Source organism: Buteo buteo, chromosome 4 (assembly GCF_964188355.1).
Source record: "Buteo buteo chromosome 4, bButBut1.hap1.1, whole genome shotgun sequence".
Classification (NCBI taxonomy): Eukaryota; Metazoa; Chordata; class Aves; order Accipitriformes; family Accipitridae; genus Buteo; species Buteo buteo.
The window spans coordinates 20,365,622-20,653,979 of NC_134174.1; the positions used below are offsets into that span (position 1 = coordinate 20,365,622).

The 288,358-nt window shown below is 39.8% G+C and overlaps 4 protein-coding genes and 1 long non-coding RNA gene across 17 annotated transcripts; 2 read left to right on the forward strand and 3 right to left on the reverse strand.

Annotated features, from left to right (window-relative positions):
- Positions 1–73,498: 73,498 nt before the first annotated feature.
- On the reverse strand, positions 73,499–77,716 carry LOC142030547 (uncharacterized). Its single transcript, XR_012650217.1, has 4 exons — positions 77,619–77,716; positions 75,842–75,906; positions 73,677–73,746; positions 73,499–73,574 (listed from the first exon to the last, which is right to left on the reverse strand). It is a non-coding gene; the product is annotated as an uncharacterized LOC142030547 (long non-coding RNA).
- A 1,354-nt stretch (positions 77,717–79,070) lies between these two features.
- BRD1 (bromodomain containing 1) lies at positions 79,071–157,113 on the reverse strand. Of its 11 annotated transcripts, none has more exons than XM_075024924.1 (16): positions 154,112–157,113; positions 149,386–149,479; positions 148,185–148,322; positions 146,467–146,570; positions 138,672–140,052; positions 124,313–124,469; positions 117,809–117,940; positions 114,267–114,395; positions 113,142–113,454; positions 112,087–112,347; positions 108,360–108,848; positions 93,278–93,413; positions 91,836–91,963; positions 86,252–86,361; positions 83,715–83,869; positions 79,071–80,969 (listed from the first exon to the last, which is right to left on the reverse strand). In XM_075024924.1, the coding sequence occupies exons 3-16, from the start codon at positions 148,187–148,189 to the stop codon at positions 80,786–80,788; spliced, it is 3,684 nt and encodes a 1,227-aa protein (XP_074881025.1). In that variant the 5' UTR covers positions 148,190–148,322; positions 149,386–149,479; positions 154,112–157,113; the 3' UTR covers positions 79,071–80,785. The 11 variants fall into 11 exon arrangements, with proteins under 11 accessions (XP_074881025.1, XP_074881024.1, XP_074881026.1 ...); XM_075024923.1 differs by having other exon boundaries at positions 149,347–149,479; XM_075024925.1 differs by having other exon boundaries at positions 153,426–157,113.
- Positions 157,114–157,193: 80 nt separating this feature from the next.
- On the forward strand, positions 157,194–184,063 carry ZBED4 (zinc finger BED-type containing 4). Of its 3 annotated transcripts, XM_075024936.1 has the most exons (4): positions 157,194–157,367; positions 158,405–158,549; positions 164,113–164,190; positions 178,779–184,063. In XM_075024936.1, the coding sequence occupies exon 4, from the start codon at positions 179,187–179,189 to the stop codon at positions 182,703–182,705; it is 3,519 nt and encodes a 1,172-aa protein (XP_074881037.1). In that variant the 5' UTR covers positions 157,194–157,367; positions 158,405–158,549; positions 164,113–164,190; positions 178,779–179,186; the 3' UTR covers positions 182,706–184,063. The 3 variants fall into 3 exon arrangements, with proteins under 3 accessions (XP_074881037.1, XP_074881036.1, XP_074881038.1); XM_075024935.1 differs by lacking the exon at positions 158,405–158,549; XM_075024937.1 differs by lacking the exons at positions 158,405–158,549; positions 164,113–164,190.
- Positions 184,064–190,243: 6,180 nt separating this feature from the next.
- ALG12 (ALG12 alpha-1,6-mannosyltransferase) lies at positions 190,244–205,927 on the reverse strand. The gene is made up of 10 exons (XM_075024939.1): positions 205,782–205,927; positions 201,488–201,677; positions 201,201–201,333; positions 200,494–200,667; positions 198,923–199,117; positions 197,549–197,652; positions 196,845–197,068; positions 195,952–196,121; positions 195,678–195,753; positions 190,244–191,604 (listed from the first exon to the last, which is right to left on the reverse strand). Exons 2-10 carry the CDS (start codon positions 201,650–201,652, stop codon positions 191,373–191,375), a joined length of 1,473 nt encoding a protein of 490 aa, XP_074881040.1. The 5' UTR covers positions 201,653–201,677; positions 205,782–205,927; the 3' UTR covers positions 190,244–191,372.
- A 293-nt stretch (positions 205,928–206,220) lies between these two features.
- Positions 206,221–220,070, forward strand: CRELD2 (CRELD disulfide isomerase 2). The gene is made up of 10 exons (XM_075024940.1): positions 206,221–206,516; positions 207,633–207,715; positions 208,655–208,765; positions 211,772–211,863; positions 212,883–213,059; positions 214,265–214,363; positions 216,013–216,090; positions 216,889–216,984; positions 217,797–217,937; positions 219,491–220,070. Exons 1-10 carry the CDS (start codon positions 206,364–206,366, stop codon positions 219,547–219,549), a joined length of 1,089 nt encoding a protein of 362 aa, XP_074881041.1. The 5' UTR covers positions 206,221–206,363; the 3' UTR covers positions 219,550–220,070.
- The last annotated feature ends 68,288 nt before the right edge of the window (positions 220,071–288,358 follow it).

Consider the following 288,358-nt stretch of genomic DNA (forward strand, 5'->3'; position numbering starts at 1 on the left):
TGCAACTCTGTAAGAACTAACCTGTCCAGGGCATGTGAAATCCAGCTGCAGAGGCAATCATTACAGGGGATTCTGCTTGCAGCTGTAGCTGAAGCTATATTAAATCCCATCAACACATTAAAAAAAAAAAAAAAAAAAAAAAGGACTAGTATTTTCATTGTAAATTAACAGTAATCTTCTATTCTTGATGCATCTAAAATTGCCATAACAGTCAAGGAAGCTATCAAGGAAGCCTAGCTATAATGATGGGTGAGTGATTAAGGCACTTTGAACACTTCTCTGCCAGAAGAAAGAGACCTGGCTTCAGTCGCTCTACCTATAAATGTGATTTGAACCTGGGTCTTCCAAATGTGAGAAGACGGTGCTCTATGCTACTGACTGAACTTAAAAGCCAGGTACATTTTCTGTGGAAAGGCAGATCAGATTGGGTACCTCTAGGTAAGAGCTTGTAATTTAAAAGCAGAGATAAACTCCTAAATCCCTGAGGATGGAGTTTAAGCCACACAGCCATACCCCAGGATTTCTACATTAGCTACAATGGTTAGCTACATTGTACTGTGTATTTTTAGGTATTGAACTTTGATTGCCCTGTATTGCATGGTGAACCCAAAGCAAAAACCTGCTTTACAGTAAACAGCAGGGTTACTACAATTCTTTGCATTATACTGATAAGTCTTCATGAGTGTCTTACTCTGACACTGTCTAAAGATGAGCTCACTAGAAGAACATTTTTCTCTTGCAATGTTTAAAAAAAATTACTTTTAACTCATTTGAAACAAAGAAAATTCATCATGTGCTCAATTACGGAGAAAAAGATAGGGATTTTTTGCTGGAACCTATTTTCAAAATCAGAATTCCCACTTGTACTGGTTTTGGTGAGGATAGAATTAATTTTCTTTGTAGTAGCTCATATGGTGCTATGTTTTGGATTTATGGCCAGAACACTGTTGATAACACACCAATGTTTTTGTTATTGCTGAGCAGAGTTTACAGAGTGTCAAGATCTTTTCTGTTTCTCATGCTGCCCTGCCACCTAGTAGACTGGGGGTGCATAAGAAGTTGGGAGGGGACACAGATGGGACAGCTGACCCCAACTGACCAAAGGGATATTCCAGACCATATGACATCACACTCAGCAATAAAAACTGGGGGAAGAAGAAGGCGGAGGGCGGGACGGATGGACGGTGTTCGGAGTGATGGTGTTTGTCTTCCCAAGTCACTGTTAGGTATGATGGAGCCCTGCTTTCCTGGAGATGGCTGAACACCTGCCTTCCCATGGGAATTGGGGAATGAATTCCTTATTTTGGTTTGTTTGCGCGCACAGCTTTTGCTTTTCCTGTTAAACTTTTAGCCTTCTGAATCTCTCCCCCATCCCTCTGGGGAAGAGTGAGAGAGCAGCTGTGTGGGGCTGAGCTGCCCGCCAGGGTTAAACCACAACAGCTACAGAAACATTAGAAGACAAACTTGAAAACATTCCTTCCTGCGGTGGGTTGACATTGACCAGATGCCCACCCAGCCGCTCTCTCACCCTTCCTCACCAACACAACAGGGGAGAAAATAAGATGAAAAAGCTCATGGGTTGAGATAAAGACTGGAAGGAAATTAGTTTGTTGCCAACTAAAATAGATTTGGGTAGCAAGAAACAAAAATAAAAAATAAAACAATACTTTCCTCCCAGCACCCTTCTTACCACACTCAACTTCATGCCTGCATTCGTGACTCTTCAACCTCTTCCCCTCCTGAGCAGTGCAGGAGAATGGGGAATGGGGAGTTGTGTTTACTCCATAATAGCTCTTCTTTGCTGCTTCTTCCCTCTCACACTCTTCCCCTACTCTAGCATGGGTCCTTCCACGAGCTGCAGTTCTTAAGGATAAACCTGCTCCTCCACCGTGGTCTCTGCAGGGGACTCTCTGCTCTAGATGCTGAAGCACCTCCTCCCCTTCCTACTCTGAACTTGATATCTCCATGGCTGTTTCCCATTTTCTCACCCCTCTCTCAGAGCTGCTGCACAGCTGGTTTTACCCTTTCTTAAACAGGTTATCACAGAGGTGCAGCCAGCTTGGCCACGGGGCTGAGCCGTGCCCTGTGGTAGGTCTGTTGTGGAGCGGTGTTGTGCTGAGCGGTGCCCCGGGGTGGAACTGGCTGTGTCCGGCAGTGGGGCAGCCCCGGCCTCTCCTCACACAGGCCGCCCGCCCCGCAGCCCCCCGTCACCAAAGCCTGGGCACCCGCACCCAGTGCACTTCCCTAGGTAAGTTTACCAGCTAGGGGTCCTTGGTTTCACCACATTACTTACACAATAAAAGCCAGGAATGCTATCAAATACCACTGTGATTCAAGATTGCTTGCTAGTTAAGTGATAATTGTTCACCTTTCTTAAAATGAGTGTAATATCGAATTTCATGAATTCAAACTGAAATTGAAAAGCACGGCTAAAATTCAGTGCATGTATGAATTCATATTTACAACAATATTTTAATGAATAGTATTAATCCAAAAAGTTTTACCTTTTTGATGAAACCCTTTGATGAACACAATTTTAAAAGTGATTTTATAGAATAAAAGAGATTCTTAAGGAAATATTTAATCCCACGTCATACCCTATGATTCTTTTGAGTAATATCTGAGGTTCCATTCTGGATGTGGCAGCTAGTGCCCAAACATTCACAATGGCTCTCAGAAGAAGACCCACAAATGACTGACACGTGCTATCAGAGATGCACATATTCACAAAATACTTTCTTCCCCAAAGAGAGCAGAATGCAGCCCTCCGGCTCTGAAAAACTGAACCTTTATCTGGATGGCTTTCAGGAGGCTCAATTAGAATAGAAAGAGCTATCACAGACCGCTCTATTCACATGTACTATCAATCAGATTAAAGAAAAAGGAATAAGAAAACAGAATATAAAATCAGCCCCATGGGGTTGGGCTAGACAGGTTCCTAAAAATGACACTAAAAAACCCCCTAGTAGTATTCAAGGTCAAAAAACATTTGTAGTTTGTACTCATGCAAGCAAGTTTATCTTTTTTTCTACATTTTTCTGCTTTGAGCATATTAAGGTAAAATATTTTCACACTTGTTGAACACTGAACAGATGCTGATACCCTTATTCACTCGTGAGATACAGACCTATGTTCTAAAATAGTTCCCAGCAGCACTGGGATTTGTGGACAAAACCATGACATGAGATAAGTGTGGGTATCAAAATCCAGCCTGCAAATGTCCTTAAACTCTTTTTTTTGTTGTCTTCTAATTTTGTCATTTAAGAGAAAAATCCATAAGCACACCCTTCATTCAACTAATGCTAAAAGTAGCATGCTATCTCCAAAAGGGGGAGATGGGAGAGTTAAAATGGATCCATATAGAGGAGCTTATTCAAAACAGAATTGTAAATGCCTCCTTTTCTCAGAATAGTAAATTTAAGTAATCTTTATTTGTGTTATTCTGTATGCAAAAGGGTATGTATCAAATTACCTTGTGGTATGATCTTCTTATGTGAAAATGATAGGGATGTGCATAATAAAATAAAAGAAATACTGGCAGATGAGGAGAGTCTTTTTAAATACTTTTTTTTCTGTGATGCTGATACATAGTGGACTTTAGCAAGCAGCAGGTGTTTTCTTATCTTTCCAGGATAATCAGTAAATTGCTTGCATTGTGTATCTGTCAGCTTTGCCATGACCCTTTCAGTGTCTATTGCAATTTCATACACTCTGGGGGTCTTTAGTGCAGTTCAGTCTCCTGACAGCTATTACAACCTCTTCTCATCACCCCTACTTCTGCAGTTTTCAAAAACACGGAAGTCAGACCTTTTATTCAAACACAATTCCCTTTAGGAGATTTAATATTTTTTCTTCGGAAGATTAGAAATTTTACTGGCAAAGTCTAGTGCATCATTTTGGTTTGGGGTTTGTTTGCGTATTTTTTTTATGTTGCAAAACTATTATGACATTCTAACTAAAGGTGTTCCTTTCTTCTAGCAAAAGAAACAACACAAGGCTAGGAGCACAGCAGTGCTAAGTGCTCATATGTTTTGGGATGCTGAAGAGTAAAGGAAGAATTACACTCCCTTGCAGGGGAGAAGAGCCTTCCATGTAAATTCATATCTTTGCCTCACAACAGGTCCAGGCTAGAAGTGCCCAGATTCAATGCTTCCTGACCAAGGAAGCCCCGAGCAACTTGACCTAACACCAACCCTAACATAGGGTGGGACTATAGGTCACTTAGAATCTAGGCCAGTCTATGATTCCGGTTTTTGCTCTCCAGAGATACCATCCCTTCCACTCCTGAAATCTTACCCCTGACCTGCTTTGACCTGCAGGCCCTTCACACTTCCCAGCCTAGAGCCACCTTTCTTCATCCCTTCAGCCCAAAAGGTCTCCCACACTAGCGTTAGCTCTTTCACTTTCACCAGACCAATCTATTCACCCTATCTTAAAACCTTCACATTTCTCTTACTTCCATGCCAATTCTTTCATTCAGTTTTTAGTTAATTCTTTAAAACTTTATTTTAATGTTGTAGTCCTCTAATTCTAAAAGGAGATGTAGCATAGAAATAAGTGTGTGTATGTTTTTGTGTGTGTGTGTGCAAGAGGGAATCATGGTCACTTTTTCTGGATGCAGAAAAGAGAAGGCGTCGATCAGCCTTCCTATAAGAAATGACCGACTTTCAGGTTTTACAGGGTCATAGTGATTATTTGCTACTCAATAACATCACTATTTACACCGAAATAAAACCTGACTTGGCAAAGCTTTGGGAGGGAGGTGACTGAATGTTTTACTATGAAGCCAGGATCAGCTGACTCTCAAATAGATGATGGGAGCCTGGATTACTGCAAAGCCACTTTCTCCTATAGAGTATTCCCTTGGCTTCAATAGGGTTATAAAAGAAAAAAAAAAAAAAGAAAAAGAAAAAATAAAACAAAACAAACAAACAAAAAAAAAAACCACAAAAAACCCAAACAAACAAACAAACAAAACCACCTGGCTTAAGCAGAAATTAAGAAAATATGTGTAAACAGTTCAGTCATGTATGAGTTTCTCTTTTATTGGAACATACATGATTATACCACATCTGTGTTTTTTTGGAAAAGTCATAAAAAGCTTACAAAGGTAAAAGTAATAGAGTTTGAAGTTTTAGTGGTCAGCAAATATATCTTCAATTTTGAATTCTGAGATGAGACATTATGCTATACATTTTCTCTGTGTACTTCAAATTGAAACATAACTACTTATTGAAAAGACAGATTGTGAGGTTAATTACAATGAGATGACTTGGCTTTTCATTGAAAAAAATTCTTATAACATATTTTTTTTCTCTTTTTCTTTCTTTTTCACAGAAAAATCTAAACCACCCACTTTAAAGGATTATTTATGTTTTGATATGGTATCTTTTCTCTAAGAATTATTATTAAAAGCTATTTTTAATGACCAAGTGGTTTTATTAGACCTAGATTGAGGGGAAAATTATTAACTATTCATAATCATATTTTCTTAATAAAATGACTGAGTATATTATAGAGAACCAATACAGGAAAGGAGAAATATTTTCACAAAGGCTATCTTTTTTAAAAAGTATTAATGTGCAACTTCCCAGCAACTCTTTCAATTGCTTCAAACAATCATATCACAAGCAGAGATCTTCTAATCAATATCTAAATAATTTTGCTATAATAAACTGCAGCACATGGATGGCAAGATTAGACTAAACATCCAGCTAAACATTCTTAATGCTAATCATTTGTCCCTATAACAGTTTATGTCTAATAATAAAATCTACATTGTTCACATATGTGATTTACAGGATCTGAAGGAGCAAATGGTTGAGTGCATATTACTTGGGTAACTGAAGGGTTATAGCTGTTACTGTGAATAAGTTTCTGTCTGTTTGGGCTATAATGTATGCCATTAAATTAAATAATGGCAAAACCTAAAACTGGAAATAGTTTTGAGGTATGTGGGATTATAAATACATAATATCTGATTATTGTTTTAAATTTTATTGGCTACAGAAGATTAATGGCCATATCCAACAAAGCCAAATGCTATAGCTATTAATGCAGGAGACTTACATTCACTATCAGAAGATCTGCATCTGCCTGTATTTTTCACCCAACAGACAACACAGAGTTGGGTGTAAAGTGATAACAAATTCTCTTGAAAAGTGAGTGCCCACTCTGATAAATGGGTAACCGCTGAATTGGAAGAAAAGCAGTATTTTTTCTTCCTTCTCCAGTCCATTTCTAGTCATCTTCTTAGCTTTCACTATGAGCCACCCCATTCCTTCCTTTCAGCCTATTAGCCCTAGTTCAGTTTTTACTTTTTAGTTTTGAACACCATTCTGACTCCATCTCCACTGCCCACAAGGTCTGAGATGAAAGCCAGCAGAACAGGTACTCTATCATTTTTGCTGCAGAAACCAGAGCAAGGATGGTTCAGTTACCAGGGCATTAGCCTGCTCTACTATGAACTCTCTAAAGCCATGTCAAGATGACAGCACAAATACACTTTTCTGACTACCCCGTCATCCTGGTAGGGTGGATGCTCAGACTGAAGGAACTGTTGTAGCATACCACTCTCCTCTTCCAGCCCTTGTGTTGGCTTTTCTTTCCTATATGGGAGAGCGGGATGTAATTGCAGTGAGAGTGTGGGGCTGTGAACCTGTACCCTGAGAGGTGCTCATGAGGGGGAGTCACCTGGGAAAGCCAGTTCTTTCTAGATTTCTGCAGATCCTCAGGCATAGACTGGGCTTTGTTCCTGACTGACTTTGAAATGTGTGTCTTATTTCTAGAAGTAGTTACATCCCCTGGATCTTCAGTGTGAAAGGACACTTTAAAACATCCAGATGGAAAGAAAGAATCTAGGGTTATGTAGCAAGTGTGATGCTATGTGTGATTCAATTTAGATTGAATAATAAATATTCTTTTTTCAAACTTCAACCTTGGCAAACACATATGACTTCTACAGTGTTCTTCATGCACATTTTTCTAATAAATTAGGATGAATTAGTAAATTAAGATAGATTAAGCAAGGCAATTTTAAAAGTATGTTCATACATTTTTGTGTGCATTCCTAAGAGAAAAATGCACTGAAGTGTTAATGCTTTAGTGTATGTTCGTTGATAATTTTTCAGAGCACATTTTGCCACAGGTAAAGTATTTTTATTACTTCTTAAATAAGTAATTTGTAGAGATACTTTTTAGATGAACTTTTCATTCAAATGTCTTACAGTCTTTAAAAAGGCAAGAAATTGTTTCTTGCATTTCATATTTTTCAAGGGGAAGATCCTCTCCAAAGCAGGTGTGCATTGGAGTATCCAAGTTTTTGGACATTTGACATCCTAAGATCATGAATCTTGTAAGTAGCTGTTTCCACAGGCAACTTTCAGTATTTTCCTTCAGTAAATAAAAGGACTAATTAAATTATGCAGAGGGCTCAAATCATGGAAATATATTTCTTTGTACTTAATTCTGATTTGTAGTTCTAACAGTTCCACTATGTTTCTCACTGAGGTGCTTTACAGCTTTGTGTGTCCTCAACACAGCAAAGATTTTCCTGGCACCATCAAACTTTGACAGCTTTTCAAACCTCACTCTTCATTTTTGACAAAAATTTCTTCTTTCAATAAATTCAGGATGCAGTTATTATATTGGTATTAAGTTTCTCATTTTGTTTCACTTATGTAAACAAAACATTTGCATGACTATTTGAATAAAGTTCTAAACAGAAGATCTTACACTGAAATGTTTTCCCAATCTCTTGTAATTCATCTGAATATTTGACATAAGGTACTGGAAAGCTCACCTTTCCTTTTTAAAAATATAGGACAAAGACATCTCAGGCTCTCATTTGCTTTCAGGGAAATGATCAAATATTTTTGAGATGACAAGCAGAGATATCAATGGAAAGTAATTACAATTCATATCTTTAAAATATTATTTAAAATATTATTTGAAATACCAGATAATTATTTTTCTTTCTGAGGTACCCTTTCTTTTTCTCTTTTGCTGAAACAAAAGCTAGCTGAAACTACAATGGTGCTGTAATTTATAACCACGGCTGGATCATTAGGCAAAAAGATTGCCTTGATGAATTCTTACAGGCAGTGAAGTAGTCCCCAATTACTCCTAGAACCTGTTTTATTCCACCTAAATGAGCAGATTTTTTAAAAAAGTCTACTACTACTTTTTTTTCCTGAACATTAAGCATCTGGTTATGGAAGCAGTTGAGACATCAATGCCTTGCAAATGGTGCAACTGGACATCTAGAACACATTCAGGTGAGACGTATCTGTTACATATGCTTGTGGAGATTAAAATCTTTGTCTACTAGAGTCCAGATTTGGCATTTTAATTACACAATTGAAGCACAGACACAAACAGCAGCATTTCTTAAACACACTTTTTTTTAAAAGGCTATAAAATGTTCAAAGACAAAACTCGCAGGCAATGTTATTGCATTTTTTTTTGAGAAAGATAATTATTTTAGAACAAATCTGGTCTACTAAGTTATATCAAGGTATTATACCACATGCAGTGGTTGTTCCCCTAATAATCCATTTCTATTCTATTGGACACTAATTTTTACATAAAAAGTATCTCCTGAAACAAAATAGTTTTTTATTTCATCAAAGTTTCAAACCCTCCATTATGTCATATCATGTGGTACCATTAGAAGATTCTCTTGGAACAGAATTGTTGAATTAGGTGCAATCCCTTTGTACTCTTGGGATAACCTGCTAACTTTGTACAATCATGAAATTATAAAGCTTCATAAGACATGAATAATAGGTATGTTCTATTTCTGCACAAATACTTTTAGCTGAAGAAAAATTTACTTCTCTATGTGACTTGACTCAATGCAAATAAATTGTACTCTGCTAAGATGTATGTGCAGTCCTCATGATTTACTCCTGTACTTGACTAGCATCTTTTTTTAATCTCTAATATCTATTAAAATAACTGAGATTTAGTTCATTCCCCTAAGAACTCTGTGTAAAGGGATGTACAGACCTGAAATGGAAAAGCCTTGGCAAGAGAAGCTGGTATATATCTTAATCCTCCAGCTCCCACACAGGGAACTGTAAATACCTGAGAATGTGCATGCGATCAAAAACCAACTGCGCAGGCTAGGAGGTAGCCTTGAGGTAAAGCAAGACTTTTAGCATCTCATTACCTATCTCATAGGGAAATAATAGTGCATTCTTCCCATTTAAACCTTAATATCTTTTTAAAATCATTTGAGACTCGAGACCTTGGATCCAGCTGCCGTTACCAAGCAAGAATAGTTCGGCTGACACTTTGCTGACAGAGGCCAAAAGATGCTCAGTAGACAGAGAAAATGTGAAGGCAAAAGACCATCACAGGGATTCCCTGGCCTCCTGACAGCTTTCAGAGTTCAGAGTTCTTGGAGGCAGTCCCTGTAATTGTTCTCCAGCAGAACAAACCTTTTACTTTTTGGAGGAATGAAAGGGAGAAAAGCTTCCCAAGAGGAAATTTGTAGGGATAGTTCCCACTTTGCGTTGTTCTCTCAATTCCCCCTCACAATAGGGAAGATCTGTCCCCACATTTCCCAAATACCTCAAACTTGAAAGCAGATAATCACTAAAGTTTTCGTCACATTGTTTTTCCATTGTCATAAGGGAAAATTTTAGTGATGCATGATACATTTCAAGCTATGCAATTATACCTTCCTAAAACCATTACCGCCTCCAAAGTGCTGCTTCGCTCTTTTAAGGTGGATAAATGCATTTAGTGATTTTAGGTATGTTCATTAGGATTTGAAATCACAGAAATTGCACAACTGTCATCAATTTTAAAACAGGAAAAATTGGACCAATTATTAAATAAGGCTATATGTTTAGCTGCTTAGAAAAGTCTACTGTGGAATCTAATTCACTGAAATGCTGAGAAGAGTGGGAATAAATGACACAGCACAGACAGAATTAATATCCCAAAACAGATGTTCAACAAGTCTTTGTCTAGCTTTGGTTTTTGCCACATCAAGAATTCAAAATTGGTATGCAGATTTTTCTATAACAGAATCTCACTTGTGCATAAAATAACTCTTTAATATACTTTTTATTCAACAACATTGTTATATATTGAAGGATTGATGAATCATCTCATTGCTGCTCAGTGTTTGGCATCATTTTTTTGGTTATACTCCAAGTTGCATGTCAGATAATATATCAAGAAAATTCTTGTTCTAATATTCCTGTAAAACCTGCATTAGGTTTTAGTCCAAGCAAAATCCAATGGATTTACCTGGACTAGTTCCAACAGCATTTTTGGATTTGTCTGATCTTAAGTTAGTGCAAGAGCTAGATAAGTTAGCCTTTAATTTGCTTCAGATAATCATAGCCAGTTCATCTCTAAGTACTGGCAATCCCACAGGAGGTAGTTGTCATTCTTAAGACCTCAAAGAAAGGCATAAATGGAATACAGAAGGAGTGTGTAATGCAACATGGTATGCTCTGGCTTATAACAAAAGAAGAAGGAATCAAACTTCTCATTCTCAAAAAATCTGCTCTAACCAGAAACCCTGTAATGTGAAGTAAGGAACACCCGCACACCTTAGTATAACCATAGTAGGTCTTAATGGGATATAGAGACCCTCTGGAGCAAATAAAAGGGAGAGAATTACAGCCCAACCAGACCAGTACATTGACTCCCACTACGGAGCAAACACAGGCTAAAATAAGCGTGTTTCTATGAAGCTCTCTAAAGCAATGGTTCTTTAATAAGCAGTAATAACCTTCTGAATACTACTAACATAGGAGTCAGTCTCAAGATGTTTTATCAACAATCCAACAGTGCCATCTATCAGACTTCATTAGAATTATAGTTTTCCCTATGACAACATGAATGTGTCATTTTCTAATGCTAAACAATTGCAAGTTTTGAAGTAGAGAAAGTGTACAAAAGACTAAACACTGATCATTCATACATTAAATTAATGCCTGCAGAGTTCTAGCTAATCGTAAAGCTAACAGGATGGAGGGGGAAAAAAGAAGAAAAAAAAAAAGGCAAGTTACCTTATCTTTTAAAAAAATGTTACGCCTATTTCTTAGGGAGCATCAGTTAAATTCTTTTCCAGCAAATCGTTTATCTTTTCTTCTCATGTGATTGTCAAGCGATTTTCTGGAGTTAAAAGTTTGAAATCCTCTCTGAAACTTACCATCTAGCAGTCTTACAAAAATAGTCTGTATCATCTAAATGTTCCATGAACACAATTATTTTTTAAACTTAGTATCTGAAAAATTATCATTAGCAAAAAACGTGTCTTCTCCTGAAAAGTCAACAGATGGGATAAATAAAAGGTATCCTACCATAAAAGTCTCAAAACTCATGTAGAATGCACTTAGAACTTCAGAAGTACAAGACAGCTATGTCATATTTGACTTTCAATTTAACATGTCAGTTTTAGTTTCCTCTTCCTTCAATGAATAAAACTGCATTGTGTAAACTTAAAAGTAATTTAAATAAAGGAAATGTGCAGGTGAGTCAGAGGACAGGCAATACTCCCAACACATAAAGCTCAGGTAGGGAGAGGCAGATGTCACCTGTAAAATTAAATAAAGTTGTTCCTTCTTAAAATACATCAGGGAATGGTGCAATGGTACTTTTCAGAAGTCTAGTGGAACTGCTTTCTCTTAACCAGACTTGGAACAGACCCATTGTCACTGTGTAGCAGTGAACACAAAAGATGGTAAAAATCACCTCTTTAATAAGTACCTAAGTTCTATGGTGCTCAAGGGAAAAGTGGGTAGATTTCACTTCTCTTGACTATATCTATACAACTTGCAACTAGTTGCAACTGTATGGTACCGTACAAGGATGGTCCTATCCCCAGACCAGTAAGCAGTACAGATTCATCACAAAAAGATATGCAGATGTAAGTCCTTCTATGATGAAGTGGGACTGAAAATTAGATGTTTCTGGTCTTGAATTTATAGGATGAGTTTTATTCCAGCCCATAGCTATCAGTGAGCAAATCAGATTAAATACTACTCGGTAAGTTCTATGAAATTCATTACATAAATTATTCAGTAATATTTTTCTTACTTTTGCCAAATTTATAGGGATAGAAGAACAATTAGTAAATTATTCAGAGATAGATGAATCTCTCTTCCAGCCCATTTGCACTAAAACATTCTAGATTATATGTGGAATATTATATTAATTAGCAAAATATCCAAAGTTATTTGTAAATTAAACTAACATCTGAAATTTTTGATAAATCATGTATGTTTAAATTGACAGTATTATAAAGGAAATTCCTGCAGTTCTAAATGTCAAGATTAGCAGAATAGAAATCCTTCTTTTACAATGAGTGGGAAAATTAATTCTGTCATTAAATCTTAAATAATTAATTGCATCTTCTGTTCTTTGCTGGACAATCTCAGTAGGAAGATCTGTCTTGAAATGTCTACTGGCTGGCCTTGACTTGGACACCTAATTTTTAGACATCTAATATCAGGTGAGACAAATTTCATCAGATACTTTGGAATTACTGAGCTGCACAAACTTATAGGTAAATCAATAGACTTCATTATGAATAATTTAATAATATCTTAAAAATCCATATAAAGTGGGATTTTCAAAAGCCCACAGTATTGGCCTAACTTTGCCCCCATTACAGTCAATGGGAGTTTTAATCACTGACTTATGGGAGCACTAAAGAAGCAGAAAAGGGGTAATTTGAAAGCATCCGGTGTGGCAAACTTGGCAACATCAGCTCAGAACCAACTACTTTTAAAAGTCTTACCCTAAACTTAAATATGTTCATAGCTATTTCCATGCATTTACAAAGTATGAAAGTGAGTAGCATAGCTAAAACTACTTTGGATCCATTTGTTTACTTTCAACTGTTTGAGAGAGATATAAGCTAAATAAGAAAGCAGTGGTTTCTTTTTCCCCAATAACAACGCCTATTCAAGAAACTGTTTACTAGAACTCTTAAAATCTCCCTCCACATTGTATTTCACTATTTTAGCTGATACTAGAGCTTAAATCTTGTAGGCTAAATCCAGACAACGCACGTGTGCTTTAATGCTAGTTTAACATCACTGTGAGCCTATATTCAGAGCAGAAAGGACTATACAAATTGCCTCTTCTGCAGATTATTCCTACCAGGGCAAGACTAATGTATCTGAGATGAAGGACAATGGGGTCACAGAAGGTATTGTTACATCCAACAAATACATTTTGATCAGATACATTTTCTGCTACAGCTGGAAACGTTCATGAATTCTACCATATATTTTTGTCATTTCTACCATATTCTATCATATGACATGTTCCATCATAATGAGCATGAATTCTGTCATCTTTGGGGAGACCACAACATGCGCATTCAAACTCTACCCTTAAAATTCCTCTTTTCAAATTTAGCACAATAGGCATGTATCTAGCTACAATATATAACCAGAAATGGACCTTCTGTGTTAGCCTGTCTTCAGAAAAAAAAAAAAAAAGAAAATCTGCAGCAGCGATTGATAAAAGGGGAGCACTCTTTTAAATGATCTAAATGAAAAATTCCTCTGCAAATGCAAATATGCAACAACTACAGTTCTAGCACAGTGTAACAGTCCCCTGTTTATAACCAAACACATTGACTTTCAATAAATAGTGCTGCATAAAATTTCATCTCCCTGTGGGGAAAATTTAAACTTATTTTATTATTCCTTTGGAATATTTTAAATGAGAAAAAAATGAAGATAAACTGCAGTTGACCCTAGGCATTATAAATGCCATTAAAGCTCTCGCTCTGTTAGGCCCATCTGTTGCTTTTCAGGCCAGCTATTCATTAACCTTATTAGCACCAGCCCCTATAGCCTTGAGTTGACATTTCCCTGGTTAATATGGAAAGCCCATTTCCTAGCACACATGAAGAAGCTGATTAAAGAATTTGTATGAATTGTCTAATAGATGCGGTAGGATAGAGAAACAACTGATCTGTTTCTCCAGATCCAACGTGAAATTCCTTTCTGTGGGCAAGTCCCCCTTTCTGGGGGACTGCAGTGTTCTTATATATTAATATGTAGCTTTGCACAGCTACTCTCCTAATCAAATCAGCAGAAAATCAGTCTTCTTGGCATCAGTAATAATCTCTATCTGTTGCAGCAATATAAATCCAACTGGTATACTATCAGATTTTGTACTAGATTTACTGATGAGCTGAAAAAACAACAGCAAATGTATTCATTCAGCTGATATACCCAGCAGCTTAAAATGATGTGAATACATAAACAGTTTATCATGTTTAACCCATTGATATGAAGTCACAGTAAAGTGAATTGTTTGTTATTTAATCACAGTGCTTCTTCATGCTGGGCATTCATGCAATTTTTTACTCCCACAGAGAATATTGTGAGCAATTAAATTTGCAGAATGAGTTTAGAGGAAGTGTTTTTCTCTCTCCATTTTAGATTAGGTATTGCAAGCATAAACAAAATTCTGTATATTTCTAAACTGCACACACTAAAACAAAAGTTTCAGAAAACACGCAATATGAATTCCTTCCACATAGTTGATTTGGTGGCAACAGCTGACATTATTTCACACACTAAAAAGAAATTATGAACTCTTTTTTTGTCAAGAGGTTATTTTAATTTTTTTTTGAAAAACCTAACACTGAAAGCAAACGAACTACTGGTTTAAACTAGACAAGGACAGTTCAGCTGCCTCTCAGCATCCCTTTGGCACTTCTGATTCTTCTTGTATCTGTGGCAATACAAGGTAATTTCCAGATAATTTTTTCCCATAAGTGGAATGTCAGGATAATTTATAGAGGTGCCCTATTCTTCCTGACCGGTTTATTTAGTTAGGAGTAAGCCTTTTAGGATTTTAAGGCTAAAATTAAGACTGTCCTTCCTAAAAACACCGAATTCAGCAGTTCAGCAATGTAATTAATTAAAAATAAGATCTGACCTACAGAAACGACTGCAATTACCGTAGGTAGAATGTACTGGAAAACATACAGATGCCCAAATCTCTTTTACTTCAAGGATGTATTCATCAAGTATTCTACCTCTGTTAATCATTGGGTGTCTTTTCTTGTGAAGTCATCTGTCTACCATGTCGGTCCTGAGCCTGTGTAAGACACAGCCTCTCTTTTCACATTTGAATCTTTTTCAACCATCAATAGCCCATTGATACCAACAGCTTTAATTGATACGGGGTCATAAATGCGGGGTCAATTTATAGTCATAAATGGTATAGATCTTATCCAGAACCCAGTGAAATCAATGGAAAGACTTGCAGAAACTTTGTGTGGTTTTGGAGTATATGGTGTCTACTGAGTGTCTCAGATAATGGCATGTGTCACTGATAATGTTACCTGTGTACACCTCCTCCTGCTATCATCACTAGGATAATCTCTCTCAGCTCAGTGTCTTGACTTATACACACCTGAGGACTGAGCCTGCACCTTTATTCCCTCAAAGAAATGCTGCTATTAAACAAGTGTTAAGTAACCAAAATGTCACATCACAGGAGCTATTTTAAAATGGTGCTTTAACACAAATAAGGAAAAGCAGCTTCTATTGGAATTTCTACTAATAATGGATAAATCTTAAAGATGCAGTTCAAGTTTGATAAGCACCTCAAAGTTTGGATGCCTATCTGAAAGTTATTGACTAAAAAATCTGAATGATTTGCATCTGTTCAGTTTAGCTGGGAAGTTTAGGAAAAGAACCTGTTTCTCAAGGCATGGCTAATAGATACAACTGAGGACACTCAAAGATAATCGTTAAGTATAAGGTCCGAAAAAAGAAAAAGAACTAAATTTCTTCAGACCTCAGAAACATATTTACTTCAGATTTGATTCAGGAAATAGATTAAGAAATGGACTTACTCTTATTTTATTTATGTCATCACTTATAGTTGTTAATATTATTTTAGTTGTTAATATTAAAAAAAAACCCCTACAGCATGTTAAAAAACTTCCTTAGCATTTCAGTGAGACAGAGGGAGATGAAAAGAACAGTTTCTGTCTGCTCTTCTGCCTTCACTCCTCTGCAATGTACTGAGCTGCAAGCTGAAGCTCTGCAATAGAAAAACTTTCCCAGTTCTGGAGCAACAGATGTTTTCGCAAGTGCTTCGACTCCGAGAGAAGCAAGGCTGGAGATAACTATATAAACTCCCTCATCCTAACAGAACAGCACATTACCCAGCAATCATGAAACAGCCTTTATGTGAGATTTCATGTAAAAATATAAGGTACCAAAAAAAGAAGTTTCACACCTAGGAAGTTACTGTCTTTTTCTTGATGTAATTATTTCTTTTTTTCCTGCATATTTCTTTTTTCCATGCAGCTCTTCCATCTTATGCATCTGTGACAGTACATTTATCAATTTGCTGGCATGAAGTTTGTGCTTTCCCTTAACTTGCATAATGCTACCTCACAATTCAGTTACTGATTCAAAACAAGATTTCTGTTACAAAGCCCTGCACATACAGAAGAAAAGGCTCTGTGCCTCATCCTTTATAACTGAACAAAGGTAAAATGTAGAAAGTGTGAGAAAAATAGACATTCTTATTCGTGCTTTTAGATGAAATTTTCCTGTTCTTCTGCAGTCCTTTGTTCTCCATCAGATTGAGACCAAGCACAAAATACCACCCAAGCAATTCCTGTTAGTACTGTTAAGAATTACCTAGGTAACTATTAAAGAAGAATATTGCATGGAACTTTTTTTCCTAGAAAATTAGAAGAATAAGTAATCTGCTAATTTCTACCAATAAATGAAAGAAAAACATGGATGTCAAGGTTCCATTTCAAAACAACTGTTCACAGAGTTTTGACTCTACTGGAATGTAGATATTTTCTTTGGGGCATTGGAAGTTCATCTCGTATCCAGCAGAATTTAATACATATTTCATAAATAATCTATTTGAATGCATATTACTCAAATACCAAAAAAGCTCATTCCATCTAGAAAAAGAGAAGGGCATGTCTCTCAATCTTACAGGAATTGAAGAGATAGACTGTCAAGGTTTTAAATGTGCAGAGAGCAGGTGAGTTTGTACTGCTGATAGCAAAAAAGCAACCCAATAACAACCGTAAAGCCCTTCTCATGAGCTAAGTTATGTAAATTGAAGAATGCCCTCACTGTCAGCAGGTATATTATTTCGAAGAAGACAGACAACTGTGTTAATCTCCCTTCTGCTTAATCCCTGTCTCTCCACAAATCATCATGTCGACAGTTTAAACAGATTTAGATGTGACTGAAATCAAGAAAAGGAGATAGTCTCAGGATGCTGGGGCTGATGCAGGCCTCCAAGAGGTAATTTTGTTTGTGGTAGAGAGCAAGAGCAGGAGAGAGAGTAAATCTAACAAATCTAACAAAGCAGCCCTCTGGCCCAGCCCTGAGGATCAAATCCAATTCTACCAAGATACACATTAAGCCCTGTCTATCACAGCTTTGCCCTTGAAAAGACAAATAACAGTGAGATTCACCTCGTTGTGCTTGTCTCTGGAGAGACAAGACAGAAGACATTTAAGGAACCTGCACTATTGTTTATTTTGAATAAATTTTATTATTTAATTCTTATTATCTTAGAGCAGGGTAAAAAAAAAAAGTTTCCTCTCTTTGTTTAACCACTTGCTGCCCCTTAAGTAAGGAGCAATAATCACTAGAGTAATAGAAGCAGTCAATAATCAAGAAAGTGATGGTCAGCAGAACCGTGGCTCATGCATTATGCAGCCTGACCAAATTATCTGTTGCAAACTTCAGCTTTTGTACTTCTCTTAGGTGAAAAGGACCAATTTCTACTTACTGCTCTACTGAAAATCATCATGGAAAATGTTCTCAAAGGACTGCTGCAAACTGAAAAAAAAAAGTACAACTCTGAATATTTAATTTAATCATTTTCTGATAGTATAAAAGTTAGATTCACTCTCATTCCTTCTGTGCCTGGACTCTGTCAAAACAGTCCTTTAGCACTATTTTTCAGTACTTAATAGTCAAGTTTTAGATGAAAGAAATCCTTTTTCAATAAGGATTACTAGCATGCCACTCAAAGTTTTTAAAGCAGAAATTCTATCATTTAATCACTTTAGCTTTAACTCTTATCTGATCAAATTAGCATTTGCAAGACTACACCTAAAACAACAAAAATAGTCTTTGGAACAATCTTCAATGCAAAGAAAATTATAATTACCTAGGTGGTCTGCATAATCACAGCTTGCAATTCTGTGTCTTAGAAGAAAACCAGAAAATTAATTAGTTAATGTCAGTGATACTCTTTGAAGATGAATAGCTATATGAAAGTGCTGAGAATTATTACAGTTATTAGATAGCACAATTAACTGCTACTCACAATTAAAAAAATTGAAGTAATTTAATTGAACTAAAAGGATGCCACTGTTTGCAGTTCCTTGGGCCAGCTCCTCAGGGTCTAGCTGATGGGTTGAGGGGAGAGAAAAAGAAAATCTGGGCAGATTATCAGCATACAAGACTGCAGGGCCCTTTGGGAATGACCAAAGGGGTGCAGACTTCTATATCCAGCAGTGGCCAGGAGCCATTCTTCAGCTGGGGATTGCAAGAGCAAAATCTTCTCTCTGTCCCCTTCTGCCAGAAAGTACCATTTCCCTTACTGTCCCTCACTGTGGGGTCTCTACTTCTTGAAGGGAGGCACATAGAGGGAAGAGGTGGGAACACATCACTATAGGGGAAATGGGGCTTGTGTTTGCATTCTCTTTGGAACATTTGTAGTCTCCTCTGAAACATTCCTACTCAACTTCAGATGAAATTATTTCTGAGAAAGACTTCTGGTTTTGACAAATTAGGTTTTTAATGTCAAAAGAAGACTTTGTCAAAATGGTTCTAACCTATTCTAGATGCAGTAGTTCACTCCCTGGACCTTGAAGGTGCTTCTTTTGGCAGGCACTGCCTCTTCACAGACAATTACTATGCTGTATTTTAACATTTTTATCTGTTTGTAGCTATCCATTCATTGTGTCTGTCATGGTTTAACTCCAGTCAGCAACTAAGCACCACACGGCCGCTCACTCACTTCCCCCCACCACCCAGCAGGATGGGGGAGAAAATCAGGAAAAAGAAGTAAAACTTGTGGGTTGAGATAAGAACAGTTTAAAAGAACAAAAAAGAAGGAACTAATAATGCTAATGATAACACTAATAAAATGACAATAGTAATAATAAAAGGATTGGAATATACAAGTGATGCACAATGCAATTGCTCACCACCTGCCAACCAATGCCCAGTTAGTGACCAAGTGGAGATCCCCCCCGCCCCCGCCCCCACTCCCCCAGTTTATATACTGGGCATGATGTCACATGATATGGAATACCCCTTTGGCCAGTTTGGGTCAGCTGCCCTGGCTGGGTCCCGTCCCAACTTAGAATCATAGAATCATTTAGGTTGGAAAAGACCTTCAAGATCATCAAGTCCAACCATCATCCATGCCCACTAAACCATGTTCGGGAGTACCCTGCCTACTCACTTTTTGAATACCTCCAGGGATGGTGACACCACCACTTCCCTGGGCAGCCTGTTCCAATGCCTGACAACTCTCTCAGTAAAGAAATTTTTCCTGATATCTAACCTAAATCTCCCTTGCTGCAACTTGAGGCCATTTTCTCTCATCCTATCTCCAGCCACCTGACAGAAGAGACCAGCACCCACCCCACTACAACCCCCCTTCAGGTAGTTGTAGAGAGCGATAAGGTCTCCCCTCAGCCTCCTCTTCTCCAGACTAAACAGCCCCAGCTCCCTCAGCTGCTCCTCATAAGACTTGTGCTCCAGGCCCCTCACCAACTTGGTTGCCCTTCTCTGAACACGGTCCAGCAACTCAATGTCTTTCTTGTAGTGAGGGGCCCAAAACTGAACACAGGACTCGAGGTGCCGCCTCACCAGTGCCGAGTACAGGGGGACAATCACCTCCCTGCTCCTGCTGGCCACACTATTTCTGATACAGGCCAGAATGCTATTGGCCTTCTTGGCCACCTGGGCACACTGCTGGCTCATATTCAGCCAGCTGTCAGCCATCACCACCAGGTCTTTCTCTGCCAGGCAGCTTTCCAGCAACTCTTCCCCAAGCCTGTAGCGCTGCATGGGGTTGCTGTGACCAAAGTGCAGGACCCAGCACTTGGCCTTGTTGAACTTCACACGATTGGCCTCAGCCCATCGACCCAGCCTGTCCAGATCTCTCTGTAGAGCCTTCCTACCCTCAAGCAGATCGACCCTGCCTCCCAACTTGGTGTCATCTGCAAACTTGCTGAGGGTGCACTCAATCCCCTCATCCAAATCATTGATAAAGATATTAAACAGAACGGGGCCCAATACTGAGCCCTGAGGAACACCACTTGTGACCTGCTGCCAACTGGATTTCACCCCATTCACCACAACCCTCTGAGCTCATCCAGCCAGCCAGTTTTTCACCCAGTGAAGAGTACACTTGTCCAAGCCATGAGACGCCAGCTTCTCAAGGAGTATGCCATGAGAGACAGTGTCAAAGGCCTTGCTGAAGTCAAGGAAGATAACATCCACAGCCTTTCCCTCATCCACTAGGCGGGTCACCTGGTCATAGAAGGAGATCAGGTTGGTCAAGCAGGACCTGCCTTTCATAAACTCATGCTGACTGGGCCAGATCCCCTGCTTGTCCTGGACTTGCCACATGAGTGCTCTCAAGACAAACCGTTCCATAATCTTCCCCGGTACCAAGGTCAGGCTGACAGGCCCATAGTTCCCTGGATCCTCCCTCCGACCCTTCTTGTAAATGGGAGTAACATCGGCAAGCCCCCAGTCGTCTGGGACCTCCCCCGTTGACCAGGATCGCTGATAGATGATGGAGAGTGGCTTGGCAAGGACCTCCACCAGTTCCCTCAGTACTCTTGGATGGATCCCATTGGTCCCATTATTTGTGAGTGTCCAGATGGCGTAGTAGGTCACTAACTATTTCCTCCTGGATTAAGGGGGATATATTCTGTTCTTCATCCTTACCTTCCAGCTCAAGGGATGGAGTACCCTGAGGATAACTGGTCTCCCTATTAAAGACTGAAGCAAAGAAGGCATTAAGTACCTCAGCCTTTTCCTCATCTCTGGTGGCTACATTCCCTTCTGTATCCATTAAAGGATAGATATTCTCCCTGGGATTCTTTTTACTGTTAACATATTTGTAAAAACATTTTTTGTTGTCCCTTACAATAGTGGCCAGATTTAGTTCTAGCTGAGCTTTTGCCTTTCTAATTTTCTCTCTGTATGATCTGACAAGATCCCTGTACTCCTCCCAAGTTTCCCACCCTTTCTTCCAGAGATGATAAACTCTCCTTTTTTTCTTTACTCCTAGCAAAAGCTCCCCGTTCAGCCAGGCCAGTCATTTTCCTCAGCAGTTCGACTTGTGGCACATGGGAATAGCCTGGTCCTGAGCCATTAAGATTTTCTTCTTAAAGAATGTCCATCCCTCCTGGACCCCTTTGCCCTTCAGGACCGTCTCCCAAGGGACTCTCTCAACCAGTGCCTTGAAGAAGCCAAAGTTTGCCCTCTGGAAGTCCATAGTGGTGGTTTTGCTGACCACCTTCCTTGCCTCACCAAAAATTGAAAATTCTATCATTTCATGGTTGCTAAGCCCAAGATGGCCTCCAACCATCACACCTCCCACCAGTCCTTCCCTGTTCGTAAACAATAGATCTAGCAAGGCTCCTCCCCTGGTTGGCTCACCTACCAGCTGTGTCAGGAAGTTATCTTCCACACACTCCAGGAACCTTCTAGATTGTTTACTCACTGCTGTGTTGTATTTCCAGCAGACATCCGGAAAGTTAAAGTCCCCCACAAGGACAAGGGCACGTGATTCTGAGACTACTGCCAGCTGCTTGTAGAACGATTCATCTGTCTCTTCAACCTGGTCAGGTGGTCTATAACAGAATCCCAGCACAATATCTGCCTTATCAGCTTTCCCTCTCATCCTCACCCATAAACACTGCACCTTGTCATCAGAATCGTGTAGCTCTGTATAGTCAAAACATTCCCTAACATAGAGAACCACCCCACCACCTCTTCTACCTTGCCTATCCCTTCTGAAGAGCTTATAGCTATCCATTGCAGCACTCCAGTCACGGGAGTCATCCCATCATGTTTCTGTGATGGCAACTAAGTCATATCTATCCTGCTGCACAATGGCTACCAGCTCCTCCTGTTTATTGCCCACGCTGTGTGCATTGGCATAGATGCATTTGAGCTGGCCTATCAAATCCACCCCTAACATCGGCACGCTGCCCCCAGGCTCAGCTCTGGTGCACCTAGTTTTATCCCTTACACCCTTCAAACCTAGTTTAAAGCCCTCTCTATGAGCCCCGCCATCTCACAAGCGAGGATTCTTTTACCCCTCTGAGATAGCTGGAAACCATCTGTTGCTAGCAAGCCCAGTGCCATGTAAACATCCCCGTGATCAAAAAACCCAAAATTCCACCGATGGCACCAGCCTCTGAGCCACATATTAACCAGGTGTGTTTTCCTGTTCCTTTCAATGTATTTCCCTGCCACTGAAGGGATTGAGGAAAACACTACCTCCCAATCCTTCCACTAATCGTCCCAGTGCCCTGAAGTCCCTTTTGATTGCCTTTGGATTTCTCTCTGCAATCTCATCACTGCCAACCTGCACAACCAGCAATGGGTAATAATCAGAGGTCCGAACCAGACCAGGGAGTTTCCTGGTAATGTTTTTTACCCGGGCCCCAGGGAGGCAGCAGACTTCCCTGTGGGATGGGTCAGGTCTGCATATTGGGCCCTCTGTCCCCCTCAGAAGGGAGTCACCTACGACAATTACCCTCCTTTTTCTTTTTTCAGAGGCTGTGAGAATGCGTGGGGCTGCCCGACTGGGCCTAGGCACCTGCCTAGATAGGACTTCATCTACACCCTGATCTTCACTGGCTTGGTCCTCAAGTTCCAGAGCCCCATACCTGTTGTGTAGGGGGAACTGGGAAGGTGAGGGAGACTGGGAGGGGATTTGCCTGCCTCCCCGAGCAGGGACCTGTATCCATTCCCCTCCATCTCTTAGGTCCCCTCCTGCCTGGTGGCAGGAGGGCAGGGGAACCTCCGCTTCTCGCGGAGCCTCTGTCTGCTGCCTCTGCCTCAGGGATGGTAGGGTGTGGGCCCACCAATCGATCTCCCTCTCACACTCCCTGATACTCCTCAAACTTTCCACCTCCTCCTTCAGCTCTGCCACCAGGCTGAGCAGATCATTCACCTGGTCACACCTCACCCAAGACATGTTCCCGCTGCCCTCCGTCATCAGTGACAGACTCAGGCACTCCCCGCAGCCAGAGACCTGGACACCCGTGTAATAAAACCTGGAGTTTGTTCATTGTATAAACTTCATCCTGGAAGCGGCCAGAAGGGTGGTAATAGGATATTGATAAGTAAATTAGTGGTATAGAAAAAGGGAGGGGGATTGTAATGGTTAAGGTACTAATATGTTGACTAAGCAATAATTCTTTAAACTAATTAAATAATGTGCTGTTAGAGTTGGTTGTGTAAGGTCCATTGTAACATAACAGGGATTGCTTTGTTAGAGTTGATGGTGTGAAACTTAGAAACATGCCTTGTGAGATAATTGTAGCTTTGAAATGCACACATGCAGACACAAGAGATAAGATAACCGGAGAAGAAACAAATGGGCTATTACAGCCTCAAGGATGAGAAAAACCAGCAGTTTATAACATAAGACAGACCACAGACTCCCCTGCTTCCCTAGACAGGGGAATCTTGGAATTTATAACCCCTAATAGATAAAGGTTAAGAATTTATAACTCATAAGTCATTGTTAACAAAAACCAACTAACTATCCGAAATAGCTATGTAAAAAAGATGTAATGAATATGTATGATGTACTGAAATAAATACCGGACGCATTAACTGTTTGGTGCGACAGGCCTTTGGAGCGAGACTCCTCCTGTTCGCCCAGCGCTGTTTGCTTAGCCATAGCCTGCTAATAAATTACGGACTGGTTATCCTGATTGGCTTTTGGATTTCCCTTATTCGCGTTTATAACAATTTGGTGCCGTGACTCGGATACGGGTGAGTTTGGTGCAGGTCCCCACGAGAAGGGAGGCGCGCCCTATCTACGGATAGCCCTGTGTTGGTTACCCGTACCAACCCCCGTACCGACGAACTCTAAATTTCTGTGGCTAAGCAAAAAACCTGCAGCACCCCTTAAAGTTTCGTGCACGAAGACCAAGCGGGGACCCTGGACAGGGTAAGTATTTGCGTGGTTGTGGGTTCGAGTCCCACCGGGTACGCGGTGAGCCGCTTGGTTGGGGTGGGTGATCCTGAGGTGCGAGTGCTTGAGAGGTCTCGTAGAGGCCAAGCGAGTGTGGACCCTTAAGTAGTGCAGTTCTCGTAGCCCGTGAGGGAGCGAGTCACGAACAAGGGGAAGCGGAAGGAAAAAACCAGGTTGTGGGTTCGAGTCCCACCCGGTAACTGTGAATAAAGGCACCTCGGAAGATGGGCCAAAGGAAAAGTAGGCCTTTTGGACCCATGGGCGGGAAGGACCCGTCACCGGATATACCCCCAGATAGTCCGCTGGGGATGATGCTAACATTTTGGGATGATTCTCCTCGGAGGCAGGAGAAGTCCAAAACCAAAAATGATACATTATTGTATGGAGGTGTGGGGAGGTCAACCCCTTACTAATCCATATATAGTGTGGCCGATTTTCGGTTCTTCCGAAGATTGGGTGTGTCAACAGTTAAATGCTTGGGTTAATGGAAAGAAACCCCCTGTGAGTTCGGAGGAAAGTGAATACGCGGCGTTGTGGATTCCCCAACTAGGGGAGGGTGCTTATTTGTATCCTTTGAAAGAGAAGAAGAAAAAGTCAGGGACGGAGGATCCCTCATGGCCCCCACCCTATGTACCTCAGCCTCCCGAAGCCCCGTTAGAAGCCCAATCTGTGCTTCGGGATGAACCCTGTGAAGGTCCTAAAACTCGGTCACGATCTCGCAGGGAGTTAAAGTCTGCATATAATCAGAAGGGGGGGACATTTCGGGAATGTGGTAGAGCCTTTGAAGGAGAAGGGGCCCCTATGTTAGTGGGGGGTCCCGGGTCAGACTCTGAAACGGAGGAGGAAAGATCCCAGGAGGCTGAGAATGATGTGGTTTCTCGGGGACTTAGTCGGCAGAAGTCTGCGAGGGGAGGTGGTTTGTTTCCTCTGAGAGAGATGTTGATCCCAGGAGCAGGTGGACAGGGAGCACCTGGGACTGGTTATGTCGCGGTCCCGTTAAATACGGGAGATGTGCGCGAGTTTAAAAAGGAGATGGGAAATTTGTTGGACGATCCTATAGGGGTTGCAGAGAGATTGGATCAATTTTTAGGACCCAATCTCTATACTTGGGAGGAGTTGCAATCAATTTTAGGTATTCTTTTTACGGCGGAGGAGAGAAATATGATTAGGGGTGCTGGAATGCGAGTCTGGGATCAGCAGCACCAAGCCGGTCCCGCGGCTGATCAAAAGTGGCCGTTGGCTAGACCTAACTGGAACAATCAGGACCCGGTTCATAGAGACAATATGTCAGATCTTAGGATGATAATAATTCAGGGGATTCGGGAGTCGGTACCTCGGGGGCAGAACATTAATAAGACATTTAATGAGCAGCAGAAAAAGGATGAGACACCAACAGAATGGCTTGAGAGGTTGCAGAAAAGTTTTCAGTTGTATTCGGGAGTGGATCCTGCCACTCCGGTCGGTCAGGCACTTCTAAAAACTCAGTTTGTGGCGAAGTCATGGGTAGATATTCGGAAAAAGCTCGAGAAAATAGAAGATTGGCAGAATAGAGGTCTGGATGAACTTTTGAGGGAAGCTCAGAAAGCGTTTGTAAGAAGGGAAGAGGAAGTTGAAAGAAGGAAAGCGAGAATTTTGGTAGCTGCTGTTCGGGAAGGGCAGAGAGGAGTTGTGCAGAAGGCCGGACAGCAGAGGGGAGAGCGGGGTGATAAAAAAACCCCGAATAAGGGAAGAAAGAATATTGGAGAAATTGAGTGTTTCTATTGCGGAAAGAAAGGACATATGAAGCGGGACTGTAAAAAGCGAGAGCAGGATAAAAAGGCGTTCAGTGAGGATTAGAGGGGTCAGGGGCTCTATTTGCTGGGGACCCCAGGTAAATTAGAGCCCTTGATAACACTGAAAGTGGGTCCCCAGCAACAAAACGTGACTTTTCTGGTGGATACTAGAGCAGAGAGGTCGACCGTCCAATCTTTACCAGAAGGATGTAAAATATCTAAAGAAAGTGTTAGCGTGGTCGGAGCAAAGGGGGAACCGTTTAAGGTTCCGGTGATCAAAAACGTATTGGTGGAATCAGATTGTAAGTGCGGTATAGGGAATTTGCTGTTGGTGCCTGAGGCAGAATATAACTTGTTGGGAAGAAATTTGATCATAGAACTTGGGATAACCCTGGGAGTGGAGGAAAAAGAGTTGAGAGTGAAGGTGTGTCCGCTTACGGAGGTAGATGAAGGGTTAATAAATCCTGAGGTGTGGTATTCCCCCGATACAGTGGGGAAGTTAGACATTGAGCCTTTTGAAGTAGTAATCCGAAATCCGGAGGTGCCAGTAAAAATCAAACAATACCCAGTGTCTCGGGAAGGGAGAGAAGGTTTAAAACCTGAAATAGAAAGATTATTAAAGCAGGGGTTATTGGAGCCCTGCATGTCACCGTTTAACACGCCGATACTTCCAGTTAAAAAGCCAGATGGAACTTATCGGCTGGTGCACGATTTACGGGAAATTAATAAGAGAACTGTAAGTCGGTTCCCGGTGGTAGCAAATCCACATACTTTGCTGAGTCAAATTCCTCCCGATACTCAGTGGTACAGCGTCATAGATTTTAAAGACGCATTCTGGACGTGTCCTCTAAAGGAGGAATGTAGGGATTATTTTGCGTTTGAATGGGAAGATCCAGATACTCACAGAAAACAACAACTTAGGTGGACGGTGCTTCCCCAAGGTTTTACTGAATCTCCTAATTTGTTTGGTCAGGCTTTGGAGCGAATACTCCAAGGTTATCAGTTGCAGGAAGGGGTGACCCTTGTACAATACGTAGATGATCTTTTGCTCGCTGGAAGAGATAGGGAAGCAGTTCAGCGGGAAAGTATTCGTCTATTGAATTTCCTCGGTCTTCAGGGGTTTAAGGCGTCTAAGGCTAAGCTGCAATTTGTGGAGGATGAAGTTAAATACCTCAGACACTGGTTAAATAACGGAACCAAGAAACTTGACCCTGATAGGGTTAATGGGATTTGTCGCTAAAACCCCCTAGAAGTAAGAGGCAAGTGAGGCAGCTTCTCGGTTTGTTCGGATATTGTCGGCAGTGGATTGAAAATTACAGTGCAAAAGTAAAATTCTTGTATCATAAGTTAACACAAGACGGACTTCTTAAATGGAGCCCGGAGGATGATGCAAGATTAGAAGAACTCAAAACTGATCTAGTAAATGCTCCGGTTTTGAATTTGCCAGATGTACGGAGACCTTTTTATTTGTTTGTGGCTGTTGATGAGGGAACAGCGTACGGAGTTCTTACCCAGGAATGGGCAGGAAGGAGAAAGCCCGTAGGATATATATCGAAGCTGTTAGACCCGGTGGCGCGGGGGTGGCCAACGTGTTTGCAAGCAATAGTGGCGGTGGCATTATTAGTGGAAGAAACTAATAAAATAACATTTGGAGGGGAGCTTAAAGTCTTCACCCCTCACGATATCAGGGGAGTTTTACAACAAAAAGCAGAAAAATGGATTACAGATGCCAGACTCCTGAAGTACGAAGGAATATTAATTCATTCCCCTAAATTAGAAATTGAGTCCACAACAATACAAAACCCGGCTCAGTTTTTGTATGGGGTACCGGGGGAAAGATTAGAACATGACTGTTTAAAGAATATAGAAGAACAGACTAAGATTCGGCCGGATTTGGAGGAGGTGGAGTTGGAGACTGGAGAAAGGTTGTATGTAGATGGATCTTCTCGGGTAGTAGAAGGCAAAAGAAAATCTGGGTATGCGATAGTGGAAGGAGAGCATTATACAGTTAAGGCTAAATATGCTTTCGGAGTAGTGCATACTTTTGGGAAAATATGGGAAGAGCGAGGATTGTTGAATTCAAAGGGAAAGAATTTGATTCACAGAGAATTAATAATTCAAACATTGGAAGCATTACGGGGTCCTGAGCAGATAGCAGTAGTACATCTCAGGGGCCATCAGAAGGGTTTAACACCGCAGGTCCGGGGAAATAACATCGCGGACAGGGAAGCGAGAACAGCAGCTTTGCTAACTCTGAGGGAATCAGGGAATGAAACCAGGAAGGACAGAGAGGGTGAGAAAGAACGTGAGAGGTTAACACTCTCATTTACCGAAGCAGAAAAGAAAAAGCTTCAGCAGATGGGAGCTGAGGAAAAGGAAAATGACTGGGTGTTGCCCGATGGTCGGCGAGTAGTCCCTAAAGCATTAGCTTTTGAAATTATGAAAAGCATACACTCAAAGACTCACTGGGGAACTCAAGCTCTTATAGATCAGTTTGCAGTCAAATATGTGAGTATTGGGATCTACGATGTTGCGAAAGGAATTGTTCAGGGTTGTATAACCTGTCAGAAAATTAACAAGCGGCAAGCTCGTAAGAGGGTAATGGGCGGACGGGAATTAGCACAACGACCGTTTGCTAGAATACAAATAGACTTTACAGACCTTCCAAAGGTGGGAAGATATAAACATTTACTGGTAATGGTAGACCATTTAACCCATTATGTAGAGGCTTTTCCAACAACACGGGCAACAGCTAACAGTGTGGTAAAAGTGCTTCTAGAACACATTATACCCAGATATGGGAGAACTGAAGTTATTGATTCTGACAAGGGCCCCCACTTTGTATCTAAGATAGTGAGGGATGCCCTAGCTCCTTTTGGGACAAAGTGGGAGTACCATACCCCCTGGCACCCACAGAGTTCAGGGAGAGTAGAAAGGATGAATGGAGAAATTAAAAGGCAGCTAACTAAATTAATGATTGAAACTAAAATGTCCTGGCTTAAGTGTTTACCCTTAGCACTTTTAAATATACGGACCCAGCCAAGGACAGATATCGGGTTATCTCCTTTTGAAATGTTATACGGGATGCCATACGATATGGAATGCCCTGCAGATAATCCAATAATAAGCGAAGGGAATATTGAACCCTATATCACCCAATTAATGAAAAGAAGGAAAGGGCTGTGGAAAAAGGGAATGGTAGTACAGAGACCTCCACTGAATATGTCTATCCATTCTATTACATCTGGTGATAAAGTATTAATAAAATCATGGAAAGAGCAGTCCCTTACCCCTCGGTGGGAAGGACCTTTTCTTGTTTTACTCACTACAGATACAGCGATTCGAACAGCCGAGAGAGGATGGACCCATGCCTCGAGAGTTAAAGGACCTTTGTCAGAGGACGAGTGGGAATTGATAAGAGAGCCTGGATCGCTAAAGATGACAATAAAAAGAAAGAACAGGAAGACTCAATGAACTCTACCGAAGGACCTGTAAAAGTCCAGTTTGTATAATTGGTTTCAGGTACCCGCTGGAAAAATCCTACGAAAGACTAACTGTGCTCCGTGGCATAGTGGTAATTTACCTACACAAACTAGGGGTGTGGGAATATATATAAAATAACAGGGACACATACATGTCTTCCTCATTGCTGCGAAATCACTACTAAGGAACCAGGTGCTTCAAGAAGGCAATCTCGAGCAATACCATGTATTAAACACCCTGATTCGGGACATGTGGGGTGGGTGGTATGTAAATGTGTAAGTTGTGATAAGAAGTGGTATTGTGTATCATTAGCCAGACATTTCCATTGCATGAATTGTGGGGGAGGATCCTCAACTAACCAAGAATGGGAAACTGAGGTAGAAATGTGTAAGTTGCTCTGTGGATGGGAATTGTTGGTGCCTATAATTTGAAAGATATATGAGTGGGATTGGGAATGGTCTGTAAAGCTGTGTGCAAAGCGATTCACTTGGAAGTGGGAAGACCGATCCATCCCCAAATAGAATAGAGAATCAAAGCATAAGGGACGGCTAAATCCACTCACTTTAACAAAAGAGAAAGGTGACCGTCGGGGTTAACAAACTCTCTCCATTTTCCTCAAGAAAAATCCCTCCCAGGTTGCCATGCCAGTATTCCCAGAGAACCCTAACGCGCCTGCTGCCGAGAAGATCCATTACCTCGCTGCTCTCTGCAAAAGAGTAGGCGAAGGAGGCAGAGGCATGCGTACAGAAGGTAAGGGGAATAAGGGAGACGTGAAAGAAAGGAGGAAGGAGAGAAGGGGAATTGGAACCTATTGCAGATTTGCACCTTCCCAGAGGCTGCTGACAACTATCTGTTTGGGAATGGTATTGGTAATAGTGACATACTCCCATCCAGTACACTCCCACGGGCACCGACCATTTAAATGGACATTAATACAGCTGGAATCATCTAAGACAATACACAAAACCGCCCTATTATGAAGCTATAGGGATTGGCAATAGTTTTAAGTTGACGAATGGGTCAAATCCACCACAATGTAACTGGGAGAATGGCACACAAGGCATATCCATGCAGCAGATTATGGGAAAAGGGAAATGTGTTGGGAGAATACCCATAGAGAAACAACATCTCTGTCTAAACCCTAATGGCCAAATACGAATTCAAAGGCCAGCCCAGTGGCTAATACCCACAAATAATGCTAAATGGGTATGCTCTAAAACCGGAATTACGTCTTGTATCTCCCTCGAATATTTACAGAGTACCAAGGAATTTTGTGTACGGATAATGATTGTTCCAAGGATAATATACCACTCAGAGAGCTATTCCTCTAAGTTAAAAGAGGCAATGAACAGCGTTTCTCTTGAACATTATCTAGTAAAGAGAGAACCTATCACGGCCTTAACCCTAGCCACCCTTATGGTATTAGGAAGTGCAGGTGCAGGCACAGGAATAGCCTCTTTAGTAAAACAAAACCAAGACTTCACATCTTTAAGGGTAGCTGTGGACGAGGACCTTATGAGGATAGAGCAGTCTATAACGGCTCTGGAAACATCAATACGTTCACTCTCTGAAGTAGTCCTGCAGAATCGAAGGGGTTTGGATTTGCTGTTTCTCAAAGAAGGGGGATTATGTGCTGCTCTGAGAGAGGAGTACTGTGTCTATGCGGATCATACTGGGGTGGTTAGAGATACAATGACAAAATTGAGAGAAGGACTGGAGAAATGACAACGGGAGAGAGAGAGCCGACAGAACTGGTATGAAGCAATGTTCAATTATTCTCCCTGGCTAACTACTTTGATTTCTACAATCGCAGGACCTTTACTATTGTTAGTATTGGGACTAACCTTTGGACCTTGTATTTTCAACAAACTGATTTCTATTGTGAAAGGACGCTTAGAGGCAGCCCACCTACTGTTCCTGAAAAGCAAGTGCGAACACCCTGAGGAAGGAGAAGAAATATCAACTTTTGCTAAAGCATCGGAAGTGTTAAAGAGATTCAATGAACAAAATATGGAATAAATAAGAGGGGGGAATTGTAATAAAACCTGGAGTTTGTTCATTGTATAAACTTCATCCTGGAAGCGGCCAGAAGGGTGGTAATAGGATATTGATAAGTAAATTAGTGGTATAGAAAAAGGGAGGGGGATTGTAATGGTTAAGGTACTAATATGTTGACTAAGCAATAATTCTTTAAACTAATTAAATAATGTGCTGTTAGAGTTGGTTGTGTAAGGTCCATTGTAACATAACAGGGATTGCTTTGTTAGAGTTGATGGTGTGAAACTTAGAAACATGCCTTGTGAGATAATTGTAGCTTTGAAATGCACACATGCAGACACAAGAGATAAGATAACCGGAGAAGAAACAAATGGGCTATTACAGCCTCAAGGATGAGAAAAACCAGCAGTTTATAACATAAGACAGACCACAGACTCCCCTGCTTCCCTAGACAGGGGAATCTTGGAATTTATAACCCCTAATAGATAAAGGTTAAGAATTTATAACTCATAAGTCATTGTTAACAAAAACCAACTAACTATCCGAAATAGCTATGTAAAAAAGATGTAATGAATATGTATGATGTACTGAAATAAATACCGGACGCATTAACTGTTTGGTGCGACAGGCCTTTGGAGCGAGACTCCTCCTGTTCGCCCAGCGCTGTTTGCTTAGCCATAGCCTGCTAATAAATTACGGACTGGTTATCCTGATTGGCTTTTGGATTTCCCTTATTCGCGTTTATAACAACCCGCATGTTTACATGGCACCTCTGTCTGCGTTACCACATTTTTCCTAACAATGGCTTTCACCCGAGTGGCAACCCTACCTGGGTCTCCCTTCGGGCCGACGCCCACCGCTTGAGTAGCCTGCTCGAGCTGGGAAGAGGGGGCCTGCGCCCTGCCCGCGCAAACAACTGCCCGCGCAAAATGCCCCGCCACGCCGCTGACTGCTGCTGACCGTTACGCCGCGTTCAAATCTCCCGCGGTTGCCCCCGGCAACGCCCGCGCGGCGCCAGCCTCTCTCGCGAGAGCCGCCGGCTCTGGCCGGTCCCTCCGCTCTGCCCGGCGCTCGCGGGCCTCGGGAACCTCCCGGTCCGCGGGAGCCTCCCGGTCCGCCTCCATCGGGCGCTCGGGCGCCCGCTTACCGTCGTCTCTGCTGGCCTCGCTGCTGACTGAATGAACTTCTTGTCCCCTCCTTGTCCTCCTTCTCGCTGGCTGGGCATGAGAAGCTGAAAAATCCTTGGCTTTAGACTAAACACCACTTAGCAACAACTGAAAACATCAGTATGTTATCAACATTCTTCTCATACTGAACCCAAAACATAGCACTGTACCAGCTACTAGGAAGACAATGAAGTCTATCCCAGCTGAAACCAGGACAGTGTCCTTTGGAATATGTTTTCATGTTATTCAAACACGGTACTATGTGGCAATTGCCACCTAGAGATTTATTTTATGTGGTTTAAAGTAAGTTTACAACATCTGCTGCAGATTTCATTCTCAGCCAAATTTCTTTATTCATGAAATACATTTTTTTAATTTCTTAAATGCTTTTAGATCATAGGAATTAAAGAGCTAAGGAAGTACGAGATGTAATATTCAAATTACATACAATAATATTAGCATATAATTCAGTGAGAATGAATTGACAAATTTAGATTCCCCTTCTACACTGTGAGCCACCTTTCCTGGAACTATTTGTAATTCAGACATACTAGAAGAGTCCTTAACTGTGGTATTTTATGGACTGTTGAATATTCATAATTTAAACGATACATTTTCTTAAGATTGCTCAAAGGAGCTACATAGTGAAATTTCTATTCACTGATTGCTTCATTGTTCATGAAGAATTGCTTGTGTTTGCAAAATCAGAAATAAGCTTCTACTAGTACTTTCTCATCACTTTTAAAATCTGCTTCATGAAAACACATTGTTCAGTGAACTACTTTGCCTGGATACCTGCAACATTATTGTGCAGATGAAAAGCAATTCCTGATGGCAAGTTTAAACTAATTCTTTGTCATGGCCACCTTGAAATTTTACTGATTTTTTTGTGTGAATAATTAATAGAAGTTTATAGTTTTTGAATTGGATTTCTTTCAAAAAGTGTGAAAGTTATGAATGATTGTGCATATGTGTTTAGTGGGGCCAGGTTTCAGTCATTGCACACACAAAAGGCATGCGGAAAGTCAGCAATGAGCAAAGATGCAGACTCCTTAAAATTAAAAAAATCACCCTGGCAGGGGGACTGGGGTTTGCAAAGATCTAGAAAATTTAATGATCATTACACACGGTAAGAGGAATAGCCTCAATGTTAATTACATAATTCAAAACACAGAAGAAAGCTGTGAAAGCCCTATTGCTCTGAGCTCTTTCTCTGAAGGAATCGTCTCTGCAGAGATACCCAGTGGTCTGTACTGCACTGGGGAACGATTAAGGGCAGTGGCCACCTTATATTTCCTGTGGTAAATGAGACTTATTTAGAGACTAAAGAACAGAGAGGGGGGTGCCTGCAGTGGCTGAGCCATTGCAAGCGTTATAGCACCAAACAGCTACACTTTATAATGGTAACACTAGATAAGAATGCCCTTTTGGGGTCGTTAGCCATCTTATTTGCTCAAATGCTACATTAACAACTGGGTGCCAGGTGTGAAAAGATTAATAATGCATCTTTCCAAAAGCAAATAATAAAGGAGCTGTCTCTAGCTCATGGCTGAGGTGCAAAAGCACAGCACTATCATGAAATCTGATCAGTCACTATTCATGCTGCCTGTTCAGCCCCAAAACCTGGTCTTCATGGGAGGGAGCACAAGAGCTGTGAAAAGGGGAAGGCGTGTACTCAGTATTATGTCGTGGGACAGTCAGACCCATTCCATGTAGCAATAAGAGATTTTGAACTCTTCTGCTAACCTTTATGCCAGGCTAACAAAGCACTGCATTCACTGAAGAAGGAGGATCAGAAAGAAACAGTCCAAAAGGTAAAAAATATTTTAAAGAACACCTTGCTTAAATACAGATAATACTCACATGTCACCAAGGTGTGATCACAACCAAACAATACATATGTCACCACTGTCATTTCACGCCTTTGCATTATTAGGTACTCCAGTGCAATTCTAGCCTAACAGGTAAGAACAAATAAAGGCAGTAGGCTGGATATTGCAGTATCAAGCCTTGCAGTTAACTTCCTAACTACTGCCCTTGCCTGACACTGACTTCTTTCGGCAGTTGTATTTTATGTACTAAGTGGAACGATGTGCTAGCTGAAATACAACTTCTAATGCCTTGAGCCTGGATTGCTTTATATCTTATGAAAATGTTAATTGCTTAGCAGCTATCTTCTTTCATTTTTTAATTAAACATTTTCCTAGGAAAATTTTTATTTTTGCAGTGTGCCATGTATTGAATCATTTTAAATAACCTCCTTGAACTATAAGAAATACAGGCTTTCTGGCTTTTTCTTTTTTCTCATATTTCCAGATTTTATGTCTCTGTTCTGCTATCTAGATAGTAATGATGAACAGAAAGAATCATCTTAAAGCTTCTCTGTTCAGTCTGATTTTTGGCTGAACTTTATTATGATGTTTCTATTGTTCATCCTTGTTCTGGTTATGCAAATATCTTTATACAGGCAAATTTTAATGAAAGCAAGCCTGTTTCCAGTATGTCCATGAAATCATCATGCTTTTAGTCATTACACCATAGTGTCTGAGAGAAAAAGAAGAGAATGCTATAGAGAAAGCCAAGTATAGAGTGCAATGAGCATGCCACAATTTACTGTGGAGGCTTTTCTGGTTTTGACAAGTGACACAACTAATTGTAGAGTGCAGAACCCTCTTCACTCCCATCAAAGTCCAGGTGCTCCACTTCAACAGTTTAGACTTCAGAGAAGTCAAAATCAAACTTCAGAGAAGTCACTGCTGCTTTCAAGCTGCATGCACAAATATAACCAAACAATACACACATGCTCCAGGAAGATATTTGGTGTAGCATGTTCCTTTGGCATTTGCGAGTCTAATCCTCCCAAGGTTATGCACACAAACCATCATCCTGAGAAGTCAATTTGTGCTATCGATGGGAAAAATCATGCCAGCGTGTTCCTATGCAATAATGTTCCCCAGAAGAAACAGGACCTTAGTGGAAGACGAGGAATATGACTTGCATTGAAAACAATGCTCAAGATAGCAATTGTCAAGTTTCCTTTGCCTGATCCTTCCAGCAGCTCTCATGCACTGCATTGAAAAATTTGTTCAGTAGCATGTCACAAATGGGAAAGGAGGCTGACATACCAAGATTATCCCATTAATCCAGGTTTTCTGCACTAACCACAGTATATAGCAACAACAGCCCAGTTCAGGTTCATAGAGTTAAGGAGATTAAGGAGAAAGGGTTCTTTCCTCTTGTGTATGATAGCAACGACCTAACTTAATATCTTCATGATCACATTGTAAGTCGTAATAAAGTGATAGAAGCAATTGCAGCTGATTAGTGTTCTTGATGTAATGTTCTCAGACTACCACAAGGCCTTTGACTTAACACATTTTGCTTATGAAATTAGAGCAACACAAAGCCAATATGAAACCTATCAAAGGATTAAAACTGGCTGATAGTTTCATAAATGGGTATAAGCAGCTCCCACCTTCAAGAATCTACCTCACCTGCTACTTGTTTGGTTCCCTTGGTTCTTTCTATAAGCAGCAGATGGAAAGAAAGAGAAACTTCTTCAGAGGACAAAAATGTAACTTACTTGCTCAGAAATAACCTTGGAAAGAACCCACTACCACAAGTCTGTAAGGAACTTGGGGAAACTGGTAACCGAGATGATAACTAAAGTTGCAGCCATTCTTACAGAACAGAAGAATCTGTCTCCTACCATTTATCTGAGGACAGAGGCATTAAAAGACCTAATCAGCTAAACACAACCTCCAAATGAAACAGCATGGTCAAAACCAGTCACATAAACCCTGTTTGAATAAACAGCATGTTTATTGGGAATAGGTAAGATATCTGTATTTCTGTACTTGGCAGTGGTGCAAACACATACTGGGATATTGTATCATCCAGCTCCAAGGCCTGTGATATTAGAAGGGTGTTAATAATGTAGAAAATGTTTATAGAAGATCTATTGATCAGAAAATACTTCTCACAATACATGTCCTCCAGTAACTAGTTCATTCAGCCTGCTTTAATAGGTTAGGGGATGGTATGCCCATAGTCTCTGTACCTACATGACAAACAGGCACTTCATAATAGAAGATTCATCAGTCCAGCAGGTAATTCTTTAATGAGATCAAATGATCTAGATGAAGCAAGCCAAATTGAGATCGACTATAAAGCACTAAAGTTAAAGACTAATAAAACATTAAAATAATTTGCTACTGATTATGGCAGAATTATCTCTGGAAACACTTTCAACAAAATTGGTTATTTTTCTAAATGGAACACTCCAGTTCATATGGGAATTAATTAAAAAATCTCTGATGGACTGTGTTATGCAGGAGGTCACAGTAAACGATCACAATGGTTCCTTCTGGCTTTTATAATCTATGCGGCTCTGAACCTGGTTCAATAAAATGAGTACAGCTGCCTAGCTGCAGGCACACCACATAATGGACTAAGCTTTCTCCTCTTCCCACCACTGGTACGTAAGCTCACATTCACAACTCCCAGCAAAGTGTCCACTGTCAGTCATTGGCAGTACATATTCAAAACATTCAGTCCTTAACAATCATATCCTAAATTAGCTGTGCCTACACAGTGCCACTGAACTGACGCAGTACAGTTAGCTGGCTGACTGACACCTATGAGCTTTGACAGCCTTAGCCATCCGGACTGGGATGACCAGAGCTCTTTAACAGTCATCAAATATCTATTGGAATTTTAATACACATAAACCCAAGTAGACCCCAATACTGAGGATGAGGGGACATCCACCAGCAGCACTATATTTCTCCCAGGGAAAGAACTCAGGATGCCAGTGACGCACCATAATGGCCCAGCACCACTTGGCTGGGGGAAGGATGGCTCCATTGGCCTTATGAGCTGGAGGGACACTGGGACGGTGAGCACAGCACCAGCAGAAAGGAGTAGATATTAGAAAAGGTGGGTTTGTATAACAATTTTAAGGATATTATTAAGACATTTCTGTATTAATTTGGACTGTTAGTGCTAATATTATTGTAACTGGCTTAATGACAACTTTTGCTGTATTTTGATTAGATTGTTAAGATTTTAATTAAGCTGAAAGTTAATTCTTAGCTCTACCTGTGGACTGCATCTCATTTTTGCTCCTAAGAAGAGTTTGAGTTTAACGCATCTGTCAAAGTGCAAATTTCTTCAGGTACAGATTCATGCAGAAAGATATGATTCCTCAATGAAATATTGTAATAGTGAAGATTAACAAAAAAACTGAAAAATCACCCTGTTTACTAGTTACCATAAGAGAACTGTCCTGCAAAACAGCCATTGATAAACAGAAGATATCAGTTTTGTTCAGTGCCTGACTAAGCACCAGGTTATAGCATCTAGGCAGCTCCAGTCAATTTATTCTTCTCTCATGCATGTTTTTTGATTTGTAGGTAATTTCATTTACAATGTAAATCTAAATTCATCTGAAGCACTGGTCTAAGGCCTATTAAGATAATTAGAAAACCTTCTACCAACTTCAGTTACCTTTGATTTACTCCTTAGGTCTTAACTCTATGTACAAAAGACACCAAGAGGTTATTTAAACAGATGTTCCAGCTTTCTGCAGTTACTACATGGTATTGCTTTATGTTGAACTAGATAAGGAAAAGCTTTCCAAATAGATGGCTTACATGTACCAGCACAGGTGCTATCATCAATCCATTCCTGCTCATTTAAAGATCTGGCTGTAGAGATGAAATTCATTCTAGATAGCGTCTGCTTGTCAGCAATCACAACAGCTCTTCTGCTGAACGGAAAGATGTCCCATTTCTGCAATACATGTGAGAGTCAAGGAAGATAAACCTTGGAGAGCAATGAAAGTTGTGGTGTACTGAACACTTTAAATTCAAAACCATAAAAGTCAGGTCTATCCAGTAGGTTCTGGTGTGTCCCTGCAGCAATAAAATGAGAAATCAAGAATGATGAATGGGTCTTCGAAGGTTGTGGAATGATGACAGTGTATGAGTACAGATGTGCGCTGCAACTTTTGTGCTGAGTTAGAAGGTTGTTTTTAACTGGCATGATGAAGGAAAGGAGCAGCCAGGTGAACTACAGGAAAGCGAGGAATCCACTCAGCATTTACCATATCAACATCACAATGACAACTGATGCTGATGAAGATGGAGTCCAGATAAATAGGAAAGCATCTGGTCATCACAAGAAAGAAAGCATAAGGTATGATAAGGTATGTGGTAAAGACACGTCCCCCTCAAAATTGTATACCTTAACTGATAATCTTGAGGTTCAGTTTTGAGTACAAATGACCTGAGAAATCATAGAAACACTTTAACAACCAGTTGAAGAAACATATCTGGGTACTAATTCAAAATGTAAATGACATACTGGTTGACCAAATCCTTTCAGTTCTGGTCACTTTTCACAGACTCAGTCAAAAAAGGAGCAGAATCAACCTTTCACTGTCACTTTTCTAATGATCTTGGATCACTGACAAGAAAAAGTAAAAGCTGAAAACTGTGCAAAATTTATTGCTTTTCCCATATTATAAGAAACTGCTCTTAAACTGGAGAATTGAATGGGTGGGTGGATGGGTGAATGAATGGATGGGTAGAAAGAGAAAGAAAGGTAATGTGTGTGTGCATAAGTATATGCACACACACAGCTTTCATGTATAGAATTGTGTGTGTGTGTGTATATATATCAAAAAGTGTACTTGCTACAGACAAAGCTTAGTTCAGGCAGACCCCTGGGGAGTGCATTCAAAAAGGAAAAGGAAGAAAAAGTGCTCCAGTGAGAAAGCTTTTGAGCACCCTGAAGTTAGCTGACAAACATCCATTTCAAAGAGATTCAAACACTGCGGCATGCAGGAATGGTAGACAGTTGTGGAAAACAGAACAGTTTACAGTAGTAAGAAAATCTGATGCTGTGCAGTAGCCAAGGTAACATTTCTGAATTTAAGAATCAAAACAAAAAACTTTAAAAAGCAGAAATGAAATAGATACAGTACAGCATACACGGCTTATTAAGTCAGTCACAACATTTCTGTTTTATGCTGCTATTTTAACCACAAACTTCTGATTTTTAAACAAAGCTCCTGATCTCATGCAGGGTTAGCCTAGATTTTAAATTCTGATAGAAGCAGTTTCATATGTTAGAGAAAACTCAATAGATGGAAAATAGATTGTTTTTCTTCAGTGATTATTTTATTCCACAGATCACGGAGTTGCTAAAGGCAGTGGGACGCTCCCCTGTGGTGCTTTTTGCTTGGTATTTGTCAAGTGAGTTGCAGAATTGTTCATCCGGTACTAATAAACAATCTCATTAATGCTGTCTGAGCCCTGCTGCCTGCTCCAGCAAATCTGTCCAAACCTTCATAGACTAGTCACCTTTACTGCAACACACTCTCTCCCTTGTGTGCAGGGAGAACTCCTCCTCACTGCTGCATTCCTTATCTCCCCGACTATCTCTTTGTGGTCCCAGTCATTAAATTAACACAAAAAGAATGATGTAGAGAAACTAGCATACCAATTTAACAGGTGTATATTGCTTTCACAAATTACAATACACTATGCAAACCATATGATCCAGGGGACTGATAATTTTTCATCCCCCTATTATTCATGGAACTTTTTTACTCATTGCAAACAAGGCCATTAAAACTAGAGAGAAAGCTGATTTACAAGCAAGGTTTCAAATCCCATTTCAGGGTACCTCGGATCTCAGTCCTCTAGGAAAATCACATTAGTTTGCTCTGCTAGAGCTTAGAGTCCATCCAAAAGCAAATGAAGTCTCAGGACTCATTCTTATTGTCTGATTAGACACTCCTCAACCTGGCCAAACCTTGCCCATATGGACAATATTTGTGTGGCGGATCTCCAGGAATTTCCACTCCAGGTGGAAGGAAGGTGAAATAATTAATACTTCTCTGGAAAGAAGCATCGAAGGATTTTTGTATCTCTAAATAGAGAGGTAGGTAGATAGCCAGTTCTGTTTTTCTAAGAGAAAACTTTTTGCTTTGAGAGTTTAAAAACTTTAGCTTGGCTTTTTCTTATTCAGTTATTGTTTTCATTCTATGTAGAGTCTTTATAGAGTATTTGTGCAGTAGGCGTACAGTTCAAAAAGATATTTATCTGAGTTATGAGAAGAGGAACCATTAAGGACAAAAATGACAAGCCAGACTACCCTTGTAAGGGAAGGTCTGCAGATGTAAAGGTATCGAAAAAAGTGTTCAGAGCATCTATACAATGCAAATATAAGATCTGAAGGCTCTGAAGCCTCCAGAGTGAACAAACTTAATAAAAGCAACAAGAATATAACAAGAGGTCATTACAGAGAATGTTTCTATATAGTCAGAAATCTCAGCTCCTGTTTTGAGAGCTGACCTACACACAAAACATCCAGGTGACAGATTTCTGTGGGATCAGGGGAAGGTATTCATGTGTGTACATGTCACATCATCCCTCTGCTTAGCTCATTCGGGTACTGAAATTTCAGGATCCTTCTCTTACAAAATTGTGATGACAGAGAGTCTCTCCTTTCTGACTGAGCTAGAGTGAATTCACAAAAGGTGATAGTTCTTTCTAAAGGAATAGGAAAATAACTGCTTAATGAGGAGCTGGGTAGCATAGTTTTCCCTTCAAACCTTGCTCACAGCATCCAGGGCATCTGGATTTTTGCAGTTTTGCCCAGAATTATTCATGCACATCAAGAAATCTCATTTATTTTATTCTTTGTAAAATATGCTTGGCAATTTACTAATGCCAAAAGGGGGAAAGGAAGATGATTCTTCACCATTAGATTCAGATGCTGCTTCAGAACTGAAAAGCAGAGATTTAAAAGTGGGCTGAGTTCCATTAATGCCATTTCATAAACTTTCCTCTTGCATTCTCATCTGAAACTCTGCATCCTGCCTGGCACAGCAAACCAAACAGCTGTCATACGAGAGTGACACTTAGTCACTGCTATGCCTAGATCCACCACTGAAGGCAGGTGAAATAGGAAAGGCTTCATATTTTGCTGTCCCTGCTTTCTAACATCAATTTTTTTACCAAAAATATATAAAACATAAACAGATTTTCAATATAGTTATGTTTTAAAGGAGTAACCACAAGTGTAAATGTTTTCAGTAATTAGTTCTTACTGAATATATGTCTCCTTGACATAGGAGAGCAAAATTTTAGTGCAATCTGAAATAGTTCTTCAATGCCTAAAATTCATCAAGAGTTGAATTCACGTGCATAAGAAGTCCATGAAGCACATGATGAACCCCTGGAAAGCAACCCAATATATCCAGCATTCTTAACTGAATTAGATACTTCTGCTATAATTTGGTGATTAGCTGACCACCTTTTTTGCTACACATATACATCACCAAATCATCAAACACAATGAAGATGGTACCCTCAGCTACAAGGGGTACCATCTACAAGGCAAACAATAAATATATCTTTAAAAAGTTTGCTCTTGAGTTGTTTGTTTCAATTGTTTCTATATGCAAAAGACAACATCGCAGAAGAGATTAATAAAACACAGGTTTGCTTTTCATTTTATGGAATTATTTGCCATCAAGATTAAATAATCCCAATGCATGATTATGCTGAATAACCAGATAGACACCTAGGCCATTTCAATAAAGCTTAATCCATAACATGCTACCAAAAGGAGACAAAAATTAAGAAACAGACTTATCATCAAATAAAACCAATTTATACCTCACACGATTTTCCTGTTATTGTCATTGGCCACTTTCTCTCTCACCGTTCCTGCTCATTTTGCCAAATCCAATTGTGATTTATTTGATCTCTTCTCCTATTTCCATGTTTTGTCCTTTCTAGTTATTTTCACTCTTTTTATAGTATCATCTCTAGTCTCTTTTTTTTCCCTTTGCAATTCCAGCCTAAAGGACTTCCTCTATTCTTCATCTCTTTTCTATACAGTGATTCATTTGGTTTCTGCATTCTCCTGTCTAAATGTCCTACCCAGTCTTGTATTTTGAACACTTATTATTTTTCACTTTTTTTTACTGAATTACATTCACCCATGCTCATGCTACATTGTTCTGCTTCCTAATTTTTAATTCCTATAGACATTAGCAAAGTACCACGGATTTGTTGTTAGGATGCCAACCATTTCCTAACTAAAAAAAAAAAAAATTCTTACATAAGGAAGTCAAATGTTTGGTATGATTAATATTAATGTTTTCAGCATCATTGAGCAACTGAGGGGGGGATTTCAAACCTATCCTATTAAATATCAGCAATTTAGAAAAAGATCTTGTTCTTTACTTACACATACGTGCAACTGCTTGCATTTCATTCAGTTCTGGATTTGCACATACATGACCTTGATGACATTGAAAGATACAGGTCTACACTGCATATCAGAGCCCAACATGTAGCCTCCTGGTTTTACAGTGACTGCCACATTTCAGTGAGGTGACATGCAGGCAAAACAGCTCAGGGCTGGAAGCAGTAAAACAACTTCTGGGCAGTGCTGCATCTGACTAAATGAGCCCCATCTCCCTTGCATGATTGAGCTCCAGAATAACATAGCTACGCTTCACTCCTTCTGGGTCCCAGGATCCCCTCCCATCTCTCTCACACTGCTGGAAGGCTTACCTAAGCCAAGTGTCTCTGTACTCACCATGCAGTTGGGCTCTTCAAATGACAAAGGACAACCATTCGTGTACTCTTCTTTGGCAGCGTGGCTGATGGGCTTTTGTAACCTGAAAAGAAGCAAATTTGAAGCCATAGGAATAGCATTGCTGTAATTTTGCAGTATTTTATTAATATTTAGTTAGGTGTTAATTGTGTGTGTACATATATAATGGTTTGTTTGTTTTTTACTATTGCTCTGTAACATGAATTTCCAGGGACCCTGAGAAACATGTGAACCCTAAAATAAGGAAGTCTGTGTGATGAGGAATGTATCAGAACTGTACTGAATTCCATTTGGAAAAATATCACTGAGATGCCAAGGCTTAAAAAATGTCTAAAAAAAGAATCTGTATCTGAAGAAAATTCACTAAGTCATCCTGATAAATACCTAAAAAGCTTTCACTGCCTATGAAAGGTTATCCACAGACAAGCAGCATATCACATTAATGCAAGCAGGAATCTTTGGTAGCAAAAACAACTAACCGTTTTGACAGCATAGGTGAAATCACCTCTGAGTTGCATACGCAGGACTGCAGCAAACACTGCAGAAATGTGCAGGGACCCCTTTTCTTCAAAATCGAGTATGCAGAATTGATTACTGTTATGTGCAGTACTGTACTGCTGCTTATCTTAAATATTGCCTTATCATAAAAGGGAAATGTAAGTCTCATATTTTGGTCTCCACTTTACATTTATGTTCAGTCAGTCTGATTATCTGTCCTTGAGATTTAGTTGTAAAATTTTGATGCAGAAGACTGATCCCTTTCTGGATAATATTTAAACTTCTGTGCCTCGGCGTCAAGACTCATCAACCCCATCCAAGGGAGGCAGTATAATTTGCAACATCATTCTATGTCAGGAAGCTAATCTAGCACATCAAACAGGACTACCTCCCAGACTTGAGCTCCACCACAGTGCTGACTATCATGTAGTGCCTATCCAAGCATAGTGTATATGCTATGTCAACACAGCACCGCCCCACAGGACAGGAGAATATCCCTAATTCAGTACTGCCTCACATAACAGCTGTCTCCTTATTCGCATAAAAGAAGCACAACTGCAGAAGCATTCCTGTGTGTGGCAGCCAACATGCAGCCCTGATGATACGAGTGTATCTATGTGAATCCACCATTCCTGTTAACTACAGCACTTTGCCTCTACTGGGTTTTTGTGGTGAGTTAACTTTGGCTGGCTGCCAGATGTCCACCCAGCTGCTCTCTCACTTCCCCTCATTAACAGGAAAGGGGGAGAAAATAAGATGGAAAAGCTCATGGATCAAGATAAAGACAGGGAGATCACTTACCAATTACCGTCACAGGCAAAACAGACTTACCTTGGAGGAAACTAATTTAATTTATTGCCAATTAAAATAGATTTGGAAAATGAGAAACAAAGAGAAATTAAAACAACACCTTCCCTCCACCCCCAAGCACTTTTTCCCAGGCTCATCTTCACTCCTTCATTCCCAACTCCTCCACCTACCCCCAGCACTTGAGCAGCACAGGTGGATGGGGAATGGGTGGTCAGTCCAGAACAGCTCCCCTCTGCTGCTCCTTCTTCCTCACACCTTTCCCTTGCTTCACTGTGGGTCCTTCCGTGGGCTGCAGTCCTTCAGGATAAACCTGCTCCACCGTGGTCTCTCCACAGGCTGCGGGGGAATCTCTGCTCTGGCACCTGGAGCACCTCTTCCTTCTCTCACCTTGGTGTCACAGGGCTGTTTCTCACACTTTTTTCCTCACTGTTGCCTTTCTTAACTAAATTTTCCCTGAGGTGCCCCATCCGTGGCCGCGGGTCTGAGCGGTGCCCCGGGGTGGGCGGGTTGGAGTCGGCTGGAACCGGCTGTGTCCGGCACGGGGCAGCCCCGGCCTCTCCTCACACAGGCCGCCCGCCCCGCAGCCCCCCCTCACCAGCGCCTGGGCACCCGCACCCAGCACAATTTTTTTCATCACACGAGCCCTGTGGTGGAGGAATGTGCTATTTCCTAATGTCTAGATTTGAAAACAAAGAAACAGATGGGTTAAATGAATTGCCCCAGATCTTAAATTTAGAGTGTGACAAAGCAACCTCAGCAGGTGATTATAGCTTGTAGTCAGCCAGAAATTTCTGTAGGGTCTCGCAGATGATGTGATTTACGCCGGCTATGGCTGCGGTCTGCGAGCAGCAGCCACATTAGTTCAGGGTTATGTACGAACACAGCTGAGCAAAATTTTCTTGACATTTATTTAAGCATCTTTAGATGTTTTTGTCATTTTTTTTCCATGACCAGAGAGATATACTTATTACTTGAAATGTTGCATTTTTTAGATTTTCATTCCTTTGATTTGTTTAGCTTGCTACAAGGTCAGTAGGATGTTTTAGCTCAGTGTTGTTACTTAGATCAAAAATACACCATGGCATATTCTGAAAAATGTACAATCAAAATTCTTGCAGCTTTCCTTACTGTAATATCCAAATGCCTGGCAGTAGTGATAGCATTTACACCATTTTCTATTTTAGTACAGGCCATAGATCTTTATATGCTTTTAACAGTGTTTTAGGGACTGTGTTATGTAGACCCCAAAGGAATCTGATCTGTATGGGTTAAGAGGTATCTGTAGTGAGTCCATGCATATCAATGCATTCTTCAACAGCTCTGGGTTCAGTAAATGTCTCGCTTCAGGTGCTCCTATGAAGAATTAACATAGTAAGTCAAAGAGAAAAAAGAAAAAATAAAAATAGAAATACATTTAGATGGAGAGAAGGAGAAGGAGAAGGAGAAGGAGAAGGAGAAGGAGAGGGAGAGGGAGAGGGAGAGGGAGAGGGAGAGGGAGAGGGAGAGGGAGAGGGAGAGGGAGAGGAGGGGAGAGGAGAAAGACAAAATACAGAAGACCTGCTGTCTGTGTTGGGAATTCATACAGAAGGGAGAGAGCAACTGAAATGCCCGCTTACCCAACCAGAAGAAAATCCTCAATTATAACAAAAACCAATTTTTTATATTAAAACCAAAAAAAGTCTCATTATTTATATTTGCATTGTATATCAGGTGGAAAGGTGAGTTAGGTGTGCAGCAGATCATCAAAGTTGCCCCTGGTCTTCACTGTAAAAGGTGGGACAAGGATGGCTTTAGACCTCTGCAAAGTTCCTTGACCAATGTCTGCCACAGGGACACCGAGAAGTTAATACAATATAGAGTAACTCTACCCCTAATTTGCACCACTTTGTACCAGCCCATCCTCTGGATTGTAGAACCAGCCAGGGACTGGAAAGTACTGTACCCTCTCCATACAGTTTCTTTGTATTCCACCAGATCACCTCTGCCACAGCAAACTTTTAGGTACTTAAATAACAGAGAATTTTGTCCCTTCGAACTGCTCTGAGAAAAGATCAAAAGCTAATCTAGACTATTCAAAAATGTATAGTTGCTTGCCCTCTGAAACTAGCATGAGACACATTAAGTCATTTAGCATAGAGAGGTATTTGCACAGTACTAGAATGGTTCAGAACTGTGTTGTGGTTGAAGTAAGTCATAAACTCCTTGTGATTTAATACTTTCAAGATCTATGTACTATAGATTCTTCAGTGGACTGCACTGATGATAACAATGACCTTGAATGTAGGAACTATAACTTTCTGCAGCTATGCAGCTGCCTTTTCAAATATTTTGGTTTGTTTTCCTCATCTAAGATTTACGAAAAGCATCCAAAAAAACCACACAGAATCCTTGAGTAGGTTTTCCACTGCTGAAGTTCTTTGACTAAATCTGAATATTGGATAAGATGCCATTCACTGCCAGAGGACTGCAAAAGGTCTTCTCTAAATATAGCAACCTTCAAATGTCTGTATAATACTTAAACTGCCCTTAGTTTAGTAGCTGGACTGAACTAATTATCACAAACATCAAAAGGTTTCCAGAAATACAGTCATTAAATATTTTCCCTTTTCCTGGTATTAAAAAGCAACTCCTGGTTTTATTAGCATAAGTTTTCTCTTTAATTGGGTGCTAATGATGGTGCTTTTTCAAGGATTTTTCACAGCTAGTACCTTGGGGTAAGTAAACATATAAATAGGTCTGGTAAGCTTTGGGGCTGAAATCTCAGGTTAACAGCATCATTATAAAGAGGATATACAATTACAACACTAAGTATTTCCTTAAATTAGCTTTGGTGCTTTACATTTCAAAATGACTCATAACATGACCAAAGTCCTTAATATATGCCCAGCCATTAAAAAAAAAAAAAAAAAAAGTTATTTTCTTACAGCTTGAGTCAACCTCTAAACAACCATTTACTGAATTTCAGTGATGCATTGTTTAACAGTATCCTTGTTCTTTTTTTTTTTTTTGCTTTAAAATGAACTCAAAACAGCGAAGATTTCTCTAGCAGTAGGAACACACCTCTCAAACAGGAAACAGGATCTCAGAGCAACATTCTTACACGTTTGTATACACATTTTGTTTTTCCAGATATTTAATTAAAGACTATTTGCTTACTGTAGTCACAACTGATGTACCTTGAGTCCTTCTATAATTTACATTATATGCTACTTGATGCCCGAAGATTTCAGGGAGGTGATCAAGCTTCTGTCCTTCTTCATCACTTAAATGGGTTCAGGCTAAGGCTCTTTCTTGTATCTTTTCTTTCTGGTAAGGCAGGAGGGTATGGAGGAGTGAGGGCTGTCACTGATGACATTTGAGGCGTGAGGTTTGTCAGTGATGGAGCATCATAAGCCCTGGCCCTACCCGCTCTCAGTCTAATGGTAACACAAGTCATTATTCTTTAGGAAACGCCTAACAGCCTGCTGTCACTGACCTCCAGTGTGCAAAAACACTGTCTTTCACCAGAGACTTTCTCAAAACTTCTGTTCTCAAAACTTAATGATTTCTGCTTTGAGATTCCGGAAAAAGGACAAATCAAAATGTTATTAATGTGTTTTATGCACTGACCTTAACAGCAGTAACTTTAGCTGGGAAAATATTACTTTTTAGTAAATATTCTTTCCTACAAAAATGCTTCATTCTGTGTAGCAGACTTAAACCTTCCCCTAATCAGACAAGGAAGAAGAGAAGCTGGCAGCTAGTGAGCTACAATTCAGCTATTCTCCAGACTTCCTAGGTGAAATTTCCCTTTACCTGAGATTTTTAAATGCAAAATAGCTGCCACTCACGTGAACTGGAAACTCTCCACTCTGCAGGAATTCTGTCATTTTGATCAAGATGATAAACCGATTAGCCTATGAATTAGGAACAGGGGAAAAAATAAAATAGAAAAGTTAATATTGAATAAGTTCATCTTCAAATTTTGTATCTGTTTCTAGTATTTTATAGTCTGCTTAAAATATTTAACATTTTCTTCATTAAATGAAAAAATGAGGATGATTCTTCTTTTATTTCTCATCAAAAACTTCACTGAAAGAAATAAGTTCATCTGAAGCATCTAAGAGAGATGACTGTTGTCTCTCAACACATCATTGGTTGTTCAGAGGCAGTGGAGTACTCAGTGTGTACACAGACTGAAATAAAGGCAGTCTTCATCAGAAAAAACAGAATGAGATTTTCTCTGCACTGTGGTGGTCTTGACATTTCCAAGGCCACTGCAGAATATTTCCTATGCTATTGAATCCCAGAAACGGTGTGCAAACTTAATCCCTGTCCCATGCAACCTTTTTCCTTTTTTACCCTGCAAGCCACATAAATTCAGATTCTGAACATAGTCCTTGTAGGTCATTTTCCTAAAATTCCTGTGGAACTACTAACAGTATTACCTCCCAATGCTGGAAATCTTCCCATTCTAAAGATTTTGTACACACAAAAAAAATCACAAATTGTAATGATTTTACTTAAGAAATTGCTATGCTTTTCTTTTTTTTTGTGTGTTGAAACAAGGCAACATTTCATTGTGACTGAAAAAAATCTACCTCAAACCAACTTCTGCCTATCTTTGAATAAGGTGCAACTATAACAATTTGATATGCCAGATTGAGACCTGGACCTTATTCTTTACAACCAAAAAGTTTGCTCACTAGTGTCTTTGTGCTTTTAGCTATACGAATGCATCACCTTCTTTAACAATGCCCTCTGATCAGCTGCTGGCTTTCTGCACTAGGCATTCAGCTCCAGACAGATGTGGGGAATATTAATCATGCCAGTGTTTTACCTCCTACTGCCCTGACCTTCACTGGGGAAAGCGAAGATCTCAGAAATAGAATATCTGAAAGAGCAGATTAATTTGGGATGAGTCCTCTTCATTTTGGGCCAGATCCCAAGCCAGAATCAATCTAAAGACTCTGCTGAAGCCAACAGAATTATGTTATTGAAACCAGTTGAATATCTTTTGCCACAGTAGACTCTGCACCCCTGAGGAAAAATTTTTTTCAGCTGATTCTAGGCTGCCTGAAATATTAAAAACACTAAAGTAAGTATATCCATATTATATGTAAATGGTACAACTCAGATTCTTTGGGACCCAAACTAAAATGATCATGATTGGCACCTTGCTAATTTATCTGTAAAAAATAATTAATTTCATTCTTGCAGCCTATTTCTCAGATAGCTTTGCAGGCTATCTTCTTAAAATTGCTGGATTCTTTTCAGCACCTTACCAGTACAGTGTTGTGAATATATGAAAATATCCAGTCTTGATTTCTTATTTTCAAGGAAGGTTCTAGCCTTTAGAGCTGCAGCAAAAAGCACAAAAATATGTCTCTAATACTTTAATGGCATAAAACCTCTACACAGTAAATTAAAAAAACAAAAAACAAACCACAACACAAAACCTGTGAATATTGAAAACAAAGTGGTAATATTCCAGTACACTGTTCATCACATTTCAGCTTTTGAGACTGGCAATGCAGCTATCAGTCCCATTTCACAACTGAAGAAACTGAAATAGGGTTTTGGATGAACTGGGGTGAGCTGCTTTTGAAAAGGAACCAAGTGTTAGGGTTCAGAGGCAGCAAGGAGCACTAAGGTTCCCTAAAGCCCCAGGTAAAAGCTCAGACTGTATTCATCTACTTATTAGACTGCATCATCATGTAATGAGTTGATGCCTCAGAGAAAACTAATCAGTCCTTGTCCTTTCAGGGTGATCGTAGTGACAGGCTCCGTTTTGGAAAGCCAGAGAGCCTAGCTCCAAACCGGCATGCAGGTCTCCAGGCTATGTAACGCGGTGCAATATCATAGCAACAGTTGATTAGCCAAATTTATATGAAAGTAATATAATTTATTCCAGTGTAAATATTGTAATAAATCCTCACAGATTGTTTAACTAAGCATGATACTGACAGTTGGCAAGAAGAATTTCTGACAGGGGAAAAAAACAACCCTTTAATTTGGAAAGTGCATCAATGGCCTCTATTTTTAACAAGGAATAAGTGTTCATGAGACCTACCACGTCAATAATTCCTAACTTCCTCCAAAAGCAGCCACAGCTGGGGCAGGAGCTGAACAAGCTGCCCCACTAATGAGCCTGAGCCCCGTTTTGCAGGAAGAGCAGCGCCGGCGACAGGAGCTCGATACAACCCTGATGTACAGGGCAGAGGGGGGCTGCATGGCTGACGGACCACAGCCGCTTCTCAGGACGGAGGAGCACCTACGCTCTGGGGCAAACCCCCGCGTTGGCACGAGCGAACGCCTGCCATCGGAGGGTCTCCATGGCCCAGGAGCAGTCCCCACGCTGCTGGGGAGCAAAAGAGTCCTGGCTTCTCCCTGCCCTGTGGGACGAGATGCTGTCTGCGGATCCTGACTCAGCTGCGGTCCTGAAAGGGAGCTGCTCCACCGCCGCCGCTTCCAACCGGTGAACACCTCGGGTGATAGCAGCGCTTACACTCTCTGGGGTCTGCAGACGGTCAGAAGGAAGAATGCCAAACTCGAGTGAGGTAACTAACGCCTGCCGCAGGGGTAGCACAGCTCTGCGGGACGAGGCGACCTGCAGGAAAGGTTTGGAAACCAGAAGTCCCACGGCCCCTCAGGGTCCGCGCGCTGCCCTGGCTGCCGCCACGGGCAGCTGAGGGCTCCCGACCCAAAGCCGCTCTGGGGACGGCCCAAGCGCAGGTTCCAGGTTCCCCGTGGGCTCAGCCCCGGCCCCGGCCCCGGCGGTTTGTCGCAGTGGGGGCACACACAGGCGGGCAGCGTGCCCCCTCCTCACCAGGCACGCCATCTCAGCCGCCGCGCAACACCCACCCAGCAAACTCAAACGAGCCACGCACCGGAGAGGCTTTTGGACACGACCTGTGGGAATGATTGTCACTTATCACCGTTTTCACTTGATTTTACTTCGTGAAGACAAAGGCAATAAGCTTTGAGAGAAAAGAAAATAGATGGCTAAGTGTTCTTTGTCTTCCACCCCCTTCCTCCTTGCCCAGTGAACCCCCACCGCTTACCAGTGGGAACCAAGGCCCCGAAGGGAAGAACTGCCAAGAGATGCGTTGGAGCAGCAGCGCGGTCTGAACATCCAACTGCACCCAGCTCTGCTCCCCTCAAAGTAAAACAGAGTGGCATTACAGTTTGGGTTTAGAAGAACAAACGGTTTGCTCTCAGTTTGTAATACTATGAGGTTTTTACACAGTAATTAATTTTAGAAAAGCTTTTTGCTTTTTTTTTTTTTTTTAATTATACTACTTTCTATAATAGTTCTTTTGTGATAACCTACAAATCCAAACAGCCAGTTAGGAATTTCATGGCCTCTGAAGTGATTTCTCTTTTAATGCATTTTTATTTTAAGGATAATTTATCTTATGCTTTTTAGTGTATGCAATAAATAAAAAGATAATATTGATCATGCATGTGTTTACTGCAGAGAAATATTCTCCCTTTAATTATTCTGCAAATAATACAGCTTTATATGTAGAAACACAGACTAGCAGTGTACACAATGGTAAAAGAAGAGAAGAAATCAGTTCATGTATACACACTATAATGTTTCTTCAGGCAGTTTGGACTAAAAAAAGAGCTCCTGCTGGGACATTTTAAGAATAAAAGCAATTAACACAAATAACTGTTGACTCTTTACATTCTCAAGACCTGATCTCTCTCTCATTAAAAGCAATTGAAAAACTCCCCATTACGTAAGAAGACTTAGATGAGACATTTAATTTTTGTCACCTTCCTACACTGTTAGGTGTGTTGTTTTTTTGCCAGCAGTAGAGATAAAATGAGAAATTACACGGGTAGGTTTTCTTAGTGTTTAGATTACCTTTTTTATGAGTTTTATACACAGTTGTGAGGATCAGGTCTAACCTTCCTACTAGTATTTCTGAATGAGACCTTTCTTTAATAAACATGAGATACTAAGGCAGAATTATTGTAGACTATTCTGAATTAATTTCACAATCAACTGTCAGTGAAACACACTATAATTCAGTAATATTGCATTCTGGTAAGCGCTTTTTTTTCCCCCAGCAGTACTAGCTGAAATGTGCAAAATACAATTTTTCTTATACATGCATAATCAAAAAAATATTGCAGGTGATGAATAGAGGTGAGCTAGGTTTATTAAAACACTTTGTATAATGTTTCATAAAACCTTAATATCTCCAAAATTAATTTCAATTGGAATAGTAATAAAGACAATCATATGATGTGGAAACTATCTGAATAGCCATAAATACATATCAATGATAAATATCAAAGTTTTGATTTGTGGGCAAAAGTATTGAAGATCCAGTTTTGTTTAAAATTTCCCTGTCAGATCTGGAAAGTAGGAGTAAAACCTGATGCTAATAGAAGGAAATTTGAGAAATAAAACAAAGGTATCTGAAGAAATTAGAAATATGATATCAAAAAGTGGTACAGCTTAAGGAAACACAGTCTCATACTTCTGAGTAAGACTAATGTAGACCAAAACTTGAAAGCAGGAGAAACCAGGAAAGCAATTACATCAGAGGGTGTCAGGCTGATGGCAATTTCCTATAGCTACGTGATAGCATCGGCTCCTGCCAGGCTGCCTGCACCACTATTTTCTGGACAAAGCCGAGACTACATCTGCCCAGATGAGCTCTTGTCCATTTGCACGGAGGATGAGGATAGGGTGGGAGGAAGGCCTCGGCTAATGCAGTTCTCTATGGCTATCTTAGATTTTGTCCCCTTTCCTGAAGGACATGGAAGAGCAAGCTGAATTTCTTCATTTTGGTCCCCACCAACCTTTATTTTTTTAATTAAGCTTGGTGAGAAAGAAGTCACGATGGTCTCTGTATACTTTATACTTTAAAGAATGGTAGCAGCACCTCATTTTGATCCTCAGAAGCCTTCAGAAACTCAGAAAATATAAATAAAATCCAACGCAAGAAAAGAGAAAATTGTTCTTATTTTTGTTGGCTTTCTCCCAGATAATTTCCTTTTCATACTTAATTCTGGGATTTTGTCATTTCCATATCCCAAATTCAAGCCTTGACAAGTTGAGATGCCCTGAACAGTAATGAGTAGGTACAGCTTGTTCATTGAATGAATGCAAGTAAATTACAAAATGATCTTTTTTCTTTCTTTCACTAAGGCTAGCAAATGAGGGTTTGTCATTCTCCAGGTTTTGAAGTCGTACTTTCAGCTGCAGGAAACAACTAGACAACCAGAAGTCCAGGGCTGATACAAGGCTGTGACGCTCATGCTCTGCATGGCCCCCTCCAAACACCTTCTCAGGGCCTCCTGCTGCCCGTCTGTGAAACCGTTTGCAGGAAGGCTGAACTATCGCCTAGGACTACACTGCCAACTACACCGTGTTAAATAGCCTAATCTTAAAATTGGCATAATGCCTTTAAATCTTTGAGCGCCCCATGAGATAGATGAGTAACTCGTTCCAGGGTGTACACCACAGTGATAACGCTGAATTCAGTGGAGCCACCCACACGAGTTCACAACGTGGAGAAGCTACAGCTGTGGTGGTGACGTGCTAATCCTGATGATCTCACATTAAGTTAGCACAGCTCTACTGCAGACTCTTATGACTCTGGTTAGTCCAGAAGTTCATCCTAAGTGAAGTTTTGGTGGGATTTAGACACTTTAACCCATGTGTTGTCCTTCTTTAAAGTGTTAGGTACCTATCAGCTCTGAGCAACCATGCTTCTGTTTCCACCCAGTGCAGAGCCGTTTGAGTGATGCAGTGGTCCACAGTCCAAAAATCACTGAATTTCTTCTTTGTGAAGACTAGTCTGTAGCTGAAGTGGTGCTTCTGCCTCCTCTTCAGCCATACCCGCAAGACCAGAGGAAGGGCTGCCTGACGCCAGGGCAGTGACTGCTCAGGTGCTTCTTCCTTTACAGCCCTGGAGAAGCACGGCCGGACGAGTGGACCTGTACACGATGAAAGTCCACAAGAAGCCTCTGTCCATATGGGTCTCTCCTAAGCTTTCCTGAGAGAGAAAGACCACTTGTAAAAAGAAGCAACAGTACTTCATAACTTGTCGAGAGGATGTATGTTCTTTAAAAGATTGTCAGAGGATTTAATGCTGTGGTAGGGACAGGGGAACATTTACACCCAGCAATTAATGAACAGTATACGGTTTTGTTTGAGGCTTTTGTTTGCGTTAAATCTACGGACGCCATGAAGAGGTAGTCATACTACTAAACAGCCTCTATACTTTCCTACAGTTTATTTCTAAACTGGCTGCTTGAATTAGAGTGAGTACCACTGGAAACTGGTTAGAGCGAAGGAGCATGGTTTTGCATTACTTGAGCTGCCAATTTTGAGGCTACTGAGCCCGTCTGAAAGTGCCTCGGGGTTGCTCGCGGTGCAGCCCCAGCCATGAGCACAGCACAGCACGCTTCAAACCTGCTCCCAAAGCTGGGAACAGCAGCAAGACCCTTAACGGAATAATTTGTGGAGGCACTCTCAGTCCAAGATTGCCATCTTGTGGGCTGCGCTTGCAGAAGAAAAATTTTTAGATCTAGGCTTGCCATCCTGTGATCGGTGATGAAGACAAATTTTGTATCTAGCATCTCATTTATTGCACTCCCCAAAAAGTTGATTATTTTTTAAAGACTCTTTAATGAAGCTTTAAGAGCAAAGCAAGGATGTTAAGTACTCCTGAAACAATCAGAGAAATTGCAGTTTACAAAAAAAAATTAATAATATCTAATAATAAATATTTTACAGCTGCAATGTTTTACAATTACAGGGAACGGTTTTATGTACAAGAATTTTCAATATAATTTAATGGTTTATAAATTCAGACATAAAAATTTAATTAAATCTTTTAGAGAGAGAGTGGCTTGGTAAAGAAATCTGCTCTCCCAACAGAGACATTAGCTAGGAAAGAGCTTTAATACAGGAAAACTGCTCTCCTACTGAGTTACCCAGATAAGTGTGGTTTCTTTGAAAAGGTTAGTGGGCATAAAGTATTATATTTACTCAGTATTTTGACCTAAAATATTTTAATATATCTGCATCCTAGTTAAAAATATTTTAGGAATTTGATTAAAAAAACCCCCAGCCATTCAGAGTTGAAGGAAAGATGAGGGTAATAAGGGAAAATTTGCAGCACCACTATCTGGCTCAGATAGCATATACCCAATATACATATATGATGCAGCATTGTGTGTATGTTTTACTTAGTTTTACCATTGCCACACTTTTTCAAACCGCTTGCTTTGTGAGCAGACTGTCCTCCTGGAGTCTGATTGCTGGGCTTGGAAATCTCAGGCAATCAGATGCTCCCAACAGCAGGGCACATCTGGAGAATGCAGGTTCATTATGGGGAACAATGAGCCCTGCTCCCTGCTCTGTCATCTGCTATCAAGGAGACTATTTCATCCAAAGATAAAAGCTAAGAGCATTGTTTTATGTTTTCCAAGGCCCTGCAGTATGTGCGGCTCCTTCTTTGTACTGTTAATATGTAGCTTACAATGAGACCTCAAAATGCCAAATTCATTTGAGAACCCAATGAGCATGTGTTGAAAGGTCCCCTTGATCAATATTAACAATATGTTGGGGATACATGGTATAGAGAGTATCAAACTGGGACATTATTAAAGACAAAGACATACAATTTTTCTTTAAACGTTTTGCATTTTATTTCAGAGATACAAATGACAAATGGTAACAACTTTGAAATCTAATCTCATAGTAGCAATCCAATAATAATCAATTACTATCAGCCTGATTTGCATTTCATTTACAGGTTCATTTTCTTAAATGGAAACTTTCCTTTAATATTTTATACTGTATTGCAGTAATTTAAAATGATGGGTAAATATATAATATCAGCTAGTTAACTGTAAGAGAGTTCTGGTGTAATTTTCTATAATATCTTATATAATAATCAATTATCCTCAATTAATTCTGTCTCTGCTCTATTTACTCTGCTATTTATTTGGTGTAGTACTACACAGGGGAGATTTTAAGTTAACACACACAACTTCTATCACAGAAGCTGAAAAAATGCAGTTGTATTCAACCATTTGCATCCGTAATAATCAGATTAATTTTAACAGTGAACATTCATTTTGACTTTTCAAGTTGAAATTATTCATACCTGATTTTTAGAAGCTCTTAACTTTCTGCTGTCTAAATTAAATTAATAGAAATATTGCTCCACTTTTGAAAAATGAATCATGAACCTCTTGAATGGGGCATGTAAGATTGTTGTATTTGAAAACGTACAACATAATACCTCAGTGAACATCAGTGCATGTCTAAAAAGCTCAGACCTATAATGTGAACATGGCACTCTCTAGAGCAAAGAACAGGGTGGAATATTTCAGTCCTTTAAAACAAGAAAGACAAGCAAACAGGCCAGCACCCTTCCACCAGACACTAAGGTGTGGATTTGGCTAACAAAAGGCATTCCCGTGCTAACATAATCATATCTCAGAAGAATAAAAATCACAGACCTCCACTCAGCTATTATTGAGGCTGTAAACACAGAAGAACAGATAAGCCATAAGCAGAGATAAGACAAAACCAACATCTATCCCTTTTCAGTGTTTGCTGTTGTAGTAAGCTTGTCAGTTTTATTACTTTATCTTTTGTTCAAATTCTGCAACTTTGCAACTTTTCACTATTACCAAATTTCTCATATGAAGTATGTGAATAGAAACAGATATTTTGAATAACAACAATAACAAATATACATCTCCTCATGTGATATATTTTGACATGTTTACATTATCACCTTTCTGTTAAATTGCAGTTTTGAAGAAAACATCAGCTGTGACACCAGACGTCATAAAAAGGAAAATATAATTGTACCTATAGAGAATAACTGAATATGGGTAGCTAAAGAGTCCATCTACTCTTTAATGCCCCTGGATATATCAGCTGACAAAACCAAAAATTTTGAAAGTGACTTCTAACACTAAGGACACAAGCATTTAATCTGCTCCAGTGCTAATTACCAATGTATCAAAATCTTTCTTCCAATGGTTCCAACATGAACCATTAAGTGAGGCCTATTTTTAAAGAGCTGTTTAATGCAACAGTACTGCATGTAGACCAGTGTTTCCACTGAGAAGAACATAAAGAAATAAACACAATGAGCCCCTGAGATACAGCTACTAACTGGTAGCTTGTGTTTTATGGTACAGCCCAGAGAGACACAGGGCCATAGAAAATTCCATACTAAATGAAAATGGTGGCCCTTCTACATGGTGCTGCAAAGAGAAATATGTAAGGAATCCTGCTGTGGACCACATCTAATAATTCCGTAATATTATTAATAGGAAAACAAGAGCAGAATTACTGTTTGTACATGTGAAGAGTCATCTGCAAATGTCAAAAGTTTAAACTATTACTAGAAAACAATTTAGGTGCGTTTTACTCCTTTGGAAAAAAATCAAACATCAATAGAAATTATTTAGACATGTGTATCTTGGTCATCAACAGCATACATCTGTGGTATTCTACCTTTCAGGCAAGGGCTAAACTTCTCCAGGCTGAAATCAATAAGGTTAATTCTAAGGCCATGCACATCAACAGTTACAGCTTTCTGAGGCTAATACACTTTATTCGTGCAAACTGATTTTTTTTTTTAACAACTGATTTTAGCACAGATTAGAACCTTGTGCTCACTGGGAGTCATTTTCCTCTATCAAAGCAACAGGGATATCTTGGGAATTTATGTATGCACATATTAATCATCGGCTGGTCCATATGTTTGCTCCAGCCACATGCTGAAATTCACTTTAAAATTTTCTTTGATTAAAAAAGTCACAGCCCTTTCTCAGAAATCTACTTTTCTGGGAAGACAAACTTGTTCTGCTTCACTTAGCTTAATGGAGCCTCCGTATTTACAAGGACACTGAACACCATTGTGCAAAAGGTGACGGAGAAAAACCTCCTTGCAAACCAGCTTGAGGTTTCAGTCGGTTTAGAACAGGCTTGAAAAGACATTTCTATACCAGAATACAAGACTTAAAGAGACAAAGGCTCTGATGTATTCACACATGCCTATGAGGGAACATATTTTCAGTCTCTCTCTCTCTCTCTTGTGTTGTGTTTAAAATTGAGCCTAGACATTTTTGTACCTACATTCTCTACCTGTGCAAGTAGATAATCTTGGTGGAAATACAGAGACAATTTTAAGCAATGCCACAAAATAAGCCTTGCTGTTATTACTCACATGTCGAAGAACCCATAGGTCCATCTCAACATCACGTAAATATTTTAAACAGACATATTCTGAGATCTCTGAGAAGAGCTGACCACCTGTCAGGAATAAGAAGAAATCCCTCCAGATCTTGTTTTGGACAGGAGGCTGTGCTAACCACCTGTCTGTACATATGTCTATAGGGACATTTGGGACCAGCTCAGTATGACCTCCGTGTTCTTTTAGATTTATTTTAACAGCCAATATATTATGTTAAAACAAAACTGTCCCTGTGGCATCATCCATCAAAGAGAATACCTGCAGCATAAAGAGCATGAGGGAAAACACACAATTCTCAAAGTTGTCAATATTCTTTGGGTTTTATTCAAATAATAGTTGGCATTTTCTCTGGGTAATTGTTGGGTGCAATTAGAATGGACATGTTCATTAAAAGGATTAAAATAGGATTTGGATGTGAAATTAAATCAAGACTGACATAGGAAGAAAAACACAAATGATTACGTTGCTCTCATTTCTGGTAACAAACAGAGGAACCTCCTGGTTTTAAGATATGGATGTCAAGATGTAAGAGACTTTCTGTGAGGAAAGAGGTTTGATAAGGTTTTGGTGACGTCCAAACTAGATTTGTAGCACACTTTGGCTATCCTTAGTCTGTAAGCCTCCAAAATGTTTCCAGGCACGTTTTTTATCAGATTGGTAATCTAACAGTATTAAGTTAGGATAAAAAATTTTACACCTCAACCACACACAGCTTTCCTGTTCAGAGCACTTTTATGACAGTTCAGATGATAGCAAACCCATAATAATGAAATAATTTTCTATTAAAATTGTAAAGAAGTGCACAACACACTGTCATTGTAGAACAAAGTTGTTCTTAAAGTTTCAACTATTCTATTAATTTCACAATTGTTAACTCTAATACTGATAATGTTATTTTAAATGTCAGTACTGTTAAGTATTTCACAATTCAAAGACTAAGAAATGTGATGAGACTCATAAATACTGTTGTGGTTTATCCCCAGACAGCTACTAAGCACCACGCAGCCGCTCACAACCCCCCCCCCCCCCAGTGGGATGGGGGAGAAAATCAGGAAAAGAAGTAAAACTTGTGGGTTGAGATAAGAACAGTTTAATAGAACAGAAAAGAAGAAACTAATAATGATAATGATAACACTAATAAAATGACAACAGCAATAATAAAAGGATTGGAATGTACAAATGATGCGCAGTGCAATTGCTCACCACCCGCAGATCAACACCCAGTTAGTCCCCGAGCGGCGATCTTCCGCCCCCACTCCCCCCAGTTTATACACTAGATGTGGCATCCCATGGTATGGAATACCCTGTTGGCCACTTTGGGTCAGCTGCCCTGGCTGTGTCCTGTGCCAACTTCTTGTGCCCCTCCAGCCTTCTCGCTGGCTGGGCTTGAGAAGCTCAAAAATCCTTGACTTAGTCTAAACACTACCTAGCAACAACTGAAAACATCAGTGTGTTATCAACATTCTTCTCATACTGAACTCAAACCACAGCACTGTACCAGCTACTAGGAAGACAATTAACTCTATCCCCGCTGAAACCAGGACAAATACTTATACCAATATTAAAAATATGGATAGCATCAGGCACATGCAAACATTGTTCCAATTAAAATGCATTTGTGTTTAACAGATCATGTGAAATACCTTGAGCGTGAATAAGTGCAGTTTCAACAGACTAATTTAGCTTTGCTGTTTTCATTTTTTTAACACAAACAAAAAACCAGCAAAAATAAGAAAATTACTTATTTGTGTAACTCTCCACTGATTACTGAAATGTTGGTGACAATTTCATCTCATAAAATGGTTTGTCTTTTTTTTTTTTACAACAAAAATATTCCTGAACTCATACAGATTGAAATTTCAGCCAGAAAATTTCAAAAACTTTGAATCATTTTTAATGTGTGCCATTTCAGTTTTCCACTTGGAAACATTTTACTTGAGAAACTGCCTATGTTTATTTTTGACTCCCTGCAAGTGGGAAAATGTAAAAATGGTTCATATCAGATGTAAAAGCTTTAATCACAATGAAATTTGCAGAAAAGGGGGATTGAAATATTACTATACAAAAAGAAAAATACATCCTAAAATAGTTTAATTAATTTCTCTATTAAGATAGCAAGTTACAAAAATTCCACAAAATCTATCGGCCACCTAAACCTGAGCTGTGAAATTATTACTATTAGGGAGCTTTTTCCCTAATGTCAAACCTAAACCATCCTGACTGCAATTAAAGCCTATTATTTCTTTTCCTACACAAAAGTTGTTGCAGAAAAAAAGTTTCTTTTTTAAGCTACTTTTTACATGTTGAAGGCTCAATTTTCCCCTGTCAGAATTAACCACCACCAGCAGTATGTACTACTAGACATTTCTCTTTCTATTGAGAATGAAATCTTTCCCGTTGTCTGAAAACAGAGCCGGTTTCACACTGCATGAAACCTCCTGAATGATGAAGATAGCAGGGCTTATGCTGCTTTGTGTTTTCCTGTTGCTGCTGTTAGGAGAATTAAGAGCAGGAAAGGGACAGGAAAGAAATGACTAGATGAGTAACAACATGAGAAGCAAACAGTCTTTGGGCCCTTCTGGATCCAAACATTTCTCACCCAGTTGTTACTAAAAATATATGTGCTAAGCATATATGTTTTTTTTCTCTAAATTTTATTTACATGAGCCTGAATACATGAGCCTGAATCCTGCAGTCAGACTTGTCCTGTCATCACACTGCAAGAGTAGGACCATGGCCATCATCCAGACCAGCAGTGTCAAAAACCTACAAAAATTGTCAGGTGTATGCAAAACTCTTAGTAGAGCATAAAACTATTAAACTATTCCTTGTTGGCTTTTCTCTGTACCTTTATGTCTTAATACACACTTTCTTACTGCAATGTACCAGGAGGATAGGGAACAGCAGCGATGCTTCGGCCTCATTGAAGGGTCTTGGAACATGGCTAGTAATTGCCTGAACCATTTGTTAGCTTTGATACACTTCAGATGCCTGTGCAACATAAAGAGCTCTCAGAATTAATGAAGAGTCCCTGTGTGAACTGGATTACTTCATACAGGTTTACCTATACATGTATACAGATGCATAGAAGCTGAATTGGGCAGGTGGTCTCATCGGAACGTTTCCTATAATTACTTAGATATTACTTCTTATGCCTAGACCTCAATGAATTGTTTTAAGTCTTTGCTTCAGACTCATATCAACAGCAGAGCTGCAAATAATTGCAAAGAATGATATTGCATAGATTCATTGGTATATACTCTCAAGATATCAGAAGTTGTTGCTCGTTCTGTGCCCTTTGAAGTAGGAACCATTTTTACACTACCTATTTCTGTAGCCTTGTGACTCCAACTGATTATTCCAATACAAAAGAGAAGCTGTATTTTTTTGGATCTGATAAAACAGTCACCGCTCAGCCTTTGAGGTTTGTTGTCACTTTAAAGCTTTCATTAACAGTAGAACAACTGTCTTAAAATATCTGCTTTAGCATCAGATTCCTCTAAACTGTGCTATGTTGGTCATATATGCTCCAGACTGATGGATCTGCAGCCCATCAGCCCAGCAAATACTAATTTAATGGAAAGTCACTCAATAATATCAGTAAATTTTAAAAGAAACTCTAGCTAATGCATTTTGATATGTTGGACAGGTAGTGATGAATCAGTATGTAGAAACAGCAGCTTAATGATCAGGAATCAGGAAAACTGAGAAGTTAGTGCTCGCTAGTCAGACTGTGGACAGTGGGGAATAATAGCACTCTGCAAATGGCTTAAGCAAAAGAAATTTGGAAAATATATAAAAAACTTACTAAATGGCACCCCCTAACTATGCTAATTCTGCAACAGGAGTGATCCAGCCAGGATGAAAATATAACATAGCAATTAGGTAACTGGCTGTATATTTAAAGTGTCACAGCTTGGAGTATTAGACTCTAATACTTTTATAGACACCTGGATGGGAATTCTGTTGCAGGGAAAATTTTAGTTAGGAAGAAAACCAACATTTTTCAAATAAATAAATTTAGTTATTTCAGAAGAAGATTCAAATCTTTAATCTGAGATAAAAAATTGCCTTTTAGTTTTTTACTCAAGAAATCTAGAAAATGTAAGAGAAATGAAAACAATGAAAATATCTACATTACATGTTTGATTTAAACCCAAGCTTTTCACCCGAAGTCCTTTAAAATCTATAGAGTTAATTGCTTAGCTGTGGCCGCCTTCACTCTGGAAACCCTCAGAAGGTCTGCAATGAGACCTGTCCATTCTCAGTATGCTTTAGGCTCTCCATTATACAATATATCACATAAAATAAGGACTGAAAGACAGAAACAAACAGCCTTTGCCAGCTGAGTAGAGAATCTGTCTGGGTCAGCATTGCTGCCTTGTTCCAAGGCAAGGTCACACAGATAAGCTTAAATCATCATGGTTAATTATTTTGCCTAGAGTGAGAAAGGTCTTTCTCGCCACTGCTGAAGTTATCCCACATTAAATAAGCAACTAAATACTTATCAGGCAGGGAATCTGAATCCAGAGATCTTATATTTCATGTTTGTTCCCTGGCCTATAGAGTGAGTCCTTGCAGAAACAGTTTAAAATTTGCCACAGTTGAGCAGCTCAACCAGAAAACCAAACCAAAACTATCTGCTTGCACCATAGCCATGCAGACAGCAGTGAAGACATTTGCATTAGATGCAGCACAGCTGCCTTCAGCTTTCTTGGCAAACTCAAGCAGGGCACAGAATTGATCTCCCATATCCATCCTGAATAGTTACTGCCAGCTTACTGGGACCACGAGAGTTGCTTTCTTGATGGGGGTGGTGGGCTGACCCTGGCTGGACGCCAGGTGCCCACGCAGCCGCTCTATCAGTCCCCTCCTCAGATGGACAGGAGAGAGAAAATATAACACGAGGCTCGTGGGTCGAGATAAGGACAGGAGAGATCACTCACCAATTACCGTCACGGGCAAAACAGACTTGACTCGGGGAAATTAGTTTAATTTACTAACAATCAAATCAGTTTAGGATAATGAGAAATAAAACCAAATCTTAAAACACCTTCCTCCCACCACTCCCTTCTTCCTGGGCTCAACTCCACGCCTGGTTCTCCCTCCCTCCTCCCTCCGCCAGCACAGGGGGATGGGGAATGGGGGTTGGGGTCAGTTCCTCACCCCTTGTCTCTGCTGCTCCTTCCTCCTCAGGGGGAGGACTCCTCACTCCTCCCCTGCTGCACCAATGTGGGGTCCCTCCCACGGGAGACAGTCCTTCACGAACTTCTCCATCATGTGTCCTTCCCACAGGCTGCAGTCCTTCAGGCACAGACTGCTCCAGCGCGGGTCCCCCGTGGGGTCACAAGTCCTGACAGAAAACCTGCTCCAGTGTGGGCTCCTCTGTCTCCACGGGTCTGCAGGCCCTGCCAGGAGCCTGGTCCAGTGCGGGCTTCCCATGGAGTCGCAGCCTTCTTTGGGGGCATCCCCCTGCTCCAGTGTGGGGTCCTCCCCGGGCTGCAGGTGGAGATCTGCTCCATTGTGGACCTGCATGAGCTGCAGGAGGACAGCCTGCCTCACCATGGTCTTCATCACGGGCTGCAGGGGAATCTCTGCTCCGGCGCCTGGAGCATCTCCTCCCCTCCTTCTGCACTGACCTGGGGGTCTGCAGGACTGCTTCTCTCACATAGTCTCACTCCTCTCTCCGGCTGCTCCACAGCAGTTTTTCCCCTTCTTAAATCTGTTCTCCCAGAGGCGCTACCACCGTCGCTGATGGGCTCGGCCTTGGCCAGCAGCGGGTCCCTCTTGGAGCCGGCTGGCATTGGCTGTATCGAACATAGGGGAAGCTTCTGGCAGCTTCTTACAGAAAGCACCCCTGTAGCCCCCCCACTACCAAACCCTTTCCATGCAAACCCAATACAATGGGTTAACTATAAGGTCTATCTTGGACCCCAGAATATTCATTTACAAAACCAGTGTTAAAATTTCTCTATTTCATGGAAGCTTAAGGTTCAGCAAACTGACCTTTTTTGATAAACTTTTTAAAATGGAAAAGTTGTTTAATACTTATGCCTTAGAGATTTATCCTTTGCCAGCATATCTTCCTTGAAGCACAAGTCAGGACTTAATTCTGTCACACCCTAGGGCTTCCCATGATCTTCTAAATAGTTAACTTTCATAACTTAGTCTTAGAACATTATCAGCTTTCTCTGCCAAAGGCCTATTGACATTGCTATTATCTATATGATCTTTAGACATCATTAGCAGTAAGTCCACTCTGTTACTTCAGTTAGAGTTGAAGGACACTGCAAATTGCCTCTCGTTTCTGGACTGCATGAATTCAACCATGGGAATAGTAATAAACTGAGTGAAAGAGAACTGATTTTACATATTACAATATTTTCATACAAGTGTTCCATAATCCAAAAAGAGGTGTTAATTTAAAAAGCATTAATTTACAAAAACCAAATTGAACATGAATCTGTTCTACTTTGCAGAATGCAGGCATATTTACTGAATAATAAAATGTTTTAATTAATTACCTTTACATTATTTGTGTATATTTGTTCTGTTTGAACTGCTAGTTGTAGCATACTGTCTGGAAATCAGCACCTTTTCAGACCTGTATTTGTCTGTAATATATATTGTTCTTAAAAAGATAATACAAGAAATCCAATCAAATAGCTACTTTAAAATTTCTTATTTGATATGTATTTTCATGCAGTTGTAAATGCCTTAGCATTAGCCTTAAAGATTAGGACTGCTTGCTTCAGCAGGCCTGTTGGGGTGTACGGAGCAGGATGTAGCTAAACTGTTTCTTGTGCACCTTCTTAATCTCACATTGTGCAATGGTAAAAGTCCCATGCTGAAGATTTGCTCAGTTTGTTCACCTCCTTCAGAGTTAACATTTTCATTTCCTCTCTCAGAGTGGAGGAGGAGAAAGAAAATCAACCAAGGGGAAACCTGAAAATGTCTCTTAAAAACAGACACGTAGGAAATCTGGAAGATGAAGGAAGACAGAGAAAATGGAAGGCAGGGCCAAGTCCTTTTCATCTCTGTCTCCAGGCAGTTACTTTTCAGTTCCAGCCTTGAGAAAGATTGTCAGAAATTATAAGGGATGATTGGAGGGAGGGGGAAGGGGAGCATGGTCATCTATAATCTATGTCCAGACCAATCTTCATCTTTGGGCCTGAGGGAAGTGTAAAAACTGCAGGCATTGGAGCAGCCTGGCAGCAGCTCTGTTTACCCAAGAGCAGGCCCCCTGTATATTATAATAATTCTTCTTAACTAACAAAGGAGATCTACTGTGCATTAGGATAAACCTTTCCAAGATATTAGGGTATCTTCAGCATTTTAGCATATCACAATTCAGTTCACTTATATCAAGCAAACTGGCTGAGAACAAGTTTTCTGTGCTTTCATTTCCACGAGTCCTTTAGAACAAGCAAGTAAACAACCTTAACAGAGCAAAAGAGTTAGGTTTAGTCTTTTGTTGCCAAAATTTTCATCCATGGCTGTAATTTTTCAGTAACAATATAAGAATTTTAGCCTAAACCTTAAGTTTGGGCAAAATTCAGCCCGTGAAGGTATTTATATCTTACCTCTGAGGAAGAACTATTTAACTAAGGTCGTACTCATTTAGTGAAAATGAATTATGTTTGTGAAAGATAGATATGCAGGATAAGCAGTTTATAATTTTACTGTGTTTTCACAATAAGCTGGTCTTAATGAGAAAAGTTTTCCACAAGAAAAATGATGCCTACCATAGTTCTCCTACGTCTTTGTAGTATATTTGTACTAAATGAGCAGCTCATCCATCAGAATGAAGTACTCAAATCCCTTAAAGACCATTGTACTAATTTAGTGCTATCATTTGATTAATACTCAGTGCCTCCACTTTTCCTAAATAAAGGATTTTTTTTTTTCTTTTTACTACTTTAACATACATTTCGGGACTCATACTTAACAAGCTGTCATCTTTTTGCCTAGAGATCTAGCAGTATAAAGTGAACTTACATAGAAAGTTAAAACATTCATATTTCAATCAGCACATAAAGAAATGGAAATACAGTTTCTAAATGAAGAAGCAGAGAATGGTAAACCCCCATAACTTTAAACATAGTATAGATGAATTTAAACTCTTAAACTACATGCGCTAATTATTTGTTTTGGTAGTCCCCAAATGCATTCCCAAAATGCACAGTGCAACTATTTATTTCAATCCTGTCATGGCATACCTGTATAGATTTTATACTGGGAACAGCTAGTACCAGCAGTCAATACAGCAGTAAATAGATTAGGAGCAATTAGTACCTGTTTTATAAAGAATGTTTTATATTGTGTCTCACATATGCAGCACAAGAGTAGAGATCAGGTAGAGTCAAGATTTATCAGTAGATAAGAGGCCAAAATAAATAATTGTACTGATGAGAAACATTTCAATAAAAATATTAAGCTGGTTTTTGTAACAATTTTAATTTTTAATGGAAGCATATTCATTTCAACAAGGCTTTTTTTAGAAGGCTTCCTATTTACAGGATGGATGGTTGGGGTACCAGGAGCTCGAGTTCAGTGTCATGGGACACAGAGGCTTCACAGGTAAGTACCTGTGCCAAGTTCAAAGTGGGGCCTTAAATCTGAGTATCCCATGGGACTGCTCCGACTATGGCACCATTGACTATTCTGACAAGAGGTTAGAGGACTTCTGCCTTAAAAATAAGTTTAAAAATTTATCATAGCAAGAGCTTTGATGCTGATGCAAGATGAAACCAAATTGAAGAACCTCAAACTTTTTGCACTGGGTCTGGCTGGAATGGAGTTAACTTTCTTCACAGCAGACCATGTCGGGCTGTGTTTTGGATTTGTGACTAAACCAGCGCTGATAACACACCAGTGTTTTGGCTACTGCTGAGCAGTGCTTGCGCAGCATCAAGACCTTCTCTGGTTTTCACTCAGACCATTCAAGTGAGTAGGCTGGGCAAGAGGCTGGGAGGGGACGCAGGCAAGACTGTTGACCTGAACTGGCCAAAGGCGTATTCCATATTCACTTATTAAACTGTCTTTATCTCAACGCATGAGTTTTCTCACTTTTGCTCTTCCTATGGCCTCCCCCATCCCACGGGGAGTGGGGAGTGACCGAGCAGCTGTGTGGGTACTTCGCTGCTGGCCGCAGTCAGCCCACCACACCTCTTTTTCTAACAAAATTCACCGACTGGCTGAGTTAGTAATTAAGTTCCAAATTTATCAGCCGATTAAAAAAGAAGCCATAATTTGGCGGTTCAGGGAGAAGTGTGTTCAGTTCAATTCCTAGCTCTGTCTCAGGCTTCCTCTGTGGCCTTGGACAAATCCACTAAATTGCTGTTTCACTCCCTTATGTGTTAGCCAGAGATAACTACACTTCCTATTATGTTCTTCTGGTGCATCTAAATTACAGCCAAGCCCCCGGAATGGTGTGGGGCACAGTACAATACCAGACGAAACACAAGCAAGAGATCAGAAGCCCAAGCAGGAGGGTAAGCAATACCATATAAAACTAAATACAAGCAGTGGAAGTGCATTTCCCTTTAACGATCATTAAAAGTACCCTCATATATACCTTCATAATACCACATACACACTGTCATGGTTTAACCCCAGCCAGCAACTAAGCACCACGCAGCCATGCACTCACTTCCCCCCCCAGTGGGATGGGGGAGAGAACTGAGAAAAAAAAGTAAAACTTGTGGGTTGAGATAAGAACAGTTTAATAGGACAGAAAGGAATAAAATAATAATAATAATGATAATAATAACAATAATAAAATGACAACAACAACAATAACAATAATAATAATAGAATTGGAATATGCAAAATAAGTGATGCACAATGCAATTGCTCACCACTCACTGACTAGTGCCTAGTTAGTTCCTGAGCAGCGATCTGCACCCCACCAGCCAACTCCCCCCAGTTTATGTACTGGGCATGACATCCCATGGTATGGAATACCCCTTTGGCCAGTTTGGGTCAGCTGCCCTGGCTGTGTCCCCTCCCAACTTCTTGTCCCCTCCAGCCTTCCTGCTGGCTGGGCATGAGAAACTGAAAAATCCTTGACTTTAGACTAAACACTACTGAGCAACAACTGAAAACATCAGTGTGTTATCAACATTCTTCCCATACTAAATCCAAACCATAACACTGTACCAGCTACTAGAAAGAAAATTAATTCTATCCCAGCCGAAACCAGGACACACACATATCTGTCTATGCACACATCAAGTATACATGATAATCCATTGGTTAGTTCTGAATACCTGACTCAAGTATGGGGCCAGCCCAGCTAAGGTTTTTTGTTGCAGACTTACATACATGATCCAGAGGATTTCACCTGTGCTGTCTGCTATGGGCAGTATTCATAGGTTGCTGCAGTCCTGTATGTGGCCAACATGTGGCCATATGATCCCAGTTAGGAGGCTTTTATCCTAAGTTCTTTTTCTTATCAGCTTTCAGATGCAGAGTTTCCCTCAATCCTTTAAACTAAATAGTTTTCCACCAGCAGGAGGTTTCTATTTTTAACCAAAACTAGCTTGATGCGAGCAGCAGCAGCACTAAGCACTGTATTGCTTTTGTCTTGCTCTAGAACTGGTTTCCCTCCTGTTTGCATTCAAATTAATCAATAAGTGGTCATTTAAACTTATAGCCATACAGCCTCTGGCTTCATTTTATAACAGATCCCATGAAGACCAGTAAAGATAGTGGTAATTTGATTACATGCACCTGAGTGGACTAACATCTACTGCAAAGATTTCACCTGTTCTCTTGCTGCAAACACAACAGCTAAGCAGGCTCATCTTCAGCTTTGTAACTGTTTTTTGACTTTCCAAGGCTGTTTGCTCTCTAGCTGGTAATTGTACACACATGGCTAACATTAAAGAGACAGGTGAATACAAGAGCTAATATGAACTTCAGACTGTCCCCAAAACTAATTTTTAGAAAGACAGGTAATAAAACAGACCTGTGTAGTTCATTAACTACACCTAACCCTAGGACTGATTGAATACATCACTGTCAACTCCAGTAACCTTGGACATAGAAGATAGTGTCACACTAACTAAGATTAATGAAAATTCTGAATGTTAAATATGAAACAAGACCAGAGTTTTCAAAGCCAAAACTTTTTATTGCTGAGGTGTTAAAATGCTAATGGTTTATTTTTATGCAAGTAGCTTACATGAAACATGGGAGATTTGATAGACACTTTGAGCAATTGCAGTAATAAGACAGCAGCATGAGCAGGGTCTCTGGCATACAAGGCTCTGGAGGAGGTGTCATGCAACTATCCGCTGCTGCTATTGTCTTTGACCTTATTTTTTTTATTATTATGACTCTAAACTGAGAACTCTGCCCTCATTTTCTATACTGCCTCCTTTTCCTTGCCTAGAAATTAGGAATTTTTAAATTACAACTGTTTTACTGTTGTTTGTCAAATTCAGTTTTATTTGCCTTTTTTTGTATTTTTTGGTTGACAGTCATAGTCTCTGATAAATCAAGTAGTCTCTGATAAATCAAATAATTCAGTAACATTTCTAACTGCATGGAGTTCTCTCTTACTGCTTATTTAGATGAGAAATGTTTTTCACTCCATTCCAGATCTTCTGAAAAACAGAAAAAAATACAGTATTGGTTTACACATTTTTATTTACCTAAAATATTATTATCTTTAATAAACTAGAGCTTTTATATCTCTTAATGATATGCCTTGTATAACCACCACCACAACCACCCTTGCAAGAATGCAAAATATTATGAAGTAAATAATAAACAGAACGTGAGAGTAAACAAACAAAAAGGAAAGGAAAAAACCCAGAATGTTTGCTTTTCTCATCTTGGGAACCATTAATTCCGATGACTTATTTTGGCTTTATTTTAACATATGAATTGGAAAGAGAAGGGGGAAATCATTCATAGTAGAATTGGACTTATGAAAAGCAGCTAGAAAGCCAAAACCAAGCCGTATTTACCTGTCCTGGGGCAGCTTAACAATTCGGAAGCAGCAACACAGTGTTGAAGAGACCTTCTGGGCCATCAAGGGTGATCACCTGTTATTGTAAACAATGGAGTTACATGGTGTCTGTTGCAAAATTACTAAGCTACCTTTTTTGTTGATTTGTCCCCTCAAATTTTAATGCCCAGTTGCCTCTACCCTACTGCTTCAGAGGCCACATGTCAGATCCATTGTAGAAAGCCTGCTTGCTTGCTTGCTTTGCCCATGCGTTAATGCACTGCATGAATCATGGAGGGGAAACACTGCTGCGGAGGGGACCTTGATAGGGATTGTCCAAACCCCAGGACGTCTACCCTCTTCTGTGTAACATCTTGTGATTTTTTTCTGTTTTCATGCCTCCTAATGTGTATTGGTTTGCTGTTATAATACTCATTTTCAGTGGAAGAGAAACAGCGGAGGAAGAAAAGAGTTTGATGTTAGCATTAAAAACCAGAATTATTGCAAAAGAAAAACTTGTGCTAGATAAAGCTGGTCCTTGTTTTTTTTTTTCTTGTTAAGTGATCTTTGTTTTAGAACATAAAATTATATTATCTGTCTTAATTATTTTCATTATAAAATGGTACATACAAATGTGCTAAAGAGAAAACCTTAAGCAGCAGCACTTTAGGAACACCATCATAATCTTTAATTATTTTTTAAATCAGTCCCAAGAAAAGAACAGAAGATATGATTGGTTTCCTCACAACTTCTTACCCTCCCCATGGTGCCTCCTAATTTAAACTAATTTAAAGTGTTACAAAACCTTTGTGATCTCTGCACACTGAAAAGTTAGACAATCTTCAGGAAGAAGACTAACGGTATCCTGGGCTGCATTAGACCAGCAAGTGTTGCCAGCAGGTTGAGGGAGGTCATCCCTCCCCTCTGTTCACCTCTGGTGAGGCCACACCTGGAGTGCTGGGTCCAGTTTTGGGCTCCCCACTACGAGAGAGACAGATGGACATAGTAGAGAGAGTCCAACAAAGGGCCATAACGACGATGAAGGCACTGGAGCATCTCTCCTATAAGGAAGGTCTGAGAGAGCTGGGACCATTCAGCCTGGAGAAGAGGCGGCTCGAGGGGATCTCATCAATGTATATAGATACCTGAAGGGAGGGTGCAGAGAGGACAGAGCCAAGCTCTTCTCAGTGGTGCCCAGTGACAGGACCAGAGGCAAAGAGCACAAACTGAAACATGGGAGGTTCCCTCTGAACATCAGGAAACACTTTTTATGGTGAGGGGGACCGAGCAGTGGCACAGGTTGCCCAAGGAGGTTGCAGTCTCCACCCTTGGAGATATTCAAAAGCTGCCTGGACAGGTCCTGGGCAACAGGCTGTAGGTGGCCCTGCTCGAGCAGGGGGGTTGGACACGATGATCTCCAGAGGTCCCTGCCAACCTCAACCGCTCTGTCGTTCTGTGACATCACGAGCACCTACCATGTTTTTAGCAGTTCAACACAATCCTCCAGTTATCATAGCTGAAACCCTCAGAGTCAACAACCAGAGCTCCAAGAAACAGGACTAATCTGGTGCACAGCAGTATGTAATATCCAGGAAATCTTTCACTGTCAGATCTACCCTGTTCAAAGGCCAAACGTGAAACATTTTCAGTGTATTTACTTAGCATTAGGTGCCTCAAATTTACCCTTCCTTACTTTACACTGCTCACTTCCCACAGCCAGGGGAGCAAACTGAATAGCAATCATGGACATGATTTGTAAATCTAATGGTCAGCAGAAGAATGTAAAAAAGCCTTTGTAACCATTAAAGTATATACAGTGGCATACAAAATGAAAAGAGGTAAAAGCTCAACAGTGCTGTCTGTCAACAAACTAAAGCTATGAAATACATTATGCTTAGAAGATTTTGAGAAGCTTATTCTCATCCAGATTAATTTGCCAGCTGAGTAAGATCTGAGAATGTTTAAGAAGAATGAAGAAGTCTGGGATGGATTCACTTAAGACATGCCTTTACACATTCTCTTGGATGAAAATATTACTCTTTTCCCCAAAACAACCACCAAAGAATTTGGGTGAAACCTATTGTGTACATCAAGCCATGCACAGGGCTGCTCAATCCTACTTAGTACCAAAGACTATCAACATTTCATTACCTATTAAAGACCAGCTAAGACTCTAATTTATTTACATAGACCTTAGCATTTTTACAGCAGTTGAAGTATTAAAACCAAATAACTAACAATAAATTACATTCAAGATAAACACAGGAATTTTAAAAGATCTTATAAAGTTAAGTCGGTTTAAAGATCTTCGATTGAAAAGGGTGTAATGGAAATTGAGAAAAAAAATATACCAGTTAGTGAGTTCCTAGAACACAACACAACATGTATACATGCATTTGTTCTTCCAGTCACATACTGCAAAAAGCCTTTTTTCTACACTGCTGAAATCCCCTTTTACAGTAACATGTTCATTAAAAGTTAGGACTATCTTTTAATGTAATCAACACGGCAACCAAGCCCCATATTTTTCTCAGCTGGAAACACCTGCTGACGAGTACTGTATTAGACATTTTCAGAAGAAATAAACATCTGTGGAAAGAAGCAGACAATTATGCAGCAAATTAGATTAGCTTGTTTCAAATTATTTGATGAAATTGATCTGAAAAATTGATTTTCATGCTTCATCAGCATCTTACTGGCATCTTGTATACATTCTCCCCATACTCCTTTGCACTTCTGTCAGATGATGATTAACTTCAATTTCACTTTTCTTCTAAAATATATAAATTAAGGACTACTTAGTTGCACCATTGTAAATATGGAAGTTATAGAAAAGGCATAAAATTTAGATTGCTAGTTAAGTTAATGTATATACCTGACTGTAGTTCTACTTGCTTTCTGTTTATCTTGTCAGAGTAATTTTCCTTGCGCACAGACTATTTCCACTGAAATGTTAAAAAAAAAAAAAGATACTTTTAATACAGGTCTTTACTTTCTAAAGGAACTGCTGCCCAAATGCATCATCTTGTCCTGGTTTGGACAAATAACATCTCTTTAATTCCAAGTTCCCCCTGTGCTGAGGGCAGTGGGGGTGGAACCTACTGATATTCAAGCACCACATTTTATGGCTAGTTCAGTGAAGTCTACATGTCAGTCTGTGAAGAAACTAACTCTGGGATGTCCATATCATAGATGGAAACTCACACCAAGTAGGAAGCAAAGTATGAGACAAAGAACTACAAAAGCAAAATAAAAGTTAATTCAAAACAGATTTAGATAAAAAAAATTCTAGACTACCATTTAAGAGTTTTGCAGTGCTATTTAGCATGGAAGTATTAAACAGTATTCACTAATATGCAGATGCAAAGTCAGACTATTGAAAATGTTCTCTCAGTTTCACATCAAACTATTGACAATTACTTTGTGAACTGCTGCAGTTTTTCAAAAACCTGTTTGTTCTAGGTGATATTTTTCTTGTTCACCTAAGAAAACATGATGAAGAACTTCAAAAGCATTGGTGAGGTCAAAAAGTAATTCCAACTCTTACTTGCCCTTTTATCCACCATTAGGACTGTTATCCTATCCTACACAAGTAATAAATATTTTGAAATAAACTAAAAATTGTTCTCCATAACTTTTAACTGCTTATAAATCCACATAATTTGTATCTTTCTAAGTAGTAAAGTAGGACAATACTTGCCCTCTCTCTGCCCATCTCTCGACTACTACCTTTCCACCTAAAATCCAGCCACCATTACTTCTCTCACCATGTCCTTGCAGTGGCTTCATCTTTAGCAAGACTGGTGGACAATTCTCCAAATCCCTCTTTTTAAATGAATACACTACTTTAGCACTTCTCCAGTTCTTTAGAAAGCCCCCAAATCCTTCATGAGCTCGTGATGAAAATTGGTAATGTTTTTCCTATAGTTCCCGTTTGACTTATTGACACAAACTGCTATGTTCTTCCTGTAGTTCTCCATCTGCTTGAGCATAAGCATCAAGCTTCTACAGCCCTAAAGAATAGTTAGATAAGGAAGATATTATCAACTTTTTATCAGGGACTAGGAGTATGAAAAAATGAACTACCATCATCTCAAAACAACTCTCTTTGTGAAGAGTGAAGCAAAGAAATCAATCGAAACAACTCCAATCCTTCACCATCTATTAGCAACTCTGTTTTCCCTTTAAAATGACAAGCACAGATTTTCCTTTATCCTCCTTGTATTTTCCATGTATTTAGATAAGCTTTTTCTTTTGTTTTATGCTATAAGAAGATATATATAAAAGAATATATATGTGAGAATTCCCATCCTCATAGAGCCAAGTATGGAGGAGTGAAGGACGCAATAATTGAACATAGATGAGGAAGATGTGTGAGCTCCCCTAACACATCATCTTAGGCTAAAACAAATCCGTTACCTGGGGCTGTTGCCAGGGAATTCGAACAGAGCATACAGTCAGATCTCCCTAGGGTTCAGAAAGTGAAGCCCTTCACAGCCAAGAATGGCTCCAGACAGCTTAGGCAACACCAAAAACCTGCTGAAATGCAGATTAATGGGGTAGATGGGAAAAGTACTAAAAATACTTAGGCTCATTGTATAAAGAGGAGCAATCAAAGACTGGACATGGAAACTATTCACATTACCCCAGACCTCTTTGTACACCGAGACATTAGCCCAGGAAGCTGAGACTTCCCTGGTTCGCTGGCAGTGCTTGCTGGCAGTGCTGACTTGTTGCAGTGAAGACACCAAAACAGTCAAACAAAAAACGAGCTGAGCTTGGAGGAACTGTGAAAAACACCAACAGAGGCAGCAAAGAAGCAGTTTGACCAGAGGACTATCTTCTAAGATATGTGATATCGCTGGGAATAATTTTAAAATTTTAAAGAATAATTAAATTTAAATTAAAAAAAATATTCCTTATTCTGTCCCCTCTCTCCATGTAGTATTTGCAGAAGATAGAACAGGGCGACTGCAGTCACTGCAGTCTTAGATTTTGAACACTATAGAAACAATCAAAGAGAAAGGGATCTTGAATTACCTTAAAGTACAGCTGCTGAGATCTTACATTTTCCTCCCTGACCAGTACAGATTTGATAGCAGTTTCTGTGCACCGGCAATAAAAGAAAGCTGAATCAGTAGGCATATAAAAATAAATTTACAGCTCCCTCCTCTCATCAAATACCAGTTTCAAAAAAAGTTTAAAAAACCCTTATTTATCAATTTCATGTTATTCCAAAATAATATTTTTAAACTTTCATTAGCTTGAATTTACTCTTTTTCTACCTTAAAGAGAAGTTTTAGAGGAAATAACTCTTTCAAGGAAGAACTGATAAAATAGGTAAGTCATAACTGAATGATGTTATACAGAAATGTAAACAAGCTAACCAAAAGGTGTTAAGGAGAATGTGGACAGTAAATGCTTCCTCCATTTCCATTTCACTTCTACATTTGTGTTACAGACCTAACAAGGTGGAGGGGGGAGGAAGAAGTGTTTTCCTTTTATAGATAACAACCTTTACCCACACGATCACACACCAGAACTAAGTTTATTTAATTCCCTTGTGAATATCCTCAAGACAACCTTCTTTGCCAGCCTGCAGGACAGAACAATTGTCTCATCTCACACCTTCACCTCCAAACTTCAGTATTTTTGTTGCTAATTGCTGCGTGTTCAACTTGCACTGCGTTACTTGCAGCAAGCAGCCGAGCCATTTTCTGATTTTAACACTACAGAATGCACCCATAGCAGTACACCTCTGAAAAGAAAATCAACAGCTAAATAAACTAGTGTAAAAACTAGCCTGTCACTAGCCGTTAGACATAAAGTAAGAGAGCCAGAAAATCCTGAGTTGCTGTTCTATGTACTAGCTCTATGTTTAAAAATAAGCATTCCCAAAAGGGTCCACTTGCAGCAAGAACATCAGACAAAGCTACTTTTGATGGGCTACAAATACTAGAAGCAGAAAAGACTGCTCACCAGTAAAAAGTTTTAATAGCAACATTTTGAAAAGAAAATATTAAATATCTATTTGGTGAATGTTGATGGTCTGTGTGTATTGCTCCCTCTAGTGTAAAAAATACAAAATCACAATCAACAAACATTCAAAAAAAAAAAATCACTGAGTTTGGTAACAAACTGTTTTTTTAAAAAAAGTAATTCTCTACCCACATTTTTCCCCTAAATGTTTATAACATGATTTCTCACATTTTAATACAAGAGAAGACGAATTTTAACTTAGTTTCAGCTTCTGATCCAGGTCTCTTGCACTTTTATTAATAGGAAATGATCATACCAGAATGGAGTAGTGAATATGCAAGTCTACACCCTGTTATTTACTGCTCTAATGCTCCCCCAGAAATCAGTAAGATACAATGTGGTCTTCCTTTTTTTTTTCCCCTCTGCTAGAATACTAACTTCCACTCTATGATTATGTTACAGTTATTAATGGTGTCAAAGAACTTGGTCTAAAATGTAGTGAAGCACGTTCCGATATGCACGTATTCATCTGACTACTCTATGTGGTTAGAGCCTAGAACTTGGAAATAAAGCAGTTTAGGAGCTCAGACTTCCTTTCCTAAATAGGTACGAAATCCCTTAAAAACACACAAGCCACACTGAAGACTTGTCAGTCTGAGAAATTACTTTAGACTTTAACCCAATCTGAAGAGCCACTGGATGACACTCAACTTTAGCAGAAGAGAGCACAGCAACAGCCGTACCATGGCTGCAACCTCCTCTCAAGCGGTATCTGGGAGGAATTCCTGGGACAGTTTCCGTAACACATACAAAAGAAAAACAACATAGCCTTTCATACCAGTTTCATCAAAAAATACGCAATGCGGTTTGTCAGGATGCTTAACAGGCTGCTTCTGCTCAGTAGTTTTCCAGCTCAGAATTCTTTAAGTGCCTGTAAGACACCTGTAAAAGCAAGGCAGCAGATTTACCTTCTCCCAGAACTGATAGAGCTGTCTCTGAAGATTAAAGTCAGAAAATGAAACTTGGAAGTCTGAGCAAAATTCAACTAAAGATTTCATTGAAGACATGATTGAACTATTTGTTACAGAGTAATGAAATTAATGCTCTGCTTTTGATTTCAGAAAAGGAGCTCTTTTTTCCCCTTCCTATGTTGCCACCATCAGCAGCAGTTGATAACTTGGGGAGCTGCCTAAAGAATAATTTTGCAACTGTGTGTATACTTTTTTTTTTACTGGCACTTCGTACTTCACAGATACCTAAATTCTTATCATACAAATACCAAATTACCATCTTCCAACTCCTACTATAACTGCAATTTCACCTTTCCAAGGTCTGACAGATCCAAAAAAACATCTTCTGTGCTTCCCAGAATGAGGCTGTGAATCACAATCCAGTTTCACACAGACCAAATTTGAGTGTATTTGGCAGAACAAGTCTGGAATAAAATCTGATGCAGACCATTTTTCTGACAACTTTTAAGAGGCAGTCCTAACAGACAACAAGTGGTTCTACTGTCTCAATATTGTACAAATTAAGCTCCATTCCCTTCAAAGATGACCATGGTTTTACAAGGGCATGTAGTGATAGGACAAGGGGTAATAACTTTAAACTGAAAGAGGGTAGTTTTAGATGAGCTGTAAGGAGGAAGTTCTTCCCTGTGAGGGTGATGAGGCACTGGCACAGGTTGCCCAGAGAGGCTGTGGATGCCCCATCCCTGGCAGTGTCCAAGGCCAGGTTGGATGGGGCTTTGAGCAACCTGGTGTAGTGGAAGGTGTCCCTGCCTATGGCGGGGGGGCTGGAACTAGGTGATCTTTAAGGTCCCTTCCAACCCAAACTATTCTATGACTCCATGGTTATATGGCAGATCCTTGAAGTCATTACACAGAAATTCTATTTAAGGCAAACAACCAAATTTTATTTTTCTACCTGATGTGGCTGTTGTTTCTATCACAGCAGCACACCTCAATGATGGTCCTTGCAGGATACCTGCCATCACTACTCACCCTAAAGCTGTGTTTACTGTACAGACTGAGAAAACTATTTGCTTGATCATTCGTGAAATTTAGTAATTACAAAGATGAGTTGGATAGAGTCCATTACAGGCAACTGGTCTCAGCTAGTTTAGCTAGCTAGAATACCTACCATGCAGGGGGCTCAGTAAGGATGATACTGCATGCCACAGCAAGAAAACAATCAAGATTCTTGAACTAGCACCTCTGTTAACAGCTCAGTCATGGAGTAAGAAAATGGGCACTAGAGCAAAATCTCAGGGGCTAAATTCAGGACAAAATTAACAGTTGAGAAAGAAATTTTATTTCAAGCTTCTAAGGGGGTATTACAAACAATAGAGAATAAAAACATTAAAAACTATTTAAAAAGTAATTGTCCCTTTAAAATAAAGATTCAAGCAGGTTTAACAATGAAGTATGCTATTCAATGAAGTTTTAAAAAAAGATTTAAAAAGTATTGGTTTTGCTGTATTTGCTAATCCTTTATAAAAAAGCTGGGCATAAATACTTCGTGCATTCATATGCATTATTTGGTGTTTCATATTATATAACTTGGTACAGTATTTAAGATACCACTGCAAAAGAGTTCAAACACAGTGCATTTATAAATAATGGAGTCATTATAAATCACATTGCAAACATACCTTGCCATTTTCATTGTTACAAATTCGGTATCTCAGTGAAGGTAGGAATAAAGTAGCTACAACAATCAATATCTTGACTTTATTTTTTTTCTTTTTAATATAAAAATGCAGTTCTGGAAACCCACCCTCCTTCTTCCCCCTGCCCAAACATAATGCTTTACTTCTTAAAAATAAAAATAAAGTACTAATTCTATATACATCACATGTACCATACAAAAATGTATCCAAAGTTTCTATTGCTACCAAAGTGTTCTAAATTAAAAGTTACATAAATCCCCTCATTGGAAACAAAAGATTACAAGTTACAAAAAAATCAAATTACACACAAACCATCAAGTTATTTTATACAATTTCCAATACATTTTTCTCCCAAAGCAAGTTGTCTTCTCATGTGCCTGTATAAAAATGCATATCAATATATTTGTCAATTTTATTTTTCATTATAAAGCAAATTAATACATTTTCTACAATAAATAAAACACAGGGAGGCACACATATCAACAAAATTAAATCAATGGGAGATAAATGGGATATGGTTTTGAAAGAAAGAATGTGCTTGCAGGCTTTAAGCCAGGTTTGTTTAAAACAAAAACCATCTTAAGTTATTTTGGGCAACAATGGAGTGTTTTTGGTGATTTGCAAGTGATGTACATAGTATAATTTTTTTTGTTGATGTCTTTCTCACAAAGTACCCTCCAAAATAATGCAACTTCCTTTCTTAAAATACATATTTGTAATTGTAAATTTACATCAATCTTAAATATGTGGTACTTTGTGCAAAGAGCAATCATTTACACAAACATTCAGAAGTCTTTTTCAGAAGCTACAGACCAAGGAAGAAATGATACAAGCAGCACCATATTGTATATGATTTAGGCAAACATATATTTGATGCCATTTTGATATTAGGCTCTAAAATCCACTAAACACCTTAAGCTGGAAGATGGTGCTTAGGTAACTTAACCTCAGAAAGAAAGAAAAAAAAGAAGTAAAAAGCATGGAAACAAAAAACAACTCCCTCCCCAGCAAAATTATAAAAGGAATTAAAGAGCTACTTCTAAAATCAGAATAAGTTAAGTGTTGAATATACATTTATGTACAATTATGAACACTATGAACAAGACATTTTAACAGGTTTAGTGGAAAATCCTCCAAACTACAACACGATAAAATCATTAATCAGTATGGCAATGGTGATTTAGAAGAATTGCTCAACTATTTCAAGTTTGCAAAACTCAGCCACTGAATCAACAATTAAGGGGTTGTATCTTCAATACATTCTTTCAGACAAAGAGGTTCATTAGTAGAGTTCAAGTCTGTGTGGTATTTTTCATGCTTTGATAGAATCTCTGTTAGTCAATATCACTGAAGTCACTGACTGGTTCTCCATGGACTCTACTCAGGTGATTCATAGCACGATCAAAAGCAATTCTTACTGCTTTTCGTATGCTTGAGTTACGTCCTTCCATCATTTTTAACTTGTCTATGGTCTCATCTATCCCAAGGGGAACCATTTTGGATTTGGGAAGCCACTGCCTGTAAGAAAGGGTAAAATAAGTATGTTAAATACAGAATAAAAACAAGAAGTTTGTCCAGAAATACCAGGGCTGCTGTATCGTGTTTCTCATATATCAGATCAGCTTTACTATCTTAAATAAAGTGATAAAATTCCTTTAAAGATAGTACTTACTTTCCTTAAATATTTTAAGAACATAAAATATTAAGAAGGCCTCTTCCACAAAACAAAAAATACATTCCAATTCAATCACACTTATTTAATGATTGATATTAAGTATCAACTGAAAAAAAATCAGCATGAAATACTGATGCAGTTTAGTTTAAGAATAGGCAGCAGAAACTAACAATGAATGTGGCTCAAGATTCACTTGACAGTTTTGTTTCTCTCCATTCTTTCATTTCCATTATTAAAAGGAATTTGCAGATGATAAATTTTTGCCTTACATTTAAGACATCTCAATCTGTTTTTTATGGGCAAAGCTAAACTGTCAGGGAAGTTCTGCTTAGTATGCTTTTAACCAGTATGAAATCCCACTAACTCAGTATTCAGTGTACTTTTCTGTTTTAAGCTCCATGAGTATCATTAATTCCTGGGCATACAGCAGTGATAATGAAAAAAGCTCTTACACCCCATTCTTCTAGTTAAAGGAAAAGCATTCTAAATATTTAAACATTTATGGAAATTAAGTAAATTTAATTATCTTAATCCTATTTTCTTAAATTACAGGTATTATGGAAAACAAAAATTAGGTAAACTAATGAATTGTCTATTAAAGTATATTACTGTAGTCCGCAATCCCAACCCTGCAAATGGCAAAAGCCAAGCTTCTGTTTAAAAACTTCAGTTTGGGAGTCCATTTGGAACCAAACCAACTGCAAATCAGACAGTAAAGTCCAATATAAAACATTTTATTCAAGATTTTTTTAACTGAATAAAATTGTCTCTTTATAAATATTTTTTATTAAAGCACTCTAAACTACAATCCTATTGTACTGAGCACACACACTGGAACAAAAAAAAAGTAGAGTCAGTACAAGGACACAGACAGAACAGTAAAGAATAGTAACATCAGCACGATAAGCAGCGGTCTAACCATTATCAGTTTTAACACAGATAAGAGGCAAGTTTTAAGAGGTATTTTTAACAGAAAGCTTGCCAAGTCCTCCAGATGCAAGCAGCAAAGGAGAAGAAACAAGTATGACTATCTGAAAAAGTAATCCATAGGTGATAGAAGCTGGCATCATGGACTGAAGATGACATATACCCTGCAAGTGAATGAAAATCATAGACATGGGTTCAGGAGTAAAAGAGACAAAAGTGAGTTAGAGTGATGAGTGCCAAAATGGCCAAAATAATCAGGATAAAAACAATTTACAAAAAAGCTGGGGGAGTGGCGGTGGAGAGGAGGAGGGGCAAGGGGCTAGAAAAGTATTTAGCCTTTCCTGTCCATTTGTGCATGGTATCCATTAAAGACAGCTTTGCATATTATTTACAAGATTTAGGACCACCTGCATATGGTGACAAATCAGAAAGGTTTAAGCTGCAGAGGACTCCCAAGACCAAGAAGCAAATCACAGCAACTATTAAGGAAGTGGCTAGGGGGAGCATGCATTAGACTTGTGATAGCAATAAGAGAAAAACGAGCAACAGAACACTGAATATGTTTAAATTTGCATGTTCTCCATGAATGAAGGCAGAAAAATGCAGGATCTCATGGAATCCTGTGCAACTGAAGAAAGATGATCATGAAGAAGTACCAATTAATTAAGAAAAGAATTGAAGAACAGAGAGAGCAAGCCAAAGAATCACTATTATGCCAAAGGATCTATGAGGACAAAAAAGCAAACATCAGTTCTAAATTTCAGGCAAGAAGTTATTTAGGTGATAGTATACTGGGACAGAGAGAGTCAGGAGAATGGCAGCGTTTCTAGACATCACATATAATCAACTAAATTGGAAAATGGTATCTGAAAATGTAAGCAAACTGAAGAGTAAAATTAAGATGTAAAAAGATTTAAAGCTAGCTTGACCTGTGTGGAAAGCCAGAGAGTAGAGGTATTAAGAAGAACACAGAAAAGAAATATATGATTTGATGAAAGGAAGAAAGAGAGGTAGATGAAAAGCTTCCATATCTGGCAAAAAAACCCGCAAAACCCCAACCAAACAAAAAAACACCAGAAAACCCCTAAAAATAAAATAAAATAATTTCAAAAAAAAAGCTACTGGAAGGGGAAAAGAATATTTTATTGTGTGAATTATCCCTTCAGGCTCCACATGGCATACTGCTGATACTGAAAGTAATGGAAAAAGGGAAGGTTTCATGAAAAAATTTAGAAAGGGCTAAGAACTTCAGATAAGAGTGTTGTTAAAGCATTTAAACCAGAGAGGTTAAAAAGTTAAAGAAAATACACTTGAGCAGACTTGGGAAAAAAACCCCCTAAAGACTGTTACCTTTAAAAAGCCTGTTTAGCCAAAGCAGCAATTTTATCATGTCAATAAATGAAACCAGCTTGTAAATCAAACCAAAAGACTATTTAACGACTTTCATTATGTTCTTTCAAACTGACCATAAAAAGCTATCTTTCAGTAATGATATGCCTTAGTCCAACAATAGACTCATCTATGCAATTTTAAGATCACAGTTGATACTTCATAGGAAAGATATCCATGGAAAGATAATGTTTCAATTTTCTTCTAGATTAAAGGTACAGGCTTTTAAAATTTTAAGTCTCTGCATCAAACAATACATTTCAATAACATACCAACTTCTTTTATTGTCAAAAAATAGTACTAAGAATAGTTTCTCATCTGATTTGGTCTGCATTTGTTCTCCAATTTTCAGTACATCCAGAGGTGGCACTGGTATGGTAACACCGTTGTGATGGCCAGCAACACGAGGCATCTTAGGGTCAATAATCTACAAAAGAAAAGAAAGGACAGTTCCTAATTTTTAAAACTACATCATTTATTTTAAGGAGGTATTACAAATAAAGTTAATAGGAAAAGAATCATAAACTAAACAGCTACTGCATATGAACTGGCTTTGTGTCACACACACAACTTCTTGAGATAAGCTGAATAGGTACAGTGGAGACAACAGCAGTAGATTTAACTGAAAAAACTATCTCTAGAGCATTTTTCAGCTATATCAGTTCTTCTTAAAAGTCACATCTGAATTTCACTTAGTACAACTTTGCAGACTGACAAGCAAGTTTCAGAAAGAGAAAGCTGAACCAGGATTTCTAAAAGCCTAAGTGACCTCAAATTTTGTTTTTGAATTTCAGAATACCTTAAAGAAACAACCAATGTTAAGGTATAAATATTTGTTTCTGCAAAATACAAGCCCCACACTCAAAATCTGGAGCAAAAAGCCCTCTAACAAGCAAAAAAACCCAAACAAAAAAAAAAGAAATCCGAAGTCACTTTCAAGTATCTTGCATATCCAATTTAGTGACATATCCAATTTAATTTCAGCAAAACATGCAGTTACAGTCACAAATTCTTTCTGAATGAAAGTTGGGGGAAGGAGGGAGATGCTGCTAACATTAAACTAATCAGGCTGATGGAGAAAACACTCCTTTGTAGGCAGATCACAGCATTATCAAGTGCTCAGCTTTCACCAAAGAAGGGTTATGTTACTCCATGCCTCTTCCACCCACCTCCTACCCTACAAACTCCTGTTGTTTTTCTAGCATCCACACTGGCACCAATCTTAATCCAGAGTAAACTGATTATAGGAACTAAATCAACAGAAAGCTAACACTGTGGGGAGTTTGTAGAAATCAGAACAACTCTCTTCGCTTGACTGAAGTTTAATTCCTCAGTCAACTCATCACACATTCAGAGAAACATCACTGCTGACAAAGGAGTGGGCAGGAAAGGAGCCATTTGGTCACAACCAGATTAAATCTAACACTAATGTGCTAATACCATTCAAGACACAATCAAATCATCAAATTTTCAGCATCTGACCTAAGAGTGTTCAAATCACCCACTGAGGGCACTTAAACTCAAGTGCTCCGAATCTCACCTCCACCGGTCTTAACTTGATTCTGTATGATTACATTTCCTGATGTCCCCAGCACACATATACTAAAAGTCAAGATTGTCCACTCTATTATATAAATCAACCCATAGTGTATGAACTGTTTAACCCCAAATGCACTTTATCAACAACATTTTCTCTGCAAGCTTTGAAGTAAGTAGAACTGTGTGTGCTTCTCCTAAAATAACACAGGCACAACAGCTTTAAGTTTCCAGTACATCATTCACAACTGGATACAATCATTCAATTTATTCCAACTCTACCAAGTTTTTTGTTTCTTTAATGAACTGCAGGATCAGAATATTTTTATACTAATTTTGCAGCAGAAAATATCTTATAGTTCCAACACTAACAAGATGTCTGTCAAAGACTAATTCAGTTCATCTTTTAAATAATAATATATATTGCAGAAACAAAGTACTGAGACAGGTATGCTGGTTTTGGCTGGGATAGAGTTAATTTTCTTCATAGTAGCTGGTATGGGGCTGTGTTTTGGATTTGTGCTGGAAACAGTGTTGATAACACAGGGATGTTTTAGTTACTGCTGAGCAGTGCTTACCCAGAGCCAAGGGCTTTTCTGCTTCTCCCCCACCCCACCAGCAGGAGGCTGGGGGGGCACAAGGAGTTGGGGGGGGGGGACACAGCCGGGACAGCTGACCCCAACCGACCCAAGGGGTATCCCAGACCATAGGACGTCATGCTCAGCATGTAAAGCTGGGGGAAGAAGAAGGAAGGGGGGACGTTGGGAGTGATGGCGTTTGTCTTCCCAAGTCACTGTTACTTAGTGTGATGGAGCCCTGCTGTCCTGGAGATGGCTGAACACCTGCCTGCCCATGGGCAGTGGGGGATGAATTCCTTGTTTTGCTTTGCTTGTGCGCATGGCTTTTTGCTTTAACTATTAAACTGCCTTTATCTCAACCCATGAGTTTTCTCACTTTTAGTCTTCTGATTCTCTTCCCCATCCTGCTGTGGGTGGGAGTGAGCAAGTGGCTGTATGGTGCTTAGTTGCCAGTTGGGGTTAAACCACAACAACAGGTATTGCACATCTCAAAAGATGGGAAGGTTGGTAGAGATTATTGACACAACATCTGATAATGCAATAATTTTGCAAACTGGATGCATGGTATAGAGGGCAGAATAATTCACCTTTATTCAACCTGAATGGGAATTTACCAACGACCTTATGTTCACGCACCAGTATTTTCAGACCAGGAACAGTATCACTAGAGTACCGATGGGAACCTGTGTACTTACCAGAGCTGGGTAAGAGGGATATCCACTGCATTTGGCCCATACTACTTTTAGAGGCTCAAGAACAGATGTTGCAGCATCAGTTGAAATCCACATACTGCTATGCCCAACTTCTAAGAACAAATAATAATTAAATATAAAATTAAAATGTTAAAGAATGAAATCTTCTGAAGTTCTTTGTTTCCCCATGAATAGCTCCTGATCATTAGAATCCCAATACCAATACTACCTTTCACACACATACCAATAAGAAGCAGGTAATGTTCATTAACAGGTCTTTAAATGATACTAGTACTTCAAGCCTACAGATAAAGAACAAGTTTTTAGATACTTCTAGAAACAGCGTATCTTAGAACACCTTAATTATCATAAATCCAAGTGTTTGCCAAATTCTAATAAGCCTTTCCCTTTGAAAAAGCTCAAAAGAAAAACTAAAATTATGGTACTCCAAATAACCAGTTTCTTTTGAAACTAGTGTTGCAACTTGCAGAGTGCTGGATATCCATAGTAGGATCAGCAGCTGAAAACTTACAATGCTTGTCTGGTATACCTTTCTGTTCTTATGCATAAGTTCTAAATAAATATAAATTAAAATGCAGATTGTTCATTTTTTATCAGACCTCTTGGTCTCTCTGCCCAGCCCTTTCCTGCAACAGAGTTCAGAAAGACCAACAGGATTCAAGGAAGCAGCTACAATAGTGTTTTTTTTCCTTCTCAAGAGGCAGCATAACAGAAAACCGAGTTTATGTTACTGCTCCCTTCTACCAGAATCCTGTTTTCTTCCATTGCTCACCACTGGATTGAAGCATGAGACAGGTTTAAGTCTCTCAGTCACCCAGAACCGCAACTGCCCCCTAGACACATAGGGATATGGTCAAGACACTGGGCAGAAGACTATCGCCTCAAGATGGAACTGGAGGTGGAACAAGTAGGAAGAAGGTAATGAAAGTTCACAAGCTGTAAAGATGAGGCAGCACTTCTTGTATGGGGAGACGTGGTACCAAAATACAGTTCAGAGGTTGCAGTCACACTTTTTTTAGCAGTAAGGCAATACTTGATAGAAGTAGCTCTCTATTTGCCAAAACATGATTTACTCCTCAATTCTTCCCAATCTGCTCCCATTTAAAATGGGCAATGCTTATTTATTATGAAATGTGGCATGCAGATATACCTTCTATCTCAAGATCACAAAACAGTACTTGAAAAGTAGTGGTTTCAGAACCTTGTAAGAGTAGAAATAGCAAGGAAAAACTGTTTAAGGTGATCACACACACACACAAAAAAAAAAAGTCCATCATTCTCCACAATACATTCTAGGTCAATTTTCAGCCAAAGGCCAATTCATTCAATTGTCGATTATTTTTAATTTGTAATGGTATCAGCATTTCAAGAAAATACTTTGTTGGGAAGTGTGACCTTAGAGATGCACAACTATGTAACATCAGTTATCAAAACGCAATAGTTCATAATAACTTGCCACCACAGCATAATGAAGAAGTTAGATGTTTTTGAAGCTAAAAGTTGTTACAGGTTCTATTGTAGGTGTGGGCATCATAGGAGAAAGAGAAACAAATGCAATTTTTCCAGTGTCTTTAAGACCTTGACCAAGTCTCCTAAAGAAAACAGGTATCTTTGTCATCAATCTCTGCAGGCTTTACAGAGGAGATATTTAATTAGTGGATTCCATTACAGAAACCCATGAAATTAATTTGTCTTATTTACACTACTTCTTACTGAACTACATGACCTTGGAAAACCAGTTACTAAATCTATTTACTACTTTGTTTATTTGTTCCTTTCTGTATATTTTGAGAGGGCATTCTTGGACATTAACTTTCTCATTAAAAGCCACAGTAATATTCTTCAGATTTATAAACATATAATACACACAAATATAATACATACAGCATTCTTGTACTTCTAAGAGTATAGCTGAATACATGAAACACTGGATATTATGGAAAGACATGTTAAATCCAGATGAACCATCTTGGTAATATCTCAGAATAAAACAAACCAGAGCAATAGCTAACACAACAGAAAAAGCAACTTCGACAATTTCTTTTATTTCTCTGCTCTATTAATAACAGTATGTTAAGTATTCAGGTGCCAGTTAGAAAGTGTCATGAAGGTTTAGATTAATGTATCCCTCATACACAGACTATTTTGAAAAACATATATAGAACTGTATCTGGTACATAAAACCAGTACAAGTCCTCTTCTTCAGGGCAGCTGACAAGACAGAAAAGAAACCTACATTATTCTCAGCTGCAGAGTTGATATGACACAAAGAAAATGGTATTTTAATGCTGAGCGGAAGGTCATTCACAGTCTGACAGGATGCATGCAGCCAGATCCCCTCAGAGACTTCTCAGGTGTATACACAGTAGAAAAGAGTCCCAGAATTTTTCCTAATCAGAATTTATTCCACGTGGTGATAGGGGGTTACTATACTAGCACATATAGGTTACTGTTTTTTCTTTCCAACATAAACACCACTTTATTTCCTCAAGCTACGAGAGACAATGAATTTAAGTTAGCAGTCAGGACAACATACTGCTAAAGATTTTAAACAACAGTATTCCCACTAGCTGAAAACCAACAGTACCGAAACACCACAAACCAGACTTAAGATCCTACACAGTTTAGGGTAAAGATAAGGATGTCTCATTACACTTTTCCTCCCCCTACAGACTTCTTACAATATTTTTAAATCAACCAGTGTTTTTTTCAGTATCAGCCTCATAATAGAGTCAATATGTTTAATTTTTTATGGGAAGTTGAGCAAAACACCCATTACATGCCATTGTCACAAGTCTCAAAACTTTAAGGCACTTCTGTCTTCAAAAACAGACCTAAGAACTTCAAACACAGTATCTGCATAGCTTTCAGCGAGGAATGCAAGCTCTTCAAAGGACAATTTTATTTTAAACCAGAAACTTCAGCCACAAACAGGGAAGTCTACTGAAAGATGATCAGATTAATAGTGCACAGATTAATAGTGCACAGTGTTACCTTTTTGTTGTTGTTGTTGTCTACATAGAGGAAACTTTGATTTTAACACCTAAATCTGCAGACAAATCCACTGACATTAAGCATATTTAAGCTCCGAAACTACTGCCACCCAAGAGGTGGCTGTGGTATCTGCTCATTCGTTAGCACAGATGATAAATCAATACTTTCCTTTTACTGTGTAACTCTTGGCTAGACAAAGTGTTCTCTCTGCTGTCAATGTTACCTGTTGAAATTTAGACCACGCAGAGGGAAAAGCTATTTGAGTCAAATGCAGCAAAATGTTCCCCTACAACCTGCGCCCTGCCCACTCTGGCTCACCAGTCTGATGGGACTGAAGGGAAAGACAGCATCTAGACACTGCTGGAAAAAATACCATCACTAAGATTTACTGAGGGGGGGGAAAAAAAAAAAAAATCTGACAAGAGGGTGGATCAACTGGCTGGACAAAGATGGGGACAAAGAATTTAAAACTGGGACAAAAAGCACGAGAGAACCTGGGAGCAGGAGAGCTAGAGAAGATTCTTGGATCAAGGAACAAGGAATAGCCAGGCAAAAAGACTGGGGCAAGGTTCAGGAGGGACAGGCAAAGAAAACATTGCCACTTTGGCACAGCAACTTCCTGACCCTATAAAGGAATCCAAGACCTACAAACGTCAGCACATCCCTGTATACAGCAGCTATTAATGAAAACCACTCATAGCACATGCCTATTCATCTTCCAGTGCTCTTGCACGCCAAGGACAACAAGGTACTACATACAAATAATTCTATTTGAAAACCGAGAAAACCCTATTAAGCCTACAAGTTCAAGCCTCAAAAGTTAGATAGAATTCTGTCTTTGAAACTTTAATCCATCTTCTGTATTAATATCTCAATATAATCTTCATATTTTGATATAGAACATATTTTTCCATAATAGTCTTAACTTGTCCAGTACGCTGGGTGGACCTGGTTCTAAAGCATACCTTACTCACAAGTCAAAAAAGCTGAATGTGGCAGCAGTATTACAGAAAACAGCATGCCCCAACTTGCACACTTGGTTTTGTGATTTCAACAGCACTCTTTTAACATTGTTTGTGTTTGGACTAACGTATTTCAGTGTGCATGCATTACAACGATTACATCCATTAAATCAGTGCAAAACTGCATCCCATCCTAATTGCAGTGTTACAACATACCATACCACAGGTTCTGAGACAGCATCTTGTAAATAGAAACAAGATATTCCTTTGACCTAAAGGCAGCATAACTGTAAGCACTGTGTTTGTTTCTAAAGCATATAGACTCTGTCAAACAGAACTGTTTGAGACACTTTGCCAAGAATGAACGACCCTGTAAGTTAATTCGTAAAATCTGGGTTTTAACTAATAAAAGTTAATCATGGTAAAATTCCAGTTATGCACAGAACATAAGCAGGAGTCTTCACTTCCCTCCTACTTATTTCCTCCTCTTGATCTGCTGAGGTAACAGGGTGCAGAAGGCAGCCAAAAGAGCTCAAACTAGACAGAACATATAGTAATACAAAAAATAATGCTGTTAAATGTAATTTGCTCCGTCTTTTAGGTAGCTGTATAATCTATCAGAGAACAGAGACAGAACTGAAAGAGAACAAGGAGAGTTCTGAAAAAACAGGTACAGGAATTCTAAGTGGAAAGTGTTAAATAGAAGACTACCCATGGCAGAGTAAGAAAAGCAAATGGGAAAGGTTAAGTCCTGTATGAGAGGTTACCATACAGATAATAAAGATACTAAACCTTAGAGTAATGAAGCAGTAGCTGAAAACAGATTAGCTGCAAGAAAGAAACAAAACTGATCATATGGGGAGGAAAGAACAGACCAAGGCAAACAGAGTCAGATAAAAGCACTAGAAAGACATGAAAGTGTCCTGGACAAGGAACACCCAGGATGAGGGGGAGAGGAGTTCTAAGGTCAGAAACTAAAGACGGGCCTGCTAGACACTGCAAGGCTGATGCCTAACTTGAGCATGGGAGCACTGCATTACACAAACACAGTTCTACTTAGGGAAGAGATGACCTACTTGAACCTTGTAATGCAATTAAAACATAGAAACAGGTGGAAAACATATCAACAGAACATAGTTATTTCCCTAAAATTTGGTAACGTACTATCCTCTACATTCCTAGAAATATCTACTTCTTTCCAATTTCAAATTTTTCCTGCATCAAAGCAGACCATGTCTTATCCATCTGTCAACATGTTTATGCAGACCAGTATATGAGAAATAAACCCTAAACGAAAAAGCCCAACAAAGAAAAATATCGACAGAATCACAAATACTACTTCAGGTGAAGTTTTGCTTGTATTACTAGAGTAGCTTGATCACTTTAAATACTACTTATTAATCAAAAAACCAAAATCGGCTACTATTCTTTTCTCTTCAAAGTCTTTAGAGTCAAAAGCAGAAACAAGTCGTTTCTGCAATGTTATCAACACCATTTTCAGAATGCTTAATCTATTTCAGCAGAAAAAATAAGAATGCTAGAATCTGTCAAATAAATGGAAAAAATTATAGTTATACAATATTATTAAGAATACAATTATTTATAGTTACCAGCTGCAATTCTTGCTGCTTTGGCATAGTTTCCATTTTCAATGCATGATATCAATTCACTTCGGTCTTCAAGTGTGTGTCTTCGTATAAGTGCAGGTTTACCTTTACCACACTTTGGTAGGCTGAAACTAAAAAGTATTAATATTAAAACTGTTACTTGATAATGAACATTGTTCAGTATAAATCAAGACTTTGAAAAAGAATTTAAAATTCATCAGTACACAGTAAAATCAGAGCAGCAATCTCTAACAATTTTATGTAACAAACACAAACAACAACATAAAAACCAAAACCCCAGATTATTTTCATGCACAGAATTGCCTGGTTATCGCAAAAGACAAACAGTATGCAACTGCACCTCAACTGCTGTACAGGTTAGACATGCACAAATGAGAGAAGCTGCTTTGTCTCCAGTGTTACAGTGGATACTGGCCAAATGAAAACATATTCCATCTGCTCCAACAGTTCCACTACATAGGAAAGACAATTATTTTATCTTTCATTTTTTGCTACAAATTCAAGTCTTTCAATTGCAGAATGTCTATACACAAAAAATCAGAATTTTGTTCTCTGCACACTTTAGTTTTCTTTAAAGAGATCATAGAACCTGAACAGCAATTATTCTAGATCAAATCCTCAATACAACATATTCACAAGAGATGCAATATTAAACTCTTTGTTTCTGAAAGCTTGTTTGACATGAATGCATGAACACCATTCCCTTAAACAGTGTAATACCAATCTTAAACACATGAATAAAGCCTTTTTTTCTCTAACAGATTTAACCTATACTCCTGTACTCCCCATCCTCAGAGCCCAGGACTGGAGACAGCTACCTTTTATTCTGAGATTAGTGTGCTTTTGGAAGATGTGCACCACTGGTGATGGAGAAATATTTACCAATGGTGGCAGAGGTGACCATTCCGACAGTCCTGTCTTTAACAACACGCTTCACAAAGAGAAGGTCAATAGTTGGTATACGGGTACTATCATCACTGCAGTAACTAGCCAGTAATCCAGATCACAGACTGATAATCTACAGTTCCACAGCTACTGAATTTACCTTCCCCGTGTACAAGACTCTGCTTTGGAAATTGCTTTTCTCCTTCCCTTGCCAAAGCAAACACACACATTTTTAGTGTTCAGGATTAGGAAGACAATTAAAAAAAGTTACTATATGCACAAACACATCTATGTATCTATACAGAGCAAGAGAAGCATAGTAAAGTATTAAGTGTAACTGCCCAGATCTGCAACAACCTGAATTCAACAAAAGAATACTAGCAATCCTGAAAGATGTCTCAGATTTGACACACAACTGAGAAAATTGAAATGTACTCTTTTTTTCTAAAATTGACGCAATCCACTGATGTGGGTCACAAGCAGTATAGAAAAACTGATATATTCAGCCTCAAATTTGTATTTCAAATTTACAGGTTTACCTTGAGCTACACAAAAGACTGTTACTAGATGAAATACTAGATTCTGATGCACAGCGGCGACGAGGTTCAACTTTTCTTCCCGGAGTATCATCTAATGCTCTTTCTTTACTTCCATCTCCAAAACCATTTGACAGACCTACAGCATAACACAAAAACAAACTGCATCAAACTGGAAACGACACCATTTTCATTAACAACTTTTTGTATTCACACACTGTATCATTATTGTTCTGTAATTCAAGTATTTTGAAGTGACGAAAAAGAAAGAACATGAACATTAACAAAATTTCATTTCAAAACACAGTATTATAAATAGGAGGTTCCTGTAACCCAGATTTTAAAGACAGGATGGAAATTTAGGTAACATAAAAACAGGTGAAGATTATAATATGGGAAATGCCAAATGGAGTATCAAATCAGTCTTTGTATGTAATGTTTCCAACTATTAAGACAGTCAGGCTGCAGAAGCTGGGTAGAAAAAAACAAGAAAAAAACCAAATAGCGTTACAAACCCGGCAGATTTACCAAGTCAACACAAGACTCATTTGAATACAACGTTACAACCATAAGTCAAGAAATACTGAAAAACCTTTTCAAACACTGGAAGTAGAGTGTGATAAGGATTCCCTCCTGATGCTATCTAGTTCTTCCTGAAAGTCTTTCCATTTTAGTAAATCCAGACTGAAATTATCATGTCTGTTTTCTGTGATGAACAATCAATAATATGCACATTACTATTTTTGACTATCCTTCCCCTGGCACAAGTTTATATATGTCCAAGGATATTATATTTTAATTTCATAATTGTAACGAAAAACATAAAAAAGGCTTTTATATTACAAGCTACTGACTTGATGGGCTGCCACCAATCCTGCTCTGGGTTTGCTAATTCACAAACAGTGTAGTTCTTATTAAGCCACTTCTATATTTGATTAATAGACAAATGAAGAGGTTTAAGATAGCGTTCTGAAGATTTTCCCAAGGATGGGGTAGGGGTGGAAGTCAGGACTAAAAAAAAAGGAAGAATCCAACACAGACTCGAGAGTATCAACACAAATGAACTGACTAAAGACAACAGTACTAGCCTGCGAACAGCTACTGCAAGCTGTAGCCTGCAAAGAGAACAAAATTTTAACACTAATTCAATTCTGAGCACATTTATTTCCTTACAATAAATTAAAGCTTTTACTTAAGTCGTATGACCAGCATGCTTCTCATGGTGCAAAAAAGAACTACCCATCCCAGCCATCCTATTGTGAGAGTCTTAAAGGTCATCATGATCTTTGCTCATTCAGACATAGTCAAATAAGTTTATGTAACTTCACGTGTCCCTCCATAGAGCATTACAGTGTAAGACAATTATGGCAGAACTCCCTTTATTAAGTTCTAATTCTTTCAGTCTGTTTGCTATGAAGACCTCTGCAAAGGCGGCTGACAACTAAGGAACTTGAGCTTAGAAGTTGCTTTGTACGATCCAATCATGTTTCAAGGCATTTCCATACAGTGATTTAAGGGATTTCTCCCTCCACGCCCAGGAGACCTTCCGTTTGCTTATCAACACAATTTCAGATTTTTAAGAGAAAAAGGAGAATTTTTTCAATGGTCTGAAAGATTTATAGATAAACATTCTCTTTCACAGTCATTTAGTTGACACTGTAGAACATTCATTTAATAGGGTCTGTTTTGTAACTCCTGTATTTGCCTTTGGTTTTCTATACAAGAAAAAAAATTATGAAGGTAGCATTGTCTTCAGTGTTCAAGCACCAAACTCCATGCTATTGATTAATCTTGCTCTCATTCTCAGCAAGTCAGTACAAATAGCTGGAGATTAAGAAGGTCAGCTATAGACTATGCTGAAAGACCTGTCAAAACAGAGTATGCTTTATGAGAAAGCTTAAATTCCCCTACAAACTACCACAGTACACTTCACATAGCATCTGAAATGAAAAGCTGAAAAAACATTCTGCAAAGGTAAGAAGCATATCTCTTACATCTCTGCAAATAACTATTTTTTATTCTTAGATATCCCATCAGACCTATTTTTCAGGTGAGGTGTAGAAACTGTTTAGTTTTCATCCTGCCACAAGCCAGAGAGACATTAGTCAAGTTATCATTCAGGCATCTAGCTAATATAAATCAGCTATCAGCACAAACAAGTCAGATCACAGATTAAATTTTAAATTTAAAGACAGATCAAGTAATTATGGCTACCAGAACCAGCACACAGTTCAGGTTCCCAATGGACTGAGAAAGTGGAAGGAAATATCTGTTTATTCTTGTAAGAGTATGTATAAAACGTTTAACCATATGTATGCCAAATATGTCGTGGCTACATATCTTTATGTACACTGGTTCTGTATCTATGTGTATATCCAGGACAAAAAAAATTAGGGAGTAGCTTCACAATTTGATTGCTTCGATCAGTTTATGATTGTGCTGCTACTGAAACAGACACTTTGGTGCTCTCAAGTCCCTTGCAATGGTTTCTTCTCATCATCACCATGTCAGTACCAAGAAATACATGGTCATAGTAATGAACTAGTTTTCATTGATGCACTGCGCAAAGCAACCACCTGATTGCCTGACTGCTGAACAAACGATGCAACAGAAACATGCAACTATAGCAATGGAGGCAGCTCTCTGCAGTGGTAGTCCAGCCTTATATTAGTTTAAACATAACCTATGTTAAGAGTTTAATGACTCATTTAATTCACTAACAGAGATGTTTAAGATTACAGTAAGCAAAGTTTTTTCTATCTGTAGTATGGTTACCAACACTGGAAAAACTCCCAACTTTTCTGATAAATAAGCAATATTAAAGTGCAAAAGAATTTAGAGCTTCTCAGACACATTGCCCTTTTGCTTGTGGAAGTATGAAGAACAAAGAATATGCAGACTATTAGCAGGAGTAATTTCCTTGAATATCAATCCCTGAATGACATCAGCTTACACAATCCATGAGACTCAAGTTTATACAGTCCACTTCTCAGAAATTATAAGGAATAGGCATTATTTTAAGAAAGGAAGACCTCAATGCTTATTTTAAACAAAACACACTCCTATGTAGTCACAGATGCAGTAGTTCCCAAGTGACCTTGCAACTTGCCAGAAAAATCCAGGCAACAGAAGTGCTTTATGGTTATCACTGATGTGCAAAAACTAAACAGATATACTACATTTATATGCTATAACTGGGAACTTTTTTTTTTTAGATCATTACAAAACTCTTTCTCCCATGAATCAAGAAACACTCCATCTTCTGTAGCTACTAGAGTAAGTGAGATTAAAGAAGATCTCATTCGCTTTAAGGAATTTGCGTTTTATTGGCTTAAAAGATACTACTAAGAAGGTCAAATAAAGAAAATCCATGGGAGATGTAACTCATCCTGCATTTGCGGATTAGTAGCCTGGGTAAACCTGCAACAAACCTCTATATGAGCCATGTATATTTTCCAAAAGCTCATAGTTTTGTTAGGTCAAATGAGCTTTTTCTGCATTCATGGAGAGAAACTTTATTGTCAAGTACTGAACTTCATACACATAGCCCCTCACCAACAGCCTTGATTGAGAACAACCTCTCTCTCTCAAAAAAGCAAACCAAACCAAACCAAAACCCGCAAACAACAAACTAAAACCACTAAAATTTGTGGATTTTTCCCTCTTTTCTTACATTTCTTCAAAAAACAGTCTGCTCTCAGAGGCAGAACTCAACTTCTTTTATCTCAAAAAAAAAAAAAAAGGAATTCATGGCATATAACACACATAACCATTTTAAAAATAAAGAAACACTAACAAACAACTGTAAACTAAGACAAAAAAAAAAAAGCAAGCCAAAGATGATCAGCTTGATACTTTTTCACAGGCCTCTCACTGCCCTGAAAATTGTATTCATCAGGGGAAGTTTCAACTTTTTCTCAACAGTAGCAGCTTGTTCATAAACTGTAATTAAAACTTTCACTGACTGCCTACATCAAGCAAGTTAGAATCTTGTTAACCATACAAAGTGGAAGCAGGAAAAGGTAACTCCCAAAAGACAGCATAAGTTCGGAAAAAACGACACAGGAACAAAACTCAGGATAGTCCAAGGAGCTGCATGCTCCATGAATGTACAAAAATGCTGCCACGGAAAACAGAATTTTGCATTTCGGACTGCAATCGCATCTTGCAGTTCTGCTGAAACAAAAACAGAGAAGCAGAACTTGTACAGCATATCCAAATGTATGATGAAGTGCTGTATTAAAACCACATCTGAAGAGCTGAGAAATAATGAAAACCATTAAATAATTTCAACCACTAAAAAAGTGAGAGCATTCAAAAAACAATGCACACAGCACACCAGCACTTATGTAACACTATTTAGGTTCATTTTACCAAGCAAGGACTAATCAAGTCCTGACTTGTGCACTTACCCAGCACCAGTGACATGAGTCTTCACTAAAATATATATATTAAAGAAAAATGTGTATTTTATCAAAACTACATAAATGCACAAAAATAGGCAAAACATTTTTTTGTAAGCTTTACTTCTCCACGGAGGATGAGACTGGTTTTTGGGGAAGGGAAGAGAATGGAGATGGAACATTTTTAATTAATCTGCTCTCACAGAGTATGTTCTGGGAATAAGAACATTGGGACTGCTAAAAATCTGCGACCAGTTTGTGTCACATACACTACAACATGTACAACTTATAACTTACGGAAATGGGGCAATATATTGAATGAAGAGCATAGTTTCATATATGTCAAAGACTTCCTCCAACAGTGTTCATTTTTTTGTTTTGTTTTAAGGATGGCTGGTGTCTCCAACATGATCCAAAATAATTACTTCAAATGTAATTGTCTTTCTGCGTTCCAAAATGATCATTTAATTGAGTTCCATTCCATGTTGAGGATAACAGAAAATAATTAGGATCCAAAGAGATAAATACCCAGCATGATATTAGTTAATATGAGAACCTGGAAGACAGTGAAAAAGCCATTAAGTCTCTCTGAAAGGAAACAGAGCTTTCAAATAAATAAGCCATCCTTACAGCAGCGTCCAGAGACAGAATGATACAAGTGTTCCACGTATTCTAACACTAATACTCAGCTAAGTTTCAAAAGAGGTCAAACTAGATTAAAAGTTTCACTTTGATTCAGTCCTCTCTCTTGAAAAAGAAAATATATGCAAATCATTGAAAGCATAGAATACAACCTCCACGTGCATGATATGCATCAAGAACATGGTTTTGAAATGTATCTAAAAAGCCCTCCATTAAGAGTAAGAAGGGGGATGACCCTGATTTAAGAGAATTTATATATACAAGTATGCACAGACAGGATAAAGGAATACTTTAAGGTAATAAATAATCAGAAGTTATTGTATTCTTAAATATGCAAACCTTGAAAATGGGTGTATTGCAGCAACAGGAAGGCATCCACAAAGTTTTTAAAAAGTGAACCTTAGAGTAACCCTATAATTGTCTACTTCCAACAGTAAATTCTGGAGTGCAGTAAGACTATTAAGACACAATCCTTCTTTTCAGAATACACAGGTGAGTATCTGAGCACATCAAAGTTTACAGTTCTTAAAACAGTCTTCAGTATGCAGACAAAATGGGACCCAGTTACTCACAAGGATGATAAAGTTTGGTGTGAAGAATCCCCATGGAAATAAAGCTTTTAAAACTTGCTTAAAATTTGGTCAAGGCCAAAGACAGCAAAGAAAGCTCAGTGTGAGCCCATGATGTGGCACCCACACACTAAAGAGCAGCAGCTTTCAAGATCCTAAACAGAAAAATTTCATCTTTGTCAGTTTAAGTAACACGTAATGAATAGTTTGGTGGCTCACCGAATAGTCAAAGTCTGATATGTTTCAAAAGAATGCTTAAGAATTCACCCTGTAACTACTGATTTTCTTTGAAATCCGGGAATAAGAAGTGTCTCTGGCTAATCAGATGAGAGTCTGCTAAAACAGCTGAATCTGAATTGCACAAGAGAAAGGAAAACTAACCAACATTGAGTAACTACAGCTTCCACAAGATAACGGTTGTCTGTTGCTCTGTGCACTACAACAATAGGATCACTGTACTGTAGGATGCTTGTTCAAGATATTTTAAAATATACAAGTGGGAGGCAACACTAGTGGAAGTTTGAAAATGTTCCTGAAAAATCTGAAAGGAAAAAAAAGAACATACAAGCAGAAACATTTCTCAGAAAGACATTTTACAACTTCTTCTAGAGAGTATCAGCCGTTCCAGTGGTATAGAAAAGACTGATGACAGTAGTAGTATAGTACAAAATGCCATTAAAAAGTGCAAGCACAAAACTTGAAGAATTTAAAACTAACTTTACAAATTGAATTCTTTAGTCAGCTCTAGTTTATATGATTTACAACATGTAAAACACATAGATGATTGTAAAGTACAAGATTTAAGTGCCTGAATCACACATAGATCAATGGTATGCCATTCAGGATACAAGAAACATAATGACTATGAAAAGTCAGTGATATTTAGGACTGTTTACTTCTGATTATCTTGGCAAAGACTACTTATGAGGATTTAAGATCAGATTCTTTTTTACAAACATTTTTTTCTGAATTATGCAGTAATGCAAAAGGTAAAGATCCTGTAGAAAAAATACTTTCTTACACATCTTCCATTTGAAGTCCTCTATTTTTCTCACCTGATATAAATTAGAAGAAAACTTAAGAGTTATTAAAAACTTAAAATCAATAAAGATTCTTTTCATTCTCAACTTTTATCATGAAAAAGCATGATAATTATCTATCAATACATGGCATCAAAAACCTAGTGCCTAGCAGTCTTTCAGACCAGCCTAGCAGGACCTACAAAGGCAGGCTATTTCATTTCCTAAATGGAACTAACTACTTTTTTCTTAAATTATTATCTAAATCATTTTACACATTTTTTCTTCTTCTTTGAAAGTAAATGTCTCCCTGTAATTGTGAGAACACAATTGCTGTGCATGGTATCCAAAGAAAAGGAAACAGACAGACAGGTGAACTTTAGAGCTCTCTTATATAAGCATGTCCAGCAATCCTACTGTATTAAAAAGGAAACAAATCAGTTGCTATTTATTTGCCTTTTACAGCTATTTAGAAACATCAGTTCTTAATCTGTGCCTCACTCTAGGACAGGGAACAGAAAGTGAAACTGAAGTTGCCATCTGAAAGAAAGATGAAGGCAGAAATGTTTACCAGAGATCTGCCACTCCTGAGATGACATACAGGACAACACAGTAAACCACATGTCCTCGAATTAGCCAGTTACTTAATGAAGTTACACAGCTGTATTTTTGGACCTAATTTTCCAGGCTTTTTGTACCTTGAGAGGTATTTCACACAGGGAGATGAAAACTTCAAGTGATTCAGTATAAAAGATCCAGTGCTTACTATAGGCATGGAACAGCCTCCTTCTAAGATAGCTTACACAGTACTTGAGGAAGTGTGTGATCTGAATCCTTTTAGAGACCGTAACATTACACAAAAAATTCTATTCTAGCCAAGCAAAAATTAACAGTGCTGCAATCCTAAGATTGTCTTCCTGGCTTCAATGAAAGGAGTACCAAAGACAAAACAAGATGTTTCACTGCTCATACAGTCAACCTGACAGTGCTTGAAGCGTCGTCAAGTGAAGATAATCAAGGGCTATTAAACACCAACCCAGCCTTGCTATGTTTAGGCAGCACTGAACACAGAGTTAAAATAAGGCTGACTTGCATATACACATCTTTGTATCTAATCAGATGAATCTATAGTATGTTTCCTGCCCCACCCCACCCCCCCCCGACTGAAAATACTTTATCCTCAACAAAAAAATATTTTTATACAACTCAGGAATACTTAGCCACTCCTATCAGCCAAAGGTTAGTCCTCAACATCTGCTTTTGTCTCCATTTACTTTCTAATAACGTCATTGGAAAAAAAGGTCTGAGTGACAGCTGTATTATTACAGTTTTGGAGGAAAGGGAAAAGAGAAAAGTAAAGGAAGAGAAAAAAAGGAAGGAGGAGAGAAAGGAAAATGGGGGGGAGCATTACCATGTTGGGATAGCATGGCCTGACAAAGTCCAAGTGACAACAGGACCAATGAACGCTGTTTTGGTACCAATAAAATAAAAGCAACTTTGTTTCAAGTATTTTACCTATTCCTGAGTAATACATGTTTCTTTGTATGGGATACCTTCTTAATGCGTACACTCCTCTACACACACTGAAGAAACTATGTCTGGGTACTACAATGGGAAACACAGAAGAGAGCTATCAATTAAAAATGCCCCAAAATATTGGACTGCATGTATGATACAGTAAAAGAGTACACACTACCATAATTACTCTGGTCTGAAGGACCTCCCTCTATACACCTAACTACATAATCTATTCTCATCTAGGGGGAAAAAAGGGGAAAGGAAAAAGAAGAAAAACAAATGCACACACAAACCCTTTCAGAGCGACATTTATCTTGCAGTCAGTCATACTGTGGGAACTGTCTCCTTCTCTCTCCACTCGTAGCAGAATAAGCCCCAAATCACCTGTAGTTTTGACTGCCAGGTTCAGTGCCCCAGGTTAGTGCTGGAGTCATTGAATTAATTTTTATGATCGCCAATCTCTTAAATCAGACCTGTAGGCAAGTATGTGGGGGTTGGACTAGATGGCCTTTAAAGGTCCCTTCCAACCAAAACTATTCTATGATGTTCCAAACAGGACAAATATAATGGTGATTTGATGAACTCTGGTACTTTACGTACCTGATACAAGGGACTTTATGATATCAAAGCCTGTGAATTTTAAGGTAGGTCATCTATACTCAGCCCCAACACCATGGCAAGTGTGTTCTTAATTTGCAAGCATAGTGTGGATGTCCAAATTCACTATTTTTTTTTTAATACCTTCAATAAATCCCACAGTTCTCTGTTTAACATCTGCACCACACAGAAAAATTAGTGTTAAATGCCACAGATGAAGTGCATAGGGGACTATGACATTTTAGTTTTTAGAAAGCCAAACCTGGGCCAAGAAATGAGCTAAGCATTCAAAAAAAATTTAATGCCAGAATACAGTACAAGGCTCCACAATTTCTACAGCATAAAGAAAAACAGAAGGGCATCTAGAAATATTTTTTTTATTATTACAGAAGATTCAGTTATATTGATCTTAGAAAACACAGCAACAGTAAGTTGGGTGCTAATAATTAATATCTTAAAAATAACCTGAAATATAGTACTTTCAAAAAAATTAACAGGTTTAAGACCCAAGAAAAGTTTCTAAAATATTAATGCATATTGTAACTTACGCATGCACACACTTCACAAGCCTTGAAAAAGGACAAACCCCCCATTTATCTAGTTGTTCATCAAGCCCCAGTCTTCTTGACTACGTTGCTCAAAATTCCCTCTATTCTAATAATATAGATCAAGAAATAAGCAAAGGATTTTTAATGGTGAGGAAGTTAATACTATGGTTCTTTAGATGAAATAAAACCAAAAGGAACATTTATATGTCATTGCAACTGCTGACTGGTATAAAATAGTTCCCTTCCCCCTTTTTCTGCCTTAGGCACGTATTTTATTCCACATGTATTACAAAAATTCTCCCCTTTTTATAAATTTTTTTCCAGAAATTAAACTGGCAACAATTTTAGTAGGGATGCCAGAATTCCTGTCTAAAGCTTGAGCGGGCCAAATACAGATGAAGAAATGCAGCATTAAGTTTTTTTCAAACTTCTCTCCTTAATTTGCTTGATTTTCTTAGCAAATGGTCAAAGTTTCTCAGTGGCCTATCATCCCATTAAAAAAAACCAACCACTGAACAAACAAACTTGTTAAAACCAAGAAAAAACGCACTAGCATCCCCCCCCCCCCCCCCCATTTTGGTAGTGTTCCAGTCAAACTTCACTTTCTCAGCCTCTGTGGTACTTCTGGGCTGATGTGCAGCCTGGTTTTATCCTGACAACTCAGCAGTCGAGGTCCTGTAGTCCCTGTGTCTCTACACTGACAAATTTAACAAGCCAGGGGATAATTCCTTTTAGGCCTTCACAATCTCCAACGCTTTGTTTGTTCGCATATACACCTTAAAATGTTTTATGATTTGAAGTCTCCTGAAGGCAGGCAGCTGAAGTTTTTGGACATCGCTAAGGACTTAAATAACTAAATTTCACATCAGATTCCACACAAAACAATCACTATGCATCTAAAGGAAAAAGAAAACAAAAAGAATAGCTTTAATTCAAAGTATAAGGACTCTGGATCCGTCAGTAGATTTAGTTAAATTACTGCATTTTACTCATGAATATATGTATATACTATCATTCCTGTCTATGTTAACCAGGCGCGTAATTATGCCAATTTGTTTTTTTCACTGAGCAACCTCTAGTTTAGTTTGTTATTTACCTACAGGACATAAGTTATGTTCTTAGACATGTAATGTTTTACTTTCATTCCTTCCATTTAGAGAATGGTAATTGAATACAGCACATACGAAGCTTGACTTTTAATCAAATTGGCCTTTGCTCCAGAGAGCCAAAGATTTACTAGAAACCAAGTACTGAAGAATTCAAAAAATAACTTGTGTTCCATTTTACCCCAGATATAATCCCTATCCATAGCACACCAAATAAAATTAAGTGGTCATTGCTATAGTACTAAATTATATCAAATGCAAGTGGAATTCACATACGGGTTACTTGCAGACAGTTCTTAAGTGCCGTCAAACATTTTGTAGCAATCAGGCACAAAGTCAGCCCAACGTTTACTAATAGATTTAATAAGGTGTAATTGTTGTATACTGACAACTGCATGCAAAGTATATAATAAGAAATGATAAATTCCCCCGCTCCCCAAAAAACCCTATGATTTTTACTGTGTTAAATATTCTAATGCAGTGATCCTTGTTATAAATGTTTGTTTACATCTGTTTCAGTGCTTTTAGAAAATCTGTGTAGCTGGAAGCAAGAAGAATACTAAGTAAATGATATGTTTCACTGAAATTTTCTATTACTGCTATCTAGCCAAGAAATAATAGAAAACCAACATACCGCACTACAATAATCGCTATTTGCAATCCTAATTCAATGGTAAATTAAAGTGATTGCTTTAGGATAGTATGTTCTGAATACTTGGTTTCTAATTAAAATAGAGTGTACCAACACAGTAACTGTGAATTACTATCCTGAATTTATGAAAGCTTAAAAGGTGACTGATAAAACCAAGAACAACACGAAAATTTAATCTGAACCTAATCTAGCATTTTACAATGCTTAAAAGTTATCTTAAAACAGACATTTGTTCCTGGAGTTTGGCCTACCTATACACAATTGATAGAGGTAATTTTTTAAATGGTTGGTAAAATCTACCTTTTATCTATTACTGAGCTTTTTCTCAGATGTAATAATTGCACCAACTAACTTCCTGATGAAGAGTTTTCATCTTTGTAACAAAAGAGTAAGGTAAGTATACAATGGATATTTTGAAAAGGTCACTGAACTTGTTGCAGTTAAGATTTGACATGCCTGAACTTCAACAATCATACATCAATCTCTGATGTGACCAAAATTTCTTAAGTAAAACCAACCTATTTTCTTTTTGAAATTGCTAGATACCATGTGAAGCAAAACCAAGATACATCAAGTACATATAGAAAATTTTTAAGCACATCTCTCTACTACATAGTTGTCAGTTTCCACATAGCAACTATGGAGAAGGATGTGCTCTATATATATAAGTGATAATGCCCTAGTAGTACAATATGAAATTGAAATTTAAGGTTACATCACACTATTTATTGCTTCATAATTTTTAAACAAAGATACACATATAAAGGGAGGTCAGACTATTAAAGTGAACCACTTTCAGTCCTCTTTGAAGGTTGTCATGTTGTGCAATAGTCCCCCATTTCTGAAAAAAGCTAGTATTTCAGTAATTATTTTGTATATAAAAAACAACAACATATCAGACACCATACTTACAGAATAGTGTGCCAATGGATCCTGTATGTGTCTTTCCTGAAACTAACTGGCAAGCATACAAACCTCGAATGTAATTCAAGAGAGCATAACAAAAGGCAGTCTGTGAGACTAATGAAACATCAAAGTGGGTGTGGTTTTACTTAACTAGGCAAGCTTTAGAGTCTTCCTTTGAACTTCCTCATACAAGAACACATATGAGTGACATGAAAGGGGAAACACCAAGGAGTGAGTAAGGTGAGGGACAAAACAAGGCATCCTTAAGTAACGGCAAAACCCCCACATTGGTTATGAATAGGTAAGGAAGAAAAAAGATGTGACGGCGCAGCTCTTGACCACTTAAAAATTTCAATGCTTTGTATATTAAGCAAAGTCCTTTTAAATGACTTTTTTCCTATATCCACTGTAATTGAGGATATTGAACATTTCTACCAAAGAAAACTGTGCAATAATAATTAATTTTCAACTACAGTGACTGCTCTTGAAGCTGCTACATCACAAGAACACATGTAAGAAGCCTGAAGCACACTTTTTCTATCATGGTATGGATTTGGAGGGAAAAGTTCATGTCTGCTGAATTCTTCTGAATAAAAGCATTTTTTATCAGCAGCATGAAATTAAAATTTTGTGAAAAATAACCAAATAGAAAAAAAAAATATATGTATTACTGTATACATCATCTCATTTGTTTTTATCAGAACACAGACATCTGCATGAATCGATACCAGCTTGCATATGCAAAAGTAAAACAACTCAACTGGTTTTGAATCTTGGAAAGCATCTGAGGTTTGTGCTAGTTTCCTGCTGAATTGTAGCTCAAAATAGCTGCCAACTGCAAATTGCTTAAATTAGTGGAGACAAAAGTTTGGAAATAATATGAGGAATAAAACCTCCAACGTGAAAGCAAAATGTTTGGTTGCAAATGGAAAAAGAATCACAGGAATAAAATTTGATAAGCTGACACATCTGTATGACCCATATATGCTTAAAAACCCACATACTATTAAAGAATAACTCAAACACCTTCAGGTGAATTTAAGTTGCCTAAAACATTTCAATTCACATACACAGTCTCTTCTTGAGCAAACAAATAAAAAGTTTAAATATAAATGCTCCCTAAGTATTAGTTCTACCTACATTTAATTCTGTGCATATCTTCATTAGCTGCAGGAAGAAGCTTCAGAATTTATTTAAAAAATAGAAAAATAAAATGTTTTAACCTTTTGGATTGTATTCCTGTTACTAGCCTAGCTATTACATTAAAAAAAAAACCAAAAAACAAACCTAGAAATTCAGAAATGGGAAAAGTACTAGAATTAGATGAAACTATCCATAATTGTTTGTGTTGGGTTTTTTTTGTTTGTTTTGAAGATAATCAATAGCATATTTACCCCACATACACCTAACTCCACAGAGAAAAGGAACAAAATGACAGATTTAAAATATACTCAGAAAACTGGGGTGGGGTTTTTTTGGTGGTTTGGGTTTTTTTTTTGTGTGTGTGTGTCAAGAATTAAGTCAAGTTTTCCTATGTAATAAAAACATTTTTTTCCCCAAAGAAGCAACTCACAATATTTAAGATAAAAATTTCAATGAATTAGTACTAATTCCTGGTGTGATCTAGCACAAAATGATTCACTGTGTGTGTGATAAAATGCAATCTGTATAGAGGTATACAATGAAATTATCTAGATTAAAGACCCATAAATTGGAGCATTTGGAAACCAAAGCTTTTTATATCATTAATGAAAATTAACTCATTTCTATCATCACACTACCTTCACATGATTTCTACTTCAGAACTAAAGTACCAGATCAAATCTACGTGCTCTTTCCAAGCTGTTATGAAAAGAAATGGAAACTGGGGCTTTCCAAAGAGGCGAAACAAGTAAAGAATCTTATCACTTTCTCACGCTATGATTCCAGCATTAGAATAATTTTCCTCCTCACTCGATCATTTTTAAAAAAAAAACCAAAAAACCACAACAACAAAAACCCCAAAACACAACCAAAACCAACACCAAAACCAAACAAAAACCACCAACCAACCAACAAAGAAAATCCCAAACCCAAAACAAAACAACCAACCAACCAACCCTCCTTCCCCCGCCAAGCCACAAAAACCCTCACAAAACACACAAACAGCTTTTGGAGGACATCATCACAATAGATGTTCAAATTAAATTCCTGTATCTTTCATTCAAAGACACAAAAAACCCACATGCTGTTTTCATTCCTGTGTAAGGTTTATCAACATGACAATGAAACAGAGTATTTCTTTCAAAGGTAATATAAAAGTCATAGCAATGGCCATGGATAATGTTAAGGAAATATACTTAAGTAATTTCCTTATCCTGCTGCTCTTTCTCAAAGAGGGTTTTATTCAAACTTCTCCAGTAAATAGAATTACGGTTTGCTAAGAAAAGGTGTAATTAATGTCTTCAACTGTACTGCACCAACGTATCAAGATAATGGGTTTGGTTTTTTTAATGTTTTTTACAGAAGTCTCATTAGGGTTGCAATCTTACATTTATTAAAATGCACAGACTAAATAAAAGAAACACAGGAAATATGATTATACTTTGGGACTTTAACACTTCCATAAATACATGGGTATACAAAGCACTTCATAGTCATCAGTTTCATAACATGAAAATATGCTTGGAGTAACACCACAGCAAAATGAGGTCATACATGGAACATATATTTTCCATGCTCCTCCTTATAAGAGTTCTGGTTTTGGCAACATAGATAAAATTTCCATATAATTTAACAGGGAATTTCCAAAAAAGCAGCTGATTCACCTTTCCTATTGGTTGCAACAAAAGGAAATACAAAACAGCTTAAAAAAAAAAATTTTAAAAATCACCCACCCACACATGTAAACTTGAAGATTCCATTGCTAAAGTGAAAACTGTGAAAAAGTAAAACTTGGTTCACTAAGTCTAAGTGTGTACGGCCAACACAAAAATGAATTGGTAATTTTCTGAACTATTCAACTATGAGGAAAAACTGTTCCAAGTGCTAAAAACTGGAGATTAACAATTACATGTATGTCAAAAAATTAACAGGTATGTTAACTTTCGAGATGCATCCATTCAAATAAGTTTTGTAACATTTACCTGTATCCAAGCGCTTTACAGGGGACTCATCATCAACCTCAGAATCTCCACATGCACTCCTTGATCTTTTCCTTGGGTGCAGAAGTGTCTCCAACCTTGGAAGGACTACAGACAAAAAGGTTTTGGTCCCTAGCTGTGGAGAAGTTGGCTGGGTTTCAGTGTTCTTTGCAGACTTTTGGGGGCTTATACTTTTCGATTTGCAGAAGAGAATGGATGTACGTCTGTTTACATCAGTTGATGACTCAGCTACAGCAGAAACAGTCGACTCATTGAGATTACTGTCAAGTAAGTGTTCTGGAGTGTGTCCATTTATTTCTTTCTGAATGGAAGTGCTATATAATTCATTATCAAATTTTACTCTTTTGTAAAGCTTACTCTGCTCTGGATTGAGTTCTACTGGTTTGAGGGTTGGTGGTTCTGAATTAGTCTCCAAGTTTGAAGGAAGAGGTAATGCATCTGATGGTTCAAGTTTAGGGGGAGATTTATCTCCTGAAAAAATTATAAATAGAGTGTGATTTTTGAAAACCTGTAGTTATAAAGTCTATTATAAAACTCACTATAAATGTGCAGCCCACCAAATAAATTGTTGTTTGGAAACAAAGCATAACATTTTAAAAACAAACCTTGTCTAGCAACAATCTGTCCTAGTTAGTAGTTCCTAATTTTATACTGGGAATGTAATAGGGATAGAAAAGTAGGTGTTTATCGTTGGTGTTAACAATTTACACCCGGATGAATACTTTTTACTTCTCATGCAGTTATGTTAGTTTCATTAACTAATAACTAAGAAATCTATTTTTTTAAATAGAAAGTTGGGGTGGTGGATGATTATCTGTTAAATGCAATTACACTGCCATTCAAGTAAAATTTTTGAAAATATACATTTTTATCTATGTCACCTTATCAATATTCACCTTACCCACCTAAGACAAATTTTATCAGATAAGCATTAAAAAAAAGTATTTGTAACCTATCTACTAGAGTGAGCTAAAACGTGTTATAAAATTTATAGAAAGGCAAGATTTGCAAAGCTATTTGACAGTTGTAGATAGAAGTTTTATCTCAAAAAAAAAAAGAAAAAAGGGGGTGGGTGGGTGGAAATACCTACACCCACCCCCAAAGTCTTGCAGCTTCATTAGCCACTAGCTGGCAAATACACACTTGACAATGCAGACTTGATAGGAGAAATCAGAAAAACCACCCTCTACCATTTTTTCTTCCTTTTTTTTTTTTTTTTTCCCCCTCAACATGATCATGTCCCAGTCAATTCCAGTAATTCCATGCTGGGAAAAGACAACAAAGATATAACTGTGAGCATATAAAACTAGTTTCAGTCTTTCATCCCAAGTGATGGGAAAGAAAAGAAACATTCTACTGTTACAGCATTCCCAAATACAAGTAGAAGCACTTCCTAACCCGTAATTATCAACTCAAAAAGATGTTAAAGCCTTCTTTCCAGCTTCCAAAAGAATCTTTTAAAATATAAACTAATAAGAAAGAAAGAAGATATTTATTCTAGAGTAACTGTATGAGACTGATGTAGTATTTATGCTATCACATGAAATTTTAAAATTTAGGTAATTTCTCTACGTTACCTGAAAAAAGGGTGTAAAAACCCAAGGGTTTAAGCCCTGTATCTGTAGCGGATTAACTATTCTCTCTACACTGGTTTGGTTCAGCAATGCTTACTTGGAAATCAATGACTTCTAAGTGCAGAAAAATCTCTGCCCCATTGTTTAAGGTTTAATCAAACAATAGCATAGTTCATATTAAAAATATATGGTTAAAATAAAGTGTGATGATGCCCACATCCTTGGAAGGCATACAAGTATTAGAATTGGTAAACAGTATTTCAGGAAGACATTTAGAATGAAATTTACAGTCAGATAAGCATATTTGAAGTACCACCAATTAAAAAAGCCTGTAGTTTAGAATGTCCAAAGTGACTGTTCTTTGTGAACAAATCATGATTTTCTTACATTTAATTAGAAAATATTCACAAAAAGATTTAAGCACAGAAAAACACTTGAGAACTATTTAGACACTAAAACCTAATTTCATGGGGCTATTCTGGTACCATATTTTTCACATGATCATAAACTGAAAACAGAATTGCAAGAGGGTAATTCATAGCTCTTCTAAAGTCAGCTCCTGTAGGTAATCCTGGGCACAGGATTCTACTACTTTCCTCATCCTTCTCTGGCAATTTGTTTTCTTTACTCCTGTAAGTACCTTCCATTTCACAATCGAAGTTTGAACTAATGACTATTACTCTTCACTAGATCAGAATTCTAACAATGCCAATTAACTCTGTATCATGCTCTTCATTACGCTTTTTTTAAAAAGCATACTGTAAGTGTAAGAAAACAACTACTGCTCACTTTTCGACTATTTTTTGCACAACAGCTGCAGTGAAAGGCTGTGTCATAAAAATGTTAAGCTACAAGTAAAAAAAGTTAGTGTATTCATTATCTGCCAGAAACTACATTCCTAAAGAACTATATTCAGCATCATCATCACTTGGAGATTTTAAAAATAAATAAATAAATAAATCATTAAACATTTTAAGAATACTTAATGGCCTCAAAACAAGATAAGCTTGCCGATTCACGTACACTTTTGCTACTACTGTTGTTCAAATCTTTAGCAAGTTATATGTTTGAAAAGCATTCTCTTAGTCACAACTAAGAATTAAACACCAAGTTGCTCTTTGAATGGCAGTTAAGGAAAGTCATTTTACTGACTTCACCTTTCAAAAATTTTGATAGCATCAAGCTGCACCAGACACAGACTGTTTTATTTATTACTATGCTTCCACTTTCCCTTGAGCTCTTTCCTCCTCCCATTCAATGCACTTACTCAAAATGAAACACGTCTCTAACTCTCCTAAAGAAACATAGGTCAGCTTTTTAGAGAAGAGCTGATCATGAAACAAACTCAATAGAACCTTTTTTTTTTTGAGACTAGATTTTCTTTGCATCATTTAAAAATGAGCAATAAAGACATCAGTAACTGATTTAAAAGCTAAAAATGCAAATACAACATCCAACCAAAATATAAAGTTAGGTCTTTCTAGTATATTGCTCTCACTGAAATCAATGGGAATTAGACAAGAGTAGATGCAGTTCTAAGACCAATGTTTTGAGGAGGAAGAGAAGCGCAAGGAGAAGGGCTGGTTAGATACAGCTGACTTAATTCTACAACATTAAGTTTGTTAAGTCCTATCAATAGTTAACTTTATTTAAAAAAATAAATAAATAAAACCCCAAAGCCAAACCTACCCTCCACCCTTGCCAGTCTGGAGCAGAGAACAGAGAACAAAAAAGCTACAAAAGGCAGTACAACAGCCAGAATTTTCAGCACCACTGACCTAGGCTTACATGATCCTTAGTACGTATTTTGGCATTTAAGTGGATTTCTGAAAGCACAAAGATATTCTCCACTCAGGCATTTCCGATTCCCTTTTGTATGAGACTGTTTTTACTTTCATTTCTTAACGCCTAAATTTTTAAAAAGCCTTGCTACTGTGGAAAATAATGGAGGGAGGTTTTGTTTAAAAAAGATAATTCTCCTATTCTTAAAATATTTGTTGTGATTAAGTGGCTATTTGTCCATTTAAAAACTAAATATAATATTCATTTATTACACTCTTTAATTCACATGATTAAAGCACCTGACTGAAGAGGTTCAGAACAGTACTGATTTAAACATGGTTTAAAAATCTTACCTTCTTCTTCTCCGTCTTGTTCTAATGCTGCACTTTCTTCTTCAAAACTTCCAATACCTGATTCTATTTGAGGAGCTTGGTTGTGTTGCTGACTTAGCTTGTTGCGAATAATGCTGATTTCTTTCTTTAACAGCTTTGCTCTTTTGCTCCTTGACCCACTGGATTTCATTGCACAGGTGAGATCAAGTTTTTCTAGTAACTCTCTCAGCTGTTCTTCCAAGGACATATGCGCTCTGTTTGCAGGATTCAGTAACCTATCCACTGAAGTCAAAATACACATAATTGAAAATGTGCGTTTCCCAGAATATTTCCCAGAATAATAATACCCACAGGAGGAAAAAAAAATAAAATTCACTTGCCAAAATTAAAAAATGTCATCAAAAAGCTACTTAGATTACAGTCTTAGTAGCTTCACCAGTGAAGAAATGTTGAAACAAATTCCTACTGTATAATTACTATTCTTCTTGATAAGCATTTTGCTCAAGAAAACTAAGTGGTAGAGCAAAGAATTAAAAGGTCAGAAGGAAGACGTAATTAATCCTTCCCACCCTAACAGATGATATCCTTGTCAAAGGGCAAGATTATGGTTATAAAAGAAATGTGTTAATTATCCTCCTTTACTGTCAAAACCTCAGAAAACTGATGTGTATGTCAAAAGAAGTCATTTTACTTCCTAGTATTACAAACGTGCTTGATTTTTTAATTCATTAGGTTATTTAAGAATATGCTTAAGTTTATATGCACTGGTAGTCATTTTCCATGACTTATGAGCATATATAATCATGTGAAAGGAGGCGCTCAATTTAAAAACCTTCTTCATGTATCTTGTTAAATTAGGCTCTGGCATTGACCAAATCAGAATCTGGATAACACTGTTTTCTAATGACAGATCTAGTAGAATACAAACATTTGAATCTTTCAAGTGGTGTTTTTCACGGGGGCGGGAAATGAAGTCAGCAAACTGAACAGCAACAATCTTAAAACATCTGTATGGAATGTACACACTGTGTGTAATAAAAAATGCAACTTTTAAAAATAATCCAAAAACATCTTACCATCTTCCCAAGAGAAAGGCTGGGGTGACTCAAGTTTAGGCCGTTCAGGTAAGTGCATTCCAGTTTCATTATTATAACCGATTCCTTCAGCATCTCGCCTAGCTTGCCTGAGAACTACACCTCCTTGATCTCTTAACCGCACTGCAGCTCTATAGAATATTGTATCTTTTGCATTGTATTTCATACAGTTATCTATGATAAGATTGAAGTCTTCTTCAAACTCACTGAGGTTTTTATAGCCTTGAGCATCTAACCGTTTTCGCATGGTAGAGAAATCCATAGGGTGTTTAATATGATCCAAATAGTCTGGAACCTTTGAATAAATATTTAAAACATGAAATGGGTAAAATTATCTTATTACAGACAAAGTAACATTAGCTATTAACTGATCCACATTTTTTAACATATTTTGTAACAACTTAAATCAGGAACTTCAAAATGTAGCTTAGAATTGCACATCTTCATATTGCAAACATTTGCACTCCAACAGAAGTTTAGATATGACAAGATTCTACATCTTAGGTAACAAGTTGGAGCTCTACTAACAGATGGTCAAACTACGTGTTTTTAGAATTCTGTGGTTTTATTTACATACCATACATGTTTATGCTTACGCATAAACACATGTATTTATACCTATGTACACATATGTATGATATATACACGTGTATGTAGTATATGCACACATACATATACAATTTATATAGACATGTCTACATGTTATTTATACACGTGTATGTGTTGTATATGTATGTATCTATGCACACACACACATGCACACTCTATCTAGTTTCCCAGTGAATGAAAAGGAATTTCACCTCCAAGTAAGAACACAGTATCCACATTTCAACATTTAAGACACCCTTTGGGTTTGCTTTATCAAATAATCTTATCGCAAAAGATCAATGTACCCATGTTATTCTGTACAAGTATTTCCCAGAACTTATTTTGGTATATGAGCATAAATAGACTTTCATAGGAGTAAGTCATAACTCATAACATAAATTATCAGAATAGAGATTAAAAGGTAACACTGCTCCCAACTCTGCATGCAACTATTTGTTTCTTGCACTTAAACATCACCAAGTCATAGCTAAACATAAGGAAATACAGCTTAAAACATACCTCTTTAAGGTTCACTGGCTGAGCAAATATACGAGCAGAATCCTTTTCCTGCAGCTGATCCAGAACTGATCGCAGAAGTACAGTGAATGGAGTAAGCTGAAGTTCCATAGCAACCTGCTCAATCTTGACCTAAAGAAGAAATAATTATTCAATTGAGCATTTTTCATTAAGAAACTGTCTTAAAGTTGTTTTGCAGCAATAGTACTTTAGATATGAAACACAATATAAATATATTTAAGTAAACAAGTTCAATGCTACCTTCAGAATCATCAGTTGGCATTTGTCTGACATACGATTTAAGCTGATGATTCATTCTAACCCCTTCATTGTAGACTCAACTTCAACTCCAGCTCCTCAGAACTCACATTTCTATTTTATCTATAACTTTGTTCCATTTTTTAACTGTCTTTTCTTTTAAAAGGTATTACATAAGAACAGCTTCATATTCTGCCAACAATACAAGTATAAGAACAAGAATTTAAAGGTAACATGTTTAAAATTAAATTTCAGTTGTAGTGCCATGTTCAAAGTGTAAAAAGAGAATTTGATGAACATTTACAGGCTATATAAGATCAAAACAAAGAGTAGTTTTAAAGACAGTGTTCTACATAAATTCCAAGAAAATAATTTTAAAAACCAGAATCAGCAACACCTTCAAATACTTGATCATCCATCAGAATTTTCATTATTTTTTACAACATTACAACTCCTCTGTAGTTTTATTTTCAGGCCATGTAAAGTTCTCATCATTGACACAATCTTGCTACGGTAAAAATAAATTCTTAATGACACATTAATGGGGTCTGTATATATACACACAATATAAACATGTAAACAAATTATACACACACACATAAAATACATGCGTATATATAGTAACACACAATACATGTGTATAGCAAGTGATATGTGAACGTACAGGAATGATGCATGGAATTCAAGAAAGCACTCAAGAATTACAAACTGTATTAGCTTGCAATGAATGTTCACAGCTTGCAAGAAGTAAAAATGGAATGGTGTTTTTATAAATTAGGACAATTACAACATTCATATGGGCAAACATTTTGCTTTCACAGTTTTCACATAAAATGTTATCTTTCTGCATTATCGCTTCCTCAAATCTCCTCTCCCAGCAACGTTAACTCTAAAATGTTGTACAACTTACATGCAGGTTTTTTTTTTTCTTTTTTTAGTGACATTAAAGTGCTACTCGGTATAGGCACATGTATTGGGAAAACCTGAAGAGATAAAATTTTCTTCAGTTCTTCAAAAACCAATTGTCTTTGCAAGTCTAACGGAATGGCTTGTTAAATAGTTTCTATACACCAATGCACGCAGCATGGCCAACAAACAGGAACTGGAGGCCACCATGCTGCTGGAAAGCTATGACCTAGCTGTCATTACTGAAACTTGGTGGGACGAATGACTGGAGTGCGGCTATTGATGGCTACAGGCTGTTCAGAAGGGACAGGTGAGGAAGGAGGGAGAGGAGGGGTTCTCTGTGCATCAAGAAATAGATAGACTGTGAAGGTGTCTCTGAAGAATAGCCACGAGCAAGTTGAAAGCTTATGGGTAAGAATTAGAGACCGAGGCAACAAAGGGAACCTTGTGGTTGATGTTTACTACAGGCTGCCTGATCAAGAGGAGCCTATTGATCAAGCCTTCTTGCTTCAGCCACAGAAGGCATTGCGCTCGCAGGCTCTCATCCTGCTGGGGGACTTCAGCCACCCTGGCACCTGCTGGAAAAGTAGCACAGCAAGCACGGAGACTCCTGGAGTGCACTGAGGATAACTTCTTAGGCCAGGTAATAGCCCTACGAGAGGGGATGCGATACTGGACCGTTTGGTCACCAATACAAGTGAGCTAATCGAAGACATCAGGATTGGAGGCAGCCTGGGCTGCAGTGATCATGCAGTGGTGGAATTCACAGCCCTGAGGGATGCAGGTCAGGCAAAGAGTAAAGTCAAGACCCTGAATTTTAAGAAAGTAAAATTCCAGCTGTTCAAGGCATTAGTGAACAGGACCCCCTGGGAAACTGCCCTCAGGGACAAGGGAGCAGAACAGAGCTGGCAGATCTTTAAGGACACTTTCCATGGAGCGCAAGAGCTCTCTATGTGTAAGAAAATCAGGTGTAAGGAATCAGGAAAGCAAGGCAAGAGATGAGTCAAGACCTGCTGGTCAAACTAAAAGGCAAGAAAGAAATGCACAGGCAGTGGAAGCAGGGACAGGTATCCTGGGAAGACTATAGGGACATTGCCTGGTTGTGTAGGGATGGGGTAAGGAAAGCCAAGGTGAAGATGGGGCTGAACTTGGCAAAGGATGCAAAGAATAATAATAAGGGCTTTTACAGTTATGGCAGCCAGAAAAGCAATGTCAGAGAAAGCATACCGCCCCAATGAACCCAACTGGCAAACTGGTAACAACAGATGAGAAGGCTGAGGTGCTCAACCAATTTTTTGCCTCAGTCTTCACTGGCAACCTCTCTTCCCACACACTCGCAAGTGGATGGACCTCAAGGCAGGGACTGGGGGAGCAAAGTCCCTCTCACTGTAAGAGAAGATCAGGTTCCAGACCACTTGACAAACCTGAACATACATAAATCTATGGGACCCGACAAGATGCATCCCTGAGTCCTGAGGGAATTGGCTGATGTAGTTGCCAAGCCACTCTCCATGATACTTGACAAGTCATGGCAGTCAGGTGAAGTCCCTGATGACTGTAAAAAAGGAAAAACTGCCAATGAAAACAAGGCCAACGGTGTCCTGGGTTGCATCAAAAGAAGTGTGACCAGCAGGTCGAGGGAGGGGATTCTGCCCCTCTACTCCACTCTTGTGAGACCCCACCTGCAGTACTGTGTTCAGCTCTGGGGCCCTCAGTACAGAAAAGACATGGACCTGTGGGAGCAGGCCCAGAGGAGAGGCATCAAGATGGTTGCAGGGATGGAACACTTCTCCTATGAAGAGAGGCTGAGAGAGTTGGGGTTGTTCAGCCTGCAGAAGAGAAGGCTCCGGGGAGATGTTATTGCAGCCTTCCAGTACCTAAAGGGGGCTTGTAAGAAAGATGGGGACACACTTTTCAGTGGCGCCTGTTGCGATAGGACAAGGGGTAATAGTTTTAAACTAAAAGAGGGTAGACTTAGACTAGATATAAGGAAGAAATTTTTTACGATGAGGGTGGTGAAACACTGGCACAGGTTGCCCAGAGAGGTGGTAGATGCCCCATCCCTGGAAACATTCAAGGTCAGGGTGGACAGGGCTCTGAGCAACCTGATCTAGTTGAAGATGTCCCTGCTCATTGCAGGGGGGTTGGACTAGATGGCCCTTAAGAGTCCCTTCTAACCCAAACCATTCTATGATTCTATGACAATTTTATGTATTTTAAACAGTTTGCATGAGCACATGCATGTACATATTTTTCTTGATCCTACGTGAGGATTAGGAGACGAACACTGCAGTCTTTCTGTTGCAAAAACTGTGTGTGAGAACACTTAAACTATCTTTCCTTCAGAAAAGTTTCACCAAATTAAAAGGTGCTCCATTTACCTGTTCTCTTTTTAATTTTTCACGTTTACGTATAAGTTCAATCAACAAACGCGCTCTTTCAAGATCATGGCGCAGCCTTTGCCAGTACTTCAATTTTTCTTTTAAGGCTTGCATTTCTTCATCATCTTCTCTCTAAGAAAAGAATCAAAAGGTTTTTATGAAATAAAAAACGCTAACCTCTTTTTATAAGCTAGTTTTATGCAATTACAGAACATATTCACAGGAAAGGAGAAACTACTGTCTTATAGCTACGGCACTTGGTCATAAGCTTCATACTGCAACAAAAGAGGATATCTTCTAGAGTTTCTCAACCATCTAGCTGAAAACAAAATCTATAAACTGGGAAGCAATCCTATGATGAAGGCTATTTACATAAGAAAATGCAGTATAGCAAACAGCAACCCAGCAGTATAACAATTTACAAAATAAGATTCAGTATTTTCACATCAAAATCCAAACGAGGTGAACATCAGCTTCTTCAGAAACTCAAGTGTCCACCTCCACTGCACCCAGCAGAATTAGGACACACTTGTTACAGAACAAAATCATTATGACTTCTGAGGACAGGAAATGAAAAGCAGTTTATTAAATAATATAGTAACTTCAAGTGGTACTGCAAATGGGTAAATGCAGTAATACAACCTTTCAGTGAATGGATAAAAGAATTTAATTCACATATTTTTAGGAAGTAGTGTTTAAACAATTGCAGTATTTAGTTTGATTTGTACACACAGAAAATAGAGACTTTCTTGTTTGTTTTTACTATTTTTCATAAGAGAAAGGATGTTATTGGAATACTACCTATAGTATTCAAATGGTACTGGTAATTTGCCAGAAACAAGGCCATAAAAAAGTAAAAGTCCTGATACTAGTACCAAGTACACAAAAGAAACATCTGCTTTGGAAAATTAGTACAGTTAAAATGAATATTTTATAAAAGAATCTCAGAAAGCAATTCAAAGCTTTGTATGCTTGCCTGTAACTAGCATAACGCAATACATACTTGATAAGTAATCGTTGTGATTTTTTTTTAAACTAAAACAAACAATAAATTCCCTAAGTTGCAAAAAAAAAGACGGCAGAGGAATAAAGAAAACTGGCGAAGCAGATGAACAATAATCAACATTACAAATTGTTACACACAAAGCAAAAACCTCCTTAACAGAAAGATAATTTACAAATATCATAGGTCCTCTAAAGGAAACTTGTGCAATTTTTCAGACAAAAGGTCGTAGAAATAGAATTGCAAAAACTGGCAGTTTACAAAAATATCTAATAGATTTGCAAGCACTATGATTCTATGATCTGCATAGAATTATTGCTTTATAAACTTTGTAAAAAGTAAAGGCAAGTAGCTGTGGAAGCTATGAAACTAGCTTTATTCAAAACGCTGGGTTCACTGAAGTTGAAAATCCTTAACTATCAACTATCTCTGTATTACAATATAGCAATCTGGAAACGACAGTTTGTTCCTCTTTTCAAAAAAAAAAACCCACGAAAAAAAGACTGAAAAATTTTAGCTAGAAACTTCTAGGTTCCCTTTCCTAATGACTCTTACTACTAACAGTTATAATTTCTTTTAAGGAGTTAAGTCTTGACTTAGACAAATAATTGAACTGCTGAGGGTCAGAATAGACCAAAGTAAATTTTGACAGAACAAATAGTAATATGCACATTTTCAATTCCTTAAAATTCTCAGAGACTCACTGAATTAGAAAGTCTACGCTGCCACTAATTGCTGTTCTCCTTCACCCCTTCATCTCTAAATACAGGTCCCATGTGTGGAAAAGCAACCTAACTGTTAACTAACATAGCTATACAACTTTTTCATAGTTTCACTGTTTTTCAGGACCAAAATTAAGTTGTGGCTATTGCTAAAAGTGGAATGCTTGTCCTCCCTTTGCTTGTAGCCATTCAGAGTCTGCTCTTTTGACCTATGTAATTGCATAGTTCATGAAACTGGGGAACTGATCAAGCTGAACGCTAAGTCGACAAAACCATACTCGTTTTAGGGTGGGTCAGGAAACTTAAATACAGCAAGAAAAAAAATGTTATTAGTTACATCAGATCTTGGGGTAGTTCATTAGAGACTTAAGTACTTGGCTAAACCTGAAGGTGCAGCTGCACTTCAAAAAAAAAAATCCTTTTAGTTCAATCAGTTGTTTGACCAATTTCATTTCATAAAATAGGCAAGTAGGTGTAAATCTGCAGATTTGATCCAAAGTATCAAGAGCACCTTGTTTGCTTTTTTTGTGCACACACGCCCCCCCTTCTTGAACATCACTCTGGCTTGGTGATTAATAGCAAGCCTCCAATTTTTGGACACTTCTATGCAAAGTAATGTTGGCAGACATGGTTGTAATAGCCAAGATAAACCCGCTTTACCCTAACCTGTTTATTATCTGACATATAAGAGATACCTTAATTAGATGAGAAGATCCAGACAAGCTGAAAAGAGCATGATGCGCTGGTTTCCAGTATCTAACTACTAAAAACTTAGATGAAGAGTTCCCTTCAAAATTTTTAGTTTTCAAAAGCTTTCTGACAAGGAAAGTTTCTATTAACTTCCTGGTAGAGAGTTCTTCCAAATCTTTCTTTCCATAAAGAAGCCAGAAACTTTCTTCTGGCTGACAACACAAGAAAAATTTAGAAAGAAACCGTGATATTTTCTGATGGACTTAGTTCTTGCTGAACACCAAATACTATCTAGAAAAGCTAAAACTGACACATTTACTAATACTGAGGGAAGAGGGAAACACTTCTAAGTCTACACACAGAACCTTCATCAACTGAGAACTGGTCTTCCGCTCCAACTCCCACCATGAGTATGTTAGCAGTCTCTGCATACCAGCAGGAATAACGTTAGTGTACCAACAGATCACTCCTTACTCTGGATGTGAACACATGAGGACAGCCTCACTCCCTGCAGGGACCATAACTTAATACAAGTCAAACAAAAATAGGATTACAGTGATGAAATTGGATCTTGATCAATACAATTATTTTTATTGAGACCCTCTGCTGGCACTTGTATGCCAACCAGTCAAAACCATTTAGTGGTTGCAACTTGTGTTCTTACTGAAATCTTCAGTGCAGATATGAACTTAGTCACCAGCACCTTCTACTTTCTTTCTCTGAACAGCAGTTTTAAACCAACCTCACTACAGCAGCAACAAGCTACTACACTTAAATTTCATGCCTTATTTTTATTCAAGAATTCTTTAAGTACAGAAAAAAACCCTAAAATAATGGGGATGTAAATTTATTAGAGTATTTCCAATACCTTTTCTGAATTTCTAGGTGGAAAGAGAAATGACAGTATAAACCATTCTTTCAGAGGGTTCCTTGTTCCTGCAGATGGTGAGGTAGTATATAATCCAGGATCCTCTTCCCTGGTTTAGAACTGTTACCTGATACAACACCAGCTTCAAAAGCATATCATAACTGAGCTCTGAAACACGTTCATTAGGAAGTAATTTTAAATCATGCACGCTTCACCCCTGCCAAATTTGTTCTAGTAAACAAACATTAGAGAGGGGATCAAAACCACCTTCCACTAGGCATCTATCTTGAAACCATTGTCAGGGGTTTGGTTCCTCATCTTAACATTTCTTTTCCATTTAAATAATAATGATAATTTAAAAAATTCTCCTCTGAATCTGTATTACATCAGTGTTTATGTTCCCTTGATTGACTGAAAACTTATTTAGGTTTATTGACATTCTGACCTCTCACATAAATTAAGAAGTATTTTCCCATCTAGACCAAAATGAATAAAATAATCATCTATTTCTCAAAAATTGAGGCATTCTCACAACAGTTATGCCACAGCTGTTTATTAAAGTCTTCATTATGGTTTGGCTTATACTTGGAGTAACAAAGATGACTAATGCATCAAATGCGTTGCAGTTATGACTACTTTAATAGGTATTATAAATATATATTGAAGATGTTATGCAGAAGACACAATGTCATAGACAGGACACTTGCTACTTGGTGAAAAGCACTGCCTACATATTTTTCATCAACAGAATCATTTCATACTCAGCTTTGCTTGAAACTTACTTTTTCAAAAGACAAAGTTAATTTCAGTTATAAGTTTTTAAGAATGAAGTCACAGAAGTGCCCCAGTTTTTAATAAACCAATGTTTCCAATTAATTTAGAAAACATTTTAATTACTTTCTTACTTAAGAATAGTGCATAGTTCTGAAATTAGCAAAGAAAAGAAAGAAATAGTGTTTGTACAGGAGTGCAAAGAGGCAAAGGGCTTTTAACCAGCTCCTAAGGCTTATTTTATTACAAACAAACATCAATTATAAGAATCGTTTTGTTTTGGTAGTTACTATTTAAATATTTGGAAATGTTGCAGTCTCATCATGCCATCTCAATAGGAAAAGTACTTCCCAACTACCAAGTGTAATTTTTTCAGACACTAACTATAGTCTAGGTCTATAGTGCCACAGGAGCCCCAAACTTTTGTGCTTTATTTTTACTATTTTTTAAAGAACTCAAACTCATTTAAAAAGTCTACTATCTGAATAAATTAATTTCAGCTATTATTAGGTAACTGCCAGGCATCACTCATCTGAATAGAAACTTCTCATACAGAATTAAAAGATTAATCAGAGTTTAAAAGCAGAATACAAAATATTTTAGAGAAGTTGCAACCCAAATAATAGTATTAAAATGGATTAATACAGAAGCAATGAAAGAAAGATAAACAAGTGGCCAATTTATAGTCAAAGTTAATTCCACTTAAAGGGAATTTGAACATCTCAGCTATGTGGAAAGGCTGAGAGAGCTGGGACTGTTTAGCCTAGAGAAGAAAAGGCTCAAGGTAAGGAGGGGTGGAGGGGAATCTCGTTGATGTATATAAATACCTGAAGAGAGGGTGCAAAGAAGGCAGAGCTAGATTCTTTTCAGTGGTGCCCAGTGACAAGAAGCAATGGGCACAAAGTGAAAAACAGGAGGGTCCCTCTGTACATCACAAAACACTTCTTTTTTTAATTTTTTACTGTGAAGGTGACCAAGCACTGGCACAGGCTGCCCAGGGAGGCTGTGGAGTCTCCGTCCTTGGAGATACTCAAAAGCAGTCTGGACACGGTGCTGGGCAACCTGCTCTAAATGGCTGGCCCTGCTTGAGCAGTGGGGTTGGACCTGATGACCTGCAAAGCTCCCTTCCAACCTCAACTGTTCTGGGAATTATTAATTACTTTCATGAAAAGCTAAGAAAAGAAACACACACAGAAAAATGACAGATCAAATAATTGGGAAGCAGTGTTGACCATGGTATTTTTATGACTACATCAATTAATGACTTAAATCAGCAAATAGCAATGCAATTCAAACAAAAATAATACTTAAGTTTTAAAGGGGAAAAAATCTCAATTTAATATAAGTAAATGATTATTCAATGCATTCTTAAGTTCTAGAGGCTATTTTACACAAATAATTCTACTGGAAGTCAAACACTTGGAGAATGGAAAGAACACAGCCAACTACATTTTCAGTTCAATTAAAAGAGGTAACTGGGATGCACTAAGAATTTCCACACCATGATGCTTCACAGTATTTCAAGGTCTACACACAGGGATCCATATACCGAATTCAGAAAAGAAGTTTTAATTATTTTTGAAGCCACCCAGTGACTTTAAACCAAAACAACAAAAGACCTGCCAAAACCTCTAATGTCACTGAAGAGCTGTTCACGTTACAAAGATGGGAAGCAGCGTTCATATTACAAAAATGGGAAGCAGAAGAGTACTGCTTTCCGAATCTGATACCCATGTGGAGTGATTGGTTTTCAGCAATTCTGACTGGTAAACATGTACAACTTTAACCAGCCTAGACGTATTTTACCTAGGACGAGTTTTACTTGAACAAATTATCAGCATAAATTTTTATGCTTGTCTACAATCCCACTTTATGTCAAAAGTGAAACTGAAAGTTGAAGCAGGTCTTTGAACTTCATCAACAACTTGCTCCTTGTTATATTATTACCAAACAAGGTGGGCAATAAGGATGTAACTAGAAAACTGTGAATTAGCATGTCTAAACTGTACTTTGTAAAAATCCCTGTTTTTCTCAGTTATAAGTGTCAATAGTGACATTTGCTTTGCACCTTCTCATGAATTTAAAACAAATTTTTTTATCTTACTAACTCAGAGCACATTGAGGAATGAGTTTCAAAAAACCCATAATACTACTTAACAAACAATGGTATTAGGATAGTTTTGGTAACAGTATTTTTGTTAAACATTTAAGCAAAACAAAAGAAACCCTCCCCCAGCTTCCCCCCCGGCCACACATTGTACAAATTAAAAAGGTTTAGATAATGCCCAATTTCCAATATAGGTCATATCACTTAAGAATAAGGTAAAGAATTTACTTAGTCCTGAATAAGAGGAAGTTTTTAGTCCACGCTATGTTTCCTGGTTAATTTTTTACTCTATAAAATAGAGATTTTCTCATTTCTTCTTACAAGTAAAAAGTGTGTCACATACCTGTTGTGTGTTTCTTTGTGACTGTAAACTGGACTGCAGCCTTCTCAACAGAGGAACACCATTCCTAGACAGTCTTTTAAGCAACCAGTAACTGTGCACGCGTTCAACAAACTGCTTCTTCCGCTGAATGGCCACCTGATTCATAATCTTATTTAATCTACAATATGGAAAAACTGATATTGTATTTTTCACAGCAAAGCATAAAACATATTTGTCTATGGAAGTTAAACATCATATACGTATGAATGTATAACATAACAACAGCAGTGATCACCATACTACTAATTTCTTTCAATGACATCCCTTTCAGTACAATTATTTCTGAGCAGTAGATTACCATCAAATACCTCTGCTTGACACTGTAGTTTCTACCAAATATGTTAAGATACTTTATAAAGCTAAAGGGTATCAATTTTTTCATGATCATTATCTCAAGAGCAATCCCAGATTAGGGCTGAGAATAAAGCTTTATTTGCATTTCAGAATAATTTTCCTATTGAAAATAACGTCAAAAATAAAGCTGTAAATCCCTACAAAAGTTTTCAGATCATTTGTTGCTGTCTTCACACAGAAATAGTGTTTATTTTAAAGACAATACTTCTTCAAACTTTTTACATAAAAACATGCAACAAAAGACTTGTATTACTCATCTACTAATATTAATTTTTTGGTAAATAAAGTGAGCAAAAATGTAAAACAGAAGAACACTTATGATTTTACCACACATATATGATGAAAATGCGCACACAGAAAAGATGCAAGAAAGGATGACACAAACAGTTAAGCAAAATATCTTGATTAAAAACCCCCAGTATTTTCTCCAAAATTGTTTTTTAACAGATGCAAATACTGTTGGCATATACTGTTTACAAATACTCTAGGAAAGTGCTATACGAACACGACATGAAACAACCTTGACTCGTAATTTAAATAATGACATGTTAAAATGTCCAAGTCTCACACACAACACCTCTCAAAACCTACATTCAAAAAAAGTTTATCTGAAACAGATCTTCAACCCTCTGTGCCTATAGTATCTTGAAATCACAGCAAAAAAATTCCAAAAAAAGTTAATGGTTATAGAATGAAAAGGTTTTGTCTTTGTATGATATTGCAGGGATTTGTCACTGGTGGCAGCCCTTTCAAAATTAACACAAGATGCCCCAAGGCACCAATCACCTGTATTGTTAGGGGGATTGTTCATTCATTTGGGGGCAGAGGTGAGGTGAAGAGAGAAAAAGAATTTCCCTGAGCTGGGTGTAAAACAGAGTTACAGAAAGGATAATATCAATGACCAGAAATCTGTTAATTCTTCACTCAGTATATTACTACCCATAGCAAAACTCTACAAAGGACAGTAGTAGGTTTATCAGAGATGTTCCAATAAAATAGGCAAAATAAAATTCAAGAAGTGTCTGATTTGTAGAGCAGTACCACGAAGCATTTAAACAAAAACCATGAATGTATACACATATTAGTATTTTTCTGCTTTTTCCCTTTTAATATTAGGAATAAAGCAGTTTCTCAGGTAAGCGATAGAAGAAAAGTAGTCAAATACCTAAACAAAATGTAAAGCTGTAAGTAAACCTTGTGTAAAATTATTTTTAAGAATAGCTGGGAAACACGAATGATATTTTTCAGACAGACATACCAGTGAGTCTACCCTGAGTTCACCAAAGGTCATCTATCCCTGGTTGTTTTTTCTGGGCTGCGTAGAAGTTAAGCTGCAATACGTCCACTTAATGCTACACTAACTGTAGCTACAGAGCTGTCAGTCATCAAAGGGTAAAGGCAGAGCAAACACAGATTTTCTTCAAAATACAGTGCCAGTGCATTCTTCGGTTGTTCAGTGACATTGTTTTTCAATTAATAACTAAAACAGTTCAGCATTGTTGAAAAATTTTAGCTTAACTTAAAGCTTAGGAAGTCTGCAGATGGCCTAGGACCATCTTGTAAGTCTTTCACTGAAGGGCAGAGGCAGGCTCCACTAAGACTTACTCAATACAGAACAGACCTTGATGTGACCATATTAAACTTCAAACACAAAAGAATTACAATTAATTATAGAATGCAATAAAAATCAAATAATTACTTTCACATCTCTCTCTTGGAAACAGCAAAACCTACTGAACCAAGTCAAAAAAAGCACAGCCAAATATATACCTATTTGGAAAGATCAAAGAATCATAACTTAACATGAAGAAAGGTGCCCTGGCTTCATGCCCATCAGATGTGGCAAGACTAAGCAAACATCTTTAATTACAGCTTTAAGTACATTTGCCCTTTCATATAACAAACCATTCTATTAACAGGTAATTGTAATAGTAAAGTGCTAGAATAAGCTTAGGAAAGATGTTCACAGAAGATATTCTCCAACTTTCAAAATACAAATAAACAGAAGGTAATTTGGAGTGCAGAAGTGTCCTGGTTTTGGCTGGGATAAAGTTAATTTTCCTTCTAGTAGCTCGCATAGTGTTATGTCTTGGATTTAGCATGAGAAGAATGTTGATAACACACTGATGTTTTCAGTTGTTGCTAAGTAGTGTTTAGACTAAGTCAAGGATTTTTCAGCTTCTCATGCCCAGCCAGCAAGAAGGCTGGAGGGGCACAAGAAGTTGAGAGGGGACACAGCCAGGGCAGCTGACCCAAACTGGCCAAAGGGGTATTCCATACCATGTGACATCATGCCCAGTATATAAACTGGGGGGAGTTGGCCTGGAGGGGATCACTGCTTGGGAACTAACTGGGCACTAGTACGCGAGTGGTGAGCAATTGCATTGTGCATCACTTGTTTTGTATATTCCGATTCTTTTATTATTATTGACATTTTATTATTGTTATTATCATTATTAGTTTCTTCCTTTTTGCTCTATTAAACTGTTCTTATCTCAACCCACAAGTTTTCTCCCCCACCCCCCGATTCTCTCCCCCATCCCACTGGTTGGGGGGCGTGGTGGGGGGGGTGAGTGAGCGGCTGTGTGGTGCTTAGTTGCTGGCTAGGGTTAAACCACAATAAGAAATTACCTAATGAGGGGTAGGAATCTACTCCTCTCTGCCTTCCCTCTAAATAAAACCAAATAAATACTGGCTGTTCATATTTCATTTAGACACCAAACTTCAGTAGCAGCAATATACCACCAAACACCCTTAATTTCTCAAAATACAGAGGTCAGAGGCTCTTCACATGGCAATTATCTACAGAGCCTCTACACTATGATCTTATTCATATTACGAGGATGTTACATCTGCTGTTGCATCCTAAGAACCCACTAACTATAGCACAATTATTTGATCATATTTTGCTCCCAGGTAGACTTTTACTGTCTGAAAAACTTTGAATTTTGACAGACAATACAACCATTTGGGAGAAACACGACACGATTCATCCACTGCCGTAGATCCCTAGAAGTAGCACAGACTGGGTACTGATTTTGAAGCTCCCATCCTTGATAGCACTACCATATTGGGAACGAGGTTTTCACTCACAAAGATGCATCCAGTTGCAATGAAACTGAACACAAACATGAAATAAAGCACATAGGTATGCACCAGTTTTGAACAAGTTCCTTTCTGCTACCTGTGCTTGAACTAAATTCGTAAATGTTGAAACTAAATTTTCAAATCAGAATTTTGAATTTCTTTGAGGTCTGAAAGGAGTTTGCTGCACACTACACTTCCTTTTTTTCAACAGAGAGATGTATTTAAAAAAAATATAATTGAAGAATAAAAAAAAGTACATACTTGAGGCAGAAAAGGGAGAGCTGTTTGAAGACTTAATAGTTTTGCAATCCAGGATCTGACTTGCACAAGACAGGATTAACTACTACACGACACTGACAAATCCCCCATGCAGAGGCAAGGCTTACAGAAGTTGGGTCACCTCCCAGAACTACACAAAACACCTCAAAGGCATTTTTTTTGCTAAGGTATCTGTCCACCCTAGAACTTTTTCCAAGTGTAAGAACATCAGGAAAGAACAGCTTTCTGTAGTGTTTTATTTTCTAATGGCAAGTCAAGCATAGTAAGTACTGGGACAAAAAAAAATAATCAGATATTTAGAACGCACATTAAACACAAGTGTATCAACTGACCCTTAGCTTTCTCTTCAGAAAAAATAGACAAAACTCATTGCAATGAGCAATCTCATTACTTAATAGTTTTTTATATCTCTGTTAAGACTACCAATCAAGTGCAAGACTACTATTGAAGACAGCTCACAAAGAAGAGAATGTAGAAACATACATCTGGAAGATACTACCAGAGTTATGGTCTCCCCTATCACAACTGACTTTAGACATGTCAGGAGAAAAAAAAAGCCACAACTATAGCAGCTACAGAAAGCAAGGAGGAAGATAGGAAATGGTCTTACTGTCCAGGTTTTGCATGGAACAGAGAATTTGTTAAGACAAAATTCCCAAGGAACACCCTGAAATGGACCATGTTAAGGGCTAAACACTTTTCTCTCAAAACATTTAAACAATTAACAGAATTGAACAAAACCCAGAGCGGAACAGTTCTTAAGACTGTAACTTGCTACAGCCTGAACAACTGTTCTGTTGTTTTTCCCTCATCAGTTATTTAAAATAAAGTACATCGAAAGAAGAATCTGAAAATTCTTAAAAAGATAGCTGTGTTCCCACGAAATTCGGGAGCTGCTGTTATATAACTAGTCCCATAAAAAAGCTGATGACCACTGCAGCCTTTTGATGTTTTGGCACCACTGGTCATACCCCCTTTTGTTTTTTCCTTTTTTTTGGGCTACATGCCAAGACTACACAGACATCAAAACATTTTTCAAAACTGTTTCATTTGTTGCCACTCATTTGGGCAACTGAGAAAACCAGTACTACTACCCTTCCCCAGCTCGACTTGTATCCGACTACAAAACACTGTGACATGCACTACAAACATGATACAGAGGCATCGTACAATCGCCTGCTTGTCTTTAAAAGGGACAGGTCCCTTTTCAACTGAACCTTTCAAATAGCACCTGTAGTTCCCAGCCTGAAACCATACTTCAGGCTGAAGTGTAAATTACGGCATTAAAAATACACTGCATTTACAAAAGCAACAGAAGGATGAGGAGAGAAAACTGGCTTGTTTGAAAGGATAAGAGAGACTCAAATAATTTAATTTAAAACGAAAGTTAATATCCAACAGCTTTGGTGAGAAACTGTAATCAGCTGCTCTACACTAACCCTCTCCTCACATGGAGACATTTGATGGATAATCTATCCTGCAAAAGGTGATAAGCTTTATGCACTGGTCAAAGCATTCAGAGAAAGCCGAGTGTTACTCAGTCCTGCGTTTCCTCATCTTTTAGATAAACGCATAAAATAATTCTTGTCAACGTAAGAGATGTGCTCTTGTCATATTAACAATCTCACAGCTTCCTTCTTCCTACTCATGCCTGCGTTCCTCTCCCAGCTTCAGTTATGTGTCACTGTGGCAACTACGGCAACTGGTTACAAGAAAAAGTGAAAACAATATTTTTGGTGACTAACTGTGTGGCAGTTTAACATAAGAAAGCCAATGAGAGATAATCAGCCACTTTTCTATTAATCATCACTAGCCGCCCCACAGACCATACATGCTTTTTTAACCCCACAGATATCATTTTAGTATTACAATATATGAAGACTTCTATAGCATCTCCCCATTCTCAAGTTTTCAACTTACAAACTGGAGACAAAATTTCCTTAAGCAAGTATGTGATTTTGCCAGTATTACTATAGTAACTCAGGCAGAAGGAGCTTAATATGAAAATTGGTAAGATTAAGTAATAAAAAATACCTACTGAAACCAATCACTTTTTAAACATGAACTAAACCTAGTATTTTAATTACTATACTTGTCCAGAGCCTCCAGGTTCATAGATTTGTTATTTTGCATCTTCCTTTATCCAACATAGCTGTATTAAAGGTACATGCAAAAGACTAGCAAAACTAAAATATACTCTGTAAAATTCTATTTAGTACCACTAAAATACCAGTTTCTCTTGACCTACAGCAATACCCATAAACAATCAAATGATGTTCCACTTTTCTGGGTGAATAAAATATCCCTATTTTCCAACTCAAAGATGGCAGATATGTTTGTCAGAACAAAACATAAAAAATCTAAATTGAACAAGCTGTAACAAAGTAAACCGAGTTTCAAGAACATTTGAATATTCAAGCCTTGCTCAGCAAAGTTCCACTGAGTATACCCAGACTCATAAAAAAAGCAGGAAATACACAAAAATTACTTACAAACTATTATAGTAATTCCAATTACACTAACTGGAAGAGAATCAGCAGAAAAACAGAATAAAAAACTATGGAAATGTCTATTTTGGGAAGTGGAATTAATTCTGGGGCCTTGCCAACTCGTCCTCCTAGCCCCGTACCCATAAACTTCAGCTTCTGAAGATTAGAAAGCCTGCTTGGACAGATCAAGCCCTACTCTTACCACAGAGAACCTTTGGCAGCAGCTGCTTATCAAACAGTGTTTGTAAAACTCGCCTTTCAATATACCTTTTTTTTTTTTTTAAACAGTGGAGAGAGACAGTTTTGTCGCTGTGTCTGTATGTTATCCCCTCCCTCAATAAAAAATTCAACTTACTATATGATTTCTTAACTAACCCCCCCCAAATCAGCTTTGAAGACAACAAAGGTAGAAGAATAAGTATATAGAAATTAGAGTCCATTTGCGTGTCTTTATTTGCTTTTGAAAAAGGATAAGCATAAGGTTTCTTTTGTAACTCGCCAAAGTCAGTTATGTACCCAAGACGGTACATACCAAATCCTGAAAAGACTGACAATGATTTAATTTAAACCTCTGTGCAACAAGTCTGCAGAATCCCCATGTGACAAAGACACACTTTCCTAATTATAACTACTTTCCAGATTTTGTACTGAAGATTTGACAAAACACTTCCCTCACTAGTCTAACACAGTGTTTAATCACCTTCACAGTTATTCCTTTTCGTCTGTATGTTTTAAAATTCTAGCTATTGAATTTGCCTTTCTCTGCTAGGTTGAGAGTCCAACATAGAATCACAGTGTCATTTAGGTTGAAAAAGACCTTTAAGATCATCAAGTCCAACCGCAAACCTAGCGCTTTAACTACTGATACCTTTTCTGAAACCTGTAAGTCTCTCCAGGTTCCTATTCTTTAGTCTATATTTACTGGTATTTAAATAGTATTTGGACTCAACATGTAGAAAACACTTTTTCTTGCTTCACATGACTCTGAAACCAGGCATCTATTTTTCTACTTGAGCAAACAGCTTGTAAGATTTTTCTTAAGACAGGAAAGTAGCATTGAAGTTCAGAGTTAAGAAATTGCTATGTTATTTCAGTCAATTCTCCATTAGTTACAACAGGTTACTTTGTTCCTATTCTAACAATTATGTTTGTGGTCTTCCAAACCTTTGGATAAGGAAAAAACCAAGACAATCAAAAAAGCCCCCACCCTGTCACACTGGAAAACCTCCTTAGTCTTCTCAGAAAAATCACGTGCATAGATTTACTTCTGCCACTTCCTATACATAATACTGAGTCAAGACTTTTCCTTAAAATCACTCAAAATATTTTTCTGTGCTTCTTTTTTTGTAGTAGTTATAGCCATACCACACATGATTTTGAAATCTAATCTCAAAAGGCTAAATTCACATCAGCAGGAGATAATGTATTAATCAAAAATGGCCTTTTTATCTGTAATAAAAGAAATCTCAGTATTTATCTACTAATTTTTGTGCACTCTGTAATTTGACCACTGAATAAAAAACTGCCAGGAGATGGTTCTTCAGACAATGCATTCTGAAAATCATGTTTTTGTACGGCACTTACAGGACACCACACCCTCTAACTGCCACCAAAAAAAGCTAATGAAAGTTCACGTAACTGGTGAAACTCAGAAGTACTGAAAAATAAAAACACATTATTTTTTATCTTCATAACTGCAGTATCACATATAAAATAATTGTGGACCGAAACCCGTAGAGAATGCAGAAAATACTAATTATGCACCCTACAGAAACATCTAATGTATTAAATTCTGTTTTAAGCTTTTTTGCCCTGTACATGCAAAATAAACAGAGAAAAAAAAGAAAATTGTATGTACAACATATTCCTATATCCATTTTGTAAAAAGGCCATATCTAAGTATGAGACAACACTTCTATCCTCTGGATTTTTTGGGGGGAGAATCACCCCTTGGACATCAATCAACATGTGGCTTCTAATATCAGATATACAAGTTTCTTCTCCATTATTTTTACTCAAAATCGAGACCCACTTTTATGACTTAATAAGTCACACTCTCTCAAACACATTAATTAATTCTTATTTAATAAGCCAACCAGAGTCCAGACAAACTAGCTTGAAAATAAAGCTCTGAAGTTCCCCTATTTCATTATTTTTAAATGCCACTGAAGCAAAACTAGTGAACACAATAGTAGCTCTTTTCTTGATTTAGGCAAAATTATTTTTTTATTTAAGCAAAGATGTCTGGATGACATCAGCAGCAGTTTCCACATGTATCAGAAAGGTTGTGAAGTCAATCAATCTTACAAGAAACATCAGTGGATGACTGCTAGCATCCCCTTCCACTTTACCTATATGATTCCATCATCTAATTATTAGGTACAGCCATAAGGCATACCTACATTATGCTCTCCTGTAATTAAAATAAGTATTTCCACATGATTTTGTGAAAGTATACATACATGTATATTCAAGTATAAAAAGCTAACAGACATTAGTCTGGATTTATTCAGCTTTCAATTTTTTTACAACACTGGGCCTAGTAGTTTTTTCCAATGGCTTTTTTTATGCTGATTTTTAAGCAGCATTTCTTTTTCTTTTCCCCCACTTAAAAACTTCCTGAAGGTATTTAAAAAAACCCCAAAACAGTACCCTAAAAAAAAATTAAAACAAATTCCCCAAAGAAACCCACAAGCCACATGTATGATTAAGAAGCATCATCTGTGAATGCAGACTAAGAGTGTCTCAAAGGCCTTGTAAATGTTCCTTTCCACTTACAGTGTATTTCATCACTTTCTGTTAATTTATTTTTCTGGTCCATACTTTATTTTAGAGACAATCAAGATTCCTGTGTTGAGATAACAAGACTACATTTAATTATTTGGTAAGAAAGTTCAGGATAGTTCAGTTGGATAAATCGTAAGACAAAAGGAAATACTGGGTTCTGCCTTGAGACATGTAATAACAGAAATCCAGTTTCACCAGCAGAAGCAATATGCTTCTAACAAAAGCAAAGGTCAACACAGAAAAATCAGCTAATGTGCAGCACATAAATGCTGATTTCTAAAGACAGCTTAAAGTATTTTTTTTTAAGAGTCTCAGCAATTTTTGCTCTCAGTTATCTGCCCACTAACTTACCTACTTTCATAAGGATCTTTTAATTCTCTTTCAATAACATGATGCAACACAACTGATGGATACAACATGGAAAACAAGTGTAACACCTTGTTCCTATGTATTATGAAAGTGGGTCTTCTTTGCTTATTTTTTGCTCTCTGTACAAGTATTATATTTCAAATGTTTTCTTAATTTCAGACACTACAAACATACCGTGTAAAAACCAAAACTAAATATGAAAGCAAATATTTATATACTTTAAAATATCTGCTTCCACTTAATAGAGCAATACTTGCATGAACTGTATTTTAATAAAGCACATTACACCATATCTCAGTGTATGTTTTGAAACTACTGAAGATTAAATATTTTATATCACATTCAATTTCGCCCCAAGTACATAGCCACAATATCCTAGTTTCACAACATTTTTAAAGAACATGGATATTGACACGGGCTTTGCTTTTCATCAAGTAAACACATTTTAAATGCCTCTTTTGACACACAAGATCAAGAGACTACACCAAAACGATGTTATTTGAACTGAAGAATCAAGCATTCAAAAATAAGAGAAACCAGAGAGTTTTCACAACTAACACTGCAACTCTTCCCCTTTGTGTATCCATCCTATTCATTGGATAAGGCAGCTGTTATAAAGCACAAGGATGAGCAGCAACAAGGAAAAAAAAAAATCCACAAGAAATGGAGCAGAGCCAGTACAAGATAACTAACAGACAAGAAGCTAGATTTAGATTGTCAAGTCAGCCCTTCAAGTTAGGATTTCCTAACTTGGAAATTCTGAACCTGAAATCTAAATAAAATACTTTTAGTATTTTATTGGGGGGGGAATCATTTATCTACTAGGCAAAATCCAACTATCATACATCATCAGTGGTATATGAACCCTGCAAGGACAAATTTGCCACTCTCTTCAGACAAACTGGCTGCTGGCAGCGGGAGGCCGCTTTTCGGACTACCATTTGCCAACAGGTGCAGGTACTGTCTGTCCCTCCAATACAGACGTGCAGTTTGAGGGAGCGTCCTTCCCCACTTGCCCCCTCATTAACACAGCTGCTCTGAAACTTCCCAGAAACATGTGACTTTTAGACCAAGTTCATTTCTGCCTTTTCAAAAAAAAAAAAAAAAAGCTGATGAATGCAAGCAGTACAATGTAAGCAACTATCTTCAACAGTTTTATATTTCAAGAAAAATTCAATGGAATTTCCTAGTAAAGAGGTAACACGCTTCTGTAGCCAGAAGGCCTGATGCAAATCATATATGCATAAGAGGTTCCCCAGTGGTCCCATGTATTATTCCAAGTGCTAAGCAGGTTACTAAGAAGGCAGCACTGGCAGCACCAAAAACAGAAGTCACCTTAAGGCTCTAACATGACCTACTGCACCTCTGGAAGTGGATACTTAGGTATAGACTTTCTAAAATACCTAGGCAACAGGATAGATAGATACCCAGCTTAAAAAAAAAAAAAAAAATTAAAAAAAAAGAAAAGGCAGGGGAAGCAAGCATTTATCTCTTATCATCAATGGTTAAAAACTTCTCATCTTAGACTCTTAATCTGTAGTTCACGGATGACAGTCTGAGAGGCCATATAATGAGATTACAAATGACCAACAGAATGACACTATCTATGTAATTTAACAGCAAAAAGCTTAAGAGTATAGCAATTGTGTAAGAAATTCTGGTAACTGAGAAGTGTACAGCTCTCAAAATAGTTCAAAGCAGTAGTGTAGAAACCTGACCTACAGATAAGATGATACAGAAATTCATGAGGTACAGAAAGTCATGTAGAAATTATGAAGTATGTTGTTCTACACCAGTCTTTTTAACATATCCTGAACATTTAGATGTTTCTGAAAACAGAATTGTTACAAATGGTGTTATTAAAATGCCCAGTCTTCATTTGTATACACTCACTATCCAGGTAAGGAAACAGCATACAATCCTTCCACTTTAAACTAAACGTAAATGGCAAGGGGGTTTTCCTTGAGCTTCAGCAGGTGTGCTCAGGGGCTGCATCCACCAAGTATTTTCCTCCTCACTATCATCTTCATATTTCTATACTTCTCCAGCTACCAGCTCTAAAGAACCAAATACATGCCAAGGAGACATATAGTCTAGTTGTCAATCATTAAGACATCTCCATGTGTGCCTCAGTTTCCAGAGATGTTGAAAACATGTTTGTTTCAAATTCTTTAGGAAAAAAGCACTAGTGTTTAAACACCAAGCATGTATGTTTCTTCTCTGATAATTTAAATAGCTTCATTGCTCTTCCTTGAGATGTCTGGAAAGGCAAATCATGTTTCAGTTCCAAAGGAAAAAAAATACAATAAAAAACAGATTAGAGAAAAGGGATCATTTAAATGAAGACTGCTGCGAAATGATCCACATCATTCATTATTAATTCACGGGTATGTATTTGACTCTTACAGACACAAAAGTTTTTCTAAAGGAAAAAAAAGAATAGCAAAAGAAAATTAGACAACCAAGATTTGGGTCTGCAGCACAACCACTTTTCCTTTCAATATGCTCTTTCTGTTTTGCTTTTAGTTCAGGTATCAGTTTTCTAGGACTAAGCACATTCACACTATGAAGTACTTAAGCCAGAGTCTCTTTCAGCTGAAGACACATAATTTATAATAAAGCTTAACTTTAAAATAGTTTTAAACTGTACCCATTTTTTACACTTCTGACATAGAATATAGGAACTATACTTGTGTCCAGTAACATGAAACCGAGCACGATCAGAAGAAAGCTGAATCTCTTTGCAGTCTTGAAAAGAAATTTAGTTGTTATAAAAAAAAAAAGTCTTTATATTTCTGTTCCTGGCATCTAATAACATTGTTAAAAAAAAAAAACAAACCTGATGATAATATCCTTTTAGGGTCTGGCTTTTATGAAAGTTACCAATGGAAAGAATTGCCAGAGGTACAACTGAGAACTTACATTCTAATCCTCAACTCTCACTTAAAGTTATTTTTTACTTTGCCTTAAAAATACAAAACAAAACCACACTACACCACCAATCAGAATTGTCCTAATTAAGACAAAGCCCAATTCCTTTATACAAACTCCTCCCTCCCATGGACAACAGTACATGTTTAAATAACAATATTAGTTGCTTACTGTCAACTTAAGCTTTTCTGCAGGGCATCACTAAACAGACATACCATTTTACCAAACAAATCATAACAGAGAACAGCGCAATTGATCTGATGTTTGTAAACACTACACAAGAGCTAAAGGCTGTTCGTCAAAGTCAGTCAATAAGTAGCTACTTGCATTAACAAAACTTATTATGGGAAAGGACTGCAGTCTGAAAACAAGTCCACCACCTGAGACTTAGGAGTCAGCTTTCAAAAAAGCATGGTTTATTTGTATTATTTTAAGAGCCCTCACTGTTTGAGCAGAGTCCTGTCACAGTACAGCTAATGAACCTGCACATGGAAGTATGCCTGTTTTGAGAAAATTCCTAAACTACTGTTCTTAAATCAGCAAGACTTTAATTCAAGGGATAAACGAACACATTGATGTTGTAAATGCTAGAAACAAAACCAATACTCTATAAAGACAAACTTGGGTTTAGTCCCAATAGCCCAATTTTGCATTTCTCAGCCCAGTACATTATGCCTCAAATGTTCAGCAAAGCCAAAACTATCTTTCTACCACAGAGCTTTCTGTCATTGCTCAAATCCCAGAAAAAATTATTTCCACTGTTGAAATGCACAACTCAGATTAACTGAAAGAAATCTGAAGAGATGCTACTGTTCTTTTAAATTAAGATATAGCTAACTGAAGTTCATGCTGAGTTTTTTAACTGCTGAAATAAAGATATTGAAAAATCTTTGTTTTGCTCCAATACTATTACTTCTGAAAACATCACTTGAAACATCCCTGCTTTCTGATGTACAACTTCACTAGCCTCACCAGAACTAGAGCCATCTACCAGCCCTCCCAATCACCACTTAAAATACAAAACCATGGCATGTTAAATGCAAAGAGCAATTTCAGTTCTGTTGTTCATGCTTTATATTTGCACTCACATAACAAAAGCTCCTGCAAGAACTGCAAAAGACAGACTAATATAAAAATCACCTTAAGCAGAACTTCTTACAAAGTATAAATTCGTAAGAAAAAACAAGACTAAAACTCTTTGTCACATGCATTAATTCATTTTTGTTCAAACATAAACGCTTAGTATTACTAAATTTACAGGACACATACTTGATAGCATCATTGAACAGAAGGGCACTTTCATTTCAGGTTCCATGACTAAGAATACATTAGCCACCTAACTTACCATCATTTACTTGCTAACTTTTCTAAAAATTTTGCAAGGTACCAAATTCATCCAAGCCTTGATAAATACTACTGCATTTGCACAATGAAAAATGCAAATTTAGGAAAAACCTGCTGAAAAGTTACTCTGCCCCACAAGGAAAATAATTCTTGGAGGGTTTTTTTGTACTACTTACATAGATCTTACAGTGCAAGTTTATACTAAATTTAGGTGAGACGAACAAGATACAAATCTTATATATGCAAATGTAATTTTCATTTTGGGGCTCTTAAAAAGAGGAGAATAACTTCGGATTCCCAAATTACAAATACAGTTAACCTTGAGCTTGGCCATTTTTTTAATATGAAGGTCAACTACACATGCTATTCTAAATTCAGTGGTTAATTCTCAAAAGTACAGCGAACAACAACAATGGAACACACAACGCGATTTGGTCAAAAAAAAAGTTTCTGAGGACAAGACAGACCATTTACTAATTTCTCTGGGGAAGTTACTGCTTTTTTTTAATGCAATTTCACAAAAGTACAATGTACATAATTTACATTAATCCTCCGAGTATGGCCTTCAAGGAAAGCATACAAGAAATGCACAAAACCTAAAAGTCAGCATCTAAAAGCACTGGTTTAAAATTAAACATGTAATTAAGTAAAGGTTTCTCTCACTTGGATGGTTTGCTTACCTCTGGGGGGGGATATACGGAGCAGATACCGTTGGCATAACTGTACAGGGTTCAACCACTGTTTTCTTGGCTTTTTTTGTCTTTTTTCTGACTTTTGATGTAGACCTAGCAGTTCTGACTGATCCTTCCTTTCTACAAACACCATTTTTGATTTCAGCTTCTCCATAAATATTTAGAGGTCTCCGTGTGCAACCTGGTGGAGTATGTACATCACAATAGGCAGTCTTTTTTACAGAGAATGTTGTCCCACTGCCAGTTAGTTCTTTCACAGGTTCCATTTTCATATACAGACCGGCCTTTTGAGCACACGTCACATGGAATGCAGTATAGCAGTTTGCTTTGTGGCACTGGATGCAGGCACCAACACCTTTCTGTTTACAGAGGTAGCATGTTAACTTCCATCTGGCTGGGGGAATGTTCCTGACACCATCAATTGGCTCAATAAAAACTGTATTGGCAAATCCAACTTCTGGAATCCACAAAGCACACACAACGTGTCCCCAACGATCATCATCAGTCTTTTTAAAGGCACCTCCCTTGTTTGGGCACAGCACACAGTCTACAGGCCGAGAACGGGACTGCAGACAGTGTCTGCAGAGCCACTGGCCCTCAGGTATATATGGCACCCCATAGCATTCCTGATGTACTGCTAAATTACACATATCACAAAACAGGATTACATTGCTGTTCTGACATTCACCATCCATGCATATACAACACACTGCATCTTCATCAATTAAAGACTGATGATCACCCTGTTTTTGGTTCTCACAATAAGACTCTTTTTCAAACCTATCCATAAGGAATTCAAACATATTTTGTGAAACAACTGACACTCCATCACTCTTCCGCTTCTCATTTATTATTTCTAACCACGCATAATCTTCTTCATCCATGTCATACTCAACTTCGTTATCAAGTTCTTCTGCTGACTTCTCAATGAATTTGTAATAAACCGGAGGTCTCCGAGGAGCCGAAGGGGGACTGTATTCAACAATCCGTACTTTTGGTTCTGGAAGAGGAGTTGTTGTAGCAGGTATACCATGTGAGCTTGGAAGAGCTTCATTTTTCTTTTTCACTTTGTTATTTTTATGCCGTTTGCTTCTTAGACAAACTGGCGGTCTTTCACTATTTTCTTTATTGCTGTTGCATTCACTCATTTCCTGGGCTGTAAGATCATCTTCCAATATAATCTCTAAAGGATCAAAGATACTGATCCTATGCAGGCGACCTTCAATTTCTATTTCAACCATTCTTTGAGCTTGAGCGTATGTCAAGGTTTCTCGTGTGGGGGAGTGCTTAATACTGCATGGGGAAGAAGAATGCCTTGCTGCCGATACTCGATGACATCTTCCTTTTCTCCTCATTTGGTAATGTTTACCTAAAATTAGAGGAACAGTTAATATTATGAACTCCAAACATTCATATTAAAATATTAGTTTTATTATAGCAAGAAAAAACCCTTTCAGTTCTATAGCCCCCAACCTATCTACTCAATTAGAAAAAAAAAAAAAAGCCCATCGCCCTTACTTAATAGGATTGCTTATGCCGTTTTGTACAAATTTAACCTAATGATAAACAGATCTCCTAAATAATAGCTTCTCCATGTAAACACAGCTATACAAAATCCTTGATACAAAAATCCTACAGAAGAGCTATCTGTAACACCTCTGCATGAGAAAAAAAGGTTTCAGAAGTGCCACAGAAAAAAAAATATTTACAGTTGTTACATTGTAAGAAAACCTTTTAATACAATATTTCCTAATACCTTAAGGGTGTTTGCAGTTTGAAATTTTTTTCAACAGCTACAGATTACTTTCTCCAGATCCTCCCCCAGAAGAACTAACATAATTGTGAAAGAACAAGTTTTCCCCACATTTTTTTCCAGTGCAATTTGACATAGTCACGTTAACAACTCAATTACTACAGCTATACTTAAAGCTAGAAAACCACGCATACTTCCAAATTTGGCAAGTATGCAGTCTGACAGCCCTTTACTTTTATTTTTCTGAACTCTCAGTAAGCCTATTATTCTTTATAAAATTACAAGAACACAATTGAACTCGCAGTGCCCAATACAGCGCAGTACGGACTGCAACTAGGAAATATTTCACCTATAAGGCAGATTTGACTTAAGAGTGAAAACATGCTCCCTGCATGTAAGTAAGTGTGCATGTACACACACCCTCCTCCCTCAACAGTTTCTTCTCAAAGTAACTGGGGTGGATAAAAATCTCCCTGTCTTTAAATCCAATTCCAAGCTCTTTAACGTAATTTTGAAGTTTATAACTTACTGGAAAAAGATAATTCCACATACCATACTTAGCTTTTTCCCGCCACCATGAAGCACCCTGACTAGGACAAGCATGCATTTTGATCACAAAATTTCTGATTAAAAGCTTCCATACTTAACGCCTTTTGACATTTTAATGTCGGTTTTGTGGGTTTTTTTTCCTTATGAGGGTTGAAAACATTATAAAACCAATGCATAAGGTCAAGTTTAAAAGTTATACCCCCCTCCTTCCTTCTTCCTAATAAATCATTAATAAACAGCAAAATTCAACCTCAGCTAAATAAAAAACTCCTCTTTAATCACTGGCTTAAAATATTATTAGGACCTCACTGTTTTAATTCTGCACTTCAGGTCAGTATTGTGTCTTAGTTAAAATAATGCAACGAGTGTTAGCATGTATTGCCAAAATAGCAGAGAAATATAGAGATCAAAACACAATTATTGTTAAAGACTAGTCTATCTATTTCAGTAAGAAAATAGCAAGGACTGGAACAATTACATAAACTACTCCACATAGGCTGCCTTTTGCTTAGCTTATGATGCTAATCTCTAAAGGTGCACCTTCAAAGTACTGAAGGAACTCCTTTTACAGGAAGACTAAATAATTTAAGCAGCTAGCTTTAAAACTAGTTCTTGAGAAGGTCTGATCTATCTGCTCTCACAAACTGACCCTTGTTTTCCCAATCTAAGCTGGTTTTATTATTCATGAGAGAATTGTGTTGCTCATAGATCTTACTTTGACACAAATAATCCTTAACTCTTACTACTTGTTTTTACAGCATAAGCACAAAACCAGACAACAGTCAGTGTTTAATCATGACAGACCTCTGATCTGCTCTATATAAACAATAGATGAATAAAAAAGGCTCCACCTCTTCAAACAAGTTTGGAAGAAATATTTGATAATTTAATTCTGTAAAACAACACTGGATTAAACCATACTGATTTCTTAACTGCAGAAAAAGTTTAAACCACTGATACTGCTACAGAAGGTCCAATAACTAGAAACAAAGGCATACGGATAATTTAACTGACTTAAAAGTTAGTTCCCAGTTTCACAACAGATTTTATAATTAAGAGGCCAAAGATAATAGAATGGCCTTGATTTCTGTTTATTATTATGAACAAATAATGAGGGATTCTTCAGCTAAAACACACTGATGTGTCAATGTGCAGCAACCTACTACAGATCAGAATGGTTTCATTTTATGGGGTGGTTTTTTTTAGTATCTCACCAATCACCAATCTGCATCTCACCAATCAAGTCACCAATCAAGAAAAACAGATCATTTACATTATGTTTACCTCATATAATTGCACTCTAATTCTGTCTAGATGTAAAAGTCTGTATTTTTTTTTAAATGTCCCTTCCTACATCTTAGCTGGTTGTGTACTTGTTCATAGTGATTCATGAGGATAGTGATTGTTTTGAACAAAATACTGGGGGAGGGATGAGAGGTAGCCTTCAGAAATCAAAAAAACACGCAACGTGTCCACACTTCACTATCTAACCTAACCCAGTACCACAGAAAAACATATTAATGCTAGGTTTCCAAGCTCTCCACCCCCCTCTGTTCCCAACGTTCTTAAGCATGGCTGCAAGCAGGCAAGAAGAACAGGCAGAAAATATCCAAAAGTACAAGTGTTCTTGCTTTAAGATTTAGGACTACTGTCATAAAAGTCAAATAAAGTGTAAGAACCAGAATGATAAAAACCGACTGACATAACATCTAAGCATCTTCCCTGTAATACTCGACTGTAAATAAAGCTACCTTATGAAGCAAATTATAGTCACAATTAAACACAGAACAGATACCCTACAAATACAATGCAATAAACACAGAATTGGAACTGGTAGTACTCTGGCCAAATTTCATAGAAACTTCGTGTGAACAACTTAAATGCTCCGGAAGCCAAAGCAGTGTTTTGTTTTGTTTCCCCAAAATTCTTCCGTTTGCAAATGCCCTATAAATATTCCACATGAAGACTAGATTTCTGCATAGCAAATTTGTGACTGGCAACCAGTTTGCTTTTCCTAGTTAATTATCAGGTATCTTTCTCCCCTCCCTCCGTAGTAGCCTATAGGTCGACAGGAACGAAGACCACGGCTCTAAGTTGGAAAAAACAATAAACTAAGACTGTTTTCGTCCAATATTAACAAAGATACCACATTATCAGCAAAATGCAATTACTTAAATGTACTTCTGTTAGCACTTTCCTGCCTCTTGCAACAACTCAAAAGACCGCAGAAGATAAAACAGGAGAGTTACCCGCAGCTTTCCTCTCTTGGAATTCTATCAGCTGCGTGGGAAGAAAGTCACCAGCAGACACTTTCCCTCACCACAACAAAAGCACAGGAAAACAGCCGTTTGCGTGGAACGCACGGTATGAGGCAAAAATTACTTTTTATCAAGGTGCGGGACAGCTAAAACCAACAGGAAAAGTAAGATAACGTACGCTTTTTGATTACAAATTCCTTTTACAGTCTCTGCCCCAGTTACCTTCCTCCTCTTCAAATAAACTGCCTTTGGTCCCTGGATCCCCTGCTCAATGGAAAAAGGAATTCCATTCTCAATGGACACTTTCATGCAGACCATTAAAAAGAGAAAGACACAGGAATGCTCTTTACTCCCAGACGACGAGGGAGGGTAAGCAAACAGTGCTTACACGCATACGGGGCGGACGCCTCCCACAACTTCAGCTGTGGAGCGGGAGCAACGCCCTCAGGGGGAGGCGAAGACCCGGGGTTCGGTTCACGTAGCCCCGCCAACCGGCCCGGGGACGGCCGAGGGCGCGGGGGACCACCAGCGCCGCTCTCCCCCCGAGCGAGCCGGCGCCAGACCGCCGCCGCCCGCCCGGGACCACGCAGCCATCCCGGCTCCCGCCGCCGGCTCCGCCGCCCCGCGCGCGGGGCCGGCCCACGCCCACGGGCCCGCCCTCGCCGGTTCTGCGCGAACACTTCCTGCCCACGCCCAGGGAGCCTCCAGCGCGCACACACCCCTCCGCGCCGATGGTTCCTGCCCGGCCGCGGCATTCCCCCCTCCCGGCCCCCGGGAGGATGGTTCCTGCCCAGGCCCATCATCTCCAACCCTTCCCCACAGTCACCTCCCTCCCCTCCGCGAAAATACTCGGCCCACAAATATGGCGGCTGACAAAACAGCTCGAGCGGCGCCCTCCCCCCGACCGCCGCGCTCGGCTCCCCCCCGCGCAGCGCTCCTCGCCCGCCCGCCTCGCCCCCGGCCGCCTCTTCCCCCCCCCCCGCTGCCGTGCCCAGCCCGCCCTGCCCTTCCCCCCCGCCGGCCCCCGTCTCGTCGCGGCGGGACCCGCCGGCTCCCGGCCCCGCCGCACACCGCCCCCCCCCCCCCTCCGCCCGCCGGCCCCCGCGCCGCCCGCCCGGCTCCACTCACGCTGTGGGAGCCGCCGAAGCGCGGCTGACAGACCCTCCCGCTCCGCCTCTGCGGCCGAACGCTGCGGCCGGTTTAATGGCGGAGGTCCCGCCGGTGCTGCCGCCCGGCCCCGCGTCCGGCAGCCGCGGGCGGGCGAGCGGGCGCTGAGAGGGCCGCGCTGCCCGCGGCGGCGACCCGGCGCTGGCTGCGGGGCTGCTGCTGCAGCCGGGCGCGGCGCATTCGTGAGGCGCGGCGCTGGTCGCCGTCCGGCTGCGGGCTCGGCGCTCAGCTCCCGGGGCTGAGAAGCTCCCCTCCCCCCTCGGCACAAACAATGCGGCTTCACCACAGCGCTGCGCCGACGGGGGGGAGGAGAGGGAGGGAGGGAGGGAGGGAAGGGACGTGAGGGCGCCAGGCACCGCCCAGCCCCGCCACCGCCGCCGCCGCCGGGCGGGGCCTGCGCGCCGCCGCTCCCCCGCCCCCGGATGGCGGAGGGCCGCGCGGGGCCGGCCGGCCTGGCACCAGCCGGCACGGGGCGCTCCGGAGGGGCGGGGCGGGGCGGGGCGCGCCTCGGGGGACAGGGCGGGAACGCGCTGCGCCGGCCGCCGCCTTCCCGCCCAGGGCCGGCCGGGCCCGGGCCCCGGCCCCCGGCGAGAAGGGCGAACGAAAGGGGGAAGGGGGGGGAAGGGGGCCGGGCCGCGGCTTGTTACAAAACCGAGGCTCGAAACTACAAGCGAGCGGTATTTATTATTTCTCTGGGGGACGGCCGAGCTCCGGCGTCGTAGGTAGAAAACGCGCTTGAAAGTTAGCTCTCGCCTGGCCTCCGGGTCGGGCCGCTGCTTGTAAATTAAGCGATAATAGCCTTACGTTTCCACAAAGCAAAAGCAAGTTATTTCTGGCTCTCCCTGCAAAGGACACCCTTTGTTAGGTATTATTTTTAGACAGCCATTACAGCCACGTTCGAGATCTGGAGGATTTTACTGCAGTACATTCCTGCGAGGCAGCTGCACCCACATGCTTAAAAAACAACTTTTAGCTAGCCCAGCCCGAGACAAGCACTTGCCTTTGCCGATCACACAGAACAAGTCCTGCTTGTAGTAAAAAGCAGTCAAGAGTAGCTATGATTCTCTTTGCCCATCTCTAACAACCATCCACCAAGTAAAGCTTTCTTCAAAACGACTTCCCGATTCATTTTTATGTTTTCTCTACCACTTCTGCGTTCACTTGCCTCAATCGGTAGTTGGCCCTACAATAAATTTATGACTAGGAAATCAGAAATAGCTTAACACCTGTCATTACTTGTAGAAAGTGAATTAAGGTCCGGAAAGCTGAAGTAACTTCACTTAGGCAATCCTGTAGAATAGGCAAAGTACTTTCCCACTCCTTTTTCCCCCATCAGGGACCATCCAGCAGACCCATCTCTTAACAAAACAGAAGCTACTGAAACAGCTAACGTTTGTGCAGTGTACTTGGTGTAGAAATAGACCAGTAGGATCAGATAGGCCTGGTATCTTCAATTTCCAACACTGAAAAAAAAAAAAGATTGTATGAACTGTAGAGGCCATCTGTTCATTTGTGTACTTCCCTGTGAGGAATTATTCTCTGGTTGTATCGCTTAAGTGATCCTACCATCAGTCTCAGAAGTCTTACAACATGCTGATGTAAGTTAACGTTGTTGCACTGGAATTCAGCTTGTGATAGATATGAAAGAGGGAGCAGCATACTAAATCATGCACATTAGTGCACAAAGTATAAAAATGACTAGAAATGATAAATGTTGTCAAGAAGCTAATAATATCATCTCATTTATGATAGAAAGCACGTTGTTTTATCTTCTAAGTGATAATCCACATGTGTATCTGCCCTGCAGCTGTACAAATGCTTTATAACTGGAGACAAGTTTTCCACAGAGAGCTTGATGGTGTCCATACTCTCACGTGTCTAATGCACAAGTAAGTCTGGCACTTTTCCAGTTCCTTTTTTCTGCCAGGTGGACTACAGCATTCCACAGCTGGACATCCCTTCAATAATGCAGCGTTCCTTACTGGTATTTGCATCATTTAACCATCTTTTTGTAGTTTAAACTCACACTTTATTCTCTCTAGTAAGCTCTACTTACATGACTTTTTCTTGAGATTCATCTTCCTGCTCTGCCTGCCCTGTGCATAGGGCACATTTGGTAAAAACACTCCATCCATAAGGTGTAAGGTCTTAAACTTCATGCTGATAAAAACAGGAAGTGGCAGTTCCAAAATGGTTTCATTAAAAAGACAGCAAAAGCATCATTGATTCCCACAACCTATTGACCAAGGGCTCATAGCACAGCCTGAATCAATCACGACAGCGTGCTATGGTGCCAGAACCTGATCTCCTAACAGATTTGAAATGAAAAGCTTCTGATGCACGTTAGCCTAATGCAGAAAGGCCTCCCTGCTGCTCAGATTCTCTACAGAATTTCAAAGAACTGCTGAGCTTCATTTCCTGGTTCCCATATTGAAGACAGTGTCTCCACCTCAAATTACTAACACGCAGGCAGGGTTCATCAGTGTTCTAGACCCTCTCAATTATTCTCAGTAAGAAGGTACGAGGATTTTTCGCTATGGACTGTCCAGGCTCTGGCACAGAATGCATGTCGTTCCTTGATACGGTACTTCAGAGCTATGGCACAAAAATCAGGGCAGGCTCAACACATAGTTCAGTATTAGGAGCCTTACACTTTCGAATAATTTCTAATTGACCTTACAATCAGGATCCTCAACCCCTCCATGTTAGATGTTAGTATGTTAGCCCACATTATTTCAAAATGCAACAGTATGTAGTATTGTCTGGGGCATTTGACCAGTCCTCAGCACACACTATAATCTCAAAGATCTGTTTCTCTTGCCTTTTCCATCTCACAATTGAGACTTGGTGCCTCTAAATAGTATTCTTTCTATTTCTGGACAAGGAGGAAACAATTCTACTGGGGTACTATACAATTTCAAGCAAAAAATAACTGGCCCTCTGAACCACAGTTTGATGGCAACAGGACCCTCACCACCTTTTTTGGCACTAGCTCAACATGTGCATGGGGCTTCAGTCCCAGTCCATCAGAATCTTCACACCCCTACTTTGCAGCATCAAGTTTTTATTCAAGTTGCCACTGCTGACTCACTCTGCATGGAAGACTTCCACAGAAGGAGTATCTTCTGCCTACCAGCTTTCACCTGCACTAGTTAACAAATTCTCAAGGGAAACACTTCAAGAAGTAAGGGTCATGAAAACACACACAAGTGCTATTTATCTGCTTTGGTATCCTCCTCTTTCCTTGCAGAATCAAACTTCATGAGACACATTTCCACATTGCTGAAGGCTATCACCTACATAGTATCACCTTTGTTTTACTAATAAAGATCAACTCAGGCTTGCTGCAGCACTTAAATATTGGCAGTGGTGCTGATCTTCCCTGGATGGAACTCTGTATCCCTTTCCTGGTCTGAACAGCTGGCTGGTGAAGGGACAAGCAAGAGGCAGAGCTGGCTCCACACATTCTTTAGAATGTGCGAGAATCTTTCCATTTCAGGATAGGTTTTGGACTGCCACAGCATGTGTATGGGGGTCTTCTTCCTATCGTGATGACAAATCTGCCTAACCTTGCTAAGTCATGTGATGCCTCTGTATGATGCCTCAAGCCAATCTATCACTATAAACTTTATGTTTGGCTTCCCCACTATATCGTTTACACCTTCAGACTCAACTATGCATGATTAATATTCCCCTCCAGAATACTGTCTTGTAAGATACAACATTACTGTGGTCCTCTCATCCTGCAAAGGGATGCTTTTTAATCTCACTTACCTCATCAGTTGTGGTATATGGCACTGGTAAAGTACTTGCAGGCATGACTGTGCAAGGCTGGTTGTTCTCAAAAGAAAGGTTGTTCCCAAACCTCACAGAAGCCAGAACAGCATGCGCTGTGGAAAAGATGCTGCAACCCTATCAAAAGACATGTTACAGCAGTGTGCTGACAAACAAAACCACAACTGTTATCTTCAGTCTGTGAAGTGGTGTAGTGTCCCTCCACCTCTTCTGGCTGATCTTTGCAAACTACTATATTTAAAGACAAATCCACATATCACTGATCCATCTCCTAGCTATCATTGATACTTTGGGAGAAAGGCTGACTTCTTTTTCATATGAGACTGAGTGGGCTATATGGTCCAAAGTCCTAGATGACAGTTCCAGAATGGGGATCAACCTTTTGGCTTCAAATGTGGAAGAAAAGTGTTGGCCCTTTTTACCCCTACATGTTTACTGAATATATTCCTTGTTCCCAGGTTAGGAAGAATTGTCTGCATTTTCCTTTTCATTCCTCTGATCCTGAAGTTTTAGCCATATTATGACAAAAGGGTGAGTAAAGATGAAATATTGGTGTTCATCCATGTTCACCAACTGCTAAGGAATCAAAGTTTTTTGTTTCTTATGGCCTCACTAACTCTTACTTCCTGCACGTACGATCTTTCTCATACTCAGAATTGAAGTGGTTCTCTATTTGTAAAATTGGTAAGAAGACCCTTTAGATATCCAGAACAGTTCATGTTGATCCAAACGAACAGTCTTCACCAAACCACAAGTTTTAAAACAGACTAGAGGCTGTGTCAATGCCTTTTATGGTACTGATAAAGACAGAGACCTCTTATCATGAGAGCTCCATCAGAACTCAAGCTACATCAGTGTGCTTCCTAAAAAACACTTCTGTGAGTTGCATCTGCTAAGCAGTCCTATGGAATGTTATCTATAGATAATACTTAAAGATCATTTGACAGAGTGGTCTTTAAGCTGTACAGCTGCTATACAAAGGCCCTTACCCATTTCCATTTAAGCATTTGTGGGAACTACTGCTTGGAGTCACCTACTACAGAAAGAGGTATGTAGACCGCCACTTGCAGACAGAAAGTTATCTTAAGCACTTCGCTGAGATACACAATTGACAGGGAAGCCTACTTCCTGCCTTACTTACCCTTCTACTATCTAGCTTGAATCCTTTAACATCATGTACCTTTGGGATTTTGCAGTTATAAGATGCTCTCTAACATATATGCTCATAACTGTTGCATGATGGAAGGTGAAGCTTGAGCTTACTCCTACAGACACTGCAAAGATAAAAAAAAAAAACAAAAACACAAACTTCAGTATTAGGGTATACATGAAAGCATATGTAAACTACACTTCAACAAAACAAAACAAAAAACATCCCCAAATTACAAAATGCTGCAGCAAAAACGCAAAGCTTGCCCATCTACTCACCTGTAGGTCTTCTAAATAGAAAAACTACTATTTACTGGAGACTATTTTATCAAGTACAAGCCTTTGGAGCAGAGTTACTTGCACTCTTATGTATAATGATACTGTTGTTTACAAAAGAGCAGACAGAGCCATAAACAAGGGAATAGTATTCCCCTTCTCTCCCGTCATTGCCTCTTTGGCATTAATTATTCAATTCCTAGCGTTTACAGTTTGGCACCTTTATTATGTTCTGCATAGTAACTCCACCTGCAAAGGTCTTTATGGGAAGGTATTCCTGCCAAATGGTAACTGCCATCAGAATAACCCTTTACAAACAAGTCACCGATTTTCTGTTTAGCTCCCTGAACTGCCTCCCTGCATGACCAGATGAAAACAATTGCCAGTGCACGGGAGGCAGCAGGAAAGTAAATCTAGGGTTTTTGAGTGCCCCTTCAACATCCCTAGTCATTAGCCATCATCAGCTTAGCTGGCGAAAGAAGCTGCATGTTTAGAATTGGAGTGTCTGTCAACTTACATAGCATAACTAACTAGCCTAAGTTGTGGGCAAAGACAAAATGTCAGTGGTAATGAGTAGGAATCAAAAAGCAAAACAGTAATTGCTATGTGAAAAGTTCTAAAAATAGCATACTTGCATAGCAAAGAATCCCAAAACATGGTGGCTAAACAATTTATGTTGGATTTTGACTTCCTTTTTGCACCTATTTGAACTGAAAATTTTTGTCAAAGGCAGCCACAGCGAAGGGAAAACAAAGTGCTCTCCACACAAACATCTGATACACAATATATTTCTCAAATCAAACATCAGTTTCAGTACTTTTACTTCTAATTTCTCTCTGTGGTTGTCCTCCTCATCAGGTTTGGATTTCAGAAGATACTTTATTTAGCATGAACTCAGGTAACTGCTTAAGCCAGCATAACCCACATACACATAAACAATATTACTGCAAACACACTATTACTTTCTCTGATAACCCTTTCCTACTCCCTGATCCTTTCCTCTACACTGGAAAGGATCCTCTACACAGCCTTCATCCAAGCAAAGAAAAGTTACTCACTGCCTTCATAAAGTTCAATAATATATAAAGGTTTTCTTATTTATTAAATCCCTTGGAGTGACTTCTCTATTCTCAATTCCTTGCTGTCAGTATCAAAACGTACAAGTGTAATATGGGATGAAGTACAGACACTGAGTGGTTTTCCTAGTTAGGTCACTGACAAAAGTGTATCTCCAAGAAACAATCTCCAATGTTTACAATGAGCTAATACTTCAGCCTTAGTATAATTAAGTTAAAATTCAATCAGCAATGAGACACAAATCCAGTCTTAATTACTTCACTACCTCTTCCTCATTCATTCTAGAGGACAGACCTGGTCTGCAGATGATTAAGATGGTATGCAATGGAGGAAGCTTCGCTGTTAGAATCCCTACTCATTTACTGCAAAAGAAATCCCAAAACAGATGGGCTTATTCAGAATTAAAACCTTGTCTCCTCACTTACATGGGGAAGAACTACAAAGCAAGGTGACAACAAAATCTGGGGAGGAAAAATAAAGTGAAAAAATAAGTCAGAAGCAAGACTTAATACATGACAACCACAAAAAACCCCAAACGAACAAAAGCTCATAGCCTCCTCTGTTCAGAGAAACCCAACTCATACGTATTGTTGCCATGGTTTAACCCCAGCCACCAACTAAACACCACACTGCCACTCACCCACTCCCCCCGCCCTGCCCCACAGTGGGATGGAGGAGAAAATTGGGAAAAAAAAAGGTAAAACTCGTGGGTTGACATAAGAATGGTTTAATAGAACAGAAAAGAAGAAACTAATAATGATAACACTACTAAAATCACAACAGCAATAATAAAAGGATTGGAATGTACAAATGACGTGCAGTGCAATTGCTCACCACCCACCGATCGACACCCAGCGAGCCCCCGAGTGCCGATTTCCCACCCTCACCTCCCAGTTCCTATACTAGATGTGACGTCCCATGGTATGGAGTACACCGTTGGCCAGTTGGGGTCAGGTGCCCTGGCTGTGTCCTGTGCCAACTTCTTGTGCCCTGGCTGGGCATGAGAAGCTGAAAAATCCTTGACTATAGTCTAAACACTACTGAGCAACAACTGAAAACATCAGTGTTATCAACATTCTTCTCATACTGAACTCAAAACACAGCACTGCACCAGCTACTAGGAAGACAACTAACTCTATCCCAGCTGAAACCAGGACAATTGTTCAACAAACAGTAATGAGCCCTATGCAAGTTTACTTTGCTTTGTCTCAGATGCGTCTACCACCTCAGCCAGTGCCTGATTCTGACTAATAAAGAGATCTTCCAAACTCATGCATATATAAATCCGGCCCGATATACAAAACGGCTTCATAAAGCAGAGACTCTCAACAGGCTGAAAAAAATGCTAGAACATGAACTTCAAACTAAGCGCTCCTGAAAGACATATTCCAGCACCATCCTCACTCCACGTAAACGAATAAATCCTGTGAACATGCTCCCACATGCCTGCGAGGGGCTGGAAGAGCCAAGGCCTCCAGCGCGGCGGCGGGCGCGCTCTGCCCCACAAGGGGCCCGCCCACCGCAGGTGAGGAGCCGGTTGGCTACGGGGGCGGAGGGCGGGCCGGAGGGGGCGCAGCTCCCTGCTCCGATAGGCTGAGCGGGGCAGCTCACCATATATGGCCAAAGCACCCTCACGCCGCCAGGGAGGGAGAAGTCGCTCCCAAACGACGCTCCCCAGGCCCGCCCGCCACTTTCCCCAAGGTTCCGGAAGCACAAACCCCGCGCGACACCTCATTAGCCTAATGAGTTCAGGGCCAGGTGATAAAAGGGCACCAACTGAAGCCCCGCGCGCGTGCAAGCCCACCGGAGCCGGACCAACGCTGGACCCGGGAGCGGCGACATCTGTCTCTCCTCTTGCTCTTGGGTTTGTTTAGTTTTGGGGTTCTTTTTCCTGTACTCCCCACACCTCATCCCTTCAGGCATAAACCCTTGACCAAGTCTGGGACGAGGAGCAGATCCAGCCGCCCCCAGGCTCCTCTCTGAGGAGGGGCCTAGAAAGCAAGGGGGTCTGCTCTGAACCTCCTGACCCAACGGGAGGGATCTCCTTATGGTCTTCCCTCAACCGATCCCCAAATAAGCGAGGCCTGTGCTATAGGTTTGGGGACGCATGGTTAGCACGTGTTATACACGTATTCACTGACGTAGTTTCACGCCAATTCTTGCGGTGAGCGAATAAAAGTTGAGTTTAAGGATCCCTGGTGTCGTTTCACCTGAATCCTGACCTGGGAATCGGCAAACCTGAGTCGTCCTGGGATGTGACAATGTTCAACTCCAAGTCAAAAATCACTGATGTAGACCTCTGATGTGCTAGAAATCCAGGATGATAACAAGATTACAGTTGTGTTTGTAACAAATGAGGTCATTAATATAAAAGCACAAAGGCATCGTGGTTTTGGCAGTGAACGTTGCTTACAGTTGCTCACAACTACTGTGTAATTGCTCATTCTTTATTTTCTGAGCATTTGACACCTTGGATCTGAAGAGCAGAGCCAAGTGCCTGCTGAAGTTAATGGATATGTATGCTAAATATATAAGTACTCTCCTATGTTAAGTGTTCTTAGAAATCATACCCTGGTGATACTAAATTGGACATCCAAATTTAGTACTTCTGATCCCTATTTTAAGGTTTTGATCATTAAGGTGACACTGCCTAGATAGGGTCCTGGCAGAAGCTGAAGTCTATAGGAGGAAAACAGATCATTTTATTAGATGTATTACCTCAGTGCATACAAAGGCAGCAATTCTTTGTGGTTGACTTAAGAACTATTATTTCTTGATATAGTTTCTGTCTTCATGATTTCACATGGAAAATGCATCACTGATGCAGAAGTTGCTAGGGGTGAAGCCAAAGGTTTGAGTGATTCAGTAAGGAAAGTAAGCTTATCAGAGCAGGAGATAAATGCATTAACTGCCTAATTCTGCTAAAACAAGGTAACAGCAGCAAAAGGGCTTATATTCCCAATGCCGGTATTCTCAATATGCCATTATAACATTTAATGTTTCCAAAGGTATACAAATTCAGAAAGACAGAACTACATCAATTTATCACTACAGTACCAATGTTATCTTTACTACCAAGAAAGAAATGGATGGAAGGAAGCGAAAAAAAAAAAACAACAGATTAAGATGAACACCTCAGTGACTGGAGAGACTCTGGGACCACAGAACACAAAGCTCTGTCTGTACCAGCTGAACATCTACAATCATCTAATAACACATAACATAATATTGACAGAGAAATAGGTATATTTAAGGCATATTTTAAGTTCTGTCACAGTAGGAATGGATACAAGGATTTCATCTAGTTTCCAACTGGTTTTAGGCTCTTGTTACAGCCTTTCTGGGAGCCTTCTGAGTTCAATGGGCACCCCAATATTGAGAACGACAGAGTGCTGGTTACTTACGGTTACTGCAGTGACGTTTCCTTCTTCTCTGAACCTGTAACCTCTATTGTCCAGAGAGCCCAAAGAGTTTCTTTGGGAGCATGGTCTCTTAGCTTTCCAATATTCTACAAAACATAACGGGCAGCCAGGTACTTGCAGTTTGCTCCAGGGGCTGGAGTGAGAAATTACTTTTTTGTATTCATTTAACATCAGGTCACTTCTAATTCATGCCAGGTTCAGTTAAACGTGCAAATAAAGATGTTTATTCACAGTATCTGAAAAACAGACAAAAAGTTTATAAATGGGGGAAAAAAAAAATACTCTTATGAAGTTAAGTAAGGAAAGTTGTGGTTTCTTCCTGTCAAGATGCCTTGCACAGACTTTCCTAATATCCATCTTGCCAAATTACTATGTTCTTTCACATACTTAAACCTCAGACTGCATGCTTTATGAAGAATCTGTATCTTTAGACTATTGCTACACCAGTGCTGCTACATTCACCACAAGCTGGCAGTCTGGAGCCTTCTCTAGGAATTGCAGTTCCTTACTCTTTCCTTTGCCTGTCACCAGATCACCATCATGTCTTTGTTTTATTCTTCATATTACATGGTTGTTCGTGAAAAGACTTTCTGGCCCCAGCTTTGCTCAGATTTTTAAGACCTACTTTAAGTTTCTGGTGTATTTTTGTAAAACAGGAAGAAGTTCCAATTATTTCACTCAATGTGTGATACACATCAATAGATTATATACTGAATCAGTGATTGGTTCTCAAGCCATTTAGAAGGTAATTTAAAGAAAAAAAAAATCAACTTTCATTAATCTCAACTTTCACTAACCCTTAAGGAAATTTTCAGTAGAGGATGTATAAAAAATTGAAGAGGCACAGAGAGGTGCAGACAGAATGAACAACATGCAGTGGGAAAGCACAAAGTGAATATCTAGTCTTTTTTAATTTACTGCAAAATTTTCAACTACCAATTGGGAAACTCTTTAAATTCATAGCTGTTTAAAAAAAAGAAAGCAGTTCATAGAGCCACCTATTCTAATATTGTCAGGCTTTCTGTGGTGTGGCAAGTGTAACTATGTAATTCCAAGTAAAATTCAACATAGCTGTAACAATTTTATAGTCCTCCAAGAGATGCTTTATGCAATGATCTGTTTCTATTTATTATTGTGTGTTAAATAATCACCATAATTTCTTGTCAACAGACTGGTGATAGAGGCTTCTTAACTAAGCTCTCAAGCCTCTATTACTCAGTTTAGCTGGCAGACCTGGCCAAGACCAAACTTCATTTTTAAGTAGTTGTATTCATATAAACGCACTTTGTAACAGTAGAAACTGGGCAAGTCAAAGTAACCTCACCTCAAATCACTTTGGCCTCAATCGTCTATAGTTCCACTTGAACTGTATCAGTAAAAACACACTGTAAGTTAAAAAGTTACTAATATGGAACAATGGACTGCCAGCATGCAGTGTAATAGCTATTTTGTTGGGATTTTGAGTAGCACATGAATGGAAAAAAAAAACAACTTCACGTGAGATTTCCAAAGGAAGCACTAACCATAACAGATCATTTACTTCATGTTGACTGGCACTGTCCATTTAGAAGACCACACCAGTGCTATAGAAATACAAACATAAGAATACTATAGAAGAATGTTCAAGAGCTCCACTATTTCAAATCAAAAAGCTATCAACTGATTTCTTCATATACTGCCATATATCCACCAAAACATTTTTTACTCTATCTGTTCAACTAAAAAAAAAAAAAAAAAAAAAATCAGTCAATTAACCAATGAAAACAACTCAGGTCAAAAAACAAGTACTTGCTTAAACACTATTTCTCTCTTTAAACACTGTCTGAATCAAAAACTTAGCATTGCTTCCAAACCAGTGCTGTTACTGTTTTTCTCCTGCTTCTGCTCCCAAAGCGGCACTGAAGTCAAAGGAGTAGAAATCTATGACTGCCACGGGAAATTGGACACAGTCAAATATCAAAGTCTCACCAAATCGTATCTTCACCCAGCTCTCTGCAGAAATGGCATTCATTAAAAAAACCCGCAACAAACCACCCTGCTTCACCCCCACCCCTACCCCAAAAGCTGGGATGACTCACTCCACTTGACAACCTTGACTAATCTCTCTCAATCGGAGACGACAACCACCGACCCACAACTGAGCACCAAAACCGGAGGAGCTTTCTCCAGAAAAATTCCAAGATCTCAAGCATATAGCGAGCCACAGCTTCGCTGAACCGATGCGATGCCTATCCCTCACCCCAGAACAGCCTTCCCTGCGATGGCTACCCAGATCGGACCGAAGCGTCATGTGAAGTGCCCCTCCCGAGGCAGACAGTGGCTGCAAGTACAGCAAAACAGAGCCCAGAACCAAATCGAGCGTGCGGTACACCACAAACACGTATCGAGGTGGGGTTTTTTTAAACGAAAATATGCGTAACGGAGATCAAATTCCTGAAAAGGCGAGGGCTGCCTTCAGCATTGCGGCGTGCCCGCGCTCCAGCGGAGCAGTGCCCACGAAGGCCTCTCCTTGGGGCTTCGGCCAGGGCAGGCTGCCGGCCCTTCCTGAAGCCGGGGCCCTGCCGGCAGTCGCTGCCTGCGGTCGCTGCGAGCGGGCCGCCCGCCGGCCCTCGCTGCGAGGACGGGAACGGCCGCTCCTGGCACGGCCGGCCCGAGGGCAGCTCGGGGCGCCCGCCTGCGGCGTCCCGGGGAAGGCGCTGCCGGCCGGGCCGAGGCCCCGACACTCCCTGGAGGCCCGCGGCGCCGCGGGAACCCCTAGGCCGGCGCCGCCGCCGCCCCCCTCAGTCGCCGCAGAAACGAAACGGGCGGAGGCGAGCGGCCGCGCCTTTGCGGGGAAGGCTCGCGTCTCCCCCCGGCCCCGGGGGGGGCGCGGCAGGACACCCGGCTCCCCGCCGCCATCCGGATGCGGGCGCGGAGCCGCCCCGCCGCCCCCCGAGCGTCGGAGCCCCGGGGGCAGCCATTTTGCGGGCCGCGGACCGCGGACCGGATGACATGTTGCGCGTCGTGCGTGCCGCCGCTCGGAACGGCGCCGCCCCCCGCGCCCGGCGCCTGCGCACCGCGCCCCGTGGCGGCCGAGCCGGGGCAGCCTGCTCAGCGCCGCGGCGGCGGCGGCGGCCGGAGACAAAGCGCCCGGCTAATGAATGGGACGGTCCCGCCCGGCCCTTCCTTTTAACTCCTTCGGGCCCGGCCGGGCGGCGGCGGCGACCTCCGGCTTCCCCTGCGGCGGCCGCCCGGAGAGGTGAGTGGCACCGTTCCGGCACCGGGAGGGGGCCGGGCAGGGCAGGGCGGTCCGGCTCGCACTCCCCCGGCCCCCGCCGCCGCCGCCGCCGCCCCCCCCCCTCCCCCGCCCCCGCCGCCGGGTTTTGCCTCAGCGGCGCCGGTGCCTGCGCGGCCGCCGGGGCCCCGCGCCCCGGGCCCGGCGGCGCCCCGTCCCGCCTGGGAGCGCCCGCAGGACAGCGCCGCCAGGCCGGGGAGGGGGCGTGCGGCGGCGGGGCGGCGCAGGAAGCCGGGGACTAGGCCCGCGGTGCTGGCTCCATTGTCTGCGAGGCCCCGGGAGGGGGCCCGGCCGGCCCGGCGGGCGGGGGTCGCCGGTCCCCGGGGGGGGGGGGGGGCTCGGCGCTGGCCCGGATCGCCCGGCAGGCTCCGTCCTCGCCCCGGGCGGGGAGGGTTGCCCGCCTCCGGCCGCGCCCCGAGCCCGCCCGGCATTGTGCGCGGCGCGGGCCGGGCCGGCGGGACCCGCCGGGGCTCCGCGCCCGCTCCCACCTGGCGGGGCCGCGGCGCCGGGAGGCCGCGGGAGCCGGGCCCGCGGAGGGAGCGGTGGCCATGTGGCCGCTGCCATCCCGAGCTAAGATGGCCCGGGCAGCCCCGGGCGCGGAGAGCCCGCCGCCCCCCGCCGCGGGCGGCCGCGGCTCGGCGCAGGGCGGGCGGCGCGGGCTGGGGCTGCGCGGGGACCGGCGGGCGGGCGGGCTCCGCCGGCACCGGGTCGCTAGCCGGGCGCCGGCGCCGAAAAGCCCAGGAGATCCTGGGAAGCGTTCCCTCCCCCCGAGAACGCGGGACACGAGGGGGGCAGGCGCCCGCCAGCGGCTTCGGCCGCGGCGTAAACACTGCATCTCTTCCTGTGTGGGGCGAAGTTCCCAGCCCCGTCCCTCTTGGGCAGAGCCGCTCAAGAGGGCTGCCTGTGGAGAAAGGGCAGGATTGAACTTTCACGTACTGCTGCTCGCGTCTTCTACTTGGGACGCGGCAATTTTGTTTAAACGTCTCTTCTGTAACTTCTAGATCTACACCGAGACAGCTGCTGGGGGTAGAGACTGGCTGCGTTACAATGCTTACTGGATTTCAGAGGGTGACTGATGCGCTTGAAGTTGCCTGCTGCACGTGCAGTCTACTAATAGTGTAAAAACATTAAGTAATGCAAGGAAAGGTAAAAGGCCTCTTTTGCGTTAACAGGGACTCTAATTGTCGTTGCTAAGTTTACTAGTGTTTGGCTTTGCAGTGTAGAAAAAAGTCCTTTTTCCCTAACCCTTTCGCCCTGGTGCTTATGTGTCAGAAGCAGTTGTGTCTTGTTTCTGGGCGGTATCTTTGAGAGATTTCAATAATTCAGCGTGAGCTGTTGTGCTGTGCCTATAATGCCAAGCAGAGAAAGTCTTTCAAGCCACCATAACATAAACATACTTCTCGGGCTTTCCTTATGTGTTGTTGTCTGTATGGCCCACTCTGTATGTGCATGTGTTTTGCTTTTCAAGAGAGTGAGTGCGGTTCTTCTAAAGGTTATCTTCAGTAATGGAACGTTTCACTTAAAGCACAGATGTGCACCCTCGGGAGGATGTTCACAGAGTACATCCTGGGGGTAAAGAAGTCTGGAAGACCTTATCCACTATCCCCGAGATACCACGCTGCTACTGGAAAGCCTATATTTGTACAAATACTGGACAGGGGCATTCTAGTTATTATTTACTACGGAGATTGGTTTTGTGGAGAAAAAAAATCTCACATCTCTTCACTGTACACTAAAAGCAGCAGAAATTCTTTTGTGGAGTCTTAGAAATTTGAATGCTGTCTGCTTGTATAAGACCAACGGGCAAGGTGCTGGAAGTTTTTATATGGTTGGGTGTTTATCTTTTGATACTTACAGTGTTGCTAGTATCTTCCAGCTTTAACAGATGTTGAGGAATTTATTCCATAGAGGTTCTCCAGAGCAAACAAATGTAAGAATTGATTGAGAATAAGTAAAATGAAATATCTAAATTAAGCATCTCAGAGAAAAGTTTTCTAAACATTTGTACTGTAGAATAACTGTAACTCTTTTACTGTTACTCTGTATAAAGCAAAATTGTGACAGGTACAGCATCCTCAATGATAATGTGAAAGGCAAAGTATATAATAGCGGAAGGCTAGACAGGTGATGAGCTTAGGGTAATGCTTACTGCCTTTCTGTTACCTTGTCTGCTACAGCCTCTCTCTCTGTTTGGTGTTTCCACCTATTCTGGCTCTTTTTAAACCTAGACTGCAAACGTTCTGAGCAAGAATTGTGTTTACAGAACAGCTAGTGTCATGGGGTCACGGGTGGTTAGTGCAGAGGGGGTCTACTTCAGTACACATAATACATCACTAAGGCTTATAACAGGTCCTTTGGAAGTACAGGAGGGCAACTGAATTTCACACATTTAAAATTGTCTGTCCACGTAAATATCCTCCTATCAAAGACTCTTAAGAACTAGGTCTTACTGAAGGAAGTCCTGGCAAACTCTTAGGTCGTAGGGAATAGTTGCTGGTTTATGTGGCCCTCGAGCGTGTTGTATCTTTTTTTTTTCCTCCCCTTTTTCTTGGAATATGTTTTCTTCTAGCTTTCCAGAACCCTGAATACGGTAACTTCTTAAGAGATTTTTTTTTTGTGGCTCTGCGAAAGTTTGACTTAAGGAATGCAGATGTTTTGAGCCATATCTTCCAACACCTTGCTGCATTTTACCACCATTCACAGAGGACTCTGTGAGAGGATTTTGCAAATGCTGTCTTTTGAGGCTTGCTTTTAATTTATAGGAGTTCTCATTTTCAAAATGAGCATATTGTACTATGGGGTTGCCACTGTAATGTACAATTTTAAAAAAATCTGCTTTATGCAAATGGGTGTGATTATACATGTATATTAGCTTAGGTTTAGCTAGGAAAAAAGTATTATTGATAGTTTAGTTGGGGATTTTGCACAGTGTAGAACATAGTGTTCAACTCATCATCATGACTGACTTTTTTTTTTTTTTCCTTAAGTAGGGACAGTCTAAGTATTTTCCTAGTATTGACATGAATTAGCGTAATTGACATAATGTTATATGTTCTAATACACACTGTCAAAAAAGGCTTCACAAAAAGGTGTTCTCTTGCATGCTGCAAACGTGCATTGTTTTCTGTACAATTTTGGCTGTTTATTTTGCATTTGCTACTGGCATCATCAATATATGTCAATTCACAACTATGGGATTGTTTAATTTCAACCAACTAGTGAAAAAGTTGAGTAGTTTCTGTGGCCTAAAGATAACTTTCAAGTGAAATCTAGAGTTTAAAGCGCACACAACAAGAACAACAACTAAAGCTTTTATTCTTTATTTTTCCCCAAAGTGGAGGAACTTCTGTCCTAAATTATGTAGTGTGATACACAGTTCAGCCATGGTACTATTGTTTTGGGTTTTGATTTTTTTTTTTTTTTTTTTTTTTTTTTTGGGTGATGAGACAGAGCATAATATGATGGTCTGTTAAAGCAACAACAGGGAAATAGCTTGATTTTTAAGGTCCTTATTTTCATTCAAGTGTCACAATTCAGAACAAATTGTGACTTTTTGATATTGAACAACATGCTGGAAAGCGAAGTATCAGTCTTTCCTATAACCTGTGTAAGACTAGTTTTCAGTGGATGTTGACATACGAAATATTACGGTATTACCATAATCTTTATTTAAGCTTGCAGCCTGTGTGCTGTGTTTAGCTATTACTGCACACTTGCCTCCCTTCCAGCTCTCAACTCTTTCCCTTCCCCCTTTGCTTTGTAGTGACATGTAAGGTTAGACAGTCCCTCTTTGAAGGTGTAGAGGGTTACTAGTTCACTGTTATAGCTGCCTGAAAGCTCGTTGGATTTTATTTTTTTTAATCATGTCTGTTAGTTTACATTCTCTAGTGTCATACAGATATATTTTTCCCTTGGTGTGGTAGAGTAATTTTTGCAGCAAGTGCTCAGATTTTCAGTACCTTTAACACAAAAGCCAGTTCTGGATTTCAGTAGTGAATAGCTTGAAAATTATGGCTGAAAATAGGCTTGGTTTAACAGCTGCGATGTATTTTAGCAATACTCTTTTGCAATTCTTCACAAAATGTATGGAAAAAGGTATTTAAAATTAATAATGTATTTGTCTCATATGACAATGATTAATGAATTTGTACCAGTTTTGCCCCAAATAGGTTCATTTAATTAGCATTTCAATAACTATGCTGCTTACCTGTTGCTGTAATTCTGTATGCTACTTTCTGAATCAGTGTTTGCCTCTAAAGAAAATAAGCTCAGATCCAGCTAAAATGACTTTTTCTTTGTTATTCTTCTCACTAAAATAAACAATCAAGAAAACCCAAACATTAATTTGAATTGAATGAAATGTTTGGCCCGGCTTGAGACTATCTTATAGTCATCTTTAACAAATAAAAGAATGGGAAAATGGGAATGAAAGGGTTGTGGGGTTTTGGTATTGTTTTTTAAAGACATCGGGGAGGATAAAGATGCATTATTTGTACTCTGTCTTGCCTGTAGTCTGGCTCTGGCACTTGCAAGGAATGTGGGAGAGCCAGGTTCGCTTCCCTGCTTTGCCTGAGGAGCTGAATCCACATCTCGGCAGAGTTCCCCAACTGCTTCTGCTGAGCACCCTTCGTTGGGTGGGTCTGTGTCTCCTTGGCTGACACCTTGCTCTTTGTATACATTATTTAAATGTTCACTGTAGTAGGGACAGCTGAAGTTTCTCATCTCAACAGTCAAATTAGCCAGCCGCACAGCTCTGGAGATGTTTTCACTTGCTTAAGAGGGAGTAGGGAAGTATTTTTAAGTGAAAATGTCAGTAAAAGAAGTAATATAATTCATTCCATAACACACAGTTAAGCCAGCAATTGGGACTTTCCGCCCTCTGAGAGGTGTTCTCCATCTCAAGAGAAAAAAAAAAAAAAAGTGTGTGTGTATATATATATCAATCACCGTCTTACTGAATAAGAGCAGTAAGCCCTGACTGGTGGGGAGAATGCTTTGCTGATTAACCCATTGATGCTTGATCCATATGAAAAGAGGACAAAGCACCATCCTGGCCACTAAGCGCTGCAGAGTCCAGTGTTTTCTGCATTCAGATTTGGAGTCAGTTTACTTACCGGATTTTCTAAGATGGCAGAAAGATTTCTTGGTTGGTTGGGGTGTTTGTTTTTTTTTTTTAGTGTACTGGGGCAGTGAAACAGCTCGGGCCTCTGCACAATGACACTCATGTCTGTATAATGGTCAGTGGGACTGAAGTTGCAAAACTCTAAAAATGTGTCCTGTGATACACTGTTTTGGTCTGTTTGTTGCTAAGTCAAAATATCTGACTTAATATGCTCCACTTGCAATCATTCCTTTCTCATACGTGGGGGATGATAATCTTGTGTTGATCCTGTCCTATTGCATGTTGATTAATACACGTGCTAGGTGCAGTGTGTAAACAGTGTGTTTAGCTCCTGGAGAGAAGGTGTAACAAGCCGCAAGATGAATCCTGTAGTGAATTGAAAGGTGTCGGCAAGCTCCTTTGAAATCTTGCATGTGGTATAGACTTGGTTTCATTCATCATGAGATGTAGTCATCCCTAAGCATAAAAAAAATGGAGCAGTGCCAAGACAAGTACAAGAATTTGACTTTTAAATCATTTTAGTACTCATTTGGGGGGAGTGGGGCATTGTCACATCCCAGGACGACTCAGGTTTGCCGATTCCCAGGTCAGGATTCAGGTGAAACGACACCAGGGATCCTTAAACTCAACTTTTATTCGCTCACCGCAAGAATTGGCGTGAAACTACGTCAGTGAATACGTGTATAACACGTGCTAACCATGCGTCCCCAAACCTATAGCACAGGCCTCGCTTATTTGGGGATCGGTTGAGGGAAGACCATAAGGAGATCCCTCCCGTTGGGTCAGGAGGTTCAGAGCAGACCCCCTTGCTTTCTAGGCCCCTCCTCAGAGAGGAGCCTGGGGGCGGCTGGATCTGCTCCTCGTCCCAGACTTGGTCAAGGGTTTATGCCTGAAGGGATGAGGTGTGGGGAGTACAGGAAAAAAAACCCCAAAACTAAACAAACCCAAGAGCAAGAGGAGAGACAGATGTCGCCGCTCCCGGGTCCAGCGTTGGTCCGGCTCCGGTGGGCTTGCGCGCGCGCGGGGCTTCAGTTGGTGCCCTTTTATCACCTGGCCCTGAACTCATTAGGCTAATGAGGTGTCGCGCGGGGTTTGTGCTTCCGGAACCTTGGGGAAAGGGGCGGGCGGGCCTGGGGAGCGTCGTTTGGGAGCGACTTCTCCCTCCCTGGCGGCGTGAGGGTGCTTTGGCCATATATGGTGAGCTGCCCCGCTCAGCCTATCGGAGCAGGGAGCTGCGCCCCCTCCGGCCCGCCCTCCGCCCCCGTAGCCAACCGGCTCCTCACCTGCGGTGGGCGGGCCCCTTGTGGGGCAGAGCGCGCCCGCCGCCGCGCTGGAGGCCTTGGCTCTTCCAGCCCCTCACAGGCATATTTTGATTTTTCTGCTGTGGAGCGCTAGAGTTGAAAATGTCTAGTTTTTCTTGAGGATTATGAGGGCTAGGGATTTTGAAAAAAAGCAAGCTAGTCATGTAAGTGCAACTCCTGGAGCTGTCGCCTAAAGAGATACTTGAACATCCCATGACTTGCCACTGTGGCAGTTAACATGACTAAAAAAATTTATTAAAAGGAATTACTTTCTTCTTTTTCTTAGATACAATCATCATCATTAAGTTTGAGTAGCAAGTTTTTAACCTCAAATGAAGCCGCCTGCGTGCAGTGGAACAGATGTGTAAGTGTGTGTGTTTGTTTTTCTTGTTTTTCTCAATAAACTAGTGGGCAGCTTCTTTGTTTTGGGTCTTGTATCATTGCTGTTGTTATTGATTTAGAGTAAGCCAATGGATAAAGGTAATGAATAATTCTGTGCCTGTGCATTGACTTGTATGGAGCTTAGTAATTTAGCAGGAGGTTTGTGTGAGTGCCTGAGACTTGAAAATTAAGTTTGGAAGCCTGGATATCTTTACAGTGTTAGACTACTAGTAACTAGTTTATGATTTGTGGGGCACCTCTTACTCTGTGGTAACAGCTGACATATATACATCCTTACCCTGCAGTCTACCTCTTAAAAAGGGGGAAGTAACTTAACTGCTACATTCATCCTATCCTCAAATTACACGCATCTTAATTCAGATTTTGATGTCCTCACTGATAAAGTAAATTTTAATATTTTCTTCCAGGGTTTTTGTCTGAAACTTTTTTTTCTTTATATATTCAGTTGGGCTGTTGACTACACATTTTTTGGAAGCCTGAGATTCCTGACTAAGATGCAATAGAAAAAAATTGTTCATATGCAGATCAGCATTTATATGTAAATTAACAATAAATGTTATTTTTGTATAGTGTTCAGAGCTTTCTGTTTATTTTTTTTTCTTATCCCCTTGCCCCAAATAAAACAGCTCAACTTTTAAGCTGCCTGTATTATTAGTTAACATGCATCTTAGCAACAGATGGACAAAATGGTTAAGATAGGTAGAATGTTGAGCTAGGAAGTCTTGGCGGGGTCATAGAATCATAGTATAGTTTGGGTTGAAAGGGAGCTTTACAGGTCATGTAGTCCAACTCCCATGCGATGGGGGACATCTTCAACTAGATCAGGTTGCTCAGAGCCCTGTCCAACCTGATCTTGAATGTTTCCAGGGATGGGGCATCTACCACCTCTCTGGCCAACCTGTTCCAGTGTTTCACCACCCTCGTTGTAAAAAATCGCTTCCTTATATCTAGTCTGAATCTACCCTCTTTTAGTTTAAAACCATTACCCCTTGTCCTATCGCAAGAGGCTGTGCTAAAAAGCCTGTCCCCATTTTTCTTATAAGCCCCCTTTCTTACAAGTACTGAAAGGCTGCTATAAGGTCTCCCTGGAGCCTTCTCTTCTCCAGGCTGAACAACGCCAACTCTCTCAGCCTTTACTCATAAAGACTCTGGCCTCTGTAGGAAAAGAAAAATAAAAACATGATTCAGTTTCATTTATTGAAGGAAAGTTTTCCTAGGTGACACATAAAAAAGGTACGGGGGATTTTGTTACATACTAAATCTGCTTGTGGATCATTCCTCATCAGAGTCTAAGCAAAAATGGAACTGCTAGTGATTTCCAAGTCCATAGCGTAGCCAAAGAGCAGGTAAGAGTAGTCGTTGCTTGCAGCGGCCTTTTGAGTCAGTTCTAGACCACTCTGAAGAAATCTGATAAAAGGGACAATGTTGCTTTTGCCAGAATATCTGGAAATTCACTTTCATGTATTTAATGCTAAATTCTTATATTTCAGGATCACTGTATGCTTTGCACGGTTTCATTACATGATGTCAAGCATTGTAGCATTTTATAGTTCTACCTAAAGTGCCTTTCTAATGTGGCTCTCAAGGTTAAAAGCCTTCAATGAAAATACCCACTTTAGTACTACCTGTCTACTGAAAATGAGTGTCTAGTCTTAGTATCTTCAAGAACTATTGTGTGAATTATAATCCCAGATGAAATAACTGTTGACTGCAAGTTTAGTTGCCTGATAGATAATAAAATCTGTAAGTAGTTAGTCTTAAAGACTATACAAGCCAATACAAGCTCCAACAGGAAAGTATATACATTTTATCAGCTGTTTTTTGTCATATTCATGTGCTTCATTGAAAGTCAAGTTGTAAACACTCTGGAATAGAGCTTAGATAATTTTGGTCAGCCTAAAAAAATGCATTTATAGAACATATTTTGAGTTCCTTGCAACAACTTTCTTTAAGTATTTTGTTAAGGTTTTATAGAACACAGTAATTTTTACATGTTTATTTTGGGAAATACGAAATGTGAAGTATATCTTTTAAGTGATCTCGTACTACTTCCTGCTGGGGTTCTTTTCCTTCATGGCATGGTAGTTGAAGACTGCCTTTGTTTTTCCTCTGTGTTTCAGCATATCAATATGCAACATGTGATGTATTCACCAGTACAGATTGCACCATGCAACGTATTATGAACAAGTTACTGCATATTAGCCCCTGGAGTGGAGTAGTGCGGCCCAGAGAGCTAGCATTTTGCAAATGTGCCTTCTGTCTATGATGCTTTCTTCATCTGTGATTAAGAAGGCACTCTTTTGGTAGAATGGGTACTTATGTAGAGCTGGAGTCTCCTGAGAACAAGGATGGGAATATTCTGCTGTCCAGATGTTATCTTGTCTTAAAATTTTGCATTTTGGTAGATCAGAAATGTTATAGGTATACACCCTTTAGTATCCACTGTAAGAATTGAAGACTTCCAGTGCATATGCTATGCAGCAGCTTTTATGTGCAGTTTAGATCGTTGAAGAAAATTAGCTCCTGATTAAAGGGATCTAGTAGTGTCAGATGTGCCATGAGGAGGTGGGAGAGGAAAGAGCAGTGTGGAAACTGCTGCTGCCTGTTTATAACTCCCACCCAACTACTGCCTCCCAGGTCTTGAGAGCTTTTCTTATTTAAGATTCGGGACCGCAAATCCTTGCTAAAACGTGGCATTGATAATGGCAATCATATAATATTTTCTATTTTTACTCTGTGGTTCCCCTTCTTTCTTCTGCATTAAAGGTGGGAACATGATATGCTAATAACTGTGGGAGCATATATACAGACGGGAAAAAAAACAACAAAAAGACAACAGGGTAGTACTTCTTACATGAGAGGTTTTCACTCGTTGCGACTTGCTTTAGTAGCCGCTGAAATAGGAAGAGTGGGTCAGCTTTCAGGGAAGCGAACAGTGTGCAGACCATGGTGTTGGCAGCATCTTTGCTTTTGACAATGGGAAACGGGAGGAATTGAGGTTCCACTCTTCTTTTCCTTTCCTACTGATTTTGTCTTCTGTGTCTTGCTGTGCTGTGGGGAGACTGTAATCCGTTTATGACAGGAAATACAATATTGCTCATGAAGAACAGGGAGATTCCTGATCCTTCTCCTTTCTCTAAATGTTTTCATTTATTTCCCTTTTCTATACCTCACAAAATATTAGGTTTATTAAAATAATTATTATGTCTTCTGTGTAATAATAGAAATCAAGCAAATGGGAACAGCAAGGGCTATCCTTTACCTGCTCTGGTACTGAAATTGTCGTGGATCCTGCTCTGAATAAAACACCTGTGTAACTTTCTTCTGTAAAACTTATTTAAATTACAGGTTGCATTACATGAATTAAAGCTCATGAACTGCACTGGTTAGAATAAGTACTACAAAAAGCTTTATTCTTAATTAAAATTCTTGTATTTTTTGTTAGCTCCTCCAGCAAAACCTTATTTCCTCAAATTAAATTTGTGTCTATGGCAGTAGGATGGCTGTCCTATAAACCATTTCTTGTGGGAGAAGAATACTGAGCTATTTGTCTGCCAGGGACAGGAGTGTCTCTTTGGATTTCCTGCTAATGCTCAATGTGGTGCTAGTGGAAACAATGTCGGCTTTCCTGGCTTGGTTGTCAGTGTCAGCTGGGTCTTTGCTGCAAAGTTTCACCTTGCCTTGAAGAAGGCAAAGAGAATATGTCCATAAAAGAGGTTAAGAGGGAGAAGGCCCCTTGTCAGGGAGGCTAGGGACAGGCTGGTTGACAAGTGAATAGGGAGATCGGTAAGCTCATTTCTTTCTCCCTTTCCCCCATTTTATGAATAGGTATGTTTGTTTTGAGAGGGACAGAGCTGAGGTAATTGTAAACTGGGATATCAGGTAAAAATGTCATATGCTACTGATGAACGTACAGTTTACTTAGAAAATACTGAATGACAAAAAATACTTGAAAGGGCAGAAGTTCACTGTTATCATGGACATGATTGATTATGCCTGCATGCGATAAGGAAGCTTGGCTTTAAAGTTACCTGGTTGTTTTTGTAGCAGTTCTTGTGCTTGTTGGCAAGATGAAACTGAGTATTTCTGAACTCTATAAAAATTATCTTGGATGGTATTGTGAATATTAATTTTCTGTTATATTTAGTATATTTAATAAAGAGATGGTCTTTTCCTTGCTTCAAGTAAAATCTAGCCGGATTTCCTCATATTATTGCATGAGGAAGAAAAAAAGATACCTGGTACAGAGAAGAAACAGATTTCTTTGGAGAATCATTTGCAATTGAGTGTATTTTCTGACTTGAAATAAAGTTTTGTGACAAAAGAATGATTAAGCTTAGCTGTAAAAAATCCCTACGAAGTATTCAAACTACGGTTTATCCTTTTGAAAATATTTTTTGTCTTTTCAGGGACTACGAACTGCATTTTCTTCCTAACCTGCCTTTGTGTGTACAAGCATTCCAGGATACAAATGTATCATACAAGCATAGTGCTCTGTCATATTACACATACATGAATACAATATGTGTAAATAATGGAAAACCTCTCCATAGCACAAGTGAAGCTATCTGAGGACATGTAACTAACTGGCATCAATATGAACACAGAATTGGATTAATGGGTAGCTATAAAGGGTTTTTAAAACAGACCTCTTCAGACCTTATCTGGTTAGTGTCAGAATAGACACTAACATATGATAGTCTTAGCAGTTCAACAGATATTGTTCAATTTTTTTTATTTTAGAAAAATTATAGTTCAAACAGTTTAATATAATATTACATTCTGTAAAGGACCCTGCTAACATTTTGTAAGGTTTTTCTTCACTTTATACTTACATGTATGTTTTCAGCAAGAGTTCCAACAAGACTTACTGTATGCTCCTAACCACTTTTTCATTCATCATCCTGCCTATTTAGGTTTGTAACCCTCAGCTTTCTCCTTTACAGGTGTCTTATTTTTAACTGTTTGAAATTATCCTTAAATTGCTTAAGGTTTCACTCTTACTGAGTTTAAAGATAGACATCTTAAAAAAAAAAAAAAAAAAAAGTGTGTTTTCTACTATATTGCAAGCTAGGAAGGTGGACTAGTCAGGAGAAGAATCTCCTGTTCTAATCTTTTTGCATTTATTTTGTCACCTGTGGACTGCACAGAGGAGGAAGAGACGAGTGTAATGGGCTAAGCAGAGGAATTGATCACATGGGGAAAAGTATCAGAGGAGCCTTGCTTTGAATTTTCTGATGCTTTTCTGAAAGCAGGATGCTGTTCTCTAGCAACATGGAGTAAATGCTTTGTCTTTTGTCTTTCATTCTTTTGGAACTTAGCAGGTGGTACTGTGTCTTTGGTTGTGTGTTGTTTCCCATTCCATGATAATACTGCTGCATCTTCCCTGCTCTGTTCTTATTTTTATCATCTTCTCCATTTTACCCTCATGTTGTGTTACTGTAACCTTCATTAATCTCCCCTCCTCTCAGCCTCAAATTGTACCACATGAGATACTAAAAGCAGTTTTGTCCTGCACTAAAAATGCTCTAAGTTGAACAATATATGCTTCAGCTGTTTAAAAAAAAATCTAAATAGTTTTCTTAAGAAAACCACCTTATCTCTTGTAACATTAAGAATTGCCCCATTTTATTAGCGTATGTCAAAATTTGCAAGTGATAAAAATATCAAAATAAGAGTATAATCTGTAGCTTTCACTTGGAGCAACATTGAACTGATGCGTAAGATTTAGGAAAATCCTGCTTAAAGTTTTAATGAAATTATTGCATAAAACACCAGCATTTTAACAAATGAGGGGCAGATCTGACATTTGGTAGGTATGAACAATAGCAGAGAAACATATCTTGGAAGTATTGCTTCAGTAGTATCATACCAGATAATGAGAAAGAACACTTCAACACTTAAGAGACAGTTTGGATCCTAGACAAATGTTGACATAATTTACTTACCGTGACAGATCCGCTTTTTATAAGTGATCTCTTGGTAAAAGCTGGGACAGAAATGATTAACATGTGTACAGCCTGCTTTTTTTTCCTCCTTTCTTATAGTGTGCTGCTATGGGAAGTTAGCAAAGGACGTGTGAAGGAAGATTGCCCCATTTGAGATCTGATGGTATTTTTAGTGCACTAAGAAAAAAAAAATAGCAACTATTAAAGGCTTATCAGGTGGTTGTAGGTGTGAGTAGTGTTACTATTTGTGGTGATACATAGTATTATATATGGTGGTACATACAACACTGATACTAATTTTTTATATAAAACTTGGGAGTGACATTGTTTTGGCTGAAGTGATTTTTTTATTGTTGTTTTAGTTTTGCATTTTTATTTTAACATGAATGCTGTTTGAAATCCATGTGGAATGGAGATTTCTGTGCTATGGGCTTTATAGTGTTTAACAGTACTGCTTAAACCTAGGTGGTGGAGGATGATGCTTCAAATATATATATGTGTTTAATAAATTGTCAAATAAATGATGAAGACAGATTTGTCCAGAAATAAGCTTGAGTTTTGACTTTCTACCCTATATCAGATGCTTGCTTTATTCTTAAACATGCTGAGCACTCGGCCTGTATCATTGAGGTCTGATGAAACATTTGGGTACTGAGCATATTTAGCAAATCCGGTTGGGCGCTAAACAGGGATGCCAGAACTAAATGTCAGCCAGATGTGAATAATAAGTATGCTAACACAAACATCCTTATTTATATCAGACTTCAAAAATAATGAATATGAAATGTATAATATTTAAAAAACATTATCTCAATCTTTTTAAGAAGTTTTATGGTTGAGGATATACTGGTGTAAGAACTGAATTAAGAACCAGATCCTGTTTTTTTAAAAAAAATAATTTTTAAAATGAAATCATACTTCATTTCTGCTTTGTGTATATTTCAAAGTGCCTTTTTTTTTTTTTTTAAATGATGCTAATCTGGAAATCATACCGTTTCTCTTCAGTTCTGCCATTGTCATGAATTCTTTTCACTCCTTTTATACATCAGTGGAAGAGGCAGTGTAGTTTTGTGCAGGGGGAGCTGGTGTGCTCACTTTCTTCCATGCACGGTGATGCAGATGATTTGAGGTTTGAGATGGAGATATTTGTACAAAGCTGGGGCTTTTAGTTCTTGAACCTTTCCTGGTTTCAGGGAATATCTGAAAATGATCAGTAAGCAGAGTCCCATAGAGTTTTTGATGTTTACAGCAGCAAGAGAAGAAAACAGATGTACAAAATAAACCAGCTTTTAAAAGAGTAAGAGACTAAGTTTGAGGAGTTGGTGTTTGTGCAATGTTAGGTGTTTTCTGTGTGCTGGTTAGATTTTAACTCGACACTGTCCCTTCAGCAATAGTCTAAGACTAAAACTGTTGCTTCTGAGTTGTGCTGTTGATTGTTATCTTCTTGCATTATTGTTAATTTAGTGGTGGTGGTGAAAATAGAAGACAGAGAGAAGAGTCCAGAGACCACTAAACCAAAGAAATATTAACTTGGCACTAGCAGGTCTATTTTACTGCTTAATATAAAGTAGTCCATGTTCACAGTAAAACTATTTGATGTTTCTGGAGATGGGAGGCAAGAAAGGGGGGAATATTTATATTTACCTGGTAGTGTTTTTGACTTTTCAGTCTCTACTTTAGCTAAATTCCTGCATATTTAATTAGGTTTGAGTACCCAGTGTCTAATGATGATAGTTATGGCTATAATACTCAGCTCTCCACACCTTGGTTTTTCTCTGTCTGGAATGACTGATTTAGGCCCCAGCTTGCACCAAGCACTGAGTTTTTCAGCAACGTGAAGAGGCATGAATGATCTTTATACTTGGATAAATCGGAGGTCTCTGTGTCATGTCCTGACAAGTAGCATGAGCACACTGGGGAGCTCACATACCTTTCTTGGAGGGCTCTCATTCTACCTGCCTTGTCTCCCAAGCCTCTGAGCACGTACCTTTGTCCCATTGCTTTCCAAAGCATGTTTTCGTTTCCTTCCTTATGCGTTACTCTGGACATGTTATTTTCTCTTTGTAATTTTTCCCAGCTTCTCTTCAGGGATGAGGGAGTTGAGGGCATCAGCTGCCCTGGCAGGATGCTGCCCTGTTTCTTCCAGCAGCTGAAGCCCAGCAGTCGCAGTATCCTCAGGAGCTGCCTGGTTCCTGCCTCCCAGCCTGTTACAGCTCCTGCCCGTGGTGTCCTGCTTGGCTGGCCACACATCCGTGAAATGCTCCAGCCTTAGAGGGAATAATCCCCCTCCCTTTCCCCCCCCCCCTTCCCAACACCAGCCCTAGTCTGAGAGCTGAATCAGTCTTTTCTTGTTTACATATACAAACATATAAAACTGTACATGAATGTTCCCTATGTGTAAACTAGGATTTTTCTAAATGTTTGTCTCACTCCAAAATGGAACTTTAAAAATAATTATAAAAGCTTTTTTTCATTCTGCAAGTTTTTCAGGAGTACTTGGGGAGCCTTCAGGAGAGTGAGACCTTGATGGATAAGCCAGGTAGTAAGATGACCCTGTAAAACTCATGGCAGAATAGATGGAATAAAAACAAAAGATGAAAGATAAAATATTACAGCCCTCCTAATTGGGAGGGAGTCACGGAGGGAGAAGTTCAGACTTCTGCAAGACCAGTAGCTTGTGACAGAACAAGAGCTAAACCTAGATATTAGTTCTCAGCCAATGTTAAAAAATGTTGTACTTTTGTTACTTCCATATATCACTTTTTTTAACATATAAGTAGGAAAAAAAGCATAGTACATAGTTGAAATTTTAAATAAAAATACTTCCAGTTTCTAACACCAGGGGTTTTCTATCTAGTAAAAGAGAGCACTTATACAAGTAATAGTTTCTATCTTTTTTTTTTTCTTTCCTTTTTCTGTATATGCCTTTTTGGTTTTTTTTTAATTGACTTAGATATGATTTTGGTTATGATGTTTCCCCTTCCATTAACAAAGGCTTCTCAGATTTTTTTTTTGTTTGTTACATATTTTAAGTAGACAGATTCCTATAAACTTCAACTTTTTCATTTAAGATGAATAAAAATGTTTAATGTTACTTGTCCTAACTGTTATATTCTGTTCCAGTAGTCAGGGTGAAGACTATTCCTGTCCACAAGGAGCAATGTACAGTATTGGTGGTGCTGTTTCCACACTTTACTCTTTCGTGTCCAGATGGAGCATTTGGGGTTGTGGGCATGAGAGGTTATTTTGCAAGTTGGAGGGAATACCTTTGTAAAACCACAACAGTTATCGTTTAATGTAAGATCTGCCTTTTGGGTGACTGGAGAAGTAATGGAATAGTAAAGGTGGCTTTACCTTCCTTTTTTCTTCTCTCCCAACAGTCCTCTGCAGATCATACCTCCCATGAGGTCTAAACCAGCTTGTTTCTTTTAAGCCTACTTTCTGTACTTTGATGCCAATTACACTGTTGTATCCACTAGTTCATGCTTGTACTTCTGTGTGGATCCCTGTGAGCTTCAGTGAGACTTGAGGATAGGACCCACCTTGCTTCAGAGTGTGACTAACATGCTAATTTTGCAGTCTCTTCTAATACCACATTTTAATTGCTCAGTATCTTGCAGACTTCTGCAGCTCTTAATGGGTGAGCTATCACTCATATTTTGTCATAGGAAATTCCTGTAGAAAAAATGTTACTGTTCAAAGCAGTAAGGTTCATCTGGCCTATAAATTTATAAAAATGTTCTGCTTATGTGTTACAAGTTTTTGGATGTGTTTTGTTTTCAGTTTTTTTGGAGGTGTGGGTTTTTGTGGGTTTTTTTGTTTGTTTGTTTATTTTTTTTAGCAAATATTACTTAATTAGCACAATACTTGCCATTGAAGTAGAAGCTAATAATAATTTCTTAAAATGTCTCCTCCTTATTGCTTGTATTCTTGCTTTTAGGGATTTTTTTTTTACTCGATGTTCTTAATGATGCCTGTACGTTTCCAAAAATATAGAAGATCAGCACTATTTATTCCAAAACTGACATTCATTTGTGAAAATTGTTATTTAATGTGCTTTTATGTACCTTCTATGCTCAAAATCTGTCACTGCGTTTGATTTTTTTTTCAAACTAGTACAATAGTTTTGCTTTCACTTTGTCTCCACATTTTGCATGTTTCTTGAAACAACTCCTCTTGCATTTTGCATGCGTGTGTGTTTGTCTGTATTTACACTATATGTACTTGTATAATAATAATTTGAAGTTTTTGTTTTAAATTACTTTCTCTAGACCATTATTTGCGCTAGGATTCTGCAACATAATCAAGTCCATGATTACTGTCTGACTACTCAATATAAAATTGTTTAAAGCTTGCAGGCCACTATCTGCCTTACAAACAAATAATCTGCTCATGGTTCAGTGTTCTTGCATACTTTTCATACTTCTGTGTCTGTTAATCCCAAGACACCAGAGTTTCTTTTTTTTTTACCCTCTTCCTTCAGCAGTGATTTCTTCTGGCCATGGCAGTCTGCTGTGGCACTCTTTGGATCAGTGACATTCTCCTGACATTTCTTGTCAACCACCATACGCTTTCAGTAATCCCATTTTGAATGGAAAATCCTATAAAATGTTTGTGCAAGCTTCTTGCCACAGCAAACCACTGACTGTCTACAGCTGCTCAGGAGCTAACAGTCTAGAGTAGTACATTTGAGTAGATAATTGTTCTCTAGTTCCATTTACTTTCTTTGAAGATTTTTGTTGCAAGGTGACTCTTAATTCTCTTTGTTTTGCAGCTTGTCTGTATCTAATTGAGGAGATTTCAAAGGCATAAATCATTTTAATTTTGAGCTGACAGCCTGTAGCCTTTTGTACCTTTAAAAACATTTTCCTTCTCCTTGAATAGCCTGTTTGTTTAGCAGTAGTCCTTAACTTAAAGTAGCTTGTGTCCAAGGGTAACTAAGCTATGTAAAGGTGGTCATAATGAAATTCATACTTTGTTCTAGGTTACTATAACATTTAAAAATAGGATAGAGTGTTTTGTTTGTTTTTAAAACAGATTGACTCTTCCACAGAGCTGGCATGGTAGGGGGAGAGGAAAAACATACCTACCTTTCTAACCCTGAGCATTTTGGGGACTGTATTCTAAAGAAAATTGTATTGGACCCTCCAGGGTGTTTGAAGGGAGGGAGCTTGACTTAATTTTACAGTATGATGTAGTAACACTCAAAGCAATAGAGATCTTCCTTAGATGTTTGAAAGAAAATGGAAGAAAAATACATGCAAAATCCTCTAAGGGGCATCCAACTTTGGGGATTTCCCAGGAAGTGATCAAGCAGCCCTGACGAGTCTCCTCTAAGAATCTCAGCTATTCTGCATTCCTAGAAGGCAGCAACAATGCCCAGAAAAATATGTACTATGTAGCCAGAGACCTGTAACAGCCATAAAGTGGCCAAGATATAATTAATGTTTTCTTGTCTTAAACTCAGCCATAAGTACACTAATATAGTGTAGCTGGCCACAGTATATAAGTGCTTTGTAACACTGCTAATAGCATAACTCTCCTAACAGCGTGAAAGCATTTTATATCACAGCTAAGCATAAGTATAGAAGTAATACATAGCTGCAAAGGGAGACCTATGTTTAATTGCACAAACAGGGGACAGAAAAACATATGAATCAACAATTCAAGTAGTAAAATCTGCAAGCAAAAACGAAGTATACAGAATAAGCAAGAAAGACTTGCGGTGGAACAAGAACAGTTTCTGATCCTAAACAAAAGAAGGTAAATAATGTCAGGAGCAGATGAGATTGCTTCCCACACCCTTTTTTGGTGGAAGAGATTATAAGCATTAAAAACACCCATCAACAGCAAGGAGAAATAGGGAAGAAAGAAGTCTACCACTGCCGTTCCTGCTTCAGAGTCCAAACAGCAGTCTCATCTTTTCGCCTCAACTTCAGCAACTAAGACCATCAAGGACCATAGCCATCAGTATTTAACTACATGGCATCAGCTCAGTGGTATTGTGTACTCAAAACTAATTTAGGATAAGATGGTTAGGGCCTAACTGTTTGAATATGTGGTGATAATGGCTGATAATGATTTAGTATTTAACCATTGGTAATGTGTATTGTTAACGAATGTCAATCTAGTTAAGTTTGGTTGTGAAGTTTGCAACTGGTCTCATTTATCAGGTTTCCAGGTCTTCCCATCACAGCTACCTTATGCTTAGCTGTGTTAAGCAGTAACTGCTTATCAAGACAGGGACAAGCGAAGCATCTCCATGGATTTTTCTGTTCAAAGCCTAGAATTGTTTTGGCATAGTTAAGAAATTACAAGAATTGCAGGCTAGAGGTGTGTACACCTTCATCAGAACTTGATGCCAATGGATGCATGTGTGTATTTTGTGCGAATCTAGCTAGGAATCTGTAATGTGCTTACTGTAACTTGGCACTTGCATGCATAATTTATGTTCTGTAAGCTCTGCATGGAGTCACTTGCTTGTGAGCCTTTCTATTGTGATCCTAAGTCACAACAGTTTATTATATATTCTTGCTTTTACTGTTTGAAGTACAGGCTTCAAAGTCACAGATTAGATCAAAATAAAGATTTAAAAAAATCCTCTTAGATTAATTTCTATTTAAAATGTTGACTATCTTATGCTCTCTCTTGTCCCAGATGCACATGATTCTATGTCCTCAATATGTGTGTGATCACTGACTTGTGTTTCATTTAGTTTTATACTGAGTGATGTAAATTTAGTCTTTGCTGCCAGAGTTGTTCTTAGATGTGATTTCACAACCTGTGGAAAGTACTGTGTAATGTGTTAAATTTCTTCTAGAAATTTAGGGTTTTTCTTTTTCTTCAAGTCTCTCCCTTCATTAGAACTGACATTGTGCATGCTCAACCCTCATATCTTTTGGTGTCCAAAAACATTTTTATTTTTTTTTTCTGAGAAGGAGAGAGAAAGGCAGAGCACAAATACTAAAGCTTTCATAGAAAGAAAACCAGTTACTGCCTTCCTCTTTGCAAGTTCTGACTGCTCTATCTCCCTTTTCTTAAAATAGCTGCAATAAGCTGATTGCCCCTGCTTTTCCCTGCCCCTTCCCCTGCACTGGAAAAGAAAGTAAGTTTTCACCACGATAGGCTTTCCAGAAATCTGAAATCAACAGAAAATAAGTGTTATTGACGTCTCTTGTAAACAGGCCTCAGAGAAATATTAATTAAAATAGGTTACAAAGCTAATATGACATTGGTCTTTGTACGGGGCAGGGGAAATGGCTGCGTGAGTACAACCTAGCCTTTTTTTGTGTGTCTTGTAGCTATGGCTAATTTCACCTTTTGTCTGCTGAAATCCTTCTTGTGTTTGAGTAACACCTGAAAATTGTGTGAGAAGTTTCTAAAATAACTGCTTCAAATTTGTGTTTTGTTTTCAGCTGGGGAGAGGGAGTCCCATAAAATCCTGTTTGCACAAATCAGAGTGCATAGCATAGCATCACCTGTGTGGTCAAAAAAATGTTTGTTATCTTGAATGACAAGTACCAATAACTACAGGAATGACACAAGAGAATAAATGAGTAAGGGTTTGGCAAAATTTAGAATTCTGATAGAACTGTAGTAAAAAATAATTAAAAAAAAAAAAAAGTGGCTGACAAATGCAGACAGCTTCTTCTGGTTTGTGTGGGGCCAGTGGGGGGTTCTGGTTTTTGAGCCTTTTGTTGCCCAGTGATTTTTATGCAGCTATACATCAAAAACCTACTCTTTGTACTGGAATTGTTGGTGGGGGAAATCTTTACCCATGAGAGAAATATGCTATCTCGGTGTAAATGGGCTTTCTAGTATAACCCTCGGATATGTGAGGAACTTGAGCTGGCAGTGCTGCAATAGGCAGCAGCGTATGCAACCGTATGTATCTTTGCTTCTGAGTGATGTTATGCTTTTGGGTGATCTCAGTGTATATATGGCATTTGCATAGCTCATTTCAGTTTTTAATTGTGGAACTCTAAAAGTAGCTTGTTTCTATAGTATGGTGTTGTCTGGGAGTGTTAGGGCATGAATATAACCATGTGAAACTGTGGTCAGAGAAAGAGAGATTAGTATGACAACACTGGACACCCTTACAGAGGTTTCTTGTAAAATGTTGTATTTTTAAACACTGTTGTCAGTAATGAAGGGCTCACAGGTACAGGAGTGTAACTTAACATTTGTTTTTAAGTACATATTTCTGTGCTAACATGATTAAATTTGTCTTATATATCTGTAGATATAGACACATACATAGTAATGTTTGTATATATATGTGTGTATGTATGATTATGTAGTGGTTGAATTAGGATGTAGGGTAAGGCACACGTATGTCCAAGCAAATACAAAAGTGATGCCTGGACACTAGATTTTGTCAAAGCTGAACCAGAGCTGCATGTATAGACATGTATTTGCCCACAATAAATGTATTGAGTAAATGTTGAGGTTTTTTCTTTTATTAAATAGTACACTGAATTGTTTTTGTCTCAAAGGAGAAAAAAAAAAAGACAGAACCTTAAGTGCGTGTTTTCAGTTCACCTTTACTGTAGTTATTTAAAGTGTGTTAGTCAACTTTGTCTTCTGTTTTTTTTATTTCTAGATGGTGCAAAAGAATCACAGTTGCCCAATCAAGATGAACAGAATGGCTTCCTTCAACAAGAAAATAGAACATTCATTTTTTAGAAATATGTCTACAACATGAAACATTTAACAGTAGCTGTCTTTGAGAACATTCATCTATGACCTGAAATGTCCTGATCCTGGGGAAAAAATGAGATTCCATTAATTAAGTCTATAATTTTTAAATGCATTTTTATGACTAATCATATTTGCTTAGGCACAACACAGATACAGAATTCGTAAACCAGAGGTTATTTTAACACATACGCACATTTGTGTTTGTGCATTCAGTATACAAGATAAATCATTTTAATCAAATTTTAAATAATCTTTTAAATTATCTATATTTATTAATAAATGAAGACTTGGCAAGAAGAATTTGTCATCCATGGACAAGAGTAAAGCAGGTTACCCCAGTATGGATGGTAATTTTGTATTGGGTAAAATCAATAACTTAAAAGTAGAGCAAGAGGAAGACAGCATTAACTGCACTCTAGAAAGAATGGATATAAAGACAGAACAGGATGATTTCAAACATGTGGACAGCAGTGATGAACAGGAAGACAAAGAAAAGAACTTCATTACCAATAACGCTGGAAAATATTTATCTACAGAAAATGAAGATGATTATGGATCTCTTTTTCCTCAGTATAGTAGTACGCTGTATGATGTAGCAATGGAAGCTGTGACGCAAAGCCTCCTTTCTAGCAGAAACATAAGCTCCAGAAAAAAGTCGCCTGCTTGGAACCATTTTTTTATATCTCCTAGAGATAGTACTAAAGCAATATGTATGTACTGTATGAAAGAATTTAGCAGGGGTAAAAATGAAAAGGACCTGAGTACAAGTTGTCTCATGAGACATGTGAGGAGAGCCCATCCCACTGTACTAATTCAAGAAAATGGAAGTATGCCAGGTATATCCTCCTTTTCTTCACCTACGTTATTACTGCCACCTCAGTCTGCAGATGTTGGAGATCTGAGTTCTATGTTATCCCCCATAAAACTGGTCAAGAAAATGGCTTCGAAAATACCGTCTCCAGATCGGATAATTGAGGAATCTGTTTCTATTGTTTCTTCTGAAGAAATATCAGATCTCTCAGTTTCTGAAAAGTGCAGCAAAGAAGAAGTCATGGTTGGGTCATCTCCACAGCTACCCAACAACCAGTATGATGACACTGTAGAGAATGTAGCAGAAAAAAATGTTGTAATTCCAAAGAGCACATCAGGTTCCAGAAGGAGATCTGCTGTCTGGAAACACTTTTATTTGTCACCTCTAGATAATTCTAAAGCTGTTTGCATCCACTGCATGAATGAATTCAGTAGAGGAAAAAATGGGAAAGACCTGGGAACGAGTTGTTTAATAAGACACATGTGGAGAGCCCATCGATCCATTGTCCTGCAAGAGAATGGGGGTGGTACCAGCATACCACCTCTCTATACTGCACCTCCAACTCTGTTGCCTTCTTTACTACCCTCAGATAGCGATCTGAATTCTATGTCATCCTCTCCTGGAAAACTAATGAAAGAATCAACTTCTGTTTCTTCTTCTCCAGACAGAATCTCTGAGGACATCCATACTAATCTCTCTTCTGGAGATGCTCTAGTTGAAGACTCAATGCTGTCATCTTCTGATGATATAGGTGAAGTCTCCTTTGTTTCATCTCCTGAGAAACAGTGTGAGGGATTAGGTCCACTAATATTTGAACCTGCTGCTGTATTTCAGCAAAATAAAAGAACTATGAAAAGGCTTAAATCAGAAGTTTGGCACCACTTTTCACTGTCACCTGCAGACAGTCTAAAAGCAGTATGTAGATACTGCAGTTGTATGATAAGTCGTGGTAAGAAAGGAGATGTGGGCACAAGCTGCTTGATGAGACATCTATATAGACGCCATCCCGACGTAATAGGAAACCAAAAGAGCTTTCTTGATGTGAGTTTGGCAAATTCTCCTTACGCCACTTTGGCTTCTGCAGAATGTTCATCCTCAAAGTTGACTGACTTGCCTACAATGGTTACACATGATAATCAAATTATATTTCCTGTTAATAGTAAGAAGACCTCAAAACTGTGGAATCACTTTTCAATTTGTTCTGCAGATTCAACAAAAGTAGTATGTATGCACTGTGGACGTACAATAAGTAGGGGGAAAAAGCCAACAAATCTAGGCACGAGTTGCCTTCTAAGACATTTGCAGCGGTTTCATAACAATGTGTTGAAAACTGATGTCCCAGAGACCGTATTACCCTCATCTACGGATAATCACATGCCACTGAGCACAGAATTACTAGGATCTTCAAATTTTGATGAAACCAATGACAAGTTTTGTGACTCTCACCCAGTTGCCAAAAAAATCACAAGTCTTGTAGCCGAAATGATTGCACTTGACCTTCAGCCATATTCTTTTGTAGACAACATTGGCTTTAACAGGCTGCTTGAATATTTGCAACCTCAGTATTCTCTACCTTCTCCATCTTACTTTTCTAGGACAGCAATTCCAGATATGTATGATAATGTAAAACAAATAATTATTTCACATCTTAAAGAGGCAGAAAGTGGAGTGATCCATTTTACGTCCGGAATATGGATGAGCAACCAAACACGAGAATATCTCACCCTGACAGCTCACTGGGTAACATTTGAATCTTCATTTCGACCACAGTGTGAGGATTACCATTGTTCAGCACTATTAAATGTATCACAGATTGATTGCGACTACAATGGAATCAGTATTCAAAAGCAGTTAGAGTACTGGTGGGAAACATGGATTACTTCCATTGGCCTTCAGATTGGGATTACTGTTACTGATAATCAGAGTATAGAGAAAACTTTAAATGAAGGTGATCATTCAAGTGTACAATGTTTTAGTCATACTGTTAATATCATTGTAAATGAGGCTATCAAAAGCCAGAGAATGGTTCAGAATTTGCTTAGTATTGCAAGAAAGATCTGTGAACGCGTCCATCGGTCAGCAAAAGCAAAAGAGAAGTTAGCTGAGTTGCAAAAAGAGTATGAGTTGCCTCAGCATCAGCTAATACAAGATGTTCCATCAAAGTGGAATACATCATTTCATATGCTTGAACGTCTTATTGAACAGAAAAGAGCAATTGATGAAATGTCAATAGAGTGCAGCTTTCGGGAGCTAATAAGTTGTGATCAGTGGGAAGTCATGCAGTCGGTGTGTCATGCTCTCAAACCATTTGAAGCTGCGAGTAGGGAGATGAGTACACACATGTCTACTCTAAGCCAAGTGATTCCAATGATTCATATACTTAACAGGAAAATAGAAATGCTATTTGAGGAAACAATGGGCATAGATACTATGCTGAAATCTTTAAAAGAAGCTATGGTGAGTAGATTGTCCTCCACACTTCATGATCCAAGGTACATTTTTGCTACACTTCTGGATCCCCGGTATAAAACATCCTTATTTACAGAAGAGGAGGCTGAACAATATAAACAAGACTTAATCAGGGAGCTGGAAATAATGAGTTCTACCTCAGATGATGATAAACCTGTTTCCAATGGATGTGATATAGGTTCACCATCTACAAATTCATATGGGGAAGATAATCTTTGGTCACTCATGGGTGACATGAAGAAAACAAAAGATCTGAAAGAGAGAGCAAAGTTACCAGAGGAAATGGTGCTTTCTTACTTGGAGGAAGAAGTGCTTGAGCATAACTGTGATCCTCTCACTTACTGGAACTTTAAGAAGTCATCTTGGCCAGTACTGTCAAAGTTGGCCGTCAGGTTCTTGGGTTGTCCACCAAGCATTGTTCCTTCAGAGAGATTGTTCAATACATCCAATGAAAGCAACAACTTTAGTCAGTCAAGGTTAATGATTGAACACTTTGAAAAGCTTATCTTTTTGAAAGTGAATCTTCCTTTAATATACTTCCAGTATTGAAACTAATGAACAAACTGCTAGACTAAATCTATTGTTGCTCACTGGATAACTATAACTTGGATTTTTAAATTGCTCCAATAGGGGCCATGTATGACATCTAATCAGTGACTATAATTCCAAATTTTAGTTTCATTTTTTTCAGCTTTCAATATGTCTACATGTGCCTTATTCATAGTACTTCAGGCCAGATATTGTATATATGTTTTTTAAAAGTTCACACTAGAGATAGCCTGTCTTGTCAAATTATACAAAATTATGTAGGTTTTAATCCATAATTGTAAATGAACTTTAAAAAAGCTCAGTCATTTGTTTTAATAGAATGGCAAAAAAAAAAAAAGATGTAAACAGTTCTATTCTGTAGTTTTTTATTCAATTATTATGTAAAAACCATAAACCAGGTACTGTATTTTAGTTGAACATTGCTTTAATTGCAACAAAACAGTTTTTGTAGTTGTCAAAAGAAAGCTGTACATGAAAGATGGGGTTCAAACCATCTTTTTATCATGTGGTGGTTTTAACTGCAAGCCCTAAAGTACTTAAAGGATTAGGAAGAGTTACTGAGGAAGATGTGTTTACAGGAGACTATTGACTTAGTATCTGAAAATAAATCTTAAATTTGAGATGATACGGAATGTCAGTTACACAGCAATCGGTAGTAAAACTTCCCATTCTGGGTTCTCCTGTTCAGGTTTTACATTTTAACTGAACTACAGAAATATTCTGGGTATTTATAAAAGCTCTTGGAAGTCTTATCAAAGTTTGTGAATTAATGCTTGTTATTTAATGCCATGTACAAAAAAAGGCAAGAAACTTACCATGAAGACTCTAATGTCATTCTAAAGCTTTTTCTAATCTTTAGTGCATCGAAACTATAAGGTTCCCTATTGTAAAAATTGAGCCCTTACTCCTAATGTAATTTCAGTTGTGTAGAACAGCCTGTCTTAAAGCTCCTAGTACAGAAATAACTGATCTTCTGATTTTCAGTAATAGCCTTACGGATATGGTGCACTGCTTAGAATTTTATGTAGTAGGGTTGATTCTTAACTGTTGGTGTCCATCAGGCAAATGGGATATAGAGCCCTGAAAACTTCAAATAAGATGGAAAAAAATAGCCAGCATTTTAATTTGAAAGGAATGTTCTCCATGGTTTAACTCTAGAAAGATTAATCTTCTCATTTCAGTTTTCATTGAATACTTTTTGGGAAACAAGTCATCATTTGCCTATGACCTTTTAGAAAAGTTGTAGCTTTGTTAAAATACTGTACCTATGCCTAATCTAATTTTGCATTTACTATGTTTTAGTGTATTTATAAATGGTGAACTCAGTTTCTGAAATTAAACATTTTATTTGCAATTTTCTAGTGGTAGTCGACACTGCCTTTTCTTTTCAGATGGATTTAAGACAACCATTGAATAAAAATTAATTGATACAGTTGTAATCATAAGTATACCACAGAATATGCTATGTGAAAAGATTGGTCTTCCACTTAGCTCTTTGGACTTAAGCCTGGATTCTGGTTCTTTTCATTTCACTCAAGCTATTCAACCTCAGGAAAATTTGTTGAATTCTTTCCCGGGTGGCTTTGGTTTCCATGTGACTTTTCTCTAAATGTTTTATGGTTTCAGGTATTTCAATTGTTATTCCATCAGTTATGTTTACACCTGTACTATATTTAAGTAAATTATTATATAGCATACTTTGGAAAAACTAATACTGCATTTTGTCTGCAGTATTTTAAAAGGTAACTTTTCATTCTATCAACAGTCAGCATTTCTTTGTTCTTCTAGGGTTAAATGAGAACAGTGTGTTTTTTCTGCAGTAATAAAACCATTTGTTCTAGTTTATGTATAGTTGGAACTAGGTGAGTTTGAAGCAGCTTATTGGGAAACATGTTTAAATGGTTACTGGTTAATTATTATCTCAATTTTTTCCCCTACATTTTAACTGTGAATATAACCTTGACCTTTGTAAAGTAGTTGTTTAATCTCTCCAAACCAGTAGAGATGGAGGTAGAGGATGAAGAAACTTTTTTTTTTTTTTTTTTTTTTTTTCCTTTTGAAACCAGTGATAGAATTTTCACTCAAGGCTTGAAGGTAAATACAGCCTTTGGCTTAAAGCATTGCAGAGCTGCATGATACCAGCAGGAGTGCTGGCAGTGAACAAGTTTACCTGAAAATCCCAGTTCTCTGGAAACGAGCATCTTGGCTCCTCCGAAGGCAGTCTTCACTGTAGCTCCTATGTAACTCTCATGTGGAAAGCTGAAGTGATGGCATTTTGTTGCCCCCAATTTGCATCTTACTCATGGGGAAACTAATTGTATAGTTGTGCTTTTTGTCAAAATTTTTCCTGAGAGAATGAGAACTAGTAACTATTTTTAAAAGTAAAATTTTACCAGTTAGTCTACTTTATTTGTACCTGCAATTTCCTTTTTTTTTTTTTTTTTTTTGAAGGGCTTAGTTCTTAAGACTGCAGTTTTTCAGTATCAACTTGGTTAAGAATTAATAATAGGCTTATGTTAGAATTTCTTTAAAGATAATATGCAGGCCCAAAAGGCCTTAAAATCAAAACACTTAGTTCTTAAAAACTTAAAAATAGGAGAGACTGAAAGCACAAAGTTGCTATTTTTCAGTTGTAAGCCTTGATCCTTCTATAGGAGTTACGGGAGCATCTTCGTCTTCAGTTCAGGCTGCCACCTTTGAGAAAAGAATGACTCCAATGAAGGGCTGAAAGCTTTCAATGAAGTATTGAGGTAAGTTACTGAGTGGGTGGGGTTTGTGTTGGGTTTACTTTATTATTTTTAAAGTAAATTCTTAACGATTGCTAAAACTGTTGGTTTTTCTAACCCTTCTCCTATTTGTAATATATAGGAAACTCCCCTATTTTTACATTGCCCTCTCTCAGACTGTAATAAAGCACAAGCTGTTAACAGTGGGAGTTCTCATCGAGCTGAGTTTGTGCTGCACCAGTCCATGCGGCAGCAGACAGTTCCCTAATGCATAATGGTATGGTGAACCTGCAACAGTGATACTGGCTTTATTTAAACAGCTAATTTCAGTACGTGAGCAACTTCAGAAATAAACTGAGTAAGTAGACTTAACAGCTTTTGCTTCTAAGATTAGGCAGGTGTAACAATTACACACTGCAGCAAGAAATACTTCATAGTACTAAAGGGAGGAAGGGGAAGAAGTAGAGATTTGCATCAGCCTTTTCAAAGAACTTAAGTCTTGTGAAGGGTATATAATGGAAAGTATCTATTGAGATGTATATTATGCTCCGGAAACCTGTGATAATGCTCCCCCGACATTGCCCCTTTCCATTTGGCCTCCTTCCCTACCCACCAAGTAAAAGTAAAGGAAACCTGTTTGATTGCAGGATTTGGCCAGTAAGTATTTACTAGGACTACTCATAGCTTCTCCTTGCTCCCCAAGAGTAGCTTCTGAATTTACAAGGAACTGAAATCTCAATCTAGAGCAGTTTAAATTCCAGCATAAGGATGTGATTGATTATATGTAGGCGTAGAAAGTAGATGTTTACAGTTGTTGAGAGATCTGTCCTTTAAAGTAGCATTTTTTTTCTGGCACTATACAGAGCTGACAATAACAAACTTGCATTTAGGTATCTCTAAACACGGGAAAAATAAACATAATTAACAAATAACACTTTCTAATTACAGATTATTTAGATTTTATAAACTTAAGCATTTTAGTCTTCCACAAATACCTTAATCTGTTGCTTTATTCTTAGCGACAAGAAAGAATGATTCTTCACCTTATTGGTTTCCTTGCAAAACTGGCCCAAAAGTGCTTCATTTCATAAAATAAGTATGCCAGCCAGAAATCGTAGCTACAGTGATGTCCCCAGCTTGGGTATCAACTTGGGTTCCAAGGGGTAGATCAATGCTGAAGCTGTCTCTGCCTCTTTTTTTTTTCCTCTCTCTCTCTCTGTATGAACCAATTCCTTCTTCCAATTTGTTGATTTAAATTGGCAGTTTTACAGGAAAAGATGGGACTCCATTTCAGACAGCATTTTTACCTTACACTTGACATATCTGGACACAGACACAAATCAAGCCTTGGTACAGAACCAAGGGCAGTTGCAGCTGAAAGGAAGCAGAATTGGTGAAAGACTGCCTGTGACAGATGTAGAATTGCAGGAGAAACACTGGCTGTCTTTGCTCTTAGAAACAGATGTGAAATGAACAATCAAAAGTAGTTGTAGTTGCTCATGTTTATCTAAAGAGCTGATCTAAAATAAGTAGTTGCATACAAAATGGATCAATTACATTTAGGAATCATACATATTTAAATAAAAAATGAAGCAAACCTTCACAGAGTTTCTTTGTCATTTAACTTCAGGAATTTTTGCAAACACGCTTTTAATCTTCCGTGTCATATGTTAAGCGGATAGTGATGCATTTTTCATGTAAGACATAGCTGAGACTAATTATGTAACCAGCTAACCGAGAAGGCTGTGGCTAAACAGTCTTGCTTACATTGGTGATAAACTCGGCTTGTGGTTTTGTTCTTGCAAATAGAAAGTGAAGTCATTTGTACAAGAAAGACTCTCTAAGTTACAAGGAAAGCTCTTTGGGGGTGTTGAGGGGGGAAGGGGAGTATTTAAGAATAAGCGCAGGTAATAAAGCGAGGAAAGCAGCACTAAGACTTCTGTGTGATTTCTGCTACGTATGAAAAAGTGCTCTCGGATGCAAGGGAATCGTGCACTCTTGCATTGCAATTGAGATACAGCAAACAAGTGCTTAAATCTGGTATCACCCTTCAAGCTCCTTACCGTTATGGAAAGAACTGGAAGTGTTCAGGAGGATAGGAATGGTCCTAGAACAGTTGCAACTGCCGTAGGAGGGGCAGCACAACCTCAGTCTTGTTCTCCTGAATGCATATCCAGTCTCACCAAGGGGATGTGAAACAGCCAGGACGCGAGAAAAAGGGGTGTGACCAGTGAGAAAAAGGGGTGTGACCAGTGTTTCAAATGCGTTATGAGTTAAATTGCATTGAGGATGTGTTCTGAAGGCTGAAGTGAAATGGATGGCAAACGGAAGAACCTGAGACACATTCTGGCTTTTCTCAGTGTTAACAGGTAGCATATTTTATGTCAGATGCAATACAACCATCCTCCAGGTCTCCTCACTCCAAATTCATTCGTGAGAGAGAAGACCCATAGCAAGTACTTACGGCAGGTATAAGGTAAATACGGTCTGATCTTTTTTCCCAGCTCTGAACACTCTATTACTTAGAGTCTACTTTGTGAACTGGAGGTTGCTCCTTGATCTTTGGTTCTTTTAGTTCTTGATGGGAGAGTGATCTGTTTAACCCTGTTTTGAAGCAGATTTTCTTTCAGCATCTAAAAATGTCCTCTATCACCGAGTTCCACAACTTTTTTTCATGCAATTACTTTATTTAGTTTTGCAACACAGGGTGTCTTAAATCTCAGGCTGTAAGACGGTGATTATTCATCATCTCTGGGTGAAATGACATGGTGACATGTTTGTGTCCAAATCATGTTAGCCTTGCTCTTTACAGGAATAAATGCTGCTTGTAAGAAATTAAGTCAGCCAAACTTCAAAAGGCAATGCATGATCCTACGCAACGTTTGACCTTTGGGGAATTTAACAAGACATCCTAAAATAAATCTCATTCTACAGCAGCATTATACATGTTAAATGCATTTTATTTACAACTGCATTCTGTGTTTAAATGTCATAGATGTAACAATTTATGGATGGACTCTTCTATATCTTTTGCTTTATTCAAGTTAATTCAGCCCTCAATTATTTGAATATGCTCACCCTACTTCTGTTTTTATTAAGAAAAGCTATACTCTAAGCTAGGGTTGTCTGTGATCAGTCAAGACAAAAGGAATTTTTCTTTTAAGAACTTGAATAGTCATGAGAAATTTATGACTTTAAAAGTCCCTTCAGACTTCCACCAAATAAGTTTTCAGAGTGTCTCCCTTACCTGCACCATTCATGCAGTAACTTGAGGCTTCCCCCTATGCTCCCATTCCCCCAAATGCAGAAGAATTTGTAATGCCTCACTTCAACTTTATAGAAGGGGTGAGACTTCCTTAGTGCCCTCTTACATCTAAGGGAGGTTAAACCCACACTTTCTTTCTTCCATGCAAATACACTGAATGTTAATCTATATTAAAGGAGAAAATAAGCTCTACTTTTCTTGTGGAGCTAAAGACAGACAACATAGGCCTTGGAGACAAGAAGATTCATTTAAGAGGGAGGAGATGGCTTTAGTTTTATTCCAAGGACTGTTTGTTTATTGAAAGCAATCGTTGGGGGGGAAAACTGCAGTAATCTTCATCCCAGTTTGACAGCTGCCCCTTCTTATTCCAGGTGTGGGCTACCATAATATTCACGGCTGATGTCAGAGGCGTTACCCGTGCTGTCACAGAAGTCATACAGCCACTGGTGCTATGGTGCTGCACGCACTGCACAGGTCGTGATCTAGTCCTCTGTCTACAAACCCAAACAGGTTGCAGATCTTAAAACTCGGCACTTTTCAAGAACCACATATGCAGAGCAAGATGCAGCAGGACCTAAATAAACTTCAGACACTGTTCAAAACGGCAATCCAAGATCTCTTTCCTGCCTCTTTCTATGTATTTTACCTTTCTCTACCCCAAGCAAATACACTAAACAGGCCAATTTGAGCTGATGGCTTCTATTTTCATCAGCGGTGAGGCTGTGAGCAGTAGTACACACTACTACCACAGCTGAACACCATCCCTGGTGTAAGTCAGTCAGTCCAACAGGTAGCACCCAGACACCAGAACCAAAGTCTGTGGAAGGTTCCAGTCAGCCACGTGGCTGACATTCAGCAAGATTAAACTCTTCAAATGCATCATGTCCACGTATTCAGTGCCACTTCAGGCATTAGCTTGAGATGCCTATGCTGCAAGCATAATAGTCCTAGGTTTCCTCTGTAGTTAACAGAAGCAACTTTCTGCAGAGGGAGCCTGACAACCAGGGATTTGGGAAGCTGGAGTAACTATACACCTAACTTCACCATTGCAGACATTTGTCCATGCTTGGGCAGGATAAATTTTAGCTCAGGTTCTCAGACTGTGGATTACAGTGTGGGGGGAGTTACATAAAGTCAATGATTAGGCTTAACATAAGGGCCTACATCCTCACTCAAAAGTTTTCCTTTGTATTGTTCCAAATTCTCAGCCATTTGCACATGTACTTCCTTCTGTCTCGTGAATTGTTTGATGTTCAAATTGGCTGTAGAAGAAGCTGAATTTTTGTCCAAAGACCAGTCAAGTAGATAATACTTGAGTGATTTCAATTTCAAGAGCAACCAGAGACTAGACCAACAAGTTCTGCAGGTTGCCTTTGCCAGATCTGCTCAGCCTGAGGAAGCCTGCAGGGCAGCAACAGCCACCCACGGGGGAGCAGACTCCACCCCACCAGATCAGTTCCTGATACATCATCTAAAGGATAAAAAGAAAACATAGTCCTAAAAACTGAAACATACATGGGTAAAGGGAGTTCCTGAATGAAGCACACTTTAAAAAAAACCCAAAACACTTTATTCAATAAGAATTTTTTACTCGAGTTTTCAGCCAGCAAGGAATATGTTTTCTGCCCATGACTGTTTCAGCAATACTGATTTTTTACACTAATGGAGCTCCTGTCACATTACAACTGGCCCTAACCAAAATTCTAACTTTTTTTCCTTAGTTTACCCCTGAACTTGTTTCATTCAGCAATCTAGGCAGACATCCTTAACAAAAACATCTAATAAAGGAGACTACAGAGCATGCTATCTTATTCTAGTTTATAGAATGCAACCCATGGCATATTAGATTATTCCTTTCCAAAGGGACTACTTAGTAAAGAAAGGAAAACAGCACCTATCTTCTTAAAACTGTATTCAAGTGAATATTTTCATAGGTAAAGTTTTGCACTGCAAATTAATATCATTACAGCAGAAGAGGGGAACATTATTTTTAAAATTCTTTTTCATGTGAAATCTAAGTTGCTGCTTATTCATGAAGTGTTGGAATAAAGATAACCATCCTTTAATGCTCAAATCTGTTATGAGACAGTGCTCGTCAAAAGGTCCAACTGCTTTTTAAGTGAATCTTTCACTTTAATTAGCTTGGTAGCCTACAGGGCACAATTAGGTATTGTGATGAAGCTACAATGACTATGGCTTTCCTATGTTGATAACATTAAGTTTCACAGAGGCAATCTGACAACTGAAGGGGTTACAATCCTGCAGATACATCAAGTAATACATCTTTGCACACATAGATTACATATCAAATTATTGCCGTAGCACAAACCTGTTCCATTATGTATCTTATATAGGACAATTAGGACATACCTGCGCTACATGATGAAACAGCTACCCAAACCAAGTAGACAGGTTTTACTTAATACCACTAAACTTGTAGGTAGCCTCTCTCAAACATATCTAACAATACAACTCAGTATTAGAGTATATACTGACTAGGAATGCATTGTAATATTCATGTAAGAAACAGGACGGAGCTAAATACCATTCAGTACAAAGATTTTCCGTGCCTTTCCACAGAAGTTGAATTGCAGTGCTGGAATGACAATTTGCTGCTCTCTTAGATTATTCAGTCATCAGCAAAATTACATCAAAAGACTTACTTAAAATTCACAGTCAAGATGATAGAGGAAGTTTTTCCAACAGTACTAATTTTGGTTTCAAATTTAAAGTAAAAGGAGGTAGTGCAGTAAGGTTCAACCCAATTTTACTGATGCCAGGTATATTTGCCAGTGGCCTGTGGGTTGTCTTGTAATGTGATATCTGAAGAGGGTTTGTTTCCATCAGTATGTGTGTGTAAGAAAACATCAACTGGTCTCCTGGTTTAACATCTTCTCTTTTGTCATACCTGTAAAGAATAAAGAAGGCTTATTTACATTCCTCTCTTTACCTATTAAACATCTCCATTATCACAAGGTCATGTAGCATCCAAGATGAAACACAAAAGGAACTGTAACATTCTCAGTTATACCTCTTGATTAAATAAACTAGTACTGGAGGAGGAAATAATATTTTTGAAGAGTTTAGGTAGTCAGTCATTCCATGCAAGTCTTTCTGCTGCTACTGTGATATAAATCAGGACTCCTAGAAAATTTCTCACTAGTCCTCTATTTGAGTTCTGTGGAGAAAGGACACATCAAAGTCTAAGACTGTAGAAACCTGGACTCATTTTTAAGTTTTACTCCACAAGAATTGTGGTTTGGATAAGTGTGGGGGTTTTTTTTTTGGTTTTGTTTTTCTTTTTTTTTTAATCGAGAAAAAAAAAGTTATGAGGCACTTTAGCAGAAAACTTTCTCTTCTGGTAGTCATACATTAAAGTAGAAGCCTCAGAGAATAGCAGGGAGAATAATTCCTTGAACACTGTAGGAAAGAAAGAACAGCGTGGCAATTACAGTATTAACTTGGCACTTGTTATTTCTGGGTTCAGTTCCCTGATCTACTACATGTTTGGGCAGGTCGCTTTGGGTCAGCTTTTATAAACCTGTTTAGGTACCTAAATATATACAAATTATATATTTTAAAAAATTATATAAGAAGTAACTAGTGAGTTCTAAAACTATTTAGCATATACACTTAGTTATTTCTTAAAAGGAGGTATATTCAATCTAGCCATAGAGGGAATTTAGAGGCTAAGAAAACAAGTGACTTAAGCATTTGGCAGGGATGTCAAAGATCTAGGTTCAGTCACTCTCTGTGTGATCTAAGCCCAGAACTTAAGTTTCTCATCTCACAGAGCTGTATGAACCTCTATAATTTTCTAGAAATTGAGATAGTTCTCCCTCACTGTCTCATGAAGACACAGTTCTATTTCGCAATAGTTATTTATTCATTCACTGAAGAGAGTCAGGTGGAATTTATAGCCCAAGGGTTAGGATGCTCATATTGGACATGGCAGCCTGATCGAGTCCACAATCCAACAACTTCAAAGGGGAAGAATAAGGTAAGTCCACCCCAAAACACTCTGTAGACCACTGTTAAGTGTGCTTCCAAAAAACGGGAGACCTGGATTCAAATCTTTGCTCTATACCCCAGAAAAACATTCTACACTAATGCTGGGCAACAGTCCAGAAGACAAAGGTTGAGATGGAGGTTACTTACCTTTAGTTTATGACAAGACAGTCTTTGGCATCTAACTATAAAAGCGTGTCCATGTACTGTAACCCAAGCGAAGAGCAGTGCCCGGTTCTTCACCTTTTCTGTTGCCCTTTTCTGTGAACTGTTTTCTACCAGCTTTTGGAGCTCCTATTCTTAGGCACCTGATTCCTCCCATGCATTTCACAAGCAACTTACTCAAGGCCGTGGCATGGACACTGGTAGGGAAGTGGTGGTGTAATCCCAACTCTACACACTCTTAAATGCACCTAGATGCAGCCCGGATTTACTCCTTTTGCCACATGTGTCTTTGCACGCCTGGCCTCTCATCTGCCTGAATTCTCTGTGAAAAACTGGAAACAATATCAATTTATATTTTTACAACACTCCCTGACATAGCAGTCATTAACGTTTAAGATATTTAAAGCAAGTACTCTACAGCAAACTAGAGGATTTGTGTGGATTGTTAACTAAAATTTTGGCAACCCAGAACAGACCCCAGGCTGACAGAATCCAGAGATGTCAATAAATGCACCATATAATGCAGAATTAGACTTTGCACGCTGAACAAGTGCTTTCTTCTAAAAAAACCTGCACACTAACTTCATCTGCCATTTCCAAAAAGACTGCAATACCACTTAGGATGGTACATGCATCCAAACTGGCAGAAGGAATGTCCTACTTCATAACAACTTTACCAACTACTAGTTTTGCATTTTCTTCATCAGCAAATAAAGGGCCTTTCATCTGGCTGCAAGCATCTCTGGATTTTATTATTTTTAAATACTTTAAGCTTACACAGCATATTTATTCCTGGTTCAAAGAGACTGCACTAATTGAAGACAAGACTGTAACACCTGTCCTGTGTAAGAACCTGAATCAAGCTTCTTTCAATCACCCTTTGAAGAAAAATAATAGATCACTTGCATTTTTCTTGAGGCAAATAGATCTAATCTGAGCACGCCACCGAAAGCTGTTAACTTTAAGACACTTATTTATAGACTGTAGTTAGTTAGTTAGAAAGATGTATTGTTAGTTAGAAAGATGAATCATCAGCCTTCATAGCCACTCTATCAATAAATCTGTTTTCACCTGATGTACACATTCTATGAAGATGGTAAATGAGTTTTCTCATTTTCAGACCCATCTGAAAGGCTGTCACTTCCTTGGAAAAAGAGAAAATGGACAGCTGGTGCCACTAAATTTTGCACTATTGTGCTGTGTCATGGTTTAACTCTTAACTCTATCCCAGCCAAAACCAGGACATGCTGTCAAAGTGGTAGTCCCGTGTATGATGCTTAGTTGTGGATTTTGCCTGATTTTTTCAATGTGAAACTTCATGGTGAATCAGCCCTCCCTTGAGGCTTTTTTACGATGAGTAAAGATAAAAGTGAGAGAGACAAACTGCTCTGTAGCTGCGACACTATGAAACAACCATCAGTGACAGGGATATTATTCGTTTACCTTCCAATCCCACTACACTACAGCCTTGCGAGCCCAAAACAATCCAAAACCCACCACCCCCAGAAAGCTCATGGAAATTAAGAATTGTATTTAGAGAGTAGAGTTGTTTTCAGAGTAATGTGTGTACTTAAGTATATTCAAAAAACAAAGATTGGAACATTTTAGCTGTCATGCGTACTTGTACTCTCATAGTTTAATGTCTCCTGATTGTTGATCGCTGAAGACTTTCTCTAGACTGAACATGCAAAAAACAATTTGAAATAAACATTGGATGGGTAACTGAGAGGGCAATTCAGCTTTAAACTGTCCATACCATCACAATATTATGAGAGAGTATGGAAATAAAATAAGACCTAGCAAGCTCATTGGTTTTTATAATTCCCCCAGGAGCATACTTTTTTTCCCCTTCTCCCTCTTTACTTCCCAAATGCTTTTATCTCTAAACATACCAATAATTAAATTATGTTTGCTCATCTGATCCTGAAGACTGTAACTGGGAAAAAAGAACTCCATGCTCAGAGTACTTCTTAAATCAAAATCTGCTTGTATTGCTTTTGTTTTGTGCAAGTATGAAGTGAGGCTTTGTGTCACTTTCTGCTAAATTATTTTCATTAAGATCACATTTTAAATTAGAAACCTACACTTCAGCTGACGAGGTAGGCCTAAGAATCAGAAAGGTGCCTTTTTTTGGGTCTGCATCCTGAAAAGCAAACAATGCCATCCCACAAAGGTCTCCTACTATTCATTTCAAAATTCTGATTCTTAAAACTGTTGTACATCACTACTGGTCATGGTAACAAAGCATTCAACTGCTTTCTCTCAGAGCCAATGGACGTGACCGATAGTCCACAACAGCAGCATCAATGCAATCTATGTGAAGGACATTCCACATAAAAATAGACTTTGTATATTAATATGCAGATAAGCCTCACATCATTCAAATACAAACAAAATGAGAAGATACCCCCACAATTATATACACTGTTCTGCCAAGAGCAGAAAAGTGTTCATCTACAGCTGTGTTTTATGAGATCTAGTGAGATGTCAAATGTAGCTGCATTAAAGATATTGGTGTTTTAGTAAGCTAACAATTTTTTTGCACTGTTTCTGATGTCTTTTAAAGATTCTACGCTATTCAGGCAAACCTGAACCAACCAAAACAATTAAAAAACGTTGCAGTGCTCTATTTCTGAAATGGCAGCACTGCACACATCAAAATTCTCTGAAGATTCACATTGTTCTTGACCTGGCTTAATAAATATGCTGTACCAGAAACAGTATCTGTGATGCTTGCCCCTGTGCATATACAAAAAAGGAAAAAGCAGGCTGCTATCTTCAGATCAAAATACCTCATTCATAACATACCTCCAATCTGAATTGATTTCTAGAAACCGAGAAACTCCTGTTTGTGCTGCAGCCACATCAATATGAACAGAGACATCTACAGAAACAAAGAAAGCAAAGTACAATTTCAAAATTCTTCTAAGAACACTCTGATTAATAAATTAACAAAATAGTAACAGAAAACATGCATGTAAATAGTGTGAAGTAGTAATATCCAATACATGTAACGATACACCAGCAGAAAAAAAAATGCAATTGAAATTAGACTAACATACCTCAAGCCAGCTTTACATACCTGCTGTTGAAGGTACCAACTCATGCAACTTCTGAATTGCCACTCCTCCAGGATAATTGAAATGTGAAACATATAAAGATGTTGCTGAATAAGCAGCATTAACTAGAAGATGCATTATAACAAAGAAAGATCCAAGTTTGTACAGCCAAGATTTCCGGTAGTTATTCAGACTGTTGGGGGGGGGGAGAGTAAGAATAAACTGTTATTTTTCTTTCATACTGGTCATTGACTATTGTGACAGAGCTTTTACGAAAACTGCAATGCTAGATAATAAAGATTAATGCAAACTTTATTACAATCGTGTGTATGGAATGCGTACAAATTAGAATATTCTCATTAATAAAAGCTCATCAATAAAGCTAAGTATTTCTGTGTTTAAAACCTCTGGCTATGAAAGTATTCTCTTTCAAAGAATTTCACAATTTAACTTCAATGTGTTTACTCAAAATACGCAAGTTTAACTATTTAATACAAACTCCACATTTCATGAGCCCCACCTGTGTATTAAACTACCTCCTAAGGTAAGTTGTGTTAACAACACAGTAGTACCCTGGAATGTATCTTTTTCTCTGGTGGATAAAATAAACTGAATTGTAACAGCGTAACAGTAAAATCAGGGCTCTATTCCTGACACTGACCCAAACTGTCAAATGGTCCTGCCAAATCATTTAACTTTTCTTTGTCTCCATTTCCCTCATTAGTCAAATGGGTACAGTGATACAGACCTCCTTTCTAAAGCATATGAAGATCTCAAATCCAAGAGATTTGAGAAGATCTGAAGATCCAAACTCCAAGATAAAAAAAAGTGCATAAAAATAGTAATAATAGTTTTGCTTTTCTTTTGCATTTTCAAGAAGAAAAAAACCCAAAACAAAACAGAATTTCAAACTTACATTCGTGAGCACATTTTAGCAGCCACTATGTTGAAGACAGGGAAAGTATATATGATAAAACGCAGCTCTTTGTGTGGGAGAAATGAATACAAGAAAATAAAGCCCAGTGCTGGCAAAAGTAGTATCCGAGTTCTCTTTTCTGCTACACCTAAGGGCACAAATACAATGCTGCATCCCAAAGCACGAGGCAGGGCTGAATAGAAATACCACAAGAAGGGGGAGGTCTTCAAGGTGAAAAGGAGAGTTAAGGATGCTTTCACTGCTGACAAGTAAAGTAACTATTCTTTACAGTAGTACATGCAAATTCTGCAAATATGCAGTATACTTTATATATATCGCATTCTTCCAGGCATTTGGGTTTCTGCCTTACCCTTTGAGAAATAAAAGCAGTTGCGTAACTACATTCACATCACCCAACATCAAATGGTGCTAATGATGGGCAACCTGAAAAACCAAGGGGAAGAAACCTGGCTTTAACATTGGTAGAACACAAAGAAGCAAGAAGGAACAGTCAGCAGAGGAGAGTTAAAATTTACAGAAAGATCTAAGAAACAGAAATTGTCTCATAAGCTTCAAATAATGAAATACTAGATGAAAGGTAGAATTTAACACTGTAAGTGAGTCTCAGGAATAGGTTACATCAAGTCTTTGCTTTGGCTGGTAGTGTTCAATAGGTCTTTTTCCCTGGACGTTTCAAAGGATACTCCCCAGTTGGAACTTCTGTTCAAAATTGTGTTATACCAGAGCACTTTCCCCTCTGGCCACACAAGTTGCCTCCAAAATAGAGAATCCACAGCAACTGTTAGCCCTAAAAGAATTAAAAGAAATACAAATCTGCGTGAATTAAAAACTAGGGAAAAGCAAACTAGCACATCCAAATTGCACAGTTACTGATGAGATCAGCATAAACTGGAACACGCATTGTAAGCCTCACCCAAAGCCACAGAGAAGGTTGAATCTGTCTGTCTTGCAGTGGAAATGCAGGGGAGGGAGGCACTTCTTAATAGAAGCACGTTAGATAGGAATCTGATTGAGATTTGCCCCACTCCAACCCCAGGTGTGAAAAACAGTGGTTTAATTAGTTTGTTTCAAAAGAATATTAAAGCATTAAATTTAATGAATGGTAATAAACCCAGGTTAACTTCAAATGGTACTAAATGGATTTTTATTGTAAAGCTAGTAAGTTAAGATAAACAATCTCTAGAAGTTTGCTACTGTTTATTAGGTCTGAGGGAAGGAGGGTAAGGGATGAAAGGCAAAAAGACAGAAGAGTAGCAAATCCATCAGCCCCATCTCTTCCACTCAGCTCTCTGAAAACTGCTCTGGTATTTAAGAAGTTTGCCCAGAGATGGAATGGGAGTACCAGTGACAAATTCCCATTGGATCTCCAAACTCTTATGCTGTGAGGTGCCTCCAAATGCACATGGCATGATCTTACTGTTTCTACTGCCCATGCTGTGGAAGGAACAGCACACTACTAGAGGTCATCATCAGGCATCTGACAACAGCATTTTTAATTAGGTAGGCTGGCAGAGAAGCTTAGAATATTTACATGCATATGCACGAGCCTTCCATAGATCAGTAGAGACAAAGAGATTTTTCAACCTCTCTAGCACGGATAATCACTTAAGCTATTAGAATTAATGTAATAAAGAAACAGAGCTGAACTGTGACTCTCCCTACAACCTTCTTGCTCAGTATCCCAGTCTGCCACACTGTTGTATTTTATCCTGAGATTCAGCTTATCGTCACGGCAATAGATACTACAGCTAATAATGCAGGTGTAGCTACAGCCAGGTACTAATTACACTAAAGTCAGCTTGCATGTCTAAGCCTTTTTAAGACCAGAACATCAAACTGTAAGCATCTAAAGGCAGGAGTCGCAGTATCTTTCTACTGCTCCATGCACATCTATTTCCTCACATGGAAATTTTCAAAGAAATAAATACCCTTGTCATATTACTAGAAAATGGAATCAGATTAAAAAAAAGGCCTAAGGGCCAGGTAACCAGCGAACTCAGTCCAGATTTCTATTGAATTTACTACGTAGCATGTGTTTTTTCCAAGCAAATACTTACCCAACCAAAAAATTCCAGCAGGAACAGCATGGGAAAGCACCTTGAATATGGAGATTCTTTTAGTTAATAATGTCACCAGGAGCATGAGGCCTAAGAAGATGCAGAGCTCTGATCTGAAGACTATAATTGCCAAAGCCGAGAACCAAATGAATGGCCTTTGCTTTTGCTGTATCCAAAACGTTAATGCCAGGAGCACTGCAAAAATAAATAAAGCACACTGTCTCACACACTGAACTATTCATTTTCTAAAGGGCAACACTTTTCTCAATACTAGTGTCTTGTTCCTCTAAGTTCCCATCAATGCTCTCCTGGTCTTCCTACCATTTCTAGCCCAGAATTTCTTCCTCTGTTAGAGGAATGTAATTTGGAATAATGCACAACTTTCTACTGTTGATGCTTAAGTAATTAGGAAAAGTATAACCACAGAAGAAACACATGGGAACTCTTCCTAGACAGTATATTTAATAGCCTTTGGGTCAAAAAAACCAAACAAAACCAAAAACAAACCCCAAAACCTTGAGGAAGTACTAAAACCCATTCAAACTAAGATTCATGATTATTATTGCTCAGTATCAGCTGAAGAATTATTCTCTTGGCTGAGTATATCCTGTGTTCATGATAACAGCACCCCATTTCAAATATGAAAAAGAGACTACAGACTACTGCTCAGGGAGAAGAACTATAAATCCATTTGCATGGTTAGCTGGAGACACACCGTAACTCTACAGATGAAGTTGCCTCTACTTTTTCCACAGTTCATGACTACATAGTAAAGTGGTCATGATCCTAAGGAATATGTATGAAATATTAATAGTATAAAACCATGAAGCAACTTGTATTTTTTAATACCTGCAGAAATTATCCAAGTTGTTTATTACTATACAGTGTTTATCTGACAATTCAACTGCTTTTTGTTTTGTTTTTCAGTTCTGATCTAGACAGGTTCTTACACCAACCTCATGATTTTATTAGTTGAACAACTTGCACTGAAGCATTAAGTGACTCAGCTACCATCTGTCACATGTGGTTAATCTTCCCTCTCATCATCTCTAGGGAAAAACTGTATGTGTAAAGTAATGTTTTGACTTTGATTTTTTTTCCCCCCTTAAGTGTACAAACTGCTACATTTGTAGATAACTCCAGAAGAGGAAGGTGGAGAGGTTGCGATGGGAGTTTGTTCCAGTCTCATGAGAAAGCTGTTTCCTGTGTAGACAAAGTTCACAGATTTTTTTTTTTTGAACTGCAGGTGTACCTACTGCCTTTTCAATAGCTCTGTGTTTTATGCATCAGGTATGTGTACCCAAACCTTTAGTTAATCAAAGCCATCTGACAAACTCCACATATACTCAGATTCAATAAAACTTGATTCAATGGTCATTGTAAGCATATATGGTAAAAAAAAAAAAGAAAGAAATCACAACTGCTTAAGTCTTCTAGCCTTGCTACCACACAATTTAATCAAGCACATATATTATTTGTCTATGTCTGACCTCACATTTTCTGTGCTTTAAGTACTGACATATTTGAGAAGAATTTTTATATTTTACAATTATTGCTATGCAAATACTTACCAAAAGGGAGTGCAAACACATTAGGGAGGGTTCGTGTACAGTAAAACATCAAATGAAACTGAGTAACAGTGATGAGACAGAAGACTGTTGATGTAGTTGCTCCAAACTGCTTTCTAACTTCTTTCTGCAATTTCCATAATGTGTAAATCACACTGAGCCCCAAGCTTCCTCGGACTATTAGAAGAATAAAAATGGGAATTAAGAGTAATACCGGACGTATCGCTAACAAACAACCATGTTACATAACGTAATGGGAAGAAGTTACGAAGAATAATACTGAAGATACCACAACATAACCCACTTCAAAGAAAAAAAAAAGCCAAACCCAAACCTCCCCATTAGTTTGTTTATTTTAATCCACCTTTAACTTGTCTGATACTTTTGCACAAAGGTCAATGCTCCTATGCCCAAGTTAGTATTTTCTGAAGCGTACACAGAAGCACACATGGGAGCGTGTTCTCCAAAGACACTTGCTTTTTCTAAACTGTCTGATATTTGTTAGTACCGACTTTCTCTGTGCTGTTAGTTACCGCAGAGAGGGGGTGGAACTGCCATGCTAGCTTTAAGTACCAACAGTCTGCAAAATCCCTCATTAAGGAAAAGAATATCACATTTTAACCACTGATCCAAACACTGAATGTTAAAACAATGTCACCCATTAGTCCAGTAGTAAAAATCTGTATTCTGATGATTTAAAGTTCTCATACCTATCAGCTGCGAGTAGAACTTGGACATTCTTAGCACAGAAAGTACATATATAGCTGGGCTGGAAAGAGCAGCAATAAAAATTGGTCCAAGGAACGTTCTTGGGACAACTCCAGGAAATTCATGATGGTCATACTGCAAAAAGGAAAATCTAAGTAAGACAGGCAAATCAGAAACAAAGGAAAACTGGGATAACTCATATTCACATTGCATTTGCCCTACTCATATAGCATGGAATCACAATCTTTAATAACAGTGTCCAAAAAAGCACACCTTCTTTTGAATTTACCTTATCCAAGTCCAGTTGGTGGTATACCACATCATGGATAGCTTGTAGGTTAAAGCTTTCCTCCACTTTTGTAAAAGGACATACAGTTAAATGAACAAAGGCCACAACAATAATCAGCAGCAGCAATGGGAATGACCGCCCACTTGAGCTCCTCTTCTGAGCCATACTGGGTTTGAAATTCACGTATACTCTATTATTATTAAAAACAAAATTAAAAGAAAATACATTAGTAACACAGTATAAAGTGTACAAACAGAAAAAGACAGATTGATAATGCAAGGAAAACTTACTACAGTACTGTAAAAGTTTAAACAAAGGCTAATAAATTAAATAATCCATCCAATTTTTTTAATACATTCAGTAAACTGAGTAGATAGCCAAAAATGTGTTCAGACATTTCAGGATTTATGCCACCCTCTGTAAAGATTTTAGTTTTCACCTAGAAAAACTCAGACAACATAGACCCTACTTAACAGAGTATTTCCCTTTGCGTTCTATACTGCCACCACTGCCGAGAGTGCCACCTCAATTACGTCCGTGCTTTGCGGGAGAGACAGCTTTGTAACTTACTCTCACTTGAATCGCACACTGGATTTACATGTGATCTTTCGAACACACTCTCTCATTTGTCCAGGACTCTGAAACTAGTGGGAGAGGAACCACGAGGATGAGAAGTTGCTCAGAACAGAGCACTTCGACCTTTTGAGTTTGCTGGTGGCTAGGTCCGGACTCGTCAAGTGAAGGACGAGTCCCCTTCGGCACCCACACCATGCGTCACCATGGCCTGAGATGGTCTGAACCCCCTCCTTCCTACTGCTACCCAGAAATGAAGGCTATCTCTCCCTAGTGCTCAGTTTCACAACACTGCGCTGAGCCATTCTTACGGTAGTGCTTCAGATGTATGTTACGATGATGATAAAATCACGTGTCCAGGTGATGCCAGAGCAAATAAAGCATAGGTATTGTCATGGGTGAACAGCTCATCTTTTCTAGTTTCAGATTACAAACAGTAAAAAACAAAACAAAGTTATTTTCCATGGCCATTTCCAGCAAAAACATGGTAATCTACTTCACATTCTTTTAATTTAAGCTTCCCAGGTTTTGCTAAGTCTACAATTTAATGAAAGACAAGAGATTTTGGTTATTGTTATTCTTGTTCTGTTATCACAGAAACAAAGCTTTAAAAATAGCACCTGTAAGGTACAACTGGGGTTTTGGTAGAGAAATTTTCTCCCATGTTTCGGTCTAAATATGTCCATCAAACAGATGTAACACAGTTGGCAGATTTGCTAGGATCATGTAGCAACTGCACCTTTTCCTGAACTGATGTTTGTCCTGCTCATTAGTAAAAATAAATAAAGAGTGAGCTAATGTTCCTTATTTTCACAGCTAACACCACTAAATCCCCAAATTTGTGTACTTCCTGTAAACTGCATGCATCCCCATATTATTTATATGCATCACTGGCTGCACCTCTTTTTCTCATAATTGTTGCTGTTACAGACTGTAACTGAAGCTCTAACTCTGGGCTCAAACACAGAGAGTTCTGTGGCAGGTCCTTAGGATTTCTGGCTTGTTTTGCAATGTTTAAGAGCCTAAATAAACACAACATACCAGGAAGCACGAAGAAGTCTTTTTAATCTGTGCCTAGTACTACTTCTTTACAAGGATGGATAAAAATGGGTTATGCTACGATGGAATCCTTCTTCCACAGCAGCAGTAAAACAGGTATGGGACTGCCATCAGGAGCACCTCAAGAAGTATTTGGCAGGAATTAAGCCTCTGCACAGGATAATTCATCTTGCACAAGTTCTTGTCTGTAGAAAGCTCTCTTGCTGAATTCTTCCAATACACGCAGAGGCATCTCATGTTTCTGGCCAAACTTACCTGAGCGAAAAATGGACTCTGAAGGATCAATCCACCGCCGCATATACCAACACAGGCACTTGAGTAGCTTGTGCCATGTGAAGTAGCATGTAATACACCAGCACGGTAGGTATTCCTCACTCCCAATTCACAGCTTCTTAACATTTCACGTATTTTAGGATAATGAATCCTTGTAAAAGGACCCATGTGCCAAGAAGCTCTATTTTTTCCTTCTTAACGATTATCAGTTGTATAATAAAAAGATGTTACCTTCACCTATAAATATTGGATTCATTACACTTTGACCACTCTACAACATAGCCTGCTCCTGACATCTTTAGCTGATCACATAAATAATCAGTTTCCAACTTCCTAAATCATCAGAATGACAGGGAAGCTACATAACCCATACACAGTTTATCGCAAGGCTTTTTTTTTTTTTTATCTTGTTGACTCCAATCCTTTTGTATGCCTGAAGAAAGTAAGCTTGCCAGCAAACTCATACATTTCAAAGATAATTACATGCATTATACATACTGAGATTCCCTGAAGGGAAACACGCTAGCAGATAAAAAACCAAAGCATGAAGACAACACCTAGGTTTCTGAGATAGAGCCTAATAAATTTAGTGGTCTTGTCAAAACTCAAGATAACTTGCTCTGTCAAAAACTGATGCTGACAAACCTCAAAATTCAAGTGGAATTTATTGAGACAAGTAGACACTGCATTTGACGTTTAAAGTAAATTTGCTATATAAAGGCAAGATACTTGCAATTACAACTTTTATTCTTAAGTGCCAAAACCACAGAAACAGATTTTCACTTAATAAAAATATTTTAATAATGAAGGTTTGAGGAATACCGTAAGTGAATACAAATAGTTTTATCCATCATTAACGTTCTAACAACTTTAGAAGAATCCTTCTCGGACCTGTACCACAACGCCACACTGACTGCCCCCCAAATGTCTACATCAAGACTGAATCATAGAAGAGCGGAGATTTCCAACACATTCATCCCTTCTTGGGATTAAACTGGGTGAAACTAAATTGTTTTCTTACATTAAAAAAAAAAAAAAAAAAGGCCAAAGCGCTTTCATCAAAAATGGTTTATTCTGTTCCTATACTTTTTCTGTGGAAGTGTCATTAGTTCCAGCAACTGACTTTTTACTCTTCCCATGAAAAATCTACCATATTTAGCTCACTTATGTTTTTCAGACACTCTTCAGTACAAATAAGTTAGAGTCTGGCAGCCAAACTGTTGAATCTGTCTGCAGAGACTGCATTTCACTCCCTCACATGCTCCGTATGGAGCAATCTAAGCAGAACCACCGAGAGCCTCCCACTATAAGGTCCTCCCTCTTTGGCTTGATCCAGCTGTGGGGAAACCTATGTTGTATTATCTTCAACTTCCATGGCTTTTGCCCTGTGCTTTAACAGCTCTTCCAACTTTGCTCTCAAGCTAACTTCTGAACGAGGTCAGATTTAAAACCTGTGGCTGCTGGGATCGCTTTTTCTTCTTTTCTAAGAAGGGGCACGACAGTCGCTATTCCTATACCCATTTCCTCATCAGTGTGGGGACTGGCTACAAACAGAAAAAAAAAAAGAAAAAATCGGACAAAAAAAAAAGAAAAGAGAAGAGCGAGTTGAGGCAGGAAACGAAGCCCGGGACGGCACCAGCTATGAAGGTACGACGAAGCTACGTCGGAAACGCCACTCTTCGGACCGGCCGGGGGAAAAGCACACAGAATGCCCCCGACTGAGCCCCCCGTGCCCCCCCGCCCCCGCAGCGTGTGCCCGGCGCTCTCTAGCGGCCAGCCCGCCGCAGGACGCCCGCCGAGGGCTCCCCTTGGGCGGCGCGGCCTCCTCCGCTCCCCGCCCGCCGCCGCCAAGCCACGCCGAGCGCCGGCGACGGACGCGGGACGTCGAGCCCGCCGAGCCGCGGCGCGGAGGAGGGACGCGTGCCGGCCGCCGTCAGCCGGCGCCTCACGGCGGGCTCGGCGCCTCACGGCGGGCTCGGCGCCGCCCGCCCGGTCAGGTCGCTGCTGGGCAGCCCTGGGGGGCGGCAGGACGAGGCCGCGCCGTCACCCGCCGCCTCTGACACCGGCACCGACCCCGCGGCCTCCGCACGGGATCCCCGCGGCGGAGGCCGCCCGGCCCCCTCAGGAGGCGGCTGCCCTGCCCCTGCCCTGCCGCCGCTACCGCGCCCGGGAGGCGGAGGGCCGGGGCGGGGGGAACCCGCCTGGCAGCGCCCCCGCGGGGGACGGGGCTCCCGGGGACGCCCGGGCGCAGCCGGGCTGCGGCGAAGGAACGGGGCCGTTGGCGGCCTCCCCGCTCCCACCTCACGCGGCCGTTACCTCCCGTCCCGTCCCGTCCCGCCCCGCCCGCGGCGCCCTCGGCTCGGCTCGGCTCGGCCCGGCCCGCACTCACCGCCCGGGCGTCCACGTGGCCGCCCCGCAGAGGGCGCCGGCAGGAGAAGGCGGGAGGCGGGGGGGGAAAACAGCCCCGCGCCCACGTGACCAGCTCTCCGGCCAGCCATGTTAGGTGAGGGCAGAGCGAGCCCCCGGTAGCACAGGGGCTCCCTAGGCAGCTGCCAAATACAAATGGCGGACGCCTCCGAAGCCCCTACGGAGCACCGCGCCTGCCCGTTCTCATGATGGCGGCGGCGCGCCAGGCCGGCGGCCGTGGCTTCCTCAGACAGCTCTCTACCACGCCCCCACCCCCCCCCCGCCTCTCTGCGCACGCGGGGAGCTCCAATTGGCCCGGAGCGTGGCGGGCGCCGATTGGACCACGTTCCCTCCGCTCCCCTGCCTCGCACCAACGAGCGCCGGCGGCCGGAGCGTGCGTGGGGCTGAGGCGGAAATCTGAATGGAGCTCGCGGGCCGGTTGCTGCGGGGGCCGGGGTGGGGCGGGGCGAGCCGAGCGCGCCGCCGCCGCCGTCGCTGAGGCGGGCTGGCTGCCGCGGCTGGGGCGGCCCCGCTCCCTCTGCCCGGCGCTCCCCGCGCCCTCGCCATGGGGCCCGGCCCCGCGCGTCGCCCGGGCCGGGCGCCGCTGGCCGTGGCGCTCTGCGCTGCCCTGTTGACGCTGCCGCCCGCCCTGGGCGCTGGCGAGCGGCGGCGCCTGGCGTGCTCCACCTGCCGGGGCATCGCGGACAGGTTCAACCAGGTGAGTGCCGGGGCCGGGGGGCCGCGGGGCGGCCTCGCGGGGGGGTGGGGGCGGCAGGCGGGGGCCGAGCCGGCCGGGAGCCGGCCGCGGGGTTCCGCCGGGCGGCCCGAGGTGCGGTGGCGGCGGCGCAGGCCGCTCCGAGGGGCGGCCGCCGGGCTCCGGGCCGGTCAGGCGCGGCGGGCCCGCCGGAGAAGGCGGCGGCAGCGCCCGGCGCGGTGCGGGTCCGCGGCCCCGGTGGCAGGCCGGCTCTCCCCCCCCGCGGCTGCTGAAGCTCCCTCCTCTCCCCGGGCCGAACGCCGCGTTACGGACGGCGTCCGGTCCGGCTGGTGTGCGGCGGGGGGTTTGCTGCCCGGCTTCGGCGGCGGTCCCTCGGCCGGTGGGTCACGGAGCGGCTGCCCCCCCGGCTTTGCTGCCCGAGGAGGGCTGGCGCTTCGGAGCGAAGAGAGCGGCCGTAGCATGCCCGGCGCCGTGAGCGAGGGCTGGCGGACAACGTCGTCCTCCGAAACGCCGTGTCTGTTGCCGCTCGCAACAGCCCTGCGTGGTGGCACGGTAAATCCGGCAGCGAGGGGCCGCTTTCGCTTGTGACAGATGCTTAATGCTCTTTGTAGCTGGCTTGGTCGATCGCTTTCACTGCGGAGGTCTCTTGCAAGGCACGATTTGGGTGGGCGTTCGGCCGGGGAACGTGTGAGATCACGGTGAACGGTCCTGTTGTATGGTTGTGCGTTTAGGTTACGACACGGTGAAGACTGGGCCAAGTACCGTCAAAACTGAATGAAGTAGAGGTCTCGTTCAAATGATTAATAAAGTTCCTGAGGACTTGAAGGAGATGGCTGTGAAGTTTCATACGTGTACGGTTTTTGACAAAAATGAAGACTGTAACAGGGCCTTGTTTGGGCTTTGGGAAAATTGAGTCGTGTTATCCTATAACCTACACTTTATCACTTTTCACATTGTCACTAGCTGTTTCTTTCGCTTAGCAATTCGATTAGCAGCTTCAGAGCTTTACTGAAGTTTCTGCATGGTGCCTTTCACAATTTTTGTACAAGCATTGTCCTTAATCTATGTTAGAAACAAACTGTATGTAACTTACGTTCTCCTGGTACTTTTCATTTGTAGGGATTAGCAGATACAGCTAAAAAGAACTTTGGTGGTGGAAATACTGCTTGGGAAGAGAAGACGCTGTCGAAGTATGAGTCCAGGTAAGCTGTCTCAGTACTTCTCATTCGGCTAAGTTTAATGTCTACTGTGCGTAACTTCACTGTACCAGTGTTTGGCCGGAACGTAAATACTGAATGTTGTAGCTAACGTTTCATGTGTCCAAGCCTTAAATTCTTATTGATTAAAATGTAACATTACACTGTAAAGAGTACCATAAAGACTGAAACTCCTTATTGATGCCTTTATTTGTCTTGTTTCTGGAAAAAAACCCAAAGTTAATGCCGTCATTGGTCATAGTAGGTTTTTTTCTATTTACTCGTTAAAGTCCTAAAGTGGCGATCTTTAAATAATGGTCAACAGTTAATTGGTAGTCATAAAAGGTGTGGAGTACTGTAATACTTGTTTTAGAATTAAAGCAGTATCTCCTCCCTGGAGTCATCACTATTTCAGTGCCAAACAGAAAACTAAAAGAGATGCAGATGACTGTATTCTTTTGTATATATGTTTGATTGCTGAGCAAAGTGATCTGGTATCTTTCTTCCAAATTTCAAATTCACTTTTTAGTTTTAGTTGGAGCATTGAGATCTAAGGGTGGGATTTCTGAACCTCAGTTACTGTGAGCTTTGTGGGCTTGTGTCAAGTATTAACAATACATGAAATTTGTTGTTGAACTTAGGAGAAAAATACTGCACTAAAAATTTGCTGGGAAGCTAAAAATCTTATCAAACCTACAGTCTGCAGACATCACAAGTGCAAGCAAGCCAAAGTAGTTCTTGTGGTCATCATTCTCTTTTTTTTTTTTTTTTTTTTTTGTTTGAAGTAATGTTCATTAGTGCTTTATTCTGATATTGACTTTGTTTTGGAACTAATTCAGAACACAGCATAAACTGATAAAGTATTCTAGGCTGAAGTCTAGCTTCTCTGTCATGACTTGAGTGGTGTCAAATGTTTAAATTACGATTTTCCTTCTCTGCTTGTAGCGAAATTCGTCTTGTAGAGATCATAGAGAATCTGTGCGACAGTAGTAACTTTGAATGTAACAACATGGTAGAAGAGCATGAAGAACATATAGAGAAATGGTGGTTCAAACTGTAAGTATCAAATATTTTTGTGGAGATCTTGGTGTGGATAAGTTATCTGAGAGGATGAAGTACTAATGTTAAATCTTGTGCCTGAGCAATAGCAGTATGGGTATGTCGTGGTTTAACCCCAGCCAGCAACTAAGCACCACGCAGCCGCTCACTCGCTTCCTGCCCCCACAGTGGGATGGGGGAGAGAATTGGGGCGGGGGGGTAGTAAAACCTGTTGGTTGAGGTAGAAACAGTTTAATAGGAGAGAAAGGAAGAAAATAATAATAATAACAGTAATAAAATGACAATAATAATAGTAATAATAAAAGAATCGGAATATACAAAACAAGTGATACACAATACAATTGCTTACCACTCTCTGACTGATGCCCAGTTCGTTCCTGAGCAGCGATCCCCACCCGGCCAACTGCCCCCAGTGTATATACTGGGCATGACATCACATGGTATGGAATACCCCTTTGGCCAGTTTGGCTCAGCTGCCCTGGCTGTGTCCCCTCCCAACTTCTTGTGCCCCTCCAGCCTTCTTGCTCGCTGGGCTTGAGAAGCTGAAAAACCCTTGACTTAGTCTAAACACTACTTAGCAATAACTGAAAACATCAGTGTGTTACCAACATTCTTCTCATGCTAAATCCAAAATGTAACATTATACCAACTACTAGAAAGAAAATTAACTCTATCCCAGCTGAAACCAGGACAGGGTAATTCTTCATTATCCTTCAAGAGTTGCCATTGGGTACAGCTGGGTTCAGGCTGACTTTTAACAGCATGTGGTGCTGTTACTGTGTTCTTTTTTATTTTCAATTCTGGAAGTGTTGCACCAAAGCATCCAGTCTGGCTTCTCATATACTGTCTGCTCAGTTACCAATGGGGTGTTGAGGCAAACTGACATTGGAAAACTTTGAGGTTTGTTACCTTTTTTGTTTTCCTTTGTCATAAAACTGCAAGGGACTCTCTGATTCTTGTGGGGTTTTAGTTGGCTTTCTTTTCCTGAAACGATATTTTGTTCTCCTGGCAATCAAAAAAATCATTGATAAATAATAAATGTAGAAGTTGGATCTCTTGAGGATGGCAGTATAGCAGCTGGCTTTTCTATCTGCCTTATAAGCTAGCCTGTGATTTCTGTTATAACTAAGCTTTTCATATACCATTATAAAATATAATTAATGCAAGGATGGCATTGTAGCATTTAAATCTCTTTGGATCTTTTTTTTAATTCCAAATCATGTTTCTTCTAAGTATTTTCTTTTTTTACTACTTTAGACTGTCAGCACTCTCAATCAGCTAGAATACAATAGGGTGAACTACCATTGTAACATTTTATAACTGGATAAGATTTTTGATAACCCTCTTTGCTCTTAATGACTGTTTTGTTACTTTATGCTTTTACCTAACTATACAGGAACATGTATACATTAGCATGCCATTTGAATGGAATAGAATAGCATAGCATAGAATAGAATATTTCAGTTAGAAGGGACCTACAACGATCACCTAGTCCAACTGTCTAACCTTTTCGGGGCTGACCAAAAATTAAAGCATGTTATTAAGGGCATTGACCAAATGCCTCTTAAACACTGACAGGCTTGGGGCATCGACCACCGCTCTAGGAAGCCTGTTCCAGTGTTTGACCATCCTCTTGGTAAAGAAATGCTTCCTCATGTCCAGTCTAAGCCTCCCCTGATGCAGCTTTGAGCCATTCCCTATCACTGGATCCCAGGGAGAAGACCTCAGCACCTCCCTCTCCACTTCCCCTCCTCAGGAAGCTGTAGAGAGCAACGAGGTTGCCCCGCAGCCTCCTTTTCTCCAAACTAAAGCCCAAAGTCCTCAGCAGCTCCTCATAGAACATGCCTTCCAGAAGGGTGAGCTATGCAACCCAGAGTCTTAAATTTGCAGAACTGAAAGAAACAGGTCTTAAACTAGAGATTTTGACAAAGTAGACTTCCTAAAATAATCAAAACTATTCATAAAATACATTGGGTTTTGGAAAGTTTCTGTATTTAATAGACATTTTGAGTGCAATTGATTAACTTTGCCTTCTGTCCTTTAACATGCGATGTCCAAATGTCATTCAGTTTCTGTGGTTGTTTCCAAAGACAGGTTCTTTGTCCATGAATACCTTAGATCTTTTTTTGTAAGTTGTTACGTTACATGTGGTACTCAGTAAATTTACTTTTCAGGGCCTGAGCCTTGGAGTCAGTATGATCAGACGTAATAGTTTAGAAGGAGAAGCTGTACATGCTTCAGGAGTTGCTGAAGACTTCTGTCAGGCTACAGAATATCTAAGCCTTTACTAAAGTTTTTGAGACTTAAGCATCAGTGTGATACTGAGATCTGTGAATTGTCATTCAGAACTGTAGTAGTCCTCATGCTTGCTTGCAAAATAATATCTAGCGATTTCATTGGTAATTGGGGGTGTATGCTACTGCTAGAGCAGCACATAAGTAACTTATTAATATTAAAAAAAAATCCTTCTAAAATAATACTTGATTTATGTTAAAAAAGAGGAGCAATTGTAACAGGCACCCTATTGTCAAGTTGGCAATAACTTGAGGAAATGTTAGTATCTGTCCTGGGTTATCTTCTGCATAGTTGAGATAAAGACAGCAGTTATGTTGAAGAGAAAGACATAAATAAGACCAGCTAAACTATATATAAACCTTCCCTAAAAATAAGGTGTTTAATAAAAAAAAAAGGTGTGTGTGTGTATGTATCAAGATGAATTGATTTTATTGGTTGCTCTTATTTCACATTTTTCATAAATATAATTTATAAAATTTGAGTAGAGTCTGTTAATAGTATGGTAGTTTAAAAGGTATTAATCTCAAGTTGGAGGACTTCTAAAAATTGTTTCCTGAAATAAGATCGTCTTCAGAACAAAAAAAATACGTTTCTAATCTGTCACGTGCAACAGATTTCTCTGCTGCATTGTGCAGGTTCAGTTGTGTGAGTTGGCTTTTAAAGACTTTTTGTTCTTTTTATTGGTAAATTAATGTCTTTCATATACAGAAAGAAGAAGTATCCTGATTTGTTTAAGTGGTTTTGCATAGAAACAATAGAAGTTTGCTGCCCTGCTGGAACTTACGGACCAGATTGCCTTGGTAATTTTTCTTTTGAAAAATACAGTAGCAGATACGTTCTTTCTACCTGTTTGTTTCAGTCTTTCATAACATGGACAAATACATGAAGTATGATATTTTCCGTGAGACACCAGCTGCTGTGTAGTATGTACCTACCTGTTGCCTGATAGTTAGGTAGCTGCCTTGTGAGCATCCTGCCTGAAGAAAAGTCTTCCGGGCGTGAAGTAATGTACAAAGCTGTCAAGGGTACTTACATGTGCAGAATCCATCTGATCTGATGTTCACATCTACACCTGACCCATGTTTAAAGGCTTCCTGTGACATCAAGTCTGTTGTTTAGGTGGCCTTTCAGAAGCTATGTAGACAACAGTTTCAAGAGTAAAACGGCCAAAACACTGTTGGGGGTTAAATGAAGACATTAAAAACAGGATTGGTTAAAAAGGCAATGGCAGAAATTGGATAAAAGTAGGTAAGAAACAACTGAATGAAAGTAAGGTCTTTGATGCAAAAGTGATAAAAAAGGTATTTTGGCCCCTGAAGTATCATTTATAAATCTATAAAACCTTGCACCTTGTTAGAGATCAGCTTTGGCCTCTTTAAATTGTTAACAATATAAGTGCCAATTCCCAGTATTGATCTAAATGACTGCTAGTAGGGTTTTTCCAACTGCCGTATGAGCATTCTCAGAAATCGAGAATAAAGAAAGACACCAACTTTAGCCAGGAAGCTAAGAAAATAGATAAAATTCTAAGCCGTGGTCTTTACCCTAAATAAAATTTATAACTGAACTTTCCTGGAGATTGTTTTGAGTAACTCTTACACTGAATATATTACAGAGCATTCCTTGTTGCAAGCCTTTTGGTTATTCTCAAGGGAAAAAAGATTTTGGAAATTATATACTGGTTTAGTGTGACTTTTTTTTTTTCTTTTTTACATTTTACTGTCTGTGAAGTGGTGCTGAAAATTCAGGTGCTCGTGGCTGAAAATAGGAAGTTACTCCCTTTAACATTTGATTGAAAAGTATTTTTGATCCTTTTTAGCTTGTCGTGGTGGATCGGAAAGACCTTGCCATGGAAATGGCCACTGTGATGGTGATGGTACCCGAGGTGGAGATGGCTCATGTAGCTGTAACAAGGAGTATACAGGAGATTTTTGTTTGGACTGTTCTAGTGGTTACTTCAGTACCTTGAGAAATGAGACGCATTCTGTTTGTACAGGTAACAAAGTCTTTGGCACATGCTTAGATCTTTGTCTTCCTTCTTCAGTTTTTGTAAACAAAACTAGAAACAATTTAAAGTGACAAATGTAAAAACAAAAAATAGTTACAGTTTGGTCACTCAGCTTTAACTATTAATGACGTGTCAGTCAGTTTGGTGAAATTGTCAGGTTTTGCGATGTCATCCTTCCAGACTGCCCTTGATATTTTTTTTTATTTTTTTCCCCTGCTTTAAATTAAGAAGCAGAATTCATTTATGTCATGAGGGAGGCAGGAGGGAAGATCGAGCTTTGCCCCCACGTCACCACCCTCCCCCCATCCCCAAGTACTGTACAAAAAACAAGCTGAAAATGCTGCACAGTGGACTACGTTGAAAGCTAGGTTTTCCTCATGTCTCAGATAAGCTTAACTGGAGTAAATGGGTGTGGAAACAGCTGATCTGTACTGTAGACTACATAGATTCCAGTTAAGTACGTCTAAGCTTAATTTTGAAACAAAGTCAGGTCGTAGGAATAAACTTTTTCAGTTGGCCAGATTTTTATCTGTTTTTACATCTTGAGTGAGATTCTGCAGCAGCTAAATCCTGACCGTGGGATCTAATAAAATTGGTTTTCAACACGATCTATGTTGAGTTTTTTATCTGGCTGTGTAGTAATTCTTCTATATGATGTGTTTTATATTACAATATATAACATGCTGCTTATATATGCATATATAAACACTTGTGAAGTTCTTCAGACTAGTATCACTTCACACTTCACTCTTGTAGCTGGTTGCAAATGAAGTAGTCTGAGGATTCGTTAGGTGGGAGTGCTGAGCCTAGTGTTTAAACTGTTATTCCAACCCTGAGTGGCTGAGCAAAGTTTACCTTCTTGATCTCCTCTTCCCAAATATTTTGGAAATTGGACCCACCACTTCTAGTCACTAGAATTTCATGGCACTGTTTTAGTGGTGCAGATGACTGTAATTGCCAGGTTTGGCTTCCTGGGTTTTGTAGGAGTTTTGTTTTTGTAGGATAGAGCTGCATTTTTGTAAATGATACCACCATAAAGTCAAGATCTAATCTTGTGAATGGGAGGCTCAAGCTACTAAAATACAATAGCTTCCAATGAATCCTAAAAAAGATTTTTCTTTGAGAATTTGTGTGACCAAACTTGTCTTGGAGTCTCCCAACAAAGCTCAGATTGTAGTTTTCTCTTATCTCAGCCTGCCATGCTGCCTGTAAAACTTGTACTGGTTCAAGTAACAAGGACTGCCAAGACTGTAAAGAAGGCTGGATTAAAAATGAAGAAGCAGCTTGTGTGGGTGAGTAACGCTTGGTAGACTTCAAACAGGTTCTGTAGCAGCGTTGGCTAGTGAGATTAGATGACATCACATTGAGTTTTATTGTATTTTATGGAGCTGTTCTGTCAGTTTAGATTTCTATAGTTTGTATGTAGTCTGTATTCCTTACTTGTTTCATATTGCAGGAAAGCAGTATTTCCTCCCCGCTGATTGCTTGGTGATTATAGTTGTCTTTATCAAACTGTTCACTGTGAATCTTTTTAGTCTAGTGGAATACAGGTAGCAGCAAATGTTGTGTTCCTTTTAAGATATGTTTTTTTTGTGTTTATTTGAGTGCTAAACAGTACCCTGCTCTTTATTCAAATGATTTTGTCAACTACTGGAAGATTCCTGTCAGCTTATCTACATGTTTTTTAGTAATTGCACAATTGTCTTAACATTACTGTATGTTTATAAATGCTCAACCCTAATAGAGTTCAAACATTTCACTAGAAGCGAGGCATACTAACTTTTCCTATTATTGGAGAGAAATACCAGGAGGCATCAAGCTCAGTGCTTCCATTAATTTCTTACCTATTTCTAGCTTAGCATTTCTCTTGGTTTATGAGGAAATATGTATGAAACACTTAAGGAAAAACCCAAATACTAAAAATACTCCCAAAGCAGGAATACACTAGGGGGAGAGTAGCACATTCTGTTTAACTGGTTGAATTTGACCCGTTAAAGACCCTTTAATGTCTGGAAACAGTATCTTAGAAATTATGTGAACACTGCTTCTTTTTAAAAGTGCTCCTGAGAACTAGGATTTGAATTACAGCTCCTGCAATACCTGCTTAGGCAACTGTTGAATGCTCCAAGAGCTTCTTTTAGATCCTCTAGTGTTGTCTTCTGTACAGCTGTTTTCTTCCAAATAATCATTGCAACTGATCAAGTATAAATTAATTTGAGTAATCAGTAGGAATGATGTCTGCAGCAACAGGATCGGATAGACAGCAAGGGCACTGAAATAGGCTTTCTCTGTCTGAATTTTTTAGTTGAGTACTGTTGTACCCTTTCCTTGAAATCAAAAGACTAGCATGTTTTAACTTCCCAGGTAGAACTGGTTTTCAGCTCGGCTGGTCTTAACCATAACTTGGCTTTCTCCAGTTTGCTTTGTGTAGAAAACGAAGCAGTATATGTGTGTGCATTTGTGTAACTTTTTTAATACTTTAAAAAGTTCCATAGCTTGGTAATATAGGAGTAGAGAAATCAACAGTATTCCAGAAGAGTAGTCTGCTTATTTGTTATGATATTTACATAAAAAACATAAATGCTTGCAAAACTTTCACTTGAAAGTGACAAGGACAGCAGGTATTCTGGAAGTTTTATTTAATTTGAACTCCTGAATTTCTGATATGTCTGGTATTGTCATCACAAAACATCTTCTGAGGATCAGTTCTGGTTTGTTAATGTTAAGTTTAAGCTGAACAAAACAGTATGTTACTTTTATGTCTAACGTTGCATATCTGATCCTGAACTTACTGTAAAATTAATCTCAATGCAGTCAGTTTAAGTTTATAGCTTCTGTGGGCCAGTTCTTAACAAGATCCCAAAGCATAGCATTCAAGTATTAATCTGTCTATTTAATCATTACTACTATTTTAGGTAACTTGTCACTTTTTATCTTTCAGATTTAGATGAGTGTGCTGCTTCTCCTTGCAAAGATCACCAGTATTGTTTGAACACAGATGGATCTTTCTCATGCAAAGGTTTATTTTTAATCTGCTGTTCTACTTTATCGTCTAATCTAATGCTAGAGGTAATGCTAGAAAGGGTGTGATACCAGGCATTTAGTACTATGTGGTCCAGTCCTGACTGGGTATGAGGCTTTAGACCTATCCTATGAGGAAAACAAGAGATTTATGATTATTTCTACTCTACTCTCGTGAGACCCCACCTGGAGTACTGCATTCAGCTCTGGGGCCCCCAACGTAAGAAGGACATGGACCTGTTGGAGTGAGTCCAGAGAAGGGCCACGAAGATGATCAGGGGGCTGGAGCACCTCCCCTATGAGGACAGGCTGAGAGAGTTGGGGTTGTTCAGCCTGGAGAAGAGAAGGCTCTGGGGAGACCTTACAGCAGCCTGCCAGTACCTAAAGGGGGCTTATAAGAAAGATGGGGAGGGACGCTTTAACGGGGAGTGTAGTGATAGGATGAGGGGTAACGGTTTTAAACTGAAAGAGGGTAGATTTAGATTAAGTATTAGGAAGAAGTTCTTCCCTGTGAGGGTGGTGAGGCACTGGCACAGGTTGCCCAGAGAGGCTGTGGATGCCCCATCCCTGGCAGTGTCCAAGGCCAGGTTGGATGGGGCTTTGGGCAACCTGGTGTAGTGGAAGGTGTCCCTGCCCATGGCGGGGGGGCTGGAACTAGGTGATCTTTAAGGTCCTTTCCAATCCAAACCATTCTAGGATTCTATGTTTTCTTGTGTGGGTAAGCTGACTGACTTAAAGGGTGGTGCTTAAAACCTCAGATACATGTATTTTTATGCTTGAAATATTTTATCTTTAGCATGTGATACCAGCTGTGTAGGTTGCACAGGGGAAGGTTCTGACAAGTGTAAGACCTGCGCATCTGGATACATGAAGGAAGATGAAAAGTGTACAGGTTGGTGGATTTAGCAACACATATTAGAGCACCAGTTAGCTCACTCTTCGGTTTTCCAGCCTATCAAAATGAACCCAGTTGTTCCCATAGTAGCAGCAGAGACTTTCTTTATAACTTCCGTTATATTATTGGGCTAATATACATGACAAGGCTTAAAGGTGAAACACTCCTACAAAAGGAACAAAGTATTTTATAGCGGGTTCAGGAAACAAATACATGAGTTTATTGTCAGTTATCTACCACTTCATTAGAAGTGTCCATCTGTATTAATTTTGTAACAGAAAGGCAGGAATGTAATGTGCATTCTGTTATCTGTCTTTCAATCCCTAATGTCCAAGTTCAAATGATACTAATTCATAGTGAATTATAACATGTGAAATGATAGTAAAAAGAATGAAATTAGAGTTTCTCTGTGGGGAATAGCAGAAGGTACACATGATCTTAAGTAGCTATCAACTATGATGATGTAGTATTTACAGGCTCCCTTTCCTTTAGTTGTACTTTGATGGCATCATTAGAAAATGACTGGGAAATCTTCAGTAGGTTAAGACAAGTGCCATTGCTTAATTCATTTTCCCACATAGGGGCCTGCAAAACATAAAAAAAATAGTACTATCTGAATAAATTTGAAACACAGTCTAAATCATGAAGAACTGTAACAGATTATTTTAACCAAAAAATCTGTTGCAGCAGCATTCTGCTCTTTGGTGTTTTTTATATTTGAATAGAATTTTGTTTATATGACTGAGCACAAGTAAGTTTTGTAACAAAATAACAGCAGTGGACTCTTCCTTTCCCTATCCTATCTCCAGATATAGATGAATGTAACCTTCCTGAGAAGGTCTGCATGAAAGAGAATCAAGACTGTGTTAATACTTCAGGTAGTTACAAGTGTGTATGTTCAGAAGGGTTTGAAGACAAGGATGGAACATGTGTTCAGATTCTAAAACCAGGTAAATGGCTTTTCAATGACAGATTTTTTTAAAATATATCAACAATTTGGAGGTGTATTTCTGCCTAAGGGTCTAGTCGCTTGTAAACTCTTCTGTATAATTTCTCATGTTCCTACAGCTGTGGTCTGTGTCAAGTAGTTTGTGGTGTAGTCCACATTCTGGCATGCATGTTTTCTTGCTTAAAGACAGTGGATTTTTTAAATGTCCTATTCTTGTGTTGATATTTTTTTTGATTTACTCAAGGTTGTGTTTGTAAGTCACTTCATTATATAAAGTGAACTAGCAAATTACTGCTATCATAAAAAGGAGCTCTTCCTCCTCCCCACTTTTTCTCCTTTATCATTAGTTATAATGACTTAAGGGTTTATCTGATCGCATGCAAGCCGCTTCAACTCACTGAAGTCTCACAAAATTAAGCAGAATTCTTTTTGCTGGATGAGTGAGCTGAATTTATTTATCTTCTGATCACAACAGTGCTAGAGCTGGTGTGAAGGTGAATATGGAGAAGGTATCTATCTTTCAGTAGTAGGAAACTGTTTAGCTTGACTTAAACTATACCTTCAGTCAGAAAATTCAGGTGTAATTTGCTCTAGGATGTATGACGTATTATGGACAGAATTACATTCATTAGTGTTTCATTACTCCATTAGGCTTTTCTTACAGTTCCAAAGTGAAAGACAGGATTATTTTGCAATAAAGGTTGTAGGAAAATAGGTGAGACAGATAAAGGTTGTCGGAGAATAGGTGAGACAGGCAATTTCATACCTTTATTTTCTTTCTACTACTTATCTTGTTTGGCGTTTTTGGTGGGTTTTTTTTGTTCCTGTCCCCCCATCCCCTTGTCCCCTGACTGCTTTTTGATCTTATACTAATAAGTTGTAAAGATCTATGTAGTATTGCTACTCAAGGCCATTCAGTTCAGACCTTATACTCTCAGTACGCACTGTTAGTAGTCCTTTAAAATCAGTTATGTACTTTTCTTGTGCTGATACTCAGGATATTAGTTACTATGTTTTTTTAATGTGGTCTGACATTTTATGAGAATAAAAGCAAAAGGAAAAGTTGACAAATTGGCTTAGCTTTTTTCTTAGATCAGTGTTTTTACCAGTATAATAAAATTGCTGTGCTTTTTTAAAGGCTGTTTTAACATCTGAACCGAGCACTTTGCACTATAGAAAATAATTCTGAGTAATATGTGCTCTTTGTTTTCAAATACCAGAATTTCTTCTGACAGGTCATGTGGAAAGGAGAAAGTTCACTGTGGATAGCTGAAAACAAAAGCTTAGAATAGAAATAGCTGTGCTGCTTTTTTCTTCCACTAACAATATCATACCAGTTTATTTGAAATGTTTTGTTTGCATCTAGGGGAAAAAAAAATTATAAGCTTAGACTAGAAGGGTGGTGCAAGTAGCTCTTCTCTATGGCTTTATTGCTTCTCTGGTCTTGATACAGATGTTGATTTGGGTTTCTCTTTAAAAAATTCCTATTGTCAAAAATTATATGGTATAATTAATAATACATTTGTATTCTAATTATATTACTTAATTTCACAGGAGAGGAAGTAGAGAGTGAAACAACTGAGCCTTCACCTACTGGACATGATGACTTATGATCTGCATTCAGAACCAAAAGACATTCCTATCTAAAGTTTTAAATTATTGGACTAAGTCTCTGCTAGCTGACATACTGTGGAAATGGTATTAAATATGCAGGTTGCCGTTAAGATTTTTTTTTTAAATGGTGATAATCTGCTCTTTAAGCTGCATTTCTTTACTCTTAAATGCCACTTTTTATATAATTCTTCAAGAACAACACTCTAGATGGGTTAGTATAAAATTTGAATTAACATAACATTGTACCCAGCAATTGTAAACAATTTGCAGGTTTCTCATTCTAATGCCTACTGAAAACTATCATCATTTGGAAGGACTTAGTTGCACTTCATAATTCAAGAAAAGTTTAGACTGAAGTTTGGTGTTTCTTGACATAAGAAATATTTCTGTAACTGAAATACAGCTTTTAGAAATTGTCAAAGGGAATCTCTTTGGGGGGAAGCACTGTTCCCTTAAACAAAATAGAATGCCTAATACTGCATTCAATAAAAGTTTATTTTGTTGGAATGTGCCTTAAAAATTTTTAAGATTTTAATACCTTACTGTGTTGTCATGTCTGTTTTTCATTTAGGCAGTGGGAAAAAAAAAAAGAAAAAGGAAAAAAATCCAACCAGAAAAAAAAAACAACCAAAAAAAAAACCAACCCACAAAACCCCAGAACCTTGTAAGCACTGTATTTCAGTTCAGCACTGAATTCCAGCACCCAGTTGTGCTGGAATCTAGGAGGGGGCGGGGAGGGGGGAGAAAAACCCAACAAAATCCCTCCACACACACTTTCTTCTAAAGGAAGAATTATGTCAAACTTAAACAAATTTCCAAAAGTAAATAGACAAGTCTTTCTTTCAGATACTTGCATTAAGTATGTAAGCTAGTTTATACAGTGATGAAAAGTAAGTTTGGCTACCACCTGTACTCAGTGGCTTAGAGTTGTTACACGACTGCTCTCTAGAATTGATGAGTACCTGACTTTCACTACAGTCTACTGCTGCATGTAATAGCTTCTGTCTTTTTCAGAGCAAGCATACTACAATCAATTTATCTTGTTGTCTCTTATGCCATTTCAGAGGGAAAGCTAATAAGCATAGCATAGACACAACTTCCTATGTGTTGCCCTTAAGCTTGAAGGCAAGTATAAGAGCTAAAATTTATGTATTTTGCAGGACTATCACAGCTGTAAATAAGCTAAGGACCATCCAGTATTTAAAGCTCTGATGAAAGTGAGTGAAGTTTGGAATACATTGCAGTGGTGGATACAGGGAGCATAAAGAGGGATTACAGAATACAACTAAAAAGAGCATAGCTGAGGCTTGGCTATAAGAAGTTATAAACAGTACCCTGAGGTAAGTGGAAATAAAAGGGGTATGAATAGGACTGACCTGTTGAGCAGTGAAGGCCGGACACCTGTATACTTCTGAAGACTTCTTTGTTCAGACTAAGTCACAGTTCAGTTTGTGAACAGTGCATGTAGGATTTTTATGTGCAATACATGTTTATGTGAATATTGTACAAAAAAAGGATTCTGTTGGATTCTTATGTTAAAAGCTGTCTAAGCTGATCTTGTGTGCTGCAGTTTAAATACCCAACGGTATTAAAGTATCTTTAAGTTTTCTTTAAGTTACTTTCCTTCAGCTATTATATCTAGATTTTTCTTAATTTGCCAGCCTGAGAATGAAAACTTTAGTGCTTTCTCAGCTGTAATTGCCAGAGACAGGCCTGTATGCCACGTATCTTTCAAGTTAAGTTGTAGGGTAGGTGTTGTATTTAATAAGTGCTAAATTAAAAGGAGGAAAAACTAGGCAGTTTGGGGAGCACACGGAACACAACTCAAGGATCTTTAGAGTTTTTTAGTACAGGTGTAGCTAGTTACGGTAATATTAGGCCTTAAGGATCTTACAGGAATGTAGCTTGTCTTTGTTGCTCAGTCATTGACACTTTGCTCCCAGGTGTTCCAGATGATTGTCTGAATGGTCCTTGTTAATAGTAATATGAAATGTCAGTTCTGTTTAGAAACTACCATCAACCCATACTCAAGGGAATTGTCTCTCCAGTACAAACTCTTCTATTAATGTTTCAAGACTGAAATAATGCTTCCTCATATGAAGAAGAACTTGCTATTCTAAGTTCCCTTCAGGTTATTTGGGACTCTGGGGAGATATCTGATGAGGTTCTTAATTACGTTGTGGAAGCATTTGCTTTCCATTTCCTCCCCCTGCCAAGCTCTGGACAAAAGCCCTAACTGAATTGGCCTTAGTTAAGCTCAACTCTGGTATGAAGTAATGAAAAACAAAAACTTCAAGAATTTGTTTTTTCTCTGGTGGTAGAGAGGAGAAACTCTTCCTAGCCTGACCTGCAAAAGTAATGAGAGTAGTTTGATATAACCAAACTGTTGTTCAGTTCCGGAGAATGTTTTCAGCTTTCCATTACCATAGTAGAGCCATCAGAGTGTTGTTCCCTAGGAAACATATGGATGCGGTACCTGGGTATTAGGAGTCACTAATATCTTTTTCCTCAATTTTCTCGCTCCCCAGCCCCTGATTATTAGCACCTATTGCTCTGCATTGATAAGTCAGGGGTCCAGAAAGGTAAATTCAAATATTTAGAGCTTTCTGTGAAGGAATATTTATCAAGTATGTGACTTGATCAATATTTAACGCTATGCTACTGCCTCCTGCCTTCTCAATGCTGAGTTTCTGAAGAGTTAGTCCTCTTGTTTTATTCTGCATCCTCATTTTACTACTTCAGACTGTAATTACTGCTCTGTTTTAGAGGTTGGAACTAAGAATTATTTTGACTGAATTAATTCTGGCCCACCCCCTGCCCCTGCCTTGAATAGAGTGGGGATTGGACTTCTAGTTGTGTTGGGTTTTGCCCCTCATAATCAGAATGAAGGGGGTAGGGGAGCAGGATTTAAACTGATTAGCAGAAACAGGCAATGAAAGTCAAGTGCTTTGTGTTAGCCAAATCAGTTCAGGGTATGAATGTTTTCTATTGTATATGTTAACAGCTTAGTGCTAAAAAAAAGTGAGCTGTTCCCATTGAATTTTTCATTACTTTGTAAGAAGATCTGGTAATGTAGTACAAGACTTTGTTCTTACTGTTGCCTGGAATTACAGGTCTCATGTCAAACTATATGAATATGTTGGTGAATACTTCAGAAGTGATCTAAAGTATCCAACAAACAAGATTTGTGCCTTAGTGAAGTGTTGGTTAGGTACTTTTGTTGTAAATACCAAGGTGAACCTTGAACCTCTAGATTCACACCTATTATTTTGTAAACTTCACACTGTATGGTATCAAACTAAAAACGGCATCCCTTTTGCTAGTTTGTCTTGCTGCTACTTTGGGGTTTCTTGACCTAAGACTAAGTGCTTTTGCAATGGGAAATACACTATTCAGTACCATCTAGGCGCTTTAAAGGACAAGATTCTCTGGTATGTTACAGCTGGATTCCACAGAAGGTTCAGAAACACTTTCCAGGAGCAAGCAAACCTACAGACCTGAATGTTTCAATTAAAGCTCTAAACAAGGCCAGGAAAGCAGTCTCAAGTATGCAGCATGTATACCACAATCCTCCTGCAGTGTCTAAACTTAGGAATCAAAGTATGCTGAAATGTTTTCATTTGAGCATTTGGACATAATACTGAATTTATTCTTTGGTGTGAATTTCCAGCATGTCTATCATAGACACTGAGTTCTCTGCAAAGTATAATATCATCCATTTATAAATAGGGTAAAAGAAGGCTGTTTTGCAGAGTAACTTGATGATTTAGGTAATTCAGGAAGTCAGAGATCACTGAAAGGGTTCAAATCACTATCTTCTCTCTCGGGAGAGATGCCAAAGCCCATAGGTTATAGGAAAGATCAGGACATAGGTAGGTCACTGTAATATGGGATATATTGTACAAACACAACGCTATTTTTCCTTTTATGGTTGACAAGGACTGGTCATACATAGTCCTAGTATGTATGGGAGAGGGACTCTTCAGTCAGGCAGTTGTCATTGTTAGCCTTTGAACTGACATTTGCAAGTTGAAAAAGTACCAAGTGCTGTGAAAATCATCAAATCACGTTTTGAGTGTTAAGCTCTCAGTGTATACAGCACTCTGTGCATACGTTAAGACAATTCTCCCTGACAAACAGGGTGCACCCTGCTCTTCAAGTTGCTTTTTGACCAGTCTTAATACAGCACAAGGTTAGGCATACAAATAATTCAAGCATGCCTTAACAAATGACTAACTGAAAAGAATGCATGGGGAGGGGAAAAGCTTTAAAACCCCCCTCACGCAGTCCTGGGTCATATATAGCAATAATATAAAAGACAGTTCTCCATAATGGTCCTAGCTGACCTCCTGATACCATTCCCTTTCCTTCCTTCTGTCTGTCAATCTGTGAAAGGTTATTTTCTTAGATTATATGTTATCTGTTCTGAAAGGAAACTTCTGAGGTTATTCAAAGCAACTGTCTGTGCTTTTTTTCCTTCCTTGGATCAAAATGGGACTTTTCCTCCTCTTTTTCAGCAACTTCCCACCATGTCTAACTTTCTGGTTTCAGTTCCAGTGTTAATCCAAATATGATCTGTGGATAAAGCTCGAATATGTTTGCAAGGATCTTGGTTTTTTTTCTCAGATTTCTCTTAGAATTAGATTTTAATGGATCCTGATGTAGTAGTCTTTCTCTTGCACTAGTGTATTAGACTTTCTTTCTTACTTGACAGTACCTTTGAAATTGTATTTCTGTTGCATTAGACCTTTTTTTGTAGCCTTTTTGTCTTGATTTTTTAACTTTTTTTTTTTTCAAATATTCAAGTTAATACTTTCTCTTACAGGACTGGAATGTTAAAACTTAATTTTTGCACTGATTGTTCTTTGTGGCACACATGGCTACTTGTAAGTAGTTGAGATAACAGGCATGTCCTTATTACCCTGTCTTTGTTGAATTTCTTGGGGGCGAGGGGGAGAGTTGCTGTTAGTCCTATTGAATTTAGACCTTTTAAACCAAGATTCTGGAGGGTAGAGGAACCTCTTGGGATAATCTGCTGGGAGATAAGAGAACTAGACCTGGATTTATTTCTCCTGCTTTCTGAGAGTGCTCTAACCACTAGGTTAACTAACAACTAGATGGGCAAGGCTACATCTGGCCATACATCAAAAGAAAAGAGTGAGATCATACAAGTTTGTGTGTTCTTTGGGGGGGTGGGCGGGGTTCTTTTTTTGTTTTGGGGTTGGGGTTTGGGTTTTTTTGTTAGAAAATTAGTATCTGTTATCAGTAGATGCAACTTGCTGATCCTGATTCATATGGCTAAGTTCTGTAGAAGGAATGAAAAGTCAGGACTATTCATGTTCTGGGTGTGGGGGAGGTTTGAGGGGTGTTTTTGGCTAGGAGTACATATCTAGCTTGCTTAACTTTGGCTATCTAGAATGTAGATGTCAGAGTCTGGCTGAGTTGTTTGATAGTTGCTGTTAGAACAGATTACACCTGTTGTTGGCACCCTGCTCACACCAAGTAGGTGCTGGGCTCCTAGAGTGGAATCCAGAAGTCCAGATTGCAGAGAGTGTGATTACATGAAAGTAGTAACTGTTCTGCTCCACTCCTGGCACAGTACTATGTCCTGTACCTTGAGCTAAGCTGGGCCTGTCCTGCCCTAGCATCAGCTTGGTTTGCTAGTATGGTATTACGACCATGAGCTGCAGGTCCTGATTACACCAACTCTGGTTGTCCACTAAAGTTGGACAGTAAGGAAGTTAGTGATTGGTCTCCTAAACATGCCTGAGACCCAGTTAACTATTCCACGCTTACACTTGCTTCATCCAGAACGCATTCTGCCACTTGACCAAAATTGAGCTTTGCCACTGCCAAGAACATAAGCTAAATGAATTTCTGAGATGGCAAAATCCCAGAATGGTTGAGGGTAGAATGTGCCTTCAGAGGTTGTCTAAGCCAGCAACTGTGCTCAGGGTCAGCTAGAGCAGGACCTTGTTGGTCAGGTCCATGTTTACTTGGGTTTTTAATATCTCCAGGAATGGAGACTCAAAAACCTTGCTGTCTTCATGTCCTCAGGAACGTTTTCCAATCAGTATGATGTTTCAAAGATGATCAAGAATAGCTTTGCAATAACATTGGCTAACCTCCACAGCACTCATGGGTGCATCCCATCAGGCCCCATGGGCTTACTGTCTGTCCGGCTTGTTTAAGTGTTCCCTAATCTGATTCTCCTCCAGGTAGGTCTTTCTTGTTCCAGACATTCCCACGGGCCTGGGAAGCCTGAAGACAAATCTTAATAGTAAAATCTAAAGCGAAGAAGACATTGAGTACGTTGGCCTTTTCTGTGTCCTTTGTCACCTGGACCCCCTGCCCATAGCAGCGGGCTCATGTTTGCTGTTGTCTTTCATTTGCTGCAGACGTGCCTGTAGCAGCCCTTGATGCTCTTCAAATCCCTTGCTGGTTCTAATCCAGGTGGACTTTGTCTTTCTTGACCCCATCCCTTCATGCTAAGACAGTGTCTCTGTATTCCTCCGGGGCCCCTTGCCCCTGTTTCTACCTTGTGCATTCCTTTTTACATTTTGAATTTAGTCAGGAGCTCCTTGTTCATTTGTGCCGGCTTCCTTCCACCTTTGCTTGATTTCCCACACATCAGGATTGGAGAGGGTGATCACTGTAATCAGCCAACTCTCCTGGACCATTCTTCTGTGTAGGACTGTCTGCCTTAGCTTCCTTTCCAAGCAGGTCCGTGAACAGGCCAAGATCTACTCTCCTCACATCAAGGGTTATGATCCTGCTATTGCTTTGATGGCAAAATGGTATTTGGTTGCACTAGCTGGTCTGCTGCTGAGGTAAAAATATTGTCTCTCTACTTAATGATGCTTTTTTTGTTGAATTTGACCTTCCTAATTTAGCCTTTGTCAGTAGGGAAACTGTAGGCTCTTTGGGGCTGAGGATCATCTTTTTGGTTTGCTTTTGTTAAACGGCTCTTTGGGGCTGAGCGTCATCTTTTTGGTTTGCTTTTGTTAAACAGTCATGCCCTAATCCTTGCCCATTGCCTACTTTGCATCATAGCATTTGATATGTAGGATCCACATCTACGTAGCATCCACTAGCACAGAAACTGCTTGATTAGTAGCTGGAAAGTTGTGGAGCTAGGAGAAACATTCTCTTGCTGAATTCTGCTGTATTTACAGGGCACAGTAAGTCCAGCGGGGGCGGGGGGGAAGTTGGATTTCATACTAGCTGTAAGATGAATGCTCAAGTTAAGCTTGTTAATATTGGGACAATCGTCTTTAAATACATCTTCGGGCTGCAGTGTCAGTATTTCTAAGCATATTTGAGAAACTGTTATGGATACTTTGGTGATGGTGCTTCATGTTTTGTGAACTTACAATGTCCATGTAATATAATCTATCATTTTGGTATATTATGTATATAAGTTCATAAACCAAATACTTTCTGTCCTCTTTTTGGAGATACCATACCTGGACTAAGCATATTTATCTTCCTTGAGGGAAAAAAAAAAGGCACCTTAAATTAAATCAATTCTGTTTCACGTTAATTTTTTCAGTGTCTTCTAGGAATTTAGTCTGGATCCTGTTATTCTTGCCCATTCTGTGTACTTGTAAGAAGTTATTTCTAATAAAAAAAAATTACATATTTTTTCTTTAATATTTTTTAGGTTTTTTTAAAGAAAAGTTTGTCTTTTTAGTAAAGAATGAGGAGGAGGAACACACATTTTAAAATAAAATAAGGTGGCCTGCATAGTGGTTTTATTTTGGTTTGTTTTTTTTCTGGATAAAAAAGGCTGCCCAAAAAAGGGATTTGTGAATAAATTTTCCAGTATTCTAACAGGAGAGACCTTGTAGGTCACGTTATTCTTCCCTTGTCAGTGTGGAATTATTCTCTCTGTGCCATTTGGAAATGCAGTCTCTAATTACAAAATTGGTGAGGTAATGTCTTTTCCATCATTCCCTGTTATTTTATCTATCAGAACATACTGTCGGGTGCTCATTTGATGGTAGTTCTTTCTAAAGACTAGCACAATAAATAAGAACTCTCCTGCATGCAGCTGTGATCATGGCCTCATTCGTTTGAGGTAATGCACAGACAAAAAAGATGGTCCTATGTAAGAGCTTTGCCTTGCAAAAGGTGGAAGAGGAACAGATTCAGGGAACTGAGACTCATCTTTGATGTTTACCATAAATAATACACAGGTTTTTAGTTTGCTTTCAAATTTTTTTGTTCCTGTAGTAGGCAATGTCACATTTTCAAGCACTGAAAAGCAAAGAAGGCCATAAACTACTGTTTAGTAAAGCATAACAACAGCTGACATTTTCATATGCAGTTATGTAAAGGAAATGGCTAACCGTAATGCTGGGCAGCAATGAAACATGTAGTTTCAGTGCTAAGATCAACTTTAACTTGCTGTCGGGGAAATTCAGAATTTTTGCTGTATGAGTGCATCCCCTCAGTGACTTTGTAACATACTTTTGATAAATGAAACGGTAACTTTCTTAAGGAACAGCAAGGTTACAAACAGTGTTGCCAAATAGGAAGATCACACATCGCTGGGAATGGAGGAGAGGGAATGTGAGAAGTCATCAGGTGTATGAAGCAGCCACCAGAAAAGGAGTGGCATGGTATCTACCATCAGTGGCAATCTCTTGGAGCTCTTTAATAATTTTGTCCAAGAGCCTGGACTGAAGCAGCAGCTTCTCCTAACTAATCAGGTTAGGAAATTTGTGTCCCAAGCACAAATACAGGCTAGGCGATGAGTGGATGGAGAGCAGCCCTGTGGAGAAGGACTTGGGGGTATTAGTGGACGAAAAATGGAAGATGAGCCAGCAATGTGCGCTCACAGCCCGGAAAGGCAATCGCATCCTGGGCTGCATCAAGAAGACCCAGCAGGTCAAGGGATGGGATTCTGCCCCTCTGCTCTGCTCTTGTGAGACCCCACCTGGAGTACTGAGTCCAGCTCTGGGGTCCTCAGTACAAGACAGACATGGACCTGTTGGAGTGAGTCCAGAGAAGGGCCACAAAGATGATCAGGGGGCTGGAGCACCTCCCCTGTGAGGACAGGCTGAGAGAGTTGGGGTTGTTCAGCCTGGAGAAGAGAAGGCTCTGGGGAGACCTTACAGCAGCCTTCCAGTACCTCAAGGGGGCTTATAAGAAAGCTGGGGAGGGACACTTTAACCTGGAGTGTAGTGATAGGACAAGGGGCAACAGTTTTAAACTGAAAGAGGGTAGATTTAGATGAGATGTAAGGAGGAAGTTCTTCCCTGTGAGGGTGGTGAGGCACTGGCACAGGTTGCCCAGAGAGGCTGTGGATGCCCCATCCCTGGCAGTGTCCAAGGCCAGGTTGGATGGGGCTTTGAGCAACCTGGTATAGTGGAAGGTGTCCCTGCCCATGGCGGGGGGGCTGGAACTAGGTGATCTTTAAGGTCCCTTCCAACCCAAACCATTCTGTGATGCTATGAAATAAAGAATTGTGTCTCAACTGCATTTTTACATTTACTCATCTATACATCTAAATGCTTATGTTTATAAAGAATACTTTCATAGGTAGGTATATATAGACCTATGTGCCATAGTATGGGTAAATAAACACCTTTCAATTGAAGTACTTCATAACTTTGTGGGGTTTTTTTATTATACATTGTAATATATGCAGTGATGAAAATAAATTCTTCCTACCTGATGTCAACTTTGCAACAAGAAATTTGATTGCAGTGTGAGCTGTGGAAGGTGGATAAACTCTTCCCATGAACTCACAAGGGAGAAAGATGAGTCATTAAGACACAAGCTGTTCCGTCTTTTAGGACATAATTCTTTTATCAATTCATTGCACACTGTTCATGTTCAAAACAAACAGAGTGTCCCCAGAATAAGTTTTATTTTATGTTAAAGCTCTTCACACAGATGGCGTTTGACAGGCTATTTGACAAGACAGGCATCCTAATGGGACGACAGCTATGGAATTCCTGTTGTTTGGGAAAGAGAGCTCTGTGGCAGGCGTGGTGCGATGTTGCTTCAGGCATTCCCTTTGTAGATGATAAATGTTACTGCACAGCTGTTTGCCCCGTGCAGAGATGCACAGCTGTGCTACACTGGGAAAAGAGTATATCTCTGCGATGCTGTTTCAGTAGGTTGTGCTGCAGATTTTCCCAACTTTTGTGTTGAGCCAGCAGAGGGTACTCTTAAGCTTCCAAGAAGAATTTGTTATATTGGCTGCTTCGGGAGGCCACTAGCTGAAACACGGTTACAGTACTGAGGGGAGGGGCCAAAAATGTTATCCCTTTAATTATATGAGCCTGACTGCACTTAAGTAAAACTGATGAATAGGTCATATACTTCTTCGAATAAATCTTCTACGCTGCATTCTTTCCAAAAGCACAAACAACTGAGATCTCAGTCATATAAAATAACGTGATCTTAGAAACAGGAAAATTCAGGTTGGAAGGAATTTCAGGATGTCTTTCATGCAACCATCTGCTGAAGCAGGGTCAGCCGTGAGGTTTGAGTAGCAGCCTTACCCACTCTTGAAAACCTCTAAGGGTGGAGACTGCACAATGTCTTGGCAGCTGTCCTCAGGGTCAGATTTTTTTCTGTATATTCAGGCTGAACCTGTCTTGTCCCAGCTTCCACCTGTTGCCTCTTGCCCTCCTGCCATGCACTGCTGTGAATCCATGATCTTCTGACTCTGCTCCTCTTACCTGCTGGTGACCCTCTCTGCTGCCAGGGTGCTGCTGGCTCGTGCTCATCTCACTGCCCACCAGGACCCACAGAGCTGCTCTCCAGCTGTCCGTCCCCAGCCTGCATCACTGCAAGGGGCTCTTCCTTCCCAAGTGCAGGAATTTCGGTTTGTCCTTGCTGAGTTCCACAAGGCCTCTCTCAGTCTATTCCTCCAGCTTGGATAGATCCCAATTTTCTGTGAATTTTTCTATTTACACTTCATTTTCATTCAGATCAACAGTTCCACTGCCTTTAGTAGAATGAATTACATGTATAAAGCCTAAAGTTTGTAGGCTTGTGGATTACAGATTTAAACATAAAGTTACTACAAGCAAAACGACAAAATTAGGTTTTGGATTTCTAACCTATTCGGCAAATAACAGAGGAACAGAGTTTTGCCTTTTCTTTGAAAAATAATACTTCAAGAGAAAAAACAGTCTTTCTTACATAGCTTACATATCTCGTGTGATGTGATAGTCAAAGTACAAGGCACAAATGCACAGTTCACTATACTTGACAGGGCGATGTAGACCTCATTATGTAGGACCTTTATTTTTGAAGGCTCATAATCTCTCTAAAAACCATATATATTTATGTCATTACTCATCTGTACAAATACAGCCTATTTAAAGCACAACTGTTGCTCCCTCACTGGTTTTCAGTCTCCCTCTGCCAGTCAGCTGTATCACCAGTTGTTCCTATTGCCTACAGCTGTATGTTTTCTGCAGATTAGAAGCAGAACAATGAGGTAGCCAGAAGCACCTGGAACCTCTTCAGGATTCTTGCTGGCACATCTGGAGCTCCCAGGATTGTCAGAGCACTGAGACTAATGGAACCACTTTTATGATCAATTTGCAACCTGGCACCACCTGAACCAGATGAGTTTTAATGAAAGCTGATGACTCATTTGGCGCAGTATAGCAGTGTTTTGTACAAGACCCTTGACTTGACACTACAGCCAATTAAATTCTACCTCTTTCTTCCCCAAACCTTGTGGAAATGTACTGGGGCAGTAAAAATGTGTAGTTTTGTGAAGGTCACAGTCTAGTGTACTTCCCCTTTTATTTCATTTTTTATGGTTTGATAGTTAGAAAAAGTGAGAGATTAGCAAGGAGGGAATTTTGTACTGGAATATGTATAGAACAGACAGCATTCTTGTTTCCTGAAGAAAGGTGAGGTCAGTCTTTTGCTCCTTAGAGCTCTTCTATTTTTCCAACCATCATCACTTTAAGTATGCAAAATTACTTTTTTTTTAAACTCTTCTTTGTCACTACCATAAGGACCATTCAAACATTTTGACAGAAATGCCAAATACAATAAATGGAAATGTCATTTCATTTGGCATGAGGAATACACATTGCTTCAGATGTAAAATCCTTGTGTTTGTATTTTGTATCTGTACGTGTGGTTTTTATTTCACCTGGTTTGGGCACTCTTCAGAAGAAAGTAAATCCATGCAAATATACACATGTACATCCTTATTCAGGAAAGCGTGTAAAGCTTAAGAAGAAAGTACTCGAAGCCAAACATATACATAGTCCTCTTCCCATAAAGCTGGGCAGATTTAAGCAGAGATTTAACCAATTTGCCGAATCAAGTAGATCAGCATGGATGTGTGCTTGATGCTCTTCAAACAATAACATACACGCTTCATTTTAAGGTTACGAATAATCTCACTCTCTTCAGTGTGACTGGTGCAATTAAAATTTAATACATATGTCAAGAGGATTCAGCGCTGGCCTGCAGGGTTCAGGCATTGTGTTGTGCTATTGAAGAGAGAGAGATCTGCGTGATGGCTGAAATGTTACAGTCTATGGCAAGGGTCAGCGACATACGGCATAAGTGCAAAGGTGGGGAGGAGGTAGATCCTGGGTGTCGCTCAGGTACAACGAGCAGGGGCTACTAAGTCCTGACGAGGTTTTGGTAGCTCTCCCGACTCTCCGAGTTCAGGGCTCGGACGTCCCTACCTCACAAAGAGGAGAAATGGTCGGCGGCATCATCCCTTTCAGAGGCCGTATTTCCTTGCTCCCACTGAGCTCCTTCCAGTGCAGTTAGCTTCTTGCTTGGCGAAAAAAAAAAAGTAGTCTGGCACACTGCACTTGAAAAGATGCTGACCCGTGTTCTACATCTCACACTTCCATGGGAAACATCCATGGTTGTTGAATTTAGCTATATCAGAGCATGTGTTCCAAATCCTGTGAACTTATGTGTCTGTTAACAGCAATTTAAAAACCTGCCAGTTTTCATAGTATTTTATAAACAAGAATATGTAGTACTTCTGAAGAGTTATCTGCTATTACTCTGAAAATAGTATGATATTTACCAGAGAAGTCATCACCAGTGGTAGTACACGCTCCCTATTGGCTTGCATTCTTTATTGGAATAATATTTGGGCTTCCCACAATGTGAAGTAAGAACACAGTGTTTACATGAGTTAGCAGCACAGTACTGGAAAGAAGCAACTATATGAGTTAATGTTCTTTGAATAGCAGTTGAATAAACTTCCTTGGGAAATTTGTTTATTTCTGAACTTAAAAATGGTTCCAGGAAATACTCGTGCTGTGACAAAGTTTCACTATTCTCTGGGGTAGAGAGAGGGATTTTATCACAGGATCATGACCTTTGGAGTTTGCCAGTGAAAGAATGGACGTGCTATACTTTTTATTCTGAGTCCTTGTGTTTACAAATATAAAGAAAGAGGAAAAAAATTATAATTCTGTAAACTAAGCTTGGCAGTTGTATTTAAGGTCCCAGGAAAGCCTTAAAAACCTTACAATTCCTAGTAGCAGGTTGAAGGAGGAGATGATGGGGATTCGTAAAAATAAGCAGTTGTGGGAAACAGTCACTGCTGAGCTTTGTCATTACAAATATTGCTTCTTCTGATGTGGTTGTCCTCTGTAAATAAGCGGTAAACATAAGATTTTTAACAAAGCATCCATATTGTAGGTGAGCTTCACCTCAACTATTTTATTTTTTTTTAAACCAGTGGAACTATAGGAAAAAATAGTTATGGTGACATGTAGAGCAAAACATAGAATCCTCTGAAAACTAGAATAATCCTGAATATACAGTGAAGACGATGCCAGTGAAATGGAAAAAGCAGGCCCTTGCCACAGAAGTAATTTCAATGGCACACTGACATTTCGCTTTGGTTCTTCCACAGAAGCAGCTGTGGAACATGTCTCCAAAGCTTTTTGATTTACACCTGTCAGCAAGGACAGACCACTGATGAATTAAGATATGTGTAATGGTAGCACACCGAGGCGTCAGTCGGTTGCATCCTGCAAGATAACAACAAAGACTGCTCTGAGTTTTTCCAGGGACGCCTTCGAGGTACCTTTTTGAAAGCACAGGAGGTTCAGATAGCACGTCCGTAAACAAATCCATGGGGAAGACCAGTCAGGTGGAGTGCAGGCAGGGATGGGATTTCTGAGTTCTAGGTCTACCCTTGCTGTGAATTACCTGTGCAATTTTTGGATGATTTGCTTCACTGAGCTTTATTCTTTGGGCAGGCCTGTACTTGATAGGCTGGTTTGGGGAGTGTTATCCTGGTGTGAGGTAGGAAGGCATCTCTCTTCATATAGAGAGTGAAGCGACTCCAGTGCCTCCCATTGCATTTGGAGGCCAGACTCGGGAATGGAAAGCTTTGACCTTAATGAGGAAACTTAGTGGGCTTAGTGGCCACCCATAGTCACTGTTGTTCAGAGCATTCTCATGGATTCCTGACTTGCTTTGGAGAACCTGACCTGCCCGTGGCAGCCTGGGCTTTGGATTAAAACAGTGGCATCTGGTGCAAACCAAACATCTCTAGTGAACACAGGGATCAAAGCGATTTTGTGCTTTCTAGTGTTTCTGTGAAATTTGTATTACCACAGAAGTGGGAGAAGCACTCAAACACCCCAATGAGAAGTGTCCAAAATGATGAAATAACTACAGGCTTTGGACTGCGGAGCATATCTCATACCAGTTCAAACAAAATTGAGAATTAATGTGGATTTTGTAAGGACAGGCAGCTGCATTTTTGGCAAGAACTCAAGCAAAATACAGGCATGGAGAAAAAGTTGGTTTTGATTATACAAGGTTTGGTCCTATGGTCATAACTGGAATTTACACAGCCTCTTGTTCAGGGAATCGGCACTTTGCTGCATTCCCATAGCAATAATAAAATAGATGTACAGAGAAAATGACAAAATGCAACATGACGAATACATACTGTACCCAGTCCTTCTCTTTTCCAAATGGAAACTTCTGAATTTTTCCCTTTTTTCCCTAAAAAGTACCAGTTCTAATAAACACAAAGCTTTTTAGGGGATGGCATTAACATGAGGACAAAATGTTCTTCTTAGCAAAACCAACTTTTCTTTCGAGGACGTGTCAAGAAATACTAAACTTCGTTAAACTTCTTTAATGTCTCATTCTTTCATAGTGAGTGATGTATCTCCTGGTGACAAATGATGAATGATTTTGTAGAATACTTGTTTCTGCTAGCAAGAGTAACAACATATTTTCCAGGATAAAAGCTCTTAGATACAATGATTCCTGTTCAAAGTAGAAACTGATTTTCAGAATCTCTACTGTAGTGGAAATCACTGAAACCGGACAAAAGGAATTTTGATTCTTTTCCAGCTGCAAATGCAGCTTAAGTTATTTTACTTGGATAGCCTTCTCCAGCTTCAAAGTTATGTACAAACATTTAGCTAATTAGTGGAGTTGTGCATGCAAGCAGGCGGGAGAGAAGTTGAAGAATGCTTTCCAACACCAAACACGTTTTGGAGGTGACTGGTGATGCTGATTAAGCAATGCTGAGGATCATTTTTTTCTGGCTGACTCCTTGGCTTTCTCCACCCCTCCTTCCCCACCTGCCACATTCCTCCCCACTCCCTCCTTGCTTTTATCTGCAGCCTCTCTCCTTCCTCAGACCACAGCTGTCCAAAGGCCTTTGCTCGCTGCTTACATTTTTTCCGCTCTCAGTCTCAGCTTACCTCACTTCTGTTGGCATCTAAAGAGACGTATCGGCTGCTTTTACTTGCCAGTAAAATCCCGGATGATCCCCAGGGATTCAACACCACAGAAGGGATGGGACTAGTCAGCATGTAACTATCCCGAATTGTGCAGCCAACCCCGTCATTTTGGGGTATCACTGCACGTAAGGTGTGACCGTTGCTGTGATCAGCAGCAAAGGGGAAGATTTGCCCACAGCTTTTAACTGGACCATGACTGAGACCTTAGAGCACTGACAATGAATGAGAAAAACTAGAAACATTTCTGCAGTGTTTTAAAGAGGTCTGTTGTAAGGAAAATACCCTAGTCATTGGGTACTCCTCTGTATTGGAGCAAATGAGCTTTCAGAAAGGAATAAAGCCTCAAAAAAGAAAGAAGAGAAATAGATTTTATCTGAATACTTGATTTAGAGTATTAGAGAATAGAGTAACAGAGAAAACCTTATTTAGTCTGATCCTCTCACAAAGAAAAATCTCGAACTCCAAAGAAATGCAAGAATGGGGGTTCAACAAAGGAATAAATACCAACTACTGATTAGCAAGTGGTTTTGCTTGCCCACATGTAAGAAAAAGCAAAGTACCTTCGTAAGCCAAACCCTCACATGGGAAGTTCTTGCAAATAAGGATCGAGTGTGACTGGTGGCAGGAATTTGGATGACATTGATAACTGCATCTCTGGGCCTGCAGGTGCTCAATGCCTCTGAAAAACACTGTCCTCCCAAAGTGCCGGGCTGGAGTGGTTGAAGATCTCGTGGTACAGTGCCAGGCCATATTAGGTGCTTCACAGAGATATTATGAGTTGTTTATTATGATTGTAGACTTTCTCTACAAGGCTTAAGCAGTACTGAACAGGGTTGGCAGCATGTTTATACACCTTAACCAGAGCCTGGTAGTCTGCTAAGTAAAATTGCAAATAAAAATATTTATGAAACTGTTGTCCAAATAACATATAGATAATATTTTTGAACACAAAGGCTATTAGCCATCAGTGAATAAAATGCTGCTATCTTGATGATGATTTCTTGTTTTGGATGTGTCAGTGGCTTAATGCAAAGTCAGATTATTATATCCCTGATGAAGCTGAGAAAACAGTAAATAGCACTCAGCAAACAAAATCAGTCCCTCCCATTTTAGAAATTTATAGTCTTTTGTCTTGCAGGAAGGCCTAATTTGGCTTGAGTTAGCAGAGGTGTCATTGTAATGGGTATGCAATGATGAAAATCAAGTCTGGCTGTGCAGTACTGCACCACCTTGAATGCAGGTTATCACAGACTAACGGTACGAATGAGGCTTGGATGCAAAAGCACTAAGACTTCAGAATCAGCATGTATTTTTCAAGGCAGATCTGCATTGCAGTTTCACCATGGAAAAGAACAGAAAAATGTGTCCTTTTTTATTGGAAATAGTTCTTCTGGCAGACTGAACGCCACTCAGTTAACAGACACACATATTTTATAAACTCTCTTTTATCACATCGGTAAGAATTTATTCCTGCAGAAGTGTTATGGGACAGAGCAATGATAATTAATCCCAAATCCCATCAGTTGTATAGTAGTTTTAGTGCTATGCTATGTTACTAATAAATAGCATGCCATTTCTCTAGGGTGAGGCTTCTCATGCAAGGAGTATATTTTCAGTGTAAGATTCTATTGTTATGCTGGTTGAGTATGTCTACCAATTCAGTAAATTATATTTCTCAACCTAATTTTCCATTACTATTAATGAAATAATTTGCTATTCAGTTATCATTGGTAATAATTGTCTGTGAAAGTCTGCTTTCTGTACCAATTTTATAGTTTCTCCAAATGTGGTGGGTTGACCCTGGCTGGACGCCAAGTGCTCACCAAAGCTGTTCTATCACACCCCCCCCTCGTCAGCTGGACAGGGGAGAGAAAATATAACAAAGGGCTCGTGGGTCGAGATAAGGACAGGAGAGATCACTCACCAATTACTGTCATGGGCAAAACAGACTCGGCTTCGGGAAAATTAACTCCATTTATTACAAATCAACCAGAGTAGGGTAATGAGAAATAAAACCAAATCTCAGAACACCTTCCCTGCACCCCTCCCTTCTTCTCAGGCACAACTTCACTCCCAGATTTCTCTACCTACCCCCTGCTCAGAGGCACAGGGGGACGGGGAATGGGGTTTATGGTCAGTTCATCACACGTTGTCTCTGCTGCTTCATCCTTCTCAGGGGCAGGACTCATCACACTCTTCCCCTGCTCCAGCGTGGGGTCCCTCCCACGGGAGACAGTCCTCCATGAACTTCTCCAATGTGTGTCCTTCCCACGGGCTGCAGTTCTTCACGAACTGCTCCAGCGTGGGTCCATTCCACGGCGTGCAGTCCTTCAGGCACAGACTGCTCCAGCGTGGGTCCCCCACGGGGTCACAAGTCCTGCTAGAAAACCTGCTCCAGTGCGGGCTTCCCATGGAGTCACAGCCTTCTTTGGGGGCATCCCCCTGCTCCAGTGTGGGGTCCTCCCCGGGCTGCAGGTGGAGATCTGCTCCACCGTGGACCTCCGTGGGCTGCAGGAGGACAGCCTGCCTCACCATGATCTTCATCACGGGCTGCAGGGGAATCTCTGCTCCGGCCCCTGGAGCATCTCCTCCCCTCCTTCTGCACTGACCTGGGGGTCTGCAGGGCTGTTTCTCTTAGATGTTCTCACTCCGCTCTCCGGCTGCCGTTTCTGTGTGTCCTGCAACTTTTTTTCCTTCTTAAATCTGTTCTCCCAGAGGCACTACCACTGTCACTGATGGGCTCGGCCTTGGCCAGCGGTGGGTCCGTCTTAGAGCTGGCTGGTATTGGATCTGTCAGACATGGGGGAAGCTTCCAGAAGCTTCTTACAGAAGCCACCCCTGTAACCTCCCCCCCACTACCAAAACCTTGCACGCAAACCGAATACACAAAAAATGACAAAAAATGTACTTATGGGGGACAGTTTATGGTAAGTCATCAGACACCTTAGTACCAATCAGGACCAGACCTGTATGTTGCAATTAAATTGTTTGGTATTTGTGATAACACCTGCTTAGTACCTTCCAAGTCTTCCAAAAGAAATAATGAATTTTCTGTGTGTCCCGCTTTGTGTATATGAAAGTTGTGGTGTCCAGCAGTGAGTAGCTTTTAGGGCTAATTAGGCATTCTCTGCTCCTCCTATTAAGTCTCTCCAAAAATTTTCAAGTGTTGATGTTGTATATAGTTTACAATATCTAGGGTGCACTGTGCAATAAGCTGTCCATGTGGAGCTAATGTTGGTGCCAGGGCTGTTTAAAAGAGCCAAGAGGTGCTGGGCAGAATGTGCTCGGGGACTCCTCAATGTCCATGTGTGGGCTCTGGGTCAGCACTCATGGCAGGCACTGACCCACCTGCGTGCTGGCTGTGGGCTCTCCTCAGACCAGGAGCATGGGGACCCCACGTGCACTTTGTCTGTGGGCAGCAGCAGAGTTTGAGAAATCTTCATCTGGATGTCCAAGAACCTAATTCAAAACCAAAACCTTCAGATACAGAAGCTCTGGGTGGTTCCCACAGTCTGGGTTACACTTAGCTCCAGGCTAAATGGGTGTTGATTTACCCATGAGGGCAGCCAGGGATTCTTTCGGCATAGAAGCCACCAAAATGGATTTAATACAGCGTTTTATTTGTTCCCTGATTAGAAACATAGCTCTTAGGAGCAGGTCTCAGCCTGCTAAGTTTGAAGTAACCTATGTGCTGTTATGAACTCCTGTAGGTTTCACTTTTGCCTCTCGTTGGGCTGAAGGTGATGGGAACAGAGAAGTACATTGTGATTTCCCATACGCTCCCCACTGTGGAAAGGCTGCCCACTCCTTGACTTGTGGCAAGCTGAACCTTTCCTTGCAAGGCCCCTGATGGTAAATGTGTCAGTCAAACCCCATAAATGGTCCCTACCCACTGCCTGCATGAGCATCTTCAGTCAGAAATAAACCTCTGTATTACAGAGCTGTTTTATAGGATAGGGTTAGGAATTGTTTAAGTAATAAAAACCACCTGTGAAATGCTAGAGAGTCATTGCTTATAACCAATGAGAAGAGGAAATTACTTTCTTCTTAGGATATACTCCTTTCCTGGACCTACAACTAGGCAAAACTATGGTATGAAGTGCCCACTCAGTGAGACAAGAACTTGGTGAAATACAGGAGAAAAGCAGATCTTAGTTCTCTTAGACTTCAGAGTAATTAAACTATACTGGAGAAATGTCGTCTGTGTTAATGTCACCAAGTTAATTTAAAAAGAAAAAGAAACAGAAAAAGGCATCCAGAAGACAATTAGATTCTTGCAGAATATACCAATTCATCAAACATGACCCACAAAAGTAACTGAAACCACCTGTTCCCACTTCCTCCCTAACGGAGTACCGCAACGTATAAAGTGCAGAGCAGTGAATGCAGCAAGTCCTGAAGATGAATTATGGCGAACACAGCCGCACAGAACTTGTTTAGCAGGGAAATGGCATATCCCCTTCTTTTTCACTTTAAATCCAAGCATTTGTATTCACTGTCTTTTGTATAGCTTCAGCCTGCTAGATGGTAAGCCTCACCTACTAGAAACCTGGCCTCAGATTATCTGCGCTGTAGAAATTTTTTTAAGTTTTAGGATTCTTTCCAGGCTTTATATTAATTGAGTTGTGTCTAGTGTGGAATCCAATGATGAAAACCATCACAAGTTCTCACTGAAGAGCACAAAATACATTTTATTCTCACTCCAGCTGAGGAGGTAATGAAAGCTACCGTTACAAAAACTTCCATTTCTTGTGGTCTCCTGCTTAGGTACAAATTCAATACTGATGTTAAATGGTGCTTTACCCTGTGAGTGCCCTGACAGTTCATGTTGACTTCATCTGTATACTTACTGAGTAATTTGTACCTCTGGCCAGCAGATGATGCATTCGTTCTGTGTGGTCTCCTCTGTTGCTGACCGATACTGAGGTGTTTTGAAACTTTACTCTCCTTGTGTCCATTAAAACACTATAAAGAACATTTTCAGACATTGAATACATAGCTCTCATTATCACTACTGCCTTTATCAAGCCAATCCTGACATTCGTTTTCAGAAATGCCAGGTTTTGTTGTTTCACATCATATAGAGCCTTTGCCTTATATAGAATAGGTGTCTTCACTAGTGTGCTCCTAAAACTGCAACTAATTTTTGTGCTCATATTTGAAGCCACTATGTCTCCAAATATCAAGACCTCATTATTTAGACTCTTTATCTTTTGTTATTTTAATTAATTTAATGGAATGAAATAAGTAAAAGAAAAACAGAAAAAACCTGTCATTGTAATTGGCCAGTTCCTCAGCTGGCAAAACTTCAGCAAAGTTGCATCAGCTTATGGGGTGAGGCTTTCAGACACTGGAGAAATTGCCTCTGAGAAGTCTGTGTGCTATATACATTACATATATAATGGTTTGCTGTACAATAGCTGCTAATTGATCATAAAAAAATACACTGTTAGCAATTCAGACTACATTAAGTATATTATACAGTTGCACTTCTTGATCTTTCTTCCAGATGCAGTTATGATGTCCTGTGATTGACGTCTGTTGTCAGCACTTTGCAGCATGCATAGTGTAATAAGCATTAATGTTACAAAATCTGATTTTAGTATCTGCTCAAACCCCACAGTTACCCAGCCTGCTTCATTGCTGTAGCACTGCCTGAAGTAAAGATGCAGGAGCTTGTTGTCCTAGGTGGTGGAATGAATTTGTGATTTGATTCCCCAGAGCCAGTTTCCCTCCAGTCCTGTAACATGAAGGTGACTCAACAGTGTTGGTAGCCAATGCAGCTATGCAGAGAGTGTTTCTTTGGTGTCTCTTCAGAGTTCTGTTCAGGTTTCCCTGGGGGGACAAAGCAGCTCAGGAACAATAGTGAAATGACATATGCTTGAACTAGGAGCACATGGCATCTGTAAAACTTCCATCCTTAATGGCTTGGCAGTGGATCATTTGGGAATTAGGGATGAAAGCAACAGATGTTATGCATTCAAGCACCTGGATAAAGAAATGAAAACCTGAAAACTACATATATTATTTTGACAAAGCAAAACGGCGAAGCTTGCATTTGTCTGTGATGTCCCATCCTATTCAGATAAGGTGCTGTTTGTTTTTAAATGGAAATATGGCTTGGCATAACATGACAAAGCCATAAAGGCCCTTGTGGCCATGTTACATCTGGGTCAGATGTATTTGATGTTCTTACTTTGATCTCCTGTGTAATCAGTGTGTTTTCAGCTTAGATCTTGAATCCACGTCTCTTGTAAACAAGAACAATTCCCAGACCTTTTGATCTGCAAAATGACTCATTCTTCCACAACTCTACTCCAGGACAGCAGAGAGAAGTGATTCCCGTTCCTAGGGGTTTCTTTGGCATGCTCCTCCGAGACATATAAAGCTCTCTCCTAAAAAAATTAAAGGGGCTAAACAAGGTCTCTACTGGATCTCTTGGAGCTTTTCCTTTGACATTCTTCCCATGGCTTTCCTTGGGACTTTAAAAACTTGGATAAAGTTCTCTGTGATGACTGGATTCGCTGACCGCATTGCCTGGGACTTGTTTGATAAGGAAACTGGGACTGTAAACTAAGAGAGGAAATAATGGATGGTGTAGAGGCTGATGGACTGTGAAGGCAGCAAAGAAAGTGTGGGCAAGGACCAGAAAAGTGCAAGGTGAGGCTGGACAGAGGGAGAACAGAGACTGCAGAGCTGACAAGGACTTGGTGAATGGCGGAGCTTTGAGACGGGCTCGGCAAGGACATGGGGGCGAGGGACTGAGGTGCCCAGGGCAAGGGCCTTGTGACTGACTGAGGAGTTTGAAGGAGAAGTTAGAAATCTGAACTCCCGGGATCAAGACCTGTGGGTAGGGAGAAGTGACGGGAGGTGGGTGAGAGGGGAGCCAGGCTGCGTGAGCGGTCCAGGGCAGGGGGAGCGGGCCTGGCTTGGGCTGGGGCGAAAAGGAGCAAACCTCGGAGACAGGGATGTGGAAGAGACAAGACTGAGGCCAGCCCAGAGGGAGAGCGAGCCCTCGCAAAAATGGGTGAGAAGTGGTGATTGCTAAAAACATACTCCTCGCCGTATGACCACACTCCTGACCTTCACCATTCATCTGCACTTACCACTTTCTGTGGTACAAGCTGGGAAAATGTCCTGTCGCTTTCAGAGCTGGTAAAAATCTCTCACTCTCTTCTATGAATTTAAGGGGTTGGGGTTTGTATTTTAAAAAAACACATTAGCCTTATTAAAAGTGTGAGGGTTCATTTCAGTTCAAAAAGAGATTTGTTTCTTTGAAAGCTTACAATCATTTTGGAAAAACATTTTTTCCCACCTGTCTCTATCCCATTCAACCTGCGAGGACTAAATAAGATACGAATCTTGCTAAAAGTAGGATGAGATCATCTAAGGAAAGACAATGCTGATGCATTTACAGAAGTCTGAATTACAATAATCCTTTTTTCTGGTGCATTTTGACTTTTCAAATCACCCTTAATAGTACTCTCTTAAAACACACTTTTCCATTACTGGATAGAAACATTCTACCTAATATACTGAGACATTACCCACAATTTCTATTTCTGTCTGCCTCCTCTATTGTGCTGCTTTTGTGTGATACACTCAGAATGTGAGTAGTAGCTGTGAGCTATTTTTCGTATGTAATACTACAGATGTGAGCAATGGATCATGTGTTAGAGACGGAGGAGGATTCTGCAGAAGGTATCTCATTAGGTGCTATTAAAAGTATGTAACTCACAAATAACGTGAAATGCAGCAACCTCCCAGGACAGCAAGGCATGAAACCTGTTTGCGCATAAGCAAACAGAAAGCAGTGCCACATTTTTCTAATTGATGGGTGCCGTCCACTTTCTAAACTGCTTATTTTGACAGAAAGTCACTACATAGGCACAAATCTTATTTTTTACATTGGTTTCCCAGTTAAATTTCTTTCTGTTTCTTGTCTTTTCTCAATTAGAGGGAAAGCAAGTGTCTTATGTGTCCTTATCTCATTTCTTTAACTGTGTGTGTTTTTTACCTGAAAAGTATTTACTGAGGGCCGTGCCGGAAAGCTTGCTGTGACATGTCATCCTCGAGCATTTTGGCAGCTGTGTATCTGGGACCTGTGGCGTCCAGGGGGTCACAGAAATCCAGGCTGATGAGTTTCCCTGGCATGGCTTTCACATCATGCACAAACACATCCTTAAAATACGCAGTGTGGGCCATGTCAAGGCACCCCCGTTGCCCTTTCCCTTACTTAAGGTGATGCTGGCTCATGGGGTCATTTTTAGCTTTTGGCGTAGAGAACTGCTGGGGTTTACTGGGAGGCCCTGGGAGTTCCCCTGGTGTTTTCCGTTGGAGAGACCTACATCCTGTTGTTGCGGTGCTTTTCCTCTTCCCTTCCCGAAGTGAAAGAGGTCCAGGAATGCGATGTTTATCTGTTCCGAGCTCTTTCTGGCTCATGTCTGTCTGAGAACGGCAAGTGCCTAAATAAAAAGGAAAAGCTATCTAGTAGGGCGCTGATTTAAAAACCAACACAGAGGGAACGGCACTAAGAAATGTGTACACACATGCAAGTATATGCATAGGTATAAATGTATTGAACACTGGGTGGCTGATCCTAAAAAGCCCATCCTTCAGGCCTAAAAGTTCTACATTCCTAACTGAAAATTTCTTGCGTATGCCTACGTTTACCTATTTCTATACAGCATATATGTATGACCGTGACCATGTATCTGTTGATGTCGCTGCGTTACACATAGCTACGTGGACCTAACCTTTGGTCTTTTTAAAATGCTGGTAAGGTTTCCAGCACGTCAGACATCCACTAGAGGGGACTGCGACTCTGTGCCTGGGAGGCTGGATTTAGGGGCTTTTGAGCATGGGCTTTCTGTTGCTAATACGTATTTGTTTTATGTTTCGTTGCCAGGTCTGGCCTGTGTTTGTGATAAGTCCCACACAGGCAGGAGGCAGGTTGTGCCTGGAGCTTTCCCTTTCACCCAGTTGGAAGTTGGAGGGAGAGGGATGGTGTTTCTGGCAGCGGCTCTGTGGGTGAAAGGCTGGACAGGGAGGGAGGCTGCTGCCCTCGCACCAACATCTGACCATGCCATGGGAGGGAAGGATGGCCCCGAGACCCCCGCTGCCCCCCTGGATGTTTTATTCTAGAGATTTACAAGTGCTCGAGTGATGTGTTTGGTGTGATACTGCTGGATTCACAGGGAAACCTGTTAAGAAAATGAAACCTGGCCAGGAACAGTTTGATCTGTACATGTCCCTGACCCCCATTTCTGTAACACCAAGATAGAAGCATTTGCACACTTGGCCACCCAAGAAACCCACTGAGTGATACTCCTTTATATGATAAAGAAATTACTATTTAGGTTTTTATGGAAAGGGGAAAGCTTAAAATGTGCATGCATTGTCTAGATATATATTTGGGATATAGCAAACCTTCGTACAGCTACGGTATTTATTCAGGAAGAGTCAGTGGATAAGCATCCTAATAGAGTTGAGACACCTGGCTCATGTCCACTGTTGTTTCCATGTCCCGTAACTTTATTGCAGAGACATGTGACAGCTTACAAGAATAAACGCATGTTGATGAAATACCTTTGTTTCCCTTGGGGCTAAGAGAAGGCCTCTGAGTTCAGAGATATGGTAGTAACAATACTAATACCTTTTCCATTTCTTTTCAGGGTAAATACTACCATCCTCTCCTCCTGAGGCATTCCCTATTACAGCTGAGTACTGTGCCAGGTCTCTGGCACATGGTCCAAAAACATCAGCAGCCTTCTCACCTTCCTGGCCTGCTTTACTGCACTTCTGTGCCATATCATTCCCTTAAAGCTACCCAAAGCTCTCAAATGCCCTGAAAACTTTTGGGCATAGTCCAGTTTGAAGGTCAGTGGAGTCAATTAGGAAGGTTTCACTGACTTCAGTTAATTTGGACAAAGCTTCTGTCCTGCTCTAGAAGTTGCAGTCTTTGTCTTATGTTTTTCAAGCATTTGTGAGATGGAGAAGCATGCTGATTAGCTTGGAATAAGCTTCCAGCTGTGTGAACCATCACATGTACTGCACTAGAGTGCCTTTAATTTATATAACTGCCTGAGCACATGGCAGTCAACTCTCAAAGTCTCAGCTGAACAGCAAAAGCAAGAGCTAGGCCCCTAGAGCACCCTCCACCACGCTCTCAGAGTATACTGGCGGTTTGTTTGCTTATAGAAATCAACCTGAAGACTTCTTAATCTGAGGTCTGGATGAGTTTGGTCCATGTGATGGATGAGGTTTCTGACCTTTCAAAAGCTTTCAAAAAGTCTGGCATAACTATGGGAGCATAAGGCGTACAGTGGTACAGAGATTCCCAGCTGGGAGCTGGCTGAGCTGGTATGTAGGAGGCTCTCAGCTGGTGAAAGAGACCCATAAGCAGGGGTACTAATTCTCTCTGGTTTGTGCATCTCTACTCTGAGATATATTCAGAGAACTAAAGGCACTGGAGAAATCTGCAAGATCATTTAGTAACTTCTCAGAAACCGAATGATACAAGAAAATCAGCTGGAAATCCCTTTTCTTAAAAAAAAAAAAAAGAAAAAAAAAGGCAGGCAATTGCAGGTCAAAAGTGCAGAGTCATTATAGAAGGCAGCAAGTCCAGGAAGGGGAAAGTGAGGACAACCTAGAAACAACTCTCTTAAAAGCAATAGGAGAGGGAATCCCCTGAGCTCCAATTTATAAGGAAATGTCAGGAGGCAGGAAGCAAGGCTTTTGTGGCTTTCTGTGGTCACCCAGGGTCTCTGTGAGGTGACTTGACATTTTAAACACTGATGGTGATTGAGGTGAATCACCCAGGTGGGAGGTGAGTCAAAACTCCACGGTCATGCGGACCACGTCCTGGCCTCCTGAATCCAGATGGAAGTCTGCTACTCCCTGCACTTCCAGGGAGTCCCAGATACTGTCATTTTCACTTTCCTGACAGTGCCTCAGAGGCATCATTGGCTGTGGTGGTGGCTTTAAGCTTACACCAACCACACTACAAAACAGCTTCTGAGTAACCAAGGTATGGCAAAAAAGTTTCAGCCCTGGCTTTGAACAGGTGATTAAGTGCTTTATAGCCTGTGCCACACACACCAGACCCCATCCTACTCATATCCACACTAAGCAACGTACACCATTTCCCTTTTTTCACTTACTTATCTTTGCGAGTTTTTATTGGGGTGTTTGCTACTTGGTTACAGGTTTGTGTTGGACTGAGAATAATTGCTTTGGTTGGTTTCTTGCTTGTTTAGCCTAACCGATCTCATTGATTTAAAATAAAACTTGAAAAAAAGATTCAAATGAATGTAAGAACCAAAATGACTGCAGAGCAAGTTGTTTTCAATGTCCTCATTTTCACTTGCTATTTGACTTTGGTCTGCCATGAAGGGCCAGCCATCAGCATTTGTATCTGCACACACACATGTACACACACACAGATACAATGAACTCTTTAATAGCCAGGCTTTACCAGCAAATGGAGAGTAATGTTGAGTGCCTGCTGCTCTCCTGTTCATACAATTAGTTTGGATTTGATCGTACACGCTTTTGAATGCTGCCTGTAAGGTGCTTTGTGACCTTGGATGTCATACAACATCCCTCTCCCATCCGGTGGTTAAGTACCAAGCTGCTACAGCATCTCTGTGTGAAGTGGATTTCAGAGTCTCTGGAGAAGTTGCTTTTTATTCAAAAATTCCTTATAAGTATGCTCCAGTAAATGTTCCCTTTAGTTTAGACAAGGGTATGAAAGGCTTCGCTTAACAGTATTACTGAGGTCATGTAGTAGTGAAAACTGTAGGAGCCCAAGAATTTGTTTACAGCAGGTTTTTTATCAGGTTGAAAGTAAAAAGTATAAAAAAATATCAGTGCAAATAAATACTCCTGTATATACATTTTATAGTACAAGAGTTCAAGAAAGATCAAATTCAACACAAATTTTATTCTTTAGACATAAATGCCAATTTTTGAGCAATGTTGTAGCCAAATCATATCACTGTGGAAAGACAAGGGCTCTCTTGCTTACCATGTCTCTCCAAATTACCTGCAATGAGTTGTGCAGACATGTATAAAGAAAGCCCAAATTAATAATTTTCTAGGTACATTGCAAACCCTGATTTTTATAACTGATAGTCACAAAGGGCTGGCTTGGGGACTGAGAAATGAACTAGATATAGGGTTAGTTGAGGACGTAAACGTCAGGCACAGTATCATACTAGTAAAATGTGTGTATGGAATAGAATGATTTGAATTTGCATATTTGGCGCTGTTTATTTTTTAGTTCCCTAAAGCATCAAGGATAGACATATCGTATCAGCCAAATCTCAAAAAATTGGCTCCAGCCTTGCACTAGCATGCTGTAAAACATGTATTTTAAATCCTAGCAGCAGTCTCCCTTCTGCTCTGTAAGTACAATGCCAGCTGCCACCGATCAACCTGATCTTGCACACTTGCAGAGCGGTCACTGAGTAGGAGGAAGGCTGTCCTGCTGAACAGCAGCTGGGATAAGCATGTACCCAGCCCGGAGCCAAGATAACATTGCTGTGAATTTTTTAAAGCGTAGTGACTGGTCTGACTAAAGCTATCTGGGACTTGGACATGTACCTCCTATTGATGTTGAAAGCACATACGGGGTGTGTATATTTAATGTCTGTGCATCTAATGGCTGTGATCTTGTACTCTGCCTGGCCATTTGGGAACAGGAGATCACTGGTAGGTAAAACCATGTGTGTAATGCAAGCAAAGTGATAAGAAAATGTGGAGGAAACATCTTCATTACATGAACAAATACAGTGGGAACAAAGTTCATGTTACAGAAGTTGCTCAAAAAGTTAGTTATTTAAATCTAAGATGTCAAAGTTCAAGTTTATTTCATCCTAGATTAGACTCATGTGCATCTGGATTCAGTTATCTAAATGTAGGTCCCATGTCATTTCAGCTTAGGTCCTGTGTAATTTTAAATGCTTGTGAGACATCCCACCTGCTGTTCCAAAAAATTTCAAACCTTTTGCAAATTCAGTGTCATATGCTAGCCCTGTGCAGATGCCTCACATGGCTTAGAGTACCTAAGTACTCTAAAGTAGCACAAGACACCTACAAGCATTCCTTGAATACTTTAAACACTTTTGACACCAAAACCTAGTTGTCTTAATCCAGTGCTAAATCCCACTCCTAAATTTCAGTGACATCAACTCCAATCAACAAACCTCAAAACTTCAGCTTTGCAAATGTCCATCAATATGCTCGTACTAGTAACTAGATAATCAGTATCACACTGATTTAGTAATTTTGGACAGGAGTAACAGGCTTAAACTAAGATGAAAGACAGCAGATCTAATTACTATTCTTTGAAAATAAGGAGTTAGATTTTTGCTTCCTTAAATGGCTCAGGGACAAAAGAGCCTCACAACTCTTCAAATTTGGAAAGTAAAAAATATTGCTTTACGAATAATGATGAACGGAACAACACTCAGTATTCTCACACATAATAAGCTGTCATCAGTTACTGAATACAATCTGGAAGGTGGAGATGTTACTGTGGTCCTTTCTGGAACCTGTTTTATTTATGTAACGCAACATTTCATCCAGCCACGCTGCAAGGTCTCCTTGAGCCTCAAGTTTGTTCTGAAATATGGCAATTTGTGATTGTTAACGAAATGAAGTTTGAGATTGCCCCCTGGGAATGAGACCATCTGCTGTTACGATCTCATGGATAATGGCCTTTTCCACGAAGGAGTAAAGCCTTGCCTGCATGAGAAGTCCTCTCCTCCACAGCCGTGTCAGTAAGGCACACTAGTGCAGATGCAGCACATTCTGAAGGGGAGGTGTTTTTTTTTAAGGGGAACTTTACACTTTTGCTAAGATCCATGAAGCGTTTCTGTGTCTCCTCTTTATTGGCATGGCACCTGACTATACGTAAAGCTTAATACAGTCTGCAAACTTTGGGATTTCACTGCACACTTGCTTTTCCAGGTCATTGGTGAAAATGTTAAAAAAAACTAGTTCCAGCATCCGTACCTGGGGACACTCCAGTATTTTCTCCATCTTGTAAGTGATACTTAAGCCCTGTTTTTTGCTTCCTGTCTTTTAACCAACTCTCAAACAATGAAATAATTCTTCCACCAGAGCAGTGCCGTCTTGGTCATGGTAACCTTTGGTGCAGAGGAACTTTTAGTTAGTTTTTCTGGACTACTGGTTGTGTTATTACATATTTATTGCTTCTGACCTTAATTAAGATGGTCAGATTTCCATGGCAGACACTATCTCTTGATATTGTGTGCATGGCATATAGCACAGACCAACACTCCCCAGGCAGCCCTAATATCCTTTTTCATATTACTGTCAGATGATCAGCTCCCACTAAAAGATTTTTAAATGCTGTGCTGTAAAACTTTAATATGCCACAGAACTGCCCAGACACAGGTCTCTGGCTGTTGTGGTTTAACCCCAGATGGCAACCAAGCACACGCAGCCGCTCACTCACCTCCCTCACAGTGGGATGGGGGAGAGAATCAGAAGAGTAAAAGTGAGAAAACTCATGGGCTGAGATAAAGACAGCTTAATAGGTAAAGCGAAAGCTGCATACACAAGCAAAGCAAACCCAGGAATTCATTCCCCACTTCCCATGGGCAGGCAGGTGTTCAGCCATCTCCAGGACAGCAGGGCTCCAGCACACGTAACTGTTACTTGGGAAGACAAACGCCATCACTCCGAACATCCCCCCCCTTGGGTCAGTTGGGGTCAGCTGTCCCGGCTGTGTCCCCCCCAACTCCTTGTGCCCCCCCAGCCTCCTGCTGGTGGGGTGGGGTGAGGAGCAGAAAAGCCCTTGGCTCTGGGTAAGCGCTGCTCAGCAGTAACGAAAACATCCCTGTGTTATCAACACTGTTTTCAGCACAAATCCAAAACACAGCCCCATACTAGCTACTACGAAGAAAATTAACTCTATCCCGGCCAAAACCAGCACACTGGCACATGGACATAGACTTGGTTTCCATCAGAAAGTATATAGATGAAAATCAGCTCAGGACCTTCTGTTCCCCAAACACGCACATGAACATGGCTGCTGGAGTTCACCTCATTACTTTGTGATGACTATGGCAGTTTCCAGCTTGAGCTAAATATGATCTAAGCAATTTAATTTGTCAATAAATGAGGTGCTACTTCTCACCTCCGTATCACCACTGAATATCATAGTGTCTGTTTTGGACGCTGTGTGGAACTGCATGTGGAATATGCTTCATGGTGTCAATTAAGCCATAACTTTTACTTCTACTGCATCATTTGATCATTGATAACGCAAAGCCTTTGACATGAGAAGAGTCTTCTGCTTTTATCACTCATCCTTTTATTGTCTTGGGGTTTTCTGGATAGTGTTGGATAACTAATTCTGGTTTTGGTACAGTGGCTGATTTCTGGAGATGGGCCCCAGTTGTATAGAAAAGCAGTCACCCAGAGTTGGTGGAGCAGACCTGTCACCCTGGAACAGTCACACTTTAACAGAGCTCATTATCAGCTAATCCAACCAGACACACAGCTGAAAGAGTATTTCACACTAGTTTTTAGACTTATTTGAGAACGCCTCATAGTTTGATTTTACCATTTTAATTTAGACCATTTAGTCTGGAGTAACTGGTGTCATTGGTTATAGGGAGTTAAACCCTTAACTTAAAAAGTAAGTTTCTAGCTATAAAATATAGGGTATGTATTTCTATTTTGCTTTGTGCGTTTTGTAGGAGGCAGTCTGTCTCTTCCCCTCAAATGTTCCTGATTGTCACAGAAAAAATACATCTCTAATTTTGTAAAATGGAGAAAAAAAAAATATTTTTTTTACCTTGACAGAACTTAGGGATGGATGGAGCAATTTACTGAAGTGTCTTCAAAAATATTTCATCTTGGGACAGAAGGTAAGAAGGAAAGATTTAGCCTATTGCAAAATGCAAGGGGTTTAACCCCTATGTAACTGTGTACCTATATAGACATAGCAATCGAAAAGCAGTATTTTCCAACAAATCACAAGTGTGTTATATGGTTTCTAACAATGCATCTAAGGTAGCTGCATGGCCCCATTACCCAAATATCTGCAAGCTTCACAGTATTTAGTGTTTTCTCTCATAACATCACTACTAAGGAGAGAATGCCTCTGTCCTTTAGCAGACAGAGAACCAGGAGGGAGTTCAAAGCATTGCCTGACAAAGACTGCTGCACTGAACTTGAACATCTGAACTTGTTCCTGATTTTGTTCCAGCACACAAACTGCTGTGGCTCAGACCTATGTGCTGTGCTCCTTAGCCATCCCTGCTGTGGGGAAAGGAAATGTCCAGGAGGGAATACATCTGTGTAACACCATAAGCAGTCATACACGTGTGTATAGGTGTGTAGCTGTATATCTCTGCTAATGCAAGCATCAGTCCTGGCTAATGCAAAGCAACATCAGCTGGTCCAGACAAACTACATGGACTGCAGAACCTGAGCTGGGTGGTTCAGAGCACGACTGGGTGCCTCCAGGTGACCTTGCACTTGCAGAGGTGGTCAAGGCTCTGTGGCTTGTGCCTCGAGGCACTACTGTCATAGCTAGTGGAGCTTTCTGGCATCTGTCTTAAATCTGAGCCAATGTGGGAGGAAATTAGACTCATCTAGCACACGCTGTGGGTATTGAGTTCAGTGCAGAGCAAAGCAGTCATTTCCAAACCATACCTAAAGACGACAGTGGTCGTACTACACTTCATTTTGTGTCAAGTTTAAAGACATTAATCAAAAAGGGAAAGATCTGGTTTAATATTCTTCTCATCCTGATGAGATTCAGATTGTCCCTCCCAGGAGACTACAGTCTTTGGCAGTCCACAGACAAGCCTGTGGTGATGGTCATCTACTCTACAGGCAACATGTGAGACTGATGGGAGCACAGAAAGCAAAGAAGAGTCTAATCCTGTGGGCTATGATTTATAGGTACATCCTCGGCAAGGCGAAAACCTTGATTCTGCTTCCCACTTCCATGTCAGTTTGTGCACTTGATCCAATGACCTTTAATGAGCTAAATTCAACAGAACATGGCAAGGGTTTTATGTTGTATGAAGCAGTCACGGCAAAGTGCAGAATGGAGCAATGTTAATCAATAGTCACCATGACTGGTAAGTTGTTTCTCTCGGTCAGTGCTGGAGGTTGCCGCTAAAATACTGCCAGTAGTCCCTTCTCACAGGGAAAGTGGCAGGGGGTGCGTGGGGGGGGTGGTTAAGACATATGAATGGAATGAGGGCAATAGGTTAGCAAATTGCTTGGCATGAAAGCAGGTGCTGGGAGTGCTGGAAGACAGAGTTATTGCTGCTGCTGGTCGTGGCACAGGACAAATAGGAAATGAGAACCAAGAAGGAGCAGTGTCATGCAGGCTGTCTGCAGAGAGAGTGGGCTGTGCCAATGTGGGGAACAGCGTAACGGGGAATTGGTGTCATCTTTCCTTGTTCCTTTAAGTGAAAAATGAGAATAGCGATCTTTGCAGACACCTAATCTTTCTTTTACTCAGTCTATATACAATTTTAATTGAGAGCTGCATGTCTCCTGGGCTGGGTCATATAATGGTGGTACTTCTGCACTCCCCCCTCAGTGCTGGGTCATTCAGAAAGGGAAGGATCTGGCCATAAGGCTGCTACCCCAGCTCTGGCTGTTTCTTGACATTCAGAACCTCACTACAAAGGCTGTTGCCACAGCTTCTCTTTTTCTCTGCACCCTGCTGCCCAGGCACATCCACTCTGATTTCCAAAGCATGCGAGAAGCTTCGTTCCTGTGCCAAGGACATACAGGTGACCGGCACTGCCGCAGGGCAGCAGGGGTGGGCAAGCATCACCTGAGTGATTTTCAGTGTGTAAAGCTGGGTATTGTACAGCTGTGTGAAGTCAAAGAAGTTTTCATTTCCAGACAGAAGGATTTTCCCTGGACCTGTCCACATTTTAGCATATACAGAAGTCCTTCAAAACAGATGCTCATCTTGAAAAGATTTGAAGAGATTTCAGCAATTAAGTCAGGTGATGTTTAAGATGAATTGTTTTCATACCAAACCATGCTCATGGTGCTGGTCATCTTCTTTCCTGTGGTCTCTGTTAAGAAACTGGAGGGAATGAGAGTTGTACTATGAACTCATGGAGTTTCCTATTTGTTCTTCTTCAGGTTTTTTTCTCTCCTTCACTGGGACGGGAGAGGTATTCTTGAGTTTTAAATTTTAATTTTTAGTTCTTTTAAGTCAGATTTTAAAACTGCAGAAATCCAGGTCAATCTTTACAGCTCCAGGCTAGCAGAGAACAGAATGTTTGAGGCACAAAAGCAAGCAAATCAGTCAGTCAGTCAATCAAATGGTTAGGGTCCTTCTCTAGTAGGCAAATAATCCATAAAGCATCATGTCAAATATTTTAAATAAATGGTCTCCCCTGAGTTCAGGGACTAGTGCAGGGTGTGCTGGCATTTCTCTTCATACAGGGTAATATTGCTTGCTAGAATGGGAGACTTTAATGAAGAATTTTGGCAGTGTCTTGAGTTATAGTCAGCTGTCATTTATTATCTATGATCATAGCAGCATGACAAGTTTTTCTTGGCATTCTAGACACTTTCAGAGGACATTAGATATTTAAGTTGGGTGAGAGATGCAGTACCATATGAGGGCAGGATTTTAAAATCTAGGGATTAAGGGAGGGGATGTGTATGATGACTAGAAAGCTCCTATCTCCAAACTGCCAGTGATTGGTTAAACAAAATGTAAAGCAGCTTCCTCCTGATTGGTGGGCACCAAAGCCTCCCTTTTGGTGGTCACTGAAACCTGATCCAGCAACATGATAATAGGTCATCCTGCCAATTATTCAAAACCCTGCTAAATAACAAATGCAAAGCTGAAATGTTATGAAACATTAGGACTTGTCATTGGCTAACATTTACATAAAGAGTAACTGGGGTTGTTGGTTTAGGAAAGTTATAAAAACAAGATTTTCCCTTACTACCACACTTGAAACTAGTTATAATATCTCTTTTAAAATACGTCAGATCAATCGTCCTGAATTGCTGTGTTATAGAACAGACTTGATTGGTATTCATTGTCTCAGGTAGTGTCCTATGACTGTTTCTTTGTACTTCATTTCTTAAACAGTCAATTATAAAAAGTAATTGCACGTCACAATTTGAAAATAATTTAATACAAAGAAGCTGTAAGTTTACTTCAGGAATGTTACATCATTTTTCAAAGCTCACTAGGAAATTGAATTTTAGTATCTACTTTTATCTCTCTAAAAAATGTGTCTAAGTGCAGAAAAAATACTGGGAACTAAAGCAAGTAGTTGTACAGTAGGTCTAGCAGTGAGCAGAGAGTAGCTGAAGCAGTAAGTTAGACATCAAAAAAGTCAGCATTTCATTTCTGATCCGTGGGCTTTAGCCTGCCACCACAGAGGCAAGACTAAATTTTGCAATGGTACATGCTCAAGAAAGGCCTAAGCTAGCACTGAGTGAAAGCTGTGTCAACAACGCGTAATGCCACACCAGCCGCAGATGTTGGCTCGGTCATAGAAACAGTATGTTGGTATGAACACTGCTCTGAGCCCAGACGAACTCTGCTTCTAGCTTGGGTTCAGGGCTGCACAGCCACCACGACAGTACTTGTGCCCTCCTGGCTGCGAGGATCAGGTACGTGGCGGCTCTGCACGAGTGCCCTGATACACCGCCGGCATATCCCGGGTGCTCTGCTGGCCTCAGGTCTTGCTGCTGCAGATCTGCACATCTCCACTCACCTCTTCGTTATGTGTCAAAGAATGGACAAGAAAGAGAGGTTTGCTGGGCTTTGTTTTGTTTTGTTGCCAATGCTTTTTTGAAGGTTTTATAGGCAATTCGGCCTCAACTTACAGTGAACAGTGGTGAAGGACATCTCCATGACTCACTGGCCGTATGTTGACACCTGACCTTCCTATATAGTTATGCAGTGGTTGCTCATTAGCACATTAGCTGTTCTCCCTTGCTTTACAATTTGGCTAGTCAGAGATTTTTAAAAATAGATCATCTTCATAACCACGGTGCATCAGAGGAGAGTAACTGTCTTCCTTCTTTCAACTTTGAATGAAGCATGGAGTTAATCACGGACACTTAGAAAGCTGTATTTCCAAATATCAGGCAGCTATTTAAAACCTGTGATCAGCTGTCATTGTGTCCTGATGGAGGTTGGATGGCTCTGAAATGTTGACAAATGCACTATTTGAAAATAAAAGCAAGTTATAACACACCAGACTGCAAGCATCTGTACTGTGAAGGCTGGATGCAAAGCTTAGAAAAGAATGCGGAGTGGGATTGCATGCTGACAGTTCTCAGGCATTTTTATTCAAATGTTTCATTTGGGATGATTTAAGACCTCCATGAGCAATGCCAACAAAATAAAAAAATAAATGGAGACAGACTACAAGCATGCAGCTATCATGGGAGAATGACAAAGAAACACCCACATATCACGTTCTAATGGGGTCCCAGCTTGTCCACTGCCTTGGTGCAACAGACTCTGTGGGTTTCTGAAGCGGTATCAGAGCCGTGCACTGACTCCTCATGGTGTACAGATGTGATGTCCCTAAACACTTGCAAGTGCGTGCCTGTATGCACACATGCAGACATGCGCATTCCCATGCCTCTGCGATTCTGGTTGTGAGGACAACACATTAACAGGAGAATAAGCAGCGTGCGAAACCACCTGGAGAGCTGAGGTGGCAGGGATGGGAAAAAGCAGAAGACATAGGTGTTGCTTAGTGCCTTCTCCCTTGTCTCCTGCCCCAGGACCCCCTTTGGTACAGTCCTCTGTGCCCAGTTACCCTCCAGTGAGGCCAAGGTCAGCATTATCGCAGTGAAGAGAACTGCGGAGCCCCTCCTCATCTTTCTGTCCTTCGCAGCATAGCTCAGATGCCTGAATGACTCTTCTGCTGATGATCCAAAGTTTGTACTAGCCCTGTTTGCCATGGACTGTTGGAAGACCCCATGGATCATTCAGCTGATCTCTGGTCACACTGGTCCTTCTGTAAAAGCACTTGAATGCCTTCATCTCGCCTCAGCAGCATCCCTTCATTGTGGTTCGTTGTCATAGAAATGTCTAAGGAAAGGCATTGGAACAGGATAATGATGCAGCGATAAATTTCAGAATATTCTTCCGGCCAGCCAGGGGCTTCCTGAGGTGGACATAGTGTCTTTGTCTTTAACAGCTTTTTATGGACTTTTCTTCCATAAATTTCTCTAAATGATTTTTGATCGTATGATAGCATTTGACATCTACTCTAACTTGAGACAAAGAAGAAAATCTGTAGCTTAACTCTGCACTGGGTGGAGGCATAACTTCTTGTGTTTGTTTTACACTCCTTTTGCTAACACTGTGCTCTTCAGTTGTGGATCTCCATGACAGAGCTTCACTAGATGACAGCATGACCAGCATTTTTTTGTTTCCAGAGGTGTAACTTTGTACAGGTCTCTGTTCATATGTGTTTTGAAAGGCAATAGAGAAAAGTGTTATACAGCATCTAATAGTGGTGTTATGGCACCTTTGAAGAACCCTGAGCCAAGACTGTGGATGCGCTGTGCTAGGCGCTGTACATAGATACAAATAAATATGCAGACCTTTGGTACCGAGGGCGAGTCTTAGCTTTGGGCAGAGTTCTTTTCAAGGGCAGGCAAAACCAGAATGTTTTCAGGCTAAGAGGACTTTATAATTCTGTAAGGGTGTTTCCTAGTATCTACATCTTACAGTAAGACTGAAACCTTAGGAAAGGCTGATAAAAGAGTGGAAAAAAAAGTGTTATTAGCAGCGTTTTACAGGTGGAGAAAGAAAGTACAGAAGAGTGCATGAACTTCCTGAGGTCGCCCAGGAGATGCTTGTGCTTCTGCTGACCTGTGGCTCTTGATGAGATGAATGTTTGTTGGAGCGTTTTCAGCCTGGGAATCTCCTGAAAAGTTGCGTCAGGATGCCAGGGAGTGTGAGAGAGCAAGCATTCACTGAGGGGAGTGAACACTCATGGCTTTCATACTGCCTGTCAGGGCTCATCTCTCGAGGGAGAACATGAGGGGAGAGGGCTTGCAAGTTTGTGCAGAGCTAGCGAAAATGGCTGAAGCCTGAAGCTTCTATGTCCAGCATAACAAAATCAAGAGAGAGTGGGCAGATGAGCGTCTCAGTGGAAGATGCTTTAAGAGGCTCATGACACATCCCCCCTTCTTCCCTTTTACACTACCATGACATCCCTTTCCTCCTCCCATTTCAAACTGAGCTTCTGTTCCCTTGATATTAAACAGTTACCAAATTTCGTCAAAGCAGCTGCAACAATTTGGCACTGGATGAACGGATTTCTTTGTCTCAGTCTTCATCTTATTTTGTGTGTGAAAAGTGCTGTGGGATTTGTTAAAGAGGGAGGTATAGGTTAGGAAAAATCAGGGAATTAATCCTATGGCCTGATGGGTGAGACATTCATCTGTGTAGGTAAGAAATTTCTTCTGGTCTTGGAGAAGTTTTTAAATACATCGTACCACAGAAGTGGTTAAGAGAGTCCCATGGCTTTATGCTTTGGGAAAAATCTCCTGGATGATGGGGTTTTAAATAACAAGCAGAGACTTGAACCTGCCATGTCCCATGGATATCCTAGTTGAGCATTATCTTTTGGCTTAAACAAACCCACCATCATAGTTGTATTATGAATCTCGTATCTCCCATTTTTTTCCCCCAGCTAACAGTAATAAGCAATTCAACGCAAACTGCAACATCTTCTGTCATCAGATAAGCCACTGCCATAGGAGGCCATGCAGCACTAGTGTAAAGGGAAGAACACAAGCAGATCAGTAATTGTAAAGGATGGGTCTTCAAGGTTTGCATTTCTTTAGCTTTTTCTTCCTTACCATTATAATATTGATTAAGTTTGTATTAAAGTATACTACAGCATCTGGACCAAACTAAGTACTTGTCTTTTATATTGCAAGCCCTTGCAATCCTCAGCCCTTCTAAAACAGGATACATGAGACCAAGAGCTTTATTTGAGATATTAACTCATCTTGTCTTACAGATGAGTTAAAAACTGCAGCAATTTACATTTTTAGTTAGGAAAATTCCAAACCTAATTTTTGATGTTCTTTGTTATAATCAAACTGAGATCAGAGTATATCTGTGTGACAAGTTACTCTAGATTTTTAGCCTCTCTACTTTGGTCCCTTCTTGTGTGTTCCCTCTACTCCAAAACCTAAAACCAGAGGGAAATTTGCTGGTTCTGGGACCACATCTTCCATTAGAGTGTAGCACAGTGGCGCCTATGAGACACACATTACAAAGTATAACTGTAATAATAGTTGACACTCCAGAAACTCGGCAGGAGTCAACCGGATTTACTTTTCCAGGCATTTCCCTCCTCTCCCAGTTTTTGCTTTTGAAGTGTTTGAGTTAATCCCTGACATAATGCAAAAATAATCTTCTCACTTGATAAGAGAAACAGTTTCTGGATTTCTGAGAAAGTTGTGCAGTAATGTATAAGAAATCTTTTAGTAAAGACCTCACCATACTTCTGCTCTTTGGCACTGTGAACATAGAAGCTGTTGGTTTTCTCTACAGTAATCCAGGCTACATGACTGTAATCATTTAGTCAATATAGCTGTAAGAGAAAAAGACAACATTTGTCAGTCTTGGTCCCAGTGTGAAAATAGTTTTTCAATCAACTTGTAAATTGATTTATATAATTTGGGACTCTCTCCCTTTTGTAAAAACTTATCAATCTGTACCAGTGCCTAAAATGAGTATACATCCAATCAAATACATTTCTTCAAGCAGCATATAGGAACTGCATGGATTTTAACTAACTTAGTTCAAAAAGTTTTAGTTACATTGGTGTAATACCTGCATAGAGCTAGCCCTTGGTCAGAGAGTTAATCTAGATGACTTTCATGGGAACTTTGCTTCATCTTTTATCTTTCTACCAAGCCAGCAGAAATTAGTGGTTGCATTGTGAGGTGACTCAACAAAAATAAGATACCATTAATCAGTGGGAACAAAGCTTCATTTGCATAAATGTAAACACATTTCCTGAAATAAAGCGAACATAACATAAAGCTTCACTAGCCTGTCGCTCCCACATCAACAGGTTACAGCACCCAGCCTTCTCACAGAAGTGACAGTCTTCCAGGTGACTTTTCATACATCACTTTCTTCAAGAACCTGCCTAACAGAAGGCAAAGAAAGGATGGCATTAACACTTAGCCAGGAGCAAACTGGGTCCCTGAGTCATGCATGGAAACTCGGTATTAGATGGTGATTACCCATGTTAGCATGTGTGCTGTAGCAGTGCAGCTGAGTTAACTATCTTGGGCACCTTGTGGCATTGCACAACTACTCTGTTGTGCTGGAGAACGTCGACAGGTCTCGGATTTCAGGATAACTGATACCAGTGTAAGTTACAGCAGGATTTTTTTAATGGGTACCTGCTGAAGAAAAGTTTCCATGGGAATAAGAAAAAACAGAGATCTACCCTGGCATGTTACCTCCCTTTTGACATGTTTCAGACCATAACTCCCAAAACATCACCTGTCAAAGGCCAGGCAGCTGAAGGAAGACAGGCAGCAAAGACAGGACTAACAATTGTGGGAAGGTACATACCAGTGAGGGACTTTCCACAGCTAATCAGCGGCCTTTTATGACCACTTTCTCCTGAAGATGACTCACATGCCCCATACTAAAAAAAGCACATGTATTTTAGGAGACAAAGGCGATGGAAAGGCCAAAAACTATTCTTGGTTCTTCTATTGATTTCAGTGGTGTTCTGTGAGAATACCCTGACTCCTGGGATAAAAGGGGCTGCTATTTATGTTTGAACTTGTATTTGAAGTCACTGTTGTATACACAGGAAATGCAGAGAATAATAGTAAGTTTAGCAATAGAAATAATTTCACTATTTTATCATACAAAAGGCCTTGGATGCTGGTGAGACTTTGATTTCCCTGATTGTAAACAGAATCACTGATTAAGGTTCAGAGTATTTTGGTCTAAGTACTTCAGAGATGAGCTCAGGCCTGGATCTAGCTTCTGTGTTTGGAGGTAATATTGCATCCAGCTGTGCATTCCCACCTCCCTCCTTCTCATTTAAAGGTGGAGCAACAGGGTACAGGCTGCAACGGTTATCCCTTTGCCTGGCTACAAGAGCAGCAACCTTTGGGAGAAGGAAAGAGTAGAAAACTTCATGTGATAAGCAGTTTAGCTCAGCTCAGGCCCTTTGAGCCCTAAATTTAGATATTTAAACTTTTAAGAAGGGTATGTCAATGAAGTGTAATGACCTGTAATGTGTGAGAGCACAGACTAAGTAATCTAGCCTTTTCTATAGAACAACAGGAGTTATAAACTCTGTATATACAGTACTCGTTGCTGTTATCATTCAAGTGAATGGTTTAGATTTGTTCTGGGCACTGCTTCTGATTCTCCCAAATGCATGTGTCTTTGGTAGGGAAGTGATGTGCTAGGTTTTGGATTGCATGCAGCTGGAGCGTAGATCTATTTTGTGCTTATAAAGTACAGCTGGGATGCAGAATTTTCATATATTTCATAAATGAATCAGCTAGATAGAAATAAGGAAACAACCAAAATAAAATACGGATCTTTTTTCCTAAGGAACTGCTGGAACTAATATAAGTTTTTCTAAACATTAAAATCTCTCTTTTTTTTTTTAAATTTGCAAGAGACCATTTTTTAGAAATGAATACTACCAATAGCCAAATATATAACTGATAAGAGCTAGAGGGAGACAATCTAGAACAACAGACGTACAGAAACAGTTTGGACTCATGGAAGCCAAAGATTAACATGTGAGATCCCCGAGCTGCTCCTGCAAAGCCAAGAAGCTGCCCAGTGGAAATGCCTCGGAGGAACTCCCTCACTAGGGCTGTCTCCTGAAACCTGCTCAAGTTATATTCTACAAGCGGCAGCACTTTTTACATCCATGCAGGTCTTCTTGGGGCTTGTTCTTCCACCTCGATGGGGGAGGAGATCGATACCTTGTGCACTGCGTGCAGCAGGCTGGGCTGGCGTGAATACAGCGTTAGCCAGACGCAGCCCCACAGAAGCAAGGTGATGAAAGGCCAACCTGCCCGGCAGTTTCTGCTCTCTTGAGTGAACCAGGTGAGCTCTTGCAGGGTGAGCCCTGGATCAGGACAGATGAACCTAGCGAGAGCCGAACCGACTTTCGATGCAACTGCTAGAGCATCTCTGCAATATGCTGGGCAGCCTGACCTGGAGGTGCTGGAGCCAACACCTGCAGAGACAGATTAAGTTCATGGCTTCGTAGGTGTCGTTCCCTGTCACCAGAAGCCCGTTCTGGGCAGGAGCTGCCCCTGTGGCACGGATCCAGCCTGGCGCAGGGCTGGGTCGGTGGGCTCGGCGTGGGTGTCTGAGCATCCTGGGCACTGTTTGTCCAGCATGCAGAGGGCTGAGCGTGAGCTCTGCCTCACCTTGCACGCTACCGGCATTTTTTGCTCAGCAGATTAAAGCCATCTGAAGTTAACTTGCATAATGGCAAGTTTTCTGACTTAAAAGGACAAAAATGTGTCGAGTCTCATTCCACAAAGCCGTTGATGAAACTCTCTACCAGGTCCTTGCTCAGGATGGCTTGTGACTGCATGTTGAGAGTGATATTTAACTGGAGGGGATTTAAACACTCAGTTAAAGGGGGTACATTCCTTAGTCAGCCCTAAAATGGAAGCAGTAGTGTGGCTTCATACACATTATTAGTTATATCACATCCTAAATATGGCATATGTTGAGAAGTGGTGAATGAAGTCAAATAAACTACACACAAAAAAATCCTTCCTATAATTAGAGACAGACTGCAAAAAATTCCGTCACCCAAGTTAAACATAAATGTTAAGTGAAACAATATCGTCAGGTTTAATGATTTATAACCTATTATTTTATATATATCCTGTAACATCAAAACTATTGCACATATTTAAAAACAAAAGAAGAAACAACTTACAAAAATATTGGTGATTAAATAGCACAGACACAGTGCTGCTTTGATGCCAGATCATGTAGATTCCTTTTCGACAGTTTGTCTCTCTGGATTTTATCCCTATCTGTTTTTGGTTTTATAGATATCCTTGTATTTCAGCTCCAGCCTTGCAAAAATACAGACCTCAATGGAAATCTGGACACATAGGAGTGCTTTACCAGGGTTGTTTTGTTTTGTTTAACAAGATTTGGGTAATATACTTTAGGCCATTTTAATATTTTTAAATCTTCTGCTTGATTTAGTGTTTTTCATTCTTCTCAACATTTAAATAAACCTTCACTTTATCCCTATTACCCAAACATTCCCTTGATGAAACCAAATTTTTGCTGTGTACAAGCTGCTGGGGACAAAATCGTAGCTCTTCCGAAATCAACATTTACCCAAAACTTAAATGAAAATTGTCATTTCTGAAATTCTTAGGAGACATTCTTGTCTTGCAAGGAACTGAAATAATTTAAATTGTGATAGTAAATGCCAGCCTCCATGCTGCCTCAAAAGCGGTTTAATGTTCTTCTGATATTAATGTCTACTAATAAAAATAGTCTATCACTTCTTCCAGTGTGAAGCCAAAATAAAGCAGGCCAGACCCATTTATCCTTTCACTGCTGTTTTGAACTTTTGGCTTGCTGTGCTGAAGAAAGAAGGTACAGTTTTCTTTTAAACATGAAGCTTAATGTGATCTTTGATCTTTGCACTTCAAAAAGTTTTTTGCCTGGAACAGTCTTCCACAGATGAGTTATAAATCCCTGAAAACAGAAATTTATAATGCAAAAGCTGTCACCACATTAATTATGGTAGCTTAAATGTGGTACCGCTTGTATAGCTAGTCATTCCTTAAAAATAAAAACAAGGAAAAGAAGACGTTCTGAAATGAAGTCTATCCTCACAGTACTCAGTGTCAAATGATCAATATTTAGTCAACTGTGTTTTTAAAAAGTGATAGCTATAGTGCATTCCTTTGCATTTTTTTTCTTTTGAGAACTTTCATTTGTTGATATATAAAAGTTTACATTTCCACTGACAGATAGGACTTGGAAAAGAGTGAAGATTACACATATAAAAAAGCTTCATTGCATCATAAAAAATATCTTGGATGTTTACTTAGGAAAGCCATTAACTGGCTTACTTTTTTTTTTGACCCTGCAATCTTTGTCAGCAGTTTGGATTCAAAGACTCTGAACTTAAAATTTCCTATCGATCTCCTGTAGGTCTTGGCTTCCTTCTGATTGCTTCTGGACTTATGCTGGCTTTTTAGGCTTTAAATTAATTTCGAGGAGAGGAGTCGCTTAAACATAATGTAAATGATCTAATATGGTAAACTTTGTAGGCATTTAATAGATTGTGTGTTTGTATTTGGTTTAGACATGATACTGAGAGCATATGTTGTAGTATATTAGTATGTATCTATTTGGCACAGGGAAAAAACATAAATCATGGAACAGTACAAATTTCACAATGACAATCTTTCAGGGAATATCCAAAGAAAATTCTAAAGGAAAAGTTGTCTGGTGATACAGAATGCTGTGCTGAAAGGTTTTCTGAACTTCAAAAGACATACAAAAAGCATAACAAATAAAAAACGCTTATGAAATGGAAATAGATACCTTTTGTGCTACAAAGTACTACCATAAAGCTGACACTGCAATCCAAAGATTTTGGCCTTGGTTGCAATATTTGTGATCCACTGAATTTTAACTGTTCACAGCATATGTATTTAACTCTTTGCATGGTTCAGAATGCAACAGAAGGATCTTTTAATACGACTGAAGATAAACAGAGCAGCTAGCTGTAGCAGTCCCATTGAGGTATCTGTTAAGATGCTGGATGTAACACAGAAAAAAAAAAAACCCTTCATTTTTTTTGTTTCATTTGAGTTCTCCCAGACTCCTCTCTGTGAAGTCTTCCTCCCTGTTCTCTTTCTGCATAATTGTGTCATAATCATCTTTTCTATCTCCAACTCTGTTTTTTAAAACACATTTCTTCCTAACAGACTACCAAACGTTAAACCTTCCATGGAAGGATGTAACTGTAGGAATCTTTGGAGGGAGCAGCCCTTCTCAGTGCTGGTTCTGGGCGATGTTATGGGATCTGGCAGTACTGCAAAACGTGTTCATATAATTCCAAGCATTGCTGGGCACAGAAAAACTGTTAAGTGCATGTTGAAATTAAAGTGTTTTCATCATTATCATCTCATTTATGCTACATTTTGACTGGTCTTCATTTTCCCTACCTTATGTCATAACACACAGACCAGCCAAAAATAAGTGTGAAAAAATGCTGTTACTATTGGCCCTGGTCACAAAACAGCATAGGCAAAATGAGGTGCTCTGCTATCATTGCACGCAAAGCAGCAAAATACCAGTGTCTTCTGCAGAATTCCTTCATTCTACTCCTGCACAGGAGTTCTGAGTGATATCTGTCATCCTGGGATCCTGCCTTGGTGTTGCCTCTGAGAATGTGCAGTGTGCTGGCAGCACAACCAAATGATAAGTGTCTTAACATCCTGTGCTTTAGTATTTCTGGTTTTTTGAGGTCAGAACTAGGCCTTGCTCAGGTACTTGGGTATTTCCCTCACTAAAGAAAAAAGGCATCTGTAACTCAGAGCAATTAATGTACAATACTCTGCTGAAGACAGGGCAGTTTATAGGCTTCAAATAAATTAGACATTGAGCTGAAGACCATAGAGAAGCCAAATGAAAACTATGAGTTTCTTTGACATTGCTAGGATTTTACCTTTAGTGAACTAATTCAAAATAAGAACACACCTTTTTTTTTTTTTTTTCTTTAGTGAAGGCAAGACCTTGCATATGACATACCAAAGAAAAAGAACATTTAATTCAGGATCCAGATTTTGCAATTTAGGTCCATCTGTGATAAGAACAGAGTGTGAACTCATGGAAATGCTTGTGTGAATTTTTAATAAATTGTCACTAGCCCATTATGATACAAGCTAGAAAACTGCACATAAATGCAGCAAGGAACTGCCATGCAGAAAAGTTGTGCTTCCCCAGCACAGAGTCCAGCCCAGCCCAGGCCAGGCCAGTGCTCCCCAGCAAGGTGCAGAGGAACAACTCCCCACAGCAGCATTTGGCTCCATCTCACAGAGCTGCCACCATGTTAGTAACGAGGCACCGTCAGAAGCACTAAGTTCCTTAAGGACAGGACACGGAACAACAAACACTAGGAGAAGCATTTGTATTTAGTCTGGTAACCTGATTAAAACTAGTTACCTTATTTTCAGCAAAAAGATTGCACGTTAACAAACGCAAACCTTTGTAGTAGGTTTAATATACTAAAAAAGCCATAAAGTCTAAAAAAAAGACATTTCATCTTTTTTTGGTCCTCAAATGATTTACAATGATCTGTCTGTTTTTCCAAGGAAGTGAGAAAAGAAAAGTTCATTTTAGGTCAAAGTGTTTTTTTATTTCATTATTTGATCATTTTTTGGCAACCAAACCATGCAAACAGATATTCACATAGTTCTAGTTTGTAGTTCTGGTGATGGCCATTTTCCAAGATGTATTTGGGAAACAGTTAGGCTCCCACAAGTCCATTTATTAGGAAGGGAAGTATATTTGGGATTTCATAATTCTTTCTCACTTTACTCTTGTATTCTGTTTTCAGGATTGCAAGGAAAAAAAAATGAATCTCTTTAAGATGAAGCATACAAATTTAAAATTAATATGCAATGTGAAGACAGAAAATTCCTTTTCTGGTTAGAATTTGAACACTCTTAGTAAATTTTGTGGACACACGGTAATAATCTGAATTATGTTAAGATATGCAAATAGTTTTCTATGGAAACTAGAAAAAGCTGCAAACTTTAAATCCCAGATGGAGTTCTTATTAAGGAAACCTCGTACTTTTGAAAATCCTATTTCTCCATCTGCTTGCAATATCTTTCAAGTGTCTCTCTGTATAATTGTAATGAAGATTTCTTTGGGTCATATTCTTTATTGTTTATTACATAATTCCACTCCTTCCCCAAAATGCAAAGATTCACCTTATCAGTCAGCAAGGACTAAATTCAATTTCTTCGCTAATCTGAGCCGGGGAAAGTGATATAGTTGCGGCATCTTGGCAAAAGCTCCACAAAGGGAGTATGCGGCTTGAAACTTCTTCCTCAAGCCCTCTGCAGAGAGAAGTTTTGTGTCAGGGCCCTCTCCTGTCCTTGTGGTCTGACTCATTCTGACTCACTGAGTTTGAGACAGCAGTCAGCTTTCCTCCTTTCTGGGAAAGTGCAAAGAAGGAGCAGTCCTGCTCCAAATACATGCAAATAAGTAAGCTGCAAGCATCTGGGAAAAAAGCAGTTAGAGATGTGAGACATTATTTCTTATCATCCAGTATTCAACTGCAGTGTAATTTTGGTTGTGATCTTATTTTTCTTTCCTGATCGAGGGAATGAAGGTCATAAGTTGTGAATCCAAGCTCAGTACACAATTTGGGTAAATAATAGGCCACATTTGGTTAAATTTATATTTCAAACTGTTGTTTGGAGGTGCTTATCCAGTCATTTCAGTTTAAGAATGCAAGCAATTTCATTGACTTCAGTACATTGTTCAAGTGCATTAGCTTAAGCCTTGGCTGATTTACTTGGAGAAATATTAGGATTTCTCAAAGAACATTCTTGCCTCTCACCTTATTTGCTTGCATGTTCCTGAGAAGATAACACAAAAGGTAAAGGTTCACCCTGCTGATAAAAAAAAATCCAAATCAGTATTTTCTGGAAACTGCTTACGTTAGGTGACAGCTTTTAGTTGGGAACATCACAGAGCTGCGGTAATGAAATAACAGCACCTGCCCTGAGAGCAGCGATGGAAGGAGGGTGCCGGCCGCTGAAGACCCCTCAGTTTTTCCACCTTCCATAGAGTGCACGCAGGTGGTGCTGGCTGTTCACTGGGGATCCCCCACTTGGAACTGGAGGTCGAAATACTGTATTTTTCCGGGTATAAAAGCAGTTTTTCACACAAATGTTGTAAAGCCTGCAAACTCTGTAGTAGCCAGATGGTGTCAGTCTTGTATTTAAGCTTTACAATTACTCTCCCCTGGTGCTCAATAGACTATAATAAATTTTGCTGCTCACATTTTTTTCACCTGTACTTGCCTAACAAAGAAAAAAAAGAAAAAGGAGTGACTTGCCAAAATCTGCTATGAGCAGGTCACACAGACTGTCCTTGAATTGCAGTGAAATTTTGCAGACCAGAGTGCAAAATCTGCATTTCCTTAAATCTAAGAGCTCTTCTCTGAAAAATTGCCTGATCTGTCTGTCTGTCTGTCTTGATTTTATTGTCAGAATGACCAACTCTTACAGAAATGCTTCTTATCAGAGAGACATCATAAAGAGAAAATAAAGAGTGCCTGCAAGACTTTAAATGGACTAAACCCACCCAGAACTGGAAAAAACAGCAGCAGTGAATGACAGACCATTTTAAGGCAGGCACCATTACCAATTAAAAAAAAAATAAATTCATAATATGCAGAGCTGCAACACATCACTAAAATGGTAATTATTGTATAATCCAGTAGTTAATGCAAACATTATGGGCTTTCGGATGAGCTGTAAAACTGAGTTCTTGGCCACTCTTAACCTTCAGAAGTGGTTTGGCTCTTTGGCCAAGAGCTGGGGTGTTAACACAAGGGCTCTGTCCAAATTCTATTTGGGTAACTATATTTTGCCTAACTGACATTTGCATGTAATTCAGTTAGATACATTATTATTCCTTGCTTGTCTCATACTGTAGTACAGAGCTGCTGTATTAAGAGCTGCTGCTGTTTTGCCAGAGGTTTTAATAATCCAGGGACCAGTGAAGGGATTCCTGTTAGTAGCAGAGCAGGGGTTGTGGTGGGATTTTGGGAGTTTGGAGTGAAAGTGCTCTATAAATAAATGTCCATAACCAAAGCTCTGTTTCAAATACCACAGATACCCTGGAAGCATTGGCATTTGCTAGTGATGCTGAACTCCTGCGACTGCTGGCAATATTAAGGGAATTGGTTACATCCCTGCCGAGCCCTGAATAAATAAAACAAGAAAACTGGTAAGAGGGCCCAAGAAATATATGCTGTGTGTCTTTTTCTTAGTTGAATGTAAACTATTTATTTAAACTATTTATTTTCAAAACTATCCATTTAGCAGTCTATCCAAAGTCTGTTTCAAATCTAAGCAGCTTCTGTCTCCAGAAGCAGCCTTGACAGGGTCACTTGGCCCTTCTTCTGTGGGGACTGGGTAGGGTTTTGTGTTGTGAGCACATCGTGGTTTTGCAGACAGGATGTTTTGGAGGGTGTCTTTAGGAAATTTGCCCTGTCTCGTCTGGAAGGTTACTCTCTTGCCTCATTCTCTGGAATAGGAATGTTTTGTTGTCTATCTTTCATGTACATCACCTTAAGTATTGTGACCAGGACTGTTTTAGGGAAAGGCAATCGTCACGGCAGCCAAGGCTCCTCAGAGCCCGGTTACGCGGGACTTTTGCTGGGGCAGTCTGGGCTGAGCTGCGGTGCCAAGACAGAGGAGGAGCTGCCCACGGCGGAGGCTGAGCCCAACTCAGTGCAGCTGCTGCCCAGTCCTGCAGCCCCTCCTGCCTGCTCGGCCCTCGGAAGGACCACGTGTACACCAGTAAAATGGTCACGGCCGCAGTGAGGGTCGGGGTGCTCTCCTGCCACTGCCCACAGAGCCTGGTAGCCCAGCCCGTGGCGTGTGTTTGACTGAGCCACCCAGCACGCTCCCCCACCGTACCTGGGCTTCTTTCGGGGAGAGCGTGAGCCTGGAACTGTTCCCCTCTGCGGCACCGAGGAAGGGACCGCTCTGCTGCGGAGGGGCCAAGAGCTAAGCTGAGTGGACCTGACCGCTCCAGAGCTGCTTATGTCTGTATTTCGGGAGCAGAAAGAGAATCGGAGACGAAACCAAGCCGTGAATACCAAATCCTTGTGGTTGTGTCCCATGGCTCAGGATTGTACTTGGTTCTGTTCACGATAAGCTACTTCGGTCCTAGGAAACCAAGGCAAGTGGGGCAGGGGAAGACACAGCAAAATTTTTCCTGGCCATGGATTACTTACCCTGTTCTGCCTAACGTAGCTAGCCATGCAAGAGACTACAGCAGCCTGGCTGGTTTGTGCAGGAAAGCTGGGATCTGTCAGCTCTGCCTAACAGTCAGGGACTTTGGGGCCTGTCGAGGACTAAGCAGGCCGTGGAGATGGAGAATCTTCTGACTACTGTGCTCTCACCCCTTGCATTCACCAAGGCAAAGGACCTCTCCGAAACCCTGCAGCTGCTTTCCTCCTCCTGCTGTAGTGAACCTCTTCGTTAGTCTGGATTTAGCTTGCTTGTTTTATGCCTGTGGCAAAATGGTGACACCTCTCTCCTCACAACCTGACATTAGGGGGGACTTCCAGTCACTGACAATTCATAGGCAGCGTCACCGTGTGTGGCACGGGAGCCAGAGATGAAGCCGTTGGTTTCCAGTTCTCCCTCTTGTATCTTGCCACTGTGAAATAGGTTGTTCTCTTCCAGTAGAAATGGTTGTTCTCTTCCAGTAAAAATGACCTCCATTCCCCCCATCCTTCTATCCTTAAAAACAGAGCAGGCTTGGCATTCTGTTATTTAGTCTTCTGTCTTACTAAAAATATGATGAAACAAGCAGTGAAAGCTGGTACTGTGTTGTATATAGAGAAAAAGTGATACTTTACGAATTTTATGATGTAAAGCATCACTTCCAGCGGGTAGCTCTCAGTTCATCATGCTTGTTGCTGTGCAGAATCTGGGGAAATGCTGGCTCTCACACAAATGAATTTACAATATATTTTATGTGTTAAAAGTCAAAAGCACAACTTGTTTCCAAGTGGAAATAAATACAAAGAAAACCTATTATGCAGAATGGAAACTGGATGATTCCGATTTTCCCTTTTGCTCTGTTGGAGTTTGATTTCTTCTCCCAGGAGTGCTTCTCTAAAAGTTATAATCTACTAGTACCCTATTTGTGGTTTTGGTGGCTATGTAAGAGTCCTAAGGAACCTTTGTCTTTTTGGATTACTTTTTCCATTGAGTTGACAAGCCAAAAAAAGGGTCTTCCCAACTCAGTTGTACTCTTGAAACCATGAGGAATTTAAACAAAGGGGTATATTCTGTTTCTGCCTTACTGTGATGCAACTCCACAGGAACTCCTTTCACTTCCAAGGAGTTTATCTGGATCTACATAAGTGTAAATCACACCAGAATTTGGCCACTAAAAATGCAGCTGATTTAGGCATTGGCTTAGCATGGTTGGCATGAATGATCTCATTATATATTTAGATATCCAGCCAGCTGTCTTCCAACTTAATTTCCATTTAGTATTTTTTTTATATCCCCTGGTGGTAATATGGGTTGAGATGATGGGTTACCTTACCTAGCAATGCAGGATATAGAGTGACAGAAAACATTGAAACAGTGGGAGAGTGTTGGCTAGCACAGACGGTAAAAGTGCCATCCACACCCTGTGAGCGCCTGATTCAGTGAAGACATAAGACATTTTCCAAACATGCAGTACAAATTAGAAAAAGGCCTTTTATGCCCTTGTTATTGCCAATGCTGTAGAGAAAGGAAATTAGTGGATTGAAACCAAGGGCCCTTCCCAGAACAAGCTCTTCCTTATCACAGGACATGCCACGCTTAGCCCTTGTTACATCCCAGCTCACTTCTGGCTTTACAAGTCAGAATGAACTTATCTGTGATTTTTTTCATGTTTACTCAAGCTCTCGGCTTGATAGTGATGCACGACTAATACTTGGGTGGTGTCACATTCCAGGAGATTTGTAAAGTAAATGAGAGAGACCTTTAATTATATTAAGTTAGTTTTGGAGCTTTGCTTTCCACAGCCATTGCTGTAAAATCTGCAGGCAGCAACTTCAGACCCATTTGGAACCCTTTGTGCTCTGCTGGCAATGCAGAGGGTCCCAGAAGCTGCCATCAGCAGCAAGCTGGGGATTTCTTCTGGCTGCACGTTGCCATTTGGCTACATCCTTTTGTAGGCAGAGGAAGATTTGCCCGTACATTCTGGGGCAGTTTCTGTAGGGAACGTGGTGGGAAACACTGGCCGTTCAGCATGGGTTAGGTAGCATCCAGATCACATGGGATAGAGTCAGTATGGAACAACCTGTTGAAAAAGCAAGTTGCAAGAAGTTACCCCTCCTTTGCTACTGCGTGGCTCCTTTGAGTATGTGTTGGAAATAGCCAAGGAAGGAGCCTCATATCTTCTGTTACTGCATTTTGAAGTACTTCCAAGAAAACGTAATATGATTTTTCTATCTAATGACCTTGAATGACCATGGTTTAGGTTTTTTTTTAGTTTTTTAATGTAAGAAATCTAACTGGAATTGATGGTTTCTTTGGAAACATTGATCCTCGATGTCTTTTGTTTTTACAAATTCTTTTGTTACAGTGTAATTTTGAAAGCCTTGGAATTGCCAGGTGAATCTTCAGGAAGACTGGACCTTTACAAAGATATAATTAAGGTGGTTTTATTCTGAAATAATGGACATGTTTTTATTCTGAATTTCTTTGATTATTTTTGGAAGAAAAGGTAATGGGCATGTATTTTGCTTGGTGCTTACATAAAAAGCAAAAAAGAAGAGCAGCCTTGCTTTTATTAAGTATTTCCTTGTGGTAGTGGTGCAAGATATTTTAATGTTTTTTTCATTTGTTTCTTGGTATCTCCCCTAATGGATGGTTTTTCTCACCTTCTAGGCATGTTTGAGCAATGAAAACATGAACCAATAGGCTCACTATTTTATTTTCATGAGATCTAAAAAGGATAGAAAAAATAGTATACTCTCCACCAAGTGATCACACTGCCACTTACCACTTAGTCTTGTTGGTGAAGTCAGCACAGGAAAATTTTGCGGAAGAGGTCTCTTTTCCCATTTGCAAGATGGAACATGTATGCAAAGTAAATTCTCTTCACACGGCAGTCCTGGAGTTGTCTGCTTGTTGACCAAGAAATCTTCCTTTGGCCTGCCCTATCACAGTGTTCCCAGTGGCACACTGGTCACAAATTCTGTAACGCAGTGTCTCTACAGAGGGTAACCTCTGGTGTGCTCTCTGGGTGCCTTGGAGCACATCAGCTGGTGTATCAAACGATCTGAGCTCCAGAGACCTGCACCATGGAAGGTTTCTGCCAGTCAGAGTGGATTACCCACCCTCTGTCATATTTGCACCATCATATTAACCTCAGAGCACTCAGTCTTTCTATGCGTATGTCGGAAAGTTGTTTTGTGTAGCCTGCACCCATATGCATGATGTGGTTCTTCAAAAACTCTGTTGCAAGAACACATGGCTATTTCATTTTTAATGTAACACCTTCCTGACAAACATATCAGCATCACCTACCATTTGGGTCAAAGGGAAAGACAGACATGCAGAGAGTCCCACGGATTCCCCCCCATAAGTACACAAACACAGAATTTGGGCTCTGCCACTCCAAACCATGAGGTGATAGTCATTGATATTTTGTTGTAGTGGGCCATGTCCTCTCTCCAGTACACAGTGATAATGCATGGTATCATATCCAAAGATCAGCTGTGGGGGAGGGACTAGTTAGTATATAATTTTGCAAATTTCCATAAGAAGACGAATCACAATGGACTTGCTCATGACAAATTGCTGGGCTACAGAGCTGTGGGAATCTGGCCAGATTACAGAGAGCAGTGCCAAACTACTTCTGGCCAAAACCAGATGTACTGCCACTGCAAAGCTTCTGACCAAAAAAAAAAAAAAAAGATGTGAGATTTTTCATCATGAAATTAGCAGCTGATTGGTTTATCATCCATGTCTGGAGTTACAGCTATGCCTTTCAGCTGCATGGCTGGAAGAATGGACCACATGCCTCCTGGAGAAGCAGCGTAAAATTGGATGGAATAATGCAAAGTATGTGGAAGGACAGGAGAATATGCTTATTTGAAACAAGTGAATAGTAATTCTATATTAGCGAGGAGAGGTGTTTGCTCTAGTAACTGGTCTGGCCTGTGGGAATGCTGAGTTCCCAGTGGTCCCTGTGAACATCCTACCTCTCCATCTCTCTAAAGAACACTTGCAAATTCATTAGGCCAGATAAATAAAAGGAAATAAAGCACTTAACAGTTAAGTACTTGGCCTCCTGACTGGGTACCTTAGCTCACTGTTAGGCATTTAACTGCTGTGGAGAGACTTCCAAACCCAGTAATACGCTTAGTGCCTTGCTACGCAGCGCTAACCACCAGGGTATGCTGAGGATGGGAGCATGTCTAGATCCTTATTCTCCTTTTCTAGAAATACACACAAATTTGCTCTGGAGATGCACACTTCTCTTTCTACACATGCATGGAAGAGGAAGCACAGCAACAATTTTTGCAACACTTGATTAATTACAGCATAAGTCCAGGGAGTTGAAGACTTTAGTTGTACAGTGGCAGTAGTTTGTGATGGTTTGAACTTCCACTTCTCCAGTGGAAGGCATTTCTCTAACTTATTCCTGCAGTGTCAGGAAATGCTTTTCATTGAACCCAGTGCTGCATTTCAATGATATGTTTGGTGTGAGAAAGCTTAATGCTGCAGGTGGGATAGGTTCCTGACATCCCTCTCCCCTTTGGGAGTGGGTATTACTGAAATAGAGACAATTAAATTCCACCTACATCTATCTTAGGCAACACGGTACGTACTCAGAATACCCTCTGAGTCTTAGAGTGTAGTAGATCTTCCCTAGCTCACAGACTGTGAGACAACTGGGTCCTGCTGACATCATATAAGGACCATCGTTCAGCAACTGTCCATCCAGAAAACAACAGCAAAATATACAATCATGAGCCACATGGCAAGAAGAGTTTTATATCAGTGATAGGGACGCTACTACCCTCCCTTCAGCATATTTTAGCAGGGCTTGTGAGTGGATGTCTCTGACCAGTTCTTTCATAGGAAGCATCTGTACTGTTTATATAAATATTTGGTTAATGTGTCTTGTTTTTCACACTCATAGGTAAAGTTTAATAATAGTGTGCTGCAGCAGAGTGCACGGAAAATCTGATGACTGAAGTTTCTTACCCAAGCAAATTTTAGCTTTTAAAAAAATTTGTCTTTTCAGGGCTGTGACACATGAATATTTCTCTCCTTTTCAAAGTGAGAGTGATAATATTACCAGGAAAATTGGAAAGTGGGACAAAAAGCTATGCAACTGAAAAATGAGATTGAATAGCATCTCTAGGAAAGCTCAATCTTTTCCTGTCTTTCTGTGTTGTGATTAGACAATAAGGCCAGCAGGCAGGTATATTTTGAGCAGGGAGGTATATTTTCAGCATACTCTCTGTGATTGTCATATTAACAAACATGGGATCATTAAAATTAGAAAGGTGAAAGAAATCAGTGTGCTACCCTTCACATTGACCGTGGAGCTGCTGCTTTCAAAGCAAATACTCTGTCCTAATAGGCCACTTGATATACCTGAAGGCAGCCACAGTAACTTTTACAGAGCAGTCAAGCAACAGTACTGCTCTTAAAGCATCTGTGAACAAGGGTAAGAAGCCTCAGTATGGTAAGAACAAACAGCTGAATAATGGAGAAAAAAAGGAAAATGAAAAATACAGAAATAAAGATGTAGAAAGATTATTTGGTGTAAATTTAGTGTAAGTTTCAGTGCAAATCACTGGGACTATAATGGAGGTTGACAAACATGCTGAATTATGATCCAGAGTATTTAAGACACCATTTGTAATTCTTTCTGTTAGCACCAAGGTGATACTAACGTGATACTGCTCTGAAATGGGAGTTGGGTTGACTGGTAAATTTGGATACTTTTAAAAGAAACATTATTTAACTGGAAACTTGGTAAAGTATTTCTGCTTTTTAGTTGTGTGTTGTCAATCACAACTGAAACAGTCTACATTTAAAAAAATATGAACCAAAACTTATTTTAAATTATGCAAACACTAATTTTGTCATTTGAGTTAATGTAACAAAAATTGGTTTTGAATTTTTTTGCAGAAGCCCAGAAAAAATTACTTGAGTTTTACACACACATTTTCGAGAGTCTTATCTGACATTCACAAATATCAGTGGAAATTTAACTCTTTTGTAGGAAATTGTGTTACATTGTATTAATGTAATATTTTAAAATATGCCAAAGGCTGTTGGAGTAGATCTCAGGATTTTTTAGCAATTCTGTCAATATCAATAAAATAAAATAAAATAAAACAAAATAAAGGATGGAACCATATCAGAGGCTGTTTTCAGTAACAAAAAATTGTTGTCAGCTTGGTTCAGAAGACCCTGTGGAAAAGCATGAGCAATACTTTTCAAGTGGTTACTGAGTTTGCAGTTTCAGTAAGCACTGAGCGTTCTGATTCAGATCCAAACTTCGTGATGCAGAATTAACTTTGCCATAAATTCAAATATACCAAGGTCCAGTAAGGTTTAGTGCTAAATCCAAATACCAGAATGAAGACCCATCTTTAAGTCTGAGAAAGCTCCTAAGGTCTGGTTGACATCTCACAGTGCTGTCAATAGAGAGTGACTTCATAAAATGCACTAATATAAAAGGTAAACTGAATGAGCTAATGTAAATCAGTGTAATGGCAAGAGAATTGGGTGGGTTTTTACATGAAGGTTTAAATAATTCATTTTCTTCTTCCATTTTTGACATCTCAGCCCAGCTTAGGCAAAAGTGTGGGCTGAGAAGACAGCTATACTAGGTAGGCAGCCAATTAAAACAGACTTTCATAAAAGAGCAGGATGATTTTTCAGGACAGGCATCGTTATTTTGTGAGCACCAATATAACTTCCTAAATGTCTCACAGATGCAGTCTGAAAGAAATTGCATCCCCCTCCCAGTAAAAATATCTTAGAAGAGACCATCTGGAGGCTTACTCACTTTGGGGGATGCTGAGTTAATTGAGTGAAAGTCCAAATAACTCTTTAGGAAAGATATGCTGAGGAATAGCAGTAGACTCTAAAGTGATTTAAAGTAATGTATCTCCAAATGAATTTGCTTCAGTATTGCTATTACTCAATCAGTTGTATTATCACCATACTTGGGAAGCCTAGTCATAGATCAGAGCTCATTTTGAAAGACTGCAAAAAGGAATTTGCTGAGTACTGTTATATGTATTTACACTAAAAAGTCAGTCAAAGTCTAGTAATATTTCAATAATAAAATCAATGCAGTTAGAATTTTCTCTGGCAACTCTGTTTTCAGACTAGTTTAAGGTCACTTTCAGGTAGTTTGAGTAAACAATATTCACAAAGCCTGTGAAATGATGTCTGAATTAAGACATATGACTCCCATTAAAATCAGCCAAAAGTTTCCAATGGAATTTCTATATGCTTCTTTGAAATCCAAAGGGCAGTAGCTGAAGAATCAGGGTATTACAGATTTTTATCCACATGATTTTCATTAAGTTTAATAGAAGTCATACAGCTCAACAAAAGATTTCTAACATTTTGATGAAATGTACATCAGGCCAACTATTCGTCAAGGCTGGGGCCAATACCTTTTAGTCCCTTTTCATTAATGATGGAACAGGATGCACCCGCAGCAAGTTTGCAGATGATACAGAACTGGGAGGACCTTTTAATAGACCAGGTGGGTGTTCTGCCACCCAGAGGGACCTCATCAGGCTAGAGAAATGGGCCAACAGGAACCTGATGAACTTGAAGGGGGAAATGCCAAGTCCTGCACCTGGAAGTAACAACCCCAGGTACCAGCACAGACTCGGGGCTGACTGGAAAGCAGCTTGGTGGAAAAAGACTTGGGTGTCCTTACAGATACCAAGCTGATCATGAGCCACCTATGTGTCCTTGGAGCAAAGCAGGACCTGGGCTGCATTAGGCAGAGTGGTGCCAGCAGGTGGAGGGATGATTGCCAGCTTGTCAAGTGAAGAGGCAGTAGCAAAAGGGATGCGCTCGCTCTCTCGTTCAAAGAGGTGACTCCATCTGCCTGGAGATGTCTGAGCTGTGACTGAAAGGTGCAGCACTGGTGTCCACCCAAGATACTTGGGAATAATACGGGATTACCCACCCTCTGGTTCCCAGCTTTCCTGGCTGCTTTTCTCCTGGTTTGGCTGGTTGCTGTTGGGAACTGCTCTGCCTTTTCATACCTGTCTGCATGTTCAGAGCTGCCATTTGTCTGTTATATTTTGAGAGTTTTTGTACTTCAAAGTGGTGATACTGTGTTGAGGGGGTGCTGAGATCTTTCAGTTGAGAAGTCTCCAAGTATCATTTAGACAATTTACAGATCACTCCTCAGGCTGCTGTCTCCAGCCTGAAATCTCATCAACACTGAGCATTGTAGATCCCTTGTGGTTGCAATCTCTGTGCCGAGAACTGACAGTGTAGGAGAGAGAGGAGTGTCTTCAGAAGACAGTCTTCTGAATGACTGCTAGTACAGGATCTATAACTTCAAATTTTCTTGTGCTTGGCTCCTTCTATTGCCACCTTGGCTTTTTACGTAGTATGAAAGGAATAAGTTTTGCCATGTCACCTACATATTGCTTTTTTCAAGCCTGAGATATCTCTTCACTCTTTGATTCTTTCTTTGCACAGCAATTCTTTCACTGATTTTACCCTGGATAAGTTGAATTGATCCTGTCCTAGTGGCCAGAGATTTTTACGTCTCAGACCTTAGCCTTATCCTTTACACCTATTTACTCTTTGACTTTAGCGGAGCTGGGATTGTTAAAAATTGGGCAGATTGGGCCCTTTCCAATTCATGTGAAGTTCATACCAAAAAAAATGGGATTTAGGAACATAAATATTTTTGAGGATTTATGTCTTATTGCTTCTGGGTGATATCCATAACTGGCTTAGGAAAACAGTCTTAAAACTATACTGTGATGCCAAATTATATTTAAAAAAAATAATCAGTTTCATCCTGCAGATTGTAATAACCTAGCAGTTAGCATAAGAATGGGAATTAAGAGAGAAAAGTTCAGTTCTCTTTGCTGCCTGAAAATGCTGAAACCGAGGACAGGCATCAATTCCTTATGGTTGCTGTGAGTGGGACTCTGCTCTTTCTCACATTAAGGTTGCTGCAAAGAAAATCAAGAAAATTTTCCCCAGTGAGAGAAGACTGACGCTGTAAAATGGATAGAGCAGTTAGAACTTCCAAATGGAGGAAAAGAGTATGGAGTGGCCCTAGTAGCTGAAATCCCTGTATTACTGCGTTGTTTTCTATAGCAGTCTGAATGCAAAGCCAATTTTACTCTAGACTTTCAGGCTTTGCAGCCTTCCAGTTTTTGCAGGATTGAAAGACTTCTTCTTAACTGGTTTGGCCCATTCAAAAGGGGAAACTGCTCAACTCCAGACACATATGGCTCATAGTACCTTACATTTCTCCCTTCCCTGTTCTTGAAATAACTGGTTTGTCTTTTTTATCACTTGAATACTTTTAAGCAAGAACTGTGATATCTCCTGTGTCCTGTACACTGCCATACAGTGCACAGGACATATGTACACTGCCTGCACATAGTCAGTATGGTGGGAAACAAGCAGAATTAACTGTACATCTCAGAGAAAATCAAAGCACAACCTACCTGAGGTCCACAGGTGCACCCTCCTTTCCCCCAGCCTGGCTTCCTCCACGAACTGGAAAGTGCTGTTGTGTCCATGTGTTCTGCTTCACAGATGCAGTCCTAGTCCGTTGTCCAGGCTGAAGGACCATTTGGAGCACAATAAATGATCCTTCCAAAGAAAACCTGGGCTCACAGGTGGGAGGTTACATAGCAAGGTCTTATCCTGACCTGAAGACCATAAACAAAGAAGTACTATCCTTCCACCTAAACCCAAACTGTATTTTAGTGATGGCCTAGCAAAGCCAAAGAGCTGTCAAGATGTCTTTTCAGGGACTTTGAATAACTGCAGTTTAAAGGACAGGTACTTTTCTTCTTTGGGCTCACACAGAATTTGTAAAACCCATAACACTGGCCAATCATTTATAGAATGGGGAGGAAAGAAGAAAAGAAGCCATGGAAAATAATGAGCAAAGCCAAATGGTAGAGCAAGAGCTAGAAATGGTAAGAGTTGTAGGGACTTAGAAGAAGCAGGTTGGAATGAGGGAATGAGAGCAGTGAGAGTGAAAAGACATCAGAGAGGGAAAATGATACACAGAAAAGCAGGTGGGAATGGAGGAAGGAGGAAATGGGAAGGAGATTCTTGCAGAGAAGAAGAAAGGAAAGGCCAGAAGTAGGAGATGGAAAGGGACAGAGAGGGATAGTAGGGGAGCTGGGACATCAAAGGCGAAGAAGAAAATGGAGGAGGAAGGTGACCAAAGGGAAAGAAAGAAGACATGTATGCTGGAGCCAGAACAGAGAAATGAGAGAATCTTGAAGGAGGAGGATTTATGGAGAAAAAGAGGCAATTACAGGAAAAGTAGGGGTGTAAAATGAGAAAATAAGAAATGGAAGCATGAAGAGAGGAAGAAGAAGAAAGGTATCATGAAGTAGGGCCTCTACATCAAGTGATGGACTTCTAGATGTCAGAATTAAGGCAGATGAACCTCATCTTAATATGTGAAAAGAACTTTTTTTTGAAAGTTTAGGGGTTATAGTAGAAATATAAGTATTTTGTAGAAAATACAAAATGTCATAACTTTTACAAATGTTGGGCTGTGCTAGATGTTGCTTTGTAAAAAAAAGCCAATGTAGAACAAATTACACTGAGCTGTTGTATAGAAATTAGAAAAAGAAAACAGAAACCTGATATTTTATGACACAGGCAGGAAAAAACACTCATGTACACTATGCCTTACAAATCTGTGGAAGCTATTGTGAACGGTGTCCAGCCCTCACTTTATACATTACTCAGTGTAAAGGGTGATGTCACAGAAGGATTAGGTCTAATCCTGGACAAGAAAGCCTTGTGATGACTCAACAAGGAGCAGAAAAGAGGGAGCTAAATCAGCTTAAAGTCAGGCTTTATGAGTTTAGGTGGAATCAGCATTTTGCATGTGTGGTCATGCTTTGCACATAACAACAGGCTTGGTTCCTGGTGATCCTCTGTCTACAACTTTCCTGTTCCTGCTTCCCATTTCGGCATGGTGCTGGCCCTGTCTCTGGCTGCCACTAACACAAAATAGGAGGCCATGCCCCAGGATCAATACAAGGAAAACTAATTAACAGCGGAGCTTTGCACCTCATAAGTCTCACAGTGCATTGATCAGTGCAAATAGCCAATAGATAGATCAGACCGGGCCTTCAGTTGTCATGTAGTAAAAAACGTGGCTGCTAGATAAACCAGCTTTAATTCTCAAGTTCTGTTGGTAGCCTTTGAATCTTCTGTCTAGCAAAGCACAAGCATAGCTTTAAGTGACCAAATCTGCTCACCTGCTAAACAGTTGGCATGGATCACCCGCTGGTTGCTCTGACCCCAGACCTCTGCTCAGCCTAGCTGAATGGCAGCAAGAGATAGCTGACAGGTCTTTCTGGAGAGGATAGGTCTGCAGCTGGTGTAGAAGCTGTTGATGAGCCATGCAACACCTTTGCAACAAGCCCTTTAGTCAGGGAATCAGCTCGGCAGTAAGGTTCTCAGGGCACCGCTGGGTCAGCATCACCTAAATCAGAAGCAGAAGGTGAGTGATTTGAGTGTTATCTGAAGTGGTCACTGCAAAGCAGGCCTATTCTCATGACTAGTACTGAAGAAATCTTTCTTGTATCGAAATGAAAGCAAACCATTTGCAGAGATTTATAGAACATTTAATTTAACTTTTATTGGAAAAGTACCAGAATCCTGTTTTGGGAGGTAACAAATGGAAAATTACTTCGCAGCTCATCATGGCTCTGACAGATATCTCCTTATTTATTTATTTTGGAAAGTATTACAGAAGTGAGTGATAATTATTGCAGAGATTATTTAGTTTCTGTTTCAGGGAGATACCACTTAAAAGTTTTCTTTAGGTTTTAAGCAGATTAAGAAATAGAGACTCCAGTGATATATCCCAGTGTAATGTTTCTTTACTCACACTGTTGTTTTTAGTCCCCAAACCAATTACCTCATTGAAAGGTGCCATTTAGGCAAAACAGATTTTTAAAAGACTTAGAGCTTTATTTCAGAAGTTTGCTAGTCAATGTGGGGGCTGCTATAAAAGCTCTGTTTTGCAACTGCCAATTTAAAACTTTAAATGGGAGGGCCAAGTCTACCCCAGGTGTAAGTCCCCTAACATGGATACAACTGTTGGAATTAATTTGGTCCACTATTTTCAGTGTTAGTTACTCAACTTATAAATTACTATTGCAAGGCTTGGAGGTGTAAGAAAAGAGTACAGGAAGGAGATTCTAACACATGGAAAAAAATGAGAAAAATAACAATTTTTTCCCACTTAGGAAGTATGCAATTACATGCTATTTCACAGTTAAAATATTGTGTAAACTGGAAGAAATGTAGATACAGAAATCAATGACAATGGTTGTCTGACAGCCCTTTGTCACCCTTTGCGTAACAGCTTTGGCATCCCAGTCACTTCCGAGTGGACAGTTGTCAATCCAACTGTCAAAACCACATCCTAGCTGGACTAGTTTTGCATAGAGAGGCTGCAGGTCTCAACCTGAGGACATGAGGGAATCCCAGCACCCTGGGCGCATGGAGAGGATGTTGCGCTGTCCTGGTGTGCTCTCCTGACAGAGGATAATAGATGGAGTCAGTCATCCTCACTATGGAAAGTGTTCTGGCAGGGGGGGTCTCCTTTCTCTCTTCTCTATCCAGTTGCAGAGTTGTTTCTTGCCTCTTCATGAGTTTCTGGCTTTTGGGAGGAGACAGCATGAATATTCATCAGGAATTGGTAAATTGCTGTGACAGCATCTCATAATCCCTCCTATTAAGCCTTCTTAGGTTATTGAACCACTGTCTCCTGTCCAAGTATGGAGGACAAAAGGAGAAAAACACTTCAGCATCATGTGTTTCCAAGAATGATCTGGAAGACATTTTGGAGCAATGACAGTAAAAAGAAAAAAAATTAAGAAAAATCAAAACAAGGGCAGATCCGCAAAAGGACTTAGGGTTGATACAATAAAGACTTGAGGAAGTTCTGGAGAAACTTGGGTTAGCTGAGTGTAAATATGATCCCCAAATCCCCTGCTCAGCTGCAGCTAACCCTATATAGATACCTAAATTCACCAGGGGCCTCTTTGATGTTAAACGTTACTATTATGAGAATTCAGTTCTGTGCAGCCCATCTCAGATTGCCCCAGTGTGAGAAGCTCAGCAGCTGATTCAACGCTTGATCAAGTTTCAGAAACAGGAATTTTCCCTTAAGTCTCTCTTTAACTTGTGAAATATTCTCAGAACATTCCTAGCAAACAAGGAGAACAGAACGTGCTGCTTGAAAAACACAGTTATGCGGTTTTTTTTGAAGGAACCAGAAGGAAATATTTTCATTTCTTCATAATACGATAAGATAGCATTTCTAATACTTGCAAAAATTGTGACATTTGGTCTCTAGGCCTTCCTTGGCTAAACTGAGAAAGTTCAAAGTGAAGTCTTTCATTTATCAGTTGAGCATCAGAACTCTTCAGATGCAGGTTGTTCTGTGGCTCTCATCGCATCTTCTTGAGTTGAAGCTGGAATATGTCACAGGAAAAAAAAGACTACCAAAGTCAAGAGGGCACAATAGGGGGCTCAGTCCTGAAAATTAGAGCTGTGAAATAAATATCACAGGGAGGGGAAAGTTTTCTTGGTTCTGGTTACAATTTCCAGGAATGTTTGTTTGCTTTATCCAATGACTACTTACTACCGGAACAGGAGGAGAAATGGGTTTGAATTCCCACTGGCTGAAGAGGAAAATGAAACTTGATGCTCATATTTCTTGGATAAATGCTTTTGTGTTGGGTTTGCATGACAAGGTTTTGGTGATGGGGGGGCTGCGGGGTGGCTTCTATGAGAAGCTGCTAGAAGCTTCCCCCGTGTCTAATGGAGCCAATGCCAGCCGGCTCCAAGATGGACCTACTGCTGGCCAAGGCTGAGCCCATCAGCAGTGGTGGTAGGGCCTCTGGGATAACATGTTTAAGAAGGAGGAAAAAGTTGCTACACAACAGCAACTGCAGCCGGGAGAGAGGATTGAGAGTATGTGAGAGAAACAGCCCTGCAGACACGCAGGTCAGTGCAGAAGGAGGGGGAGGAGATGCTCCAGGTGCTGGAGAAAAGATTCCCCTGCAGCCCGTGTGGAATACCACGGTGAGACAGGCTTGGTGGGCATCTGGCATCCAGCCAGGGTCAACCCACCACAACCTTAAAATCCAGGGTTCCACATTCCAAAGTCTTGTTCCTGGTGGGCCAATCAGTAGGTTGTGGAAAGTGGGATACAACAAAATCCGTTAGTAATAAAGTGCCTTCATAGCCATTAGCACATTATAATGTGCTATATCTCACATAATCAAAACCATAAGTAGGAAAATTCATGTTTTAGAGTGACTTTACTACTTAGCATGTGAGACAATTTGGGTACAAAAGCTTTTGCCCTGGGGTTGACTGAGTAAAAACAATTAAAATGTATATGTCTATTTTTTTCTTCCATTAGCCTCACCAGTAAATTGCTATCTTTGCTTATGGCACAAGACTGGGATCATGGTTCAATTGGTGCCAGATTAAGCTGTTCCAGAAACACAACACAGGAAAGACCAAAGGGTCAGGATTATTTTCCAATGCCTCTGTTCCAGGAGGTCTCCTTCCACTCCCAAAAGCTCTCTGATCACCTGCCATTTCATACAGTCTGTCTCTTATTTCACTTTTGCCTTAACATTCATTGCTGGATCTCTCAGGTCAAAATGCTTAGATGCTCTGAGCTCTTCTTTCTGATATCCTGCATCACAGTCATCCCATGGTGCCCTGAGCTTTGCCTGATCCATGCAGCTTCTTGCTCTCCTAGTTGCAGTGAGCATCCTTGGGGTCCTGGAGAGAGGGACCTGCCTACCTCTGCCGCGCCCAGCTCACCTGGAGTTTAAGGCTGTAGAACAGACCACAAAAGGAAAAGCCCACCCCTTTTGGCAATTCTGGAAAAGACTCTTCAAGTGGTTTCATGCTTTGATGCAAAGCAGTAAGTGTAATCTCATAGGGATGCATTTTGCATGGTGTTCTCACACCCACTGGATCGCGCTTCTCAACCAAGCGGGATAGACAATATGCCCTTTAGGAAACCTGATCATGCTTATAAATTAGATTGACTTTGAATTGCTCAGTCCATGTCAGCTCTGGGGTTGCACAAAACTACAGTTTCAGTTGTCCATGGAAACTGGGTTAAAAGAGAAGCAGCTATATCAGACATTAAGGTACGCTTCATTCTTGGACTGAAGTATGCCTATGAACATCTATTTCTGAGCTAGTTCCAGTTCCCAGCCAGAAGTCATTGGTTCTAGTGTTACAATGTGACGGAAAACTTCTTAGGTTCAGTTTTGTTTGGTATTGGTAAGACAGGGGTTTTGGAATTGCCATGCATTTCTTTCCAATTTTACTTTTCTTTCCTTGGTCAGTAGAATTTAATGAATAACCAAAAGCAGAATTTTAACTTCTCTGTAATTATTCTGACATAACAGAAAGAAACTTTATTATATGATTCCATTTATAATTACAATGTAATTACTCTCATGTAAACCAGAAATAAGTACATTTTAATTGTAAGTTGTTTTGTGAATTTAAAATTAATTTGTTGGTGCTGAGTGAGATATACACTTAAACACTAATTCTGAATATTTCAGAAGTAAATAGGAATAGGTATGTAATTAAACAGTATATGGAAAAGTGTAGAGGGTTTTTTTAGGCTCAGGTAACTACCTAACAAAAATGTATAGCATTTACTAATTACAAGCTGCATTTCTTAAAGAATAATTAATGACCTTTTCTACTTTGTAAAGTATTTGTTTTCATCCTTTTGTTTTCCTTGTCCTTGTATCTATTCTTGATGACAATTTTGTATTTGGGATTTTTTTTAATGTAAAGAAAGTGAATTGAATGAACTTTCAGGTTATTATTTTAAAATAATAGCAATAAAATAACAATAAAAGTTAAGCTTGTATGTACAACACCTTCAGCTAGACTATACATATCTTCCTCTACTCTCAGAGTCCTGCCTAGTTTGACTTCTGTTAAGTGAAGTCTGTGTCCAGGATGTCCAGATAGTTTCTCTGAGGATGACCTAAGGAAGGGGAGGGCTCAGCTGGAGGTTGGTGAGAGGTTGATGAGAAGGTAGTACTGACTTGTGGCAGTCAGCAAGAGGGTCATAAATGGGTAATGGATGAACAGCACCATTCAGGAGATGGGAACCACGATGGGAATGGTGAGCTAAGGGTGTGGAGCTAAGGGGCTGCAGGAGAGGAAATGGGAATTGGGAATAGAGGGGGGAAATTAAGGTTTGGGGAAATACTTGATAAAGGGCTTGGAGAAGAATGGTCACAGATGGGAAAGGAGGGTTGGGGTTCAAAAAAGATTAGGAAGGCCTTATATGTCTAGTTTGGATGTTTGGGGATTGCAATGACTGGCTCTGGAGGAACAGGGAGAACGGGTTAGTGAAAAGGTATGGGAAAATAAGTGTCAGAGATTAAGTAAATCCAAGCAAGGAGAGCCAGGGAGGAAGATGAGTGGTGTTGGTGTGGGAGGAAGGTGCTTTGGAACAGCAGAGACCTTGGGAAAGGACAATGTGGGAAGGGACCCTCAACAGAGAAGTTGTTTGGAGGATTTTTTAGGCAGGAACGACTGGGGATTTGAGACTGGGGACCAAAGGGACTGAGTAGAGTGTGAGTGGGAGGTTAGGGTTACCAGTCTGGGGAGTATTTTTATCTGGGGCCTGCCAGATATTTTTATCTGGGCCCTGATGTTTGAGCAGAAGCACAAACAAAGAACACTGCCACCCTGTCCCCCGTGCAAAGAACGGCCCTTCCCTTATTCTCTGTTCATAGCAATTACAATAGCCTTGTTTGGACTAAATAACTGAGACAATATCCCTAAAATCATGAATGACATGAATTCTGAGTGATCTGGGCAATTATTGTGCCACCTGAAAATTCTCTACATCACTGTCAATTTGAGAGACTGAAACTTAGTGTTTCTGAACTTGTTTCACACAGCAAGTATGCCTAATAAATCCGAGTTTAAAACCAGACGCTTTTCCACACAATGACATACATCATTTTCATCTTAGCTGTTTCCTTAAATATCTCTGCTCTATAGGAAATTGGTCCTAAATCCTTCTGTCAGATCCCAGATACTTCAGTAGATGGCCAGATAATCCTACTCTCCATATGCTATGTGCACTGAATTTGCGTAAGTTCATGTCAGCACACATTAGTGCTCTACTTTAGCTTTAGTCTGCTTTTCTTTTTGGATAGGGCAACGCTGAGCTCACTTGAAATCCTGTCCATATAGCACAGTTATTTACAAACCACTTGATACAGAAGTCACAGCACATATTTGTGTTGGCTGATAATCCTTTGTCAATGATGGATGAAGATCAGGTGTTGTTTCTGATTCTTTTGGATGTGTCAGCTGCGTCCAGTACTGTTGACCATGAACTGACCTGCACTCTGGCAGTCTGGAAGCAAGGACAAATGGGATGAGTTGTGGAGCTCAGAGTTATGTGCAGCTTTGAGCCCTGAAGCATGTTGGCAGTGGGTTGAGGCAGGGATCTCCTATGTTACAAAAGCCAGCTGATTCTTCATTTCACAACATTTTTGTTAATATGTTTACCTATTAACATTTTGGTAATGCAGCTTTAGCACTTATCTACATCTCTGCTTGCTTGTCTCATAAATTTAAAAAAAGTTGTAAGCTTATACAAAATGTTTTCTACAAATATTTCCCCCCACAGTCTTTTGCCTTTAGCTCATACTTCCTCCAACTGTCTCAAAAAATAGATGAAAAAAAGCTGTACTCCATATAGCATGCTCAGAAATGCCAACCACCTCCCCCCTCAACAAGCAGCCAAACAAGCTAGTCTCTGCTGGACCTGGGGCTATGGAAAGGTTTTATAATCAAAGGTGGAGGCAATTCTGCTAGATAGCTCCTCTTGTCCATGTTGCCTCCATTGCCAGTATCTCTGTTGTTCTCAGCTGTGAGATGTTGCAGCATACTAATTTCTTCCATTCAGTCAGAATTTAGGTTATACACAGCTCCAGGGGTCTCTTTCATACTGTATGTTCAAATTCAAATGACAGAGGCGGAGAGAACAGGAAGCCTATACCTTTCTGCCTCCACTTCTCTATTCTGTGTGGGCTGGCAGAGACATAACCTCTAGTTGCCTCTAAGTTGCAGACCCAAAATCAAAAGTCTGAAGTTCACCTGGGAACAGTTGCCAACCCCTCAGACATGGGTTTAAGCACTGCCTGTGTGTACAGCTCTTCTCAGGAAGTCTGCATGAGCCATCAGACGGAGCCACTGGGTGATCCTGGCTGTTCGGGACACCTATAGAATTTTGCATCCCAAGGTGAGAAAGGCGTGGATGGCACTGATGGCACAGTCTGAAGTGCAGCAACTTCTTAATCCAATTCCTATGGCAAAGCATGTTATGCCATGTCAGCTCAACCATGGGAGGAGTCCACGTTTAAACTACTACTCAGGTGCAAATACGAGACAGGTGCAAGCTTCTCTACCTTGTGTTTACTGGTGTCCTAGATACAATTAGTCAGAGAGGTAAGTAATTAAGTGGAGAAATAATTCAATGATTAATAGCAAATGCCAATCAGTGCAACACAGGCATCTTGGGTAAGCACTATGAGGACAGGAAGTTTCACCTTTTACAAAGGGATGCAGTAGAGGGATTTTCTTTTTCTTTTAAAGATTTAGTTACATGTCAGCATAGCTCTATGGTTAGAAATGGCCTATGAAATTCTACATTAGTAAGATACAGTTAAATCCATGTCCTCTACCAACAGAAATAAGACATTCCCTGATGACTCGCATATATTATATTAATTTCTCTAGTTCTTTGCTGAAGAGGGAAAAAAGAGCAAATAATAAGGTGGTTGATTACACAATCCTGACATTTGTTCACTTGCTGTTGCTTTTTTTGGCCCCTCTTTAGCCAAGAAAGACATGAGCGTCGGGAAGCAGGCGGATTTCCCTGAGGGACCTGAACTAGTGCTGT

What these genes read in the sequence shown, in the direction of transcription:
- ZBED4 (XM_075024936.1), top strand. Translation starts at nt 179,187, where the DNA reads ATGGACAAGAGTAAAGCAGGTTACCCCAGTATGGATGGTAATTTTGTA.
- BRD1 (XM_075024924.1), bottom strand. An exon ending in GAATCTCAAGAAAAAGTCAT is followed by an intron (nt 140,053 to 146,466) that starts GTAAGTAGAGCT and finishes CTCTAATTTTAG; the next exon opens with GTAAACATTACCAAATGAGG. An exon ending in TTTGACAATAAAAGAAGTTG is followed by an intron (nt 80,970 to 83,714) that starts GTATGTTATTGA and finishes CCTTTCTTACAG; the next exon opens with GCAGTGGCTTCCCAAATCCA.
- ALG12 (XM_075024939.1), bottom strand. Translation starts at nt 201,652, where the DNA reads ATGGCTCAGAAGAGGAGCTCAAGTGGGCGGTCATTCCCATTGCTGCTG. An exon ending in ACCAACTGGACTTGGATAAG is followed by an intron (nt 201,334 to 201,487) that starts GTAAATTCAAAA and finishes TCCTTTTTGCAG; the next exon opens with TATGACCATCATGAATTTCC. An exon ending in GTTCTACTCGCAGCTGATAG is followed by an intron (nt 200,668 to 201,200) that starts GTATGAGAACTT and finishes TTCTTCTAATAG; the next exon opens with TCCGAGGAAGCTTGGGGCTC.
- CRELD2 (XM_075024940.1), top strand. Translation starts at nt 206,364, where the DNA reads ATGGGGCCCGGCCCCGCGCGTCGCCCGGGCCGGGCGCCGCTGGCCGTG. An exon ending in TGGATCTTTCTCATGCAAAG is followed by an intron (nt 216,091 to 216,888) that starts GTTTATTTTTAA and finishes TTTTATCTTTAG; the next exon opens with CATGTGATACCAGCTGTGTA. An exon ending in GGAAGATGAAAAGTGTACAG is followed by an intron (nt 216,985 to 217,796) that starts GTTGGTGGATTT and finishes TCCTATCTCCAG; the next exon opens with ATATAGATGAATGTAACCTT.